Source organism: Mustelus asterias, chromosome 9, assembly GCF_964213995.1.
Source record: "Mustelus asterias chromosome 9, sMusAst1.hap1.1, whole genome shotgun sequence".
Lineage (NCBI taxonomy): Eukaryota > Metazoa > Chordata > Chondrichthyes > Carcharhiniformes > Triakidae > Mustelus > Mustelus asterias.
Genome location: NC_135809.1, coordinates 17678684 through 17967041, shown reverse-complemented (window position 1 = coordinate 17967041; position 288358 = coordinate 17678684). Strand labels below are relative to the sequence as shown.

Below are 288358 nucleotides of genomic sequence, written 5' to 3'. Positions count from 1 at the left end.
TTGAAAAGAAGAAGTCAATCAAACGTGAACTGCCATCTCCTGTGGAGATAATGGAAACTGACTACTCTCTCAGCAGGAATCAAATCCTATTAGTGACATCCCAGACCAGTTTGTGAATTTTCACCTTCCAAGAATACGCAGGAGACTGGGATTAAAAAAAGCCAGCTGCAAAGCTTCATGTGTGGACTTCGGTGTGTCACAGGGTATAACACAGAAGAAGCAAGGAAATATGGCGGCAGTCACCCCTTCAGATGTTTTCAGGTAATATTCTCTCTATCTCTGATTATTGAAGCAAGCCAAGTCAGTAAAAGCCACAGCCAAAAAGGAAGTAGGACAACTTCTCATCTAAACCTCAGGACCATAGAATCTCAAAACCAACTGCTCAACAGCTGAGGTCAGTGCTACTAGAATCATGAATCCCAAACAGCTGCAATGTTTCACCATCTATTCCTCACAGACAAGTCAAGGTCCAATATGTATATCCTTCTTTCTTATTTTTGGACTTGCTTCTCATTTCTAATCTGTATAAATGTATGTGCATGTGTTTTAGTACATTCCTTATGTTTAGCAGCTAATTAACTCACTCTTTCTTTAACTCAAGAAAGCCTGGGTTAAATCAGCTCCTTTTAAAACATGAATATATCGCGACTGGGAAAAGGGACCTGCAAAGGGATCATTTTTGAAATAATCTTTCTGTGACCAACCAAGGGGGTTTGGATAAAGAAAGGGACCAGTTCATCCCTCCTCAACAAAGGATATAAAAATCTGGGGGTATACCATCCGGAATTTAACAAACTGGGGCTTGTGCCAGAATAGTTCCCACCGAGGGGGCGGAGGGTATCAAATTTGGTAACCTCGCCCGGGGACAGGTCGTAACAATATTTAAATATGGAGGCCTAATGACTGTCTGAGACCAGTTGTGCAAAATTGGATTGTAACTAACCACAGTATGTGCCATGCATGCTGCAGTCAATTGGTTCAGGGGCTTAGAGTCATAGAGGACGATCCTCCCATGCCGCTGCGCTAAGTTTTCTCACCGCTGGCAGATCGGCACATGCGCAGTGACCCGCTCAGTGCTATGCTGCTGGCCTGTCCAGCGGGAACAGACCCTGCCCCCTGAATCCTGGAGTGAATCGCGCTAGTGCACTCTGCAGTGCACTGAGTGTGGGAGATGCATTTTTAAACTCCCACTGAAAAAAACCAGCATGATTTGCTCCAGTTTTCATGCTATTTCGACACTTAGAATTATTTGGAAAAATTCCATCCATAGTCATAGAGATATAAGCAGCTCTAAAGAAGTTGGCAACTCTGTTTTGTCAAAAGCAATTGTGAATTCTTTTATATTGCAATCCATTCCAAACTGAATGATTTTATTGTAGCCTGCATGCTGTCTAACTTTCTGAGAGAACTGACAGAATTCCAAACAATGTTTGTGGAAATAATATAGCGAATCTTCCAATGCTATTCACCATGCATGCTGGATCCCTCTTCCCTTGTTGGAAGTGGAGGATATGATTAAGTTGTTGCAAGTCATCATTTTGATAAACACAGAGTTCTTGTATTAGCTGAATTATGCTACCCTCAAAGTCTCAAGGGGTTTACCAGGATGTTGCCTGGTCTGAAGGTATTAGCTATGAGGAGAGGTTGGATAAACTTGGTTGTTCTCACTGGAACGACGGAGGTTGAGGGCTAACCTGATAGAGGTTTACAAGATTATGAGTGGCATGGACAGAGTGGATAATCAGATGCTCTTTCCAAGAGTAAAAAAGTCAAGTACTCGGGGACATGGGTTTAAGGTGCGTGGGGAAAAGTTTAGAGGAGATGAGAGAGGCAAGTTTGTTACACAGAGGGTGATGAATGTCTGGAACGCGCTGCTCGGGGAGGTGGTGACTTCTCAATGATGACTTCCAATCAGCTCCAATTGAAACAATAGCACAGCAAGATACGCAAGTCTCTGTTGTTTGTATCATGAACCATTTCATCGCAGAGGATCATCTCAACATATAAAGACCGTCACCGGATTTGTTTGCAGACAGTCACATCCTCATGTTGTATCATCGCGAGGTAGGAAGGGTTTTTATTTGCAAAGTGAAAATAATTGACTGCAGTCACAAGGCACTCACTAGGGTATGATATGTTCTTTTATTTTGCACCTCTAACTTTTATACTGAGCTGCTAAAGTTATACTTAAAATGTTAACATATTGCGGAAAAAATATTACCGATTATCACGGAAAGGACATCCTGTCAGCAGTTTGATTACTTGAGTTCCTGCCACAATTAAGCAAACAGTTCGATGCAGGTAATGTCAGTAGTACAGGTTGTTGAAATACAAATATGTGAGCAACGGGAAGACATATCAATACTGCAACTGGAAAGAGTGTATGGAATTGAGAACCCATATCTCAGCCATTCATGTACATTCGGAAGCATCATACATTTTGTGCACTTTGATCATTTGGGTGTCAAGACTTATGTGGATACTTCTGGTTTGCGATGCAGGTTTTACTCTTGTTATTCAGACAATGAAGAGGTAATAATGTGCTGTTCAATTACTTCATATTGTTTGTAAAAAAAAATAGATAACCTCAGGTAAGGTTGCGCCTCTGTTCTTAGGGCCTGAATCTAAATGCTTGTTCTCATCCATCATTTCAATTCAATTGTTTTCTTTGAGCCAATTTCTGGAGTGACTTCACTGAGCACAGGAAGTGGAGTGGGGTGGGGCGGGGAGGGGTGGGTTGTACACCGGACTACATCAAAATCAAAATACTGCAGATACTGGAAATAAAAACAGAAATTGCTGGAAATACACAGCATCTGTGGAGAGAAGAATAGAGTCAATCGAGTTTCTGATGAAAAGCCATGGGGTTGAAATGTTAACTTTTTCTCTCTCCACAGATACTGGCAGACCTGCTGAGTATTTCCAGTACTTATTTATTTTTATTTCAGATTTGCAGTATTTTGCTTTTGGATCAAAAAGATTGACATAGCAGACTGATACGGATAAGAAAGTCCACTCTACCGTGGCCCCAGTCTACCTGTGCCTGTATTGGGGAACTATGAAATCGATAGAACAACTGTTAGCAAACCAAAGCTAGTTTTAAGGGATTGATATTTATATTGGTAAACATTAGAAATAATGCATAATTTTAGGTGGATTTAATTTAATGTTTCTGTACTTGGAAGGTTTACATACACCCAGAATTCTACCACCTCGCCCACCACAGAATTGGAGCAAGCAAGGGACGGACAATGGAAATGTCTGTTGACCTTGGGCGGGAATTTCCATTCTCACTCGAGCGAGGCCATAAAATCCCACCCATCGTTATATTCGTACAAGACAAAGGTGCTTGTATGTGTGGGGTTGGTTAAGTTCCAACTGTGTTTTTATTGTGCTTAGAGAGGGTTATGGCATGAAGAATGAATAAACCAGCAGGTGCGTTGCTTAGCAACAGAAGGCCACTTCCTAGAGGGTCGGGGGGTTGGTGGGGAGCCTTCCTTTGTTCTTGGTTTTAACTGGAAGCCAGAGCAGTTGCAGATAGGAAGCCAGAGAGTGAACATCTCAGCTCTGCTTGAAGCAAGCAAGATTGTACAATTGAGTAATGTGGAAGAAGGCAAGCCCCTAGGGAATTAAAAGACAGTTGGTTCTACAAACCAGGAAATGGAACAGAAATTTTCAGAGAAGTTTGAAGTTAAAATGAGAGGGGAAACTGGAAATAGAACAGGACACTGTGCATTGGCATCACAGACAAAGCTGAGAAGGAATCAGCCATTCAGAAGCTCGAGAAAGGTTTCTAAAGTAATCATAGAATTTATAGAATCCCTACAGTGCAGAAGGAGGCCACCCGCCCCATCGACTCTGCACCGACCCTCACTGACAGAGTACCCCACCCAAGCCCTTTCCCCCACCCCATCCCTACAACCCCACACATCTACCATGGCTAATCCACACATCTTGGGACAGTAAGGGGCAATTTATCATGGCCAATCCACCTAACCTGCACATCTTTGAACTGTGGGAGGAAACCGGAGCACCCAGAGGAAACCCACGCAGACACGGGGAGAATGTGCAAATTCCACAAAGACAGTCATCCAAGGCTGGAGTTGAACCTGGGTCTCTGGTGCTGTGAAGCAGCAGTGCTGACCACTGTGTCACCGTGCCACCCATATTAAGTCCTAAAGTTTGGGATGTCCTACTACAAACAGATTTTAAAGCAATTGGGAAGAAAGTATGAGCTGGATATCAGGGTTTGTGTAACAGTGTGGAAGTCAGTCAAGGCAATGGAATCCTAAAATGGGGGGGTTGGGGGGGCGGTAAATCCTGGACTGAATTCACTATTAAAAGTGGAATGGAAACTTTGTTTGAAAGTGTCATTTGAAAAACCCGGACTGGATTTCAGAATGCAAAATGCTAATGGAAAGCATTATTGCAAACAACGATTTTAAAGAGTATTCCTGGGAGTGGAGTTTGGGAACAGTCACAGGATAATCATCTGAGTGGGGAGAAAACCACAGACACTACCTTGGGTTCAGGGAGGAGTATCTCTTTAACCACAGCCAATCTGTGTGTTTGAAAAGGGACTTTGTGTGTTAATTAGACCATTGTAGCTTAAGGTGTACTGTCTCCCATGTTAAACTTGAAACCTTCATGTAATTGATAAAATAAAGCAGGGATTAGAGGAGTATTATAGTCCAATTTTTTCATGTTTAGTACATGTTTTTTGTAGTTCTTAAAACTAATCAGCGATCCTGTGACTCTGGTCCTCCATGTTTAATCAGAAAAAGTAAACATTACGGGCTTTTGAGCCACGGTTCTATTCTGAGATCTTTCCTTCCAATTATAACATCAGCTGAGATCGTAATGCAATACAGTTTGCTTGAAAATTATTCATATTTTCAAAATTAAGACAATTAATCCACAAAATGTTTGATCATACCTTCAACCTGGTGTATGGAATGAATTTGTTAACCAGAATGAATCTAAAGAGGGGCCTGCTTTTATATTATTGTAATTTGGAAACATAAGCAAGCCTACTTATCCTTTGGGGTGGCACAGTGGCACAGTGCTTAGCACTGCTGCCTCACAGCGCCAGGGACCCAAGTTTGATTCCCGGCACTGTCTGTGTGGAGTCTGAATGTTCTCCCCGTATCTGTGCGAGTTTCTTCCAGTTTCCTCCCACAGTCTGAAAGACATGCTGGTTAGATGCATTGGTCGTGCTAAATTCTCCCTCAGTGTACCCGAACAGGGGCCGGAGTGTGACGGCTAAGAGATTTTCACAGCAACCCCTCCATTGCAGCGTTAATGTAAGCCCACTTGTGACACTAATAAATGAAGTTTTAGGAGAGCATCAGTTTTACTGACATCACAGTAAATTACTATTGCTCAGACGATTAATTCTGCCAGTTTTCAAAGGGAAGTATATTGCAGTTTACCACATTCCCTCTCAAATAAGATCAGTTCAAACTTCAGCCAACTATTGATATATAATCTGAGCCGCGAGCTGTATGTCATTGGTGCATTTCACTGGCAAATTAACTCAGAATGGACTTGGTTTTCCATCATATTCTGTTGTGTCTTAGGGCTGTGAAGCATTTCCATGAGCAGCATAAACTTTACTAAAACACCCACGCAAGTTATTAATGGTTTTGCAGGCAGGTTACGTCACGGTATTTAGTATCATTTCAAAAGCAGCTTCTACACAGAAAGGAGGGTGAGATCTGTGTGCACACGGTCAAATTCCTAAGTGTTTGTTCATTTTTGATAAAGCGTCGCACACTATGCCGAGATCACTTTGGATGTCTTGAACAACTCTCTCAATGCTTCTGGGGTCCTGGAGCATTTCAATGCTCTGGGTGTGTGGGTTGTAGTGTACAGAATATGGGCGTTTCAGTGATTTGGAAAATTCCCTGAAAGAATAAAATATGCCATTTGTCATAAAGTTTCATTGGATTGCAGGCAAAACAGTTTCACAAGTAACGCTGGGTCGCAGGAATGCAGGAGGTTAGGAAGTACTTCACAAGAAAAGGCCATTTGTTCCATCAAGCCTGCTCCTTCCACAGATCATGTACAACCTACTCTACAGTGCACTCCTTCCGACCTGCTTAATCTCACATTCTCCCCATTGTCACAGGAAAGCCATGTTCTACCCATCCCTAGTTGCCACTGAGAAGGTGGTGGTGGGCCAGCTTTTTGAACCGCTGCAGCCCCTGTGGTCTAGGTACACCCAGAGCACACTGAATGAGTTCCAGGTTTTTTCACTAGCAAAGCTCAATATTCAATTGCCTTCCAATTCAGGCAGCTGTCTTTCAAGGACACCAAATCCTTTGCCACATGTTTCATTGGCTATTGTCTCTCAGAGTATTAACTCAACTCAATCCTAAAACCCCTGTACCCTCCCACTATTGGCGGCATGGTGGCACAGTGGTTGGCACTGCTGCCTTACAGCGCCAGGGACCCGAGTTCAATTCCCAGCACTGTCTGTGTGGGTTTCCTCCGGGTGCTCCGATTTCCTCCCGCAGCTCAAAAGACGTGCTGGTTAGGGTGCGTTGGCTGTGCTAAATTCTCCCGCAGTGCACCCGAACAGACGCCCGAGTGTGGTGACTAGGGGATTTTCACAGTAACTTCATTGCGATGTTAATGTAAGCCTACTTGTGACACCAATAAATAAACTTAAACCTAATGATCAAAAAGAGGGAGACGGATCGCAAACACAAACAGGAAGTGCTGGAAAATGTCAGCAGGTCTGGCAGCATCTATAGAGAGAGGAACAGAGTTAATGTTTCAAGTCCGGGCTGAACTTTGAACCGCGTTGAACTCGAAATGCTAACACCGGTTCTTTCTCCACAGATGCTGCCAAACCTGCTGAGGTTTTTGTTTCCCAGCAGTTTCTGCTTTTATTTCCAGCATCCGCAGTATTTTAGCTCACATTTAAGATCACCAGCCCCTTCAAACACACAGTCATGTTTAACTTGAGGTGTGTGAGCTGGGACTTTCAAATGAAGCAAATTAGGTTTCGGACCAAATGCTTGGCTGGATCTACAACCACGCCATCTGGTGGATTGAAAAGGGAGCAGCAAATCAATATCCATGACACACCAAGAGCAGCCCTCCCTAGAATGGGGATCACACAGACTGGGAATGACTTCCTGGGGAGGAGGGAGAAAATAGGAGAGATAGAGAAAGAAAAATAAAGAAGCAGTACTTCTTTGTTAAAATAAGGAAATTTGGCATGACAGCTACAGCCCTCACCAACTTTTACAGATGCACCATAGAAAGCATTCTTTCTCGCTGTATCGCAGCTTGGTATGGCTCCTGCTCTGCCCAAGACTGCAAAGAACTACAAAACTATTGTGAATGCAGCCCAATCTATCACGCAAACCAGCCTCCCATCCATTGACTCTGAATACACTTCCCGCTGCCTTGGCAAAGCAGCCGGCATAATTAAGGACCCCACACACCCTCTACCGGCGGGAAAAAAGTACAAAAGTCTGAGGTCACATACCAACCGACTCAAGAACATCTTCTTCCCGGCTGCCATCAGACTTTTGAATGGGCCTACCTCGCATTAAGTTGATCTTTCCCTACACCCTAGCCATGTCTGTGACACTACATTCTGCACTCTCTTGTTTCCTTCTCTATGAACGATATGTTTTGTCTGTATCGCGCGCAAGAAACAATACTTTTCACTGTATGTTAATACATGTGACAATAATAAATCAAATCAAAGATAAATGTAACTTTAATGGTTGAATAAACAATTAGTTCCTACAAGTACAAGTTTTCAAGATATTAAGGGAAACGGACAGGCTGGAAGAGAGAAATTATTTCTGCTGGTTGGGGCCCATTCCTAAATCCCCCAGTCGCCACACTCCGGTGCCTGTTCGGGGACACTGAGGGAGAATTCAGCATGGCCAATGCACCCTAACCAGCACGCCTTTCAGACTGTGGGAGGAAACTGGAGCACCCGCAGGAAACCCACGCAGACACGAGGACAATGTGCAGACTCTGCACAGACAGTGACCCAAGTTAGGAACCGAACCCGGGTTCCTTGCATTATTTCTTTTTGCCAAAGGATGGTTTTCTTCAGCCTCTGCTAAGTTCATCAGGCTGATCATCTTTGCTTAACAGCTGGGTAACAAATGTCTGCAGCCCCTCACAAAAAAACAAAGGAATGTAGCAATAGGAATGGGCTACTGAGCTCCTCAAACCTACATCAGTTGCCATTTGTGGGAGAGAATTCCAAATTTCTAACACCTTTTCCATGTAGGAGTGTTTCCTTATTTCATTCCTGAAAGGTCTGGCTCCAATTTATGGACTAAAGTCCTCTGGTGCCTAGACTCCCCAACCAGCTGAAATAATTTCTCTCCATCCAGCCTGTATGTTTTCCTTAATATCTTGAAAACTTTGATTAGGTTGTTCCTTAACCTTCCAAGTTCTGGGGAGCACATCACTAATTTATATTATCCCTCCTTGTAATTTTACCCTGAAAGTCCGAGGGTAATAAAATGCTGCACTCCCTCTAAGGTCAATATAAATCCCTCTTTAGGTGTAGTGCCCTATGGGTAGAACTTACATAGGGAGAATGATCAAGAAGTCGACAGATGATATGAAAATTGGCAGGACGGCAAATAGTGAGGAGGATATCCGTAGACTGCAGGAGGATGTCACTGGATTGGTAGGTGAGCAGAGCAGTGGCAAGGGGAATTCAATCTGGAAAAGTGTGACGTCATGCACTTGGGGAGGGCTAACAAGGCAAAAGAATGAATGAATGAATGAATGAATGAATGAATGAATGAATGGTAGGACCCTGGAAAGTATTGAATATCAGAGGGACCTTGGAGTGCATATCCACAGATCCCTGGAAGGTGGCAAGGTTAGTAGGTAAAGTTTTTAAAGTTTATTTACTAGTGTCACATTAACACCACAATGAAGTTATTGTGAAAATCCCCTAGTCACCACACTCCGGCGCCTGTTCGGGTACTCTGAGGGAGAATTTAGCATGGCCAATGCACCTAACCGGCACATCTTTCAGATTGTGGAAGGAAACCAGAGCACCCGGAGGAAACCCACGCAGACATGGGGAGGACTTGCAGACTCTGCACAGACAGACAACTTTTCACCCTCCGGGTGAAAAGTTTCTCCTCAACTCCCCTCTTAGCCTTCTACCTCTTACCTTAAATCTATGTCCCCCGGTTACTGCCCCCGCTACTAATGGAAAAAGTGCCTTCCTATCCACCCTACCTATGCACCTCATAATCTTATCAACCCAGGTTCGATTCCCGGTTTGGGTCCTGTCTTAGAAATCTTAGAAATCTTTCACTTTTCACCCAGAGGGTGGTGGGAATCTGGAACTCACTGCCTGAAAGGATGGCTGAATCTTCAACTCTCGTAACATTTAAGAAGTATTTAGATATTCACTTGCGCTGCCAAAACCTCCGGGGATATGTGCCAAGCCCTGGAAAATGGGATTAGTGTAGTCAGATCTATGTAGAATGGCATGGGCACAATGGGCTGAATGGCCTCCTTCTGTACTGCAAACGTTTATGAATCTTCTCTGAATGAGGTGTACTCAGAATTTGTATAGCATGACTTCTATCCCTTACGTTCTGGTCCTGTAAATATCAAAGCTCGCATTTCATTAGCCTTTTTGATTATTTTTAGTACCATTCTTGACATTTTAATGATCTATTCCTGGACCTCCCCCTCCCCCAAGTCTTTTCGGACCCCCACTGCTTCAAGCTTCATTCCTTTTAGGAGGTGGCTCATTCTATCCCTTTTAGGTTGAATATCATTGACCTCACATTTGCAAGCATTGAAATCCATTTGCCACACTTTTGCCCATTCATTTCATTCATCAATACCTTACTTGTAATTTCATGCTTCCATCCTCATTGCTTACAATGCCACCTATCTTGGTGCCATCAACAAATTTTGGATAGGTGGCATTTGATTCCATCATCTGACCAAATACAGTGGACAGCTGAGGCTCCAAAACAGATCTTTAATTGCAGGACACCACTAGTCACATCCTGCCAATCGTATTACCTGCCCATTATCCCAGCTCTCAGTCTCCTGCCACTCAGCCAATCTCATAACCAGGTCAATAGTTTGCCTTCAACTTGAATTAACAAGCTCTCTTGAGGGGTTTTAAGTTTATTTATTAGTGTCACAAGTAGGCTTACATTAACACTGCAATGAAGTTACTGTGAAAATCCCCTAGTTGCCACACTCCGGCGCCTGTTCGGGTACACTGAGGGAGAATTTAGCATGGCCAATGCACCTAACCAGCACGTCTTTCAGACTGTGGGAGGAAAAGGGAAGTTCAGATAGATGACATCCATAGACATTCCCCTATCCACTACTTATTTCACATCTTCAAAAAATTAATACTAATATACAAACATTCAAATTAGGAGCAACAGTAGGCCATTCGGCCCCTCGAGCCTGCTCCACCAATCAATAAGATTCATGGCTGATCTGATATGTTGACCCCAATGCCACATTCCCACCTAACTCCAGAAACCTCTTGACTCCTAATTGTGAGTCAAGAATCAGTCTACGTCTGGCTTAAAAATATTCAATGGCTCTGCTTCCACTACATCTGCCTTGGTCTAACATCAATCTACAATGACCCTGCCTCCACCACTTTGTCTGGCCTGACCTACCCTGTACAACTACAGCATTTGAATCTGGTCCTTCTGTGACCTGAGGCAACCATTTGAGTTCTTGTTTACAGGGGAAAGAGAGGGACTGAGTAGAATTGTAATTATTGTCAGGAATAGTGACACATTATGGCTCCATGCAACAGCAAGTTTCACTGACTTAAAAATAGCTCAGCTTACTATGCTGTTAATACCCGTGTTGACATGTTGAAAAGGCTTGGGAACACTCTGATCCTTTCCAAAGGACACATAACTACGTATTGCTATGCTCAGCAGCATAAACTCACAGATGTTCATCAACCTACACGGATAGATCGTACTTACATCCTGCAACCTAGAAATTCTAGCCCGAGTACAGCCCCACAGGATATTCCATTCATGTATGGTGTCCAAATTCCTGATGCATGTTCCCAGCATGCAAAGCTGAGTCAAGCACATACCATATCTACTGTTATGCAAGGGTGATAGATTGTACTCTCATTTCATGAATATTGGAGGAGAATTGTTTGAAATTGCTCTATACAATGCAGGAAGATCAAGCATTCTGTTTATTTCAATCTTATAGGTGGTATGGTGGCACAGTGGTTAGCACTGCTGCCTCACAGTGCCAGGGACCTGAGTTCAATTCCGGCCTCGGATCACTTTGTGTGGAGTTTGTACATTCTCCCCATGTCTGCGTGGGTTTCCTCCGGGTGCTCCGGTTTCCTCCAAAGATGTATGGGTTTAGGTGGATTGGCCATGTTCAATTGCCCCTTTGTGTTGGGGGATTAGTAGGGTAAATACATGGGGTTATGGGGATGGGGCCTGGGTGGGATTGTTGTCGGTGCAGACTCGATGGGCCGAATGGCCTCCTTCTGCACTATAGGGAGTCTATGACTTCTTATTTCAATTCTATTAGTTTCCACATGCCATGACCTGACTGCTGTTGATCGACTGAAACACTGAGACTCTGAAACAGCTGGTTTAGCATCTGGCAAAACTCATGGTGGGGAAACATCTGGTGAATTTCTAATCTCTGCTGATCATCTGCTGTGAGTTCCCAGCTTAGGCGGCAGCTGACTGCCTGTACAAAATCGACGGAATATGGGAAAGTTGCAGCCCTTCCAGGCTCTTCAAAGAAATGTACTGGAGTAAAAAGGGCTTTTTTACTGCACACAAAATAAAGCAGTGGCCATCCCACCACCTCCCTGCTCACCCCTGAGCTGTCCCCCCACATGATGGAGATGGGCAAGGCATCAGGCAGCCTGTCTACCCTTGACGCCCTTCAGTGGCCAATTAAAGACCTCTATAGGACCTCACTCTACCTCCATTGCCATAATGCATTGGGCAGGGGAAGGTAAAGGTAGCCTGCAACTTTAACAGCTCAGGTCAGAAGAAGTGGATGTTCCTCCTATGGGAGATCCCATGTCCATAAGGAGTACCCCCCCCCCTACTCCAAGGTGGGACCCCTATTTTGTGCCCACCCCCACCCATTCTCTAAAGCCTGAGCTCCCTCCTTTCTCCCTTGTCACGAGGGTCCAGAAACCTCCCCCAACAAAATCCCCCAGCCTCACCTTGAAATCGATATCCATCTTCTGTCTTTCCTAGATTTCCTAGATTTCCTAGATTCCCTACAGTGCAGAAGGAAGCCATTTGGCCCATCGAGTCTGCACCGACCACAATCCCACCCAGCTCCAATCCCCGTAGCCCCACATATTTACCCTGCTAGTCCCCCAGCACTAAATGGCAATTTAGCACAGCCAATCAATCTGACCCGCACATCTTTGGACTGTGGGAGGAAACCGGAGCACCCGGAGGAAACCCACGCAGACACGGGGAGGACGTACAAACTCCACACAGACAGTGACCCAAGCCAGGAATCGAACCCGGGTCCCTAGTGCTGTGAGGCAGCAGTGCTAACCACTGTGCCACCGAGCCGCCCCCAAAACTAGAGCACCCAGAGGAAACCCACACAGACATGGGGAAGAACATGCAGACTCCACACAAATAGTGACCCAAGCCGGGAATTGAACCTGGGTCCCTGGTATTGTGAGGCAGCAGTACTAGCCACTGTGCCACTGTGCCACCCATATTAATTCTCGGGACTCCTTGTAGTACCAGCAGTGGCCTTGTAGTACCACCAGTACTACTGCGTTCTGGCGCTGCTAGGATGACTCAGCTGTTGGCTAGTTGTCACAGGGACAGCCCTTGCTGTGTCTGAGGAGCAGAAGTCCCATTCTCACTGTAAAGCTATCCCCAGCAAATTATCCCTGCAGGGGGGCCCTTTTTAAAGTCAGACACTCCGGAGTACCTGGAGGAAACCCACACAGACACAGGGAGAACGCGCAGACTCCACCCAGACAGTGACCAGGCTGGGATTCAAACCCGGGTCCCTGGCGCTATGAGGCAGCAGTGCTAACCACTGTGCCACCCCTGTGCGGAGTCTGCATGTTCTCCCCGCGTCTGCGTGGGTTTCCTCCAGGTGCTCCCATTTCCTTCCACAGCCCCAAAATGTGCTGGTGAGGTGCATTGGCCATGCTAAATTCTCCCTCAGTGTACCCAAACAGGCGCCGGAGTGTGGTGACTAGGGGATTTTCACAGTAACTTCATTGCAGTGTTAATGTAAGCCTACTTGTGACACTAATAAATAAAAACAAAATTTATTGCCCATCCCTAACTGCCCTACCAGAGGGCATTTAACAGTCAACCACATTGCTGTGGCTCAGGAGTCACATGTAAGCCAGACCAGGTATGAAAGGGGAAGGTAGATAAGTAGAAAGTAACATTCATGCTACACAAATGCCAAAGATCAGAAGCTTAACTGGACCAGCGGTATAAATACTGTGTCTGCAATTGTAGGTCAGATGCTGGAAAACTAGTCACAAGTAACTCATGTCCTGTCCACTATCTAAAACAGTAAGAAGTTTAAGGGGCTTGAAGCTCCGAAAGCTTGTGTGGCTTTTGCTACCAAATAAACCTGTTGGACTTTAACCTGGTGTTGTTAAACTTCTTATTGTGTTTACCCCAGTCCAACGCCGGCATCTCCATATCATCACTATCTAAAAGACATATGTCAGGAGTGTGATGGAATACTTTCCACTTGCCTGGATGAGAGTGGCTCCAACAACACTCAAGAAGCTCGACACCAATCCAGAACAAAGCAATCCGTTTGATCAGTACCACTTCCTTAAACATTAACGCCCTCCACCACCGGCACATTGTGGTAGCATCGACAAGATGCTCTGCAACAACTCACCAAGGCTCCTTCAACAGAAGCCTCCAAACCCACAACATCAACCCCCTAGAAGAACAGAAGCAGCAGGCACATGGGACATCCACCACCAAGCTGTTCCCTTCCAAGCCTCACACCATCCTGACGTGGAACTATATCGCCATTCCTTCACTGTAACTGGGTCAAAATCCTGGAACTCCCTCCCAAACAGTGATATGGGGTGACCTACACCACACGGGCTGCAACAGTTGAAGAAAGCAGCTCACCATCACCTCGACTGGGAAATAGGATGGGAAAGAAATGCTGACTTGGCCAGCGACCTTCACACCCCATGAACAAATAAAGAAAGAAAAGGGTCTGTTTATTGAGTAATTTAGAATAAATCTATTCCAACTATCTATAAATCTGAGTTGATCCTTTTTTTAAGACTGCAAGAAACTACAAAGATTGCAGTGTAGAACAAAGCCCAATCCATCATGCAAACCAGCCTCCCAGCCATTGATTCTGTCCATACTTCCTGCTGCCTCGTAAAAGCAGCCAGCATAATCAAGGACCCCACCCAGCCCGGACATTCTCTCTTCCACCTTCTTCCATCGGGAAAAAGATACAAAAGTCTGAGATCACGTACCAACCGACTCAAAAACAGCTTCTTCCCTGCTGCTGCCAGACTTTTGAATGGACCTACCTCGTATTTAGTTGATCTGTCTCTACACCCTAGCTATGACTGTAACACTGCATTCTGCACCCTCTCCTTTCCTTCTCCCCTCTGTAATCAATGAAGGGTATGATTTGTCTGTATAGCGCACAAGAAACAATACTTTTTACTGTATCCCAGTACATGTAACAATAATAAATCAGATCAAATCAAAATATTCTGCTAAGGTTCTCACAATGAATAATCTAACTTTTTAAAATACTTCATTTTCAAATCAAACACATTTGATGGCAATCAGTAGAAAAATGGGCAGGTTGGATGATGGATTGTTTAAAGTTTATTTATTAGTGTCACAAGTTCAAAGTTTATTTATTATTGTCACAAATAGGCTTACTACTGCAATGAAATTATTGTGAAAATCCACTAGTCGCCACACTCCGGCGCCTGTTCAGGTACACTGAGGGAGAATTTAGCATGGCCAAAGCACCTAACTATCACGTCTGTGTGGAGGTTGCACGTTCTCCATGAGTCTGTGTGGGTTTCCTCCAAGCGTTCTGGTTTCCTCCCACAGTCCAACGATGTAGGGATGGCATGGTTGCACAGTGGTTAGCACTGCTGCCTCACAGCGGCAGGGACCCGGGTTCAATTCCGGCCTCGGGTCACTGTCTGTGTGGAGTTTGCACATTCTCCCCGTGTCTACGTGGGTTTCCTCCGGGTGCTCCGGTTTCCTCCCACAACCCAAAGATGTGCGGGTTAGGTGGATTGGCCATGGTAAATTGACCTTCGTGTCAGAGGCATTAGCAGGGTAAAATATATGGGGTTACCAGAATAGGGCCTGGATGGTATTGTGGTTGATGCAGACTCGATGGACTGAATGGCTTCCTTCCGCACTGTAGGGATTCTATGATTCTATAATGTGCAGGTTAGATGGATTAGCAATGTTAAATTGCCACTTAGTGACCCAAGCTGTGTAGGTTAGGGGGATTAGCAGGTAAATATGTGGGGTTATGGGGATAGGGCCTGGGTAAGATCAATTTTAATAGAAGGTGGGTCAGTGCAGGCTCGATGGGCCAAATGGCCTCCTTCTGCATTGTAGGGATTCTATGAAGATGCCTTTGAAATGGGGCCAGCCAGTTTGAGAGTGTGGGGTGAGCACTTGCTACCCACACCATTATCCTGTGCTGATAAGAATTGCCAAGAATTCTGGAATTGCATCCCATCTGCCATTTTTAAATTTTGTTTTATATTCTTTCATGGGATGTGGGTGTCGCTGGCTGAGCCAACATTTATTGCCCATCCCTGAGGGCAGTTAAGAATCAACCACATTGCTGTGGATCTGGAGCCACATGTAGTCCAGACCAGGTAAGAACGGCAGATTTCCTTCCCTAAAGGACATTGGTGAATCAGATGGGTTTTTATGATAATTGACAATGGTTTTGTGGTCATCATTAAACTTTTAATTCCAGATTTTTTTTATTGAATTCAAATTTCACCATCTGCCTTGGTGGGATTCAAATCCAGGTCCCAAGAGCATTACCCTGGGTCTCTGGATCTACTGACAATATCACGACACCACAGCCTCCGAAGACATCCCATCTCCACCAAAATCACAATTCTCCTCATGTGAAGTTCTCCAATGAATTCTGAAGATAAACTGAAATCCTTCACGAAGTCAGCTACAAACGGTTAAACTGCTTTTTAAGACTGAGTGAAGTGAGCATTTGGAGAAAAAGCCAAAACGACTTTCCCTCATCTTGTTCAACCTCAATCTGCTCCTTAAAAAAGAAGAAAATAATGAACCCCAATGTCTATCCCTTTCATGGGCTGACTCCCTTGTTATTGCTAATCTTTTGCTTTCTGGGCAATTTCTATCTGGAAAGACTGACCTCCTGAACTTTAGCTTCTAGCTCTGGGTTCCTTGTCCACACCTCAGTTTGTTGTTTAACATCTGACTGCATTTGTTTCCCTTTGTCCTTCTCTTTGAATTCCCACCAGGGGACTGTCGGTGACACTCACTTCATTCCTGTTCAATTATTCAGCACTAGGTCTTTTAGTGAAATAAAACTAGCTACATCGCTTCTCTCCCCGCCCCCCGCCCCGCCCCCCCCCCCCCCCCCCCCTCCCGAGGGCTGCGAGTTTAAAGAGACATGCCTTGGATTTCAAAAAGAATCCTGGTAAGGGGGCCTGGATGAGACAATAAGCCCTCGCTGTATCTTTTATGATCTAGATCAAGGGTGGAATTGGGGCGGATGAGGCTCGCAGAACGGAATTCTCCATTGGCCTCAGGCGGGATTTTACGACCTCGCTCGGACAAGGCCCGTAAAATCCCGCCCATAGTCTCTGATTTTTTTAAAAAACCTGTGCAAGTCCACTTTGTCTTCAAATACAATGGGCGAGATCTTCTGATCATTCCCATCTGTGGGATCTTTCAGTCCCGCCGAGGGAGAGCAAACCCCCCCCCCCCCCCCCCACCCCCACCCCCGCCCCCACCCCCCCTCTCCACTGTGGGTTCCCCGGCAATGGAGGGTACAAACAATGGGAAACCCCACTGACAGCAGCGGGACTGGAAAATCCTGCCACCAGCCAATGGCGGGCCGCCTCTGGCACTGCAAAGCAGGCCGCGGAGTGGGAGAGGGGGTGGCAGCTGCGTAATAAACATCAACATATTTCAATGCGAAATCATTCCAGTGATGGGAAAATGATCCAAAATCTCAAAACGTAACCAACAAAGAAAACACGGTGCACAAAATGGGCTGCTCACTCTTCCTGTTCACCAGGATTAGCATTCAATAAATGAACTGTCCCCCAAGATACCTGTATCCTCCCAGTCACAATTCCCCAAGCAGTTATTACTTTTCCCCAGGCCAGGTAGTGACAGTCAATGTTGGTGCATTTCTACCATTTGCTGTTTTTCATTTCATTGCTTTTCCTTCATAGTGATAATTGGCAGCTTCTGAAACACCCCAGAGGGAGCTCTCGCATCATTTCCCTTCTTTACACAGTCTGCTGAGTAGTGTCCAGCAGTCATAGTCAGAATGTGGTTTGTTAGCGTCACTATATTTTCACAAAAATATATACAATTGTAATTTTATTTCTTTCACAAGAAAATGCTTGCCAATCTTGGAATGTCATTCTCATCGTGATGAGGTCGTGCTAAGTGATTTTCGGTCCAATTATCACAGAATAGAATAGAATCGTAGAATACCACCAGTGCAGAAGGAGGCCATTCGGCCCATCGAGCCTGCACCGACAACAATCCCACCCAGACCCTATCCCCATAACCCCACATATTTACCCTACTAATCCCCCTGACATCCCCCTAACGCTAGGGGGCAATTTAGCATGGCCAATCAACCTAACCCGCACATTTTTGGACTGTGGGAGGAAACCAGAGCACCCGGAGGAAACCCACGCAGACACGGGGATGATGTGCAAACTCCACACACAGACATTGACCCAAGTCGGGAATCAAATCCAGGCCCCTGGTGCTGTGAGGCAGCAGTGCTCACCACTGTGTCACCGTGCCGCCTATATGAGATTGTGTTGCGTGCTTGTAAATGAGCGAGGGCTAATGACTTTTGAAACTCTTGTTTTGTGTGAAGATGTGCCCTTTTAAAGTGTGAAGAAGAAAAATGGAAAGGCCGGCGAATTCAACTTGTGTCCCACTTAACTGCCAAGGATGACTTGATTATCTACCCTAAGAATAGCTAACAGATTCGAGAAACAAACAGATCTTAGCTAGAAGGTACTCATGGGTCTTCAGTGCACACTTAATAAGGGCAGCCACTTAAATCAGGCAATTGGTGCAAAGCATTTTTCACTATTATACTCATTTGCAAAGGAACAGCTTACAACATGTTAAGTGAACTGGCTATCTTAGTGGTGAATCTAATGGTAGTTACCACAGCTGTGATCTTGCAGCCAGCGAACACAATTTACCTACTATTTAACTTTCATGTTCATCACTCCGATATAGTCTCTCAGATTTCTGAAGTAGTCGCTTGGTCACTTTGGGCCAATTTTATCACCCAATTCTTATAGCAGGCAAACCATGTCAACAACAAAGTCACATTTTGGGGTCAGTGTTAGCAGACAAATCTTTAACAAGTTCAATTGATATTCCTGCTATTGCTAGTCGAACGCAGTCATTGGTCAGTTTAGTTTAAACCTCTAAAGTTAAAGTTTATTTATTAGTCACAGGTAGGCTTACATTCACACTACAGTAAAGTTACTGTGAAAATCCCCTAGTCGTCACACTCCGGCACCTGTCGGGTACACTGAGGGAGAATTTAGCAAGGCCTTTTGGCTAAGATCAAGTGTATGGACGGCAGCCCATGGTCGGCCGCACTTGGTCGAGGTCATTAGGTTACGCTGAGGCTTCATATGTTTCATATGAAGCAATTTTTAAAAGCGGCATCTCGGCCTTTTGGCTAAGATACAAATGAGCTCAAGTCTTGGAGGAGGAACCTCCCCCTTCTCCAATCAGCTTGGCTCATGTGGATCAGGCCCAGGACAGGGTGGTTTGGTCGCTCGCCCTGTCTTGTCAGCCTGGATCTGAAATGTCTCAACTTGTTGAGACTCTGAATTGGATTTGATTTGATTGAATTGGAAAAGTATTAAAAAAATGCATCTAACCAGCACATCTTTGGACTGTGGGAGGAAACTGGATCACCCGGAGGAAACCCACGCAAACACGGGGAGAATGTGCAAACTCCACGCAGACAGTGACCCAAGCCAGGAATCAAACCCAGGTCCCTGGCGCTGTGAGGCAGCAGTGCTAACCACTGTGACACCGAGAACCTCCACTGATATCGAAAAGGAACTACCATGCAAATGTGGTGTTTAGCAAACCTCTGCCAACGGTCAGTTCTCGAATTTCAGAAGGAAACAAATGACTTGCCTCATTTTAGCTTTGGCCTCCTCAAAACTTTCCGACAAGAAATAGGCTTCCTGGAAGGTGGTGATGAGACATTCTTGTGTGCAGGTCGTCTTTGGGTCAAATGGTTTGACGATCGCTTTGTCCGACAATGCGTGCTGTGAGAGACAGTTACAAGTAAAACGGTGATCTCTTGATTATGAACTAAGAGCACACAGGCAGAAAAACATCCAAAAAATGAACCATTTCTTGCCTTTAGTTCTCCGATCGAAGACAGAAGTCCTGCACCGTAAGCACGCAATTGTCCATCCTGCTTACAGAGCCCAAACTCCACTGTGAAAAAGTAGCACTGCAGGGTGACACAAGTGACACTTTAAATTATAGATTACTGGGACTGCTTATAATTCCTGTTAAGTCAGCAAAAGAATGACTCCAGCGTCCAACAGTGCTTCACGCACCTAATAAATAATTTGCTGGATTATTTTTTGATGTACTCTATGACATATGAGAAATAAATAGTTTGAAACGCAGGCTCTTGTGGTAATTTAAGCAACTGGACATTGTGGAGTACATCATCCATCCCAGTGCTAGGTAACAGTAACTGTGGCAACCATATTCTCTCTGTCATCAACCAGCTATGAATCATCAGAACTGAATCTGTTGATCGCTAACCGCGGTAATTACCCATTTCTTTTCTTTTAAGAAAAAACCAAGCAGGTTCGCAACTGCACAGAAATCAGTCCTAAATATCTCGAGAAAGTCGGCCGCAGGTTATCAAGAACGATATTAAAAATGCTGTTCTAAAGAGATTTTGTTAAACCAATTTATTTGGTCACTAAAGTTACCACTCATTTTTGATTGTAAATGTTAAAAATGGCAAAGTGCCTCAAGTGTACAAGTTGCCCTGATAATCTGAGTTCATAGAAAGGGGCCACTCGGTCCATCAATTCTTAACCAGCCCTTTCAAAGAGCAATCCAGTTAGTCCCACTCCCCCACTTTCTCCTCACATCTCTGTAGTTTTTTCTGCTTCAAGTATTTCTCAGATTTCCTTTGGGAGGCAACTGTTAAATCATTCTCCACCATCCCATGTGGCAGAGCGTGCCAAATCCTAACCATTTGTGTGGGGCGACTTTTCTACATGTCGGCTCTGATTCTCCTGCCAATCGCTTCAGATCTGTGCCCGCTGGCTACTGGTCCCCTTTATTTACTCTGTCCAAACCCTTCACCACTGTAAAGTCCTCCGCCAAATCTCCTTTTCGTCCCAGCTTCTTCAGTCCCTCCACGTAACTGTAATCCCTCATTCTTGGAACCATTCTCGTAAATCTCTCCCACACCCTCTCCAAAGCCTCTGACAATTCTTAGAATCATAGAATCCCTACAGTGCAGAAGGAAGACATTTGGCCCATCGAGTCTGCAACAACAACAATCCCACCCAGGCCCTACCCCAGTATTTACCCCAGTAATCCCCCTCTCCTTATATCTCTCTTCCTAAAAGGCAACGCTCAGAATTGGACACAGTACTCCAGTACGCACTGTGATTTTTCAAATAGAGAGCTAGCAGACAGAATTGTCGAGTCGGTGATTCCATCCACTCTGTAGAAGAATTCTGGGACGATCTGCTAGACAAGTCCAAGATGCACAGCATCAATCGAGGTTGCCTAACCCAGCAAAATCAGAAGATACATCAGAAGCTATATACCGCGGCACGGTGGCATAGTGGTTAGCACTGCTGCCTCACAGCGCCAGGGACCCAGGTTCCATTCCTGGCTTGGGTCACTGTCTGTGATGAGTCTGCACGTTCTCCTCCCGTGTCCGTGTGGGTTTCCTCCGGGTGCTCTGGTTTCCTCCCACAGGCCGAAAGACATGCTGGTTAGGTGCATTGGCCATGCCAAATTCCCCCTCGGTGTACCCGAACAGGCGCTGGAGTGTAGCGACTAAGGGATTTTCATGGTAATTTTGTTGCAGTGTTAATGTAAGCTTACTTGTGACATTAATAAACTTTAGGTCCACATGTTGACTTCATTGAAGTTGAGGATATTTTCCAAATTGATCGGTATATTTTGTGCAATGTAAATGCCAGCATCTCCACGAAAAAATGGCAAAAGATTCTACACTACGGACATTGTGGAAAATCATCATCAACTGACGGCCTGATGCAACTCAGCAGCCCGCAAACACACAAGACCATTTTGGCTTTATCAGGATGAGCTAGGCACCACCTGGGGAGTCATTTTTAAAGGCAGGCAGGTCATCAAACCAGAATCTTTACCATCTGATGTTCTCCAACCACTTCATCACTCACACATGGGCACAGATCAGACGAGAAAACAAGAGAGACAGTCCCTTGGCTGGGTACGAGCAATGAAATTGAACTCATCATCAAGAAGACATGTCAAGAGCATAAATTGTACTGGAGCACTGGAGGGGGTGCAGAGGAGATTCACCAGGATGCTGCCTGGGATGGAACATTTAAGTTATAAAGAGAGGTTGGATAGGCTTGGATTGTTTTCTCTGGAGCAGAGAAGACTGAGGGAGTGACCTGATTGAGGTGTTCAAGCTTATGAAGGGCATTGACAGAAAGGATAGGGAGCAGCTGTTCCCCTTAGTTGAAGGGTTGGTTATGAGGGGACACAAGTTAAAAGTGAGGGGCAGGAGGATTAGAGGAAAACCTTTTTACTCAGAGGGTGGTGATGGTCTGGAATGTGCTGCCTGGGAGGGTGGTGGAGGCGGGATGCCTCACATCCTTTAAAAAGTACCTGGATGAGTACTTGTCATGTCGTAACATTAAGGCTATGGGCCAAGTACTGGCAAGTGGGATTAGGTGGGCAAGTCAGGGCCTTTCATGCATCGGTGCAGACTCGGTGGGCTGAAGGGCCTTTTCTGCACTGCGGGATTTTGTGATTCTGTGATATGGCAAGTCAAATAAAACACCATTGATTCCACAGGAAGTTCCCACCCACCCTCAATCCAAAATTGTATCCAACCTCTTTCATGTCCATAGCACCAACTTCATCGTCACCATTGAATACTTTACCAAGTAGCCCATTATCTGACAATTGCACAGTATGTCAGGGACAACTGTGGCACATCCAGGACAGGTGGCACAGGAATGGAAGCAAGACCACATTACAAACAGGACAAATTCAATTCAATACAGATAAATGATAGCCAACAAATGCTGCTGAACTAACTTAGGGAGGAGCTGAAAGTCATTGACAATAAACTCAACACTTGCTCTATCCAAGTCAAACAATCAACAGGTCAAACAGAATGTGGAACAAGAAGTCTCAGCCTTCGAGAAATGGGAATAACATGGGCTTGAGATGGCACAGGCTCTGAACAGATAGACATGTGAACATGTGGTCAAACTGCTCAATATTTGTGAGAACGTCTAGACAGGGGGGCAACTTACAGTGGCTAACTTCTGAACATCTTCATTGGTCGCGGCAAGGGAGACAAGGCCGAGCTCTTGTGAAAATTGTGCAAAACTCGGGTCCGCCAGAAGGGGCACATGTCCCAGTAGCTCATGGCATGTATCCCTGAAAAATACAGATTGGAAAGAGAATTATATTGTGCGCATCAATAACAATGTCTGGAAGCTAAATTAACCTGTACTAATCGGCATCACTAGGTAAACACACACATACACATTATACATAAAAATAAATGCTGGCCAGCCAGCGACGCCCATGTCCCACGGAATGAGTAAAAAAACCCCAGTGACATATCGCGAAAGTGAAGAAATACTACGCCCAATTATAACTTTATAAACAAGGTTAGTTTGTGTGGTTTTCATTTCCTACACAGCTTTGTTGGTGGAAATGGCTGAAAGACAGAACACAGTTAGATATTATAGGGTGGCCTTATAGAGGTCTATAAAATAATGAGGGGCATAGACAAGGTAGATAGTCAATATCTTTTCCCAAAGGTAGGGAAGTCTAAAACAAGAGGGCATAGGTTTAAGGTGAGAGGGGAGAGGTACAAAAGTGTCCAGAGGGGCAATTTTTTCACACAGAGGGTGGTGAGTGTCTGGAACAAGCTGCCAGAGGTAGTAGTAGAGGCGGGTACAATTTTATCTTTTAAAAAGCATTTAGATAGTTACATGGGTACGATGGGTATAGAGGGATATGGGCCAAATGCGGGCAATTGGGATTAGTTTAGGGGTTTTAAAGAAAAAGGGCGGCATGGACAAGTTGGGCTGAAGGGCCAGTTTCCATGCTGTAAACCTCTATGACTCTATGACTCTATTAACCCTTTGGCTTCAGGGCCTTTGAGGGAGTATTAACCTTTTAACCCGTCGGGAGCAGAGAAGCCCCTGGGTGGTAATGGGAAGTTGAAGAAGCTTACTCTTTGCTGCTTTAACTCGACAGTACTGCATCGATATCACTGACAGGCTGCCTACCCAGACTGACGGGGGAGTAATACTGGCGAGGTGGCTGCAGGGTAAGGTAGGTTCAGGTCCATTCAACCCCTTATCCCAGTAAGGGGAAAGTGGGGGTCAAAATGGGTGACCGGAGGGGTTGAGAGGCCTCAGCGGGGTGGGTGCAGGCGCCACGGGGGAGATTGTAAGCTATGGCGGGTGGTTGGGGCAGGGGGTTGAAATCAAAGGTTTGGGGGGGAAAGAAGGCTCTGGAGAAGGTCAGTCATGGGGTGGAGGAGTTGAAGGTTGGATTCAGCAAGTGAGTGGAATGGTAGTAACCACCTCAATCTGCTCCAGACGGAAAAATACAAAGAAACACGAAGGCATCCTTGATCAAAGCTTTGGCAATCCCTAGATTATGTCATTCTCTGGGTCAAAGATCTAAAAAATTTCTGCATCACTCGATCCATGTGGACAGAAACCATTACACTCCTGACTTGTGCCTTGTAGATGTTAGACAGGCTTTAGGGAGTCAGGAGGTGAGTTACTCGCCACAGGATTCCCAGCCTCTGACCTGCTCTGGGAGCCACAGTATTCACATGGCTGGTCCAGTTCAGTTTCTGGTCAATGGTAATCCCCAGGATGTTGACAGAGGGAGATTCAGTGATGGTACTATCATTATATAAAAAGGTCAAAAGTAGAGATAAAATAGTCGAGTAGGACATGTATTTTTTTTTATACTTTGATAGGATTATTTTGCATCATATTATATCATTCTGCATCTACGCTATAATTGCAGTGTCAGCATAAATTGGCTTTGCCTCATCTACACTACAGCCAGAGTCCAGCATCAGGGCTTAATCTAACTCCAAAGTCTCAGAAGGAGCAATCCGCATTGCAATTTTGCAAAGTTAAAACACTTTACATTAACTCTCCAATGGTAATGTAAATGCATGATGTGGAGATGCCGGCGTTGGACTGGGGTAAACACAGTAAGAAGTTTAACCTGGTGTTGTTAAACTTCTTACAATGTAAATGCAACCATAGAATCCCCACAATGCAGAAAGAGACTATTTGGCCCATCAAATCTGCACTGACATCAATCCCACCCAGGCCCTATCCCGGTAACCTCATGTATTTTTCTTGTTGGTCCCCCTGACACTAGGGTCAATTTAGCATGTCCAATCCACCTGACCTGCACATCTTTGGAGTGTGGGAGGAAACCGGGGCACCCGGAGGAAACTCACGCAAATACTCGGAAAATATGCAAACTCCACAGTAAGCTAAGGCTGGAATTGAATCCACCACCCCCCCAGTGATCTTATACTGGCCTAGGATTCACAGATGCAGTTGCAATGAGACAATCATTGCCCCCTGGGTAAATCAGCCCCCCCCGTGTTTCAAAGGGTTGTCATTTCCTCCCTAAATTAAACAATACGTCTCTTTATTCTTTGATCACAATGTAATAATCATAGAATCTACAGAGTGCAGAAGGAGGCCATTCGTCCCATTGAGTCTACACTGACCACAGTCCCAATCCCCATAACCACACGTATTTACCCTGCTGGTCCCCCTGACACTATGGGGCAATTTGGAAAGAAACTGGAACACCTGGCGGAAACCCATGCAGACGCAGGGAGAACGTGCAAACTCCACACAGACAGTGACCCGAGGCTGGAATTGAACCCGGGTCCCTGGCACTGTGAGGCAGCAGTGCTAACCACTGTGCCACCGTGCCTGAGTAAGTAGCGGAATCTCTTCAGCTGCCTATAGGAACTGGAAAAGTAATTTTAAAAATACTTGTTCAGCCTAAGGACAGTGTGACAGGAATACCCTTGGGATGTAAATAAAAACTAACAGTCAAAGTTTTACACTGGAGCCAGACAAAATTCCACATGCCTATCAAATTAGAGTCAGATTATTTTATACAAAATAATTTTAATATTGATGTTGCATGACGGTATTATGAATAAAATATTAATTCATTCTAAAGTCTTGGAGAAGCATTTGTTCACAGAATAGCTAAGTAAATCTAAAAACAGTTTTAGGACAATTTAGTACAGGTTAGAGTTAGAGTTTGGAAAACAGAAACTTACGGTTCTGGTGTGTAGAAGGGATCTGAACTGTGGCGCACATACTGAGTGCAATGGAAAACTCGAAAAGCCAAGCCAGCTAAAAAATCCCTTGGGGACAAATATCCAGCCACTGGTCGAACCACAAAGCCAGATCGTTCTAAAACATAGAACAAAAGGATTTCTACTTAAATTCAGCCCATTCATTGAGGAGAAACATGCATAGAAGTAAAAACCACTCCAAGACTGTCAAATCCCAGTTTTTAAAAAATCATTAATGCCAGCATCCAGGGTTCCATTTTAAGGTGCACAAGACCAGTTGGGGCAAGTTTTACTGGTACCCTTCATTTCCAAGTTTTGCCCGCTTTTTCTTTAAGTCTGCAAAGCAAGCCATCTCAACTACCTTTCAAAAATGTAGAAACATCTTCCAGTTGTGGGATATTATCTTCTCTGTAGCCGCAATGTTTCGTCAGAAGAGGGAAGTTCTTAAGATACTCTTGACATGCGTGAGTTGGGTACAGTTTTGTCAGTTCTCTGAACACAGTTCCCCAGGTCCTCACTTCTTCTTCTGCGTATTCAACTCTGGGGATAGGTTGACCACTAGAGGGCAGCAATAGAACATGTTGCTGAACAATGGCGTTTGCCTCTGCTGGATTACAATTTCATTCCAGTTTTACATCATTTGAATCATAGAATCCCGACAGTGCAGAAGGAGGGTATTCGGCCCATCGAGTCTGTACCGACCACAATCTTCATGGTGCCACAGTGGTTAGCACTGCTGCCTCACAGCGCCACAGGGACTCGGGTTCAATTCCGGCCTCGGGTCACTGAGAGTTTGCACGTTCTCCCCGTGTCTGCGTGGGTTTCCTCCGGGTGCTCCAGTTTCCTCCCACAGTCTAAAAGTGCGCGGGTTAGGTTGACTGGCCATGCTAAATCGACCCTAGTGTCAGGAGGATTAGCAGGGTAAATATGTGCAGTTACGGGAATAGGACCAGGGTGGGATTGTGGTCAGTGCAAACTCGATGGGCCAAATGGCCTCCTTCTGCACTGTAGGAATTTTATGATTCTATTCCGGCCCTATTCCGGTAACACCACAAATTTACCCTGCTAATCTCCCTGACACTAATGGGCAATTTAGCACGGCCAATCAACCTAACCCGCATATCTTTGGACTGTGGGAGGAAACAGGAGCACCCGGAGGGAACCCACGCAGACATGGGGAGAATGTGCAAACTCCACACAGACAGTGATCCAAGACCTTTTAGCAAGAGACTCGCAGTTTCAAATGATAAAGCTAAATGATGTTTAAGTTGAGATAGTAATGTGTATATAAATTTGCTTTTATCTGAAATAAGCTGATTTAAAATAATTTAAAATTTAAAATAAATTTAGAATAAAAAATAAATGAAATTCTCTTTGCTACCTGCCAACACGTACATTTTGTAATTCATGGCGACGTCCACAAAGTACTTCCTTCGCTTTCTGTACACATTGTCCTTAAAACCCTGGGAACAGAGGGAGATTAAGGCCAAATTTACACTGCAACAGTAGCAGCAATGCAACCCAAAACTGCTTCACACTGACATTACAGCTGCAGTGTAAGTTCAGCCTAAGACACATCACTTTAAGGATTATTATACAACACAGTATTGTTATCAGAGCAGGCAGCATGCCCATATAAAAGAAAACACCTGAAGTGTGAGTTTGCATCACTCAATTAAACTGTTAAAGGAACATTTCAATCACTCAAGCACTCATTGAGAAAGTCCAAATCACGTGAAGTTCAGAGAGTAAAACATTAAGATTTCCACTGTTCAAATTCTCTGAAGTATCAGGTTTTCCTCTAAATCTTTTTTGCGCCAAGTTGACGTATGGTCTTGTAGTACTGGATATCAGAAACCGGGGCACTCGTTGCACCCAATTTTCAACCAGTAACCAAAGCTCACATGCAACTTGTGCCCAAATTTATGATTCCCTCTGACAGGCGAGTCCCACCCCTAGCACAACATCAGAAAAGTTCCTACTTACAAAGTGACCTTTATCTCATTTGTAATACGAGGACTTACACAGGGGGGTTCCTGATCTCTTATCAAAACTGCAGTGGAAGATTGGCAGAAATCACAGTAAACTGTGCCAAAGTTATGGTGAGAGATTGGAAAACACTCCATTGAAACCCTATCCCAAGTAAAACCTAGCACAAGAGTACAGCACAGAAGATGGCTTGGTCCATTCTGCCAGCACTCAAAGTGCTAGTGACTAGCTACAATCCCCTCCCTGCTCTTTCCCCATAGCCCGGCAAACTCTGAGGACATTTGTTTACATTCATTTTTAAAATGTCATTTTTTTCTGCTTCCTTAGAAGCCTTCGCTCATCACCATGGTCTGTGGAATTCCTTGTCCAAAGGGTTGTGAATCTGTGAAATTCCCCGTCCAGTGAAGCAGTTGAGGCTACCTCACTGAATGTTTTTAAGGTAAGTATAGCTAGATTTGTGAACAGTAAAGGAATTAAGGGTCATGGTGAGTGGGCGGGTAAGTGGAGCCGAGTCCACGAAAAGATCAGCCATGACCTTATTGAATGGCAGAGCAGGCTCAAGGGGCCAGATGGCCCACTCCTGCTCCTAGTTCTTATGTTCACATCTATTCTAATTATTCGCCTGGAAAGGTCAGCATGCATTTGTTTCAAGGTATTTGAATCAACGTATAATGTTCATTTCCTAAGAACAAATTTTTAAAGAAGTCGTTTTAATTTATTTGTATAAATTGGGCCTCCCTCCCCATCCCTAGTTGCCCTTGAGAAGGTTGTGGAGACAACCTGGGCGGCTTGCTAGACCCTTTCAGAAGGCAGTTAAATGTCAGCCACATTGCCGTGGGGTCTGGAATTACATATAGGCCAGACCAGGTAAGGACGATGGCTTCCTTTTCTGAAGGATATTCATGAAACTGATGGATTTTTAACAAAAACCTGGTCATCACATGGTTCATCACCATTGGTGATGGATTTTTGTTCCAGATTTATTTAATTAGCTGAATTTAAATTCCCCGCCTGTCATTGTGGTATTTAAATTTATGATTTACCAGATTACTAGTCTAGACCTCCAGATTACTAGTCTAGACCTCCAGATTACTAGTCTAGACCTCCAGATTACTAGTCCAGTAACATAATCACAATACTACATTGGGGTAGATTTCATTTTGAATCACTAACTCGAATAAGATAACCAGGTTTATTTTGCTAATCCTTTATAAACCATTTTGGAGAACTTTTTAAGTTTAAGTTTATTTATTAGTGTCACAAGTAGGGGCGGCATAGTGGCATAGTGGCACAGTGACAAGCACTGCTGTCTCGCAGCGCCAGGAACTCGAGTTCGATTCCTGGCTTGGGGGGACTGTCTGTACGGAGTTTACACATTCTTCCAGTGTCTGCGTGGGGTTCTTCTGGGTGCTCCTGTTTCTTCCCACAGTCCAAAAATGCACGTGTTAGGTTGGTTGGCCATGCTAAATTGCTCCTTAGTGTTAGGGGAGTGTTAGGGGGATTCGTAGGATAAATATCTAGGGTCACGGGGATAGAGCTGGGTGGGATTGTTGACATCGATGGGCCGAATGGCCTACTTCTGCACTGTAGGTATTCTATGATTCTAAGTAGGCTTACATTAACACTGCAATGAAGTTACTGTAAAAACCTCCTAGTCGCCACATTTCGGTGCCTGTTCGGGTACACTGAGGGAGAATTTAGCACGGCCAATGCACCCTAACCAGCACCTCTCACCAGAATTACGTGTAAAACAGCATCCCCACAAAGACCAGACTCTTGTGATAACTCCATTCTGTAAGAACCCTCAACTTGAACTCTGATTCTTTGTTGGTACTCACCGGGTGATCTGCATCAAGATCTGAGCCATACATCAGGACTCTCTGGGAACTTTTATCGAGTTCAGAAATCTTTCTTGGAAACCAAGGAATGCCATCACATTCTGGAGAATACACAGTAAAATAAAAATATAAACACAGATGAACGATCAGCATATTCTAAGTGGTACTATCAGAATTAATTGAGTAACTTGTTAATTCAGCCATAGCTGTCCCCGTTATCTATAGGATCCATACAGTGCAGAAGGAAGCCATTCGACCCATCAAGTCTGAACTAACCCTCTGAAAGAGCACTCCATCTGAGCCCACTCCCCCACCCTCTCCCTGTAACCCTTTACATTGATCATGGGCAATCCACCAAATCCGCACTTAAAAACTCACCAGCCTCTGATTCCAACATGTACATTGGCACTGCACGAGGCTTTAACCTCCTCCACCATCCCCTGTCATTGGGGTCATGGGAGATTCTCTCTCTCTTTTGAATATTGCTGGTGGGCGTCAGATTTGCAGTGGTACCTCCCGGGCACCTGCTTCTACCAAACATACAGTGACTGTTGCCATTTCTGAGTGGATTTTGTTATCCCTTCCTAGATTTTTCCCCATCAAATCTGTTAGCACGACATCTCCTTTCACGAACTTAATTACAGCGTTTTCCTGACTATACTTACAATGGAGCAGGAGTTGCATGTCGCTAAACATGGGTACGTGCAAACTCATGTTAAATGTTAAATTTCAAGCTTGTAATAACAGATCAAAAGTTTTTGGCTCTCCCCACAGTGCACTGGATCCATTCTTGGACAGGGGCCAATAATACATTCTCTTAACATAGCTTCATTCAATAATTGGAGGTTCTGATTAATTGTGGTGTATTATATATATTATATATATAGGTATCTTATGTACAGGTCTTGGGGTCTAATAACAGTTGTATTAATGTTTACTTGATCAGCATTACCATTGGGCAGTCCCGATAGGTAATGGATAATTTCCTCTTCATTGTACAGGTATTTTCTAATGAAGGTTGCACGAGAATTTAGTGGAATCTGTCTGTAATGGCCACTTTGAAGTTTCAGTGATCTGTACAGAATAGCAATGTCTTATATGATGATACTGTGCCTTTAAGAAATGTATTTACATTATGTTTCTTGTGAGGGGTATGTTTAAGATTCGGCTGTGTTTACATGGTGCCAATTTGTCTGCACCAGGCAGCTCACATGCTGAGAATGCAGGCTAATAATTGATCTTAGATTAAAACAAACACCCCATTAGCTGAGTTAATGCATCTTTGTTTATTTTTGGTTTTTCCCCTGGGGTTTCAGAGTAGGGTTTTGATAGGATGATTGACAAGAGACAGAGTCATGTGCTAATGGGAGGAGCTAAGCCGACAAGGAAAAGCAAGCAGTTTCTGCATGGCCCTGAAAGAATCAAGAGGTTTCACTCTCTCTGGAGGTTGCTGTTCGAGTGTCAGAAGACCACTATCTCTCTCCCCTCTCCCCTCTCCAGAGGTGGTCAAAGGTCCCAGGACTGTTAACAAGTAAAAATATGAAAGCCTGTGTTGTTTGCTAACTGATTTTTGAAGAGGAGTTTAAGTCTATAAGTGGATTATTATGTGAATTGGAACTAATAGAGATAGGTTAGCAATTAGGAATTGTATCTTGTCATGTTTAAGTATTTCAATTGGTAAAAGTTAAGCTAATTCATTTGTTATAGTAAATGGTATTGTTAAAATAAAGTGTGTCTTGATAAAAGCTTCCTACTGTGTCAGTAGAATCACACCTGGTGAAACATCTTATCCTCATACTAATGCCAAAAACAAATAGTGGGAAGTCTAGTCTAGCTTCATAATACACCTTGGGGTTTCGGTACTGGTCCCTAACACTTGTAAAATGGAGACACTGCAACTCTTACCTGATTAAAAGCATCCAAATGTGGTAGTGCATTAGCATTGGAATTCAAGTAAGTCATCAAAATGATCCATGTGGGAATTGGGTCAGAAATAATGGCAGTTTGCCCTTTTATTATTGAGTCTATAGTAGGGACGTGAGGTGTGAATAATCACCGCAGATGATACATTCCTTCTTCAGCCACTGGAGTCAGGAGTGTTGTTTGGTTGCACTAATTATCCAAGTTACATTATTGTCAAAAATGTGCAAATATTTCATGTGGTGTTTCCCATTTCCAGCAGGCAGAATAAGTAAATAACTTTGATCCTTAAATGAACAATGTGTAAGGGTGGAGACAGCTTGGTGGTCATTACAACTCCAGAAGGCTGTGGAGGCCAGGTCATTGAGTGTCATTAAGACAGAGATAGATAGGTTCTTGATTAATAAGGGGATCAGGGGTTATGGGGAAAAGGCAGGAGAATGGGGATGAGAAAAAAACCAGCCATGATTGAATGGCGGAGCAGACTCGATGGGCCAAGTAGCCTAATTCTGCTCCTATGTCTTATGGGTCTTATGATCTAACTTCACCCCTTATAATCAGCTATAAAATAAAGCATCTGACCTTGATTTACAACATGGCGATGTCCCAATCTCGTTCCTTTTATGTAAAGGTCGTGTAAAAGGTAGAAAATTCTAAAGAATAATTCTTTTCTGCCAATATATTCAGTCATGACGTGGAGTTGGACTGGGATAAACACAGTAAGAAATCTCACAACACCAGGTTAAAGTCCAACAGGTTTATTTGTAGCAAACGCCACTGACTTTCGGAACTGGCTGTTCCTTCGAAGGAACAGTCAGTTCCGAAAGCTAGTGGCGCTTGCTACAAATAAACCTGTTGGACTTTAACCTGGTGTTGTGAGATTTCATACAATATATTCAGTGACAGGTATAAACTGAGACAGCTGTTTTGTTGAAAGAACTCAAGTCCCGTAGGAGTCAATACAAAACAACTTCCCTTGTACCAACGCTTCAAAAAGTAGTTCCGTTCCCTGGGGTGAAAAAGGGCAAAATTCACATGAGTTGTTTTGACTCACTGTCTATGAAGGTGACATTGACAGTACAACGCATGGACTGCAGAATGACCCATACCTTCTTCCTCTGCCAAGTTGCTGGCCAATGGATTCAAAGAAACAACACTTGCGTTGGCTCGTAGCAACCGAATCAGTCCATTAAAATCCTCTTTGGTGCTGCTGCAATCCACAAATATCTCAACTTCCGAAGCTCTCCTCGTTGACTTTCTGGACTCTATGTGAACTAGATTGATGTGTTTCTCCTGATAAAACAGAACGTAATTTAAAGTTTCAAATTTGCTCAGTGTGACGAAATGTGTATTGAGATGAAGTGGTGTTAGAGATGGGGTCCCGGTGGGGCGGGGGGGGGGGGGGGGGGGGGGGGTTGATTCGATCAGGAGCAGAGAGATAATGATTTTATTCAATCAGTCTGAGTTAACAATGGGAAACCTAGGGGCAAACTGTGAAGCAGTGCTTCCTGATGAAAGGTGGACCTGAAACACTAACTCCGTTTTTCTCTCCACAGATGCTGTCAGTCTTTTTGAGGAATTTCTAGTTTTATTTCAGATCTCCTGGATCTGCGGTATTTTGCTTTTGCGTTCGGAGCTTCTCCAGAGATGCAGGGAAAGTAGCTGGAACATGCCAAAACTGTGAACAGTGCCATTACTGGCAGGAGGGTAGAATTGCAGCATGGCATAGTTACATGAGCAGATTCCAATGTAAATGTTGGACGTAAACGTAAAAGGGGCGGCACGGTGGCACAGTGGTTAGCACTGCTGTCTCACAGCGCCAGGGACCCGGGTTCGATTCCCGGCCCTGGGCCACAGCCTGAGTGGAGTTTGCACATTCTCCCCGTGTCTGCATGGGTTTCCTCTGGGTGCTCTGGTTTCCTCCCACATTCTGAAAGATGTGCTGGTTAGGCGCATTGAACCCGAATAGGCACTGAACTGTGGCGACTCGGGGAATTCCACAGTAACTTCATTGCAGTGTTAATGTGAGCCTTACTTGTGACTAACTTCACTTTTAAATGTGGAGTTGGGAATTCGATACTGGAATTAAAATCTGACAAAAGAATCAGGGTTTGTAGACAGGATGTAAATGCAAACATAAGATGTTAAATCTTGGTACATGCAATTAATTATTAGTAGGTCAATATAATCTCTTCAGTGATAGCCGTTTCTCTGTAGAATCTTACTTGAAAGATTTGAAGGGCTTTCACCAGTTCACCAACTTCATTTTTCAAGGCAAACAGAATTGTGGTCCTGCAAGTCTCATTCTTGCCGTTTTCTTTGCTGACTTTCTTGTCATCATATTTAGTGGACCAGCCTTTATTCACCTGCAAAAATTAGTTGGAAGAATTTATTTCTTTGCATAGTAATGACTGTGTATAATATGTAGTGCAAATGGAGAGGGTGCTACTTGTATTCTGTAATATTCAGTGATCTGAATGTATTGAATCTGATGGGGAAGTAGTTACGAAAATACAAATTGGAGCAGGGATAGGCCACTCTGCCCCTCGAGCCTGCTGTGCCATTCAATAAGCTCATTAGCTGATCAGCTTCAACCCCACATTCCTGCTTACCCCTTATAACCTTTCACCCACCCCACCTTGTTAATCAAGAATCTATCCAGCTCTGCCTTAACAGTATTCAGAGACTTTGTTCCCACTGCCTTTTGAGGAACAGAGTTCCAGAGACTCACAACCCTCAGAGAAATACATTCTCCTCATCTCTGTCTTAAATGGGTGACCCCTTAATTTTAAACAGTGACCCCTAGTTCTAGATCCTCCGACAAGAAGAAACATCCTCTCCACATCCATCCTGCCAAAACCCCTTAGGATCTGAAAGGTTTACATCAAGTAACCTTTTACTCTTCTAAAATGTAATGGATACAAACCTAAACTGTCCACCCTTTCATCATCTACACCCTAGCTATGACTGTAACACTACATTCTGCACTCTCTCATTTCCTTCTCTATGAACGGTATGTTTTGTCTGTATAGCGCGCAAGAAACAATACTTTTCACTGTATGTTAATACATGTGACAATAATAAATCAAATCAAATTCAAATCATAAGACAACCTGTCCATTCCTGATTTTAGTCTAGTAAACCTTTGCTGAACTCCTTATAACATATTTACATATTTCTTTAAATATGGAGACCAATATTTTGCACAATATTCCAGATTTGGTCTCACCAGTGCCCTGTACAACTGAAGCATAACCTCCCTACTTTTTGCAATCAATTCCCCTCATGATAAACAGTAACATTCTATTAGCTTTTCTAATTACTTGCTGTACCGGTATACTAGCCTTTGTGATTCATGTGCTAAGACACCCAGGTCCCTCTGCACGTTAGAGCTCTGCAACCTCTCACCATTTAGATAATAAGCTTCTTTTTTTTAATTCTTTTGTCAACTTGGACAATTTTACATTTGCCCAGATTATACTCCATTTGCCAGATTTTGTCCACTCACTTAACCTATCTATGACGCTTTATCGCCTTCTTACATCCTCTTCACAATTCACTTTCCTACCTCTCTTTGTATCATCAGCAAATTTAGCAATCACACCTTCAGTCCCTTCGTCCAAGTCATTTATGTAAATTGTACTGATTCCTGTGGCACACCACTCGTCACACCCTGCCAACTGGAAAAATACCCATTTATGCCAACTCTGTTTCCTGTCAGCTAACCAATCTTCAAGCCATGCCAATATGTTGCCGCCTACACCATTAACTTTTATTTTACACAATAACCATTGATGTGGCACTTTATCAAATGTCTTCTGGATATCCAAGTACAGTACAATCAAGAGCTCCAATAAATGGTTGAAAATGATTAAACCCCATTGATTCTGCCTGATTGCTTTGAATTTTTCCATGTTCCTCTTTAATAATGGTTTCCAACATTTTTCCTATGACAGATGTTAGACTAACTGGCCTGTAGTTTCTTGCTTTCTGTCTCACTTTTTTGAATAAAAGAGTTACATTTGCTGTCTTCCAATCGAATGGAACCTTTCCCAAATCTAGGGAATTCTGGAAAATTAAAACCAATGCATCAACTATCTCATTAGTCTCTTCTTTCAAGATCTGAGGATGAAATCCATCTGGGCCTGGGGATTTGTCAGTCTGCAGACCCAACAATTTGCTCAGTATCACTTCCCTGGTGATTGCAATTTTCCTGAGTTCCTCCCTCCTTTCCATTTCCTGATTTACAGCTATTTCTGGGATGTGTCCTCCATAGTGAAGACAGATGGAAAATACCTGTTTAATTCATTCATCATAGGCCTACTTTCCATTACCAGTTACCCAGACACACTTTCTATAGGACCAATGCTCGCTGCATTAACTCTTTTCTTATTTAAGTAGCTATAGAAACTCTTACTGTTCACCTTTATATTACTGGTCAGCTTTCCTCTTGTGCTGTAATTTTTCCCTCCTGATCAATCTTTTTATCATTCTTTGATGTTCCTCATAGTCTTTCCAATCTCCTGACCTGCCACTTGTCTTTGCACAAATATATGCTTTTTCTTTAAGTTTAATACCGTCTTTAACGTTTTTAGTTAACCACGGATGAAAGATCCTCCTCCTGTAATTTTCCTTTCTCATTAGAATGTGTCAATTCTGTGTATCCTGAAATATCCTTTTAAATATCGCCCACTGAATATCTATTGATACATCGCTAACACATATTTGGCAGTTCACTTTAGCTAAATCTGCTTTCCTGCCCTCATAAATGCTCTTATTTAAGTTTAAAACACTAGTCTTGGACATATTCATCTCTCCCTCAAACTGAATGCAAAATTCAATCACATTATGATCACTGCTACATAGGGGTGCATTCACTATGAGGTTATCAATCAATCCTATCTCATTGCACAATACCAGGTCCAGTATAGTCTACTCACTGCTTGGCCCCAGAATCTGCTGTTCTAAGAAACTATCCCCAAATCATTCCATGTGTTAGACTCTCCCTTGTTGGAGATAGTCACTGCCTGGGACTTTGTGTGTTGCAGATTATAGTAACCACTTTTCCAGATGATGTCTAGGTTTTGTTGATTGTGGTTAGGCACTGTGTCATTGTCTGAGGAATGGAGCTGTCTGTCGCCTGTGCAGTCTTCAATCCAATTTCTAAGCTTATAATACAAGGAGAGCCTTTATAAAGCAACTAGGGATAGACAGGCCGAGGAACATCCCGCAGTGATGGCATGGCGCACAGATGATTGACCTCCAACAATCGTAACCATCTTCTTTTGTGCTGAGTATGTTCCCAGCCACTGGAGTGTTTCGCCATAATTCCCCATTGAGTTCAGTTTTATTCAAACTTCCAGGTGCCACATTTAGTCAAACCCAAACCTCACCCCTGGAATCAGCTCACTTGGACTAAGACTGTAACAAGGGCTGTAGTCAAGTGGCTCCAGCAGAACCCAAACCCAGTACTGATGAGTAGGCTATTGGTGAGTAAATGCCACTTGATAGCACTGCTAACAACTTCTTTCATTGCTTCGCTGATGACTGGGAAAAGACTGACAGGGCACTAATTGACCAGGTTGGATTTTGTGAACAGGGAGGGCATGGCTGGGCAACTTAGTGGGAAATTGCATCTTCATACATACACCAACACGACACTTCACTAATCACTTTGCAGCTCTGGTGAAACCGCCTGCATATTTTCCCTCTTGTTTCTCTTACAAAAATCTTATTCTCCACATCTCAGAAAAGCTATCATATTTTCCACCGAGTGAGGGTTGGGGCGGCACAGTGGCAGCACTGCTGCCTCACAGCACCAGGGACCCAGGCTCGATTCCCGGCTTGGGTCACTGTCTGTGTGGAGTTTGCGCATTCTCCCCGTGTCTGCGTGGGTTTCCTCCGGGTGTTCCAGTTTCCTCCCACAGTCCAAAGATGTGCGGGTTAGGATAATTGGCCATTATAAATTGCCCCTTAGTGTCAGGGGAACTAGCAGGGTAAATAAGTGGGCTTACGGGGATAGGACCTGGGTGGGATTGTGGTCAATGCAGACTCGATGGGCCAAATGGCCTCCTTCTGCATTGTAGGGATTCTATGATCTCTTTCGATCCATATGTCCAGAAATGTATCCCTAAGGGGACCGAATAAAATAACAACTATTGTAAATACTATTTAATTGGTAGCTTCAGTTAGAAACAAAAATTTGCATTTGCTTAAATATTTCAGGAAACCATCGTGCTTTATCCATATTTTCATAGAAATCATAGAAATCATAGAAACCCTACAGTACAGAAAGAGGCCATTCGGCCCATCGAGTCTGCACCGACCACAATCCCACCCAGGCCCTACCCCCATATCCCTACATATTTTACCCACTAATCCCTCTAACCTACACATCTCAGGACACTATGGGGCAATTTTTAGCATAGCCAATCAACCTAACCCGCACATCTTTAGACTGTGGGAGGAAACCAGAGCACCCGGAGGAAACCCACGCAGACACGAGGAGAATATTTTATGAGGCTAGTTGGTACAGTGTCCATGGTGAAATATGTTTTCTTTGTTGATCAGACAAATAACATTTTTTGCATTGTGATGAAACACATCACCTACAATCTGAAAGGATCACCAGTTCAGCACTAATTTAAATTATTGGCAGGCATCATTGCCCAGGTTTTGTCCGATCACTCTGCTGATTGTTTCCTGTTTTATTCTTTCCAATGTCAGCCATGGCTTTCATTTATTCCGTTATTCCCTAACCTGAGCTATCTTATGCAATGCTTCATCATCATGACTTTAATTGGCATTTCTCAAAATTGTCTATGTTCCTCAGCAATACCTCGTTATCGAAGGCTTCATGCCCTACGTACCATAATGGCTCCCACTTCAAAAGGATTTAACCAACATGGATTCCTTTGCATAGTATAAAATTATAAGTTTATGTTGTTACACACTCAGAATCATTACCAACTACCATATGATTTACTCACCAATGATGTTATAACAGAAAGGCTGGGCAATAATTACTAAGCTTTAAGGTCACTTATAATGCTGATGATTTGGTTCTGTTTACCGTGATGTTTAATGAATGTATTCCAGTTTAAAGTAAACTGTGTATCTCAACCAAGGGGCGGCATAGTGGCATAGCAGTTAGCACTGCTGCCTCACAGTGCCAGGGACCCGGGTTCGATTCCTGACTTGGGTCACTGTCTGTACGGGGTCTGCATGTTCTCCCTGTGTCTGTGTGGGTTTCCTCCGGGTGCTCCGGTTTCCTCCCACAGTCCGAAAGATGTGCTGGTTACGTGCATTGGCCATGCTAAATTCTCCCTCAGTGTACCCGAACAGGTGCCGGAATGTGGCAACTAGAGGATTTTCACAATAACTTCATTGCAGTGTTAATATAAGTCTACTTGTGACAATGATAAACTTAAAACATATTTGCTCTTGCTGTTGGATCCCTGTTACACTGTTTCTGAACTTTTGGTGCTGGTTCTGAACTTTTTGTGCAGGGAATTCTTGGAATTCTTGGCAGATTGTGGAGGAGAGGATTCAATGAAACAGCAATGGTTTTGTTCAGGAGCCTGAGTAGTGCAGCTCGGAACACTCCTGCCTCAGAACTGGAAGGTCCTGGGTTCTAACTTCAGGGTTTGTTGATCAGAGAAGAACCCAGCCACCGGTGCAGGAAAGCCTGTGTGCATGAGTGCCAGTCCCCAACTCGGATAAATGTGGAGGGTTAACAGCAAGAAGGGAATCTGGCTGTAAAACCACACACCAAATCCTGAAACTGATGGTTAACATGAACAGTGATTAATCAGCATTGTGTCAACCCAATTTAGTAAGAGAAAAGCAGAGAGAGAGGAATAGGCTTCTTCAAACTTCAGTCAGTTTAAATGTTGTAATTATGACATTATTCAAATTCAATCACATAACTTCCGTACTTCAAACTTGCCCGTATGCGCTGGTCTGAGAACTTAAATTCACAGTCGGACAAACCATAGAATAGAATCGCAACAGTGCAGAAGGAGACCATTCAGCCCATCGAGTCTGAGCCAACCACAATTCCACCCAGGCCCTATTCCCGTAACCCCACATATTTACCCTGCTAATCCCCTGACATTAGGGTTAATTTAGCATGGCCAGTCAAACTAACCCGCACATCTTTGGACTGTGGGAGGAAACCAGAGCGCCCGGAGGAAACCCACGCAGACACGGGGAGAACGTGCAAACAGCACACTCCACAGACAGTGACCCGAGGCCGGAACTGACCCCAGGTCCCTGGCGCTGTAAGCAGCAGTGCTAACCACTGTGCCACCATGCCGCCCCCTGTCCCACTGTGACACCTCCTCCTGCATAATATTATCATTTGAAAAAATCTTCAGTAATGATATTAACCAGAACTATACATTATTCCAATAGATTTTGTCTTGCCCAGGTCATTGATAGTCATTGCAGCAACAACAAACATAACTGAATTTCTGATCCAAATAATCACTAACTGTTGCCCATATTAAAACTCCTTCGTTAGCACAAATGTAATGACATCGATCATCCATTCTGTCTGTAAACTCTAGATATCAGGGCAAAATTTAACAAGGAAAAATTGTCATCTGCTTTAGCCTGAACTCCAAAAGGAGTGGCAGAGTTAATCATTATTAAATAGTTTTGCGAAATAATAGATTATTAGTCACAGAAAAAGGTTTGAAACTTGGCCGAAAATCCAGAGAGCGTGAGCAGAGACTGTAAATTCTATTTTAAACGCCTGGACATTTAATACTGTCATGAATTGTCGCAAAAAACCCAACCGGTTCACTAATGTCCTTTAGGGAAGGAAACCTGCCGTCCTTACCCAGTCTGGTATACATGTGATTCCAGTCCCACATAAACATGGTTGACTCAACTGCTCTGCTAAGTAGCCTAGCAAGTTATTCAGTTGCCCCACCACCAGCTTCTCAGGACAACACATGTTGGCTTTGGAGTGATGCCACATCTGAGAACGATAAAAAAAAGGATAGGAAATACCTGAGGTACATGAAACTTAGCAGTAAAAACATTTTTGCCACTGACTCTTAAAATATGCTTATTCACATATTTTATAGGAAACCTTTTAACTGAGAGCCAGTCAGAATTCTACCGCCTCACCCACCACGCGAATCGGAGCGGGCAAGGGGAGGACAATGGGAAGGTCCGTTGACCTCAGGTGGGATTTTCCAGTCTCGGGTCGAGCAAGGCCGTAAAATCCCGCCCTGTGTGCAATGCCATATCTATTTCACTCAATAAATGTATAGAAGAGCAGATAGAACAGATTTGATCATGAAATCCCAACAGTGCAGAAGGAGGCCATTCAGTCCCTCAAGTCTGCACTGACCACAATCCCACCCAGGCCCTATCCCCATAATCCCATGCATTTGCCCTAGCTAGTCCCCTTAAAATAAGGGACAATTTAGCATGACCAATCCACCTAAACCACGTATCATTGGACTGTGGGAGGAAACCTGAGCACCCAGGGGAAACCTGCACAGACACGGGGAGAATGTGCAAACTCCACACACACAGTGATCCAAGCCGGGAATCGAACCCAGATCCCTCATGCTAACAGTGCTAACCACTGTGCCACCAATGTTATGAGCCTGGATAACCCCTCGTCAGAGCTGGATGAAGGGTCATCTAGACTCCAGCATTGGCTCTATTCTCTCTCCCCAGATGCTGTCAGACCTGCTGAGATTTTCCAGAATTTTCTGTTTTTGTTTTAGATTCCAGCATCCACAGTATCTTGCTTTTATATTTTTGCTTTATTTGTCAGTTGTTTTCCAATGTCCTTTTACCTCTGATGGAAAGGATGCTATAAAAATTTAATCAGCTGTACCATGTTGAGTGGGACATTACTGAGCCATTTTAAACTTGTCACTAATTGAAAACTGCTGCTTTTCCTTCCTCATTGTAATCATAAGAACATAAGAACTAGGAGCAGGTGTAGGCCATCTGGCCCACTGAGCCTGCCCTACCATTCAATAAGATCATGGCTGATCTATTTGTGGACTCAGCTCCACTTACCCACCCACTCACCATAGCCCTAATTCCTTTACTGTTTAAAAATGTATCTGTCATTTCCTTAAAAACATTCAATGAGGTAGCCTCAACTGCTTCACTGGGCAGGGAATTCCACAGATTGACAATCCTTTGGGTGAAGACGTTCCTTCTCAACTCAGTCTTAAATCTGCTCCCCCTTATTTTGAGGCTATGCCCCCTAGTTCTAGTTTCACCTGCCTGTGGAAATAGACTCCCTGCTTCTATTTTATCTATTTCCTTCATAATTTTATAAGTTACTATAAGATCCCCCTTCATTCTTCTAAATTTCAATGAGTATTGTCTAGTCTACTCAGTCTCTCCTCATAAACCAACCCTCTCAACTCCTGAATCAAACCTAATGAATCTCCTCTGCACCCCCTCCAGTGGCAGTACATCCTTTCTCAAATAAGAAGACCAAAACTGTACACAGTACTCCAGATGTGGCCTCACCAGCACCTTATACAGTTGCAAGATAACCTTACTGTTTTTAAACTCCATCCCTCTAGCAATGAAGGACAAAATTCCATTTTGCTTTCTTAATTACCTGCTGCACCTGCAAACCAACTTTTTGCAATTCATGCGCAAGGACACCCAGGTCCCTCTGCACAGCAGCATGCTGCAATATTTTGCCATTTAAATAATAGCCCATTTTGCTGTTATTCCTACCAAAATGGATAACCTCACATTTACCAACATTGTACTCCATCTGCCAGACCCTTGTCCACTTACTTAAACTATCTATATCCCTCTGCAGACTTTCAGTGTCCTCTGCACACTTTTCTCTACCACGCATCTTAGTGTCATCTATGAACTTTGACACACTACACTTGGTCCCCAACTTCAAATCATCTATGTAAATTGTTAACAATTGTGGTCCCAACATTGATCCCTGAGGCACACCACTAGTCACTGATCACCAACCAGAAAAACACCCATTTACCCCCACTCTTTGCTTTCTGTTAGTTAACCAATCCTTCATCCATGCTGATACATTACCCGTAACACCATGCACCTTTACCTTATGCAGCAGCCTTTTCTGCGACACCTTGTCGAATGCCTTCTGGAAATCCAATACACCACATCCACCGGTTCCCCGTTGTCTACCGCGCTCGTAATGTCCTCAAAGAATTCCACTAAATTAGTTAAACATGACATGCCTTTCATGAACCCATGCTGTGTCAGCTTAATGGGACAATTTCTATCCAGATGTCTTGCTATTTCTTCCTTGATGATAGATTCAAGTATTTTCCCCGTCACAGAAGTTAAGCTATCCAGCCTGTAGCTACCCACCTTTTGTCTACTGCCTTTTTTTAAACAGTGGTGTCACATTTGCTGTTTTCCAATCTGCGGGAACCACCCCAAAGTCCAGCGAATTTTGGTAAATTACCACAAGTGCATTTACTATTTCCCCGGCCATCTCTTTTAGTACCCTGGGATGCATTCCATCAGGGCCTGGAGACTTGTCTACCTTTAGCCCCATTAGCTTGCCCAACACTACCTCCTTAGCGATAATGATTGTTTTTAGGTTCTCACCTGCTATGGCCTCCTTGTAATTTTTGGCATGTTATTTATGTCTTCCATTGTGAAGACCGAGACAAAATGCCTCAGCCATTTCCTCATTTCCCATTATTAAATCCCTCTTCTCATCTTTTAAAGGACCAATGTTTACCTTAGCCACTATTTTTCATTTTATATATTTATAGAAGCTTTTGCTATCTATTTTTATATTTTGAGCTAGTTTACTCTCATGATCTATCTTGCTTTATTTTATAGATTTTTGTGGATTTCTGTTGACCTTGAAAGATTTCCCAATTCTTTACTTTCCCACTAATCTTTGCCACCTTGTATGCATTTTCTTTCAATTTGATACCCTCCTTTATTTCCTTAGATATCCATGGCTGATTATCCCTTTTCCTACAGCCCTTCCTTTTCACTGGTACATATTTATGCTGAGCACTGTGAAAGATTGCTTTAAAAGTCCTCCACTGTTCCTCAATTGTCCCATCATAAAATTGTTGCTCCCAGTCTACCTTAGCCAACTCCTCCTTCATCCCGTTGTAGCCTCCTTTGTTTAAGCGCAAGATAAATCATCTGTAAACTTGTCAGACTTGCCTCTGCCCTCATTGCTTCTTATTGTCAGTGAGCCCATCTTAAACCAAAGCTCTGTTAATCTCAAACAAGTATTCAATCTACTTTTGAACTTGAGGCCACCATATTTCATTTGGAAGATTTACTCTTCCATTAGCATCATTGTGCTCCAAGTTATAAAGTTTAGAGTTCATTTATTAGTGTCATAAGTAGGCTTATATGAACACTGCAATGAAGTTACTGTGAAAATCCTCTAGTCGCCACACTCCAGCGCCTGTTCGGGTACACTGAGGGAGAATTTAGCATGGTCAACGCACCTAGCCAGCACGTCTTTCAGACTGTGGGAGGAAACCAAAGCACCCGGAGGAAACCCACGCAGACACGGGGAGAACGTGCAGACTCCGCAAAGGTAGTGACCCAAGCTGGGAATCGAACAGGGGTCCCTGGTGCTGTGAGGCAGCAGTGCCACCGTATATCAGCTTTCCTATATATTCACCATCCTCACTACCTATTTAAAATCCTTCAATCAGTACAAACAACCTACGGATCATATTCTGAACCTTCATTAATTTGTGTCATTGGACAAGTCTATCCACACTGGTTCTGTAATTCAATTAACTGACCTTAGTTCCAGCATGTAATATATAAAGTCCTGGACCAATCAAACAAAGTGTCAATTAAATTATTTTAATGTAACTTTTTACATATCACTGTTTAATCAGGGATGTGTAATAAATGTTAGTGACACCCATATCCCTAAAATAATGAAAAAGAAATGATTATAGTATGAAGCGTAATTTTTTCACAATTTTACCATTGCTGTCTCAAAATTTTTTTAAAGAATTGTTCAGAAGAAAATAAGGAGCCCAAACCTGATCTTAGTAATGATCTGCTGTATATCGGAGCACTTACATGCAACACATCTGTATTTAACAGTTCAAAGTTAAGACTGCGCAAGCTAATTGCAATTAAATATCTTGGAGTTCAATTGAGAACACAGGAATATTGCAACATACAAACAGATCAGTCCATCGGTGATCACCTTCTGTCGACAAATCACATTTACCCACTTTGTTCCCATTTTGCCTTGAATCCCCCTTTTCTCTCGTCCGCCTCTCCAATCTCACCTTCAATGCTGATCTAGTTTCTATCTCATCCACTAACCCTGGGAGTGAAGTCCACAGCCTCATAAGAAAGGTTTCGCCTGTCTTCTGTTCAGTGGCACAGTGGTTAGCACTGCTGCCTCAGTTATTTCAGTTTGCCCTACTCTGGTTACTTGCACAAAAGTAATTGTACAAGTAACCAGCGCCTCACAGTACCAGGGACCCATGTTCAATTCCCGGCTTGGGTGGCTGTGTGGAGTCTGCACATTTTCTCCGAGACTGTATGGGTTTCCTCCGGGTGCTCCGGTTTCCTCCCACAGTCCGAAAGACATGCTGGTTAAGTGCATTGGCCATGCTAAATTCTCCCTCAGTGTACCCGAACAGGCGCCGGAGTGTGGCGACTCGGGGATTTTCACAGTAACTTAATTGCAGCGTTAATGTAAGCCTACTTGTGACACTAATAAATAAACTAAAACACTCTTGCATCCGGGAACTCTCCAGACTAGGGTTGTGAACCAGCTGGGAACTCACCTGATTGTTTAAACGCTGTTCTTCCAATAAGCCCGAGTCCAGGGACATTCCTCGCTTTGCCCAGTATTTACTGCCGATCATCATCTTGGCACCGTTTCGAGTGGGGGGAGCAGTGGAAAGATGTAAAGGATCGCCTTCCTCAGTGGGACTGCGAGTCAGTCTGGATGTGTTCCTTTCCAGCAGCGCCTCTGACTGTTTAAATACTCTCCACTTGCTGATGGAATGATAAGAGGTGCTGCTGCTGACGGAGACATCCTCAATAATCTTCCCTTCCAGCAGTAAGGAACATTTGTACAGCGACCTTCCAAAGCTGCTTTGAATTGTACAGAGTGGCACCCGCTGTCTAATCCCAGGGAGAGGTTTAGGGGCATCAGTGACACTTCCCACCAGCTATACTTAACAAAACCTCTTCCTTTACCCGAGAGGCTGTTGTTTCATTTACACTTTGGAAAAATTCTTCCACACTTGGCAAAATGCAATGAGGTAAATCAGTTTAAATTACCAATTTAAATTTCAGCCTCTCATACGTTTTACAATGTGGATACTCACTAAAGACTTGTACAAGCAGCCAGAGTAGGGCGAACTGAAATATCCACACGCTCATTTATCTAATTGATTTAAAAGATCGATGCAACATGGTTCTTTATGTAGAACTGAGGCAGTTCTTTTCTTATTGTGCCGACTATGTGATTGCAAGTTACCATTGGACTGGAATACTACAATCTCCCTCATTACTAATATTCAATGTAGAGTGCAGCACGACCAGTAGTTCCAGATTTAAACGGCCGCCAAATCCCTCGATTTGACCATGGCATTGGAAGAAATTTTTTCAATGATTTAAGGGTAAAAGGTAAAACCAGTCAGTCAATAAAAAAGCACCGCTGTCAGCCCGTCCAACGGTTCAGGTATCTGAGTGCATCCCGATTCTCTCTATTGAATCCCCTGGAATTTTCACAGCAACTTCATTGCAGTGTTAATATAAGCCCACGTGTGACACTAAAAAAATAAACTTTAAACTTTTGAAGTTCTATATGATCCCCTTCCTGCTTCACAATACTTCCACATTTTGTATCATCTGCAAATTTATAAGTTGTGTCGTGCGCACCGAAGTCCAGGTCACAAATAAATATCAGGAACAACAGGGATCCAAAACCGATCCCTTGGGAACTCCACAACAAGTGCAGCATGGGCAGCATGGTGGCACGGTGGTTAGCACTGCTACCTCACAGTGCCGGGGACTCGGGTTTGATTCCGGCCTCGGTCACTGTCTGTGTGGAATTTGCATGTTCCCCCTGTGTCTGCATTTCCTCCCGGTGCTCTGGTTTCCCCCCACAGTCCAAAGATGTGCGGGTTAGGTGGATTGGCTACGCTAAATTGACCCTAGTGACAGGGGAATTAGCAGGGTAAATGTGTGGGGTTACAGGAATAGGGCCTGGGTGGGATTGTGGTCAGTACAGACTCGATGTCATACAGAAGTTGGAATGTCTTGTTGAAGTTGTACAAGACATTGGTAAGGCCACACTTGGAATACTGTGTGCAATTCTGGTCACCCTATTATAGAAAGGATATTATTAAACTACAAAAAGTGCAGAAAAGGCTTACTAGGATGCTACCGGGACTTGATGGATTGAGTTATAAGGAGAGGCTGGATAGACTGGGACTTTTTTCTCTGGAGCGTAGGAGGCTGAGGGGTGATCTTATAGAGGTCTGTAAAATAATGAGGGGCACAGATCAGCTAGATAGTCAATGTCTTTTCCCAAAGGTAGGGGAGTCTAAAACTAGACAGCATAGATTTAAGGTGAGAGGGGAGAGATACAAAAGTGTCCAGAGGGGCAATTTTGTCACACAGAGGGTGGTGAGTGTCTGAAACAAGCTTCCAGAGGTAGTAGTAGAGGCGGGTACAATTTTGTCTTTTAAAAAGCATTTAGATATTTACATGGGTACGAGGGGTATAGAGGGATATGGGCCAAATGCGGGCAATTGGGATTAGCTTAGGGGTTTTTTAAAAAAGGGCCTGTTTCCATGCTGTAAACCTCTATGACTCAATGATGGGCTGAATGGCCTCCTTCTGTACTGTCGGGATTTAAAAAAAAATCTACCTCCTGTCCAAAAAAACACTGATTACTACTCTTTGTGTCCTGTCATTCAGCCAATTTCATATCCTGAATGCCACTGTTGCTTTTATTACTTAAGCTCCAACTTTGCTCACAGGTTTGTTGTGCAGCACTCTATCAAATGCCGTTTGGAAGTCCATGTACACTACATCAACTGCATCACCCTCATCAAACAATGGTTGATAATTGTTGACATTTAGGGAAATTATTTGAGCCTATTTGTGAATAGTCCCTTGAAAATCGTTGGTTTCTCTTATATATTTAAAAGGGTTGCAGGTTGCTTTAAGAACTGATCACATGATTCGATGGTGATGTCATTAGGGTGTTTGCAGAGGCTGCTGTTCTATTTTCAGTTTGTGAGGCTGCAGTGTAGAGAACATCTCTTTCAGTGAAACCTGTTGTGTGTTACTTTATACCTACGTATGCAAACCACACCTTTTCCTTCTGTTAAAACCCACAACTGTAATATAGTTAGGACATTACAGTTTCAAATTTTTTTTTACCTGGTTTGTCTGTTTTGCCACAGTGAGTTTTCTCATTCTATAGACAGTGTTGTAAACAGAGATAGACAGAGGTTGTTACCAATTGACAGAATATATGTAGAGTCACAGTGGTAGGAACATTGATTTCATAGAATCATAGAAAGGAGGCCATTCGGCCCATCGAGTCTGCACCGACCACAATCCCACCCAGGCCCTGCCCCCACATATTTACCCACTAATCCCTCTAACCTACGCATCTCAGGATTCTAAGGGGCAATTTTTAACCTGGCCAATCAACCTAACCTGCACATCTTTGGACTGTGGGAGGAAACCGGAGCACCCGGAGGAAACCCACGCAGACACGAGGAGAATGTGCATTGATTTAGTCTTTTTGTTACAAGACCTTGACTAAATCAGAGGTCTAAGGTTTGCATTGTAGTGTTAATGACACAGCCTACAGAGGCTGGCTGTACCAGTTGAACAATTTCACAATTCAAAGACCTGCCGAGGTAAAATATGTCCTGATACACTGAACTTGGTGTTGGGCAGAATTGTAGGATGGTGTTGGACCTTCCAACTCAGTTCTCTGGAAATTCATCCCAGTCGTATTAGAAGATTTTATCCTCTCTAGCCTTTGCCCCACACACACCCTTACCTCCAGTGTTGCTTAGCAACTGAGGAACTTTTAAGGTAGGAATGTAGGAAATATATTGCACTTGAAGATAGTACACTGGGGAGTGAACATCTCCTAACTCTGCCAGGAGAAGCTAGATAGGACAAGGGAGCTGCCAAGAGGCAGGCTTCCCAAAGAACCAGAAACAGTCGAGATAACCAGGGAATTGTGTCAGAAAGAGTGTTTTAAGACTGAAGTTAAGAGAACAGAGATCAAGATATTGATCAAAGGAGAATTCAAAATAAGAAGCAGACAAAGAGTTGTGAGTGAAAGAGACAGCTGCAGTCACCAGAATTAAAGTGGGAAAACAGACTTCAGAGGCATATGAAAGATTTGACGCCACTTTCATATAATTTAATGTGTTGATGTGCGCGATCTTCTTGAAGATCCTCTCCACTTTGAGCCAGCAGTTTGCGGTGTCGATGATAGCCATGATGTGGAGATGCCAGTGTTGGTATGTCGATATGCACAATCTTCTTGGAGATCCTCTCCACTTTGAGCAGACGGTTTGCGGTGTCAGTGATAGCCATGAACCACCACCGGCATCATAGAATTCAATGGAGAGTTAAAGAAATTATGAACATTTTTACAGCAGTTAAGACAACTAAATCCAAAAGGGGGGGGGGGTTGAAAATTCTGGATACTGGATTCATTGTCAAAAGTGGAGCAGAAGCTTTGCTTGAAAGAGTAATTTGGGAAACCTGAACTGGATTTCAGAATAAAACCACTGATGGAAAGCAATGCTGTGAAAGACGATTTCAATCATCTGGGGGGATTCTGAGGAGAAATCCACAGACATTCATTTGGGTTCAGAGCGGGATGTGTGTTTTGACACAGCCCGTCTGTGAATTTAAATGTACTTTGTGTTACTGAGACCATTGTAGATTCAGATATACTTTGTAATGTGTTAATCTTAAAACCTGTGTGTTTTTGCTAAAATAAGGGGGGAGCAAAGGAGTATTGTGTCATCCTCCAATGTTTTGTGTTTAATAGATGTTTTGTTTTTGTTGCTAGAACTAATTGGCAGCCCTGTGAGTCTGTTCCTTGATGTGGAGATGCCGGCGTTGGACTGGGGTAAACACAGTAAAAAGTTTAACAACACCAGGTTAAAGTCCAACAGGTTTATTTGGTAGCAAAAGCCACAAAAAAGTGGCTTTTGCTACCAAATAAACCTGTTGGACTTTAACTTGGTGTTGTTAAACTTCTTACTTAGTCTGTTCCTTCACATAAAGTAAAAGTTACAGTCTTTTGAGCCATGTTCCATTCTGGATCTTCCCAATCCAGTTATATCAACTAGGATCATAACAGTAGTGAAAGGTCTTGGGGGTTGCAGCAATGAGAATGTGTGTCCTGGGATTGAAAAGCATGGGATCCTTTTAGATTCGGCAGGTCTGAAATTATAATCCGTGTGACTGACTGTGACCAAAAACCGAGCGACTCGGTGGCTGAACAACATTCACCTGTAAAATCATCTACTGGACATTTTAGCAAAGCCCATATTCCAAAGTAATAGAAAAGTATCCAACACATCTACTTGTTAGACATATAAACATTTTAATAACATGTAACCATTGATAACATCATAGCATCGGGATTTATTTTAATATTTTATGGAGGAAATTACAGGACACAGATCATCAATATTAATATCAACTCCAATGATTGCTCAGTGAAAGAGAAAGCATGACTCATCCCACTGACAACTGATGGATTAAAATTCTATCTGTCTGCTTTGTACAAGAGAAATACTGTGTAAGTGATGCAAAAATGACTTAGGAGAAATATAACCCTTTTCAATCACTATACTACTAGTCTGCCCGATTCAGTGGGTGAGCAAATGTATAATAGTTTTCTATTCATATTAACCCCCTTATCTGAATATGTGCATAAACGTGATAGTCACATTTGATTAATATCAGAGTGCAAATTTTTGGAGAAGTTAAGCACCAAGTCCACTTCTTTCATTAACATGTGGACAGCAAGAGCAACGAGAGAAAATCCTCTTCTATGTAGCAAATGGTTAGGACCCGTGTGTGGAGGTGGAGGCAGATTAACTGTAGCCTTCAAGAGAGAATTGGATAGTTATTTGACGAGGAAAGAAATTGTAGTATTGCAGGGAACGGGTGGGAGAATGGGATTAGGTGAGTTGCTCTTGCAGAGAGCCAGCACAGAAGCAACAGGACAAGCAGCCTCCTGCTGTAACCATTCTGTAATTCTTCACTGGCAATTCGACAGGAATTAAAGGAAAAATGCAACATCCAGTCTACAGTCATAACTTATCGTGATTTCAGGTGGCTTATTGTCCATTATTCCTAAACTACCTTCATTCCTTCTCATCCAATTGTCAAAGTTGCACTGATTTTGAAAATAACATATTTCAGATCCCAGAGAGTGGAACAGTGTTTTGCCAGACATGATGCATTTTGTTCTTTGCAACCATTCCAAGGAATAACTTTGGGGCATTTACAAACTCCTTTCACAGGATCTGGCACTGTGCCCTTAGAAATATTTTACTATCACATAGTCTTCCACCAGCACCATATTCATGGCTATGCAATTTTCTTGGGGATCATTCCAATAGTTGAAATGCTTTGTACAAGAGAATGGGTGGTACAGTGATTAGCACTGCTGCCTCATAATTCCAGGGACCCAGGTTCAATTCCAGCCTCAATTGACTGTGTGGAGTTTGCACATTCTCCCTGTGCCAGCATGTGTTTCCTCCGGGTGCTCCGGTTTCCTCCCACAGTCCAAAGATGTGTGGGTTAGGTTGATGTGTCATGCTGAATTACCCCTTAGTGACAGGGAGGTTAGCAGAGTAAATATGTGGGATTACGGGGATAGGGCCTGGGTGAGATTGTTATCAGTGCAGGCTCGCTGGGTTGAATGGCCTCTTTTTGCAGGGTAGGGATTCAAGTTATAATAGAATTTATTAATGAATTACATCTTCCCCCAAATAATGTTGTCACTCCTGCAATGATCAGAAAGAATGTTTCCAATGGTGGGGGAGTCCAGAACTAGTCATAGTTTGAAGATAAGAAATTGAAAGAAATTTGAAGGAGAAATTTCTTCACCCAGAGAGTGGCGAATGTGTGTAATTCACTACCAGAGAAAGTAATTGAGGCCAAAATGTTGAGATTTCACAGAGGAAATAGATAGAACTCTTGAGGCTAAAGGGTTAAAGGGATTACGGGGGGCGGGAAGGGGGGGGGGGGGTCAGAATATTGAATTTGCTGATCAGCCATGAGGTGGCGGAACAGGCTAGAAAGACTGAATGACCTACTCCTGCTCCTATTTTTCTAAGTATCTATGTGAATGTGCCACTGTGGGAGCAACAGCAGCAAGGAAAGCTGCAATATTCCAACGAGTGCAGCACATTCACAAAATATGAGCCCTTGTAACAGCTTCCTGCTTTCTCTGGTACATTCAGAGGAATAGGGCGGAATTCTTCCATTATCACAAGTGCCCACACTGGCAGGAAAACAGGAGCGCTTCCCACTGGCATTGACAGCACGTCAGGTGGGATTCATCCACCTGAAAGCTATTAACTCGCTCATCTCAGGGAACCTGCTGGTCAACTCCGCTGTCCAGAGATCAGGGCACCATTTTACACTTCCTCTTTTGCAAACCACTTAAAGTAAAAGCTCATTTATTAGTCACAAGTCGGCTTACATTAACGCTACAATGAAGTTACTGTGAAAATCCCCTAGTTGCCACACTCAGTGCCTGTTTGGGTACACGGAGAAAGAATTTAGCATGGCCAAAGCACCTAACCAGCATGTTTTTCGGACTGTGGGAGGAAACGGAGCACCCGGAGGAAACCCACGCAGACACGGGGAGAATGTGCAAACTCCACACAGTCACCCGAGGCCGGAATTAAACGCGGCCTTACTCCTTTTGAAGAAACCACAGCTGTCAATCAGGTTTAGAATCTTTGTAAACATTGCAGTTTGGATCAATGGAGATATCCGAGATGCATTCAAGCAGGGAAATGAAAATAAACAGCTGACTGGAGCACGAGTAGAAATCCATTAAGCTGTCAATGGAGGCCTCTTTCAAAGCACTATTGGGGGGGGGGGGGGCGCGAGGGGGGGAAGCTTGAGTTAGGTCATCTCATGCCTGCGTGGTATATGTGTGTGTGGGGAGCGACTTATGATTTTATTGATGGGGAGGGTGCCCCTCTTTTCTGAGGGGTTGGTGGTGCTCCTCTAGATCTTGGCAGTCCAACACACCATGCCCCCGCTTTGGGGGGGGGGGGGGGGCAGGGTGCATGGCAGGGGGGAGTTGGCGAACGTGCCATCAGTTTGCATAATTATCAGGTTACTGCCCACTATGGACAGGAACCCATTGGGGCCAGCAGCTCAGATGAATCCTCATTGCCTTGACACCCGTCGGGAATCTTGTTGGCTATCGCCCCCATTCTGCGGGGCATCAGGATTCCTGCCTGCCGTCTCGCGAGGCGGAGAATCCCGCCCTTAGAATCTCAAAATAATAGGAAATGGGAGATTAAAAGAAATGTCCACCATGGCCATTCTTTCACAGCATACTTAATCTCTCGATTAAAAACCCGCAACATCCACTGCTATGAAAGACAAGGGCAGCAGATGTATGGGAACACCACCACCGACGTGGTTCCCTCCAAGTCACTCACCATCCTGACTTGGAACTACGTCTCTGTTCCTTCACTGGCACTGAGTCATAATCCTCCAACCTCTCCCAAACAGCACAGCAATGTACCTACACCTCATGAACTGCAGCAATTCAAGGCAGCAGCCCACCAACATCTTCCCAAAGGCAATGAAAATAGCTAGCCTGTAACCCTCATGTCCCATGAAAGAATAAAAAGGGAAAAGTTTCTGCAAGACGCCCTCCCCCCCCCCAGATTAATTCCAGTACCTATGTCACCTTGCACCTAGCAAAAGATATATTTTTACCAGTGCTTGGCCCGATCATACTCTTACTTTCTAACGTTGCTCAAGTTTATTTTGCCTATGGATAGGAGTTGCGGGGAATCTGGCACAGATGGTGCTTTGTTACAATTGAAACAAAAAGGGCGGCACGGTAGCACAGTGGTTAGCACTGCTGCTTCACAGCTCCAGGGTCCCGGGTTCGATTCCCGGCTCGGGTCACTGTCTGTGTGGAGTTTGCACATTCTCCTCGTGTCTGCGTGGGTTTCCTCCGGGTGCTCCGGTTTCCTCCCACAGTCCAAAGATGTGCGGGTTAGGTTGATTGGCCAGGTTAAAAATTGTCCCTTAGAGTCCTGGGATGCGTAGGTTAGAGGGATTAGCGGGTAAAATATGTGGGGGTAGGGCCTGGGTGGGATTGTGGTCGGTGCAGACTCGATGGGCCGAATGGCCTCCTCCTGCACTGTAGGGTTTCTATGGTTACAATCATTCTGGTTAACTTTTTCCTCACTTGACATTTGACAGTGACAAAAAAAAACTCGTCAGTTTTCAGTGGCAATAACTAATAAGAAGGAAACGATAAGTTGCCTTGCCTTGAATTAGACAAACAAGATGTGAAACTTGTCAGCACAGTTCTATGTAAATACATTTTTACCCCACAAATGATACGATGCACTCTCTTGAAAGCATATATTTCTTCCACTCACAGAAGAAAACAATGTACAGAGGATCATCGGATACTATTAGATAAATATCAGCAGCGGCAACCTTTTTATTGTAAAAGTGTTTTTCCCCATTATGGAATGAAGAAGCATCTCCTAAGATGTACGAGTTATCCCATTTGCAATCATAAATCAGGAAGTAAAAACAGTAATTCACTCTTCATTACCTCCAAAGTAAAAAGCTAGATTTTCAACTTAACAGCATGAGGCTATAATGGAACTCAATGATGTTCTGTGCAATGGCATATATATCCGTATATAAATGTGACTGATAATTTATTTTAGTCTACAATATTATTGATTCAACATTTCACATTGTACGAAACAATAATTTGATGAGATCAATGCAATTTTATGTACATATTGCAGAAATGGTGTGTCCACACGCAGCATGCTACAGAGATAAAATATTCCACATCAGGTTCTTATGGCGCAATTTTTAATAAAACTAATTTCCTTATGAACGGCAGAGAAAATGTGTCATAGTTACTGGAACACTGTACAATGAATCTTTGTAAACTAATAAGAAATTTGGAGAAAGGGCACATTTTACAAATAACAGAGAACAAACGCGAGGCATAAACCGAAAGATTATGTCAACCTATGCTAATTTCCGAGGCAACAGGAAATTAAAACCTTAGAGGACACCAGCACTCTTCTTTGACTCCCTGTACATGTCCGTGTAAACTGAAAAGTTCCTGCAAATTCGCAAATGCTTTCCCTTAAGTTCAAGACAAAAATAGGTTGTAAACGGTGCGTTCATTAATAGAATTAGCTCTGATAACTTCCAACGTAATAACATTGCTTATTGCAATTTTAACACTTCAGGTTACTGAGGGGGATCCATCACAAAAATGTTTAGTTTGATTGGAAGATTTACAGATCAATAATAGACACCAATTTTGCAGTACAGGAAAAAAAACATTTGGTCCGTGGTGCCTACACCTCTGACACAGCTATTCACTTAGTCCCATTCACTGCTTCTATATAGCATTTCATTTTTAAGATTTCTATTCCTTCTTCTATGTATCATGTTTTCATGTCATTTTAAAGAGATGAACATTATTTGCCTGCACCAGTACAAACACTGGCCAGATTTAATATTTTGGCTAATCAAGAGATTGCTAACAGCATTTTATAACATTTGATCCAGTGTGCAGGGTTACTGTAATTAGGTGATTGTTTATCCAACAGATCAAGCAATTCCACACAGGGAGATTACAGGGATAATATTGCTTCAAGATTGCAGGAGGGGACAAAGTCCACTTTATAGGAACTGCTATGAAACAGTTGACAGGAATGCTTCTGTGGTGCCTGTGAGCTTATATACCAGTGTACGCAATGTGTGGCCTCCACCTGGGAAATATGGTGTTGCGTCTACTCATTTTGGATGCATGTATAATAGATCACTTTGCACAACACCATAATATAGTCTCAAAGTGAAAGTGGCAGGCTAACATGAATAAGAACACACTGCCACCAGTGCTCCTCAAATGTATGGGCCAAGTACACCAACTGAAGAATATCCCTGGATAAAGTGGAATAAGCCTCTTCAACCTACCTTCTTTTATTGCCCCATCCCACGCCTGCCTCAGCTCTGTACTGTTAAATCATTGCATATAATTAAGCCAATGTACTTTGTTGCAAATGGCATGCTGAGAATATATCTTTTTTTTAAGTTAAGCTTTTAAATATTTTAAACTTAAAGGATTGTTCACATGTAGAGTTTAAATGTTTGCCAGTGTTCCAGTTTTAAAGTATTTAATGAATAATGCCAGGAAATAAAATGGCCAGAACAAAATACCAAAAATTGCAAAAACCTTTACAGAAATCCATCACAGGGAAAATGGCACCAGGAAGTAACGGGTCCCTTAAATAGCTTAAAAAGTATAGAGCTATCAGAGCTGAAGTGCCAAGTCACGTCTGGTCAATGGCACTGTGGTTAACAGTTTTCTCATTCTAAGCTTCTCGATACTAGTGAAGATTTAACATCCTCCAGGAACTTGGTGAACTAAGTCAAGCTGAGCTGAAAACCGAGGGTCCCTCTACACTAAAGCCACCAGCTGAAGTTTTTCAAAAGTGTGTATTTCATTCAAAAGTTTCTTTGTTACAATTCTATTAACGGGTAGCATACAAACTTCAGTGTAATCCTAAGCCTTCCTTCCACGTACATGGACGCAAGTGCTTTTGTAAAGTAAAATGATCTTGAGTTTCCCATAATAAAAAGAAAACAGTGCAAATAGGGATTTTCGTTCCACAAACCACGTGTTCTAAAAATAGTTCCCTTGTGAACAAAAGTACATATTTTAGAGAGCAGAGTTATATATTACATTTACTTTTGTACACATAATTAGAATACAAAACGTCAGGCTTTATACAACTGTTAGAAATTATGCCACTGTACATTTCTTATTATAGTAAAAATCATAAGGTAAATCAAGTTATACATTTATTCAACATGCTTTATTATTAACCATACATTAAAGTATGGAGAGAAAATGTGACTGCTTAAAAATTAAGCTTTTTACAAATATTCTCAGCTGATTAAAAGACTATATAAATTTTTGATTTGCATTTTGAGGAGGGTATTAGTTTACTAAGCATTGCACTAATTGCAAATTAAATACCTTTTTTGGCAGTTCTGACAAATCTCTGGCAGATAAGGAATCTCACTGGGGCCCTGCAAAGAACTCCCCTGCTGTCAGCTAACTTCAGGTCTTGTAAACTAACTTCAGAATGGTAAACCAAATCATTTCCCAGCCTCATATTTAACGTAATAATACAGCGAACAGTCTTTCGTTAACACTGCTTATAACAATGCATCACTGCAGCAAAACTTGTAAGTACTTTCTTTCTCTTGAACATTGTAGGTTATGGTATGAATTTGCTGAAGTCTCGTCTGTAGTATTCACAGCTCATTTGAGAAATAGTTGCGATAACTTTGTTAGAACTATCAGTATAGCTAATCCAAAATCTATAGGGTATCTCAATGCATCAGTTCTTTTGTTAGGACTGGTAAAAAGCTGGTAAAAGTTTTTCAAGAATTAAACGATGACTGAATGTTATCTATAATTCACCACTCACTACATTTCTTTCCCTAAATCTTGATTCCCCACAAAAAATGGTCAAGCATGAGCTATCACAGAGGATGCCCTACTTTGGGTAGGTAGATTGGACAAGTCAGTTATGCGATTTAATTAAATCTTGTACGTTTGATTTAAAAGCTACAAAAAACATTATTTCTTTGATTTCAGGAGGCATCACAAGAGGAAAAAACCCTTTTTAAAGTAAAATCATAGGTACTAATTGGACAAGCTTTCATGACTTAACAAAATATTTGTTTTCATATTAATACAAAACAAAATCTCATTACTATCCAACATCCATGTAAATGACATGAGGCAATCAGAAAAATGCAATTCCATACGAAGGCCCTTGTGGTTTTAAGTAATTAGAAAAATGCAAAGTTTCTCTGCATTCACTTTTTAAACATGTGAAACTGCAACAGAATCATTTGCTGCCCTAAACCCGCCCCATCTGGTCTTGAACACATCCAAACCATCTGATCATTCCAAATACTGATGAGTCATCTATGAGGTCTTTTGCAAAAAGTAAACAAATTGTGGCATCTCTTGTCTTGGGTTACAAAATTCCAGCTTTCCGCTTCATTCTACACTTGTCACCTTGTGCCCATTTTGAGGAGTGTCTCTATGTCCGGCTAAGTCTTCATTTGTCTGTGCAAAGGAGTCTGCTCCCGTATCGGAATGGTTTGCCCTCCAGGGATTTTTGGAAACCCCCCTCTCAGATGCACCGATTTCCAAATCAGGGGTTACAAGTGTGCTGTCCTTTAGACCGAGAATCTCACCAACAGCCTGCGGCAACTCCTACACAATATAAAGAAAATTTCATTTTTTTTTAAAATCAGAAGGAAATTATAAACTGTTTCTATTTTACATAAAATAACTCTCATCAACTTGGATTTAAAATCTTGTGACCTTGGCAGTGAGGAATTACAGGAAATTAACGTATGGTACTCAAAGGTTGCTATGGGAAACTTATCATCACTGAATCAACTGTAGTTTTCCCACATTAACTGTTAAGTTCATGCAGCAACAAGGGCCTCATTAGATTATTAATCCAGAAACTCAGCTAATGTTCTGGGGTGCCGGGTTCGAATCCCGTCATGGCAGATGGTGGAATTCGAATTCAATAAAAAAAAATCTGGAATTAAGGGGCAGCACGGTAGCACAGTGGTTAGCACTGCTGTTTCACAGCTCCAGGGTCCCGGGTTCAATTCCCGGCTCGGGTCACTGTCTGTGTGGAGTTTGCACATTCTCCTCGTGTCTGCGTGGGTTTCCTCCGGGTGCTCCGGTTTCCTCCCACAGTCCAAAGATGTGCGGGTTAGGTTGATTGGCCAGGTTAAAAATTGCCCCTTAGAGTCCTGAGATGCGTAGGTTAGTGGGATTAGCGGGTAAATATGTGGGGGTAGGGCCTGGGTGGGATTGTGGTTGGTGCAGACTCGATGGGCCGAATGGCCTCCTTCTGCACTGTAGGGTTTCTATGATTTCTATGATTCTAAGGATCTACTTATAACCACGAAACCATTGTCGATTGTCAGAAAGACCCATCTGGTTCAAAAATGTCATTGAGGGAAGAAAATCTGCCACCCTTATCTGGTCTGGCTTACATGTGACACCAGCGTGAATATTATTAAAAGCTAGGGGGCGGGGCCTATCCCTGCTGAAATCAGTGTGCTGAGCGAGCCACTGCGCAATCAGCGATCTATCAGTGCTGAGATCGGCACATGCGCAGTAACCCGACACTGATGGCTTCCTGACTGCTGGCCAGCTCGATGGCTGGGGGTCCAGGCTGTCAGTGCCAGGGTACCAATGCCCAGGCAGCACCCCTCCCTGGCGCCCGACCCTCTGGGGGGCACCGAATGCTCCCCTTCACTCCAGCAGGGTCAGGCCGTTAGTTCCCCAAAAGGGGGGATGAGAGGCTAGAGGACCCGGAGTCCCGGGCCCGCTAATTGCATTTACATTATATTAAAATTAGATTTAAAATAATTACCCCACCTCCCCGTTGATTTCCAGCGCAAAGCAGACACCACCGGAAATCCGGCACTGGGAGGCGCTATCGTGGTGGGAACACACGCGCCACTCCTGTGCATTGTCCGCCACAGGATTTTCCCAGCCCGCTGCGCTAAAAAGTTAGTGCAGCGGCATGGGAGAATCGCTCCCGGTGTGTACTTTAATGGACAGACAGAAGCTAAACGTGTTCCTGAGTGATTCAAGAGCTTTATCATTCTTCAAGCACGTTTCATTACAGTGGTTACTGAAAATCACTGAAAATTGGAGTAAGCCATTTGGCCCTTCAAGCCTACTCTGCCATTCAATAAGATAATGTCCAATCTTCCAACTCAACGACATCCTTTGGCTCTCTCTCCATACTCCTTGATGTCTTTAGATTCTAGCAAAATTTGGTAAAGGTTAAATACTTCATAGTATACCACTCACCTTACATCTCATCATTTGGCAGTAAATTGCTTCTGCTTTACAGAGCACTTCTTCTACATCCAATTTCAAGGAAAGTTCATTGATGTGCTAAGAATAGAAAAATAAAAAGTCCTCAATGTGGATTCTGAGGAGGAAAAGTTTAATCCTGCACTATGTAAAGTTTAAAGGAAGATTATGCCAAAGGATGGGGTGGTGCAAAGATTCATGCAAAATTAACTTCCTCATCCCCTTAACCAGTTACATAAATAGGCTGAGGAAGTTGGGATTTTTACCCTGGGAGAGGATTGAGGGGAGATTTGAGGAGGTTTTCAAAATTATGAGGAGTCTGGTTTGAGGCAATTAGTAAAAGAAGCAATGGCAAAATGAGGGAAAAACATTTCATACAACGAACGGTCAGATCAGGAATGTTCTGCCTGAAGCTGAGGCAAGCTTAATCGATGCATTCAAGAGGAAATTATATGAAAATAAAGGGCTATGGAAAGAAGGCAGGAGAGTAGCACAAGGTGAACTGCTCTTTTGGAGAGCCAGCACAGACACAATGGGCTAAATGGCCTCCTTGCGTGCTGTAACCATTTTGTGATTCTGTGCTTATTATATATTGATCTGAAATATAGATAAAGCACACAGCTCTGCATCTGACCTTTTTGTATACAAGTAATTCAGTACCTTTAGAATTTCATTAAAACCGTAATGGTTTTCCATTATCTTCTGTTTTTCAGAGTCCAGTATAGCACAGCATATCAGAAGATGAAAATTCTGGCAAGGCAATCCAGTCCACATAACCTACAAAATGAAGAAGGTTTTTTTCTCCCACTGTTACTCAGAATTTAATTTCCTTCATTCCTGTAATTTTTTTATTACTACTATGATTCTGTTTCAGAAACACAGGAGAGAGATATGGATATTCTTGATAACAGTCCTGGTGTCAGCACTTTCAAGAAATAATCTTCAAATATCTTTGCAATTTTATCTTTATTGTGTTTTTTTTCCATCTGGTTGACGTAATAATTGTTCATCCATTCTTTATAGATTTAGCTCAACGTCTGGCTGACGCACATTTTGAAAAAAGAAGCAATATTCACTCAAGATTGTCAGAGAACCTAGAAATATATTCTCTCTAAACTTTTGAACTCAAAAAATACTGGTTGGGAGAGAAACAAATGATGTCAACCGAGACCAAAATTTCTACCTAGCAAACCAGGGATAAAGCTCTGGGCCCTTCTGGGAGCCACAAAGAAGTATAGACACGTTCCCAGGGACTGGGTTATGAGCAGATTAGTGCTGGCACACTTAGCTTTGCCTATGGGTGCAAGAATCTAATGCAACCCAGACTATTGAAATAAATATATGTGGATTTTCAGGTTTTTGGTGAAATTCAACGTGTGGAACTTAGAGATTATTTATAGATTATTGGTTTGTTTTTACTATATATAAATGACTTGGATCTTGAAATACAGAGTAAAATTTCAAAATTTGCTGTTGATATCAAACTTAGAGTGACAGTGTGGATGACATGAGTCGTCCACATCAGGATATAGATAGGCTAGTAGAATGGGAAGCAAGCGGCAGACTGAATTTAATACAGGGAAATGTGAGGTGATGCATTTTGGCAGAAGGGATGGGGAGAGGCAATATGGACTTCATGGCACAATTCCAAAAGTGTACAAGAACAAAGGGTCCTCGGGGTGCATTGTGCAACGATCTTTGAAGATGGAAGGACATATTGAGAGTGTGGGATCTTGAGCTTCATATATAGAGGCATTGAGTACAAAAGTAGGGAAATTAAGTTCAACTAGAATGATGAATACAGTCCTGGCCACTAGAATTTAAGAAGGAAGTGAAGATCTTTGAGAGGGTGCCGAGATTTACCAGAGTGGTTGCAGGAATGGGGTGTTCTAGTTACAGTGTTCCGATGGAAAGGCTGAAGTTGTTCTCCTTGAAGCAAAGGAGATTGAGGGGAACTTTGATAGAAATGTACAAGATAAGGTTGGCACGGAAAAACTTTCTCCGGTTGGCTGGTTGTATGAGGATGAGAGGGCACAGATTTAAGATTTTGCTCAAGAGTTGTAGGGAGAATGTGAGGAAGAATTTTTTATACGCAGCAAGTTGTAATGCCCTGGAACTCACTGTCCACGAGGATGGTGGATGCAGGGTAACTCAAAGGTATTTGAATGGGCATTTGAAGGGAATAAACTCGCAGGACTACAGGGACCAAGGAGGGGAGCGGGTCTAACTAGACTGCCCAGTCTATCATACAAATTAACCTCCCATCCATTGACTCCGTCTACACTTCCTGTTGTCTCGGAAAAGCAGCTAGTATAATCAACAACCTCTTGCACCCTGGACATTCTCTCTTCCACCTTCTTCCGTCGGGAAAAAGATACAAAAGTCTGAGGTCGCATACCAACCGACTCGAGAACAGCTTCTTCTCTGCTGCCATCAGACTTTTGAATGGACCTACCTTATATAAGTTGATCTTTTGCTGCACCCTAGCTATGACTGTAACACTATATTCTGCATCCTCTCCTTTCCTTCGCGCCTGTGTACTCTATGAACGGTATGTTTTGGCTGTATAGCGTGCAAGAAACAATACTTTTCCCAATACGTGACAATAAATCAAATTAAATCAGTTGGAAGCCATCTTGGATTAGATTAGCAATTTCCTTCTGTGCCCTAAATGACTCTATTAAAAGTAAATGAATTAATAACAAATTAACTAGCTGGGTTGAAAACTGCCACAAGAAATAAAGGAAATATTTTAGTTAGAGACAGAAAATGTCAGACTGCAATTTTGGAACAGTCGAGAGCGCTAAATACATACTTAAAGCAGTAGCTTGATCAAATTGAACAAAATATATTTACATTAGCAAATAATGAGGAAATGCCTATATACAATAGATCATGTAGGTTCAAATTTTAAAACAACACTAAAGGTCTAAAATTAATAACTCACTATCCTGGAAAATTCAGTGCAAAACATGCTTTAGATTGAACTACCCGAGCTTCATGCTGTAGCACCCAATTCTCTTTACTACACTGGAATATGCAGCAACTGAGCATCAGTAGTTAAAATGTATTTATTAGTCACACATAAGGCTTACACTAACACTGCAATGAAGTTACTTTGAAATTTCCCTAGTCGCCACACTCCGGCGCCTGTTCGGGTCAATGCACCTAACCGACCACTTGTTCAGGTCTTGAATATTGCTGAAAAGAGACATGTTGTCAAAGTTTTTTTTTATCTTGCACTGATCAGGATAAACACAAGAATGCCAAAATTCAAACAATCGTGCCAATTCACACTACACGAGAGAACAGATTGCTATGATTGGCCGGGGCGCCAACATGGCAAAAACAGTGGGAAACTATAGTCTCCCTGCACTTCCGGGTAATTCAAAGCACAAGGCTTGAACATAGTCCTTTTGTTTGCAGAGAATGTGTACAAATGTTAGGTCACTTCTAGCAGGCACAAATCAGCGACGTTACATGCTCTGAAGAAGTCATACAGACTCTAACTGTTTCTCTCTCCTCAAATACTGCCAGATCTGCTGAGTTTTCCCAGCATTTTCAGTTTTTATTATGTTGCAAGTTTGACTGATTATCTTAAAATTGGCTGTTAGAGTAGCAATTAACGCACTCGGGATTATTCAGCAAGTGTGCTGTCCAATCACCAAATCACATGCAACAGTTGATGTTTTGTTTTGAGTATTGCAAGCACGGTCTGGTTGAGTGTGCTCTGTACTCTGCTTATTCTGAACAAACAAACGCCTTTGCCCTTATAAATGCAAGGTGAAAGTTTTGGCAATATGTCTCTCTTTCCAGCAATATTCAAGGCCACTTTTCGTTTTGTTCCTTCAGATGAAAGTGGAATTATTGCAAAGTAACTCCCAAACTTTTCTTCAAAGATCAACTGCAAATCAAAAGCACATTTATCTGTACAATATGCATGAAATGATTCTAACCTCCCAAAGTCTAAGAGTATCTTGAAAGCTGAATTCCCTTTTGAACCGAATGAGAAGCCACCTGAAGCAGAAGTAGAGATATCCAGATTCTTGAGATTCTAGGAAAACAACATGGCTTGTTAAAAATCCTCTTATCCAGTTGAATAGAGCTATCTAAAATACTTCACTCTGTAGCACGGTTATCTTGTCCACGTTTTTACGCAAATACCAAAGCTTAAGATTGCTGAACTCAATGAAAACAAAAAAAACTTGCTTTGCATGAGCACTTTCAACATCCTTGGATATTGCAAACTGCTTTACAGTTCTTGAAGTATTTCCGAAATACAGGTAGAGCTCTTATGCAAGGAAATGGGGCAGCCAATGTGTGCACACCAAGGACTCAATACAATCAAAGGAAATTATCTAGCTAGTCTGTTTGGGTGGCATTGAATAAGGAAGAAATGTTGGCGAGGACATCTGGCAAACACTGTTGCTCCTCACTGAATCAGCGGCATGGCCCTTTCATCTTCACCTGAGAACGTAGTCAGGAGGTTCGAATTACATCCCATCCGAAAGACGGATGAGGAAAAAGCATTCGGTGAACAATTAGAAGACAAATGTTCTCAATTTATTTTTCAAACGGAAGTCAACCAAATTAAACTCAATAAAATATCAGGTGCGCTTTGTAGCCTTTCAAATTAAAAGTAAATAAAATTATCAGTATTTTCACGTTTTTAATTACAAGGAAGTTTTGATTTAACAGGAGAAGGCTGCATTTTTATAAGGTCCAACAGTGACTGCATTAGTGTTGTTTTTAATGTAGTTCTCTACTCAAAAGAACATGTCCAAAAACTAAAGTTAGCTCACAATAAGATGGCCAACCTCCTGTGGCTACTGTGCTTTGCTGAAGGGGGTCATAGAGTCATAGATAGAATCACAGAATTCCTGCAGTGCAGAATGAGGCCATTCGGCCTATCGAGTCATACCTACCACAATCCCATCCAGGCCCTATTCTCATAACCACATACATTTACTCTGCTAATCCCCCTGACACTAGGGTCAATTTAGCATGGCTAATCAACCTAACTTGCACATCTTTGGACTGTGGGACGAAACTGGCGCACCCGGAGGAAACCCATGCAGACACGGGGAGAATGTGCAAACTCCATACAGTGAACCGAAGCTGGAATTGAACCTGGGTCCCTGTCACTGTGAGGCAGCAGTGCTATCCACTGTGCCACCGTGCCGGGGTGGGAGGGGAGGTGTGGGTGTGGTGTTAAGGAATGTGGAAACATAGCATCCCACTCTTGCACTTTGGTCTCCAGGAGTCTCTGCACTGCTGTTTTTAATCTGCAGCCAACAACCATTAATGGGGGCCCCAATCATAAAGTTGGTTACTTCAGAGGTGAGAAATGACTTCTTAAAATTAAACATAAGAAGTAAACGAGCTACTTTAGATACACACATGAAAACACACTTACCGAGGTAATTCCAGAACCCAAGGTCTAGCAATTTAAGTAACGTACTCAGTTGGGATAATTCTGTTTTCATGCCTTGCATTTGCTCCTCAAAGTTACAATGCTGCAAGAAAAAGAAAAATGTTGCTCATACTGCGATTATATTCCAGATTACTAATGAAATGTAAAAAAAGACTAACCATTTCATAGCTTTCACTCTATTGTAATTGAAAAATTGCACCTGACTCTCAAATTAACCAATCCTAGTGGCAAACTAAATACATCAATCAACTTTGCCCATCCTTGTTGTTTAATGATCAGTTTTAGACACCTTAAAAGTTCTGAACTCCCATTTTCAATTCCAGAATCTTCCGAATTGTGGGGGATAAGCAATGAAACAAGACAAAATAAAAAGATTAAACGGAAGATGAGAAAGGCAAGACGGAAGAAAAATATACCAAACAGAGAGACCAAAACAAAGGAAGAAAATAAGAGGAAAGGATGAATACATGTAGCATTTCTAGCTTTATGACTAATCAAAGAAGATAGTACTTCTGCATTACTGTTAACATTAACACATTGCTAACACATCGCTAACACATTAGGCCTTTGGAATTTTGGGTGCATGAGGGTGGCACAGTGGTTAGCACTGCTGCCTCAGTGTCAGGGACCCAGGTTCGATTACCGGTTTGGATCACTGTCTGTGTGGAGTCTGCACGCTCTCCCCGTGTCGCCGTGGGTTTCCTCCAAGTGCTCTAGTTTCTTCCCACAGTCTAAAAGACGTGCTGGTTAGGTGCATTGGCCATGATAAATGCTCCCTCAGTGTACCCAAACAAGCGCCGGAGTGTGGTGACTAGATGATTTTCACAGTAACTTCATTGCAGTGTTAATGTAAGCCTATTTGTGACACTAACACATGAACTTAAACTTTAAAGTCCTTACAGATAGTTTGTGTTAAGGTCATAATTAAGGTCATAAGGCCTGAAAATAATTGGATACCAGGGTTCAAAATCCAAGAGGGCAGTGGGCGAATTCACCCTTGGAAGTCTCCAAAAAGTTAGAGAAGTCTGTGTGCCTTGTTTGGGAGCAGATATCCACTCCATCTGACGAAGGAGCAGGGCTCCGAAAGCTAATGGCATTTTCTACCAAATAAACCTGTTGGGACTTTAACCTGGTGTTGTTAAAACTCTTACTGTATTTACCCCAGTCCAACGCCGGCATCTCCACATCATTGAAGTAGCCAGGACAGGAGAGAGGGAACCTGTGACTGGAGGAGTTGGAGTAGTTATTTGGGCTAGTCCCACTGCTGCCATTACCAATCACTGAGAGAAGGCAGTTTCGAAGGGAAGTTAAAGAAAATGGCTTCTGATGTTAGTTTTCAGTAATCTAGATAAATTAGAGTCGGGTTTATGTTTGGGGATTTACAGTTGGGGTTAGATAAATGAGGTAAATGAGTTATTTTAGGCTTAATGTTTATTTCTTTCAACCACTAAATCCGTATAGTGTCCAGCCCTGCAATTTCAGGGCATACACTACATCCAGGGGATTGACTCTCCTGCATTTAACATGTTCTGTATAGGTGACCAAATCCCCGATGATATTCTCCAGAAAGCTGTTCAGCATATCCCGGGTCTCCTCGTAGATAGGGCCACAGATGCGCTTGACATTGTCTTGGAGGACTTTGCAACGGTGTTTCACTTCTTTCCCCTAGAAAGGGGAACTAGACACTAAAAAAAAGCAGTTCCTGTCAGAAAGGGATTCTTATAGGTATTTTCAGTTTTAAGCCTGGGTGAAAATTTTCCTGCCTTATACTCAATTCAAACCATTTGGTTCTTGTGCTGCTTTGATGGGCCACCGCCGTCTGATCACAGGTTCACATGGGCAAACAGATGTTGGACTCTGCTGCAACCCTGCCCTGGATGGGCTAACCCTCGCCTGCCATGCCACCAGGATTCCACAACATCACTTCCACTGACATCTCCTGGAATATGTCCAGCCTGAGTTGGCAACCCTAGCTTCATCTGGTTGGTCAGGCTGGGAAAATCTATTGAAGGTATTTTGGACAGCCAGCATATCTCTGTTTGCCTCTGTACAGATTTGCAATATCCTTCGTAAAAAGTATTTGGGGGATTTGGTTAATGGATTAACCACCTCTATAAAGTAGTTTGTGTCCAATGTGGCTGGAGTGCTTCTGTGCTAAGGGGTTTCAAACTATGTCTCAGTAAAGCATGGATGATGATGTGAGGAGGAGCATTTGTTTGGAAAAGATCACTGAAATGTGAAGTTTTTGTGAATTAAAAAATGTGTTATCTGATGGTTAGCTTGGTGCTGCAGAATAAATGTGTGTGGAATCCCTTTGTCACGCAGATGGACCGGTGGAAGTCAGTATCATGACACCACTCACTTTAAACAGAAGAATTGAGTGGGACGAAGTTTGAAATTGGCACAACTAAACCAAAGAATGCCGGAGGGAGCTAATTGCTTGCAATTTATTTTTAAAAGAGGCTGCAGATGTGAGACTCATTCTCAGTAAGTTATCTTGTGCCAGTAGTTAGATTTTCATTTTGGAAACTGAGATGTGGGAGATTTATTTATAATGATTCAACAGAAACATCTTCCAAGTTAAAAGATTTAATTTTACATACTCACATATTCTTTGATATTTGTGCTAGGTTACCTATCTATAGAAGGAAACTCTAAATAAAAGGTTCACTACAAATACAAAAGATAACGTTACCATGTGACTGCATCACCTAATAAAGGAGGAATGAGAAAGGAGCCTCTGAAAACCAGACAGAAACTCTCAAGAGAATCTCAAGGATCCTGAAAGAAAATATTTTGAGCCCTATTGCATATAACTGAAACCTTATGATAGCATTGGACAGGTATATAAATTGGACAGGTATTTCAAGAGACATCATATGCTAATTAGGTCATTAAAAACTGTCAATTCTACATGTCAAAGTGTGATGACACAGTGCTATTTGATATATTTTATGTTTGGGAGGACTGCTATAAGAGGCAGTATTTTGTTACAGGAGTCGATTGATCTGGTAAACATGCAGCAGATGCTAAGAATGCAAGCTAATAATTGATCTTAGCTGGGGATGTGTTACTTTGTAGAGTTAATGCACCTTTTGTTTATTTAAGTTCTCCTGGGATTTCAAACTAGGTATGTCAAGTCATGAGAGTTTCGATTAGGTTGATTGACAGGGACAGAGTCATGTGGCTAATGGCAGGAGCTAAGCTTGCAGGAAAGAAAGAGTTTCATTTAAAAAATACAAGCAGTTGCCAGAAGAAAGCAGTGCCGCTTTATCCCTCTCACCAAAGGCTTTCTGAAAACTCCAAGCCTGGTAACGTACATCAAAGTAAGTATGCCTGTGTTTTGCTAAGTAATTTTAAAGAGGTTTAAATCTACAAGAGAAATATTGCTTCATTCAAACTCATATTGATAGAATTGCATTTTGTCATGTTTAAGTATTGTTCAATTGTTAAAAGTTAAGCTAATTCATTTGTTATAATTAAACTGTGTTGTTACATAAAGTTTGTTTTGATAAAAGCTCCCCAGTGTGTCAATAGAATCACACCTGGAGGAAAACACCTTATCCTCATACTAATGCCAAAATAGGAAATTGTTGGGGTCTAATATGGCTTCATAATACACATTGGGATTTTTGATCTGAAACCCTAACAAGAGGAACTTGTGCATTTTACTTGTGGCTTTGAGCTGCTCAGTTTCCTTCCCTTGTAAGCTACATTCTCTACTTCAGTACTCAGTGGGTGAGTAATTTCCATTGTAAAAAAATGGGGAATTCCATACGCGAGGTGCTTACAAAGATTAGAATTCAACATTGGCTAATATTAACCCTTACCATTTGTTCTATGAAGGCAACAAAGCACCAAAAGGCATCCACTTCATTTTCCATAACATACAAAATGGGAGAAAGCAAATCACTCATTCCTTGGACATATCCTAAAAATTAAAAAGTTCATGTCAACTTATTTGACTAGCAATTTCAACAACTACAGAACTCTCATGAAATCAGCAACATAATATCATGTTCATTCATTGGGGCGAATGGGATCTAAGGTTATGGGGAAAAAGCAGGATTAGGCTCTTGAGTTGAGCGATCAGCCATGATTGTAATGAATGGCGGAGCAGGCTCGAAGGCCAAATGGCTTCCTCCTGCTCCTATCTTCTATGTTTCTATGTGTTTCATGCCTACATAATTTGATGTGTCAGATAAACATGCAATCACTATCTGTCCAGTCATATCTGTGCAATGTTTTTATTAATATTCAACTTAAATATTACAAACATTAAACATTTGTGGTAGAAAATGTTATGGTACATAGTTTATCACTGAAGTTGAAGACAGAGATTTTAAGTAAGTATTTGTGTAAGCAAAGCTGCACGTTGTTTCCACAGATCATAAGACTTACCAAGGTCAAAGTCATACATGCAGTAGGTCATTAATATGTCGTGCAAGAGAATCAATCCAGGATTTTCATGCCCTTCGTAAAAAGCATTTGTTCTATCTGTTCTGTTGACGTCTTTCTCTAAAAGAAATTTTTATTTCCAAATGAATTAACATTTTCAAACTACTTTCTGATATTAAAATAGAATGAAAGCATTTGATCTTTTCAAATAATACATTTCTGTACTGAAAACGAGGTTAACCAGTACCCTCACGTATCATTTTCTTTTACTCTTCCTGTTTTTTTAGTGGATTATTTATTTCCCCTCCCAAGATGAAACGCGTTAAATCAACAATGAAATACCACATACTCTTTAAACTATCAAGGCACTGAACCAACAGCTCTTATCAGAATCAATGCAGTGACATTTCAGTGAGGATCAAATAAAGCAGCTTCAAGGAACCAAAAAAGTTAAATAATTTCAAAAAGTCTAGAGTCTAAGAAACAAACTCTGAAGGACAATCATCTTAACGGTTAAAAGACTGACTCATTAAAAGAAATATCGACTTGTGTTAAGCTGCTTCATGCTACAACTCATGTATTAGTGTAAAAACTTCAATGTGGAAGTGGCAATGAAATTTGAGATTCGAACTTTCAAGTATACCACAGCAAGATTTGGGAGAGCACATCTCTAACCAAGGGGTAGCATAACCTCAGTCTATTGAGGAACTGCATTTTCAAAACTAGCCGGGTAAAAGGAGGAATTCTTGGGAGTGTCTACAGGATGGTTTTCTGGTCTAATATGTTGAGGAACAAACTAAAGAACATCCATCCTAAACTGGGTATTGTGTAATGAGAAAAGAATAATTGGCAATCTAATTATGCAAGGCCCCTTGGCAATGAGCGACCATAATATGATAGAATTCTTCATCAAGATGGAAAGTGACGTACTTGATTCTGAAACTAGGGTCCTGAATCTAAATAAAGGGAATTATGACGGTATGAGGTGTGAGTCGGTTATGATGAATTGGGGAAGGTTACTTAATAGGATGATGGTGGATGGGCAATGGCAAACATTCGAAGAGCAAATGGGTGAACTGCAACAATTGTTCATTCCTGTCTGGCACAAAAAAATAAGAAAGGTGGACAACCCATGGTTTGCAAGGGAAATTAGAGATACATCCAAGAAAGAGGCATACAAATTTGCCAGAAAAAAACAGCATGCCTGAGGATTGGGAAAAGTTTAGAATTCAGCAGAGGGAGGACAAAGGGATTGATTGAAGACAGGAAAATAGAATACAAGAGTAGGCTTCAAGGAACATAAAAACTGCCAGTAAAAGCTTCTATCGGTATGTGAACACAAAAAAATTGGTGAAGACAAATGTAGGTCCCTTACAGTCAGAAACAGGGGAACGAAGAAATGGCTGACCATCTACATACCTTGGTTGTGTGTTCACAAAGGACACAAATAGCGTGCCAGAAATGTTGGGGAACATAGGGTTTAGTGAGAGGGAGGAACTGAAGGAAATCAGTATTAAGAACAAAGAACAAAGAAAATTACAGCACAGGAACAGGCCCTTCAGCCCTCCAAGCCTGCACCGACCATGTTGCCCGACTGAACTAAAACCCCCTACCCTTCCGGGGACCATATCCATTCCCATCCTATTCATGTGTTAAAACTCACTATTGCATCTGCTTCCACTACCTCCCCCGGCAGCAAGTTCCAGGCACCCACCACACTCTGTGTAAAACATTTGCCTCATATATCTCCTCTAAACCTTGCCCCTCGCACCTTAAACTTATGCCCCCTAGTAATTGACTCTTCCACCCAGGGAAAAAACTTCTGTCTATCCATTCTGTCCATGCCTCTCATAATCTTGTAGACTTCTATCAGGTCTTCCTTCAACCTCCGTCGTTCCAGTGAGAACAAACCAAGTTTTCTCCAACCTCTCCTCATAGCTAAAGCCTTCCATACCAGGAAACATCCTGGTAAATCTTTTCCATACCCTCTCCAAAACCTCCACATCCTTCTGGTAGCGTGGCGACCAGAATTGAACACTACTAAGTGCGGCCTAACTCAGGTTCTATAAAGCTGCAACATGACTTGCCAATTTTTAAACTCAATGCCTCGGCCAATGAAGGCAAGCATGCCATATGCCTTCTTGGCTACCTTCCCCACCTGCGTTGCCACTTTTAGTGACCTGTGTACCTGCACACCCAGATCCCTCTGCCTATCAATATTCTTAAGGGTTCTGCCATTTACTGTATATAACCTATCTTTATTAGACCTTCCAAAATGCATTACCTCACATTTGTCCGGATTAAACGCCATCTGCCATCTCTCCGCCCAAGCCTCCAACCTATCTATATCCTGCTGTATCCTCTGATGGTCCTCATCGCTATATGCAAATCCACCAACCTTTGTGTCATGCGTAAACTTACTAATCAAACCAGTTATATTTTCTTCCAAATCATTTATATATATTACATACAGCAAAAGTCCCAGCACTGATCCCTGAGGAACGCCACTTGTCACAGCCCTCCATTCAGAAACACACCCTTCCACTGCTATCCTCTGTCTTCTATGACCGAGCCAGTTCTTTAACCACCTTGCCAGCTCACTTTTGATCCCATGCACCAGTCTGCCATGAGGGACCTTGTCAAAGGCCTTACTGAAGTCCATGTAGACAACATCCACTGCCCTACCCTCATCAATCATCTTCGTCACTTTCTCGAAAAACTCAATCAAGTTTGTGAGACACGACCTCCCCTTCACAAAACCATGTTGTCTCTCACTAATACATCCACTTATTTCCAAATGGGAAATTAGTAGAAAAACTAATTAGTAGAGAAGCGGTGTTGGGAAAATTGATGGGATTAAAGGCTGATATATCGTGGTGTTGTGGAAAGTTTGGAGGGATGTCAGAAGCTACAGAGTGACATAGATAGGATGCAAGACTGGGCGGAGAAGTGGCAGATGGACTTCAACCCGGATAAAGGTGTAGTGGTCCATTTTGGCAGGTCAAATGGGATGAAGGAGTATAATATCAGGGGTAATACTCTTAGCAGTGTAGAGGATCAGAAGGACCTTGGGGTCCGGGTCCATAGGACTCTTAAATTGGCCTCGCAGGCGGAGGAGGTGGTTAAGAAGGCGTATGGTGTGCTGGCCTTCATCAATTGAGGGATTGAGTTTAGGAGTCGGGGGATAATGGTGCAGCTTTATAAGACCCTTGTCAGACCCCACCTGGAGTATGGTGCCCAGTTCTAGTCGTCTCATTACAGAAAGGATGTGGAAGCCATAGAATGGGTGCAGAGGAGATTTACAAGGATGTTGCCTGGATTGGGTGGCATGCCTTATGAGGATAGGTTGAGGGAGCTCGGTCTTTTCTCCTTGGAGAGACGAAGGATGAGAGGTGACCCTGATAGAGGTTTACAAGATGTTGAGAGGTATAGATCGGGCGGATTCTCAGAGACTTTTTCCCAGGGCTGAAATGGCTGCTACGAGGGGACACAGGTTTAAGGTGCTGGGGAGTAGGTACAGAGGAGATGTCAGGGGTAAGTTTTTCACTCAGAGGGTGGTGGGTGAGTGGAATCGACTGCTGTCAGTGGTGGTGGAGGCAAACTCTATAGGGTCTTTTAAGAGACTTCTGGATGAGTACATGGGACTTAATAGGATTGTGGGTTATAGGGAAGTCTATTTATAAGCCTAGGTAGGTAGGGACACGACCGGCGCAACTTGTGGGCCGAAGGGCCTGTTTGTGTTGCAGTTTTTCTATGTTCTATCATCAGGGTCTAATAATCTACATCCCAGAGTACGTAAGGATGTGGCCCTACAAATAGTGGATGCATTGGTGGTGACCTTCTAAGATTCTATATACTCTGGAACAGTTCTTATGGAATGGAGAATAACGAATATAACGACACTATCTAAAAAGGGAAGTAGGGAGAAAATAAGGAATTATAGACCAGAAAGCCTGACGTTGATGGTGGGGAAATGCTGGAGTCCACTGTCAAAGTTTTAATAGCTGACCACTTGAAAAACAGTGGTAGAATCGAACAGAGCATGGAGTTGTGAAAGGAAAATCATGCTTGACAAATCTACTGGAATTCTTTGAGGGTGTAACTAGTAGATTTGATGAGGGGGGGAAGCCAATGGATGTGGTTTATTTGGACTTTCAGGGCTTTCAACATGGATCCCACAGAAGAGATTAGTGTGCAAGGTTAAAGCACATGGGATTGGGGATAATGTATTGATAGAATACTGGTTGGCAGAGAGGAAACAGAGTAGGAATAAAGTGGCAGGCAGTGACTAGTGGGATACCGTAGGGATCAGCGCTAGGACCTCAGCTATTCACTATATTAATGATTTTGATGAGAACTAAATGTAATATCTCCAAATTTGCAAATGACACAAAGCTGGGTGGGAGGATGAGCTGTAAGGAGGATACAGAGATGCTTCAGTGTGATTTGGACAAGTTGAGTGGGCAAATGAATGGGAGATGCAGTATGTTGATAAATGCGAAGTTATCCACTTTGGTAGCAAAAACAAGAAGGTAGAATGTTATCTGAATGACTATAGATCGAGAGAGGGGAATGTGCAATGAGACCTGGGTGGCCTTGTACACCAGTCGCTGAAAGTAAGCAGGTAGGTGCAGCAGGTAGTGAAGAAGGTAATTGGCACGTAGGCGTTCATAGCAAGAGCATTTGAGTACAGGAGCAGGGATGCCTTGCTGCAGTTATACAGGGCCTTGGTGAGGCCACACATGGAATATTGTGTGCAGTTTCTGTCTCCTTTTCTGAGGAAGGATGTTGTTGCTATGGAGGGAGTGCAGTGAAGGTTTACGAGTTTAGGAGAACGAGGGAGGATCTCAGATACCTATAAAATTCTAACAGGAGTAGACAGGGTAGATACAGAAAGGATATTCCTGATGGTGGGGGAGTCCAGAACCAGGGGTCATAATCTGAGGATACACTTCCAAGCCACCAACAGTTTCTCTGGGCATCCTCAATTGTTTAACCCCATGTAAATCAAATAAAATCACCAAACCAAGAAGCTGAATGCTTGGAAGTGAAGATGGAATTTAAAAATTACAGAAGAGGCAGGTAGACAGCATGAATCAAAACCAGTGAACAAATTAAACACTAGATGAAACTAGCATCAGAAAAATAATGCTTCTTTTGGCAACGTTGATCAAGCACAGAACTCTGATTAGACAGGCATTCAAGTACGATGAGAAAAGATAGTCAAGTTCTGCATGTACGAGGACGGCCTCAACTGCGATCTTGGGTTCAAGTCACACCATGTGTAACCCACCACCATTTGGCCTGGGCTTGCAAAATCCTACTAACTGTCCTGGCTTGAGACAATTCACACCTTTTTAACCTGAGATTATCCTGCTCTCCACTCGCATTGTCTGTACCTGTAAAGACTCGATTACCTGTAAAGACTCGCATTCCAACCATTATCTTGCAATTGGGTCTTTGTCTATATATGTCCTGTTTGTGAACCCAATTCTCCACTCATCTGATGAAGGAGCAGTGCACTCAAAACTCATGATACCAAATAAACCTGCTGGACTTTAACCTGGTGTTGTTAGACTTCATACTGTGCCCACCACCGGCATCTCCACATTATGAGAAAGGAGTGGAGGATCAGTTCAACAGTCATGAAGGTACAATAAGGAAATACATGGGTCATGTTATACAGGTTTAGGGAGTTATGTTTGGTGATAGACTGCATGTAAGGTTTACAACTCAGCTCAGAGTCAAAAACCCTGTAACTAGTAGTGCACAACTGTTTATCCTGAATGAGTATTCTATGATACATAATACAAATAAACACAAAGATTGATGATGTCTTGCAAGTTGCAACTGTAATAGTGGACAGTTATACAGTGTGTTAGTGAACTGATCATTGACCTAGGTTAGAATCCAATCCCAAATGATTAAATGAATGTTTTTTCTCTCTATTGGTTGGAGAGTTCTGAACTGAAACAATGTTGAAAGTCTTAACTCAGTTCCTGCAGGGCTCAGCAGATCAGAGAAAAAATGTAATGCACTATATAATAAAAAATCATCTGGCCTCCTCTCTATTTGTTCCGGGCATGACTAATGCAGGCAATAATAAAAACATTCTATAACTCTTACCTTAGAATGAAAATTTTCAGTCACAGAAATATTAGCATTTCAATTTGAATACTTGCTTCTTTGCCCTCTTAATGAAACATAGGTCTGTTTACCTATAAGACTCTTGTAATCTTTCAACCTTGTATTTCTTTTTTCTTGTTCTTCGCTGACTGACTTCCACTGAAGCTTCATCCTGAAGTACTCATCTCTGTACATGTGAAATAAAAGCAAAAACTTAAAATGGGTTGATTGCTGCTTTAGTTATGTCACAGTAAGAGTTTTAACAACACCAGGTTAAAGTCCAACAAGTTTATTTGGCAGCAAATGCCATTAGCTTTCGGAGCGCTGCTCCTTCGTCAGATGGAGTGGATATCTGCTCGCAAACAAGGCACACGGAGACACAAAATCAAGTTACAGAATACTGATTAGAATGCGAATCCTTACAGCCAACCAAGTCTCAAAGATACAGACAATGTGAGTGGAGGGAGCATTAGGCACAGGTTAAAGAAATGTGTATTGTCTCCAGACAGGACAGCCAGTGAGATTCTGCAAGTCCAGGAGCAAGCTGTGGGGGTTACCGAAAGTGTGACTTGAACCCAAGATCCCGGTTGAGGCCGTCCTCATGTGTGCGGAACTTGGCTATCAGAACCCTCCACTCACATTGTCTGTATCTTTAAGATCTGGTTGGCTGTAAGGATTCGCATCCTAATCAGTATTCTGTAACTTGATTTTGTGTCTCTGTGCCTTGTTTGCGAGCAGATATCCACTCCATCTGACGAAGGAGCAGCACTCCGAAAGCTAATGGCATTTGCTACCAAATAAACCTGTTGGACTTTAACCTGGTGTTGTTAAAACTCTTACTGTGTTTACCCCAGTCCAACGCCGGCATCTCCACATCTTAGTTATGTCAAGCAGACTTACTGTTTATTTAGCATTTCAAAAACTCAATTGTAAAGTCATTAAGTTGTTAAAGGCTTTACTAAAAATGTAAATATTAAATATTCGGTCAAATCCATGAAAAGAAATATATGCAAATCTTCCCTAATTCCTACAGGGCTGCAGAACTCTTGGGTATTGTAGCCAAGAACTTGTTTCCCTGCTTCCTATCACAACAGAACAGAAAAATTATACTGGGTATAAACAGAAAATGTAATCTTCCTACACAGCCCCAGAACAGACCAGCCAAGGTCCAGAAATATCCCATAGTAACAATAGTTGTATGATCATAGTCTACCTTACATAATGAAGCACAAAAATAACTCACGTCTTTCTTTTCGTTAATAATCTTCTCCCTTCTTTTGTACTATCCCATGGGTAATAATTTAGAAGAAATTTCCAAATCACTTTCCTAACTGCGTGACAAAGACCCTGTGAGAGAAACACATTAAATACAGGAATAGTTTTACATCTGTAAAAGGAACCAATATTTTAAGTGATCTAAAATTGGTATTCTTTTTTGCTAGTTTCACAGTTCAGCAGCAAATAATTATAACAAAATGTATATAATGGCCCAGGCTTTCTAGTCACCAGATCATTGAAGATCATAGATTGGAACGGTGGAAGTCCTAACATTCTGATCTATGTAAGAAGTATCCGAGGAGTTTCAACTTCCCGTGGATAATTTCCCTGCTCCCCAGGGCCCTCCACAAACATTTCTGACTCTGAGTTAGAATCAGAAACTTGGGACAGATCTGGGTAATTACCTAGAAAATGTTCGACAGAAAAACTTAGTTTAACTCCTGGCTAATTATGTAACTGAGCGAGCCAGCCAGCCCCACCCCCCCCCCCGCCCTCCCCCATTCACTCTCACACCCCACCATCTCCTCTGACCACGCCCGCCCCTTGACCTACCTCATTCACCTTACCCACCTGCCACCACGCCCACCCTAACCATGTATACCCTTACCACTTAGCTCATCCGTTCACCAATTCACTGACATTCACATGGGCCCCTTCAACTTAGCATTCGGCAACTATTGCAAACAGTAAGAAGGAACGTCCTCTCCAGCCCAATTCTACTGCACTGCAACAAGAACTCTTGGAGGGACACTGCGCTCTGTATTTCTGTAAAGCCAGGCTCAGAAGAGGGAAAAGCTCAAGCAGAGATGACTGCTGTTCCTCAGGAGATGTAGGCCAATATTTATTTTCCTTTTTCGTCATGTACCTCTGCAGTTTTATCAATGATTCTGAAACTTGTATAAATTTAGGTTTTTTTAAATTTAGAACTTCCTCGTTATTTAGCTATTTTGTTTTCTTAAGTAACACAGCTGTTTCGACCATTTTCAATGCATTAAAAACGGTTGGCATCCTTCCATCTACACTAGATGATGGACATATAGCAAATTCATTGGTGATAGGATAGTTTCACAGGGTGCATTTTGGCTGGTGGTTCAAGAAACCAATCTGCGAGAAGCAGATCCTATCACAAGTGCTGCAAATGAGATTATTAGGTGTCGTTGCGGGGTGCTGTTATCGGTGCTGACATCTGTTCTCAAGCTGTAGCCACTGATATCCATATTGGCACATGCCAGCCCACAGGTAGTGTCACCATTTCTCTGCTGTTGGCTCCCATGTACAAAAATCAATGTTTAGGGCTTTCATGTTATGTTTGCAAATATGTGGAGCTTTGGACTGGTCTTCTGGTTCTGGCTACTTCCTTATGCAGAATAACCTTGGGAATGCATCTGTCTTTTATCCTGCAAATATGCCTGAGCCAGGGAAGCTGCCTCTGCTAGCATACCCGAGAGACCTGCCTTTGAAATAACTGCCAGATATGTGATTTTTATGAAATCCATGAAAGCAAGGTACAGAGGTATGTCCTGGTACCTACACTTCCCCTTTGGCTGTCAAATAGAGATCATGTCCATTGTAGATCTGCCAGCACAGAAACTGCATCTGGGTACACTTGGCCTGCAAGTTGATGGAGAATTTTCAGCATGATTTTAGCAAAGGCCTTCCCAGTGACAATTAGGAGTGAAATGCCCCAAGAGATGTTGCAATTTCCTCGGTCACCTTTACGACTTTTGCATCATCCACGTCCTGTGGAATGGATCCTGCCCTCAACCAGAAAAGCAAGAGATCATGAAGGTTGACAGTGAAAGGGCTTTGCATGCTGAAGCATTTTGCCTTCAATTCCACCCTTGCCAGGGGTCCTGAAATCATTGGCTTACTATTTTACATTGAAAATAGGTGTAACAATGTTTTCCATTATCGTCTGTATACCTCGGAGAAGGATTGAGCTCATAAACTTCCTGAGCCATCACTAGTATTTGAAGTGCATCAACAAAGTGGCAGATTCCCAATATCCATAGTACTTCCAAATATTTTTCATGATTGACAGAAATGTTGTAATTTACACAGCCAGTCAGGACTTGCTGTTTGTAACTTATACCCTTCCCTGAATTTCTCTATATAAATGAGAAATGACTGATAAGAAAACCATTAGGAAACAGTCCAAAACATTTTGCTTTGGAAAAAACATCAAAAAATGAAGCAGGATCTTTAACTTTTGCTGATTTAACTTGGTTAATGTTTGAATGAATGCTTTGGCATGCAAAGGCTTGTTTAGTCATTCTATATTTTAATGCACCGTGTCACAGGGGTGGGGTGGTCACCACAGGGGGGAACCATGGCCTGGCGACAGGATTCATCCACAGGAACTGCCTCAACAGACTGCCAAGCCTGCAGTGCAATGAGGCAGTGACTTGTACTCTGCCAGACGCGCCTTTAAAAACAACATCAGGAGAGTTAAAGGACGAGGGAGTTGACCTGACAAAAAATCTGGAGCGGAGTTCCCTTCAGGTGATTGATGATGCTTTTAATCAAGCACCTTATGGCAACTCCAATAATCAACTAGGCCCAGATGTATAGACTTCCATGTTTCCTTTGGCTGTGAGAGTGGGTTCGGATGTTAAGACACGTCTGCACGTCCTAAAGCCATGCCGAGGACATGCAGCAAATCAAATGGAGAGCTCACTTCATTCATACTGTGAACAGTGAGAAAACCAACACGGGAAGTAGAAATGAAAATGTTAGAGAGTCTCAGATGCTCAGGTTAGAATGCAGTCCAAGATTGTCATTAGAAAAAAAAGTTCAAAAAATATTTGGAGGATTTCAATTATTTTACTACATTTTTATTTAACTGCTCATTGTTGATTGTATATCATGTGCCTCTATTACTTTTTAATCTGAAAATCTGTTTTTACTCACTGTATTTGCTCTCTCTTTAGTTGATTATAAAACTGCAACAAATCATCTTTTCCAGAGCAGAATACTTTATCCCCTAACACTCAAATAAGTTGGCCGGTCAAGTGAAATATGAAATTTAATGGCTTTGAAATGTAGATAAAGCATTTGTGCAAATTATTAAATAACTGTATACTCTTGCTCAGAGTCTGGGAATGTTTTGGAAATGCAAATATTACGGTAATTAAGCAACACCTATTCACAATACTAACTCATTATGTGCTTTGTGGCAAAAGTAAAAATGCTGGCTAACAAAGTGTCGTACAAAATAAAACAGTGTTAAAAGAATTCAGTTACCCCCTTGAATATCATTTTTTTCAGGTTGTCTGCGTCGATTACTCTTCCTTCCGCATCCATGCTCTGTGACCACTTCTCAGTAGAAACTGGTTCTTCCCTTTGAACTTCAGGCCTCGTTCCAAGATCAATCTGAAATAGATGTATGATTTTCATTTAGTACCACTTCAGACTTCCTTCACAAGCCAACCAAACAGCTAAAGCACACATTAAAAACTGAAAATTCTGAAAACATGCTTTATCAACGTGACAGTTTTTAATAATTTGTGCGGGTTTTTGACATCGAGAGAACTCACTCGTGTGATGACTTCAAAACCTGGCTCCTCCTGATGGTTAATTTCCAGACCTGAAATAGATTCAGTGAGATCCATCTCAGATGCAGGTCTTTGTTGGGATGTTACATCATAGCCGCGAAAAGCATCCAGAATGTAGTTTGTAACTTTTGAAAAGCCTCCTAACGTAGTTGTATATGGATCCTTCTTGAACTTCTACAAAATAAACCCCAAGATCGTAAACTAAACCATCCATAAACATACCAGAATACAAAGATTCCCAAAAAAGCAATTAATCTAATAGATACATTTTGTGAAGATTGTAGAGAGTCTCCAAATGGTGACTAGTTCATTTTCAAAACAGGCTGGGGCTCCTCTTAGAAAAGAGAGAAATGAGGTGTGGCCTGTTAGGGACCTTTAACATGATGGAAGGGTCTGATAGATGCAGAGTATTCAAGGTGCAAGTCCAAATCTAGGGTTCCCATAAATACAAAACAGCTACTAACAAATCCTAGAAAGAATTCAGGAGAAATTTCTTTACCCAGAATTAGTAAGAATGTACAACTCACTACCACAAAATGGATGGGTTAAGGAGCAGAGAGGCATTTAAGGGGAAGTTAGATAAATACTTGAGGGAGGAAGGAATAGAAGGTTGCTTGGGTGAGATAAAGAAACACATTTTACTATAAAGTACTATACAATTTTATGAAATATCAACCTGCATCAATCAGAAGCCCGCCCATCTACCCTAATTGCACAGCACCACTGATCAGATTATTGGAAAATAATTTCAACTCATCTTGGCTGCTATGACAGTTCCCCAATGCCTCCTCCATCAAGGAGTTTACCCAGTTTATCCTGCCACTGATAGCATGCCAAACCGCTCTGCCCTCAAGTAATCCTACTCTGCAGCATTTGCTCCCTGGCAGGCTCACTCTAAGTGCTTTAGTTCTGTTCCCTGTTCCAACTGCCCTCTTCCCTTCTGCTGCCAGAGAGCAATGGTAGCAAGGAGTTCTCCAGCAGTTTTCTGTAGATCTGTAGATCATTTCCACCCAGTATTTTTCATTTAAGGAAATATGAGGATAGAGGAAAATTAAAATAATGCAGGGTAATCAATTGAATGATTTGTATTTTGGAAGAAAGATTTGTGTATTGCAATGTCTGCATGCCTGGGCTGTAGAGATTCGCATTCTAATCAGTATTCTGTAACTTTATTTTGTGTCTCTGTGCCCTGTTTGAGAGCACATTTCCACTCCATCTGACGAAGGAGCAGTGCTCCGAAAGCTAATGGTATTTGCTACCAAATAAACCTGTTGGACTTTAGCCTGGTGTTATTAAAACTCTGCCTGTGGGAGATCAGATATTGAAGAATGGCGTCTTAGTGAAATTTGGGTCCCACTCTTAGGTGAAGATTCTCATTTTGTGATGTTCTAACTTAGCAAAGCATGTATGCTTTCCAGTATTATATTAAAATAATGCTCTGAGCAAAATATTCAATAATAGTGGGAAACAATACAGTGCAATTTTGAGACACAGAAAATTGTTACAGAATCTCATTTTTAAAGAAAACACACTGCTAAACTATGTGTTAAAAGGTTTTATGTAAAATAATTACACAATGTAATCATAACTATACATACACAAGCTGTTACCACAAGTTAAAAATGATCATATATACCTTAGTATGTATATATTTTATATATACACATATATATTATACTTATACATGTATGCAGTCGTATACTACCCATTTCTTCAAAGTATTCCATTGCTATACGAGTAGTGGAATCAAATACAATGCAGAGCTTTTATTTATATAACTGAAATGTCAGAGTAATATTTATTGATCTACTATAGGATCTCTTCTGAAATTCTTCATAGCAGATCTTGTAAACAATTTTACACTAGGTATTTCACAAAATATTCTGCTATGGTGTAATATTCTTTTAAAGCAATTTAAGTTAAGCAAGCACAAGTTCAGGTCACTCAATGTTTATGCCATACATTTTTAAGCTTGAATTCTAGAATTACATGGAAAGTATAAATTACTGATCCTGATTACTATTCAATATTTGGTTAAATATATAATTATTATTAAAAGCTCAAGAAAGAAAATATTCTGTCCATCCCAGAAATTTGGGCAGGGTCGCACTTGTTGTCCATCCTAATTACCCTCAGCATTTGCTCTTACAACTGAGATTTCAAGGGTCATGGAGAGTCAATCAAGAGGACGGCACGGTGGCACAGCGGTTGGCACTGCTGTTTAACAGTGCCGGGGTCTGGATTTGATTACTGCTTTGGGTGACTGGTCTGGAGTTTACACATCATATGGACAAAGCATTAAGTGTTCAGGAATCAGTACGGTCTTAATACTTTGGATGCAGAGATATCACCTCATTAAATACTTCTCAGACTGATTTTGGAAATACTGGACAAGTGAATATCAGGGGCAAGAAAGAAATGATATCTGATTCAGATCAAGGGAATCCTTGGGAGTGTGCTATTGTGCAATTAAATATTGGGGACACTCTTCCATCCAAGACACTCAAAATATAACAATTTAAGATTATTTATCATAAATATGTAATTTACTTACTTGCACTAAGCCAACTGCATTTTCTTCAAACAAGTTTTCAAAAGACTGAGAAAGTGCCTTACTATTGTATGCAACGAGAAGTATTCGATCATCATGTGATGACCTATAGAAAAACAACAAAAAGGTAGAACATATCATTCAGAGTTTATGTTTTGATGGGATGGCTATGTTCATTGATGCATATTTCCAAATCAAGCCACACAAAAAAAATCCTTTTATCAACATTCATTTTCAGTTTTCAAATTAAAGACCTTTTTTTTATTCTTTCGTAGGATGCGGGTGTCGCTGGCAGGACCAGCATCTGTTGCCCATCCCCAATTGCCCTTGAGCTTAGCGAACAGTAGTTGCTACTGATTTGGAGTCACATGTAAGGATGGCAGATTTCCTCCTCTAATGGACATTAATAAACCAGATTCACCTTCACACCAATTGGTGATAGTTGGTATGGTCACCATTACTGAGAGTAGCTCCAGATTTATTAAATAAATTGCAATTCTACCAGCTGCTATGGTTGGCTTTAAGCCAAAGCGTTAGCCTGGGCCTCTGCATAATTAGTCGAGTAACGAGACCACTATGCTGTCATCTCCCCCTATCAATTATCAATTAAGGAGGCAAAGAAGTTATTTTATGCATAATTGGAAGAAATACAATTTAGTACAGTTCTGAACTTGTTATCAAGAAGAGTCTGAGAGCATTACTGCGGTATTTATTTTCTGCAGGTTTCACAGTGGACAAGGCCATTTTAGCACATTACCCTGAAGTACTCCTTTGAGCAAAATCTGGTTTGAACAAAGAGTGATGTGCAGATGCCGGCGTTGGACTGGGGTAAGCACAGTAAGAAGTCTCACAACACCAGATTAAAGTCCAACAGGTTTATTTGGTGGCACAAGCTTTCGGAGCACTGCCTCTTCATCAGGTGAGTGGGAGTTATGTTCACAAACAGGGCATATATAATCAATCACCAGGCAGTAGTGTTCTCTTCCTGTTGAGGAACACTTCAGCAGTCACGGGCATTCAGCCTCTGATCTTTGGGTAAGCATTCTCCAAGGCGGCCTTCACGACACACGACAACACAGAATCACCGAGCAGAAACTGATAGCCAAGTTCCGCATACATGAGGACGGCCTCAACTGGGATCTTGGGTTCATGACACACTATCTATAACCCCCACGGCTTGCCAAATCTCACTAACTGTCCTGGCTGGAGACAATACACATCTCTTTAACCTGTGCTTAACCCTCTCTCCACTCACATTGTCTGTACCTTTAAGACTTGATTACCTGTAAAGACTCGCATTCCAACCATTACCTTGTAAATTAGTTTGTATCTATATATGCCTTGTTTGTGAACACAACTCCCACTCACCTGATGAAGAGGCAGTGCTCCGAAAGTTTGTGCTCCCAAATAACCCTGTTGGACTTTAACTTGGTGTTGTGAGACTTCTTATTGAACAAAGAAGCCAGGGACAGGTTTCTTCTGATCCTGCTGCTGTCAACAGGGTTTCCCGTCGGCAGGACCAGAAGCTCCTGCCAGTGAGAACAGCCAGAATCCGCTGGCCCACTTATTACCAGGATTTAGTTAAAACCTTATTTGAATATTGCACAAGGATAAAAACTTAGTTTTGCAGCAGATTTACATCATTAAATTCATTGACAAGATTCCAAACTGATCATAAGAACAAAAGAAATAGGAGCAGGAGTAGGCCATCTCGCCCCTTGAGCTTGCCCCGCCATTCAATAAGATCATGGCAGATCTGAAGTGGATCAGTTCCATTTGCCCGCCTGATCCCTATAACCCCTAATTCCCTTACTGATCAGGAATCCATCTATCCGTGATTTAAGCATATTCAACGAGGTAGCCTCCACTACTTCAGTGGGCAGAGAATTCCAGAGATTCACCACCCTCTGAGAGAAGACGTTCCTCCTCAACTCTGTCCTAAACTGACCCCCCCTTTATTTTGAGGCTGTGCCCTCTAGTTCTAGCTTCCTTTCTAAGTGGAAAGAATCTATCCACCTCTACCCTATCCAGCCCCTTCATTATCTTATAGGTCTCTATAAGATCCCCCCTCAGCCTTCTAAATTCCAACGAGTACAAACCCTATTTGCTCAGTCTCTCCTCATAATCAACACCCCTCATCTCTGGTATCAACCTGGTGAACCTTCTCTGCACTCCCTCCAAGGCCAATATATCCTTCCGCAAATAAGGGGACCAATACTGCACACAGTATTCCAGCTGTGGCCTCACCAATGCCCTGTACAGATGCAGCAAGACGTCTCTGCTTTTTAAAAATTTCTGGGTAACTATGTTAACCCACATGCTGCAACAATTGAATTTCTTATTGAGCATAGCTGAACAGTTATATGTTAGGTTATCTCATCTCAGCAAGAGATCCGCACAGTTCTATTATTATAGTTGAGTGATAAGAACTTTAATAACTGAAAGCTGCTGGCTAAATCTGACCCGCTTTTCCACTGGTAAGAGACAAACTGTGCTGCACACATTTTGAGATGGCAGCAATGTAAAAATAAATCACCAATTTATTTTACCTCAAACAACTGGGTTATAAAGTATCAATCAGAATACAACTCCAAATGGAAAAAATGAACAATCTTTTGTCAATCACTGCTGTTTAATTACTGAGCTTCTGGTGAATAGGAGTGAACAATCCACAAGGAAACTTGAAAACCACATTAAGCAGCAGGCTGTATAAGTAGCTGCAATTTGTGTACCAAGAACTGAAGGACACAGTTACAGAGTAAACATGGCCAATGTCAATTCAAGCTCAAATAATCAAAAGCTGTGGCAATCTCCTTAATCCCCAGATATTCTCCAACCCCAAGTGCACACACAACTATATGAACTGTTGACTATATTTTTAGGGATGTAAATACTGAGCGAAAATCCATAATGGCTGATTATTAAGTGCTGCTTTAAACTAGTGTATTTTCTTTCAAGGAAATTGGTCAATCTACCCCAGTCACATGGGACTCAAGACCTAGAACGATCTTCAGGTCAAGATGACAAGATAGGCGTTAGTTACAGCAGTGCATGCAGAGGTAATTCGGTCCCCATTTTAAGGTCATATATTCCATATATTATTTGTATTTGAACAAAAAATACAAGCAATTTGTCAAGCAACTAAAGTTGAAATTTCTATGCAATGTAGACGATTAATTTTTTTTTATTTGTTTGTGGGACATTGGCATCGCTGGCAGGCCAGCATTTAGTGCCCATCCCGAGTTGCCCCTGAGAAGATGGTGGTGAGCTGCCTTCTTGAACAACTGAGTGTCTCACTCGACCATTTCAGAGGGTAGTTGAGAGTTAACTACATTGCTGTGGGTCTAGAGTCACATGTAGGCCAGACCGGGTAAAGATGGCAGATTTCCTTCCCGAAAGGACATTAGTGAACCAGATGGGTTTTTCGACAATTGACAATGGTTTCATGGTCATCAGTAGATTCTTAATTCCAGATATTTTTTATTGAATTAAAATTCCACCACTTGCCGTGGCAGGATTCGAACCTAGGTCCCCAGAACATGAGCTGAGTTTCTGGATTAATAGTCTAGCGATAATACCACTAGGCCATCACCTCCCCTAACTTGGGAGACAGATAAGGGCACGACTGTGTCACCACAACAGGGAAGGTGTAAATACAGTGTGACAAGTTTGCATAGCAGACTTCCATCACAGCAAATGCATGACAACACAAAAAAAAACTTTTTCAACAGGAAGCACAGGCAGACGGAAAAGTTTTAATATATAATGATAGATCCCCAGATTAAGCACATTAGCATGTTGCAGCTGTCTATACCTCTGGTCTCAGATTATTACAATGTTCAAACAAATGACTGTCACAATACCATGATGAAAAGAGACAGGCATGCAGGCAATTTCATGTGTCATCAAAAATAGCTCAAGAAAAAATTATTTAATATTTACGTGCAAATTCTGAATCAGTTCTCCCAAAATCACACCTCTTAAGGAATGGAAAGATCTGTTTTTTCTTGTTTTGCATAATCATTTCCACAAAAAAATACACTTATTTTTATTAACTCAAAGTCAGCCTTTTTAAAAAAAAACTTCCTTGGTTATCTACTTCACTTTCTATTCTTAGGTTGCTGCCATAGTTCTCTTTGCCTCAAAGCACAGCCACATACCACTATGAAGTTGCTGCCTGGAGTTGGTAAAAAGAAAAGACTCTCTCTCTCTCTCCAGAAGTTTTCTGAAAGCTCCTGGGCTGTTACCCAAGTCAGAGCAAGTATATCTGTGTTGACTAACTATTTTTAAAGAGGGGGTTTGAGTCTATAAGATAAATATTGCTTAATTGGAACCGTGATGAGTTAGAAGTTAAGAGTTTCTTTTTACGTTTAAAAATTGTTCAACTGTTAAGAGTTAAACTATTTCATTTTGTTAGAGATATATTTAAACTGCGCTATGAATAAAGCTCGTTTTGATAGCAAGATCCCTAATTTGTCTATGGAGTCTACGGAAATAGGGCAAACAGGTAGGGAGGTCATGGAACCTTTACAGATTAAAAGGGAGGAGATGCTCGCTGTCTTGAGGCAAATCAGAGTGGATAAATCCCCAGGACCAGACAGGGTATTCCCACGGACCTTGAGGGAAGCTAGTGTTGAACTTGCAGGGGCCCTGGCAGACATATTTAAAATGTCAGTATTCACGGGGGAGGTGCCGGATGATTGGAGGGTGGCTCATGTTGTTCCGTTGTTTAAAAAAGGTTGCAAAAGAAATCCGGGAAATTATAGACCAGTAAGTTTGACGTCGGTGGTGGGCAAGTTATTGGAAGGTGTGATAAGGGATAGGATCTACAAATATTTGGATAGACAGGGACTTATTAGGGAGAGTCAACATGGCTTTGTGCGTGGTAGGTCATGTTTGACCAATCTATTAGAGTTTTTCGAGGAGGTTACCAGGAAAGTGGATGAAGGGAAGGCGGTGGATGTTGTTGACCTGGATTTCAGCAAGGCCTTTGACAAGGTCCCTCATGGGAGGTTAGTTAGGAAGGTTCAGTCGCTAGGTATACATGGGGAGGTAGTAAATTGGATAAGACACTGGCTCAATGGAAGAAGCCAGAGAGTGGTTGTGGAGGATTGCTTCTCTGAGTGGAGGCCTGTGACTAGTGGGGTGCCGCAGGGATCGGTGTTGGATCCATTGTTGTTTGTCATCTATATCAATGATCTGGATGATAATGTGATAAATTGGACCAGCAAGTTTGCTGATGATACAAAGATTGGAGGTGTAGTGGACAGTGAGGAAGGTTTTCAAAGCTTGCAGAGGGATTTGGACCAACTAGAAAAATGGGCTGAAAAATGGCAAATGGAATTTAACGCAGACAAGTGTGAGATATTGCACATTGGAAGGACAAACCAAAGTAGAACGTACAGGGTAAATGGTAGGACTCTGAAGAGTGCAGTTGAACAGAGGGATCTGGGAATACAGGTATAGAATTCCCTAAAAGTGACGTCACAGGTGGATAGGGTCGTAAAGAGTGCCTTTAGTACTTTGACCTTTATAAATCGGAGTATCAAGTATAAAAGTTTGAGTGTTATGGTAAGGTTATAGAAGGCATTGGTGAGGCCAAATTTGGAGTATTGTGTGCAGTTTTGGTCACCTAGTTAGAGGAAGGATGTAAATAAGGTTGAAAGAGTGCAGAGAAGGTTCACAAGGATCATAGAATCACAGAAACCCTACAGTGCAGAAGGAGGCCATTCGGCCCATCGAGTCTGCACCGACCACAATCCCACCCAGGCCCTACCCCCACATATTTACCCACTAATCCCACTAACCTACGCATCTCAGGACTCTAAGGGGCAATTTTTTTTTAACCTGGCCAATCAACCTAACCCGCACATCTTTGGACTGTGGGAGGAAACCGGAGCACCCGGAGGAAATCCACACAGACACGAGGAGAATGTGCAAACTCCACACAGACAGTGACCCGAGCCGGGAATCGAACCCGGGACCCTGGAGCTGTGAAGCAGCAGTGCTAACCACTGTGCTACCGTGCCGCCAGGATGTTGCCAGGACTTGAGAAGCTGAGTTACAGAGAGAGATTGAATAGGTTGGGACTTTATTCCCTGGAGCGTAGAAGATTGAGGGGAGATTTGATAGAGGTGTATAAGATTTTGATGGGTATAGATAGAGTGAATGCAAGCAGGCTTTTTCCGCTGAGGCTAGAGGAGAAAAAAACCAGAGGGCATGGGTTAAGGGTGAAAGGAGAAAAGTTTAAAGGGAATATTAGGGGGGGCCTCTTCACGCAGAGAGTGGTGGGAGTGTAGAATGAGCTGCCGGATAAAGTGGTAAATGCTTTTAACATTTAAGAAAAACTTGGACGGGTTCATGGATGAGAGGGGTGTGGAGGGATATGGTCCAAGTGCAGGTCAGTGGGACTAGGCAAAAAATGGTTCGGCACAGACAAGAAGGGCCAAAAGGCCTGTTTCTGAGCTGTAATTTTCTATGGTTCTCTGGTCAGTGGAATCACTTTTGAGGCGAAGCATCCTTTCCTCACATTTATGCCAAATAGAAAAATTGTTGGGAGTCTAGTCTGGTTTCATAATATACCTTGGGGTTTCTGATCTGGAACCCCAAAAAAGAATTGATCTCAAGCAGGATACCATTAACATTTTGGATTAAGGCCAAAGGCATAGAATTAGCATTCTTAGCATATGAAAATTCTGTGAATAATAATGGAGATTAAAATTATATCAGGATAAGAATTCTTAAGAAAGGCAAAAACATATATGCAGTGCAGCATATAAAGATGTGATCACGTACAAGTATCTGAAGAGGGAAAGATGGTAGGAAAACAGACAACATTCTAGAATACAGAGCAGTGAGACATGTCCTTCATCTCTCTTGCCTGCTTCCATCCCACCCCCCACCAGCCCCCTCCCTCTCCCCACAACCATGGCATTTTCAACAACAAAACAAACATGCAATATTAATTTTAAACTAGAAGACATCTCTCTGACTGCTGGCTAGATTGCTGATCACATTTGTGATTACATTTTATGAAAAAGTGCCTTTCAGACCAAAATGTATTAACTATGACTAAGGCTGGAGACACAGATGATGAAATACATACATAAGCAGCTCTGGAAGCACTTATTAAAACTTACGTAATATTAAAAAAAATTCCATCTGAACTATCAGTGGCCACACATTTTGTCTTCTAATCCATCATATCAAAAAGAATCCTTCTTGCTGTCCATGGAAGAAATTCATTTCCACTTATTTAAATCATCATCTCAATTGTAATTGAATTTTGTTTTGAAATCAGAAATCTAACTACAACTGCAACTGGTAGCTTGGGGATTTCCAAACACTTAAAAAAATTAACACCAGCAATTCCTGACTGGAGACGTCCAGGGCAATTTTAAATACTGCATAGTGGCAGTTAAGATTCAGAGAACCCAATAAATTTGTCCTAGGCTAGAACTGTACTGCATGACCAGTCCAAAACTGGTCGTTTTCAAGAGTGGTGACACCAGAATTGTACTAACAGCCCCACTTACAAATATGTATATCTCACCAAGTGGAATAGAGTAACACTGGTCTTGTGGTTTAATTCATCCACTGACCCGCCCCACAGCAAGATGATGCTGCCTTAAGAATTAGGTCAGAGATCCGCCTTGATCAAATTCAATGGCAGAGCATGCTCGAGGAGCTAAACAGCCCACTCCAGTTCCTATGTCCCACTAAGCACTCAAGTTTCTTACAGGAAATGATACAAAGCTGTGCAGTCACTATTTTTTTTGTAGTGAGATCCTATTAATCTGAATCCATCCCTTCAGGTTCATTCCATCCTGCTCCAACGATTTTCATTTATCAACGATTTGAAACGATCAAAAGACAGACCCGTACATTTAGAAGCCTGACAATGCAACCAAATAATCTAAAGTGCCCAAAACACATTTAGAATTCATCTATGGCTTATGTACAACAAATCAAAACAAACACTACAACATTTTACAACTAATGTAAAGCACAATTAGAATTGTTTCATAATTCATTTTTATCTTTGTCAAATCATCATTTGTGATACAAAACATTAAATTAGAAATTCAGATGATGAGCGAAGTTTAAATGGTTTATCAAACCATATGAAGGTATAAACGCATTGTTTTTCCCAAACTGAGCCTTTTCACATAGAAAATCAAAATATTGATTGGTAGAAAACATAGAAATGTGAAAGACAGCAGGACTCAATTGTGTGTCAAATAATTACCAGTAATTTGTAGTAACCATTTAAAACAGAGTCTTATTATTAACAGGATCTTAGCAAATTTCTGCTCATCGTTTAAGAAGGAAGAAGACAGCTTTTGATATATCACTGAGAGATGTAGAGGAAATGAGATACCTTGGAGTGCATGCCCACAGATCCCTGAAGGTAGCAGGACAAGGTGTTCAGGCGGCATATGGAATACTTTCCTAGACTAGCTGTGGCATAGAGCAGGGAGGTTATGTTGGGAGTACATGTCAAACACCAGTTAGGCCACAACCAGGGTACTGGGTGTTGTTCTAGTCATCTTATAACAGAAAGAATGTAATTGCACTGGAGAGGGCCAGAGGAGATTTATGAGGGTGTTGCCAGGACTAGAAAATTGCAGCTATGGGGAAGATGGGACGGGAAGGATTATGGGGCGTAGATTTAAAGTGATTGGATCAGAGGTGAGATGAATAAAAACATTTTCATCCAGAGAGTGGTCAGGGTCTGGACTCATTGCCTCAAAAGAAAGTAGAAACAAAAACACTCAACTCATTTAAAAGATGTCTGTATATGCACCCAAAATCCTGTAACCTCCAGGAATATGGACCAAGTGCTGGAAAATGGAATTACAATTGGGGGAGGGGGGGGTGCGTGGGTTTCCTCTGGGTGCTCCGGTTTCCAGCTACAGTCCAAAAGGCCTGCTGGTTAGATGCATTGGCCATGCTAAATTCTCCCTCAGTGTACCCGAACAGGCACTGGAGTGTGGCGACTAGGGGGTTTTCACAGTAACTTTATTGCAGTGTTAATGTAATGTACTTGTGACACTAATAAAAAAAATATTTTTTTCCACATGTTCTCGATGTCTGAGAAGGGGGAATTTGAAGGGATGTGTGGAGATGGCAGTATGTGAAATGCTCCTTATGAGTGCCAGCACAGAGGCGATGGGCTAGGTGGCTGCCTTCTGTCCTATAACGATTCTATAATTTGTGGTACCAAAAGCATGATGTGCTTTCGGCTCGTTATAAGAATGAATCGTTCAGGAATGCCATCTAGTGGCAATACACACACAACTGCCAATTAACTGTATATCCAGTATTTTCGACTTGATTTCCAGCATTTTCCATTTTTTAATTATCTTATTTATCCTGTAATAAATACTTTTAGAAAGGTACTGTATTCAACTTCAGGGGAAGAGCAAGAAATAACTTTGTTAGCAACATCAGGGTTTGAGGGGGGTGAAAAATATATCACAACATTGATTTAAAAGTGCTGCCAAATAAAAATAGAGTGACAAAATCAAATTTAATGTCAGCCTTCTTCAATTACTCACTCACTAAGAAGCACATATCGCGTAAGGCACTGGAGAAGATCTGTGCTGCCTCCATGATGAAAAACAATCAGCACTTGGCTAGACTAACAATAATTTGGACAAAACAATAATAAAGGACAATCTAACAATGGACTGCAGTGGTTCAAGAAGGCAATTCACCACCCACATTCTGAAGGACAACAAATGGGGGCCTTGCCAGCAACGTCCTCATCCCTTGAGTAAAAAAAAAATTACACACCTCCTTCCGTCTTAGTCAGTTTCAGTCACAAACAAATATCTTGGAGCCGGATCTTAAAAATGGAAAATTTTCAAAATTGTCATACATTGCCTAAAAACTAGAAAAGTTGTAACTGAAGAGATTGGGAGAACGATCTTTATACAATAGGTGGTGATAATGAAGGGGTATTGTTTGCTGGATCATTAGCACGACAAATATGACTAAAGTTGGAAAATGCCAAGACAGTCCCTCTTAGGCTCGAGATAGTATATTCAACTTCAGGGGAAGGGCAAGAAATATCTTCGTTTGCAACATTGGGGGTGGGGGAGTGAAAAATATATCACAAAATCAATTTAAAAGTGCTGCCACATAAATTACAGTAACAAAATCAAATTTAATTTCAGCCTTCTTCAATTACTCACTCACTAAGAAGCACATATCTCGTAAGGCACTGGAGAAGATCTGTGCTGCCTCCATGATGAAAATGAAGAGCTGGCAGAAAGGTATCATCCCACAGACAAAACACCATGTACGACCAGCCCATGCCTTCTGTATTTTTTTTGATGGATTTCAGGTCGGTCAGGCTGAAGGAGAATGCCCATTTACTTCTTTTACTCATATTATACATTGGTTCATCTGAAAAAGTTAAATAGAACATAGAAAAGTAGCTCCTAACTTAAAATAGTCTCACAATAAGGTATTCTCAAACCTTTAAAAACCAATTTCATTACTGACTGCTTGAAAAACAAGTACAGAAAAGTCAATGTAATGGCCAAACCTAATGTTTTCCACTTCTTATATTGCAAGCCCAGAACACATTATATTTGTATTTTATATATATAAGCATCTTTTCTGGGAAGCTAGCTCTGAAATACATTGTGTTACCATTGGCGTTCTATTTATTAACCTATAGCAAAGTAAACTGTAAAATGAAAGATATTTATCCTATACCGAGATTCCCAAATCTTTGAGAAGTGTCTGAAATAATTCTGCAGTCATTTCCTCCTATCATTTTGGCACAGAGCCATGCAAGAATATACAATGGTCCATATTTAGCAACGGTCATGTCGGTCAAACTGTCAGTGTTTGCCATTGTTCTAAATGCGAGACTAACAGCAACTTCTGGCATTCGCACATGCTCAGTTAAACTTGGAAATCCAGACATTTAAGTTTAAGTTTATTTATTAGTGTCACAAGTAGGCATACATTAACACTGCAATGAAGTTACTGTGAAAATCCTCTAGACGTCACACTCCAGTGCCTGTTCGGGTACACTAAGGGAGAATTTAGCATGGCCAATTCACCTAACCTTTGGTGATTCTCTACTTCACCAAAGGGTGTGTTGTTGAAAAGTCCCTGCTGGTGGAAATAGCTTCAATTAATGTGAACTTCCATTTTTTATGCTCTAACCTCACTGAAAAAAACCCCTAGAAATTTGTGTCTTGTTGAATGAGGTATTTTCAAAAAATTTTTGTTAATGAAGCAAAAGGCATTTTTCAAAAAAGATTTTCAATGAGGCTTTTCAAAACGGCTTGCGAAGTCATCATTCTTGTCAAGCAATCTCTCTGACGTTAAAAACTACTTTTATTTGTTGGTGAAATGGCAAAATTAGGCATTATGGCTACAATTCAATAGATTTTAAATAATTTTAAAAATTAAGTTTGTTGATATTTCAGCTTCTGACAATCGTATGCAAATTTTCCAATCTTTGTCTCATTTTCTGTAAATTGATTAAGAGGTAAAGGATAATCAATTCATTTTACTTCTCACTTGGTGTCTGTGAGAATTATTCAATGTGACTCCCTGCAAAAAGTACCAGTCTGCAGTTTAGTCTACACACCCACCATGTTTATTACTGGACTTACTGCCAAGAAGTAGGGAGTTGGCTAGGCCTTCATTATTATTAAAAGTGCCTGGCCTCCACTCAACACTGACCTTTTAAAGCAGAGCAAAAGATCGTGACCTTAATGCTTAAATTATAGGTATAAACCAATCTTAAATCTCCATGGCATAAAATGCTGCATGACAATTTTTTTTTCAATTTCATTTAATTTGATGAATTACTTAATTGTTGTATTTGGCGAGTGCTGTGGTCTATGCTATCGATTTAAATGGAGAAAGCCCAACTGGATAAAACCAGCTTCATCCAACACAGACTAAGAATATTCATTACCTTCTTAATAGCGTTAAAAATACTAATCCAGTATGATAAGAAAGTTTCAACTATATTTTAAATTTTTGGTGCAGTAGTGTTGCAAAACCCAATTCAGATTTTTCCCTTTCAGTTTGTGCTACTGGAGGCTTCTAATAAGTTATTTGCATTAATGAGAGTACTTGTCCCAAAATGTGAACTCTTCAATGCAATGGTTACAGTGTAAACATATATTACATACCATCACCATTCAAAAAGGGTTTCTTTCTGAAAGTAACTGTATTTATCATGTCCCATTCAGCTTCACAGCTGTTTTGGTGCATTGCACTCCTGGAAGATTTTTCTTTCGAACATTGAGTCCATTCAACAACCGAACTGGAATCCTAAAAGAATTTCGGTAAAAATGAAATATGTCAATTTTTCTTCCTTTGGTTGTTTCACATTGAAATCTATAAAAATTATATATACTTATATATATATATATATATATGTTTCTTTTGCCCATAAAGACAGAACACAATGACATTTGGGGAGGGAATACCCAATTGTCCTCTTAGTTTTTTTTAATTAAAATTCTTTTAAAACATTATGTATTTTCAATTCAAAAAGCACTTTAACCATTAAATAGAAAACTAACAGACTTCTAATCTGTGACACATAAGCCAGCCAAATAACAGGATGCTACACTTGCAATGTTTTAGATTTTCAATGCAAACATATCTACAGGGAAATGATGGAAATTGTACAGCACAATTTCTCATAATTATTTCAGTATCTACATTTTTTTAAATGTGTATACTAAATATGATCCTGATGCTAACTGGCATTATAAATGGTGCCGCTTTATCAGGGTCGGTTTTCCCTGTACTGTTTAATAACCACTGCTATCATCCCTCCCTCCAAAAATGAACTCGCAACATCTCTGACTTTGCAAACTGCTGCCTGCCAATCCTCTCCAAATTCTTTCAATATGCTGCCAACTTCTAAAACAATATCCATTTTTCCTACATTTAAATCTCTCCAAACAAATTTATATCCTTGTCACAGCACTGAAACAGCCCGAATATTCTGCGGCTGTTGTCTTCAGCCCCAGCACAAACTGTATACCCATGCCACCCGTTTAGGTAACAAAACTTACACACATTTTAAGGTTGAATAACGGTGTAAGTATAGGCACTAACAAAATTTTACAGATATGTTTAAAGTCTGCATTGAATGGTAATTCATTCAGTTGTTGACTGTATCGTGGACTTACTCCAGCAAATACTTGGAGCTTATACTAGAGTAAAGCAACGCAATTATTAAAAGAGGAAGGAAGAATTAACATTCAAAATGGTGACCACCTATTTAGAACATTTTTTTAAAAATCAATAGAATTCTGCCCTAATAAAGTAAATTGAATTGGGATTCACTTGGCAGACCAGAAGATGAGTTCCCAGCATTTAGGAATTACTATCTATTTTGTAATTTGCAATGAGGCCTTTTGGTAATGCTGAAATTTTGCCAGGATTTGACAAAACAAGATGCATTAGTAAATTATATCACTAAACACACGTTAGAAAGATGACATAATTAAGGCACTAATCACTGTTAACCACTTCCAAAAGGCATCTGAAGATGCACAGATGAACATTAGTTCATCTAATTATCACATTGCACAAATATATACCACATTCAAACTACTGCACCGTGACATTAGACATATCGGAGTAACACTGTATCATTACAGCTTTTGTCTAATTGCTCACTTCACCATAAATAGTATTCAAATCTAACTATTCCATTTAGTTGCACGATTAATTACCTTTCCCGCACAAAAAATGTTTGAAGAATCCAGGCAGTCGTCCACTGGTGACCAATCCACTACAGCCCCTGAACCCTGGAAGAAAAATAATGCAAGACAAAAGCCACCATCAGCTAATTAACCAATGCAAATATTTCAGGCAACAAAACTGCATTTTATATTTGAATAATGATGCAAGGGAGAACACCGATTCACAAAGGTTTATGGATGTTGCTTTGTGCCAGATATAATTGCTAATTCATTCAGTTGTTGACTATATTGTGCACTCTGTCTGATAAATGCATGCCGTTTAGATCACATTAAAGCAACTCTATCAGGCAGAAATCTTATGCAATTTAAACATCCATTAAATAAAGCTATCAAGTTATGAGAACCTATACATGCAGTTAATACAACTTGCACAAGTATGCCTCTCAATGCATTGTTCACAGGGAATCAGAGGGCACGCTATTTTATAATAGGAGTGTTTATGCTCTGTAGGGAATAACGTCAGTGCCACAAATTTAGTGATTGAATACATCAAGTTCATAAATAGTAATATGTTTTTTTAAACTGATGTTTTGGTGACTTACTTTCACAACTCTCCATTATTCTGACAACTATAAGGTGAGTGGTATTTATTATTATATTAAAAAATTATATTTTTCCAGTTTTATCCAGCAAACTGGCATGCAAGATATACCAGATAAGAGTTAAATGCTTGATATGTGAGTACAGGGTAGTGAGAGCAATTCACCGATTGCTCGTGCTGGCTGACCTCCATCAGCAACAATGCTTCAATTTTAAAATTTACATGCTGATTTTCAAATCCCTCCCTGGTTTTGTCTCTCTATGTCTCTGTTACTTCCTCCAGCCCTACAATTCTGAGATCTCTGAAGTCCTCCAATTCTAGCCACTTACACAGCCTGACATTTTTCAATCCACTAAACCCTAAACTGTGGAATTTAATTCCTCAACCTTTCCACTTATCTACCCTCAAAACATAAGAGCATAAGAAATAGGAGCAGGAGTAGTCCATCTAGCCCCTCGAGCCTGCCCCGCCATTCAATAAGATCATGGCTGATCTGAAGTGGATCAGTCCCACTTACCCGCCTGATCCCCATAACCCCTAATTCCCTCACCGATCAGGAATCCATCTATCCGTGATTTAAACATATTCAACGAGGTAGCCTCCACCACTTCAGTGGGCAGAGAATTCCAGAGATTCACCACCCTCTGAGAGAAGAAGTTCCTCCTCAACTCTGTCCTAAACTGACCCCCCTTTGTTTTGAGGCTGTGCCCTCTAGTTCTAGCTTCCTTTCTAAGTGGAAAGAATCTCTCCACCTCTACCCTATCCAGCCCCTTCATTATCTTATAGGTCTCTATAAGATCCCCCCTCAGCCTTCTAAATTCCAACGAGTACAAATCCAATCTGCTCAGTCTCTCCTCATAATCAACACCCCTCATCTCTGGTATCAACCTGGTGAACCTTCTCTGCACTCCCTCCAAGGCCAATATATCCTTCTGCAAATAAGGGTACCAATACTGCAAACAGTATTCCAGCTGCGGCCTCACCAATGCCCTGTACAGATGCAGCAAGACATCTCTGCTTTTATATTCTATCCCCCTTGCGATATAGGCCAACATCCCATTTGCCTTCTTGATCACCTGTTGCACCTGCAGACTGGGTTTTTGCGTCTCATGCACAATTTAATTAAAAAAACACTCCTTTAAACCTACTTCTTCAATCAATTTTTTTGTCAGCCGTGCCCAAAGCTCTCTATTTTGTTTCATAGCTCTCCTAGAAAGTGGCTTACAACATTTACTATAGTAAGGGTGTTACATAAATGCAAGTTGTTGTTGGATACAATCCTGGGGTTGGCAGCATTGTGATGGGATTCCAGACTTGCCAGAACTCCGACATATTGGTAGCTTTGACAGCATGTTAAGAAGTCAAAAAACTGGATCATTATGCAGCAGGAACACTAGGAACCTAATGTTTGCAGAACTGGGAACGGGGAGTGGGATGAAATGTCTGGTTTAGTTCATTGATGGCATGCCAGCATCTACAATATGTCAGCAGGGGTGTTTGTGATCAGGGTTCAATGTGGGGTTTTGATTTCTAACTGACAACAAAAACACACCAAAGCAGATGAATACTGGAGATTTTACATTCCAAGTTAAGATTAGGAATGATACATTACTCTCTCCCTCCTACCCTCCTAAAATCAATAGGCCTTTGTGTGTTTATAGAATATTTCTAATTCAAACACTAATTAAGGCAAAAGAAAGTGTGTGGTCAATACAGAAGAACTGTTCTCCTGCATATTTTAATCTTTAATTATAATTTTTACTCACATACAGCTTTTGAAATTTATCCACTAATTTCATAGTTTTAAAAATCTATTAAATGTATTTTGTTTGCGGGGGGTAAAATGCGAATGGATTAAATGCTAATGACGCATCTTGGGAGACTAAGCACTCTGCAAATACTCATACTTTTTGGGAAGGATTGAAGCTTTCGGGAAGGATTGAGGCATTCAAATTAAGATTTTAATGAAGGTTTTCTAAAGATGCAACAAACTGAATGGATAAATTTAATAAATAACGTAAGTTGTGAAATATGTAACTTTGTTTAAAACCTTCATTCTTTCAATTACTGTGAAAAATGTCTTTTGCTTCATTAACAAATTGTGACACTGAAATGTTTACATTGTTTTCCATCATGAATAGGCTTATATAGTGTTTTAGATACAAAATTATACTATAATGGCTACACAGTGTCAATGTTAAAATATAAATTACAGAAAATGCAAATATTTACATCTGCAGGTAAATTCCTGCTTCCCACTAAATTTATGCAAGTTTCTGTTATGCCTCATTTCTGCCACTGTTTAATTTACCCACTGATTTTATTTATATCCTAACTGAATTCTCCAAGGTAATTTACCACTTACTTACCTCAGGGACCTTTCAAATTGGTACTCAAGATACTAAAAGCAATCCACAAGCTCATTGCTGCATGCCCCCTCCCTATTGCTACCATCTCACACCCATTTCACCTGAACTGAATTTACTTTAAAGGACTCATCTAGCAGTGACCTAGGGAAACTTGTACCGTATTTACTCAGTTATCTTTTTAACAACACAGGTTTCCTGAAGTCATATTTTAGGATATCTTTACAGAAAATTTCCATGTTACCACTCCCTCTGGCTCAGCTACTATGTTCTCAGACCATTCCTCTCAAATTCCATCCTGAACCAACTGCCCCCACACCTCCACATCTTGCAACCCCATGCCTTCAACCCCACTGAAGATTCACCCCTTGGAAAATCCATCAGCTAATTTTCAGATTACTTTAAACTATGTGACTGCCTAATCTATTCAAAAGAACACTGGCGACATTTGAAAGAATATAGATATGCAGACTCGTAAACACTGGTTGATGGCAATGAATTGGAGACAGTACTACACATTGGTAATAAGTACAGAGTATCCTGCTTTTAAATACAAAATAAAATTTGTGAAGGCAGAAGGTGAGAAACTGCCTTGCACGGTCTGAAACTTCAGTGCAAGGCCAACAAGGCACTAAAAAAAGCTTATGATAGATATCTGTTAACCAAAGGTATCAAGGAATATAAAGCAAAGGCAAGTATTATAGGGCTAGGTCACACAGTAGCCAGAGACACATTCTAAGGGAACAGGCTTGAAAGGAAAAATAGTCCATTCCTGATCCTATGTTCCATTCCAATGTATTCACATTTCCATAGCACCAAGGCAATAATCTTTCCTAAGACAAATCATGGGAGCATCACAGCTTCATTTCACAAAAAATACTTTGCCCAGTTTCAAGTCTGCCTGCCACTTTGGTAGAATTAACAGCTGCTACTTTATCAAGCTGATGGAGAAAGGAAACAAATTGAATTCGATACTCAATATTCACGGAGTACTGTTCTTGGGTTGTTTGCATAACAGCACAAAGTTGCATCAAATCTTGGGGTGCATATTGCCTCCATTTTATTAAACACGAACAGCTTCATCTATCCAAACAGCATTTCAATTTTCATTGTAGACAAATACGCTCAGACAAAAGCTCCACTCTCTTCGAGAGAATGCATTGAAGGACTGAATGCATGGGAAATGTGATTTAATACTCAGTCCTCAAGCAGATTTAGGACTGAGTTGAGGAGGAACTTCTTCACCCAAAAGGTTGTGAATCTGCGGAATTCCCTGCCCAGTGAAGCAGTTGAGGCTACCTCATTGAATGTTTTTAAGACAAGGATAGATAAATATTTGAACAGTAAAGGAATCAAGGGTTATGGTGAGTTGGGGGGGGGTAAATGGAGCTGAGTCCATGAAAAGATCAGCCATGATCTTATTGAATGGCCAAGGAGGGTCAGATGGCCTTCTCAGAGTTCTTATGTTCTTACGTAATTTCAGGAATGCTTCAAATGCATGTGACCTATTGAAAAGATAGGTGAACTTACTTTATGAACTCTCTACCCAGACTGGCTTGGCCAGGAGTCATTTGCAGGTTGGTAGAAGCAGCACTGTTCAAACTGATGTCAGTCAACATGAATTCACAGGAACTACAATCACTTCCAGGAATGCTGATGCCTAAGAGGATTAATAGTCAGTGGCAGCCTTGGGGTAGCAAAGTGGTAACAAGATATGCCCTGAGATATAATGTCATCTAATATGAGCTTAGGTTTCAAGAGTTTTTATTTGTGTAGCTTATAGAGTGAAAACGCTGATCTGGTTCTTGATGACTCTGTTTTCATGCAGTCTTCATCACAAAGTTAAAGCAGATTTTTGAAATTATGACCAGCACTATTGGATTTGGCACTGCGGAAAGCAAAGAAACATTTGCTTTGTACAATCTTTGTACGTAAAGTTGTGCAATCTAGTCCAAAACCAACGTAAATCTTTTGGTTACAAAGATGCAACTAGGAAAACAAATTTATTGGCTGAAGTACCTTATCAATCAACCTCAGTATTCCTGGAAGCGTATCTTGCTCACCAATTCTTTCAGAACATGAATGAATGAACACTCCATCTTGTTCATATACAATCTGGAAAAACAAAGGTGGAAGAGAATTTTAAGTTTGTATTTGGTTGAAAGCATCACCTATAAACAAAAGGCTGTCTTGTCCTTCAACTCGATAGCATTATAAATGTCCAGAATTAAGCCAAATGTTCATCAGTTGCAAAACTGAGTTAAACCGTACCAAATAGGTGCTTGGCTCAAATGAGTTTGAAGGGGCCATTGGCATCTCAGCTGAGAAATCAAAACTAAAATGCTGCCTGCCTGTTCAGAGAGGCATAAAAGATCCCATGGCAGTATTCAAAGAGGAGCAAAGAACTGTCCCAGCATCATGGCCAACATTTATCCCTCACCCAAATCCAGCAAAACAAATTATCTGGTTATTGCGGTTTGTGGGATTTTGCTACATGCAAACTGTCTCCTGAATACGCCTGCATAACAACAGCAACTTTACTTCAAAATAATTGATTGGCTTTGAACCACTTTGCGATATATGTTTGGGAGGTCAGACATTACATGTATGCATGTTGTAAATGCTAATTTGTTTGGTTCATGTGAAACTTACTATGCATGCTGATAGCCAAATGACTAGCATGATTTCTGACCAATGCACATTGCATTACATCAATGTATTGTCTGGCTAACGTAACATAATTGTACAACTGGACTAAAATGGCAAAATACTAAAGATAAATTACTGAACCTTTCCAAAATAGTACTCTGCAACTAAATCTCAAATAAGAAAAATGAAATCCATATAGATTAAGCACATTGCTATTCAGTTCACTTGGAAAACAGTAAACATACCAAGCAATTTCTCAAGAATTTTAAAACATTTCAAAATACCATAGAGTTATAAAGGTTTACAGCATGGAAACAGGCCCTTTGGCCCAACTTGTCCATGCCACCACCCAGTTTTTACCACTAAGCTAGTCCCAATTGCCTGCATTTGGCCCATATCCCTCTATATCCATCTTATCCACATAACTGCCTACCATTTTCAATTATATTACACCTCCAGCACTCATAATTCCTGGAAGCAAAACTAAAATTTGCATTATATTTTCCCCAACATCCTGTGTATGTAGCGACGGTTCTCCAGCCGCCAAGTGTTTGGTCCTTCTTTGAATAAAATCAAGCAGACTACTAATTTTTCAAATCGAGAGAAACCCAGCAATAAAATGTTTCTCTTTTTTGCAATTTGAATGAATACAGAGACGCCCAATTTCTACCATCAAAAGTCAGTAAAGGGTGCCTTTCTCCACTAAAAATAAACAAAAGATTGACATAATCCAACACCAACCCTTGTATTTATGTAGCATCTTTAACATAATAGTGTTCTTTCGGAGTTCTAAATCTATAAAATAAGGAGATAGAAGTGGTAGGTTGCCTAAGGAAAGAGAGACAGAGAGGTTTAGGGAAGTAATTTCAGAGCTTAGAACCAAGGCAGCTGAAGGCACAGCCACCAATGGTGGAGTAATTAAAATCAGGGATGTTCAAGAAGTCAGAATTAGAAGAGTGCAGATATCTCAGAGGGTCATGAAGCTGACGGAGATTTCAGAGATATGCAGAGAGGGGGCAAGGCCATTGAGGGTTTGAACACATGCATGACATTTTTAAAATGCTGATGTTCCTTAACATGAAGCCAATGTAGGTCAGCGAGCACAAGGATGAAGGGTGAAACAGCACTTGGTACAAGTTACAACATGGGCAGCAACGTTTTGGATAATTTGAAATTTCCGGAGGGTACGACCCTGGAGTGCATTGGAATAGTCAAGTCTAAAGGGTTTCAGCAGCAGCTGAGCTGAGACAAGAGTTGATACAAAGGTTGAACTAGGTGATTTTAGTGATGCACGGGTAGATGGTTAGAATCTCACCTTGGACTCAAATATGACAAGTTGCAAACATTGGTTGAACCCCAAACAGTTGTCAGTGATGAGGGAACAGAGTTTGTGGTGGGATCTGAAGACAATTCACTCTTCTCTATTTAATGGGATGAAATGTCTGTTTATCCAATCCTGGATATTGGACATGCAGTCTGACAAACTTGCAACATTGGAGGGGATGACAGAGGTGATAGTGACATAGGGTTCATTATTGTCAGCGTGCATATGGAACCTTATGCTGCGTTTTCAGATGGTGTCACTGAGGGAAGGCATGTAAATGTGTAATAAGAGGGAAACTAGGACAGATCTTTAGGAGTCACTAGTAGAATTGGTGTGCAACTGGAAGCGTAGCGACTGGAAGTGACTTTCTGAATATACTTAGATTCATGAATGGGACCAGGCAAGTACAGTCCCACCCAGCTGGTGGGCAGTAAAGAGACATTAGACAAAGATGGTGTGATCAACCATGTCCAAGGTTGCAAAGAGGTCAAGATGATCAAGGATGGATAGCTTACCTTTGACACAGTCACTTAAGGTGTCTTTGATAAGAGCCGTTTCTGGACTATGACAGAGGTGGAAACCTGCCTGACGTAATACACTTGAAGTTCTAGTAAAGGTAGGTATGGATTTTGGAAGCAACTTGTTGAAAGATTTTGGGGAGGAAAGGGGGTTGGAGATGGGGCAGTACTTTGTAAGGATGGAAGGTTCAAGGGTTGGTTCTTGATGAGAGGGGCAAAAGGGAGGGAGAAATTTGCAAAAAGAGGGAAATATTAATACCAGCTGTGATGAGAGCCAGGAAGTGAAGATGTGAGATCAGCAAATTAATGGAAAAAGGGTTGAGGCAACAGGAGATGAATCGAATGTAAATTTTGTACAAATCAGAAGTAGGCCACCTGGCCCCTCAAGCCGACTCTGCCGTTCAATAAGATCATGGCTGATCTGATTTTAACCTCAATTCCACATTTCTAACTACCCCCAATAATTTTTCATTCCCTTGCCTGTAAATAATCTATCTACCTCTGCCTTAAAGGTATTCAAAGACTGTTTCCACCACCTTTTGAGGAAGAGTTCCAAAGACTCAGGATCCTCAGAGAAAGATTTTCTCATCAGTTTGATATGGATGACCCAGTATTTTTATACAGTGATCCCTAGTTCTAGATTCACCCAAAAGAAGAAACATCTTCTCCACATCCACCCTCTTAAGACCTTCAGGATCTTACATATTTCAACCAAGCCACCATTTACTCTTTGAAACTCTAGCAGGTACAGGCCTAGTCTGTCCAGTTTTCCTCAATTCCCACTTAGCTGCACAGGTGTTTGGCTACTCAGCAACAGAAGTTACTATATATGCCTTGTTCCATAAGTACCACTGGTGCATGGTTGTCCAAAAATTTGAGAAGAACTGTGCAATGAAAGAACTGTCTGGGAACAAATAAATTTTAAAAGGAACATTGAGTTCATCTTGTCCATGCAAGCAGAGAGGGTACAAGAGGGAGATAGGAGTGGAACTAGAAAATGATGCAAATCAGAGGGCAAGGTGTGGAAGAGAACCTGCAGAGAAGTTAGGGATGGTAGACTAGAGGAAGGGAGGGAAGAGGTGAAGGCAACTGAATTCGGGAACATCAAGCTTGTTGTCTTTTCAGCCTGCATAGTGTTTACCATGGACTGTCAAGGAGCACACATAAAATTCCCAATAACACGCATATACCTAAAGTTGTTAACAAATTTTTAACAAGTGGTCGGTGCAGACTCGATGGGCCGAATGGCCTCCTTCTGCACTGTAGGGTTTCTATGATTCTATGAAATTTAATGTTCATATCTAGGATTTATCCACCAATTTGGTAATAACACAAAACGCACCTTTACAACCTCCAATTTAAAGTTTATTTATTCGAATCACAAATTGGCATTTATTAACGCTGCAATGAAGTTACTGTGAAAATCCCCTAGTTGTCACACCCCGACGCCTGTTCGGTTACACTGAGGGAGAATTTAGCATGGCCAATGCACCTACCCAATGCATATTTCTGTGGAAGGAAACCGGAGAACACGGAGGAAACCCATGCAGACACGGGGAGAACACGCAGACTCCGCACAGGTAGTGACCCAAAGCCGGGGATTGAACCGGGGTCCCTGGTGCTGAGAGGCAGAAGTGCTAACCTCTGTGCCACCATGCTCCACATCCACAAAATGTAGGCATTCCAAACCAGCTAACATGAAACATGGGCTAAATAGTCTGTCCATCCTCAATGAAACAGGCAGAAAAATCTCACTCAGTAAGTACAAATTAAAGTAGTCTTCATAGACCCAGTTGTCAAGTCCCAGGGTTGCTTGTGACCTACAGTTCACAGTTTAGATCCTCACAATCTAACTGCGAAAGTCAGTTAAAAACAGTCTGCCACAACTGGACCATAGTTCCATTATTTCAGCTCATTTTGCAAAAAAGAAAACACAGTTTCCTGTTTCACAATGTTCAAGTCACTCACATATTTGCTGTTATAATTGTGTACTGTACATGTCTACTCACTTCTCAAAAACTTCCAATTTCCTGTCATCGCCATCCTATGACAAAATCCATTATAGTAAGTTTCCTTTGCTGGCTGTGATCTTGAAAAGTTGTTACTGATTTTCAAACCCTTATTTTACTAACTTGCCCTTTCTGAAAAGTTTGCTATTTGAATATCTTCATAATTACTTTGGTTTCAACCTATTCATAGTAAAGCAGCTCTCTTCTTTCCTGTCTAGAACTTTCTAGTTCTATTTCATTTATTCTAAGCTACTCAATATGCGGGGCTTTATTTACAATCAGATTATAATCGATTCAATAATTTTGTATTACTTCACTTCAACAATTTTTGCCTCATTTTTCTCTGCTAGTTCAACCTGCTCGGATGATCGTCCATCATAATTTTTATCTCATCCAACCTCAGGCTGTTTTCTATGTTATTTTCACATTGTGCTCTGTCTATCCATTCATTGTGCAATTTGCTTCCAGTAGTAGTTGACAATTCACCTGGAAGTTGCACAACTTTCAGACAAACTGCAATTCAGAAAGCAATAAAACAAAGATCAATTTCAGCTCAGAGTTTTACACTGAACATGTTCTTTAGATTGCCCAAGAGTTTTATATTTCCAAAGTCCATGCATAATCAATGTATGAACTGTTTATTATAATAACAAGTGGAAACAGCTAAGCTTCAACAAAGCCGATGGTATTCTTGTCTTTTCAACTTGTAAAATGTTTCAAGATGCTTCACAGGAGTATTAGCAAAGAAGTCAGAAAAGGAGATATTAGGACAGTGTGGCTAAAAGTTTGGTCAAAAGAGAGATGTTATGAAATTAATTAAAGAAAGAAAGAGTGAGAACCAGAGAGGTTTCAAGGTGGAATTCCAGCGCTATGGGCTGAGGCACCTGAACAAATTCCCACCAATAATGAAACAATGAAAATCAGAGACATTCAAGAAGCCAGAATTGGAGGAGCACAGAAATCTGAACAGGTTTGTTAAGGCTACAGAAAGGTCAAGGGTGTGCTGGGATTGGAGAGAAAGATACTTTAAAATTGAGGACAATCACAGTGAGCCAGGGAAAAAAATAAAGTTTTACATTAATTTCTTACCAATCTACAACAAATGTAAACACCAATTGACATTTTTTCACAAAATTACATTTAAATGCTAAGTGGGCAGCACAGTGGTTAGTACTGCTGCCTCACAGCAGCAGGGACCCAGGTTCCAATTCCAGTCTCTGGTCACTGTCTGTGTGGAGTTTGTACGTTGTCCCTGTGAATGCACGGGTTTCTTCCAGGTGCTCAGTTTCCTCCCATACTCCAAAGATGTACAGGTTAGGTTGATTGGCCATGCTCAATTGTCCCTTCGTGTCGATGGGGATTAACAGGGCAAATACGGGAGGTTCTGAGGATAGGGTCTGGGTGGGATTGATGTGGTGCAGGTTTGATGAGCCATATGACCTCCTTCTGTACTGTAAGGATTCTATGATATGAACTATTAAAAATAAGTATGACAGATCTTACAGCACAGAAACAGATTATTCAGAGCAACTAGTCAATGTTTATGCTCCATAATAGTCTTATCCCACCCTACTTCATCTTGACCAACTAATTTAAGTTTATTTTATTTATTATCCCAAGTAGGCTGACATTAACACTGCAATGAAGTTACTGTGAAAATCTCCTAGTCGGCACACTCCGGCACCTGCTTGGGTACACTGAGGGAGTATTTAGCATGGCCAATACACCCCTAACCCTCTCTCCCTCCTGAACTCACTAACGGGAAGGTTACATCCTCAATACTAGATGAATGTAGTTGCCAAAAAAAAATAAGGCGTACAAAGTGAATTCAAGTTAATGGCAAAAGAGAGAGAATGAGCAATTCAAATGGAAATCCTCCAGCTCCATGCCTCTGGCAAACTGCCCCCGCCCCAGTATCTGCACTGAGATCCAGGGGGGTAAATGAGCGGGCACAGCAGAGTGCCAGCCTTCAGCTGAAGCCAGCAGGTGCTGCACTCGTGGCATTTCCCCAGTGACAGGTTGTCAACACAGCCCAGCCTCCTGTGGCACTCTCCTCCTGCCCTGCCGCTCTCTAAAGTCGAAATACATTTATTTTTGTTTTTTTTTAAAAAAAGACCCTTTTCTCACTCACTAATGAAAACAGCGCGGAAAATAAAATCAATCAAAAATGCTGGAGACGGAGAGCGGCCGGTTTAAAGAGAAGGGTGGTGGGTACCAGAGGGAAACACAAACACTCTACCTTCGCCGCCGCCGCCATGTTGTCGCTGCCGCTGGTGACGGCCGGGCCAGTCACGTGCTTCGGGAAGGAAAACACTGCAGCTGCGCGCGCACGCCCGCCCCCCCGTTTGCCAATGACGGTCGGGCGGCGGCAAGATGGGCTGGTTGCCCCGCCAAGTCCCGCACAAGCGGGACAGCACCCGCCACAGCGACCGCACCCACCTCCCGTGGCCGCCGACGGCAATGGCAGGACAACTGTCAAGAACAAGCCTGCATTAAAAAAAAGCGGATCACCGCAGATGCTGGGAATCTGAAACCAAAAAGAGAAAATGCTGGAAAATCTCAGCAGGTCTGGCAGCATCTGTAAGGAGAGAAAAGAGCTGACGTTTCGCGTCCACATGACCCTTTGCCAAAGAACAACCTGCAGCCTGGATTCCAGCAGTCCAGCAGCAAGAGAGAGGATTTGATTTGATTTATTATTGTCACATACATTGGCATACAGTGAAAAGTATCGTTTCTTGCGCGCTATACAGACAAAACATTTTTTTATTCGTGGCTGTCACTGGCTGGCCAGCATTTATGGTCCATCTCTAGATGTCTGAGGTCAGTTGAGAGTCAACCACATTGCTATGGCTCTGGAGTTACATGTAGGCCAGACCCAGTAAAGACAGCAGATTTCCTTCCCTAAAGGACATTAGTGAACCAGATGAGTTTATCCAACAATCCACAATGGTTTCATGGTCATCAGTGGATTCTTAATTCCAGATATTGTGGCAGGATTCGAACCCTGGCCCCCAGAACATTGGCTGAGTCTTCTGGATAAATATTCTAATGACAATGCCATTAGGCCATCGCCTCCCCTACCATTCCTAGAGTACACAGGGGAGAAGAAAAGGAGGGGCAGAAGATTTGAAGTTTATTTTATTCGTGGCACAAGTAGGCTTACATTAACACTGCAATGAAGTTGTATTTTGTACTCCCTGCTGCCACTGTGTGTTGGCGGTGGAGAGACTGTACATATAATTTGGTGGAAGGGGATCCAGTGAAGTGGATGGCCTTGTACTGGATGATGACGAGTCTCTTGAGTGTTGTTGGTGCCAGGCTAGTGCCATCGTGCCTTGTAGATGATGGGCAGCCTTTGGGGAGTCAGGTGGTAAATTATTTGCTTTAGAATTCCCAGTCTCTTGCAGCTACAATATTTATGACTGGACCAGTTCAGTGTCTGATCAATGGTAACCCCCAGGATGTTTATAGTGGGGGATTCAGCCACAGTAGTGCCATTGAATGTCAAGGGGCATTGGTTAGACTCTCTTTTCTTTCTTCTTGACATTTCTCTAGCAGTTTGATACAACTGAGTAGCTAGCCAGGCCTTCAGAGGGCATCCAACAGATCAGATCAAAGCTCTGTAGTCCTGCCAGTCATGAATTCTAAATTCTGAGATGTAAAGGTGTGATGTAAAGAGACACATGACCTGAGACTAGTGGCAGTTGTGGACTGGACAGAGACCTGTGTAGAAGCAAGCATGGAGTTAACTCATAGCTTGGGCTATACCCTGTCAATATGTACATAATTATGCGTTATTAATAAACACAATGTTCAACCATACAAAACTCAGAACCTCTTCCTGAGACCTACTGAACATACAACATGGTGGCAGCTAATGGAAAAACCCAGAACCTCAGAGAAGCTGGAACCGAAAGTCAAAAGCTGGATAATTAAAGGAGCAGCATTCTGACCTGACTGAAAGCACCTGAAGTGAAGGCGCGGAGGATGATGACCTGAAAGAAGCTTAATTGCAGAACCGGAAGCAGAAAAGCAGAAGAAAAAGTTACACTGTGCAGCTGAGAACTCCACAAGATTTTGTGAAGGTCCATTGGGAATGCATGCAGAGTCAAAGAACCTAACAGTGTTGAGCAAAGAAATTCACTTCTAAGCCAGGACGAGTTTGAAAAGCTCCAGTGCTACAAAGAAAAAGTCAGAGCAGCCTGTTTTTGAAAACACCTTGATCAGTCTGGGTTCAGAATTGGCACCGTACCATGTGGCAACTGAACTTGTAAGAAAAAAGAGAAGCAGATGGTATTCAAATCTCAGCCAAAGCCAGGAATCAATTATAAAATGCCCCAAAAATGCTTCAATATTGCAGAGAAGGCCCAAGATAGTTGATTGAGTAAATCACTGCACAAAACTAAAGACAGAGCTTGGGCCCTCCAAAACACGACAAGCGTGGGAAGATTATTCTATTAATGGTTACAGTGGTACCATCTTTAAAACCTGCACAGCATTAAAGCCAACCATGCACCAAAAATCACCACCGCCACCCCAATTCTAACTGATCCAAAGGCCAGACAAAGCACAATATTGGGGATTTTTTCCAAAAATATTCTTAAGGTACATGATAGCTTCAGGATGAGATAAAAAGAAAAGCAGATGCTAAACAAATGAATACACTATTCAGTAGGTCCATTAGCCGATAAACAAATCCTTAGATAAATTGGATGAAGTTTTAAACTTACATCAATGAGTATTTTAATCTAAGAAGCCACAAAACTTTAGAGAGAGCAAAATTCAACAACTGCGTCCAATAGCGTGGACAACTGGTTGACTCCTTTATAAATTAGTGATACAGATAGGCTGAAGGGTGTGACTAAGGTGACCTTAAATCAGAACTCATAAGGGACATAATTGTCAGAGTGGCTGACAACATAGAAAGACACAATCATAGAAACCCTACAGTGCAGAAGGAGGCCATTCGGCCCATCGAGTCTGCACCGACCACAATCCCACCCAGGCCCTACCCCCACATATTTTACCCGCTAATCCCTCTAACCTATGCATCCCAGGACTCTAAGGGGCAATTTTTAACATGGCCAATCAACCTAACCCGCACATCTTTGGACTGTGGGAGGAAACCGGAGCACCCGGAGGAAACCCACGCAGACACGAGGAGAATGTGCAAACTCCACACAGACAGTGACCCGAGCCGGGAATCGAACCCGGGACCCTGGAGCTGTGAAGCAGCAGTGCTAACCACTGTGCTACCGTGCCGCCCTACAGGCCAAGGAAGATCTGACTCTGGAAAAGGCCATCCTAATAGACTGTCTGAAATCTGTGCCAAATGCAAGCCATGGCACACAGCAACCCCAACTATCCAGGTAGTAAAGCAACAAAGGGGCAGACAGAGAAGCTCCAGACTAAGTAAGGTAATACCCAAACTGACGACAAGATAGTAGGTGACCATGTCAGCACGGTGGAACCAAACAATCTCACAGGTGAGAACAATGTCCAGCAATCTCAGCGCAGTGTTTCAACTGCAACTGCCTGGGACACTTCGGAAAGCTATGCACATCTAAGACACCAAGGCGGATGGAGGATTCCAAGACAATCTGGGAAGAGATCCAACCATGCACCTTGGGTAAGGTCAAGGATCCTGGATTTTCTTTTTGGAATATGGACATCTCAGTAAACAGCACCAACTTCAAGTTGGACATGGGAGCCAATATACAATCCTCGCAGACAAGAAGCCATGGCTGCTGACACAATGCCTGATATCACCCACAACACTGCTGTACAGAGCAGATGGAATCAAGCTCCCATTTTAAGGTACATTGTAGACAGCACTTATTTTTTATTAAGCAAAGGTATCAAGGGATATGGGCCTAGGGCAGGTACATGGAGGTAGGCCACAGATCCGCCATGACCTTACTGAATGGCAGAGCGGGCTCGAGGGACTGAATGGCCTACTATTCCAATGTTCCTCTGTGTACACAGTGTCAGGTTTACTGACACACCAGATTCTGACGTTGTACCTGAAGCACTCATATGAGTGGATATGTTTGTAAATAAAGGGAATCTGGTGAAGGGACACTGGCCTCTGAGGAGTTATTTCAATGATGGCAAGGAAAAAGAATGACCCTCAGGAACTTGCTCACTAACAGCCGGCTTCACTTGGCGTTAGCCATTTTCAGGCATCATGCCTCTGTTCAGGAAACTGGCCTCATTTGACCTTGCTGTGGAGGTCTGGGCCCAATATGTGGAACGTGTGCATTACGTTTTTAGAGACAATTGGAGGCCAGTGGAAAAGTACTGGTAAGGAATTACGCCAAAGGTCCTACATGGCTACCACGAACAGTTGACTCTAGGATGGCGCCGGTATCCTACAAAATATGCGTGGGTTATGCCATCCAGAAAAAAACCTCTGGACCAGTGCGGGCCTTGAAATCACAATTTTTCCAGGAGCCAACTATGCCCGGCGGGCCAAGAACCGAGAAGCGTCCTCCCAGACCACCCTCCCCTGGCTCTCTGCCCAGTCGGCGTCTCACCCGTGTGTTTTATGAGGAATGTCAGATCCACTGATTTGATTTATTATTCACGTATTGTATACAGTGAAAAGTATTGTTTCTTGTGCGCTCTGACTTGGTACCTGAAGCACTCTTAGGAGTGGAGATACGTTTGTAAATATAGGGAATCTGTGGAGGGACACCCACCTCTGAGGAGTTATTTCACTCAATTACTACTTATTTCACAGGCTACGTTCATGTGTAGAAGATAAAGGAACACAAAGTGCAATCTATCTTTTAAAAACTTTGGCAGAAAGAACCATTGAAATGCAAAATGTCTTCTACCCATATTTTATTGATTATACTAAAGCATTTGATAAACTCCAACATAATCATCTCATTCAGATACTGGAATGCATCAACATCAATGGGAAAGATCTTCAATTCATCAGGAATATTTACTGGAATCAGGCGGCGACGTTCAGATATGAGAAGGAACTTGGTGATTGGAAGCGATCATAAGAGGGGTTAGACACGGCTGTGGTCTCCCACTGGACCGTTTTTCCCTTCGAGACAAATGCATTCTCAGAGGAATTGAAAGGATGGGCTGTATAAAAGTAAGAGGGAGAGTCATCAACAATATCTGCAATGCCAGCAACACCATACTTGTAGCCAAATGAAGAAGGAGTGCAAAAGTTAATCGTAGCAGTTGTAAAGGTAAGTAGTAGAAACGGGCTTACACTTAACTGCAAAGAATGTACACTTCAGTAATGCCAATGAAAAAGGGCATTCCAGTACGCAACATCACTGCAAAGGAAAGCAAGTTAAAACAACCAATCAATTCAACCAGGCAGGCAGCACAGTAACATCCAATGTCAAAAGCCGTATTGAAATCTGAAAAAACGAACAAGGCAGAAGTGTCTTCATAGAATTGAGCAATATTCTAAAAACTGTCAGCTTGAGTCTTGAAACGAGAATCCATGCACTGAAATGTTATGTAATGAATTATGAATGTGAGGCTTGGAGCATTTGGAACAAAAGCCAGACACATTACTCAAGATGTGGTCTGACCAGATCACTCTCACACATTTTCCTTTGACAACATAGTTCATCTGAACATGTTGCCTTCCAAATTGATGCCCATTTTTCCCAGAACACCATGTTTGAACCCTCCATGGTACCAGAAGGGCTCTTATCAAAGTCACAAATGATGTTATGTGACTGTGACAAAGGTAAACTAATCCTTTTCGATCTGTCTGCAGCTTTAGACAGTTTACCACACTGTCTTCCTCTAGCAAAGCTCCACTCATCTAAACTCACAAGTCCTGTCCTCAGTCCTTGTGCTTGCCAACCTACAATCTAATAAACAGGCTCCCTGTGGAGCCATGTCTTTTTTAAATTTGCATCCTTACTTCCAAATCCCTTCATAGCTTCATCCTTTTCTATCTTTAAAAACTCCAGTTCTACAAGCCTAGGAGATAAAGTCAAAATACTCCAGATGCTGGAAATCTGAAATAAAAACACAAAAACAGCCTTAACATTTCAAGACCTCATTCAGATGCTCATTCAGGGCTAAAGAGAGGGGAAAAGATGATGGATTTTATGCTGAATAGGAGATGGGGCAACTGGACCAAAACAGAACGTTAGGGGTAGGTGGGTGCCATGGAGGGAATGCCTCTATGGAATGCAGACGGCAGGGGAGGGGATGAGGTGAGGTGTATTTGGTTGTGGCTTAATGCTGGAGTTGGCGGAGAATTATCCTTCGAAGGCCGAGACTGATGGGGTGAAAAGTAAGGACAAAGGGGGACCTGATCGTGGTTGTGGGATGGAGGGGAAGGGGAGAGATGCAGGAGATGGGTTGGATACAGTTGGATGCCCCGTCAACTGTAGTGGGGAGGAACCCTTGATGCATATGGGTACCAGGTAAAAGGAACACGCCAGTGCCATTTAGGAAGGTAGCATCATCAGAACTGATGCAAAGGAGGTGGAGAGATTGGAAGAATGAGATGGAGTTTTTACAGGAAGCGGGGTGTGAGAAGCTGTAGCCGAGGTAGCTATGGAAGTGGATGGGCTTATAATGAATATTGGTAGACAGTTTATCACCAGAAAGGGACACAGAGAGGTCAAGGAAAGGAAGTGTTGGAGATGGACCATCTGAAGTTGAGAGGGGGATAGAAATTGAAAGCAAAATTGATAAATGTTTCCAGTCCAGGCGAGAGCATGAAGTGGCATAGATAGTCATTGCGTATCCAAAAAATACTTCTGGGAGTGGGTCTGAATAGGATTAAAACAAGGAACATTTCACATACCCCATAAAAAGACAGGCATAACTGGGGTCCATACAGATACCCATATGCAGGGAGTAGACAAATTAAAGGAGAAATTGTTCATTGAGAAAACAGCATAAAACCCATCATATTTCTGCCTCTTTAGCTCTGAAGTCATATGGACTTGAAATGTTAACTCTGTTTCTCTCTCCACAGGTGCTGCCAGATCTGCTGAATTTTTCCAGCATTTGACGTTTTTACTCTGGGAGATATCTGCAGTCATTCAACTCTGGACCCTTAAATATTCCAATTTCAATCACGGCACTATTGGTGGTCATCCCTTCAGATGCCTAAGTTCTAAGAGCGACAATTCTCCATCGATACCTTTCCACTTCACTTTTGTCCTTTAAAACAATCTGTAAAACCATTTCTTCGACCTAGCTTTTGGTCATCTGACCTAATATCTTCCCATAGAGATGGTAGTGTCACTGAACTAGTAATCTAGATGCCCAGGTTACTGCTCTGGGAAAATGGATTCAAGTCCCAACATGACAACTGGTGCAATTTAAATACAATACAAAACTAGTCTTGGGTTCCTACAACCAGGAAAAGAAACCCAATACTAAGGCCAAAATCTTACCACCGTTCCCCATCCTGCTGCATTGAATGGATATTTGGTGTGAATGGCAGGTAAGATCGCATCCTACATTGTAAAAAAAGATATTATTCCTATTTTTATTTTAAACTGAATTCTTTCTGCTGAACAAAGAAAACAAAGATGTCCGCTACAAGTCACCTGATCACAGGGTTGACTCTCATTGGCAGCTATTCCCATGACTTTCAAGGACAAAAATAATTATTTTCTCCGTTTCTGTAATGTTGCACCTCATTATGCCTCGAGAGTTAACTGACTCATCTCCCATTTGGGACTGTTCAGACCACTTTAAAGAGAACTACAAAGATGTCATTTGTATTTGATAAGCCAACCTTACTAGCGGAGTCAGGGGGTGTGCCAAGACAATGGTTTACCAACCCCAGACTCTCAATGGAGATGATATCACTTTCAACAAGTAATGACGGAGACATAATTGGTCCTGAAATCAATGCCAAGTCCAGATGCTGGATAAACATCCCTTTTGAAGTTATTCTGGAGGTGGAAAGTCACATGACCCAAGCCTCTGGTCTTTGGACGGTTTAATATTACATCTTTGGCATTCACAGCCGGACTATTTTTTAAAAAAAACGTCAAGTGGACAGAACACCAGCAGCCAGGCTAGTAACCAAACCACCCCCACAAAGCCAGCTTGATTCTAAAGGTCTCTGATCAAAGCCTGTCAAGTGGTCTAAACGCATAAAAGTACATAATGACGCAGCATTATTTGTTTCAAATAATTTAACCAGCCAGAAACATATTGGAATAGTACCCCACCACAAAGAATACACCCTCTGGACTCTGACCTTTGTACTCTGGAACTCATGTGAACTAGTATTCATTTTTTCTGTGGTCTTTATACTGTAAAACTAATTTTCTCTATCCCACTTTTACTGTGTGAATGTGGGAAGTGGTGAACATGCCACCTTTGGGTTTTAAACGTGTAAAATAAGACAACCTTCTGTTAGTCCTAATCTGAATTTGCTGTGGATTATTAAAGCAATTGGATCACAAAAAGAACGTTATATTGGGAACATATGCCAGTTTTTAAAAAAAAATACATTCAAAATACTTCCTGCTTACAGATAAGTAGTCAGGAAATCAGTGCAGTTTAAACTATCCCATTTCTTGTCCATAAGACCAGTCTCAATAATGGTGACCACAAAACTATCGATTGTTGCAAAAACCCATCCAGTTCACTAATCAGTTTAGAGAAGATTTGCCATCCTTACCCAGTCTCGCCTACACTTGACCCCAGACCCACAGCAAGATGGTTGACTTTTAACTGCCCTTTGAAGTGCCCTAGCAAGGGCAATTAGGGATGGGCAATAAATGATGGCCTCATCAGTGACACCTATATCTCATGAAGAATAAGGAGAAAATAAATCTGGCTCAATGTCATATTTTGTGTTGTATTTCTCCTGTGAAGCACCTTGAGATTTATATTAGGTTAAAGACATGATATAAATTGTTGCAGTCTAAAGTGTTGCCCTGTTTACTAGCTTGTAATTGCTCTGATAATCCTCATTGAGTCCCGATAATCAATATAATTGTTACACAAAGGTAAAGCAAGGACAATGCCTCCATTGTTCACCACGTTTGTCACCCTTTCTGAAATGGTACGCACACCATTTTGCAGTGTAGTCACATCTCCACCATTCATTGCTTTCTCAATGATCAGTATTCTCTTGCAAGGCTCTGTCAAGATTCAGAGATATATCCTTTCAGTTCCTCTAGGTCATCCATCTCATTTACATCAAAGTCTTGAATTTTGTCCTGATATTTCTCCAGGGGAAAAAGTATTGTTTGTATTTTCTCTCATGATGCTTTAATTATATTTATTATTACCTGCCCATCCTGAATTTCAAACCAGGTACAGCCTTTGATGGCTAAAAATATTCTCTCCCACTGCTCTAATACAATGGGATAATATTGTATTGCTATATCGTGGGCGGCACGGTAGCACAGTGGTTAGCACTGCTGCTTCACAGCTCCAGGGAGCTGGGTTCGATTCCCGGCTTGGGTCACTGTCTGTGTGGAGTTTGCACATTCTCCTCGTGTCTGCGTGGGTTTCCTCTGGGTGCTCCGGTTTCCTCCCACAGTCCAAAGATGTGCGGGTTAGGTTAATTGGCTATGCTAAATTGCCCCTTAGTGTCCCAGGAGGTGTAGGTTAGAGGGATTAGTGGGTAACTATGTGGGGATATGGGGAGAGGGTCTGGGTGGGATTGTGGTCGGTGCAGACTCGATGGGCCGAATGGCCTCTTTCTGCACTGTAGGGTTTCTACGATTCTACGACTTGTTGATACAGACGTACATTCATCTAGGTATCTCTTGGACCCTCTGATCACCCACTTAACGTATTTTTCCGTGATATTGTATTCATATCAGTAACGCTCTTCTTCTTAATGGAGAATTTGTAGATGGAATCTTCCTTCCTTATTTTTTTGTCTGATGATCCTTTCAGGATTAAGCTTGTCTCAGCTCTAAGCATGTCCAGCACTATTGTTTTAAGAATGTTCTGTCGAGAAATATACCTCTTCAATCCATTTATTTTAAATCTTCTCTTATCTCCTCAAATTTAGTCCTTGGAAGTTAATTTTTAACTTCTTTCATGGCATGTGGGTGCCACTGGCAAGGTCAGTTACCCATCCTTAATTACCCTTGAACTGAGCAGCATTTCAGAGGGCAGTTAAAAGTCAACCACATTGCTGTGGGTATGAAGTCACATGTAGATCAAAACAAATATGGCAGATTTCCTTCCCTAAATGACACTGATGGGCGAACTGACCCTTTACAATAACCATTCATAATTTCACTATTGCTGAGAGGAGCTTTATAATTTTGTTATAAAGTTGATGATTAATTGAATTCAAATTCCACCAGCTGCTGTGGTGGGATTTGAACCCTTGTGCCCAGAACATTAGCCTGGGCCTCTGGATTACTCACCCAGTGCCACTACCACCATGTCACCATCTCCCATGATCATTCTAGGGTTAGCCCTAGACAAATAGATGGTTTCACAATTCTTAGATATATCTGCCCAAAATGCGCTCCAATAAATTCATGTTCAGTACAGAAATCATTTGGTAGTAAAACTTCACTATTAATGATTTAAGATCAGTTCATAACAATCAAAACCTACTTTCTATCCATTACAGTTGTTATAATCAACATCCATTTGTTCAAAATAGGTTAAGATACATTGCAATTTCCTTCATGATATATTATGCATGTAATAATTATGCAAGAAAAAAATCTAGTTAAGGAAACACCCAGCAGTGCTTAGAACAGAGATGACTCTTTAGTGCATTTATTACATTGATTTAGATTTACAGGTAAGAAATTTTGCATTGCACTTTTAAATCATAATCAAATAAAACATTCTCCCCACAGACACTACACACAAAACATTTAACAAATTGTACATTTCTTTAGACCTTTGTGGGTCAATTTTCAAAGCATAACTTCACCTCCAAAAATGTTTGGAGGGAAACTGGTCTTTGGGTGGTGTACCAGTTTGTTACCGCCTGTTTGTATCCTGCCAAAGACCAATTTCACACCCTTTATTTTAAAAAATCATCGAGATGAGGAGAGTACTTTGACAGAAAAAATGGCCCAGATTTTACCGTCAAAGTAACAGAGTAATGATTCTTATTGTTATTTAAGTATATATGATGCAGCAAATTCAGGCAACAAGCTGATGCGTAGTTAATACCAATATCTTAAAGTTGCTGTTTTGAGTTAGTTTCATGAAAACAACATTTCACTATCTGCCTCACTATTGATGTGCAAGGAGTGAAGTTGCTCTATTTGCACAATAGATGCAAACTAAACTTGTCATAAAGTTATTTTTTTGTCATTACAAATGCAAGATGTAATAAGTCAATAATTGCCATCCAAGACCTCTGACATTGACATTCAACTATTAAAAGTGTGGAATTTCATTATTTCAGCTATTATTTGTTCAGTAGGAAGTCTCACAACACCAGGTTAAAGTCCAACAGGTTTATTTGGTAGCACAAGCTTTCGGAGCACTGCCCCTTCATCAGGTGAGTGGAGAATTGGGTTCACAAACAGAGCATATATAGACACAGATTAAATTACAAAATTTAGTTTGTCTATATATGCCCTGTTTGTGAACCCAATTCTGCACTCACCTGATGAAGGGGCAGCACTTCGAAAGCTCGTGCTACCAAATAAACCTGTTGGACTTTAACCTGGTGTTGTGAGACTCCTTACTGTGCCTACCCCAGTCCAACACTGGCATCTCCGCATCATGGCTATTATTTGTTGATGAGTTTAAAAATATAATTTTCTTTTTAAAAACATACTTTCCATTGGTCTCTTTTCTTCCTCCTCTAAACTGAATATTTATTTTTCTCTCTGATTTGAAATCTAATTCACCCAGTATTTTACACTTCCTTCTTCATTGTTCCTTTCCCCCACCCCTCAATCCTTCAACCTAATTATTAAAGGAGACATAGTTGCTTGGTCTGTTCACACAGGTCCCAGATGCAATGTTTTCCTCAACACAGGATTATCAATTTATACTTTCAGCAATTTGCCACACAAAAAGGTTTAAAAATCTAACCATGCAAGGGCATGTCTACCTGACAGCAGATGCCATTAGATTCCTTGTTACAGCAAAAGCTGGGCCATTATTTAAATGCTTAAGATCCCTATTCACACAGGCTCTTGGAAAAAAACTGAAAGTTTATAACATGTACAAGACTTGTAAAGTGGATAAAATATTTAATATGAAATTTCTATGCATATTTTCACCATATTAAGGAACAGATTGGAATAAATGCGTAATAGGAAGAGCCCTGTGCAAATCCCTGCTCAAAATCTGACTGAATTTGCACATTTAGTAGTTATGTTCAAAAACAATCAAATGTATACTATTCAACACATATACATAAGTTATTAAATAATAGATATCTGATTTTAAAAGGACAATACAACTAGAGCTTCTACATACTAAGATGCTTCATGCAAATTATACAGCTTTTCAATTAAAAAAGACCATTCTAAATAAGGTTCATGACGAAGGCCATTGATCATTTCCGTTCAGACAAGTGTAAAAAAGAGGAAAAACAAAACCTGCTGGTCACACATTCCACTTTGTTTAGCACTTTTAGTCCTTTAAAAGTGAGTTTTATCTTAAAACACTTAACATTCTGCTGATAAGAAATGTAATATGGTGCATGGCAGTCTTCATTTCAAAAACAAAGCTCAACAGTTTTGGTCAGTTAAGAACAACATCCTCTACTCTGTTGTTGGGGTTCATCGTCAACTATCTGTACACCTCTTCTTGTGTTTGCAGATTGCCCGTTGCCGTTGCCTTTCGCCCGTTCTTCTGCTTGAGCTGTTTCTATCATCCCTAAATATGGAACAAAAATAAAATTCAGTCAGTACAAAAATGAAGAGGTAACTTGGAACCTATATTTTAAAAAAAACACTGGTTTGGATTATTGTATAAACAGTTTTTGCTCCTTGCTTCAGAAAAAAATATGAAAGCTATGGAGAAGATGCAGAAGAGATTCACTAAGATGGTACCAATCATACAGGAGTGACAAGAGGAAATTGGACTTTTTCATTGCCACAATCAGATACTGGTATTCAAAATGATGAGAGGTTTGAATCAGGTAACTTAGGAAAAACAATGCTTCTATTCACAAAGACCCACCTTGTCAACCTGAGGTGTAGTGATCCACAGGTTAAATCACAACCAGTCAGTTCTCCCTCTCAAAGGGGAGCGCAGTCTATGGTTCATCTGGGACTCTGGCACCTTTATCTTTTTATTAGCATAGGACATATATTTATTAGCACCAAAAGAATGAAGAGAGCTTGATGACAGAAGCCAGAGGGTGGTTGTTCAAACTGGAGACCTGTGACCAGCGGTGTGCCTCAGGGATTGGTGCTGGGCCCACTGTTATTTGTCATTTATATTAATGATTTGGGTGAGAATATAGGAGACATGGTTAGTAAATTTGCAGATGACACCAAGATTGGTGGCATAGTGGACAGTGAAGGTTATCTCGGATTGCATCGGGATCTTGATCAATTGGGCCAGTGGGCTGACAAATGGCAGATGGAGTTTAATTTAGATAAATGTGAGGTGATGCATTTTGGTAGATTGAACCAGGGCAGGACTTAGTTAATGGTACGGCGTTAGGGAGGGTTACAGAACAAAGAGATCTAGGGATACAGGTTCATAGCTCCTTGAAAGTGGAGTCACAGGTGGACAGAGTGGTGAAGAAGGCATTTAACATGCTTGGTTTCATTGGTCAGAACATTGAATACAGGAGTTGGGACATCTTGTTGAAGTTGTACAAGACATTGGTACGGCCACACTTAGAATACTGTGTGCAGTTCTGGTCATCCTATTATAGAAAGGATATTAAACTAGAAAGAATGCAGAAGAGATTTACTAGGATGCTACCGGGCCTTGATGGTTTGAGTTATAAGGAGAGGCTGGATAGACTGGGACTTTTTTCTCTGGAGCGTAGAAGGCTGAGGGGTGATCTTATAGAGGTCTGTAAAATAATGAGGGGCACAGATCAGCTAGAAAGTCAATATCTTTTCCCAAAGGTAGGGGAGTCTAAAACTAGAGGGCATAGGTTTAAGGTGAGAGGGGAGATACACAAAAGTGTCCAGAGGGGCAATTTTTTCACAGAGGGTGGTGAGTATCTGGAACAAGCTGCCAGAGGTAGTAGTAGAGGCGGGTACAATTTTGTCTTTTAGAAACCGTTTAGACAGTTACATGGGTAAAATGGGTATCAAGGGATATGGGCCAAATGCGGGCAATTGGAACTTAGGGGTTTTAAAATAAAAAGGACAGCATGGACAAGTTGGGGCGAAGGGCCTGTTTCCATGCTGTAAACCTCTATGACTCTACGAGAGAGGAATCTGTGGAATTATTTACCGCAGAGGGATATTCAAAGCTGAGAGACAGACAGATTTGTAACCAGTAAGGAAACAAAGGGCTATGGGGATAAGGCAGGAAAGTGGAATTGAGGATCACATCAGATCAGTCATGATCTCAGTGAATGGTGGGGCAGACTCGATGGACCAAATGGCTTACCTTTGCTCCCATGTCTTATAGGAGGTAGAAGAATTTTTTTTCAGCAGTTATAATATAGAATGCCCTAATTGAAATAGTGGTAGAAGCAGAATTCATAGAAAAGGGAAGTGGACTTGAAGAAAACAAAATCTCAAAAGGGTAAGGGAATGGGACTAAATTGATTCAATAGTGAAGTTCACAAACGGAAAACAATTGATGGAAAGAAAATGTCAAAATAGCTTAGAGGATATGTCAGAAATTTGTGGCAATGCTTGAAAAGGGTTGCAACTATTCGACGTGACTAACGAAATGTGTTATCATCTGAAATTTTTATAGAAGCACTCTGATAACATTCCTGCACCAAAATTAAGAATCCACTTAAATTTGTATCGAATAGTGTTTGTACTTTGTAACTGACATTATTGGAGATACGTGTGAACCGTTGAAGGGTCCTTTATTAATTCTGACAGTTAACAGGCATTTTAACATTTTGAAACAAACTTTTAACATCCACTACTACATCATGGCAAGTAAATGAGAGAGAAAATGTCACCCACTTTTACAAAGATCAAGAAATAATTCTTCAATTCCCTTGTTCAGTTTGGCAGATGTGTGGAAGTGTTTTGCTCCAACTGATTCAGCGTACCTGTTCAAACGCAAGTCAGTTAATGTCAACGTATCTGCATCATTTAAGGGTGATTATGGAACACAATCAGTGTAATTAGTGAATAATAGAATTGATGATGCACTTACACTTCTGCTTCTTCAACTGATACATGGCGATCCTTTTCAAGGTCTAATTTATTACCTGTTTTTTTAAAAAGCACAAAAGTATTATTCATATGAGCAACATGTTCCTTTCTAATTAATTATAATATACAAAGGGCACACTAATCTTTATAATTGTGACGAATGATTTTTGAATCAGGATCAAATTCTGTTTAAGATTCTGGGATTTCTACGATTCCATGCTTCTGTCAGTCCATCCGTGAAAACCAATATATATAAGTGTATAGATATTTATATAAATTAAAAGTCTCACATACATTTCCAAGATTTAAATATGTAAGTAACTGAAACAATATAGATAATTAGAAAGTTCAACAATCATAAAACTATTTCCAACAATCTTGGTTTATGGTTAAACCAGCTCCATGGGAATTCAAATGTTCGAAACTGAAAATAGTGATAACAGATTCAATGTGGCAGTCAAGGTAATTCATACTAATATTCCTCAATCAACATCACAAATATGGATTCCCTGGTCATTATCATGTTGCTGTTTGAGGGAGTTTGGCTGTGTGCAAATTGGCTGCCAAGTTTTCTACGTTGTGACAATTCAAAAATACTTCACCACAACTAAAATGCTTTGGGACATCTAGTGGTTGCGAGGGGTGCTATCTGAATGCAGGTCTTTTGCAGCATTTAATTGAAACATACAAGATTCTCAAGGGGCTCGACAGGGTAGATGCTGAGAGAACTTTTCCCTTGGTTTGGGCATCTGGAACTAGAGGTCACAATCAGCAAAAAGAGCTTGGATATTTAGGACTGGAGATGAGGAGAAATTTAATCTCTCAAAGGGTTGTGAATTTTTGGTGTTCTCTACCCCAGAGACCTGCGGATGCTCATTTACTGAGTATATTCAAGGAAGAGATCGATAGATTTTGGGGTATTAGAGGATTTAGGGAGGGGACAGGAATGTGGAGTTAGGGGAGATCATACTGAGTGACGGAACAGTCTCAAAGGGCAGAATGGCCCACACTTGTTCCAGTTTCTTACATTTCTAGGTGAGAAGGTATATATTCCCATTTCCTTATTAAATCTTGTGCTGGTTGTTCCCAAGAACAGTTCAAAATTAAGTCCACTGCCATGCTCCCTACCCCTGAGCTCAGTTTCTTTCTTTACTTCAAATATCAAAGAATCATAGAATCCCGAGTGCAAAAGGCAGCCATTTGGACCATTGTGTCTGCACCGACTCTCTGACAGTACATCTTACCCAGATCAACCCCCAGCCTATCCCTCTTACCCCATTCATTTACCCAGCTAATCCCCCTAACCTACACAGCCTTGTACACCAAGGGGCAATTCAGCATGGCCAATCCACCTAATCTGCACATCTTTGGACTGTGGGAGGAAACCGGAGCACCTAGAAGAAACCCACACAGACACAAGGAGAACATGTATTTTCGATCACACCAAGATGAAATACACAAAAGCAGTAAGGGAAATTTCCAATACAAACTATGAGCTCCTGTTTGCATCAGCAACATGTCTGGATTTTAAATTGCATCTTACTGTTCCATGGCACACCCAACGAGCTGCACTACTGCACTAGCCTGCCACCTTCATTTTAAATTGCAAAGAAATGGTTGACTGATTGGACCATGGCAGTTATTCCATGGCACCATTTTACAAATTGAATATTTTTACAGTGTAATTTATAAACCAACGCAAAATTTAAAGAATTACTTGGGGTTTGGGCCCAGTTTTGAGTGAACTCATCAGACGACTGAAAAACACTGTAGTCTATTTACAGATATCTTTATAAGGACAAAGAATATTACTTTTTAAGCTTAATGTCTGATATAATTACCTTAAATCACTCATTAATACACTACAGTTTCAAATAGGTTTTAGCTGAAGGACAAAACAGACTCACTGAGGACATATTGTTGGAGGGCTGATCTTAATCTTGTGATTTAGATAAAGTTCTTAGACTGAACTTTTGTTTCTGGCCATTTCAAAATCCAAATCCCATGATCATATTAGAATTCTAACACTTGGACATTAGTCAAACGCATGGATAATTTGGAACTCATGACAGTTATTCTTGTAATGCGATCCGAAATTATAATAACTGTGACAATTTACTGGAAAAATAAGGCCAGAATTGTTTCACCCGAACAAAGTAGAAAAATAAATTACTAATGCATTAAAAAGGAAGTTACATCTCCACTCTAAAGGGACCCGGGTTCGATTCGCAACTTGGGTCAGTTTCTGTGTGGAGTTTGCACATTCTCCCCGTGTCTGTGTGGGTTTCCTCCGGGTGCTCCGGTCTCCTCCCACAGTCCGAAAGATGTGCTGGTTAGGTGCATTGGCCATGCTAAATTCTCCCTCAGTGTACCTGAACAGGCGCCGGAGTGTGGCAACTAGGGGCTTTTCACAGTAACTTCATTGCAGTGTTAGTGTAAGCCTACTTGTGACCCTAATAAATAAACTTTAAAATACTGAATTCTGACCTTGCCATTCTTCAAATTTCACTTACTCTTACATTCATGCATCAGTGGGAAGGTTGTAACTTAAAATATTTGAAGGATTGAGAAAGTTTAAAAGGACATCACTGGTTTAATCATTTTTTTTAAATGAAGGAGACACAGAAAGATGTCCCGGCCATAATATCAAATTCCCTTTAACCATTGAACTCCATTTCACCAATATGCAACCAATGTTGGGAAAGAAAGGATTTCTGTTCCACTTCAAAGTCACTAAATTCACTACCACAGAAAGTAGCTGAGGCCAAAACATTGTGAGATTTCAAGAAGAAATTAGATATAGCTCTTGGGACTAAAAGGATCAAGGGACTTTGGGGGGGGGGGGGGGGGGGAAGGTAGGATCAGGATATTGAATATGATTAGCCATGATCAAAATAAATGGCAGAGCAGGCTCGAAAGGGCGAATGGCCTACATCTGCTTCTAGTTCCTATGTTTCTATGTATTTTGTGCGGAGGCCTGCCTCCTTGTCTTGCCCCAAACTTGATGTGCTCTGTAACTAACTGTTTCTCTCCAATGGACAGAGATACTGATGATCCTTCACAGACAGTAGCTAATTGCCAAATTATTAACTGTGCTGCAGATGTTAGTTTGTGATGAAAAATATTTTCATTTGCAGGTGGCACTAATATCAAAATTGCCTAATTTTCCCGACTTTTTTGAAAAAGTGATTAAACTAATGAAGGTAGCCTTTATCCTTTTGCCCAGTATTATAAGCAACTTGAAACTTATGCCAAGTCGAGCGTATAGCATAGCAGCTTGCACAGTTTTGTTGACAGTGTTCTTGATGTCTTTCTCAATTTTTGGGTGTGCTAATAAAGTGAAAGAAGATATTTAATAGAAGGAAAATATTTCTTCTCGACAATACCCATACCAAAATCATAAATCCAAAAGTCTATTTTCAATTTCACTAAAAATAGTACATAGAAGGAATCTTCTCATGTAGTGTTTTAAAATACAAGATGTTTTTAAAAAGTTCAGGAAAATTGATTTCTTTAAAGTAAAAATGAGAATATTTTACTCCTTCCTTAGTTTAAATACTTAAGGATAACTCATCCTTATGTATTTCTAAAAAAAAGCATTTAGCTCAATGGCCAGCTTTCTGGTCAGAGGTTGCATTTTCATCCATCTCATTGTTCTAAATGGAGATATTTTTGGGGCATCTAATGATCTTATTACACCACCAACAGTATGGCCTAAAAAAGTGAAATAATTTAGTCAAAAACACAAACTCAACAGGGTGGTCATTTAAGCATTTTGATGTGGCCACATGCCTTCATTTTAACAGTGATTCTATTAATTTTTAAATTACAGGTGGTCTGGTTTCACACGCCTCGGGAATCTTTGTAGGTAAAAAGAGATGGGAAGGGGTGAATCATGAAATAATTGCCTTTACAGCACAGCTTGTGGGCTAGGAGGATGAGTACTCCTTACAGGCCCAACAAACCACCAAGCTCACATCCCTACCCAATTCCTCTCCAGTGTTTCTTCATCCCTCACTCCCCTCTCCTCCACCAATCTTTCTCTTCCCACTACATTCCCACAACCAACCTCCTTAGTTGTCTCTCCCACAACACTCCCCCACTCCCACCAGCTCACAGAGCAACTCAGCTGTGGTTGTGCGATGCAAGCTTTCCTATCCAACAGACTGTCAGGCTGGCTGTCGGCAGGAAACCTCTAGAAAAAAATGTCAAAGCCCATGGTAAATGTGTGGGGTTCCAGGGACAGGGTGGGGGAGGGGGCCTGGGTAAGATACTCTGTCAGATAGACAGTGCAGGCTCGATAGGCCAAATGGCCTCCTTCTGAGCTAAAGGGATTCTATGATTCAGAAAACCTATGTTTCCAAAGTTACACAACCTCAGGACAGTGCACCCACCCTCAGTCTCCACAACGTAGAACACAAGGCCAAGCTAAAATTCAGGCCCTTATGTTAGAGTGGTACTGTTATCTAGATGGAATCAGTGTAATTTATTTGCTGACAAAAAGAAAGTGAACACTTACCCACTATACATAAAGAAATATCATTTCCTAACATTTTCCGCAATTCTTTCACCCAATTTTTCACCTAAGAACAAAGCATCAGATTTTGTAAATATCAGCGCATTGTTTTAACATTCATTCACAATTTCGGCATTTAAAAAAGACTCATTTGCATTCTTGCCTCCTAATCAGAAGGTCGAGTGTTCGGGTACTACTCCAGATCTCAAACACAAAAATCCAGGCTGAAACTCGGTGTAGTACTGAGGAAGTGCTACACTGTTAGCGAGATGCCATCTTTTGGATGAGACATTTCACCAAAGCTTCGCCTGCCCTTTTAGGTGGATGTAAAAGTTCCCATTGCACTATTCCAAAGAGAAGGGGAGTTCTCTCTGTCCTGATGAATACTTATCTGCCAACCAACATCACCTTACCACCCCATCAGCCCACCAAATAAAAGCTGGTTTCTGGTTAGCATCATAGTGCTATTTGTGGGAGCTTGCAATGTAAAAATTGGATGAGACATTTCCTGCTTTACAATATTAACTAAAGTTTAAAAATAGAGCTCCCTGGAATATCCGGTAGTCAAGAAAGATGCTTTTTAAAATGTAGTCTTCCTTTCCATGTTTCTTAGAGAAAACTGCAGGCTTTTTCAGGACAAACTTAGAATGAGGAAAAGAGACATTGTTTGGGGACAGAAAACCAAGACATAGGAATCCCAAATCTTCAAAATGCAATACAGAAAATCCAATTAGCCAAACAATTTATTTTGTCCATTTCCAGGATGAATACAACCTTAGGAAAAAGGGATAATAAGAAAACTGTTCCAACCTCCAGTGATCAAAGATTAGCAGATTCACTGGAACTTTTAAACTCGAGCGTACTTCATAATTTGGTAAATTATTTTTAATCGATAAATCTGTTATACTACATGTTGTTCATACAATAACTTCTACAAACAGAGCTGTGGCTACTTAACAGGCACTATATAAAATCAACAAGTAGAGACACATCAGCCATCATCTGGTAACAATATGAAGGGATGCCAAAGAATTGTGCAAGAAGAAAAGGGTTATATGGGCCCAGTGCTTGGGGCTGACGCAATTCATTTCACTCACTGTCTGCCAAAGCCTGAGCTGATTTGTATAATTTGCAAATTCAAACTAACAAGGATGACAGAATTTCACAAAGTCCAAATGAAAGTAACTCAACCTGACATTTCCCTTTCGCAGTACTCAATTTGGTGATAATTGTACTTGTGTCATTCTGGAACATTGTGGAACCACGCAGTTTAAGGCTCGATTGAATCTTTATGCATAAATTCTGCAAGATCTCACCTTCTGAAATGAATCTTCATCTGTGATATCGTATACTAATATGGCTCCATTGGAATCTCTGTAATAAATTGGACCCAAAGCATGGAACCTCTCCTGACCTGCTGTATCCTGGTTCAGAACACAAAGATTTGTTTTCATAATCATATTTACTTCCAAACCAGTACAACTTGCAACAATTTATATCTCAATGGCGCTGTTAACATTAAGAAGTCCCAATATTTCACAGATGGGCAAATAAAAATGCATACTGAGTCGACAAGTCAAGAGGTTAGAGTTCGGTAACAGTAGGCCAGGTCACAGAAATGGGATTTGAGGAGACTTAAAGTGGAGAGAGATACAGGAGCAGAGAGTTCCAATTAAGAGGACAAAGATAACTGAAGGCACTGCCACAAATGGTGAGCTGATGTCCATTGGTGGGTGGAACTTGGAATATTCCAGCAGTATGGAAGCCAAGATGGACCTTTCACTAAAAACCCAAAAAACTAAGATCCTCTCCAACCAGACCCCAAAGCACAGCACCTCTCCATCAATAGCATGATCCCGAAAAACACGGACTATTTTCCATGGGAGCCTTGTCTCGACGAAGGCAGACATAGATGACAAAATTCATCAAGAAGTCCAAGGTATGAGCTTAATCTACAGCCAACTAAAGAGAAGAGTATTTGAGGACCAGGATCTCAAACCTAAGACTATGGTCATGTTTTACCAGGCAACAGTAATTCCAGTGCTCCTGCATGCTTCAGAGAGTTGGACACTATAGCAGGCACGTCAAAGCACTGGAGAAGTACCACCAGTGGTGCCTTTGCATGATCCTCCAAATCTGGCGGAAAGAAAGGCAATCCAACAGCAGCAAGTTCTCCCAAGCCAACATGTCCAACATCGAGGAACTAGTCACTCAAAGCCATTTGCAGGGAAGGGCATGTCATCAATATGTACGACACCAGACTCCTGAAGCAACTGTTTGACTTGGAACTCAGGTGCAACAGGAGGCTCACAGCAGGACAGCGGAAACGTTTTCCAGATGTGCTCAAAGCATCCCTGAAGAAATCTAACATTCTGCACCAACTCACAGGAGTATGTGGCTTCTGACTGGTCAAAATGGAGAAGGTTAATTCTGGATAGCACTAAACACAGAGATTTTGATGGGAGCACACAGAGGCAAAGACAAGGCATCAGAGAGAGCACAAAAAACTCCAATCGCCTCTTCTGCCTGACCATCCAAGCACCATCTTCCCTGCATGTGCCATAGCCTGCACATCATGCACTGGGCATATCAGCTGTCTCAAACCTACTGAAGTGGGGGAGAAGCAAGTCATCCTCAATCCCAAGGGATTGCCCAAGAAGATAAGTCAGTAAAAAGGACAGGTACAGAATTTTACCCTGTTTGGGGTTTACAGATAGTGGAGTTTGGGGGTGAGGCGGGGGGGGGCTGTGGTTGGACGGTGGCCAGCAAGGAAAACATATAGTTGTCAAGACTGAAGATGACAAAGGCATGAATAAGGATTTGAGCTGAGCCTGAGGAAAAACAAAGAAAGCATGCCATCTTGATGAAATTTAAAAGTTCCAAATCACTTAAGCTGTATTCTTCACCTGACAGTAACCTTGGGGAGGTGAGGCTGGAGTTAATGGGAAAAGAGAGCCTAAGATGACGGCTTTCATCTTGTGATGTTGACCTGGAAGAAGCAGAGACTCAACAGGTCTCAATAGCCCAGTAGCAGCCACAAGTTCAACAAGTACAGCTAGGCAGCACCAGGTTTTATGCCAAAGTTGACCTTGTGCTTATGGATAACATTGCCAAGAACACCACTACATCAGGAAGAGGCGGCCAATGACACGGATGCCTAGGGGACCCGGAAAGTGAACATTTGGGACAACAGACAAGAAGCCACAGGTGGAGCTGCACTGGCAAAGCAGGTGAAAATGGAACCATACAAGAACTCAATTATATCCATATTCTAGAAATAATTATGAATGAATTATTTTTCAAAGAGTTTGCAACAAAAAGGACAAAAGTAAATATGGCAATCCCAACCTCAACAAAACCATTACATTCTGACACCAAAAGTAGCTTTAGATGAAGGTAGAGGAAGTTAATTTACACTTAACATTCAGCTCTTGTTTAGGCACATATATAACTTTGACTTTTTTTGGTTTAGCTTATGCTAAAACTGTAGCATCACTGGAGAAGCAGTTCTGCTTTGCACTGATATTGCAGTTAGAGCATTGATGCAGTCTGAAAGTTGAATAAAAGCCCAATATGATACCAGCGTAGAGTAGAGCTCGACTTCCTAAATAAGGGCATCTCATTCTGTCCAAGGATTCGTTCGTGTTAAACACCTATATTGCAGTATAGCAATGGTGGAATTGCAAATCAGGAATTATTCCAATCCAAACTAAATTAGATTAATTTAGCTGCAAATACTGAATTTAAAAATTGAGTACTTACCCAGATTGCAATATTTACTCTCTTGCCTCCAATATTCAGTTTTTTCGTCAAGAATGATGCCTAAAAATGGACAAAAGAGAGCTTGTGAAACTACAGATTAAATATCTTTGTTGTAAAAGCTATTACACAAAGGAAGCCAAGAAAAACAAAACTGAAAGACAAACAAAACAAAAGGACAATGTTTAACCAAAACAAAGTGGGCACATTGGATGTTTCAGGAAATGCAGCCTTCAACAATAAACTGAACGGAATTGGAAACTTCCCCTGAATTTACTGAGAACAAAACAGCTCAGCTCTCAAAAGAGAAAAAAAACACTGCAGAAAAATAAAAATGACTTGGGATGGACCCAGTTGAAGTGTCGGCAGGCTCTTTTCAATGATGTCTCTCAGAATCATTCATAACTGCAAGTTAGTTTCACCTCAGGTCCACAAGTAGAGGATGGAGCAGTTGCCAAGTCCCAAACAGTTAACAACTGCAGTATATGGAGGGTAGCATTAGATTTAAGCATGTTCTTAGGTACCACAATCTTCGTTAATTCTAATATTGCAATCCCAACTTAGAGTATGATATGCAATAGGCACAGCAGTTATATTATTAGCTGTACTTGCTGATCTAGATTGGCTCCCCATCTGGTAAAGACTCCATTTTAAAGTTTTCATCCTAGTTTCAAATCCATCCTCAGCCTCATGCTTCCAATTTCATCTGACCCATCAACTTTCTGAGATCTCTGCGCTCCTCCAATTCTCACCTTTTGCATATTCCTGATTTTCAGCATTCTGCCATTGATGGCCATGACTTCAGCTGCCTCGGCCACAGTCTTTGGAATTCCCTCGCCACGTTAGTCGATATTGTAATTGAGTCTCTCTCTTTAGGCATTATCAACCTCTCCTTCAAATCACCACCTCCCCCAAAAAAAGACAAATCCTCTCCCCCCCCTGCCTTTGTAAAGTACCATCCCATTTCCAAACTCCATTTCCTCTCAAATGTCCTTGGCTGTGCTGTCACCTCGCAAATCCAACCTTTCCCAGACTCCATGTTTGGATCATGCTTCTGCTCCTGCCACTGTACCAAAACAGCTCTCAATAAACGGGGCGGCACGGTAGCACAGTGGTTAGCACTGCTGCTTCACAGCTCCAGGGTCCCGGGTTCGATTCCCGGCTCGGGTCACTGTCTGTGTGGAGTTTGCACATTCTCCTCGTGTCTGCGTGGGTTTCCTCCGGGTGCTCCGGTTTCCTCCCACAGTCCAAAGATGTGCGGGTTAGGTTGATTGGCCAGGTTAAAAAAATTGCCCCTTAGAGTCCTGGGATGCGTAGGTTAGAGGAATTAGCGGGTAAAATATGTGGGGGTAGGGCCTGGGTGGGATTGTGGTCGGTGCAGACTCGATGGGCCGAATGGCCTCCTTCTGCACTGTAGGGTTTCTATGATTCTATGATATTCTATGTACGTAAAAATGATAAACTTTCACTTATCCTTCACAAGCTGGGTGCAGCCTTTGACATGGTTGATCACACCATTCTCATCCAATGCTTCTCCACTGTCATCCAGCTGGGTAGGGCTGCTCTGACCTGGTTCTATTTTTAATTTATATAATCATACCAACAGCATCTCTTGCTGCTCCGCACTGTTACCTCTGGTGCACCCCCCGCAAGGATTATCTTTGGCCCCCTATTTCTCATCAACGCGCTGCTTCTTGGTGACAGCATCCAAAGGCACATTAGTTTGCACATGTACACTGAGGACACCAGCTCGACGTCACCACCACCTCTCTTAAATCCTCCACTGTTGCTAAATTAGCAATTGCTTGACCGATATGTGAAGTCCATACATGCATCCTGCTGCACATTGCTTCCTGTAAGGATGGTGGCCACATTTACAACTTTGCATGCGTGGCTTTGGCAGCAAACTCAGCCTATTATAATGTCTTAACCTTGTTTCCAAACCCCTCCATGGCCTTGACCCTCTACATATTTGTAATTTCCTTCAGCCCCCCCCCCCAATACTCTGAGCTACTTGCACTCATCTATTTCTGACTACTTGAGTCTCCCCAATTTTAATTATTCCACCATTGGAATGATGCCAACGTCATAAGTCCGAAATGTACTCCTTACATCTCTCCACCACACTTTTCTCCTTTAGCACACTTGTTTAAAACTAGCTCTCTAGCTTTTGGTCATCTGACCTAATATCTCATTATGTGGCCCGGTGTTATACTTTGTTTCATAATGTTCCATGAAACACTGCGACATTCCATCATGTTAAAGGTGCCATATAAATTTTAGTTGTTGTAAACTTCCATTTCTTGCTCCACTCCTTTAAGACACATCAAACTTACACATTTGGACATCTGTCCTAATATCATCTTCTGTGGCTCAGTATTAAAATATTTCAGTAAAGTATCATGTGATGTTTCACTTTGTTAAAGATGCCATATAAGTACAAGTTGTGTGTTGTCTGGTTCATGAAAACTGAGTTATGTGCCTCCAACCTGGAGGTAGGCTCAAAACTCTATTTCAGAATGCTGTGAAGTGAGTTACTGATATGCCTTTTTAACTATGCTGTCAATGCATATTCAAACTTTATTTGGTGAAAGTGGTACAAGGGCAATGAAACTTAACCCCAATTCCTTTAAGTACAAGAAAATATAAATTGGCAATCATTAGTGTAGTTTAACTAAAAAGTGAAACAAATTTAAAATCAATCACTGGTTAACCTCATCACACTAAGTGCAAGAAGTGCAAGTACAAGACTATTAAAATACATCAATTTCAATCAAGGATTTTAATCTTTAACTGCACAACTGAACAAACGCATTAGCCAAAGTAGATCACTTTTTGAGTCATTACCATGAGAAAACAGGAAGTTTCATTTTTAGCATCAAATTTGAATGAACGGAAGAGAGATTGCAGGTTGTGGCTTCCAATATAAAATATAACAAGTTTAATAGCAACATTCAAAAAAGTAAGTGAAATGTGCACTAATACATCCAAAATACTGGAGAAATTATGTATTTACAAACTTTTTCCTATCATTTTTGTATGCCACTAGCTGTCTTTCCAGGCTGCATTAACTGAAACAACAAAATTTGATGCTTAATAATGGTATGAAGAGTGAACAGATTATTTATTTAAAACAATGATCAGTAACATTTCAATAATCAATATACCAGAGATACACCCATGTCTCATTTGTACAGCTTTCACTTTATTCCTTGAATAACACCTCAAAGAACAAGTAATTTCAGTTGCATGGGGTAGATCATTGGCAGTTAAAGGAAAAATTGAATGATTACAAAATCTCCTGACCAAGCCCGACTGTCATGTGAAATATGCTTTTTCATTACCAAAAGTGATGCAAGGATAGATGCGTAACTGCTCAGAGATTAGTGCAACACACCCACCATACCATATTCCATGATTTTTGAATTGCTGTAACACCAAACTTTCTCACACCCAAAAAAAAGCATTAGATACGGAAGTTTCGAGTTGAATGACTCACTGAATTAAATATACCTTTAAAAATATGGTCTTCTGCACAAAAAAGTTACAACGATCCATAAATTTTCACAGTAACTTCATTGCAGTGTTAATGTAAGCCTACTTGTGACACTGATAATAAATACATTTTAAAACTCCAATGCAACAAAATCTAAGGTCCATTTATTATTTGAGAGCCTGAGAATGACAACAGATTTGAAGCCAAACTTGGCATACCCTGAACAACTGCAATTATACAAATCCTGGTGATCACATTTGAGGAGGATGTTGGTTAAAAGACCCCTCACCCGCCTCCCCCCACCCCCCAAATGTAACCTCAAGGGTGGAAAAAAAAACTCCCCTCCTGTTAGCTCCCCAAAAATCATGCAGTGATTATTACACTCGCAGCCTCTGGCACCAAATAAGCTGGCGAGGCAAAACGTGTGCAAAGTCACCCACACTCGCAGCCAGTTGGGGTTGGCAGGTAAATAAAAATCTATTGGTGCCAAAGGGAAGTAAAAGATGATTTTCACAAGTCGCCACTGGGGCCTTCTGCTTTGCCCAGGAAGGTTGACCAAGCAGTGCACCCCACCCCCCTCCCCCTCTTCTAAAGGAGGCATGAAGGAACCAAGGAAATGGAAACCAAGTGGAAGAGGAGGATGACCAACCTGGAGCGTGGTGATGTGCTTGTCGTTGAACTTGTTCTCGCAGTATCTCAGCACCAGCGATGTCTTCCCCACACAGCCTTCCCCCAGCAGGACAACTTTAAACGAATAGGTTTTACCGCCTCCAGCACCGGCACCCGCCATGATCAGCAGAGAAATGCAGGCCAGCCAAGCTCGGCCACAATCCGCATGAGAGACCTCCACGGGCCCGGAGAGCCGATAAAAAATAAGAAGTGGGAAGTCAGGTCAGCGCCGGCGACAGTAAACAAGCCGCTGCCCTCTTGTCTAATGGCGTCTCCTTCCTCCTGCGTCAGTCCTCCAGGGGACGGGCTTTGATTGACAGCTCGGGAGGAGGAGGGGAAGGCGGGGCCAGGCACAGGCTGCAACAACAAGGAAGCATGCCTTACCCCTGGCACTGCACCCTGGCAATAACATGATCTGCCCCCCCAAAAAAAACAATTGCAATTGTGCTTTAGTGCACAGCACTGAATATCACAAAGATTTCACATGTCAGCAACCTTTTAGACACATGGATATGCCCCATAATTGGTGCCAGCTAAATTCTGCTGCCTGTATCCTTACAGTTAAAATTTATTTATTAGTTCAATGCAACTAGGTTGCTGTGAAAATCCCCTAGTCGCCACACTCTGGCGCCTGTTCAGGTACACTGAGGGAGAATCTAGCATGGCCGATGCACCTAACCAGCACGTCTTTCGCACTGTGGGAAGAAACCAGAGCACCTGGAGGAAACTCACGCAGACACGGGGAGAACATGCAGACTCCGCACAGACAGTGACCAAGCCGGGTATCAAACCCAGGTCCCTGGTGCTGTGAGGCAGCAATGCTAACCCCTGTGCCACCATGCCACCCTAACTGGCATCAAGTCCCGTTCATCATCAGCCTCATTGACTGATATCGGCCTCAGGCCTGCCAACCCTTCAGTTTTAAAAGTTTCATCCTTGTTTTTAGCTTCTTCCATGGCCCTTCCTCCTCCATCCTAACTCCATAACCTCCTTCAGCCCCACAACCATCTGAGATATTTGAACTCTTCAAATTCCGTTTTCTTGAGCATCCCTGATTTTAATCACTCGACTATTTGTGGCCGTGCCTTCAGCTGCCTAGACCCAAAACTCTGAAATTCCTTCCTCACTCCCCTGGTCCATTCCTCCCCACCTACATCCAGGATTCCTCTGATGCCCTGCGTCATATTGACAGCTTCCAGTTCGCAGGCCCAAACCGCCTCCTATTCACCATGGATGTGCAATCTCTCTATATCTCCATCCCACACCAGGACGGCCTGAGAGGTCCTCGCTTCTTTCTTGAAAAGAGGCCTGAACAATTCCCATCCACCACCACTCTCCTCCGTCTGGCTGAACTCGTTCTATCTCTCAACAACTTCTCCTTTAACTCATCTCACTTTCTCCAAATCAAAGGAGTAGCAATGGGTACCCGCATGGGTCCTAGCTACGCTTGTCTTTTTATGGGGTATGTGGAACATTCCTTGTTCCAGGCCTACCTAGGTCCCTTCCCACAACTCCTTTACCGATACATCGATGACTATTTTGGTGCCGCTTCATACTCGCATCCAGACCTCGAAAAATTCATCAACTTCGCTTCCAGTTTCCAACCCTCCATCGCCTTCACCTGGTCCATCTCAGATACTTCCCTTCCCTTCCTTGACCTTTCTGTCTCCATTTCCAACAATAGACTATCTACCAATATCTATTACAAGCCCACTGACTCCTACAGCTAACTGGACTACAGCTCTTCACACCCCATATCTTGTAAGGACTCCATCCCTTTCTCTCAGCTCCTTAATCTCCGTCGCGTTTGTTCCAATGATGCCACTTTCCAAAGTGGTGCTTCTAATATGTGCTCCTTTTTCCTCAACTGTGGATTCGCATCTACAGTTGTCGACAGGGCCCTCAACAGCATACAGTCCATTTCCCGCGTCACGATCCTCACCCCTTCCCCTCCCTCCGAGGACAAGGATAGAGTCCCCCTTGTTCCCACATTTCACCCCGCCAGCCTCTGCATGCAAAGCATAATCCTCCGCCATTTTCACCAACTCCAGCGTAATGCCACCACCAAACATATCTTCCCTTCACTCCCTCTGTCAGCGTTCCGCAGAGACCGTTCCCTCCGAGATAATCTAGTCCACTCCTCCACTATACCCAACACCTCTCCTGTCACTCATGGCACTTTCCCATGCAATCGCAGAAGGTGTAACACCTGTCCCTTTGCCTCTTCTATGCTCACCATCCAAGGTCCAAAACATTCATTCCAGGTTAAGCAGCGTTTCACTTGCACCTCTTTCTATTTGGTGTATTGCATTCGCTGCTCCTAATATGGTCTCCTCTATATCGGAGAGACCAAGCATAGACTGGGTGATCGCTTTGCTGATCACCTTCGGTCTGTGCGCAATCAGGACCTTGAACTTCCAGTTGCTTGCCATTTTAACACACGATCCTGCTCCCATTCCCATACATCTGTCCTTGGCTTGCTGCAATGTTCCAGTGAAGCTCAATGCAAACTGGAGGAATAGCATCTTGTCTTCCGGCTAGGCACTTTACAACCTTCTGGCCTCAACATCGAATTTAACAACTTCAGTTGATTTGCTCTACCCCACCTTGGCCCCCTTTGTTTTCATTCTATTTTTAAAAATTTATTTTACTGTTCCCTACCTTTTATTTCTTTATTGTCTTTATTTTTCTTCCTCGCCCCCCTCCCCCCGCCGCCCCCACTCTTTCCCCCTTACTTCATCCTCCTTCCCTTACCTTTTCTTCCCTCCCTGCTTCCCCTTTTCTACATTCTACCTCGGTCCCATTTCCCTCCCTCCCCCAACATCTTCATCTGTCACAGTTTACAGCTTCTCTGCCGTTTGGCCATTCTCACCCTTTATTCTCTCTCTGGACAGCTATTAGTAGTCTTTTCCCCTGGTTTCTATGGCTATGACTCATCTTTCATTCCCTCACCCTGCAGTATAAATATCTTCCACTTTCTATGCCTTTTAGCTTTGACAAAGGGTCACCTGGACTCGAAACGTCAGCTCTTTTCTCTCCTTACAGATGCTGCCAGACCTGCTGAGATTTTCCAGCATTTTTTCTCTTTTGGTCTCTGAAATTCCTTCCCTTAACCTCTGTGCATGTCTCTTCTCCTTTGTGCCTTAAAACTTGCCTTTGACCAAACTTTTGGTCATCTGTCCTCATGTCTCATTATGCAGCAAAGCATATTATACTGCAAAGCATCTTTTAATACTAAATTGTATTCATTCATATGCTCTGCCTAAAGTTCAATGTCTGCTGATACTTCACCCCGAGCTGTTTTTTCAGCAGGTTTTAAAACTGTCAGTGGTTTGTCATTGTCTTCCACTCTCCAAAGTAGGGATAAGAGAGGTATTGATATATAGAATATACACAAGCAGTTGCAAAGTTATGTGGCTTGGTGTCAAACTTTGTTTGATAACATTCCTGTTAAGTACTTTGGGATATTTAGTACATTAAAATGTTATATAAAGGAAATTGTTAACTTAGGATAATTGATACTTTTGGTTTAACATATGATTAAGAAATTTGCCAATGTTTTAAGTTGTCACTAAAGGCAGTCTTTGATTTAATGACCTTCGAGTTATGATAAATGACATTTACAACATACATAACTTGACACCGTTTCAAATTTACAATGCTATGCCAGGGAACAAGTTCAGACATTCATACATGCACATTGACGTTCTGCACTGCCCATCTCCCTGACTCTAGACACATTCCAATGTATCATAGAATCAGACAGTGCAGAAGGAGGCCATTCGGCCCATTGAGTCTACACCGACCACAATCCCACCCAGGTCCTATCCCCATAACCCCATGCATTTTACCCCAGCTAGTCCCCCCCTAACATTAAGGGGCAATTTAGCATATCCACTCCACCTAACCCATACATCTTTGGACTGTGAGAGGAAACTGGAGCACCCGGAAGAAACCCACGCAGACACGGGGAGAATGTGCAAACTCAACATAGACAGTGACCCAACTCGGGAATCGTACCCAGATCCATGGTGCTGTGAGGCAGCAGTGCTAACGTGTTTTAACTTGATGAATCATTGTTTCCAAACTTTATCTTAAAATGTATATCTAATATTAATTTGCTACATTATTTTTTCATAAATCATTGGCATTGGAGAGAAAATCTTAGTAGGTTAGAGAAATCTAAAATAATTAGGGATTTAAGACATTAATCAAACAACTGACACCAAGTGAAATGGCTTCAGATCATACTGAGTTTAACAGGGGAACTGCCTGCATAAAGGCACATAAACAGTAAGAGATTTAAATAAGAATGAGATTTGAACAAGTGTTTCTAACAACAAGTATTTTGGTATTTTAAAATGTATTAGCTGTATTTTTAAAAGTAACTGTACACTTTAGCCTAAAAGCAGGTTGCCATAAAGCCTTATGGGATGAAAGGCTTATTGACAGGAACCACATTCTTTAGAACAATGAAACTACAGAATGTGCAAGTTCTTATCAGCAAAAGTTGCTAGATCATAGAATAGAATCTGACAGTGCAGAAGGAGTGATGTGGAGATGCTGGCGTTGGACTGGGGTAAACACAGTAAGAAGTTTAACAACACCAGGTTAAAGTCCAACAGGTTTATTTGGTAGCAAAAGCCACACAAGCTTTCGGAGCCCCAAGCCCCTTCCACCTGAAGAAGGGGCTTGGGGCTCCGAAAGCTTGTGTGGCTTTAGCTACCAAATAAACCTGTTGGACTTTAACCTGGTGTTGTTAAACTTCTTACAGTGCAGAAGGAGGCCATTGGGCCCATTGAGTCTGCACCGACCACAATCCCACCCAGGCCATATCCCCATGTATTTACCCTAGCTAGTCCATCTGACACTAAGGGCAATTTAGTATTGCCTATCTACCTCACCCGCACATCTTTGGACTGTGGGAGGAAACCAGCACCCAGCGGAAATCCACGCAGATACAGGGAGAACGTGCGGACTCCGCACAGACAGTGACCCAAGCCAGGAACTAAATCCAACTACCTGGCGCTGCGAGGCAGCAGTGCTAACCACGATACCACCCACAGTAGTAAGGCTGGCAGTGAGGTTCTGAGGGTTACTTATGAATAGGATTTTTTCACACTATCCAGATAAGGCAGGTCCCTTCAGATGTGAGAATATACATCTGTCTGATTTGGCCATCGACACAAGCAAGAGTTGGTGGGAATCTTAACTTTGACCTTGTAGCTAAGTGTCAGGAGTTGCTAGACAATAGAGGAAGAAACATCAGCAATAGAGGGAGGAAGCATCTCAGATTCTATGGACCAATGAAATCCCATTATGTCAGAGGGTAAAATGCAATTGGCTAAAGTACATGACAGGTATATTCAATGATTGATTGGTATTGAAAATGATTGATTCACAACTAATGAAAGGCAGGATAATCTGATATGAAAAATGTATAATTGATCAATTCGTACATTGTAACCTCAGAGTTACAATGGAAAGCTCAGAGCCTTCTCTTCTAGAGGGGTATTGGACTAACCAATATTATCTCTCCCTTAGATCGCTGGTGAAGAAAGATGTGTCTTTAACCAGGATACTGGCTTTCGTGAGTCTTTGTATTAGCTGAGGTTTTGGTGATACCTAGCCTCCCCGCAACAATTGGGTACAAAATTGTTACTTTGATGAAAAAAAAAGCATCAGACCTTGGGTTCAGGAACGAATCCCCAAATTAGTGATTCCAATTTACAATATTTCAATTTAAGCCGCATTTTCCAGGAACCAATAGTGTCATAAGTCTGAGGTCTCCCTGTACCTGTGTTTCCATTCCTTAATGTCAAATTCTACTTTTATTTATACAGCTTTCCGAGATTTTTGACATTGTTTTGCTGAGCTAATATTTCATATTTTATGAAAACACACACGTTTATGAAGATTTAATAAATAATCTAGGATCTCTTCTAAAATATGAATAATCCTTTTTAGTGCACATTAATGACTCGGGATTTTTTTTGGATCATTCTTGCAACTATTCACAAAATGTAAATGGTTTTGAAATTATGTTCAAAAGCCGTATCTAATCCCATTTAGCTCAGTTGCAAATTAGACCCCACACACACGCTCCTCCCTTTCCCACCTCAGAATCCAGGGTGTGCAGAGGACTAGTAAGATGGAGCTTGCTTCTTGGGAGCGCAAAGATATCAAGGATGGAGGTTATTGAAGTGTACAGAAACTTAAATACAAAAGGAGACTATTTCCATTGGGTCACTCTGACCTCTGTTGGAGCTTCTGTTAAGGTACCAGATCAGAAACTATATTATGAACAGCCTTTTAATTTTGGCAGTAAGAGGAGGATAAGGTGTCTCACTCCTGGTGTGAAACTATTTACACACCAGGAAGATTTTAAAATCAAAAAGTTTAACAATATGGTTTAACTATTAAAAAAATGAATTAGCTTAATATTTACAAATTGAAGAGGGAGCGAGAGTGAGGAGACACCTCTTGCTTCTTTCAGAGGCCAGCAGTAACTGCTTGCTTTTTCCTCTCCTGTAAGCACATGGCTCTGTCAATCAACCTAATCAAAACCCTACTCCAAAACCCCAGGAGGAAATACCAAATAATCTGAACTGATGCATTTTTGTTTAACACAAAACATCCCTAGCTAAAAATCATTAAGCCTGCATTCTCAGCACGCGAGTTGCCTGTTTTGCAGACATATCAGGGTAAAATAAGAGCTGAATTTTAAGCATACCCCTCACAAGAAACATGTAACTACATTTAAAGGCACAGTATTGCACCATGCCACTCCCAATTTTGACTATTCCCAACTTTTTCTTAATGCCTTAAATACAACAATTGAATCGGTTTAATTATTCAAGGGATATGAGCTTGGTTAGACTGACCAGCATTTATTGCCCTCGAGAAGGTAGAGCAAGCTTTTTTTGCAAAAAAAGCACTGCAGTCTTTGTGGTGTTGGTACACCCACAGTGCTGTTAGGGAGTTCCAAGACTTTGACTAAATAACAGCAATATATTTCGAAGTCAAAATGGGAAGCGGCTTAGAGTGGAACTTCTAGGTGGTAGTAATCCCATGTCTTTCCAGATGGTAGAGGTAAGGAGCCTTGGTGTACAGTGTTGCGATTGTGCATTGGTGAGGGAGACAGTGAATGTTTGTGGATGGGGTGCCAATAAAGCTTTTTCCTTGGATGGTTGGGGTAGCACTCATCCAGGCAATTCCATTACACATGTACCTTGTAGTGTACAGGCTTGGCAATGAGAATTATGCACTTCAAGCCTCTGATCTGGTCTTGTGCAATGTAGCCCTAGATTTTATTTTTTAAAAACACAAAAATATCACAGATATGCTCAAAATTTTCTTAATTGTCATGTAAATGAACCAACTCATGCAGTATTTTATTTGAATGGCAACATTTTATTTTTCATTCTCGGTTAGGTTATCAACTTTAATACAGCATGCACATCAAAACCAGTATGTCAGTATACCAGTTAGATCTTTATCAGATTGCATTAAAATGTAGTGCAAGTAATCTCATTGCGCTGGAGTATAGCTGCAAAGAACTGTGAATTGCAACTCAATATGTACTGAGAACATCTGACAGTTGTCTAGATTTAGTACAACTCAGGAGCTGCAAAGAAAGAAGCTCTCAAACATGGAATTTTATCTCAGTACTTGGAAGCTGGTGACTCTTGCATTGGCAGCAGTACATGCAGCGTACCTGTGGTCTTGAGAGAAAGGAGATAAAAGGCTTGTAGTGGTGGTCAAATACTGAAAAAAACATGTCCAGCTGGAGGATTGCATCCAATTCTGGGTGTCACATTTCAGGAAGCATGCCAAGTCCCAAGAGAGGGTACAGAACAGATTCACTAGATATGGTACCAGGTATAAGAAATGTCAGTTTGGTGGAGAAGCTGGACCACTCCCCTTAGACATCATTTAAATAGTAAAAACCCAGAGCAACAGAAAACATTTGTTCAGAGCCATGATCAGGAATACATTGCCCAAAAGAGTGACAAGCAGAAAAAAAATCATCAAAACAAGCATATCCTCATTTTTAATTCTGATGGCAATGGAAAATATTTAACCCACTTTTCATGTTACATCTCCCCTGCTTCTAATTTATCATACTACTTGTCTGACTGGATGTCCAATCTTGTTGAATTAGAAGATTAAGACTGAAGCCAATGTCCAGTTTCTGCCATAAGCCCCATCCCTCTCCTGGTCCATTTGCAACCTTGCTGCCCTGTTTGACAATTGCTTCCAATTCCATATCTGCTTCAAACTAATTTGTTGAAACTCACACCCATCTTGGTTCTCTCCAGATGTGACAAATCTAGTGTTCTCCTGGCTAGCTTACCGCCATCTGCAGATGTACTGATGAAAATAACTGCTGTTCACCCATCAAAAGTGCTCGAACTTATGAAAGTCGCCCCTCATCTAGTTCTACAACCATCACATCTCTGCACCCTCAAATTCTCATTGTTCCACCATTGGGTAGTTGTGCCTTTAGTTGTCCAGCTCCCAAGAATTCTCGAAAGTTCCCTTTAAAATATACCTCTGACAAAGCTTTGCCATCTATCCTAATCCTTTTGATTGTTGCTGCTTGGAATGAGATTAAATGTAAATTGCTATATACTACTAAAAGTTGATATTAATTGAATGTGTTGTAACACAAAGCTTTGGTTGCCAATGCACTAAAATGTCCTAATTCAGGCTGTTGCCACTGTGGATGATGATTCCATTTGAGAAGATAATTAGGATTAGATACAACTTCTTTTATTCCAGTGATCAAAATATACAGCTAGCAAAATAAAGTAACAGCATAAATAGTGAAAGAATTGCAACTATCCCACTGAAGGAGGATTTCACCTTGTAAGAGCATCCAGTTTCAAGTATAACTAGTCCTGGAGGGAAGGTTATATTTGATAAAAAGGAAATAGAGTATGCATGTTTCTCTGCGCAAGATGAAAAATATTACCCCTTCAAAAAAGAAAAAAATTGAAGAATCAAGTTAAGAGGTACTCCTTCCAAAAGAAAGTCTTTGTTCCAGATTAGAAAAGTCATTTTCTTTGTCTCCAAAAGAGAATTCGTGAACTTGTTGGGCAGTAATCTTGTTGCTTTGAAGCCTGAGGATACATTTAAACAGGCGTTACCAATATTTATGCATCAAGTAGTATCATTTGATATTCTAGCATTAAATGTCTACCTATTATTCAATTAGGTGGGTTGTTATTTTTACGACAGCACATTAGAATGTATGCCACTATACAGCAAAATCTCATCTCAGTGGTCATGTTCCAATTCATTAGTATTCAGTGTTATAACCAAATCAATGTTAAAGTAAATCTATGAAAATAGATAACTACAAAACATACAGCATAATAATCTTTGGGAAAGGGCAAGAAGAGGCCCAAAGGTGTCCAGGTTTCAACTCCTGGCAATATCAAAGGACTGCTGTCCAGACCCATAACTAATGGCGGGCCGGTATCAAGACTTGGACCAAAAAAGTCAAACATTCCTTCAGAAATTAACTACATTTGAAGTTCAATTTTTCAGTTAAGGCAGCCCTTGACTAGAGGCAATAGTTTAGAGATCAATTTCTGAAGCTCAAAAAACTTAAAGAAATCAATTCTCTGCATCAAATGGTGGTGTGGTCAGAATGGTGTAGCTAGTTTAAAAGCTGGGTTTCAAATTCCACATTCCCATCTACCCCTTCCATTGCCAAACAAGGATCTATACCTGCCTTACGAAATATTCAATGACTGCACCTCCTGAAACAGGGAGCTGCAAAGTCAACCCTTCAACATTTCTCCCCCAGTCCCAAAATTATTCCCTTCCCTCCATAGGGAAGGAAAGAAGCAAGTCCTCAGGAGACCACCAACAATAGTTCAATCCAAGTGACCTTTGGGGCCAACAGTATATTCCATGACTATCCAGAGTACAAACACTTACTTGTCTTGGCAAAAGATTTGTTAAAAACTGGCACATTCTTGTAGTTAACTTCCAAGGTCTGATACCTCTTTAGTGTACAAATATCAACTTGCCATTATGATTACATGCAGAAGCATTCAGTTTTGTAAAAGTCACTTCAGGTTCCAGAACTCAGTTGTTGCATTTATGTTTACAGTGCCCAAGTGAAAGTTAGCTCAATTCAAAATGGTCAGTTATTGAAACTTTAATATGCTAAGCCTAAAAAGGGTGCAATTTCAGGAACTTACTCTGTATGGTTTACATGCTTTGGTTTCATCAGCCTTTGAGAGCATGGAGAAAGCATGCTATCTGTTGGACTTCGGAAGAGTTTCCTAGGAATGAAAAGTGTAGTTAGTACATTGAATATTATGTTTGTATGTCACAATTGATTGAATTTACAAGGAAGAACTTACTTTTCCTGTGCCTGTTTTCTTTTTGTTAAACTTGGAGTTGGGGGCTGTTGGTTTGGGTCACTGTGCTTAGTCAAAGCTTTGCTTGTATTCATTTCAAAAATCTGGTGTGGTGGAGAAGAAAGGGAAAAGGTTAGTGTTGATCCTGTTCAATGAGTGCATCCATAGATAAAAACAACAAGTACTGAAAGCTACAATGCCATATTGCATAAAAATATGTAAAGGATATGTATTTTTGTTTGAATTGTCCCTATGGAGTGGTTTTGTACTCAGTAAACGCTGAAAAAAAAATTATTCGTTTTGAGTGTCTTCACCTGAACCATCAAATTTGATGGGGGGACAGAACCAGGCGACCAAAATAATGACTCAATATGGAGAATCCTTACCTCCTTCAGTTTGTGTCCTATTACAATTTCAAGGCTTTTAAAAGCAAAGCTTTGCACATCCCAAATTAATATGGATTCCTTTCACAGCATTAGTACTCAGATTTTAGAGGTAATGGAATTGTTGACCTGACTAGAGTATGGATTAGCCAAGTGCTGCAAGGTTAACTGGTCAATGGAGGATCTGACAGGTCACAAAATAAGGAATGAACACACAGTCCTAGATTTATTTGACAGCATGCAATAGACTTAGCAATCAGATTATTCAGCAGGACTCTAGGCTAGTGAGAAGTGCTGAATCTTAAAAAGTAAAATCATTCATATTAAAGTCAGGACAATGATTGAAGTGGATGGAGAAAGTCAACTTTGGAAGGATGGCCATTACCCTCCCCTTTCTTTATCTTGTGAACTTTAGGTTTTGGTGTATTTTATGACCTGTAACTTTGTTTGATAGTTTGAAATCCCAGGTACATAAAAAGCACAAGACACCACAATTTAAACTTTATGGTGCATGCTGTCAAACCTGCAGGTGCAACAGGTGATCAAGAAGGCAAATGGGATGTTGGCCTATAATCGCAAGGGGGATAGAATATAAAAGCAGAGATGTCTTGCTGCATCTGTACAGGGCATTGGTGAGGCCGCAGCTGGAATACTGTGTGCAGTATTGGTCCCCTTATTTGCAGATTGGGTTTGTATTCGTTGGAATTTAGAAGGCTATGGGGGGATCTTATAGAGACCTATAAGATAATGAAGGGGCTGGATAGGGTAGAGAGGGAGAGATTCTTTCCACTTAGAAAGGAAGCTAGAACTAGAGGGCACAGCCTCAAAATACAGGGGGGGGTCAGTTTAGGACAGAGTTGAGGAGGAACTTCTTCTCTCAGAGGGTGGTGAATCTCTGGAATTCTTTGCCCACTGAAGTGGTGGAGGCTACCTCGTTAAATATGTTTAAATCACGGATAGATGGATTCCTGATCGGTAAGGGAATTAGGGGTTATAGGGATCAGGCGGGTAAGTGGAACTGATCCACTTCAGATCAGCCATGATCTTATTGAATGGCGGTGCAGGCTCGAGGGGCTAGATGGCCTACTCCTATTTCTTATGTTCTTATGGTACAAAGTAAAACAGTGTTATAATACCTTGCACTCTTAACATTAACAAAATTATAGTTAACATATTGCAGATGCAATCAAGACATTGAATTTCTGAGCAACCCACCCAGATGTCAGTAACCTCAAAATTTCATTCAAACTCCATGGAAAAACCACTTGACTCAGGCTGCCTCAATGATTGCTCGATTTAGCAATCGTTTAAACTCTCTTGAAAAGACCTTACACAGAATTCCAAGCTTAGAACTGTTTTTGCAGTCTGCTAGATTCACTAATGTAGCCCAACACAGCTACGATTTCTCCAAAATCCAGTCTCGCGGCTGCACAAAGTTATCAATGGGTTTTAGGACTTCGGAGCTTACCAAAAGCTCCCAGCATTGAGCTGCAAACCACACAAGGTCCAAACAGCAACCATTTCCCTCTCAGCAAATACAGCTTCTCTCAGCTCTGACAAAATAGCCTTTCAGGATTCACTGAACACTTAACCACATTTCTTCACAAGCAGCACAGACAACACATCACCAGTTAACCTATGATTCTATGATCAAACCGTGCTGTTTAGGGCCGCACCTCCCAAAACTGTATTAGATAAAGTTAATGCAAAGGGCTTTCGAAGTCAAGTTGTAACTTGATGTAGTGTTCATCATAACTTTGATAGTCCAACACTGGTTCAAGTACAGAATGTCCTTGCAAAGCTGATTGCACAAAAATATTTCGAAATTTTAAAATCGAGACAGTTTTAAAGTTGTTTCTCATCTAGTATATTGACGTTACACATCATAAATCATATGAGGTAATGCTAGAAATGTGGATTACATTTTACATTGCAATTTGCCCAAGGCAGAATGCTTTGTTGGCTAGATTGTTAAAACTACCTATTCAGTGTTTTTAGTGGCATATGTATCTGGCTTTGGAGAGACTAACTTGCTGTGGAGCTTTGTGACATACAGGAGGGCTCAGAGGCTCATTCCAAGAGAAAAAAAGTCAACTACCCCTTAAATTCAGGAGACCTGTTGAATATTTGACAGCGATCTTCCAATTGGGACAATAAACAAAAGGATTATAAAAACAGATTACAAGCATGGTGTAAATACTCACACCAGAAAAACCACTTGCATTTACCAGGATGTTGTCTGGGCTGCAGTATTTCAACTACAAGGGGCTAGGGGTTTTTCATTACAGCAGAGAAGGGACCCAATGAATGGGAGCAAAATTATGAGAGATATTGATCAGAAGGAACCTTTCCCCTTAGTAGAGGGATCAGTCGAACCAATTTTTTCACTCAGGTGGTGGGAATCTGGAACTTACTGCTCAAAAGGATGGTTGGAAGTGGAACCCTAACAAAAAAAGGGAAAACATTTATATGAACACTTGAAACACCATAGCATACAAGGCTACAACCAAGTGCTGGAAAATGGGATTAAAAAGTTGATGCTTGATGGCCAGTGCAGACAATGGTCTGAAGGACCTCTCTTGTGCTGTAAAACTTTATGACTATCATCACTGTTCATTTTTTAAAAAATGAACATTGCCATCATTGCTGGTATTAAGGAATAAATCAATATTTAAGGGAAACTAAATTCCCAAAGCAAGCAGGGTGACAGTGGTTAGCACTACAGCCTCAGGTCACTGTGTGGAGTTTGCACAAATTTCCTCCCACAGTCCAAGGATGTGTGGGTTAGGTTGGTTGACCATGGTGTCGGGGGGGGGGGGGGGGGGGGGGGGGGAGGAATTAGCAGGGTAAATATGTGGGGTTACGGGAATAGGTCCTGGGTGGGATTGTGGTCAGTGCAGACTTGATGGGCCGAATGACCTCCTTCTGCATTGTAGGGATTCAATGATTCCCAAATAAAAAAAATATTCAGCCCAACCAGTGTTCAGTTTTTTTCCTTTCAACGACCAAACTGGTGCTTAAATATTGAGAATCTGCTTCAATTACAGTAATAGTTATTCTGGTCTCTCAGCCCTGCCCACATGCACAAAAAAAATCAAAGTGCACACAAAAAAAGGAAGATGATTTTTAAAAAATTGATGACAGGTGGATGAAAATACAAGAGATGTGATGCTCTAGTTGGTGCAGCTTTGGTTAAACCCCTCATCAGGAACATTTCTGGACGGAAGGAGATAACACCACAACTTGACAAGGTTAAATTCCAAGAAAGTAGTTAAGCAGAGTGACAAGCCCCTCCTCCTCTCCAATCACCAAACAAAATAGCTGAGCCAGCAAAGTTAGAAAAAACAGCCATAGTTTCAAACATAAACCTCAGGAATAACGCACAAGTCAAAGCCCCAAAAATATAACATACGAATCTGTCCCACTTACAGATTGTAAATTACCCATTGCAAAATGGTCATTTCTTTCTTAGGAGAAAACTAACTTTAAATTTGAATGTGCAAAAAAAAAGATTCTGCATTAATGCTGCTTCAATGGGAACAAAGGAAATTCTCCATTAATTTAATGTCATTTTATACAAATTAAAAATCACAATTAAAGCTCGAGATCAAATTCTGTTTTCATTTTTTAATGTGTCTTTGAATTCTCACAAGGAGGCAGTGAACGGCCACCAATGATCAGTATTTCACATCATAATTTGCAATGATATACAGCTTTAGACAATTAAAACTTCCTCACCTTTTGTCCTCCCTCTTTATTATGAACACTCCCCACCAGCTCGATACTTAACCACCGTTTGCTGCAGGTTTGCGGCGGAGCGGCCGCTTTTATAGAAGCACCTGACCCTCCCTCACCTCGCGCTTGCGGCTCAGCTGCTGCTGATTGGTCCATTCCCCGGCGACCGTTCAAATCATCACAACATTCGGACGGTTGGGGCGGCGCGCGGCAAAGTTGGGACCAACCGCCAGCGGTCTCCATGGCAACCGCTGCCGCCGCTTGATGAAAGTGCGACGCAGACCTTGCCTTGTCCTATTCGCTTCCAGCAATGGAGAGCGTCGGTGTTGGGTGCTCCCCTCCTAAACTCGCCTGCTCCCGTGGGATTTAAAAAAAACATATTTCTACAAGTGTAACCCTCCCCTTTTTGTGTTCAACCAGTAAGAATAATTTACACAGTTTGAATGGACCATTTAAATGGTATTAGAAAGGCAAAAATACTGCGGATGCTGAAATCTGAAACAAAACAGAAAATGCTAAGAAAACTCAGCAGGTCTGACAGCACCTTGGCTCCAGACCACGACCATAAGATATATAGGAGCAGAATTAGGCCATTCGGCCCATCGTGTTCAATCATTGCTGTTCAATCATGGCTGATGTGTTTCTCAATCCCATTCTCCCGCATTTTCCCCGTAACCTTTGATCTCCTTATCAATCAAGATCTTATCTATTTCTGTCTTAAATGCACTCAATGACCTGGCCTACACAGCTTTTTGTGGTAATGAATTTCATAGCTTCACCACCCTCTGGCTGAAGAAATTCCTCCTTATGTTGGTTCTAAAGGGTTTTAGAAAGGTTCATTCCGAGGCTGTGCCCTGGGATCCGAGTCTCTCCTAATGGAAACATCTTCCACATCCACTCCATCCAGGCCTTTAAGTATTCTGTAAGTTTCAATGAGATCCCCCTTCATCCTTCTAAACTCTGTTGAGTACAGAGTCCTCAAATGCTCCCTATACATCAAGCTTTTTATTCCCAGGATCATTCTCATAAGAACTAGGAGCAGGAGTAGGCCATTTGGACCCTCGAGCCTGCTCCGCCATCCAATAAGATCATGGCTGATCTTATCATGGACTCAGCTCCACTTACCTGCTCGCTCACCATAACCCTTAATTCCTTTATTCTTTTACTGTTCAACCTCCTCTGGAACCTCTCCAAGGCCAGTACATCCTTCCTTGGATACTCTATTCTCCATCCACAGATGCTGTTAGATCTGCTGAGGTTTTCCAGAATTTTCTGTATTCGATTTAAATAGTAGTGTTGTATTCACCATACACTTCATTCCTCGCTTTGGCCCCTTTCCTCCTGACTGTTCCATATATTTTTTAAATTTCGCTCCAAAGATGTGTAGGTTAAATTAATTGGCTGTGCTAAAAAGTGCCCCTTAGTGTTAAGGGGACTAGCAAGGCAAATCCATGGGGTTACAGGGATAGGGCCGGGGTGGGATTGTTGTCAGTGCAGGCTCGATGGGCCAAATGACCTTCTTCTGCACTGCAGGGATTCTCTAATTCTAATTTAATCTTTGGTGGTACTGGGTTAACCCAGTTGTACTGTCATTTCAAACGTGGTTTGTGGTTGATTATTGCAATCTCCAGTAAAATGAAAGCAAAATACTGTGGGGTATCTGAAATTTAAAAAGAAAATGCTAAACTCAGCCAGTTCCGGCAGCATCTGTGGAAAGAGAAACAGAGTTAACGTTTTGAGCATAATAACACTCTTCAGACCTAAAAGAGGTAGTCATGGGTTATATAGTTTAATGGTTATGTTTTGGGCGTTTACAGTCCCTCTGAACCAATGTTTTGTCTCTATGCAACTACCATTAGCACTCCCTTTGCCTCTTGTGCCACGACATCTTTGTCATTTAAATCTTTGCCGGAGCTCTTCATTTTTCACCTTTCAGGTGGAACATCAAATTCTCAGGTGGATATAAAACCTACCATGATAGCCTTTTGAAGAAAGGCAGGGCAATTATCCCTGGTGTCCTGGCCAATATTTATCCTTAAATCAGCATCGCACAAAAAAAAAATTATATGGTCATCATCTTGCTAATGGTGGGGGTTTGCTGTGCCTAAATTGGCTGCCGTAGTTCCTACATTGTCAGCATGGTGGCACAGTGGTTAGCCTCACAGTGCCAGGGACCCAGGTTCAATTCCCAGCTTGGGTCACCACATTCTCCCTGTGCCTGCATGGGTTTCCTCCGACAGTCCGAAAGACGGCTATGCTAAATTCTCCTCAATGTACCCGAACCGGCGCCGGAGTGTGGCAACGAGGAGATTTTCACAGTAACTTAATTGCAGTGTTAATGTAAGCCTATTTGTGACACTAATAAATTGAAATTAAGAAACATTACAAAGATGACCACACTTCAAAAGTAATTCCATTAGCTGTAACTACATTACCTGGCAGGGGTGACGAGGCTAGCACATTGCATTGGGTGTGTGCTGACACCTGTGATTATTGTTTCCCCAAGCTAGGGTAGAGCAAAGGATCAGGGTAGCCATTGAGGTTAAACCCAGGCTTTACCAGATGCAATTCTTTAAATCCACCTTGGCCTTTTGGCTAAGATGAAGTGTTAAATCAAGCTCAGGCTGGGAGTGCAATACCTCATCCTGTCAGCTTGGATCTTGTTTGATCGAGCCCAAGATCGGGTGCAATGTCTTGTCAGCTTGGATCTTGTTTGTCCCTCATGTGGTGATCCCGATTGGACTTGGTTTGAATTGGCTTTTTTGATTAAAGTACTGAAAGGTACCAATAAAAAAAGAAAAAAAAGCTGCAACTACATTGGGACATCTGGTGGTCGTGAAAGGTGCTATATAAATGCAAGTCTTTCTAGCATAAACTGATTTTGTTAAACAATTTACACATGATTATATACTACATTTGTTACGCAATGAAATAATTCAAATAAATTAAAGTTTAGGCCTGTCCTGGATAAAATAATTTTTTGGCCCTATGTTTATGGGGAGGGTGTATGATGACTTTTAGGGTGAGATTTTTAACATATTCAAAACCCATTCATTTGCACAGTTAAAATTTAATGACAGGGAAGCCTGAATATACAGGAAACGCTGTAAGATCTACTGGATGGAGGGTTAGAGAGACATTGGGGATATAGAGGTTCCAGTTCCAGGTTGGCATTGAATAATGTGGTGGAGATTAAAATGTGGGGACTGAATATCAGGTCACTGGGGCTGAAGGTCAGCTTGAGGTGGGCGGGGTCACCCAGGGAGGCGTGTAAATATAAGGAAACATGGGTTCAAAAGTTATTTGGAGAAACTAATCCAAAATAATTTAAAATTGAAGCCTTGCATGTAACAACGGTCACTTAAACTGCTAGAGCTGCAAACAGGCTTTTCCTGATGAACAAGTATGCTGTTTCTTTCTTTGTCCAATCTACAACTGCTCTGATTAGTTCATATTTAATCGTTTAGATTTGATAGGCTACAATTCCACTAATTCCCTTAGCTGAATTAGTAGAGAAAAATATTTTTTGAGTTTGGTTACAGTCAAATTAGTTTCAAGATCTGCAAAATGGCTCATCAACCCACAGACAATGGAAATCTGTGATGAGATTAGCTAGAGAGATAAGAAAGGTTTATCTGAACTTCATTGATGTAACTGGATAGAGGGGGGAGGGGGGGGGGAAGCGTTTGGGAGAAAACATTATTAGATTAATTCTGATGCAAGTGCCTGCCAACAGCAAGTGCCCCCTCCCACCCCCCCCAGAGTCTACCAACAAACTTCATTTTCACAATTCCCATTCTCGTGTTCAAATCCCTGTATAGCCCCATCCATCCACGTCTGTAACTACCTCCATTCCTAGAATTCTCGCAGGACTCAACATGTCTCCATTTCTAGCCTGTTGCATATCATCCTACTTGTTTGGCCCAAATATCTGGAATTCTCTCTTTCTTTAAGGCATTCCTTAAAATCTATCCCCTACCAGTCTGTCAGTCAGCAGCCTTCTTTGGCTCAGTGTCAGTTTTTATCTGATTATAGTCCTGTGAAGCTCTTTGAGGCATTTTGTTCCATTAAAGGCATCATGTAAATGCAACTTGTTGTTGAATGATACTGAAGTAATTTTGACAATACCAAATTAGGAAATGGTGAACTGGAAAAAAGATTGCAGGAGATTGTAAAAAGACGTTAGTGGAATGTCAGATTGGAAGCAAATGCAATTCAATATGAGGAAATGTACTTTAGGAAAAAGAACATTAAGAGGAAGTATTTCCATAAATAAGATTCTTAATAGTATGAAAAAGTACAGCTATCCAGAAAAACAGATACATAAACGTTAGAATGAAAGGGAGGTGGGGAGGTTTTATATCTGAAGCATTGAATATGAAGGCAATGAGGTAATATTTCAATTATGGAAGGTGGCTATAGCTGTACTGTAGTGTGCAATTCTGGTATTTAATTATAGGAAACATGTTAGATGTTTAGAAAAAGGTGTAGCAAGAACTGGGTTGGATGGAAAGTGGAGTTGAGGACGACCATATCAGATCAGTCATGATCTCATTGAATGGTGGAGCAGACTTGAGGGGGCGGATGGCCTACTTCTGCTCCTGTATGACTTATGGTCACAACCAGGAACATCATGTTACAGTTACAGAGGGAGGTTTTAAAATTGACTTGAAACATTGGGACTTTAGATAAACTTAAGGGAAAATCTGAGAGAAGATTTGAAAGTTATGACAGGGTGCAAGATTGTTTCAAATTAGTAACGGGGTGGGGGAGGACGTGACCTCAGAAGTACCACAAGAAAAATGAAGGTCAATTTATTTTGTATGCAAAAGATTAAAGCGTGAGATTTATGACAAGTGGCTATTGAAGTACAGTTCAAAACATAAAAATAGGAATGGAAGGAATATTTGAAAAGGAAGAAAATAAGGGGGTAAAGGACGGGAATAGCTCCAGTTGAAAAGCAAACTCTGTCACAGATGTAATGGACAGAATGGCCTCTGCTTGTACTGTAATATTTCTGAAACTATAATTCCAGGTGATTAAAGGGCTGCAACTCAAGTGTAGCCTGTCTGTATAGATACATTAATTGGTCACATAAACAGTGCATTTTATTTGTTTTATTTCAGATAATTTAAACTATTTTGAATGTGCACATTTAAACAAAATATTGTCAAATCTCTAAAATGTAAAGTAATAACATTTTAAGGCAAAATAATTACATATACCAGAGAAAAATCCTGTCATATTATCAAGTGAGAGAAAAAGGATTAAAAAGTGTGAACATTTTACTGGAATTCGTATAACAGTACCATGCAAAATAGTCCATATTCTGTACACTACCTTAATTGGATAAAACCTTACATAGAATATTTAGCCACTAGTCAGGTTGTAGAAGCAGAAGTTTTATCCACACAGAATAGACTTCACAGCAATTTTTTTTAAACTGAATTAGCACACAGGTAAATCAACCTACCTTTTTAATTTATACATTTTTTACATAGTCCTCCACATAAATCTTGCTGCATCTGCCTTTAAAGTCAGAAGATTGCAGGTTCACATCCCAGTCCAAAGTTTAGACAGTGCAGCATTCTTTCAAGTGAGATAATGAACTGAGATCCTGTCAATCTTCTCAGGTGACCATAAAGGATCAAAACAAGAAACAATACTTTTCACTGTATCCCAATACATGTGACAATAAATCAAATTTAATGGCATCATACACTGAAGAATAGGAGATTTTTCCTGGTGGCCTGGCCAGTATTGCACCCTCAACCAAAAAGAGATGATGATGAATTTTTCTCAATGCTGTTTGTAGGATTTTGCTTATTAGCTTAAATACAACTGTGACTATCATTGAAAAAGTACTTCAAGCAACGAGATCGTCAAGATGATAGGTGTTACAGGATAAGTTATTTCTCAAAATAATTTCATATTATACTTTCAGACAATTGAAAACTAAAATCAAATATCTGGCTTTATAAATGTTTTTAAAAAATTTATTGTAGTTGATATGAATGTCCAAACTGCAGACTGTGTGTCATGTGTGACCCATGAAATTTGGGCAACTCATTCTTACTTATGTTTATATTTCTTAATTGCAGATTTGCCCAGTTAACATTTTTGGGGTTTACAAAGGTTTGTTTTGAGCACTATCACCTCATTGGTGAATAAATCCTAAATCGAAACACCAAGGTTTGTTAGCATCAGCAACTTGAGATATATTCAAATGATTGAAAGTACAAATTTATTTTTTTATATACGTGATCACTGAGGCTTTATCAGTGCACTATGAGTCTGGAATCTCAGCAGACATTTGGACACTCTTGGTTTAAATCTTACGCAATTTGAAATTCCAGTGTATTTGCCATAAAGCTGTGCTTAAATTATTTTGCCACTTAAAAGAAACTTAATATTTGACTTTATTTAACAATTGTACAATACCTAGGCAAATTTACTCCCTGGAGAATATGTCAACAGTGTTCGACAGGTTTCCATGGGTATGAAGAATTTCTATCCAACAAGTTCATAAGAAATAGGAGCAGGTATAGGTCATTTGATCCTTTGACCCTGTTCCACCATTTAATAAGATCATAGCTGATCTCGACCTTCCCACATTTATCCCATATCCCTTGAATCCCTCAGCGCCATTAAATATACTCGAAAACTGAGCATTCAAAATCCCTGAGGTAAAGCTGTCAAATAAATATCTCATCTCAGTCCCACAGGGTTCTGAAAGAGATAGCTGCAGAGATAATGGATGTGCTAACTATGATTTTCCAAAATTCCTTAGGTTCGAGAATGGTCCCATTAGATTGGAAGTTGGCAATGTCACACCACCTTTCAAGAACAGGAGAGAAAAGATATACAGTGAACTACAGGCCAGTTAACCGAACACCAGTTGTTGGGAAAATGCTGGAATCTATTATTAGGGAAGTCTTAACAATGCACTCAAAGCATAGTATGATTACAGCAATTCAGCATAGTTTTCAATAAAGGGAAATCCTGTTTTTCCAATTTACAGAAGTTTTTTTGTGGATGTATCTAGAAGGGTAGATCAAGGGGAACCAGTGGACGTGCAGTATACCTGGATTTCCAAAAGGCATTCGATATGGTGCCACACAAAAGGTTGATAGGTAAGATAAGGGCTCATGGAGTTGGGGGTGATATCTTAACAAGAATAGAGGATTGGTTAATAGATAGAAAACACAGAGTGGGCGTTAACGGGACCTTTCCAAATTGGGAGGCAATGAGTATTGGAGTGCCGCATGGGATCTCAGCTTTTTACAATCGATATTAATGATTTAGATGAAGAGACAACATTAAGATATTTAAGTTTGCTGATGACATCAAGCTAGGTGAGAAGCTAAACTGTGGGGAGGACATAGAGGCCTCTAAGAGGTATTATATAGTCAGCTGAAGTGAGGGGCAACAAGATGACAGACACAGATTAATTGATGGAAGTGTGAAATTATTCACCTTGGTCATAAGAGTAGAAAAGATTAATTGTTTTTAAAAATGGTGTTACGCTTGTCGGTATTGACGTTCAAAGAGTCTTAGTAGAATGTTAGCAGGCAAGTGCAGCAAACAAGGCCACAAATGGGATGTTGGCCTGTATTATAAGGGGATTAGAGTACAATAATGAAGTCTTGCTGCAATTATACAGGGTTTTGGCAGTGCCGGATTTAGGCATAAGCTAAACAAGCTACAGCTTAGGGCCTCACAATCCGCAGGGGCCTCACAAAATTTCAGAAGGTTTACAATGAAGAGAACATTTAAGAGCGGATACCAAAAAAGAAAAAGAAAGCACCAGCTTGAAGAGCAACTCAAAAAATTACCAAAAGTTGACAGTTACTTTACTCCAGAAACAGATAAGGATCCACAAACCCAAGGTGATCAGCAAAGTCCAAAACAACCACAGCCTAGTGCCTCTGCTACAGAGACAACAGAGTCTGGAATCTCAGCTGAGGAAAACACTGGAAGTGATGCAAATGCGAGCGTTGCAGAGCCGACATCCACAGCTGAAACAACAAAATTCATGAAACTCAATGATGTAGGTCAATGGGGTGTCTTAACCGAGGATGAACTCTCATACTGGATCCTTAAGGATCTTTCAGAGTGTCAACACTGGAACGGCCCATTTGAAACTCAAAGCAGTCATTCAAAAATCAAGATATATATTGTTCAAAAGGTCTTTTTCAGTCCAGAAAAGTTAATGGTGAAATATACGATCAGGAATGGCTAGTGCACTCTCCAACAACTGGCTGTGTTTACTGCTTTGTCTGCAAGCTCTTTTCAACATCAACTGCAGCACTAGCTTCTGGTGGGTTTTCTGACTGGCGAAATCCCATTGCAATTAAAAGTCATGAAAACTCTGAAGAGCATAGAACAGCTTTGCTGACATACTTGACAAGAAAGCGTGGTTCAACCTTAGGCTCAAGACGAGCAGAACAAATAAAAACAGAACAGTACTGGAGACATGTGCTTGAGCGTGTTGTTGTGGTGATTTGCGCATTAGCAGAACGTGGGCTAGCTTTTAGGGGAGACAATGAAACTTTTGGATCACCAAATAATGGCAACTACCTTGGCCTGTTAGAATTAGTTGCTAAGTTTGATCCATTTCTTTCCAACCACATAAAACAATATGGAAACAGAGGATCTGGGTCTCCTTCATATTTGTCTAAGACAATATGTGATGAACTTATTCAGCTTATGGGTAATAGAGTAAGAGAATCATTTTTGGATGATTTGAGAAAAGCAGGCTACTTCAGTTTGTCTGTGGACTCTACACCAGATCTTTCCCACGTGGATCAACTAAATGTTATAGTAAAATATGTATCACCTGATGATGGTTTACCTGTTGAACGCTTTCTAACTTCCCTAGAGTTGGAAAATCACAGTGGTGAAAGTATGGCGGATATGGTGGTGGACTATCTAAGTAAAGACTGCAAAGTTGATTTCAGTAAGTGCTGAGGACAGTCATATGATAATGCAGCAAATATGGCTGGTAAATACAAAGGAATGCAGCAAAAAATTCTAGAGAAAAACAAGCATGCTATGTATATTCCCTGTGCCGGACATTCACTAAATCTTGTTGGCCGTGTTGCAGTAGATTGCTGTTTAGATGCAGTAAACATTTTTGCTGTTGTGCAAGAAATATACATCTCCTTTTCATCTTCTACAAAGAGGTGGTCTGTGTTGTTATCATTCTTGAATGCAGACTCCAGAGTACCAAAGTATGTTGAGTATCTGTCCAACACGAGGTGGGAAGCACATGCCAAAGCTGTGTCTGCCATAAATGAGAGTTACAGGTCAACCACCGATGCTCTAAGTCATCTCCATACTAATGAGAATGAAAAGGGTGATACAAGAAGACAAGCTGGTACTCTTCTGGAAAAAATGGAGGAACTGGAGTTTGTTTTTATGCTACACTTATGGACTCGTTTGCTGGAGGAGTTTCACAAAACCAGTAAGGCTCTCCAGGATCCACAGATTGCACTGACCGCCTGTGCGAATCTGTACACATGACTTTCCCACTTTGTGAAAAATATTTGAGAAAACTTTGATGATATTGAACAAGAAGCCAAATCCAAACTGCCTGATGTAGATTACAAGTGTGCAGAGAAAAGGAGGAGGGTGAGAAAAAAACAAGCCTACGATGGAGCTGCACCTGATCCTGATGAAGAGCTTTCTCCAAGAGACAAATTTCGAGTGAAATCCTTCATTCCGATAATCAATGTCCTTGAAGCAAACTTGAGAAGAGGAGCAACAGTCTACAATTATGCTGCAAACAAATTTTCATTTTTAGTTGATTTAGAAGCTTCAGAGGCACAGCTGCGCGAAGCAGTAGAAACTTTGATGAAAGAGTATCCAAACGATGTTGATATAAACCTTACGGGGGAAACTGAAGCACTTCCATGCTTATGTCAAGCAGAATTATCCAGGAAAAGAACAAATTTGCCACAAAGATCTGTATCAAATCATCTTCCAAGACAAGATTCATTTAGTTTTCCCTAATGTGGAAGCAATATTACAACTATTCTTATGTCTGATGGTAACAAATTGTTCAGGAGAAAGGTTATTTTCACAGCTAAAGAGAATCAAAAATGAACTGAGAGCAACCGTGTCTCAAGACAAACTGGCTGCACTTAGCATCATGTGCATAGAAAGCGATAAGCTGCGTAGCATATCATTTGAGGACATAATTCATGATTTTGCTTTTGAGAAATCAAGAAAGAAAATGTTTTAAGTTGTATCTGATATCAGTTTTCTGATTTTGCAAATGATTTCACTGTTACTTATATTAATAAAAGTGATCCTGATTACTTATTTTGTCAGCATTTTATATATATATTAATGTATCTTAATTATTTTTAAAATTACATTTAAGCATTGTTTCCAGGGTATACTATATTATAATCTATGAGAGAGATTAAGCCAGCCAAATGATAAATATGTAATCAGTAAATGCATTCATTTGAAAATAATTTGTATTTTTCACTTTAAATACCTTGCTATTAAATATTTAAAAGGCATAATTATGTTTTCAATTTTTTTGTGGCGACCCAAGGTCCTGTTTTGGTACGCACCTTTGTGAGACCTTTTGGTGTAACTTTTTAACAAGGGGCCTCCAAGCTTTATATAGCTTAGGGCCTCACCAAGTCTAAATCCGGCATTGGGTTTTGGTGATACTACATCTGGAATACTGTATGCAGTTTTGGTGTCCACTAGATTGGGATGAGAGGGTTATCCTATAATAAAAGGCTAAAAAAATTGGGCTCATGTTCTCTGGATTTTAGCAGAATGAGAGGCAATTTTATTGAAACCTACAAAATTCTGATAGCATTGACGCGGAAAGATTGTTTCTGTTGGTTGGAGACACTAAAATGTGGGGGCACAATTTCAGGACAAGGGACCAATCGTTTAGGACTAAGATGAGGTGTAATTACTTCACTTAATAGGTTGTAAATCTTTAAAATTCTCTACGCCAAAGGGTTCTGGATGCTCCATCATCAAATACACGATATTTGGGACGGTAGCATAGTGGTTAGCACTGTTGCTTCACAGCGCCAGGGACCCGGGTTCGATTCCCAGCTTGGGTCACTGTCTGTATGGAGTTTGCACGTTCTCCCCATGTCTGCATGGGTTTCCTCCGAGTGCTCTGGTTTCCTCCCACATTCTGAAAGATGTGCTGGTTAGGTGAATTGACCCGAACAGGCGCCAGACTGTGGCGACTAGGGGAATTTCACAGTAACTTCATTGCAGTGTTAATGTAAGCCTTACGTGTGACTAATAAATAAACTTTACTTCACTTAAAAACTAGGATAGACAGAATTTTGGTGTTTCAAGGAATCAAAGGATATGGGGAGCAGGCAGGAAAATGGAGTTGAAGCCCAGGATCAGCCATGATTGTATTGAATGACAGAACAGGTTTGATGGACGATATAGACTATGCCTGCTCCTATTTTACGTGTTCTTGTGGCTGAACCCTTGAGACTGTGGCCTAAATTCTTTCTCCCCAGTTAGAAGAAAACATAATTCCAGAATCTACCTTGTCAAGCCTTTTAAGAATCTATGTGTTTCAATGAACTACTTCTAAACTCTACCATATATAGCCTTAGATCACTCAACCTCGCCTCATAGAACTATCCTCCCATCCCAGGAATCTGTCTCTTCCTGTCTCTCAAAGTCAAATAGACAAGGAGACCAAAACTGTACATGATACTCCAGAAAACCGAATTGAACGAAACCTGTGCATCCCAACCCAACCTGTCAGCCTTGCTTTAAAAGAAAAACTGTTTTGACCACACGCTAATTTACACATTGCTCAGACAATAATCCAGAGATTATTACCTATGAGATTGTGTGTTCAATTTTGACTCTAGTTCCTCCAACTCTCAACAGGATCCCATTCCTAATTTTGCCTGCATGGTTGGTCCCTATATGGTCCATAACAACTAGATCCTCCTCCTTCCACTCCACTTCTCCAGTTGTGAGAAGATGTCCTTAACCCTGACACTGGGTGGGCAACACAACCTTCTGGTTGTAGCTACAAAGAACAGCATCTTATCCCCTTGACTATACGGTCTCCTACCACAAGCACATTCCTTTTCACACCTCCCACTTGAATGGCCTCCTGTAACATACTGCCATAGTCATCTACCTTGTAGACTTTGCCCTCATCCACATAGGCAGTAAAACGTTATACCTGTTGGAAAATGCTGAGGCTCTTCCTGTTCTGATTCTGAAGTCCCCTTACCTACTTGACTTGCAGTCACACACTAATGTCCTTCATCACCAACTAGACTTGTACCACTACCTAGACTAAGGTATGAGACTTCTTCCGGGATCAAAGTGTCCAAGTAGCTCTTTGTGACGTCCCACAGTACCTTGGGACCCAGCTCAACAATTCCAGACGGAAGTTCACCAGAATCAGACACTTATTGCAGGTGCTGTGTGTGTGTGTTCAGGAGTTTCAGAAACTCCCAAAAGCTGGGAACTAGCACCACCAACGCTGCCAATTCTAGTTAATCCTGTTTCTATATTTAATTCATTAATGTTTTATATGTATTAAATCAACTTATTTTTTCTTAGCTTTGTTCACAAATTACTCAATATGGTTTAAGTTATAGGTAGATTAAATACTTGCCTGTTACTTACCCCTGACACCCCTCCTTGGGCTGCGACATCAATTTGCATTTTATTCTCCCGTGCCATTCAAGCTCAAATCTGCTCAATAACTTCACTTCCTTTTTAAACTGATGTTCACAGGATTCACAACTCTTCTGTCAAACACAGGATTCAAGGATAAGAAATTCTGAAAGGTATGAAATTTAGGTAGCATTTGTTTTAATGAAAGTGTGATAATTATTGTGAAACCGATTATCACTAAGGGTGGTTGAACAGAAAACCACAGCAGGATTTAAAAAGGGAATGGAGAAACTTTAATTTGAAATGTTGATATAGTTCCAGAATCATGGTAAAGAAACAAATGTGTGATTTGGAAGAGTGGGCTAGATGGATCAGTAGTTCTTTTGCCGAAATAAAATGTTATGCAAGAACATGAGCTGCTACAAAAATACGTTTTCTCCTCAAATGGAGGCATTTCCGAAACAAATGTTAATATAATTATGCAACAATGTTGATTCAATTAAAAAGCACTATCCGCTCAGAAGTAATAAATGATTAGGACTAGACTTTTTGATTGAAGAAACTAAGTGACATGTTCAAAAAAGCAATAAAGAAATCTTCAAAATAAGATCAAGAAGAAATATATTTCAATTCAACAAGGTTGAATTGTTAGAAGTATATTAGTGCATTTTCATTTTAATTCAGTCATCTATTTGTTAGTACAATATTCACATCAATATTTTATGTCAGTAAATGATCAGGATACTCCTTCATTTTTTTTTTAAATAGTTAATTTCCTTGGCCAAAAAGGCCAGGTCATTCCTGGCAGCAGTAGAGCAATAAGGATGGTAGAGAAGAGGTTCACTGCATTGTTGTCCAGGATAGGTTTTCCTGATATGTGCCTTACATTCGGAGTAATGTGATTAACAACCATCCCTCTGTCTTCATCAAAACCTGTGAGGATATAAGAATTATAAACACTTACTGGAACCAAGATTACAATATAATTCTGTACAAAACAAATAATTTATGTTATGAACTCCAGTTCTGTACAACTTAATAATTCACAATAAATATCATATACATTTATGTAAAAGTCAAACTACTGAGACCCTTTTTAGGCCAAAAGTGAAAGGGTCGGCTTTTACAGAGACAATGTTTTTGAGCAGTTTACTTTCAATTTCTGATGCTCACGGCTCACACAGCCAGCAACGAACATGCTACATTTTTAATCTCAATTTTGGATGCTCGTAGTTCGCAAATAAGCAGATTGGAGCATGATGGAAGCTTTAAAAGGTATGTTTTAATAATCCCTTTTCCTATGAGGCCATAGGACTGTTCATGACAGCTCAGTGAGCTTAGTTCCATTTCTGGGAAAGTTTAATATGCATACTGTTTACACAGACTCTACAGTTTGATCCAGTCTTATCTCTGTCATTTCAAAAATAAATTAAACTTCTGCTCAAGTTCTCTGATATCTCAGTGAACTATCGCACTCTTTAATCTAGCACTGATGCAGAAAGATCAGAAAACTCCTGCTTCAAATCCTTATCTCTGCTGTTTTTCCTCTGAACAAGCTGAGTCGGAGCGGAATGTCCTTGGAAAGTTGGGAGTCAATTTTTACAAGAGATATGTGAAAAATTAAGGATTTTTTTGGGCAAAGGTCAGGAGTCGACTCTTACCCAAGTATATATGGTAAGCTTAAACTCAGAACTCCAATCGAGTTTTAAATTAATCACAAAAATAGATGTTTTATATTCTGATAGCTGAAACTGTTAAGCACTGTATTTTGAGCAGACTAATGTTTTTTCTAGTTGTAGATTGGGCCTGTGAACTTGCCAACTGGATTTGGAAAGTTTCATTGATTTGCCAGCCTGTTGGAATGAGGAATAACATTCCATTGCATAAGTTAAGGCATTTGCAGTGGTGAGAGACACATCCATTGATGTAATCTCTTGGCTATGGAATATTGCAGCCAAGGAATGAGACATTCAACTCCTCATTCAAATACGGTAGTACCATTAATCAGTTCATTCCACAACATCCTTTAGTTAGCGCATGTGGGAACAAAACTACTTGTATACTTTCTTCGGAGTGCAGTTGGGAGGGTGAAGAAAATAAATGAAACAATATTTAATAACGTCCAGCACAAACCTGAATACTGCATTACAGCTCCTAGATAGGAATCCAAAATGGAACCAATGAAACCAGCTGCAGCACCATATAAAACAATTGGCCACTGAGGTGGTGAAACATCCAGGTTCTCCACAAACATCATCTGAGTTAATAGATAGGCTAATCCAACAACCATTCCACCAAGTAAACTCGATGCAAGGCCTACAAAGGTAACCCCTCCATTGGTACCTGGAAGAAAATAACTCCTTTTCATTAGTTCAGGTCTGTTCCTAATATCTATTATTTTTCTTACATTCACTTAGCATTAGCAATTCTACTAATCAAAACTAGCAGAAATCAACTAATGGCTCTGAAATAATTCAAAACCAGAAAGCAGCAAAGTATTTATCTTTAATTGATATCTTAAAGCAAGTATTTGCACAGAAAATGCCAAGGGACATGGACTTGTCATAACTTGAACATTCACTCATTTGTAAGAAAAAATACAAAAGCCATGATGGATTTAGAAATTTCTGACAGGGGATACGACAGCTGAAGACATCAGATTTATTTACTAAGATTGCAGAACCATGAACTTCCTTCCCCAGAATTTTTTTAATGCAGCTTTTGGAGTCAACTGTGATTCAGCCTTTCAAAGTAAAATTAATTTATCTTTTACAGCAATTTTGTGGAACAAGTAGTTTGTCAGACTTCAAAACATCTATTTCTTCCCCTGAAAATGTAAGCCTTAGTAAATTGCTGAAATCTTTCACAGGGCACCTACCAATAAATCCAACTGATTTAACAGACTTTAATGTGAGTAGGGCCAGAATCAAACAATCCTAAATTCCACTTAGGAAAGCAAAAGCCTTGGATGTAAAAATAAGGTACCCAGGGAGAGCAGAGGAGGGCCTTCAGTTGTAATGATTTTACCATTTTGGATTAGCTGTATATTCTACGTAATTTAACATCCTCATGAAAAATAAAAAAGACAAAAGGAACAGCGTGTGGTACAATTCATCAAAGATATTGTTGCAGCTCTAAAAAGGGATGATGTACTTGAGGGTCGAAAGAAGCAATAAAAGAGCAATTGAGCATTTACTGTCAGGCAAGAGAGAGGAGCAACTGTTCAGGCAAAATTGCAGAAAGATGCAAGAACCGTATAATGATAATGGGACCATCAATTATTCTAATGTGGACTGGGAAAATAATATTGTAATGGGCAGAGAGGGAGGGATTCCCGAAACAGGTAGAAGATAGCTTTATCTTTCCATGAGTAAGGAAGTAATATTGGATCTAGTCTGGGGAAATTAAGTGGAACATGATTCTATACAGGAGCATTTGAGAATAGTGATCACAATATTCATAGAATTATAGAATCCTACAGTGGAGAAGGGGGCCATTCAGCCAATCAAGTCTGCACTGACCACAATCCCATCCAGGCCCTATACCCATAACCCTAGCTAGTCTCCGTAGCACTAAGGGGCAATTTAGCATGGCCAATCCGCCTAACCCGCACACCTTTGGACTGTGGGAGGAAACTGGAGCACCCAGAGGAAACCCACGCTGACACGGAAGAATGTGCAAACTCCACAAAGAAAAAGTGACCCAAGCCGGGAATCGAACCCGGGTCCTTGGCGCTGTGAGGCAGCAGTGCTAATCACTGTGTGACCGTGCTGCCCAATATTATTAGATTAGAGTAGTAATGGAAAAGTAAAAAATATGAAATGTGAAAATACTCAACCTGGGTGAGAGCTCATTTCAGTAAATTGAAAAGGGATCTAAGCCAGGTGGATTGCAATCAAAGATTGACAGGTAAAACAATTAAGGAGCAGTGGAGACCTTCAAAGAGGAGATAGTTTGGGTAATCATAGAAACCATACAGTGCAGAAGGAGGCCATTCAGCCCATCGAGTCTGCACCGACCACAATCCCACCCAGGCCCTACCCCCACATATTTTACCCGCTAATCCCTCTAACCTACGCATCCCAGGACTCTAAGGGGCAATTTTTTTTTAACCTGGCCAATCAACCTAACCCGCACATCTTTGGGCTGTGGGAGGAAACCGGAGCACCCGGAGGAAACCCACGCAGACACGAGGAGAATGTGCAAACTCCACACAGACAGTGACCCGAGCCGGGAATCGAACCCGGGACCCTGGAGCTGTGAAGCAGCAGTGCTAACCACTGTGCTACCGTGCTGCCGGATACAGTCAAGATACATTCCCATCAGGGGTAAAAGGAAGGCAATGTTTCCCTCAGCAAAATAGGATGTAACCCGTCTGAAAGGGGAGACTTTTCTATTTCAGGCATTGCCAGTCTTTTTTGTTAAGTACCTACTTTTTACTGTAACTATTTTTCTCCTATCCAATTTTCTTTAATACCTCCTCCTTTGTGACATGGTCAGCAACCCAATTTATATTAAGCTAATTGAAGTTCTCCAATAACACTACTATGCAATTCTTGCAGAGCAATAATTTCAAAAGGAAATTGGAATAATATTTGTTGAGAGAAATATTTGCACAGCTAGGGGGAAATAGTTCTTTCAAAAACAGGGCAGAGGCATGATGGGTAGAATGACCTCTTTCTGTGCTGTATCAGTGATTCGACGCAACATCTTATATTATTTATCAACCAAGATAGGAAAGCACCAAAACAATCAGAAGATGCTCACACACTCCACTTTTCACCCTAACATGTTACCAACAAATGTGTAAAGTATACATGCATGAACATACATGTGAATAAGTATTGTGATCACATTCCAACAATGGTGTCTTATTCATTTTTTATTTGCCAGATTCCCAAAACGAGCCTTTCCTTGCTCTTCACAGCACTGGTTGCATTGTCTTTCTCTGTGAAAAAGCAACAGTTCTCCCTTTTCTGTCCATTGTGAAAATTGTTACATAATTTTAAATAAGTTTTGGTTTCTTTCTCCGTGATAACCATGGGCCTGTCGCCTCTAAACCTCCTGCCCCACACCTTAAAATTATGTCCCCTTGTTGAGCCTTCAATTAAAGGGAACAGCTACTTCCTTTACACCCTGTCCATACCCCTCATAATCTTATACACTTCAATCAGGTCCCCCCTCAGTCTTCTCAGCTCTAAAGAAAACAACCCGAGCCTATCCAGCCTCCCTTCATAGCTCAAAGGCGCCATCCCTGGCAATATCCTGGTTATGCTCCTCCGCACTTTCAGTGTTCACACCCTTCCTATAGTGAGGTGACCAGACTGCAAACAGTGCTCCAGCTGTACCAAAGTTTTGTACAGCTCCAACATAACCTCCCTGCTTTTATAATCTATGCCACAACTGATAAAGGCAAGTGTCCCATATGCCTTAACTACCTGATTAACCTGTCCTGCTGCCTTCAGGGATCTGTGAACAAGCATCCCAAGATCCCTCTGTCCCTCAGAGCTTCTTAGTGTCCTGCCATTCATTGAGTATTCCTTTGTCTTGTTACTTTTTCCAAAGTGCATTACCTCTCACTTTTCAGGGTTAAATTCCATCGGCCACTGATCTGCCCATCTGACCAATCCATTTATACCTTCCTGAAACCCAAGACCTTCTTCCTCACTATTAACCACCCTGCCAATCTTCATGTAATTCGCAAACTTGCTCATAATCTATATAAACTGCATCAACTGCATTAACCTCTACACACTCGATCACCTCCTCAAAAAATTCAATGGAATTTATGAGGCATGACCTCCTTTTGACATAGCTATGCTGCGCTATCCCCGATCTAACCTTGCCTCTCCAAGTGGAAATTAATTCTCACCTTCAGAATTTTCCCCAATAGTTTCCCTACCACTGATGTGAGACTCACTGGTCTGTAATTCCCTGGTTTATCTCTACCATGATGTGGAACCACTTTAGCTGTCCTCCAATCCCCCGTGGCCAGAGAGAAGTCATGAATTTGGATCAGAGTCCCTGTAATTTCCCTCCCTTGCCTCTCACAGCAGCCTGGGATACAACTCATCCAGACCGGGAGATTTTTCCACTTTTCATCCATTTCTTGAAAATACTTCAAAATTATTTTTATAAGCAAAACCATAGCTGATCACTGAGAACCATTAGTTCAATCTTGTGAATATTTTGGTTGGTTAAGTGTGAACGGTTTACTGCCATCTCTTGTACTTTATCTTCAGGTCACTCAGACTAATATTAATGAATGATATGTCCTCAAGTAAAAACAAAATGGCAAATGTTGGAAATCTAAAAATAAAAATACAAAATACCAGAGCTGCAATGCATATCTGTAAGCATTTTGGATCAGGGCATCAGTGCCATTTCTCAATATGACTGGCTGATACTTGAGGCTCCAAGTTTGAACCAGAAAACTGATTTTTTTCTCTGTGAATCAAATTTTGACAAATAGTATCTTTCAAGTTTGTCTTAAAAGAACATTGTTTTTAAAAAAAACTTGAGTTCACATGTTTCACTTTGTGCTAGCACTTACATTCTCCTGTTAATTGCAGATAATTTTGATACCTACTAGCTAATTGTTATTTTTAAAGCTTTACTGCAGGGATAGAATGTGCAAGACTGCAGTTTTGATTTCATTGAAACAACAACTTCATTTTCATATCACACCATGATATGATTCCTGTTGTATACCAGCCCTTCAACAGTATCAATAGTTTCTCAATAGCATTACCGCAACTTAACCTTCGGTCCACAACTTCTGATGCCTGTGTTTTTCCAAGATATTGAAATTCATCTCATAAATCCTAAATATAGATGGCAATTATCATTTATCATGTGAAAACCAGGTAACTGGCTAATCCTAGGGCCAAAAGACAAATATGCACTTTGAGCATATTTCTCAAAACAGTTATTTCTACCAATGTCAAATAGTTACTGATTGTAGGTGGTTCGCTTAGCATCAATATTTTTCTACCCTTATACATCACAGTTTACCAGACAATCAGGATTCTGCTAGTGTCTCATCTTTCCTTACAAAAAAAGAGGTCTAATGTGACTCTCTGGACCCAAACAGGAGATTTTTCACTCAGAAATTCCAACATTTTGTTCCCATTGTAGAAACATGATGATTCATGGCAAACCCATCCTTAGTAAGAAGTTTAACAACACCAGGTTAAAGTCCAACAGGTTTATTTGGTAGCAAAAGCCACACAAGCTTTTAAACCAAATAAACCTGTTGGACTTTAACCTGGTGTTGTTAAACTTCTTACTGTGTTTACCCCAGTCCAACGCCGGCATCTCCACATCATGAAACCCATCCTTGACAGTCAAGTTATAATCACAGTTTCTGATTTCGGACCAATGACGCAGCAGCACTAATTACAGCCCCTTGATAAATCTTCAGAGGTGTAATATTCCAACTGCTGATCAATAATTATAAATGCAAATAACTAATTCTGTAGGTTTTGTGGGCTGATCTGCCAGGGCTCAGGGCTGTGTTTGGCACACGTACCACACTTTGGAAACTCCTGATTCAAGAGGGCATCGATTTTGGAGCTAGAAATGCTCATGCACGATTATGTTACACTGGTGAAAGAATTTGGTATATCTCGAAGGACACTGACAATTTTTATGAAGTTTAGTAATCTCAGAATTGTCACAACCAGAGGGGGGGCATTTGGCCCATTGTGTCTGCACTGAATGAGCAACTCACCTGGTACTATTCTCCCGCCTTCTCCCAGTAATCCTTCACATTTTTCCTTTTCAGATAAATGTCTAATTCCCTTTTGAATGTTCCAATTGAACCTGCCTCCAACACACATTCCGGCAGTGTATTCCAAACCCTAACCACAAATGGCATTAAAAAGTTTCTTTTTTTCTCACTAATTACTTTAAATCTGTGCCCTTTTGTTCTTGATCCTTTCACAAGTGGGAAGGGTTGATCCCCATCAACTCTGTCTAAACACCTCATGATTTTGAATACCTCAATCAAATCTCCTTTCAACCTTCTCTTCTCTATGGTATATAGTGCTAACTTAGAACATAGAACAGTACAGCACAGAACAGGCCCTTCGGCCCACGATGTTGTGCCGAGCTTTATCTGAAACCAAGATCAAGCTATCCCACTCCCTATCATCCTGGTGTGCTCCATGTGCCTATCCAATAACCGCTTAAATGTTCCTAAAGTGTCTGACTCCACTATCACTGCAGGCAGTCCATTCCACACCCCAACCACTCTCTGCGTAAAGAACCTACCTCTGATATCCTTCCTGTATCTCCCACCATGAACCCTATAGTTATGCCCCCTTGTAATAGCTCCATCCACCCGAGGAAATAGTCTTTGAACGTTCACTCTATCTATCCCCTTCATCATTTTATAAACCTCTATTAAGTCTCCCCTTAGCCTCCTCCGCTCCAGAGAGAACAGCCCTAGCTCCCTCAACCTTTCCTCATAAGACCTACCCTCCAAACCAGGCAGCATCCTGGTAAATCTCCTCTGCACTCTTTCCAGCGCTTCCACATCCTTCTTATAGTGAGGTGACCAGAACTGCACACAATATTCCCAATGTGGTCTCACCAAGGTCCTGTACAGTTGCAGCATAACCCCACGGCTCTTAAACTCCAACCCCCTGTTAATAAAAGCTAACACACTATAGGCCTTCTTCACGGCTCTATCCAATCTATCTCCAATCTATCTTCATAACTGAAGTTTCTCATCCTGGAACAATTCTCCTGAATCTTTTCTGCACCCTCTCTAAAGCCTTCATATCCTTCCTAAACTGTAAGAAGTCTCACAACACCAGATTGTCTCACAACACATCATGACTTCCTAAACTGCAGTGCCCAGAACTAGATACAATACTCTAGCCAAGGCTGAATTAGTGACTTATGTAAATTTAACATAACCTTCTTGCTTTTGTACTCTCTACACTTATTAATAAAGCCCAGGATATTGTCTGCTTTATTAATTGCTCTCTCAAACTGTTCTGGCATCTTCATTGATGTGTGCACATACACCCAGGTCTCTCTTCTCCTGCAACCAACATATAATTTATGCTGCTTTTACAAGTATTATATATTTTTCTTTGTCAAATAAGCATTACAGGATATCTACATGGGAACGAACTGGATTGCGACATCTTTAGAAAGCATTGCGGATTCTTACCAATGGGTACCTTTTCCCACGTGGTTATTAGCCTTGGTTGGCTTTTGCTGGCAACACTTCCTATCTCTGATGCCCAGGTATCACCTGAACTGCAAGCCAGAGCTCCCAGGAGAGACAGACACATCCAAGAGGCTGTGTACTGCTTTGAAAAATCAATTGCAATTTCTCCTGGTCCACTTTCAATCATATAAAGTAAGGCAATCTCTGTAGGAACACCTCCATTACAGAATACCTGTATCCAGTTTCTCTGGCCACCTGTGAAAAAAATTACAAACATAGATTAAATAAAAGTTGAAAATCCAGATACTGATAAAGTAATTTGATGAAAATGCTCTTCAAAATAGTTACTAACATGATTGCACTGATTGGCAACATTCAGGTCTATTTGTGATCAAAATTAAAATAAACTGGGATCCAATACAGTATTCTAAGCTTCCTAGATTGGATTTAATTAAGAACAAAGAACAAAGAAAAGTATAGCACAGGAACAGGCTCTTTGGCTCTCCAAGCCTGTACTGATCATGATGTCCTAACTAAAAAAACCCTTCTGCCCTTACTCGATCCATATCCCTTTATTCCCTCCCTATTCATGTACCCATCCAGATGCCTCTTAAATGTTGCTAATGTGCCTGCTTCCACCACACCCTTTGACAGTGCATTCCAGGCCCCACCAGCCTGGAAGAAAATCTTCCCCCACACATTTCCCTTAAACTTTCCCCATCTCACCTTGAACCTGTGCCCCCTTGTAATTGACACTTCCACTCTTGGAAAAAGCCTCTGACTATCCACCCTGTCTAACTTTGTAGACCTCTATCAGGTCTCCCCTCAGCCTCTGTCTTTCTAGTGAAAACAATCCTAGTTTATTCAACCTCTCCTCATAACCAACACCCTTGAGACCAGGCAACATCCTGGTGAACCTTCTTTGCACTCTCTCCAAAGCTTCCACATCCTTCTGGTAGTGTGGTGACCAGAACTGCACGCAATACTCCAAATGAGGCCTAACCAAAGGTTTTATATAATTGCAATATGATTTCCCAACTCCTGTAGTCAATGCCCTGGCTGATGAAGGCAAGCATGCCATATGCTTTCTTAATCACCTTGGCCACCTGTGTTGCTACTTTTAGGGAACTGTGGACCTTCACGCCCAGATCCCTCTGTATGTTAATGTTCCTAAGGGAACATTAACATAGAGGGATCTGTATTAACATACAGTGGGATCAGTATAATTCATACCTAAATTTGATCCTCCAAAATGCATCACTTTGCATTTGTCCAGATTAAACTCCATCTGCCAATTCTGTGCCCAAGTCTCCAATCTATCTATATCCTCTGACAAATTTTGTGTCATTTGCAAGCTTACTAATCAGACCATCCACATTTTCCTCCAGATCATTTATATATACTACAAACAGAGGTCCCAGCACTGATCCCTGCAGAACACTGTTAGCTACAGATCTCCATTTTGAAAATTCTATGATTCTACAATTCATCCTTCCACCGTTACTCTGTCTTCTATAACCAGGCCAGTTCTGTATCCATCTAGCCAGCCCACCCCGAATCCCAAGTGATTTCATAATTTGTACCAGTCTGCCACGTGGGACCTTGTCAAACGCTACTAAAGTCCATATAAACTACACTTCCACTCTTGGACGCGGACAAGTGTGAGATATTGCACTTTGGAGGGACAAACCAAAGAAGAACGTACAGGGTAAATGGTAGGACTCTGAAGAGTGCAGTTGAACAGAGAGATCTGGGAATACAGGTACAGAATTCCCTAAAAGTGACGTCACAGGTGGATAGGGTCGTAAAGAGTGCCTTTGGTACATTGGCCTTTATAAATCGGAGTATCGAGTATAAAAGTTGGAGTGTTATGGTAAGGTTATATAAGGCATTGGTGAGGCCGAATTTGGAGTATTGTGTACAGTTTTGTTCACCTAGTTACAGGAAGGATGTAAATAAGATTGAAAGAGTGCAGAGAAGGTTCACAAGGATGTTGCCGGGACTTGAGAAGCTGAGTTACAGAGAGAGATTGAATCGGTTGGGACTTTATTCCCTGGAGCGTAGAAGATTGAGGGGAGATTTGATAGAGGTGTATAAGATTTTGATGGGTGTAGATAGAGTGAATGCAAGCAGGCTTTTTCCGCTGAGGCAAGGGGAGAAAAAAAACCAGAGGGCATGGATTAAGGGTGAAAGGAGAAAAGTTTAAAGGGAATATTAGGGGGGGCTTCTTCACGCAGAGAGTGGTGGGAGTGTGGAATGAGCTGCCGGATAAAGTGGTAAATGCGGGGTCACTTTTAACATTTAAGAAAAACTTGGACGGGTTCATGGATGAGAGGGGTGTGGAGGGATATGGTCCAAGTGCAGGTCAGTGGGACTAGGCATAAAATGGTTCGGCACAGACAAGAAGGGCCAAAAGGCCTGTTTCTGAGCTGTAATTTTCTATGGTTCTATGGTTCTATCCACAGTTCTTCCCTCATCAATTTTCTTTGTCACCTCTTCAAAAAACTCAGTCAAGTTGGTGAGACATAACCTTCCCTGTACAAAACCAAAATTTAGTAACTGTACCTGCAGCAGCCTAAATTTATGATTCACACATAATTTTTCTCTTCAGAATTAGAATGGGGACTTCCAGGAAGGCCTTTTAAACCACATTTGATATTTAAATGTGAGCTTTCTTGGTTGTTCTTCATTTTGGTTGCCCTGTCACTTTTTCCCCCCCAAAGTTATTATTCACATTCAAGTTAATTGCTGATTAAAACAAAGTGATAATAAAAATTAAAAGTTCAATCACCTAAAAACTCAAAAGTTTTTCTTTTCTCTCAAAAAGTCTCCCAAACACATTCATAACCAGCTCCTCAGCTTAGCTAATGGGCTTTTGCCAAGTCGCACCTCCACATATTGAATTTTATTGTTCCAGTCAGTTACAAATGGATCAGTTCACACCTCAGCTGCCTGGTGGGAAACTGCCAAGATCAAATTGACTACCCTTTGAACATTCAGTCATATTTTACTTGCCATTGAAGTTTGCTTTTGGCCCACTGCTTCCCACCTGGCACTTCAAGCATCTCTAACTCTGCTACATATATTATTAATTGCAAATCTAAGCCAGATTCCATGACAAATGCTATGGTAAACCATTGCATTAATCTCCACTGACAGTCCACCATGTTCCTGGTCTTCAACTCTCAGACAGGGTCAGCTCAAGATTGGAAGTCAAATCAATCAGTGTTATCTGATCTATTTCAATGAATCTGTTTGAAATTGGCAAACTCAGTGGCGTGGGGAACATTTGAGCTGTGCTACTCATTAGTGGATTTCTTCATTTGTTTTCACTTCCACTCAGAGACTGAGATGCGAGAGTCGAAGGAGCTCAAAGATCTGACTGTTGCCAGACATGGAAATTAGCATGGAAAATTAAAAGAAGGAGCTGCTTTTTTATGCATTGCTCCAATATAAGCATCAAAGTAAGTCCTTCTGTTTGGAAAATCTGACTGAGTCATGTGTGTAATTTAATGAGAAGAAATGCGTACTCTTGACGCAAACTAAGCATGTGCAATTCTGATGAGATGTGTTTATGTAACCCACATTGATTCTAACAACTTAGGAAAACCAACAGCACGTTTTTTCTGTCTTTTCTTCCCATTTTCCTGACTTTTTTAATGTCTTATTTCTGTCTTTTTTTCCCTGGTTATTCCTGTCTCCAGTGCTTTTGGAAACACATTGACCCAGAGACCAGAAGATTTGGGTCATCGGAAACCGGACATACAAGGTCCTGATGTGCTTCTCCGGTTGTCATGGCGCGCTGACCTGCCTGGGAATTGCCCAGAAAATTCAGCTTTCAGTAGGCAATATCTGTGCTCCCCGGGACCCTCCCCAAAAGTCTCCACCTCGCAATTAAACTTGGAAGAGTTCTGATGTATTTCCCCGAACAGCTACCCACGAAATCTTAGGCAGGAGAAACCTGGTCAAACACCTGGGTAACTCCAGAAATGATACCTCAATCTCCCACACGGACTGGACTCCCTGACGAATCCCCTAAGTGACCATTCAGACCCCTCAGAAGACTTGGCAAGAAATGCGAAGCAAGATGAAATCAGGGAAAACTGAATCGAACAATGATTGCCACTTCTTGGAGGATCCAGACCATTAAAATAACTGACTCCTGTGACATAATTACAAGCTTAGTCATTCTTTATAAGATGTATGGATTTATAGAATGCAGTGTCCTGAGCATTAACTTTGTTGCATCTTCACTGATAATTTTTAAATGTATAAAAAATTGAAAACTTGCTCAAAAAAAGGATATGGGAATAAATCTAGCAACTACAGTCAGGTCAGTTTAACCTCTGTGTTGGAAAGCTTTTAGAAACGACAATTTGAGACAAATCTAACAGTCATTCAGGCCAATGTAAGTTAACCAAGGAAAATCCAGCATAAATGTATTAAATTGTTTAACTAACTTGATTGAATTTTTGGATGAGGTAATAAATGGTTGAAAAGGATATGATGTGGTATATATGAATTTCCAAAAGGTGTTTGATAAAACGTCACATAATTGGCTTCTATGGAACAAAAATAGCAGCGTGGATATGAATTTGGCTGAATGACGAGAAACAGTAGTGCTGAACGGTGGTTTTTCGAACTGGAGGAAGGTATACAATGAGTGTTCCCCAGGGGTTAGCTTTTCTTGAAACTGATTATTGAACCAAACTTTGTTGTACAGGGCAGACAAAACAAAACATCAAAACATTGATGTGTAACGTCCATGGAGTGGCAATCAGAGTCGTATCGCTGCTCTGTCCGTACTTACTTACATGGAAATGAAGCCATTCCTTTTTCGCCTGATGTTCCAACTCAGGCCAGGTGAGAACAGTGTAGTGCAGTGGATTCCTGAGCCTTATATCAAGGGCAGCTGAGTCAGAGGTAAGGAAGACACACTCCCTTTTTATAGCACCAGCTACCGTAAAGCAGCTAAGGTCCAGCCACTTTGAGAAGGCAGAGAGAAGGTAGGTATGGTAGAAAGATCAAAGAAAAGTGAGGTTATCCACTTTGGAAGGAATAATAGTAAAATGGACTATTATTTAAATGGTGAAAAATTACAACATGCTACTGTGCAGAGGGACCTGGGGGTCCTTGTGCATGAATCGCTGAAACTCAGTTTGCAGGTGCAACAGGCGATCGAAGGCAAATGGAATGTTGGCCTTTATCGCGAAGGGGATGGAGTATAAAAGCAGGGAGGTCTTGCTGCAATTGTACAAGGTACTGGTTAGGCCGCAACTAGAGTACTGTGTGCAATTTTGGTCCCCTTGTTTGCGAAAGGATATATTGGCCTTGGAGGGAGTGCAGAGAAGGTTCACCAGGTTGATACCGGAGATGAGGGGGTTAGCTTATGAGGAGAGACTGAGTAGATTGGGCCTGTACTCGTTGGAGTTTAGAAGGCTGAGGGGAGATCTTATAGAGACATATAAGATAATGAAGGGGCTAGACAGGGTAGAGGCAGAGAGATTCTTTCCACTTAGAAAGGAAACAAGAACTAGAGGACACAGCCTCAAAATAAGGGGGAGTCAGTTCAGAACAAAGTTGAGGAGGAACTTCTTCTCTCAGAGGGTAGTGAATCTCTGGAATTCTCTGCCCATTGAAGCAGTGGAGGCTACCTCGTTAAATATGTTTAAGACACAGGTAGATAGATTTCTGATCAATAAGGGAATTAAGGGTTATGGGGAGTGGGCGGGTAAGTGGAACTAAACCACTATCAGATCAGCCATGATCTTATTGAATGGTGGGGCAGGCTCGAGGGGCTAGATGGCCTACTCCTGCTCCTATTTCTTATGTACTTATGTAATATCAATCGAAGGCTAATTTCAAAAGCAGATGTTGGAACAGAAGGACTCAGAGATTATATGTGCACAAATTGTTGAAGAAGAAAAGGCCAGGCAGGTTCAGAAAGTGGTTAAAAAGCTATACAGAAGCTAGTGCTTTATAAAATCAAGGCACAGAGTACATAAAACACTGGTTCTGCCTCAACTAGAGTATTGTCTTCAAGTCTGGACACCACTTTAGGAAGGAATTTGACAGGGTGCAGTAAGGATTTAGGAGAATAGATCCAGGAATAAGGGACTTCAGTTGGCAGAAGGATTGAGAACCAGAGGACATCGATTTATGATGATTAGCAAAAGAACCAAAGATGACATAAGGAAAAACTTTATTTTTAAACAGTGAGTGGTTAGAATCTGAATGTGCTCCCTGAGTGTATGGTGGTGGAAGATTTAACTGTGGCTTTCAAAAGGAAATTAGCTAAACCTAGAGGGAAGATTCAACTGCTTACCACAGGAAGTAGTTGATACCAAAACATTGAATGTATTCAAGAGGCGGCTAGATATAGCACTTGGGGCGAACAGGATCAAAGTTTATGGAGAGAAAGCAGGATTAGGCTATTGAGTTGGACGGCCAGTCATAATAATGATGAATGGCGGAGCAGGTTCGAAGGGCCAAATGGCCTCATCCTGCTCCTATCTTCTATGTTTCTATGAAAAGAATTTGCAGAGCTATGGGAAAGGGGTTGGGGAGTGGGAGTGCTGTCGCAGAGAAGGAACAAGGACACAGTAGGGAAAAATGGCCTTTTTTGCTATAACCAGTCTATGATTTTATATATCCGTTCATGTAATTTTCTGCAAAAACAACTTACAGTAATATAACTCCTTTTATATGGTAAACTATTCCAAGGCAAAACATATACAGGAAGAAATTGGGAAGGTGACCAAAAGCATAACCGATAGATACTGAGTGCTCTGAAGATGACACCAGGGCTGGAATTCACTGGCTGTTAATGCTAGCAAGATTCTCTGGTCCTGCCAGTGGCACATCCCCTGCGGTGTGGGTGATTACAATGGAAATTCCCATTGACAGCAGCAGGACCAGAAGTTCCCACCATCAGTGAACGCTGCGCCACTGAGAAAAATGATGAGGGGAGGCCAAAGAATCTTGCCCCAGATGTAGCAAAGTGGAGCAGTTTAGAGAAAAAGTATGAGAGAGTGGGGCCAGAACAGCCCAGCAACTGTAGCTGAAGCAGAGGGAGGGCTGGAACAGAAAAGAGACCAATTTTTAAAAAAAACATATTTCACTTCTATGATGCTGCAGTTCTGTGCATTGACAAAACAGCAGTCAAGCAAAATGCATAGAAAGTGACTAATCTGTTATAATTATGGTAAAGTATTTAATCAATATAAATATTTAAAAAGCGATTAAAAATAAAGCATTTGCAATATGCACTTTGAAAATGCTTTCAGTTTTTCTACATACTTGATTTATTGCATAATCACCAAGTGTTTTGTTCTGTGCATGAGCAACATAGATTGGCAGCATTACCTTCCTTATATTCTGCATCCAAGTGCTTCTTTGCTTCAGTCTTCCATTTTGTTAGTTTAGATGAGCTAACAAAAAAAGTTAGCAATGCAGAGAAGAAACTCAAGTTGGCAATGGTAAGGATGAACCCAACAATCAAAGCTGGAATGAAATGTGTGAAAAAGAAATGTCATGTAAAGAAACTGATTTTCACTCAAGATATTCTGCACTATGACTCGAGATATCCAATACATACTCAAAATTACATAAAAGGCTAACTAAAACAAAAACCAATTCACTTAAAAAGTAAGAACATTGTTGGGGGTACTTCCAACACTTCTAACAACTGGAAACAAAAAATGCTTTTCTGAAAATATGAGTTTGTCTTATTCCACTCTAAACCATATATAATGTACCGTAGCAATACTTTGGACACAGCACCATTCATCTGAGCAGTTTATGACAGTCCCACAACTTTTTTTTTTCTCCCACAATCCTTCATCTATATTGTGAAGGTGATTTATGAGAAAGATGAAGTATAGCTTTACAAGGAAAGGCAAGAAATAGTTATGTTGAGCAACTTTAAAACCGTCAGATAAATTCAGTGAAGTAGACTAAGCGGAGATCTGCTGAAATGTTGAAAATTCTGCTAGTGTTTGAGGGTAAATGATGACAAAATAATTCCACTGGTTACCAAAATGGTCAGAGGAGTAAATATAAGTCTAATAGAGAAGAATAGAAGAGGTATTTGGAGACTTGTTCCTTCAAACAAAATCTTAAAAGTCATTGAAAAGACAAAATCCCTTGCCACAAAGGATGACTGAATCTGCCAAATTAAAACATATGATGGAATTAAACATTTGAAGAAATTTTGGCGTGATTGACCAAATGGCCTCCTCCTCTGCTCTGCATAGTAGACACAGCATCAAATTTCTAAGTTAAGAACAAAGGAACAGAGCTAGGTCATGCCTCACAGTAAGATCATGGCTGACTGTAAGAAGGAAAATAAGATGTTGACATACAAATTAATTTGTAATAATGTAGACCCTTTTACATGTTCAGAATAGCTGAAATGTTAACTTTGTTTTTCTCTCCCCTAAGTTCCAGGATTTTCTGTTTTTATTTCAGATTTCCAGCACTTGCAATATCTTGTTTTCGTACATATTAAGCACGTTATTATATAATACTATTTTGTAACATATTTTACAAGTCAAGCTTTAATGGATTAAACCAGGCTTAATTTGAGTTGCAACATAATGGAAAGTAGCCTAAAGCAACAAAATAAATTCATGAAAAATACATTTTGTTTTCATCTAAATCAATAATATGTGCTGCATCCGTTTCTAGAAGTTAAGGATTTGTTTATTATATTACATTTGTGTTGGAACTCGCCCATTACTTTATAGCATCTTGTTATAGAACATTAGAATTAGGAGCAGGCAATTCAGCCCCTCGAGCCTTCTCCCCCTATTCAATACGATCATGGCTGATCTTGTCTCGGCTTCAACTCCACTTTCCTGCCCGTTCTCCATAACCCTTCAACTCATTAATTAAAAATATGTCTTAGCTCCTCCTTAAGTTTACACAATATCCCGGCATCCATTACACTCTGGGGTAGTGAATTCCACAGATTCACGACCCTTTGAAAGAAGTAGTTTCTCCTCATATCTGCTACCCCTTATCCTAAAACTATGATCTCTTGTTCTAAATTGTCCCCCAAGAGGAAGTATCTGCTCCATGTCTACTTTGTCAATCCTCTTATCATCATATATACCTAAATTAGCTCTCCTCCCATTCTTCTAAACTCTAGAGACTATAGTCCTAAACTGCTCAATCTCTCTTCATAAAATCAACCTCTCATCTCTGGAGTCAATTTAGTGAACATCCTCTGAACTGCCTCAATGCCATTACATCCTTCCTCAAATAAGAGGACCAAGATTGTAAGCAGAACCCTAGGTACGGTCTCATCAATGCCTTGTACAGTTGTAGTGATATTTCCTTACTTTTATACACTATTTCTTTTGATATAAATGTCAAAATTCCATTTTAGTTTTAGAATAGTTAGGCATCCTCTTGGAAGGAGCGATCAGTGTGGATTTAAAATACAGATGGAGCACGAGAAGGTAAAATCCAATACCAGTGTCTTGTGCTTCAACAAAGAAGACTGCAATGAGAAGTTGGCTAAGGTAGACTGGGAGCAAAGACTTCATGGTGGGACAATTGAGGAACAGTGGAGGACTTTCAAAGTCATTTTTCACAGTGCTCAGGAAAAGCATATATCAATCATAAGGAAGGACTGTAGAAAAAGGGATAATCAGCCATGGATATCTAAGGAGCCAAGGAGGGTATCAAATTGAAAGAAAATGCATACAAAGTGGCAAAGATTAGTGAGAAGCTAGAGGATTGGGAAATCTTTGAAGTTTAACAGAAAGCCATGAAAAAAGCTATAAAGAAAAGTAAGATAGATTACGAGAGTAAACTAGCTCAGAATATAAAAACATAGCAAAAGTTTCTACAAATGTATAAAACGAAAAAGAGTGGCTAAGGTAAACACCGGTCCTTTAGAAGGTGAGAAGGGGGATTTAATAACGGAAAATGAGGAAATAGACTATTTATATATCCCTTTGCAGACTTTCAGTGTCCTCTGCACACTTTGTTCTACCACTCATCTCAGTGTCATCTGCAAACTTTGACACACTACACTTGGTCCCCAACTCCCAATCATCTATGTAAATTTGTAAACAGTTGTGGTCCTAACACTGATCCCTGAGGCAGACCACTGGTCACTGATCACCAATCAGAAAAACACCCATTTACCCCCCACTCTTTGCTTTCTGTTAGTTAACCAATCCTCTATCCATGCTGATACATTACCCATAACACCATGCATCTTTATGGTATTGGTGTTATGGGTATTTTGTGTCAGTCTTCACAGTGGAAAACACAAATAACACGCAAAAATTGATGACAAAAAGCTATGGTGGGTGAGGACTTAGAAACTATCATTATCACTAAAGAAGCAGTGTTAGGTAAGCTAATGGGGCTAAAGGTAGACAAGTGTCCTGGCCCTGATGGAATACATCCCAGAGTACTGAAAGAGATGGCAGGGAGATAGCAAATGCACTTGTGGTAATTTACCAAAATTCGCTGGATTCTGGGGCGGTTCCCACAGATTGGAAAACAGCAAATGTGATGCCACTGTTTAAAAAAAGGAGTTAGACAAAAGGCAGATAACTATAGGCTGGTTAGCTTAACTTCTGTAGTAGGGAAAATGCTTGAATCTATCATCAAGGAAGAAATAGCGAGTCATCTGGATAAAAATTGTCCCATTGGGAAGACACAGGATGAGTTCATGAAAGGCAGGTCATGTTTAACTAATTTAGTGGAATTCTTTGAGGATATTATGAGTGCGATGGACAAGGGGGAACTGGTGGATTTGGTGTATCTGGATTTCCAGAAGGCATTCGACAAGGTGCCGCACCAAAGGCTGCTGCATCAGATAAAGATGCATGGTGTTATGGGTAATGTATCAGCATGGATAGAGGATTGGTTAACTAACAGAAAGCAAAGGGTGGGGGGTAAATGGGTGTTTTTCTGATTGGCGATCAGTGACCAGTGGTGTGCCTCAGGGATCAGTGTTAGGACCACAATTGTTTACAAATTTACATAGATGATTGGGAGTTGGGGACCAAGTGTAGTGTGTCAAAGTTTGCAGATGACACTGAGATGAGTGGTAGAACAAAGTGTGCAGAGGACACTGAAAGTCTGCAAAGGGATATAAATAGTCTAAGTGGGCAAGGGTCTGGCAGATGGAGTACACGGTTGGCAAATATGAGGACATCCATTTTGGTAGGAGTAACAGCAAAATGGATTATTATTGCAAAAAGCTGATTTGCAGGTAATTAAGAAAGCAAATGGAATTCTGTCCTTCATTGCGAGCGGGTTGGAGTTTAAAAACAGGGAGGTTGTGTTGCAGCTGTATAAGGTGCTGGTGAAGTCACACCTGGAGCACTGTGTACAGTTTTGGTCTTCTTACTTGAAAAAGGATATACTGGCACTGGAGGGGGTGCAGGTTAATTCTGGAGTTGAGAGGGTTGGCTTATGAGGAGAGGCTGAGTAGACTGGAACTATACTCATTGGAATTGAGAAGAATGAGGGGAAATCTTATAGAAACATACGAAGGGAATAGTTAAGATAGAAGCAGGGAGGTTGTTTCCACTGACCGGTGAAACTAGAACTAGGGGCATTGCCTCAAAATAAGGGGGAGCAGATTTAGGACTGAGTTGAGGAGGAAATTCTTCACACAAAGCACTGAGAATCTGTGGAATTCCCCGTCCAGTGAAGCAGTTGAGGCTACCTCATTGAATGTTTTAAGGCAAAGATAGGTAGATTTTTGAACAGTAAAGGAATTAAGTGTTATGGTGAGCAGGTGGGTAAGTAGAGTCGAGTCCACGAAAAGATCAGCCATGATCTTATCGAATGGTGGAGCAGGCTCGAGGGGCCAAATGGCCTACTCCTGCTCCTAGTTCTTATGTAGTTACGCACTTAATACTGCACATTCTTCTGACTTATGCAGTAACATTTGTACTGATGCGCTCCCAAAACCAATTTCCTCCAGCTGAATTTTGGGAAGACTGAAGCCATTGGCTTTGTTCCCTAACTATCAATGCCATCCTTCTGCTTTGCAATAGTCTGTGACTAAACCTATCTGTATGCAACCGAAGTGTCATATTTGACTCTGAGTTGAGCTTCCAACTACTTAATCTCACCATTAAGTTTGCCGATTTCCATCCCTGTAATATTGCCCCACTTAGCCCAGTTTCAGCTCAGCAGCTACTAAAATCCTTGTTCATGCCTTTTTTGCCTCTAACTTGATGATTCCAACCAACTCCTGGCAAGGTCTCTCACATTCTATCATGGGTGAACTTGAGGTTATCCAAAACTGTGCTGCCCAAGTATTAACTCGAATCAAGTCCTATCCACCTATCACTCCTGTTCACAGGCCTTGCGTTAGCTCCTGGTCAAACAATGTCTTGATTTTAAAACTTTCAAATCCATCCAAAGCCTTACCCCTCCCTATCGCTAGGATTTCTTCCAGTTTCACCACCCTCCAATATACCTGCTTTTATCAAATTCTGGCCCCTGGATCATCCATGATTTTAAATCGCTCCACCCAGTAATGACAATGCTTTTGGTTGCATTGTGGACATAATGGTGGCACAGTGGTTAGCACTGCAGCCTCACAAGCGCCAGGGACCTGGGTTTGATTCCCAGCCTGGTCATTGTCTGTGGGGAGTCTGCACGTTCTCCCAGTGTTTGCATGAATTTCCTCTGAGCGCTCCGGTTTCCTCCCATAGTCCCAAAGACACGCTGGTTAGGTGCATTGGCCATACTAAATTCTTCCTCAGTGTACCCGAACAGGCGTCAGTGTGTGGCGACTAGGGGATTTTCACAGTTACTTCATTGCAGTGTTAATGTAAGCCTACTTGTGACACTAATAAATAAACTTTTTCAAAAAAACTCTGGAATTTCTCCTCCGTAACCTCTCTGTCCCACTACCCCATTTTCTTCCTTTAACACACTTTATAAAACATACCTTTTTGACCAAGCTTTTGACCATCTGACTGGACATCCCCTTTTGTGTGCTTGTCATATTTTGTTTTATCATGCTCCAGTGAAGCGCCTTCGAATGTTTTATTCCATCAAAAACAAAGCTGTTATTTTTCCATGACCGTACAAATTTCTCAATTTAAAAATAAATTAATACAGAGCAGTGTAAGGCAATGGAACAAATCTTGAAATCCAAACTCAATGGAAATGTAGTGAAGCTTCCCTAACAAAGCTATTACCGACACAATGGGCGAAATGGCCTCTTTTTGTGGTTGTGGGGCTAAGGTCAGTGTCACTCTGGACGTCTCAGTTATGACTAGGTACTAAATGTTCAAACCCATTGCAATCTTGTAGATTCTACCAGTCAACCTAATGCAGTTTAATATGACTCTGCATATTAGATGGCATGATGTGGAGATGCCGGCGTTGGACTGGGGTAAACACAGTAAGAAGTTTAACAACACCAGGTTAAAGTCCAACAGGTTTATTTGGTAGCAAAAGCCACACAAGCTTTCGAGGCTCTGAGCCCCTTCTTCAGGTGAGTGGGAATTCTGTTCACAAACAGAACTTATAAGACACAGACTCAATTTACATGAATAATGGTTGGAATGCGAATACTTACAACTAATCCAGTCTTTAAGAAACAAAACAATGGGAGTGGAGAGAGCATCAAGACAGGCTAAAAAGATGTGTATTGTCTCCAGACAAGACAGCCAGTGAAACTCTGCAGGTCCACGCAACTGTGGGAGTTACAAATAGTGTGACATAAATTCTGATTCTAGGATCGCATGATAAAGACTCAGGAGGAAAAAAGCAGAAATATTTATGTGAAATAGTGTGACATAAACCCAATATCCCGGTTGAGGCCGTCCTTGTGTGTGCGGAACCTGGCTATCAGTTTCTGCTCCGCGACTCTGCGCTGTCGTGTGTCGCGAAGGCCGCCTTGGAGAACGCTTACCCGAATATCAGAGGCCGAATGCCCGTGACCGCTGAAGTGCTCCCCAACAGGAAGAGAACAGTCTTGCCTGGTGATTGTCGAGCGGTGTTCATTCATCCGTTGTCGCAGCGTCTGCATAGTTTCCCCAATGTACCATGCCTCGGGACATCCTTTCTTGCAGCGTATCAGGTAGACAACGTTTGCCGAGTTGCAAGAGTATGTACCGTGTACCTGGTGGATGGTGTTCTCACGTGAGATGATGGCATCTGTGTCGATGATCCGGCACGTCTTGCAGAGGTTGCTGTGGCAGGGTTGTGTGGTGTCTTGGTCACTGTTCTCCTGAAGGCTGGGTAGTTTGCTGCGGACAATGGTACATTGGGGAAACTATGCAGACGCTGCGACAACGGATGAATGAACACCGCTCGACAATCACCAGGCAAGACTGTTCTCTTCCTGTTGGGGAGCACTTCAGCGGTCACGGGCATTCGGCCTCTGATATTCGGGTAAGCGTTCTCCAAGGCGGCCTTCGCGACACACGACAGCGCAGAGTCGCGGAGCAGAAACTGATAGCCAGGTTCCGCACACACAAGGACGGCCTCAACCGGGATATTGGGTTTATGTCACACTATTTCACATAAATATTTCTGCTTTTTTCCTCCTGAGTCTTTATCATGCGATCCTAGAATCAGAATTTATGTCACACTATTTGTAACTCCCACAGTTGCGTGGACCTGCAGAGTTTCACTGGCTGTCTTGTCTGGAGACAATACACATCTTTTTAGCCTGTCTTGATGCTCTCTCCACTCCCATTGTTTTGTTTCTTAAAGACTGGATTAGTTGTAAGTATTCGCATTCCAACCATTATTCATGTAAATTGAGTCTGTGTCTTATAAGTTCTGTTTGTGAACAGAATTCCCACTCACCTGAAGAAGGGGCTCAGAGCCTCGAAAGCTTGTGTGGCTTTTGCTACCAAATAAACCTGTTGGACTTTAACCTGGTGTTGTTAAACTTCTTACTGTATTAGATGGCATACAGAAAACATAAAGTGGCAACACAATAGAAGCACAAAGCATAAAATATTAAATTTATGTTTGAAACTTTACCTCCAACAGCACCACTACGATCAAGACTTTTCTTCTTTAGTGCACGTGAAGTAATAATTAGTGGAACTAGCACAGAAAACAGCCATCGCCAAGGTGACACAGGTCGGAGAGTACCTATGGATAGAAAAGATCAACTGTAATAAGATACCAAAGTTCTTGTCATCTCCTACTTTGTATCCACAATGATCAAGCCACAAATCAGAACTGGTTGAATTCATAACTCTAATCACAGCAGAATCATGTAAAATTAAAGGAGAGCATTTATTTTTGACAGAAAATTTAAAAAAGCACTTGAAGACAAATGACTGGAGTCTGAAGATGTGTAGGTTAGGTGGATTAGCCCTGGTAGATGCACACGGTTAGGGGGATAGATTGTTGGGAGGGGTGGTGTTGGGTCGGATGCTCTCCTTCTGCACTGTAGGGATTTTATGGTTCTATGGAGATAGAAAAAACAAAATCAAAAAAGCAGAATGGTGATGGGGGGAACAATTGTTCTAAATACTTCTGTGAGTATTTCGTATCAAATACTTTTAATAACTTAACACCTGTTGAAACCATAATCCTAACAGCAAAACCCTCCCAGGTATATGGTTTTTTTCTATGGTTCTATTCCAAGTGCAGGTCAGTGGGACTAGGCATAAAATGGTTCGGCACAGACAAGAAGGGCCAAAAGGCCTGTTTCTGAGCTGTAATTTTCTATGGTTCTATATGCTATCAACATGATGACATCAAAAGTGGGGTCAACAGCCACATTATTCATAAAGTAACTCTTAGCAGACAATAATTTCTGTTAATTAAGAAACAGAAACATTGGAGTGCGATGCACATGCAAAACAAACAATCCGGCAAAATACAACAGGAGCTGAGAAATACAGATTGTATCCCTTACTCCAATCCAAGATAAACAGACCTGAGTTCCGAGTCTCGGTCATCTCGCATATGAAGGCATCAGGCAAGAGAGAAAAATCACAGCAGGTTACCCCAAGAGATCATCCTTATGTCCTGAACTAAGTCTAACTGGACTCAAAAACATTAACTCAGTTTCTCTCTCCACAGTTGCTGCCAAACCTGATCTTTTCCAGCAATTATTTTTTCAGATCTCCAGCATCTGCAGTGCAAGCCCCGTCGATTTTTGTTTTGCTGCTGGATTTAATAGGTGCATTTCTTGAGCAGGAAATGAATTTTATAAATAACGAGTGTAGTTTATGATTAAAAACTGAGTAAAGGAGCAACAAAACACACAATCCAAAAGGAAAAAAGTCTGCTTTAAATATAAAAGATGTTTATTATTGGCAATATTTTAAACTTGAAAACAGGAATGACAAACTAGCTTAATTGTACAAATCTTTATTTCATGTTGCAGATCCGACATCTTGGTGTTACCACACACAAAAGCTCCCACCATTTACAACTAAAGTTGAAAACAAAGTGTTGCTGCCTACCATTTTCAAGTGAACAGAGTGACAAAATCTAACAACCAACTCTTATGCATTACTGAATGTTATCACTAGATTGTTCCCTACAAAGGCAACTTTTTAATAATAAATATATATTTTAGTCAAGTACATAAAGTACTGGTAATTTCATTTCCATTACTTTATGTACTTGACCAAAATATATATATTTACTTTTTATAATTAGGGCAGCATGGTGACACAGTGGTTAGCATTGCTACCTCAGGGTGTAAGGGACCTGGGTTCAATTCCAGCTTTGGGTGACTGTCTGTATGGAGTTTGCACATTCTCCATGTCTGCGTGGGTTTCCTCAGGGTGCTCCGGTTCCCTCCCACAGTCCAAAGATGTGCAGGTTAGGTGGATTGGCCAAGCTAAATTGCCCTTTAGTGTCAGGGGGACTAGTGAGGTAAATACGTGGGGTCGCAGGGATAGGGCCTGGAAGGGATTGTTTTGGTGCAGGCTTGATGGGCCGAATGGCTTCCTTCTGCATTGTTAGGGTTCTATGATTCTATGAAATGAGGATGCATTCACAAACCATGTAGCAATGCAGTGACAATGCAGGAACAGAAAAAAATTAACTGTTGTCTAATTAGGGGGTTAAACAATGTTAAAGCAATCACATGTTTAATATCGAACACATTTGATGAGTATTTCAAGTAACAGAAGGGATTTAAATATGTGTGCCAACACACACATAAAACAACCTACTTACCGTAACACGAACACAAAAACAATCCACTTACCATAATAAGTACTGACAGTCATTGACACAATCCAAAATGACAATGATATGGCCACTATAAAACTAAAGATAATAATGTTTTCCATCATGTTCACCAATTCTCTGTATGATGAGCGCAAATGAATGATCCGGACGTTCACAATCGTATCTAAAAACAGAAAAGGGAAAGTAAAGAAAATGCAGCTTGCAACATTTCCACCATCTAGCAGAAATGAATAAAGCCCTAGTGCCCTGACGCTCTCGCGAAGAATTAGTGCTAAGACTTCGTTTTAAAGGATGGTTACAGTTTGCAATGAGACAGCGGCATCGGCTAGGTCTATTTGCTTCACGGTACCTCTGGTGTCCGCAGGTTGGGAAAGCATTATTACCATTTTCCTCCAGGGATCCGCCTCTCGCTGTTTGCAGACTAAGATTAGTCGCTGTGGAGGATATATAGAGAGGCAGGAGGCTTCGCCTCTCCCCTTCACCCAGTCATCACAGATAGCTCAGACCACACCTCCTTGCTGAAGTTCCGAACCCACTCCAGCCTGGACCCAGCTTCCACTCCAGTCTCCCACAAAATGACAGCATCTCCAGGAAGAAGCACCCAGCAAACTTCCGCCTTTCAATTTCTGACCAATCAGGAGGCTGTCGGAGCGCCCCCTGAAGTTCAGGGGAGGCAATGCAAATAAAAAGTTACATTCACAGATTTGCATCGATATAATGCTTTTAGGCTGTTTTTTTTAATACTTTTCCAATCAAATCAAATCCAATTCAGAGTCTCAACAAGTTGAGACATTTCAGATCCAGGCTGACAAGACAGGGCGAGCGACCAAACCACCCTGTCCTGGGCCCGATCTGCATGAGCCAAGCTGATTGGAGAAGGGGGAGGTTCCTCCTCCAAGACTTGAGCTCATTTGCATCTTAGCCAAAAGGCCGAGATGCCGCTTTAAAAAATTGCTTCATATGAAACATATGAAGCTTCAGTGTAACCTAATGACCTCAACCAAGTGCGGCCGACCATACTACACTTGATCTTAGCCAAAAGGCCGAGAAGCCTTAGGCTGTTCCACCACAAGATCTTTAGGTTCTCAAGAAGCAATCGAATTGATTTATTGTTGTCAAAGAACTGGGATACTATGAAAAGTATTGTTTCCTGCACGCTACACAGACAAAACATATTGATCATAGACTACATAGGGGAGAAAGAATGGAGAGGGTGCAGAATATAGTGTTCCAGTTACTGATAGGGTGAGGAGAAAGTTTCTAAAGTTTATTCATTAGTGTCACAAGTAGGCTTACGTTAACGCTGCAATGAAGTTACTGTGAAAATCCCCTGGTCGCCACACTCCAGTGCCTGTTCGGGTACGCTGAGGGAGAATTTAGCATGGACCCTAAGCATCTAACCAGCACATCTTTCAAGACTGTGGAAAGAAACTGGAGCACCCGCAGGAAACCCACACAGACACAGGGAAAACATGCAAACTCCACACAGACAGCGACCCAAGCCGGGAATTGAACCCGGGTCCCTGGTGCTGTGAGGCAGCAGTGCTAACCACTGTGCCGCCCCAATAGCATCCTTCAGCTGTCTCTCTCCCCCCCCCCCCTAAAAGTTCTTTAGGTTCGCAAGATGTAATTGGATTGATTTATTGTCACATGTATTGGGATACAGTGGAAAGTACTGTTTCTTGCGAGCTATACAGGCAGAACAATGGGAAGTGGGATAAAATAGAGGATGGAAAAATGAATATGGAAGAAATGAAAACAAATGGATAGAATAAACGTGGGGTGAAGGTGGGGGAGAAAATTCTAAGTCTGAAGTTGTTGAACTCAGTGTTAAGTCCAGAAGGTTGTAACGTGCCTAATCGGAAGATGAGTTGCTGTTCTTCCAGTTTGTGTTGGGGCTCCACTGGAACACTGCAGCAGGCCAAAGGCAGGCATGCAGGCAGGAGAGCAGGACGGTGTGTTGAAATGGCAAGCAACAGAAAGGTCTGGGTCCTGCTTGCAGATAGGTGGAAGGTGTTATGCAAAGCGATCACCCAGTCTGCAATTAGTCTCTCGAATGTAGAGTAAACTGCATTGGGAGCAATGAATGCAACAGACCAAATGAAAGGAGGTGCACGCAAAGTGCTGATTCACCTGAAAAAAGTGTTTAGGCTCTTGGATGGTGAGCAGGGAGGAGGTAAAGGTACAGGTGTTGCACCTTCTGTGATTGCATGGAAAGGTGCAGTGGAAAGGGAGTGAGGTGCTGGGTGTGATAGAAGAGAGGACCAGGGTACCCCAGAGGGAACAGTCCCTGCAGAATGCTAACAGGGGGAATGAGAGAAAGATGTGTTTGACAAGAGCATCAGGCTGGAGTTGGCAGAAACAGCAGATGTTCGTTTGAATGCGGAAGTGGTGCGGTGAAAAGTGAGGACAAGTGAAGACAGGTGAATCATAGAATCCTAGAGTGCAGAAGGAAGCCATTTGGCCCATCGAGTCTGCACCAACAACAATCCCACCCAGGCCCTATCCCCATAACCCCATGCATTTACCTTAGCTAGTCCACCTGACACTAAGGGAGAATTTAGCATGGCCAATCTACCTAACCCGCACATCTTTGGACTGTGGGAAGAAACCAGAGCACCCGGAGGAAACCCATGCAGACACGGGGAGAATGTGCAAACTCCACACCGACAGTGACCCAAACCTGGAATCGAATCCGGGTCCCTGGTGCTGTGAGGCAGCAGTGCTAACCACTGTGCCACCCATAAGATAAGCAGTTGATGTGGTGAGAACTCTGCCTTTTTCACTTTCACACCACTGTTACTACCCCCATAAAAAGTTACCAGCTTTAATGGCGATATGAGTATTAGCCATTGTTAAACATCTGATCTGTCCTGAAAAAATAATTCTATATTTATGGAGTACTGTTACATGTCTCAATAATGCTTGCTTACTAGATTTTTAAAAACTTTTTTTTTTAAAGAGTAATAGTTTAAAAACAGAATATTTCAGCATCCAACTTTACCACGTGTATGTCCCTTTTTTCTGCATAAGTTTTAAAGAAATGACTTTGATTCCCTGGCTTACTGTCTTTGAATATCCTTTAATGTGATTGACTGCTTATACATCTTGATGACATCACTGCAGCTCCGTGATGAGACTGATAATTAAGGAATGCTACATCCACTGCAAAGTAAGAGAAGGTAATGTCCTCACCACAGAGATTACTCGATTTTTCATGATGTGGAGATGCCGACGTTGGACAGTAAGAAGTCTCACAACACCAGGTTAAAGTCCAACAGGTTTATTTGGTAGCACAAGCTTTCGGAGCGCTGCTCCTTCATCAGGTGAGTGAAGAGTTGGTTTCACAAACAGGGCATATATAGGCACAGACTCAATTTACAAGATAATGGTTGGAATGCGAGTCTTAACAGGTAATCAGGTCTTTACAGGTACAGATAATGCAAGTGGAGAGAGGGTGAAGCACAGGTTAAAGAGGTGTAAATTGTCTCAAGCCAGGACAGTCAGTGAAAATTTGCAAGCCCAGTCATGTCGCGGGGGTTACAGATAGTGTGACATGAACTCAAGATCTCGGTTGAGGTCAGATTTTTCAGAGTAACCTTCTTTGAGATCAGTGGTGCAAACTCCACACAGACAGTGCCCACTGACCTCAAATTCTGGGCTATTATCTCGTCATTTATCGAATCAAGCTTGTGGGACTATGCTATACACAAATTGCTTGTCTCATTTTTCAGTGTCAGAATGGTGACGATACTTCAAAAGTACTTCATTAACTGTGAAGTGCTTTGGGGAGTCATGAAAGTTGCAATTCTTAAATGCAAATACTTTCTTTGTTACACTGTAAGATGTATTACACTGTCTTGTGTAGTAGATGGGCCTCAATTTATCAATATGCTTAAAGCTGACTTGTTGTATAATCTTTGGAATACTTACCTCAGAAAGCTATCATGTTTTAGTTGGGGCCCGTTGATCAGAACTACAAGCCAAAGTCATAGAATCATAGAAGAATCATAGAAACCCTACAGTACAGAAAGAGGCCATTCGGCCCATCGAGTCTGCACCGACCACGATCCCACCCAGGCCCTACCCCCATATCCCTACATATTTTACCCACTAACCCCTCTAACCTACGCATCTCAGGACACTAAGGGGCAATTTTAGCATGGCCAATCAACCTAATCCACACATCTTTGGACTGTGGGAGGAAACCGGAGCACCCGGAGGAAACCCACGCAGACACAAGGAGAATGTGCAAACTCCACACAGACAGTGACCTAAGCCGGGAATCAAACCCAGATCCCTGGAGCTGTGAAGCAGCAGTGCTAACCACTGTGCTACCATGCTGCCCATACAGGCACAGACTCAATTTACAAGATAATGGTTGGAATACGAGTCTTAACAGGTAATCAGGTCTTTACAGGTATAGATATGCAAGTGGAGAGAGGGTTAAGCACAGGTTAAAGAGGTGTAAATTGTCTCAAGCCAGGACAGTTAGTGAGATTTTGCAAGCCCAGTCATGTCGCGGGGGTTACAGATAGTGTGACATGAACTCAAGATCCCCAAGTCGTTGGAGGGGAACACTACTAGAACAGGAAAGTGTAACATAAATAACTTGCAAAGTGTCATTAATGCTTTTGTTAGTTAGTCCAGGTATAGATCAAAGTGGGGATAGTGAGGGTCCAATTTTGTTTGTGGTTGCATGTTAGAACTCAGGGTAAGGAATGCCTCGCTTTATGAAGTATGACTGTTAAGCTAACTTTTCAGTTCAGAAGTTATAGACATTCTGGAATTAGATCGCATACTCGCCATATCATTCATTGGCGATACAGGTGTGAGCAGCTAAACGGCTTACTCATGTACCTATGTTCCTAATTTTGGCTGTATTTCTGATGCTAAATGCAAAAATGCACTTTTTAAAATTGACCTAACAGGGTATGAAAGATAATTTTGCATTTGTATAGCACCTTTCATAACCCCAGATGCTTTACAGTCAATGAAACACTTTTGAACAGCAGCCATCATCCTAATACGGGAAATGATGAAACCAATTTTCAGACAGAAAGCTTCCTATTAAATGAATGGGGAACAGAGCAGGGCACTGAACATGTCGTACATTTTTTTTCCTTTGATTTATGGGACATGGGTGTCCCTGGCTGGCCAGCATTTATTGCCCATCCCTAGTTGCCTGAGGGCAGTTGAGAGTCATCCACATTGCTGTGGCTCTGGAGTCACATGTCAGCCAGACCAGGTAAGGACGGCAGATTTCCCTCCCTAAAGGGACATTCATGACCAGATGGGTTTTTTTCTGACTATCGACAATGGTTTCATGGTCACCAGTAGAAACATAGAAACTAGAAGCAGTAGCAGGCCACTAAGCCCTTCAAGCCTGATCCGCCATTCATTATGATCATGACTGATCATCAAATTCAATATCGTGATCACGCTGTCCCCCCATATCTCTTGATCCCTTTAGCCCAAGAGCTAGATCTAATTTCTTCTTGAAATCACACACTTTGGCCTCAACTACTTTCTGTGGTCGTGAATTCCATACATTCACCACTCGCTGGGTGAAGACATTTCTCCTCACCTCAGGTCGAAAAGGTTCACCCCTTATCCTCAAACTATGACCCCTAGTTCTGGACCTCCCCAAACATCGGGAACATTCTTTCTGAATCTACCCTGTCTAACCCTGTTAGCGTTTTAGAAGTAGATACTTAATTCCATTTTTTTTTGTTATTGAATTCAAATTCCACCATCTGCCGTGGTGGGATTCGAGCCCGGGTCAGACTGATCATCTGAAAAGTGAAATAGGAACAGTAGTTGCTGCTGCTGATTTTGGTGCTGAGGGAGGGAAATATAGGAAATTTTGAAACCAAATTTTACACACGAAGCTCCCCTATTCAATGAATGGGCAACAGAGCAGGCCACAGAGCATGTAGTACAGGCAGTCCCCGGGTTACGAATGCCCGACTTACGAACGCCCGTACTTACGTACCGACCTCCATAAAGCCTATTATTTTTTAAAATCGAGTTACATACAATGGTTCGTACTAACGAACGGGCGGACTACATTGCGCGACGCTCAAAACACTGCGTGTTTTCAGCGGTTCATCGGCCCGAGGGAGAACAACGCCACACCGCTGTCGCCATTTTAAGTCGGATCGCATAAACACTGTTGTGTGCGTTGTGTTTTGACTTAAATTTTTCGTGTTTACCCTCGTAACTGTTCCAACTTACATACAAATTCGACTTACAGACAGACTTAAAAACGGAACTCGTTCGTAACCCGGGGACTGCTTGTGCATGTGATTGATCATCTGAAAAGTGAAATAAGAACAGTAATTGATGCTACTGCTGCGTTTGGTGTTGAGGGACCATAGAAACATCCTTTCTGGTTGTATCACAGCTTGGTATGGCTCCTGCTCTGTTCAAAACCACAAGAAACTACAGAGGGTCGTGAATGAAGCCGTCCATCACACAAACCAGCCTTCCATCCATTGACTCTGTCTACACCTACCACTGTTTTGGAAAAGCAGCCAGCATAAGCAAGGACCCCACGCACCCCAGATGTACTCTCTTCCACCTGGAAAAAGATATATAAGTCTGAGGACATGTACCAACCAAATCAAGAACAACTTCTTCCCTGCTGCCATCAGACTTTTGAATGGACCTATTATTAAGTTGATCTTTCTCTACCGTAAGAAGTCTCACTGTACCAAGTTAAAGTCCAACAAGTTTATTTGGAATCACGAGCTTTCAGTGCACTGCTTCTTGGTCAGTTGTGTTTCTCTGCACTCAAACACTACATTCTGCCCCCTCACCTTTCCTTCTCTATGAACGGTATGCATTGTCCTCTTTTTAGGTCAAACCAAACCAAGTAAACAAACTCAGATTAAATCAGGACAAAGTAAAAGGGGCAGCTCCCCAAAAAGGAGGGGGAACAGCCCGAACAGAAATCAAAGTACAAAGGAAACTTAAAAATATCAAATTAAAATGTGATTATGTATAGTGAAAGAAACAATACTTTTCACTGTATACTAATACACGTAACAATAATAAATTAAAAATGTCTCCCAACTTGCAGCTGCCCTCAGCAGTGCAACCTTAACAGGAAGGGAGGTATCGCATGCGCAACTCAAGCTTGCCGGAGGGAGGTGGCGCACGCGCAGTGCAACCTCATCCGGAAGGGAGACGGCGCATGCTCACTGTAACCACCCGGGGGGAAGGGGAGTGGCGCATGCGCAATGCAACAGCAGCTGGAAGGGAGAAGGCGCACGCGCACCGTAACCACCCGGGCGGAAAGCGGCGCAGGCGCAACGCAACAGCGGCTGGGAGGGAGAAGGCGCATGCGCAGTGCAACATCATCCGGACGAGAGGCGAGATCCTCCCCCTCGCCCACTGGTACACGTCATATCCGTTTCCTGTGACTGTGACGGAGTCTGCGACAGGAGCCGCCATGGAGCTCGGCACCGAGCGGCTGTCGCCCAAAGAAGAGGGCGAGCTGGAGGACGGCGAGATCGACGATGACAATGACGAGAATGTCTACCCGGAGTCGCGGTCCGTCTCGACTTCCACTCCCAAGCCGCGTCCCGGCAGCAGCAGCGGCGGCTCGGGCCCCAAAAGCCACCGGCCGCAGGGCTCAGGCAACGGCCTCATGTACCGGCTCAAGGAGCCGTACCGGGGCGGCTTCTCGCAGCCGCCGCCACCGCTTCTGCCCCCACCCGCTCTCCTGGGCGACTCGCCCCGCTCCAACTTCTGGGAAAGGAGCCACGGCACCTTCGGCCGCTTCCGCTTTCGGGAGGCCTCGAACCGTGGCCGCTGGGGCCGTGGGGGCTGCCCGGGGCCTCGGGGCTGTAAGAGGGGGAGGCCGGGGCCCGGGCCCAACTTCATCGGGAACAACAACATCCGCAGGGATTCTCCGCCCAGGAAACGTATCCTTTCCCGTCCCCGGTTAACGGGAGGTCCCGGGCTCGGATGGCCCCAGGGCATGGGCCCGGCTGACGAAGCAAATCAGAGGAAACATCATTAAATAAACCCCACCCTACCTGGCACTTACCTCCCACTCAGATCCGGATCAGGAGCCGCCACCTGATCACCCAGATGTGGGGTTTCGGACGATTTTATTTCTGAAAGTTCGGTTACAGGCTGTCATTTAAACATATCAATTGCTCTCGGCAGGCATTGTCCTTTAGGAGGTACATGGGGGAAGCTGTCCTTCATTTCGGTATGGGCAGGATGATGTCACTGAATGTGAACTTAATGTGTGAGAATTCAACAGTCATCTTCACGGATGACTGGTGTAAAGCAATTTGAGGGCAATTAACGGGTGCTTTCGACTGAAACCCTAAACCGGGAAAGTACAGATTCTCGGGTTTAACTTAAAGGCTTCATGACCATTTGTGCCAGTGTACTTATGAATGTGTGCGTGCAAATATGTAAGAATAGTACACCTTGATTGACTAGAGGGTTTAATACAGTGATGTGGCCAGGTTATTCCAATACTAAGTGTCTTTGCACTAAAAATATTAATTGATCCACTTAAAATGTGTGAGATGTATATCTCATAGCTGCATGTGTTTGGATGCTTTGACAAGTATCCAAGTAGAAATTTTCTAGCTACTTAAGATATTTCATCTGTAACATTCATCTGTAATTGAATTTTTTGAAGATGTAACTAGACACATAGATGAGGTAAGAGTGGTAGATGTAGTTTATATGGATTTCAGCAAGGCATTTGATAAGGTGCCCCATGCAAGGCTCATTGAGAAAGTGAAGGGGCATGGGATACAAGGGGACATTGCTTTGTGGATTCAGAACTGGCTTGCCCACAGAAGGCAGAGTGGTTGTAGATGGGTCTTTTTCAGCATGGAGGTCGGTCACCAGTGCGGTGCCCCAGAGATCTGTTCTGGGACCCTTGCTTTTTGTGATTTTTATAAATGACCTGGATGAGGAAGTGGAAGGATGGGTTGGCAAGTTTGCTGATGACACAAAGGTTGGTGGGATTGTGGATAGTGTAGAGGGTTGTCAGCAGTTGCAACGAGACATAGATAAGATGCAAGACTGGGCGGGGAAGTGGCAGATGGACTTCAACCCAGATAAGTGTGTGGTGGTTCATTTTGGCAGGTCGAATAGGATGAAAGAATATTTTAAGGGTAAGACGCTTGGCAGTGTGGAAGATCAGAAGGATATTGGGGTCTGGGTTGATAGGACGCTCAAAGCAGTGCCGCAGGTAGAGGCTGTGGTTAAGAAGGCTTATGGAATACTGGCCTTCATCAATAGAGGAATTGAGTTTAGAAATCGGGAGATAATGCTGCAGCTGTACAGGACCCTGGTCAGACCCCACTGTGCCCAGTTCTGGTCACCTCATTACAGAAAGGATGTAGAAGCCATAGAAAGGGCGCAGAGGAGATTTACAAGGATGTTGCCTGGATGAGGTGGCATGTCTTATGAGGATAGGTTGAGAGAGCTAGGTCTTTTCTCCTTGGAGAGGCGAAGGATGAGAGGTGACCTGATAGAGGTGTATAAGATGTTGAGGGGTATAGATCGGGTGGACTCTCAGAAACTTTAACCCAAGACTGAAATGGTTGCCACAAGAGGTCACAGGTTTCGGGTGCTGGGGAGTAGGTACAGAGGAGATGTTGGGGTAAGTTTTTCACTCAGAGGGTGGTGGGTGCGTGGAATTGGCTGCCAGTAGTGGTGGTGGAGGCGGATTCGATAGGGTCTTTTAAGAGACTTTTGGATAAGTTCATGGAAGTTAGTAAGATAGAGGGTTATAGGTAAGCCTAGTAGGTAGGGACATGTTCGGCGCAACTTGTGGGCCGAAGGGCCTGTTTGTGCTGTAGCTTTTCTATGTTCTAACTATGATGTGGAGTTGCTGGCGTTGGATTGGGATAGGCACAGTAAGTAGCCTCACACCAGGTTAAAGTCCAACAGGTTTATTTGGTAGCACGCGCTTTCGGCGCATTGCCCCTTCATGTGAGTGCAGGATTTGTTTCACAAGCAGGACATATATAGATACAAACTCAATTACTAGATGGTTGGAATGCGAGTCTTAACAGGTAATCAGATCTTTACAGGTGCAGACAATGTGAGTGGAGAGAGTTGAGCACAGATTAGAGGTGTGAATTGTCTTCAGCCAGGACAGTTGGTGAGATTTTGCAAGGCCAGGCAAGTTGTGGGGGTTACAGATAGTGTGACATGAACCCAAGATCCCGGTTGAGACCGTCCTCGTGTGCGGAACTTGGCTATCAGTTTTTGCTTGGTGATTCTGCATTGTCGTGTATCGTGAAGGCCACCTTGGAGAACGCTTACCTGAAGATCAGAGGCTGAATGTCCGTTACAGCTGAAGTGTTCCTCGACAGGAAGGGAACACTCCTGTCTGGTGATTGTTGAGTGGTGTCTATTCATCTGTTGTTGTAGCGTCTGCATGATCTCGCCAATGTACCATGCCTTGGGATATCCTTTCCTGCAGCATATCAGGTAGACAATGTTGGCCGAGTCAGAAGAGTAGGTACCGTGTACCTGGTGGATTGTGTTCTCACGTGAGATGATGGCATCCGTGTTGATCCGGCATGCCTTGCGGAAGTTGCTGTGGCAGGGTTATGTGGTGTCGTGGTCACTGTTCTCCTGAAGGTTGGGTAGTTTGCTGCGTACAATGGTCTGTTTGAGGTTGCGCGGTTGTTTGAAGGCAAGTAGTGGGGGTGTGGGGATGGCCTTGGCGAAATGTTAGTCTTCATCGATGACGCTTTGGAGGCTCCGGAGAAGATGTCGTAGCTTCTCTGCTCCAGGGAAGTACTGGACGACGAAGGGTACTCTGTCCGCCCTGTCCCGTGTTTGACTTCTGAGGAAGTCAGTGCGGTTTTTCACTGGCGCGCCGGAACTGTCGATCGATGAGTTGTGCTATATCCTGTTCTTATAAGGGTGTCTTTAAACATATGTAGGTGTCTGTTGTGATCCTCTTCATCTGAGCAGATCCTGTGTATACGGAGGGCTTGTTCATAGGGGATGGATTTAACGTGTTTCGGGTGGAAGCTGGAGAAGTGGAGCATCGTGAGGTTATCCGTGGGCTTGCGGTACAGTGAAGTACTGAGGTGACCATCCTTGATGGAGATGCGAGTGTCCAAGAATGCAACCGATTCCGGAGAGTAGTCCATGGTGAGTCTGATGGTGGGATGGAACTTGTTGGTGTCATCATATAGTTGTTTCAGTGATTGTTCGCCACGAGTCCAAAGCACGAAAATGTCAATGTATCTAGTCTATAGCATCGGTTGAAGGTCCTGTGCGGTGAAGAAGTCTTGTTCAAACCTGTGCATGAAGATGTTGTAAGAAGTTTAACAACACCGGGTTAAAGTCCAACAGGTTTATTTGGTAGCAAAAGCCACACAAGCTTTCGAGGCTCTGAGCCCCTTCTTCAGGTGAGTGGGAATTCTGTTCACAAACAGAACTTATAAGACACAGACTCAATTTACATGAATAATGGTTGGAATGCGAATACTTACAACTAATTATTCGCGAATACTTACAACTAATTATTCGCGAATACTTACAACTAAGTATTCGCATTCCAACCATTATTCATGTAAATTGAGTCTGTGTCTTATAAGTTCTGTTTGTGAACAGAATTCCCACTCACCTGAAGAAGGGGCTCAGAGCCTCGAAAGCTTGTGTGGCTTTTGCTACCAAATAAACCTGTTGGACTTTAACCTGGTGTTGTTAAACTTCTTACTGTGTTTACCCCAGTCCAACGCCGGCATCTCCACATCATGAAGATGTTGGCATATTGATGTGCAAATTTGATCCCTATGGCTGTTCCACGTGTTTGGACGAAGAACTGGTTGTTGAAGGTGAAGACATTGTGGTCCAGGATGAAGCGAGTGAGTTGTAGAATTGCGTCTGGAGATTGGCAGTTGTTGGCGTTGAGTACTGAGGCAGTTGCAGCAATGCCGTCGTTGTGTGGGATGCTGATGTAGTGTGCTGGGGCAGTGCTCTGAAAGCTTGTGCTACCAAATAAACCTGTTGGACTTTAACCTGGTGTTGTGAGACTACTTACTGCATCTATAACTTAGATGACAATCATTGTTACAACGTGAGGCTTAAAATGTTAGCTGATGGTCCAGTGACACCGTGGTTTGCATCATAGCTGCAGGTTCAATTCTGGCATTGGGTGACTGTGGAGTTGGCACTTTCTCCCTGTATCTATGTGGGTTTCCTCCGGGTGCTCCGGTTTCCACCCACAGTCCAAAGATATGTGGGTTAGGTTGCTTTTCCATGCTAAATTGTCCCTTCATGTCCCAAGAAGTGTGGGTGAGATGGATTAGCCATGGTAAATGCCTACGGAGAGGGTCTGGGTAAGGTGTTCTGTCAGAGAGTCAGTGCAGACTAGGTGAGCCAAATAGCCTTTCCTGCACTGCAGAGATTCTATTCTAAGCATGGCTATTTTTTTAAAAAAAACAACAATCTTAGCTCTCCTGCCCTTGGCTGTAAACATTTCTGGGTGGCAAAGTGGTCAGCGCTGCTGCCTCACAGCACCAGGGATCCCAGTTCAATTCCAACCTTAGGTGAATGTCTGTGTAAGTTTCCTCCCACACTCTGAAGATGTGTGGATTAGCAGAGTAAATATGTGGGATTATGGGGATAGGTCATAGGTGGAATTGTTGTCAGTGAAGGCTCAATAGGCCAAATTGCACTGCAGGGAAGTGGTTTATTTGTAATTTAGTCTATCATTAGACAGGTAGATTGCAACAATCATCTTGCTGTAGAAATTTGGTTCCTTGCATCAAACCATCGTTTGAGTGTTCTAACGAAGGTCCTGAAAATTTAGCCGAATGTTTCTCTTTTCAGTTGGTAAAGAAGTGACCTGGAATTTGCTGCAACAGTGGTATTTGTGGCTGATACCAAAAGTTAGAGTTGTTCTGCTTTCCCAATACTCCAGTGGCAAAGTTGCTGAAATTTACTTGAGAATTAACTTGAATATCTGCAGCATCAGTGTCCAGTGCACGGCAGTTACCAGAATCATATCTAGAATGGAGAAAGTTCTTTATCATAAAAGTATGAAGAGCTAACCAATTTATAGTTTCCCATTTTCATTGTATTGATCTTTATACTTTTACCATCGTTGACTAAGTTGTTTTATTTTGCAACTGGTTTTCACCATTTCAGTTGGGATAGTATGAAAACAAAGGCCACTCATTATTGTATTCTGGTGTTTGCTTTGTTTCATTTCAGTGTGATCACTTTTTTCCATAGCTTTGATCAATTTTCCCTTTAAGAGCTGCAATTGGCAGTAGTTGCCTGTATGTAGAATGTCCTGCAGCTGATGCAGAGTTCTGATGCAGTTATTCTTGATGAAATGCTTGATATTGTGAAGGCAATGTACAATGTTTGCTTGATAAGTGAACATGAATGGATCAGGACCAGGCAGGATTGGCCACTCATTCTCACAGTACGCTATCATTGATATGAAACTCAGGAAAGTTTGTTCTTGTTGGCTCTGCTGATGTTGGATTGATCTGTCCTTTGAGTGTTTTTCTGCAGTATCTGAAGGTCATTCGTCACCTATTTTGCAATCTGCTGGATAGTACAAATGCATCCTCTCAGTAATATATGCACCATAAGTCTAACAACACCAGGTTAAAGTCCAACAGGTTTATTTGGTAGCAAAAGCCACTAGCTTTCGGAACAGGCTGTTCCTTTGTCAGTGTGGGAGTTCTGATCACAAACAGGGCACAAAGACACAAACTCAATTTACATGAATAATAATTGGAATGTGAGTCTTTACAGCTAATCAAGTCTTAAAGGTACAGACCACGTGAGTGGAGGGAGCATTAAGCACAGGTTAAAGAGATGTATTGTCTTCAGATAGGACAGCTAGTGAGATTTTGCACATCCAGGCAAGTTGTGGGGGTTACAGATAGTGTGACATGAACCCAAGATCCCGGTTGAGGCCGTCCTCGTGTGTGATGTATGCACCATGTCACACATCAGGAATGAGGAATTGAATTCTGAACCCACCAGTAACATTTTGTGAACGTCTCAGTGGCAGAAGCAACCCAAAGAGCATCATTTCATAAACTAGCAATCACCGTTTCATTGGGTGTGGACCAATTTTTTTTATTGTTCTTGGGAGGATTTTGGTGGAGTGATGCTAAAGTTCCAGGAAGTTTTGACAGTGCCAGTGTGGTATGACTCACCAGGGAATTTTCACTAACATCATTGCAGTGTTGATGTAAGCCTACTTGTGACACTAATAAATAAAACTTGAAACCACTTGTACCATAATTTCCTATCAATTGGTTCATTTGATGTACATCTCATTGCAGACAGTCAGCAATTACTGGGCAGCTCAGAAATGTGTTGAATAGTTGTATATAAATATTACTGATTTTCAAAAAAAAAAACCCTTGCTGTGACGCTTCACTGTTTAGTCATGAGTCACTTTTCTTCATCCTTTAGCTGTGAGTCACTGGTTGATTTGTGGGTGTGAATCCATATCCTGTTTTGGGGCAATTTATTGAAACATGAATATCCTGCTATACCAGATTGCAAACAAACTTGTTTCTAATACATTTTACAGTAAGACATCTCTGGGAAGTTTTGGGTATAAATTGACTTAATGGGTAAGAGTTTTGATTTGAAAGAAATCTGTTCTACTGGACCTTGAGCTTTTGAAGCATTTGTAGGGGTATACCGAGGAATACAAGTGTGCCAAATTTGTTTCACTATTTTGTTTTCAGTGCAAATTGTTCCTTCAATGCAAGACCTTTTTATAGATGAATCGCACTCCACGTATTGACTGAAATTTTCTTTTCCGTATATAGATCAAAAGGATTATGTTCTGTTTATAGTGGACTTAAAATAGAAAAGTGAGTCTGGCTTCCCTGTACAGTAAAGAATTTTTACAAACTCTACATTCTTTTATTTGATTTATTATTGTCACATGTATTAGTATACAGTGAAAAGTATTGTTTGTTGCACACTATACAGCCAAAGCATACCGTACATAGAGAAGGAAACGAGAGAGTGCAGAATGTAGTGTTACAGTCATGGCTAGGGTGTAGAGAAAGATCAACTTAACGCAAGGTAAATCCATTCAAAAGTCTGACAGGGAAGAAGCTGTTCTTGTGTTCTTCAATTGTGTGCGTGCATGTGGTTACCTCTTAGTAATTGATTTGATATTTTGTTGAACGATTATGGTCAGTGGTTCTCAAACCGGGGTCTGTAGACCTTTTGGGGAGGGGTGGTGGTCTGTGAGACAATCTCTTGTAGATGCGATAAGCACAAGGGATTAAAAAAGGGCAAGCTGCCCATTTTGTAGAAATTCAAGGTAGTTAATCCTGATGTGCTGACAATTCTACTCCCGAAGCTCCTAAACTTGACCCCTTCATGGTAGTGTGCATCTTGTCTACCTTGGTTTCAGCAGAATCTCACATTTACTTTCAATGAGAGGAGGGTACAGATGGAGGTCAGCTACAGTTGTGATACTTGAGTGCATTTAATTTGGACTTGAAGTGCGTATGTTCCATTGTAATGCCTGGAGTGCATAATCCAATAACCTCTTAGTTTGATTCTTTAAATCATGGAAAAGTTGATTTACATATCTTCCTTGTTCCAATAATGTCAATTCCTTGTATGATTAAATAATTGAGAAACTGGGCTGTGTTTGCAAGAGTTTGTAACATATTGGAGAATGTCTTGTTCAAGTTAGGACTCATGGATTTGGAGGGAAACAAGCCTATCTGTTTGAGTTGCTTTTTTTGAACTATGAAATGGTAACCAGCTTTGAGTCTGTTATCTATCTAAATATGTCGTGGCTCCTGTTAATATTAATGTGGTTAATAGTTGCTTGCATTGGCTGTGCTCTTTGAACTGATTAGGCATGTATGCTATTAACAGGGAATCTTTAATCACATTGAAAACAGTTCGGATGACATGCAATGGAATGTTTATAGAGTCACTCTTTTATCTCTGATTTGTCTGGTCTGGTTCAGCATTGTCTATATCAGTGAAACAGTCCTCAATTTGCTACTTTAATCAATTGATTGTTTAAAACATCCTTTTCATGTAGCACTTTTATATCGTCTGTATTAAAAAGCATTTAGATTGGATATCTGATCCATTTGAAAAGATTCTTCAGGTGAAAGTTTGGGAACCACAATGGCTAGTACAAAGTCGTTTGTTTGCTTACGAAGGCAGGGGCAAGTGATGATGCAGTGATACTTTCACGAGACTAGTAAGCCTGAGACACTCAGAAATGCTCTTGGGATCCATGTTCGAATCTCACCGCAGCAGATGTGAAATTTGAATTCAATAAAAACATGGATTAGACCATTGTCAACTGTTGTGAAAACCCACCTGGTTCACATATGTCCTTTAGGGAAGGAAATCTGCCATCCTTACCTGGTCTGGCCTACATGTGATTCCAGACTCTTAAATGCCTTTTAAAATGGCCTAACAAGCCACTCGGTTAAAGGGCAATCAGGGATGGGCAATAAATGCTGGCCCAACCAATGACACCCACATTCCATGCCCCCCCCCCAAGTCGCTTGGCAAAAGCAGTCTAGTCTGAAAGTGTACCATGTTTCAGTACAGTTGCTAACTGAAGTTCTTTATATCCTTGCATCCTGGGTGACTGCATTGCCCATATTGAGGGTGTACCATGAGAAACTTGGTATTTTATACCACCATTGCTTGTTTTTACATTTGTATGTATATGAATGCTGGTCACATGATGATGCAGAAATTTTGACAACTCCCCTTTTGTCAGAAGTTTGAGTATTGTTATCGGATATTGAAAATGTTAAGTTTCCTTTACATTTAACTCAGCAAAATTCTTTGGGTGGTCACCAAGAAGACCAGCTCACTACTACAGAAATGAAGATAACATGGATGAAACGTTTGAGGACCTGCTTAGGAAGTATAAAGAGATTCAGCTGGAACTGGAATGTCTTAATAGAGAAGAAAAGATGTCTCAAACGTCAAAGGGAGAAAACCTGCTGGAAGAGGAAGCAAGTGTTGTGTCTGGGAACGCTAGTATAGACGCCAACAGTATTGAAAAGAACAATTCACAGTTATCTACAGAGAAACCTCAGGTGAAAGCTTTTCAGGCATTTGAACTAAAACCTCTTAGACAAAAGCTACGTGCACCAGCTGAGTTGGATCAAATCAACCTGGTCAAAGATGACCAAACGTCGGAGCCTTTGGAGCCTGCAACAAATAAACTAGGTACCTAAAACGCATCCTTATTAAATGGTTTGTGGAAGCTAAATTTGTTAGTAATGCTGTTAAATTTTCTTCCAGATGGCGAAATTAAAGATCCAGACCTTTCTAGTTCAAACAGTAAAGGGTTGTTGGTGGAATCTCCTTTGAAGGTAAATAAATGTTCAGTATATTTGTGTAAGTATCTGTAATAGAAGATTTCTAGATGCGCCATTTGAGTTGTACAACTTTGGAGGTAGAATGGTATTTTTGTAGGAAAATTAACTTTGTAACATTTTAATAGGACATTGTCAGAGTAGAGGATGATGATGTCGAGGAAGAGAAGGAGGAAGAGGAAGAGTTGTCAGAACTCCAGTTGCGACTTCTTGCATTGCAGTCTGCTAGTAGGAAGTGGCAACAAAAGGAACAATGTGTAATGAAGGAGAGCAAGGAGAAGTTGACTAAACCAAGAATCTCTCAGCAGAAAATCCGAAGTAGCCCCAAAGAACAAGTGGCCAAGAAACCTCTTAGTGCAGGTAACACTCATTTGTGGGAGTAACAATTTAATATATTGCCTGTCATGAATTTGTTTTAAACCACACATATATAAGTGCTTCTTTACAAGAGTTATTTTATTCTCTGCAATGTTGCAAACAAGTCGTGACCAAATGTGATGTTCAGATGAAGCGGTGTTGGGGAAGATGATGATTTGTCTTGTCATCAATGTACAAAGATATCACAAGGTGTTTCATTGCTTTATTAGACAGAAAATGGACATTGAACTGAAAAGGTAATAGAAGTGAACAAAAGTTTCATCCCAGTTGGGTTTTAAAAAGTCTTGAGAAGGAAGTAAAGAAGCTGAAAGATTTAAAGAGGCCATTCCAGCGTAAAGATATCGGAAGACATGGCTGAAAATGGGAAATCTAAGTGGCCAGAATCGGAAAAATAGGTAGCATAAGGGCACGAAGAGATTTGAATACAATGGGAATTTTAAATGCAAAGCGTTTGTAGGGCAGTGAAGAAACTGGGAGGGTAGCAAAGAAAATATTAGAGCTTTGGATGAGCAGGGAACACTGCAATGGTCTAACCTGGAGGTGAGGCAGATGTGTACAAGGGTTTCAGCAGAAGATTCTGTCAGGTGTGAAGAGGAGGAGGTGGGGATTGCCATGTGGGTGACAGTATAGAGGTAACAATGTGAGGGAACAGCATGTGGTTTAGTAAAGGAGAAGCCGTTGCTGGAGATGCTCGTTAGTGAAATCAACTAGGGCCAGTGCCATTGAGTCGGGAGTGGAGAGACTTCGGGGTTTGTGTCTTTGTGCCAAAGTCTGTAACTAAATTCGGAATGAAGGGGGATAGTTTGGCACTGACAATTTCTGAAATTATTTGTGATTTTGATTAGGGCTATTTCAATTCTGTGGCTGGGAGGAGAGATTCATTCATGGATTCGTGGCAAAGTTGGATGTGGCTTTGGGAGGTGATTATGCATTCTGGAGCTTGTAGGAGGGCAGTAGGAAAAGGCTAAGGAGGGTGGATTTTTGATGTCGATTGATGGCAGTTCTGTAATGAATGGCGACAATGCTTTTAGGGGACGGAACCATTTACAGTGTGAGTAGGAAGAGAATGTGTGGCCAGCAGTTTAAAAGGGAATGAAGTCAGGATATAGCACAGAGGGCATTAGAAAGGAAAAGATAAGCTTGTGGGTTCAGGACAAAGGCTGGAAGTCAGGAACCTTGAAAGATTTGGTTTGGGCAAAGGAGGAAGCAGCAAGAGGCTGGTGAATGAATTATTTACATCCTTGGAACTTAGGCTTGTGTGATACATCATTGCAGTGTTAATGTAAGCCTTACAGTGTTAATGTAAAGCTTAAACTTTAACTTTTACTTGTGCAGGATGCAGTGGATGGTGGAAGAATGGGGGATATAGGTTTGTAGTAGAAAGTATGATCTTGGGTTATCACCCGAATTAAAGGTTTTTCTATTTGTTCATAGGGTGTGGGCTTCACTGGCAAGATCAGAATTTATTGGCCATCCATAATTGCCCTTGATGGTGAGCCATTGTCGCATTGAACTGCTGCTGCCAATGTGGTTTAGATACACCCACGTTGCTGTTAGGTCGGAAGTTCATGGGTTTTGACCCAGCTGTGATAAAACAGTGATATACTTCCAAGTCAGGTGTACGTCTTGGACGTGAACTTGCAGATAGTGGAATTCCTATGCGCCTGCTGCCATATCATCCTAGTTGGTAGAGGTCACAGATTTGCGAAGTACTGTCGAAGGAACCTTGGTGAGTTGTTGCAGTGCATCTTGTAGACGGTACACACTGCTGCCATAATGTGTCAGTGATGGAGGGACAAATGTTCAATCTGCTGGACAAGGTGCCAAACAAACCGGCTACTTTGACCTGGACATTGACCTTCTCATAGAATCCTACAATGCAGAAGGAGGCAATCCCACCCAGGCCCTATCCCCATAACCCCATGCATTTACCCTAGCTAATCCCCTTGACACGAAGGGGCAATTTATTTTGGCCAATCCACCTAACCCACGCATCTTTGGACTGTGGGAGGAAACCGGAGCACCCGGAGAAAACCCACGCAGACACGGGGAGAATATGGAAACTCCACACAGTCACCCAAGCCAGGAATCGAACCTGGGTCTCTGGCATTGAGGCAGCAGTGCTAACCACTCTGCCACCGTGCTGCCCCTTGATTGTTGTTGGAGCTGTGCTTCACCCAAGTGGAGAATATTCCATCATACTCCTGATATGTCTTGTCGATGATGGAGAGGTTTTGGGGAGTTAGGTGAGTTCTTGCTACAGAATACCAAGCCTGTGATCTGTTCTTGGAGCCATAGTTTTTATGTGGCTGGTCCAGGTTTCTTGTCAATGTTGATCCCCAGAATGAGTGTGGGGGATTTAGTGATGGTAATGCTGTTGAAATCAACGAGGAGATTTTTTGTTGGAGGTGATTGTGTGGTACTGGTATGGCAGGAATTTGTCACTTACCAGCCCGATCTTTGATACTGTCTGGAATTTGCTGCATGCGGTAGAGACTGCATTATTTGATGAATTGCAAATAAAACCCAATAGTGCTTAAAGTAGTTCAGTCAATTTGGTGATACATGACTAAACCAGTTATGCACCAGACTCGCTGAAGTCTGTTCCCCTGAGTAAGTGAAGATGGTGTTTGTACTTGGAAAATGGCCAGGGGAAGGAAATAAAGCTTCTCTCGGGGCGTGACAATGAAAAGTGGGGAGAGGGAATAGTTAACTGGATTGACAGCTGCATAATTATTATGGCTTATGAAATACTAGACAGTTAGGGACATTTGAATGTGCAGTTGTAAGTGACTCAGTTTTATTTGGGTGTCCCAGAGCAAGTAGGCTTGGCAGGATTTAAGCTTTTGGTGGCAACGTTCAAGGAAGCAATCCGATGGCACAGTCAAGGAGTTGGCTGTGAATGATTGGGAGAGTTTTTAGTGTAGATAGTAGCTTTGTGAGGATGGAAAGGCATTACAATTAGAAGACTGAAGGCAAGGGATAATTTGAATGGGGTGAGCAGATGTAAGTCATTCCCCATATTAAAACATCCATACCATTCGCCATACTTGTATGTTTTCATTGTAAATTACATCCATATTTATAATGGAAACTGCCTAGATGAATTTGGTGTGCTGTATTTACACCACTCATTCCTTTGTTCTATTTTCTTTAGCTGTTGCTACAAAGCAGGTTTTGCGAAGGCAGAAAACTAGAGCATGGAAAAAGTTGCAGCAGCAAAAAGAACAGGAAAAGCAAAAAAGGGAAGAGGAGGAAAAAAAACAACTAGAAGAGGAAGAGCGAAAGAAACGCGAGGAAGAAATCAGAAAAATTCGTGACCTCTCCAATCAGGAGGAGCAGTACAATCGTTTTATGAAACTTGTAGGAGGGAAGAGGAGGTCTGGTAGCAAGGTAAGACTTGACCGCTTGCACTATCTAACTTAACCGTGGGTGATTTTGATAAATGTTTTGTCTATTTCAGTGTGTCACTAGTGCTGTACGTTGTCTCATTTAGGATACTACTTTAATCAAGTGCGCAAGCAACGTTAACCCCAATTTTTTGTTAGCTTGTAAATGACTTGCTCTTTGAGAAGAATTTGAGGCATGTCAATTGCAGTTGGATTTTATGCATTGGTAAATTCAGCTTCAAGTGGTATTTTATAATTGGAAATGCAGCTCAGACTTCCCAATTCCTGATATTAAATTTGTGTTGACTACTTGCACAAATTGAATACCAAAAGTGAAGCCTAAATGGAGATGCATTGGCAATCCATTCTATATCCCAATGAATGTTGTAGTTTCTCTGGTTTATTGACATGTTTTATTTAGTTTGTGTGGTGTGCAGCCAGGTGAGTGTCAAACAATCCACCTTCTAAGACTCAAATCTACCTTATCCTAAAATTGTATAGTCAAAACTGATTGTAGGGTTTCTGTTTGGAATTGGCTGTACTCCTGTATATGGCATTGAAAGTAAACACAGTAAGAAGTTTAACAACACCAGGTTAAAGTCCAACAGGTTTATTTGGTAGCAAAAGCCACACAAGCTTTCGGAGCTCTAAGCCCCTTCTTCAGGTGAGTGGGAATTCTGTTCACAAACAGAGCTTATAAAGACACAGACTCAATGGGATCCAGGATGTCGCTAGTCGCGTCCCGGAAATCCTGAGGTGGGAGGGAGAGGAGCCTGAGGTAGCGGTACATATTGGTACCGCTGATGTGGGTAGGAAGGGAGAAGGGGTCATGAAAAGGGAGTACAGGGAATTAGGGAGACAGCTGAGAAAGAGGAAAGCAAAGGTAGTAATCTCAGGATTACTGCCTGTGCCACGGGAAGGTGAGGGCAGGAATGGAGTGAGGTGGAAGATGAATGTGTGGCTGAGGGACTGGTGCAGGGGGCAGGGATTCAGGTTCCTGGACCATTGGGACCTCTTTAGGGGCAGGGGTGATCTGTATACAAAAAACGGGTGGAACTTGAATCACACGGGGACCAATATCCTGGCCGGTAGGTTGGCTAAGGTTACTGGGGAGAATTTAAACTAGATAGGTTGGGGGGAGGGGAGCTAGAAGAGTTGACTAGGATCAAGGAACTAATTGATGGGGTGGAGGATGCAGGGGTAAGGGGAATTACAAAATTAATGGTAGAGGAGAGGGTGCAAGTGAATGAAGGCGGTAATTTAGATAAGGGAGTAGAGGGAGAGGGTGTTCGCGACTCATCAAAGCGGGTCCAGATAAAAGCTGGAATAAGGACACTTTGCCTGAATGCACGAAGCATTCGGAACAAGGTAAATGAGTTGATGGTGCAAATCAGCACGAGTGGGTACGATCTAGTGGCCATTACAGAAACGTGGCTGAAAGGTGACCAGGACTGGGAGATGAATATCCAGGGGTATCAGGCGTTTAGGAAGAATAGACAGGAAGGAAAAGGTGGTGGGGTCGCGCTATTAATAAGAGATAATATCAGGGTAGTACTGAGGGATGACATAGGCTCTGAGGAACAAAACGTGGAATCGTTATGGGTAGAGATGAGGAATAGTAGAGGGAGAAAGACACTAGTAGGTGTGGTATATAGGCCCCCAAATAATAATGTTGAGGTAGGGAGGGCTATAAACAAGCAGATAAGGGATGCGTGTAAAAACGGAACGGCAATAATCATGGGGGACTTCAACATGCACATTGACTGGCAGACTCAAGTCGGTAAGGGTGGAATGGAGGAAGAGTTCTTAGAATGCTGTCGGGATAGTTTCCTTGAACAGCATGTTACGGAACCGACGAGGGAACGAGCTATTTTGGATCTGGTATTGTATAACGAGGTAGGTAGAATTAAGGATCTTATTGTGAAGGACCCTCTTGGGTCTAGTGACCACAATATGGTCGAATTTCTGATTCAGATGGAAGAGGAGAAAGTTTGGTCCCAAACCAGTGTCCTCTGTTTGAACAGAGGGAAATATGATAGGATGAGGGATGAATTGGCTAAGGTAGACTGGGAGAGCAGGCTGGCAGGTAGGATAGCTGAGGAACAGTGGAGGATTTTTAAGGAGATCCTTTTCAGTTCTCAGCAAAAATATATTCCAGCAAAAAACAAGGATTGTAAGAAAAGGGAGAACCAGCCGTGGATAACGAAGGAAATAAAGGAGAGTATTAAAATAAAAAGAGCTGCGTACAGAGTGGCCAAAAATAGTGGAGAAACAAGTGATTGGGAAAAATTTAAGAAACAACAAAGAGAGACTAAGAAAGCGATAAAGAAAGGAAGGATAGACTATGAAGCTAGGCTAGCAATTAATATAAAAAATGATAGTAAAAGTTTTTATAAATATATAAAAAGGAATAGAGTGGCTAGAGTGAATGTTGGACCCTTGGAGGACGAGAGGGGGGAGTTAATAGTGGGAAATGAGGATATGGCTGAGTCTTTAAATAAGTTTTTTGTGTCGGTCTTCACGGTGGAGGACACAAATAGTTTGCCAAATATTAACGATAGAGGGTTGGCAGCAGGAGAAATACTTAATACAATTAATGTTACCAGAGAGGCAGTGCTGGGTAGACTAATGGGACTGAAGGTGGATAAGTCCCCGGGTCCGGATGGAATGCATCCCAGGGTATTGAAAGAAATGTCAGAGGTAATAGTGGATGCGTTAGTGATTATTTATCAAAACTCGTTGCATTCTGGGGTAGTGCCGGTTGATTGGAAAACGGCTAATGTTACGCCGCTGTTTAAAAAAGGAAGGAGACAAAAGGCGGGTAACTATAGGCCGGTCAGCTTAACGTCTGTAGTAGGGAAAATGCTGGAATCCATTATTAAAGAGGAGATAGCAGGGCATCTGGATAGAAATGGTTCGATCAATCAGACGCAGCATGGATTCATGAGGGGAAAGTCGTGCTTGACGAACATGTTGGATTTTTATGAAGATGTGACGAGGGCGGTTGATGGAGGAGAACCGGTGGATGCGGTGTTTTTGGATTTCCAAAAGGCGTTTGATAAGGTGCCCCATAAAAGGCTACTGAAGAAGATTAGGGCACACGGAGTTGGGGGTAGTGTGTTAAAGTGGATTGGGGACTGGCTATCCGACAGGAAGCAAAGTGTCGGAATAAATGGGTGTTTTTCCTGTTGGAGGAAGGTAACTAGTGGCGTGCCGCAGGGATCGGTACTCGGGCCGCAACTATTTGCCATTTATATAGATGATCTGGAGGAGGGGACGGAGTGTAGGGTAACGAAGTTTGCAGACGACACAAAGATAAGTGGAAAAGTGAATCGTGTGGAGGACGGAGAAGATCTGCAGAGAGATTTGGACAGGCTGAGTGAGTGGGCGAGGATATGGCAAATGGAGTATAACGTTGAGAAATGCGAGGTTATACACTTTGGAGGAAATAATAACAAATGGGATTACTATCTCAATGGAAACAAATTAAAACATGCTACCGTGCAAAGGGACCTGGGGGTCCTTGTGCATGAGACGCAAAAGCCCAGTCTGCAGGTACAACAGGTGATCAAGAAGGCAAATGGGATGTTGGCCTATATTGCGAAGGGGATAGAATATAAAAGCAGGGATGTCTTGATGCACCTGTACAGGGCATTGGTGAGGCCGCAGCTGGAATACTGTGTGCAGTATTGGTCCCCTTATATGAGGAAGGATATATTGGCATTGGAGGGAGTGCAGAGAAGGTTCACCAGGTTGATACCGGAGATGAGGGGTTTGGATTATGAGGAGAGGCTGAGGAGATTGGGTTTGTACTCGTTGGAGTTTAGAAGGATGAGGGGGGATCTTATGGAGACTTATAAGATAATGCGGGGGCTGGATAGGGTGGAGGCGGAGAGATTCTTTCCACTTAGTAAGGAAGTTAAAACTAGAGGACACAGCCTCAAAATAAAGGGGGGTCGGTTTAAGACAGAGTTGAGGAGGAACTTCTTCTCCCAGAGGGTGGTGAATCTCTGGAATTCTCTGCCCACTGAGGTGGTGGAGGCTACCTCGCTGAATATGTTTAAAGCGCGGATGGATGGATTCCTGATCGGTAAGGGAATTAAGGGTTATGGGGATCAGGCGGGTAAGTGGTACTGATCCACGTCAGATCAGCCATGATCTTATTGAATGGCGGGGCAGGCTCGAGGGGCTAGATGGCCTACTCCTGCTCCTATTTCTTATGTTCTTATGTTCTTAATTTACATGAATAATGGTTGGAATGCGACTCGCATTCCAACCATTATTCATGTAAATTGAGTCTGTGTCTTTATAAGCTCTGTTTGTGAACAGAATTCCCACTCACCTGAAGAAGGGGCTTAGAGCTCCGAAAGCTTGTGTGGCTTTTGCTACCAAATAAACCTGTTGGACTTTAACCTGGTGTTGTTAAACTTCTTACTGTGTTTACCCCAGTCCAACGCCGGCATCTCCACATCATTGAAAGTAAAATCAGACGTACCTTGTAGAAATGTTAAGTGTGCTATTGTTCTCTATCCCAGATTATGAATGGTTCAGGAATGGACCACATTTTGTTGCTGCTGTGCACAGTATATGATTCATGATATTGTATATAAGCAATAGCTTATACGAAAGCAAAGTACTGCAGATGCTGGAAATCTGAAATAAAAGCAAAATGCTTGAACTACTGAGCAGGTCAGGCAGCATCAACAGCTCAAGAAGTGGAGTTAACTTTCACATCGATGCCCTTTCAACAGAACCCAGCAACTTAAAAAAAAAATTTTCATAGCTCACTTAATGTAATAAAATGTCCCAAGGTGCTCCACAGGAGCATTACAAAACAAAATGACACCCAGCCACAAGGGACATTGGGTCAGAGAGCTAAAATCTTAGTCCAAGAGGCATTTGTTGAGAATGGTCTTTCTTTCAATGTTAGGTTTCTCCCAATTTACTTGGGGTCACAACAGCACTATTTAATCACCTATTTCTTTCTGTCATTTATTCCTCTTCCTATCATGTTGTGTTCAAGTCTCTTGCTATTTCCTCTTTCCATCTGGTCTTGGGGCTTCCTCCTCTTCCTGACAGTCCCATCTCCATCCCTCTTACCACATTTCCTCTTATCTCTGCAATTAATGACATAGGATTTTAATTTCTTCCCAGCGACTTAATTGGTGCTCCCGCAATCTTCATTGCCACCCTTATGCTGATTGCTGATTTTTGAAAATCTTTTCTTGTTACTCCATCTCGGCATCTCACTAGGATTGAGTTATTTTTACTCTCTTCTTGATGTCCAAGTTTCTGCACTATATAACACAGTTTCCCAACTGATTGGTAGATTTTTCCTTTGAGTTTTTGATACTTTATCCCATAAACAACCCCCCCCCCCCCCGCACTACTTCCAATTACTCCAATCAGAGCCAATTTGTTGCTAAATTTCCATTCTTCAACCTTCTGACCCTAGATGCCGTAGAGTATGATGTGTAAGATGGCCCCATTACTTCATCCCATTTTTTTCCCCATATACTCAGTGTGTCAGTCAACCTTCTCCACCTTTTCAAACATGCATTAGTCGTTGGCCTCTGCTTTTCATGCCATAGATGAGTGTTTAACTTCTCACTACCTCATAACTGGGTGCAGGGGGTTAAGCAGACAGTACAATCTGTGTTGCAAAGATGCATCAGAGTTTAAGACATGCCCACAGAGCAGACTTCATGTGGCAAATGACAGGGATGGCAACCAGCCGCATCTGCGCCAGCAGTTCACTTGTGTAAATCAACCTCCATTTTTGGAGGGATTTTTCACGGTAGAGGTCGACTTATACGTCAACATCTACCCTAAAGCTACTCGAATTTCTCCAAGCCTTCACCCATAATCGTTACGCTTTCAATCCGATTCTCTTCCCAAGGCTCAAACTTGAAGTCCAACCATTGGACTCGTCTTAATGCCCCTGTCTTTGAGTGCTTTTCTCCAGCTCAATCATGTTCTCCTCATCCCCACTTCATAGCTCAATGTCATCTGCAAACCTCATTGACAATGACATTTTCCATCCCACTTTCTCACCCAGCACAATAAGCAAGAATAAGGGGCTCGCTCTTATTTGTAATATTTGTAATCCAGTTTTGCTGTTGAAAGTCATAGTCTCCCCACACTGCTTCTTACTCTTGTCTGGCATTCCTTGCACAGGCTTGTACGTATTTCTCAGCGACTCCATGAATTGTACAAAATCTCCAGGATTTTTCAAGTGTTTGGTGCCAAATGAAGAGATGGGTCTTGGAATAGAATTCCAGAGCTTGGTGTCTAGGCAACAGAAGGCAGTGAGATTAAAATTTGCCATGCTAAAGATATCAGAATTAAATAAGTGCAGATATCTTGAAGGGTTAAGGCGTTGGAGGTGATTAAAGAGATGGAGAGAGAAAATGCAAAGTACATTTAGATTATGTATGTCACACCTTCAGAACCAATGAAGAGGGTGTTTGCATATAGTTAAATATTTGAGACATTATTGTTAGGCTGTCAAATGTTAAATAATAAATCTGATCCTGATTAAAGATTGAAATCTAATTTAGTAGCAACATGTAAATCCATCTTAAATTTGAGCATTGTTTCAAATAGCTACACTATTTACTCATTTGAATAGATTTTCAAACTGGGTGTAAAGCTGGCACTGTGAATCAGAAATGAAAATTGGGCTGTTTGACATCCAGGCAGCAGATTGCAATTCCACCCACTGATATCAGTGTTTGAGAAGTGAGAATACTTTATTACAGAACGTTAATGTATGAAGTTACAGCCCGGCCTCTGTGATGGTACTGACAGCAAAATAGTCTTTTTGTTTCTCCACTGAAACTGACAGCAGCTCCAGCAATCTGCACATCTGCAAAATAATGCAGAAATCCAAGAATTGCTGTGTGTAATTCAACGCTTATCCAGAGAACAAGCTGTTGAGGCACCCCCAGATTGCAATCCTCAAACAATTTGTGATTTGATGATAACTCCAGTTCCATGCTGTTAGAATTATATTTAAAAACATTATGCCTTGGTAAGGTGGAAGTAGGATTTTAACGGCGTACTAACTTCATAATGACTGCTAAACATCCTCACTGGCCCCGAAAGGCTAACTTTATACTTGCGCAATGTCAAATCTCTCCATTATTCTAAAATTCCACACTTTAAAAATGTTTTAAGTGTTTTTAATATTTTGCTGCTATGTTAATCCAATCATTGATTTTACTTTGCTACAAGAAAATTGTTTGTTTTTACTGTTTTGCCGCCATGTTAATCCATTTGTTACTTGAAAATTAAAGCCAAGTGAAAGGGTTCATTGCTTTTAACTTAAGTTTGCTATCTGTGAGAATGCTTCAGTGAGATTGATTGATTGCTTACCCTGCTGACTGGCAGTACTGCTGCTGGATCCCCTTGACTTTATAAATGCTGTCAGGAAAAGAGAATTCCATGTCGCAGAGATCACAACATTTTTGAGTGGCTTTCTTTGGGATCAGTGACCAGCACCAATGTTTGGCTGCTGCCTGTAAAATTCAACATCACCTCCAAAGAGATTTCTGAGAAAGAAACAATATTTTTGATTTGACTTATTGTCACATGTATTAGTATACAGTGAAAAGTATTGTTTCTTGCGTGCTATACAGACAAAGCATACCGTTCATAGAGAAGGAAAGGAGAGAGTGCAGAATGTAGTGTTACAGTCATAGCTAGGGTGTAGAGAAAGATCAACTTAATGCAAGGTAGGTCCATTCAAAAGCCTGATGGCAGCAGGGAAGAAGCTGTTCTTGAGTTGGTCAGTACGTGATCTCAGACATAAGTCAATAGCAAGACATACCTGCCCTTGTGTGACTCTTATTTTTGTTTGCTCTGCTTAATGGAAAGCCACAGTTAGGTCCAAAATATCTACAGCTATCCAAGCTGAGCATTTAAATTTTGAATATTGTTTTCATGGTATACTGGATATGCAGTTCTGTATAATGTAAAAGCCCTGAAACAAACAAACTAAATTTACTGTGGGACATGAATTTATTTGATCTAAATGCATATTTATGTTGAAGGAATTTGTACACCATAATGATCTCTTGAATTCTTTTAGTCAACAGATGCAGATATCAAAAAGTCACAGGAGAAGCCAATGGAAGAGTCTGGAAACTTGTACCAGTATGATAACTATGAAGAAGTTGCAATGGAAACAGATAGTGAAACCAGTTCACCAGGTAAGCATCACTTATGATCAGTAAACTGCATTTGAAATCTTCTCGCTAAACTGATGTTCCATATCACTTTTGCCAAATTGATGGCTTAGATTTTGCGTAGATAGTAATTGAGGCTAAAGGTGTAAATTGGCAGCAGCTGACATGCGGTTCAATGTGGAAATTCAAAATTTGCTGTAAGATTTCCACAAAGTAACAGACCTGGATGGGACCTGTCTCTCTGGCAGAGCAAATCCACCAGAAGTAGTAGCACGCGATATACAGTTGGGAAAGAGTCCTTAATGTTGACTTGAAGCAAATGGAAATTTTGGGGTAAAGTTTTCCACTGCCAGGAGACCTACCTAACACAAAAGTAGCTGATTTTTGTTGGAAGTCACTCATCATAGCCTCGGACATTATAGGTGTTCTTAGGACACCGGCTCTGAACAAGAACCCTATGCAGCTGCCTTCTCTCCATAAGATCCGAACTGGGGTTTTTGATGATTGCACTGTGCTCAGTTTCATTTGCAACTGCTGAGATGCTAATGCATTCCATGCCCATAGGCAGGAAGATGTGGCAAGCAACATCTGTGTCATACACATGTCAGGTAATGACCATATCCAAAAAGAGTGCCTAACCACCTCCCATTATGTTCAATTGTATTATGATCACTAAACTCCATCCCCTATGCCCATCTCAATATCCTGAGGGTTTTCATTGACCAAAAACTGAATTGGACCATCCACACTTAAGTACTGGCTACAAGACTGGGTATTCTTCAGTAAGACACTCCCCAAAACCTTCTGCCATCTGCAAGGCATAAATCTGGAGTGTGATGGAACATTCTCCACTTGTGTGAATGTACACAGCTCCAACAGCATTCAATAATCTCAACACTATTTCAACAAAGAAACCTGTTTGGCATCTCATCCACCACCTTGAACACTTACTCCCTCTACCACCAAAGCACCATGACTAGAAGATGCACTGCAGCAACTCACATTTCAAACCAGTAACATTTGGAAAAACAAGCACAACATCCTGTCCATCCCTAATTGTCCTCAAACTTGAGTGGCTTGCCAGACCATTTCAGAGGCAGTTAAGAATCAACAGTGTTGCTGTGGGTCTGGAGTCACATGTAGGTCAGGTAAGGATGGTTTATTTCCTTCCCAAAAGGACATTAGTGAACCAGACAGGATTTACAATCAATGGTTTTTGGTCACTATCACTGAGACAAGCTTTCCAGATTTAGTTATTGACAGTAAATTCCACCAGCTGTAATGGTGGAATTTGAACCCATACCTCAGAGTATTAATCTGAGTCTCTGGATTATTAGTCCAGTGACATTACCACTACACCACTCTCCATAACAAATCCCGAAACTGCCAACAGTGCCCACATCCCATGCACTAATGTGGGGATACTTACTAATTATCCACTAAACATGCTATAAAAAGTTGGGGCTGGTGCATTCAGGCCTGAGTTAGCAGCGTCAGTGGCAATTTTGTAACCTAGTGACCTGTCTGACCGTGAGAAATTAATTTTGCAAGTGTGGTATCGCATTCCCTTAGAAGTTAGTGTTGAAGATTATTGAAAAATTATTTAATTGAAATTGGTTTAAAAGCCTTGCTGTTTTTATCCTGTTCTCAGTCACAGCAGATCCCCTCCAGAGGGTGAGATATTGGCTGCTGATTAAAGTAGATCTCTATTCAAAGGCCCATAACGGCTTTGTGCGTTGTTGTCATTGAAGTGAGTGGAGGCAGTGTTGATTTGCTACTGATGACAAAATCAGGCCTGGTGTCTTGAGACAATTAAGATACTGGGAATGCCTTTTAATTGTAAGGGCATTACACGGGCATATAGAATAATGGTGAATGTATGTGCAATACTTTGTCTATAATTTAGCCTGAATTTCTTTGCTTAAAGACTTTGCAAATAGATTCTCAAAAGCTTGTTTTATGCAATCCTAATTGTACTTAAAAGTTGATGTACAAATCACATTGAGGGTGAAAGAACGGTGCCATGTGGTTTACTCCCAATGTTGGAAATCCAATAATGTATAATCTTGTAGCCGATACGAAGAGGGATGTTGTCTTGCCCAATATAGTTTTTTGTCCCTGTTGCTGCTTATCCACATTTGTCTCACCAGTCAAAGGGTGAAGGGTTTCAATAGTGTTTTCATTCATGTTTTTAGAAATGATGAACTTTATTGTGAATTGATAAGACCATGTGAAAGCTCTTGTTAAATGTGTTTTCTTCACCTTTTCTGACAGTATCATCTCCAGCGCCAGCTTCGTTCTCCACGGATTACCAGTCAGGGTATTTTGTTCCAGTGTCAGTATCGTTACAGCAAGTTAGTTTCTTTTCTGCATTAATCCTAACGAAACTGATAAACCTGTGATATTGTGCTGTAGTTTGTGCCTTAATTCCTGCAGAAAATTATAATACTAATTAATCTAAATTGTTCTGCATGTGTACCGTCTACTTTGATTTCAATGCTATTTTTCTAAGTTGCAACTGTACTTTATTACTATGTACTTTTGCGATTTTGAAGGTAGCCCAGTTAGTGGCTTCAGGGATGATTGACGACTGTCTATTATTGTGGTTTTATTTAAATTTGTTTCGGGGTGGGGGGGTTAAATAAAGTGAAGATTTTTAGCAGTGAGGCGTGATCGAATCGTATCAGGCGCTGTAATTGGATTGCTGTATAAACGGCAACGAAACAACCTCCGCGTTTTTTTCATTTGTTTCATCGCGGTTCATTTTATTTTAAACAACTTTTAAATCTGTAACGCATCTGAATATTTTGCAAATCTCTTCACCTTTTTAAGAATATGGGGGAGTCTGTGAATCCAAATTACTCGGAGACTTACTTCCCAGGAGCCTTAGAGCTGCCCCTGCCGCCACCGCCCCCACCACTGCCTCCAGAGGAGCCAGAGCAGCCACCTAAACCTCCATTTGCTGATGAGGAGGAGGAGGAAGAAATGCTGCTTCGAGAAGAATTGTTGAAATCAATAGCAAATCGGCGTGCTGTGAAACCTGAGGTATTTGAAGCAGCTTCGTTTCCCAAAATTCCACCTAGCCACTAGAGGGCAATCTTTTACAAGTCAGAATGTTTAGTTGGAATGGTTTGTGTTTTTGTAGCATACTGATCAATGAATTCAGTCCTGGGTGTCTTGAGGTACAAGCTCTTAATTTTAGTACACTGTAGAAAGACCTCAAATTCAATTTCTCCTCCATGCAAAGTTAATTTTAGTTAGAGCTCAAGAATTAATTTAGTTTCCTTACTCCGGGTGTCTAATAAGGATAGGATTTGGTTGGACTTTGATGCTGTTTGTTGTTAAGTACCTGGCATTTTTTTAAATGCCATTTTAACAACTAGATGGCAGATGTGTTCCTTTATGCTCATATTTTAAGTGAGTGGAATAGGTGGATAGGGACGTAAGACAGGGGAATGCAAGTTGAACATTGCGAGAAATAGTTCAAATTTTTCATGATATATGGCAATAATTAACTCTCCCAATTTTCCGATGCAGGATTCAGCTGATAACTGTGATTTAACTTTGCCACCTCTTCCTATTGAGAACTCCCAATCTGCACCAATAAATTTTTCAACTGCTGGCCTGAATTCTACATTACAAACGCGCCCTCAAAGCACGAAATTTACGAGAGGACCTTCAGCTCCTCGGCCACTGATTATGGCAAGTATTTTGTTTTAGATTTTCTTCAGTATGTGCTGGAAAAATAAGCTTTAATTTCCAATGTGTAATCTTGGTTTGTTTTGGATTTGGGAAATTGCAGGAACAAAGTGTTTCTGAACACGCTGGAATAATGTGTAGTATAAAGATTTATTTAAAAACTTTAGTGGAATAAACCTTTATCAGAATGGAATAGAGTTAATGTAAGATCTACTGATCAATCTTGTCCAATTTAATGCCATAAATTGAAACCATTGATGTGGCTTTCTGTTCTGTACAATGATGCTAAAGAACAAAGAAAAGTACAACACAGGAACAGGCCCTTCAATCCTCCAAGTCCATGCAATCATGATGCCCTAATTAAACAAAAAAACCTTCTGCCCTTATTCAGTCCGTATCCCTCAATTCCCTCCCTATTCATGTCCCCATCCAGATGCCTCTTAAATGTGGCTAATGTGTCTGCTTCCACCACCATCTCTGGCAGCGCGTTCCAGGCACCCCCTGCGCATCTCCCTTAAGCTTTCCCCCGATGAGATTTTAAACTCCTGGATTGTCACAGCTTCTTTTAAATGCTAAAACTTTCCAAAGTATCTTTACAATGACAAGTGTAAAAATGTTGTTTTTATTACCATGCATCTCCTCTGATAGTGAAACATATTAATCATTTGATTAATTGCTTAAAGCAAGTCTATTTGGATACAGTACAGAGAGGTTAATTTCTACCCATCTAATGTTGAAACTTGCAAAAGTAACCACTTTATTACTTTCCAAGTGACTTGAGCATCTAAATGGAAGCAATGCTGCCTTTAGCAAAATTCCTTTGGGTTCAAACCCTCAAGTCATTTGAATGCAAGAAACTTATCAGATGTTGTATTGAAAGTTCTGAAAAACTTTGAAGCAAAATAACCCAAGTTCATGCAGGTTGCTGGAGAATAGATCTTCTGTGTGTTTTTAACTGAAGATTTTTGTGTAACAGTCTTCATTTCAAAGTTCACCCTGCAGGTATTTGTCAACATATGGGTGTATATATAATATACATTTCAACAGCTTCTCTGAAGACAGGAAGTTGCTTGGAATTGCATTGAATACGTAGTGCAGCAACAGGCCTGTTCCAGTGTTTATGCTTCACTTGATCCTCCCTCCCTCCCTCATCTAACTCCAACATATAACCCTCTATTTCCTTCTCCCTCTTGTTATCCAGCTTCGAAACAATTCGCCTCAATTAGTCCTTGTAGGGATTTTCCCCACATGTTCTTTGGAAAGAAATTTCTCAGTTTCCTATTTGATTTCTTGGTTGACTATCTCATGTTGATGGGTTTCTGGTTTCGCTTCTCAACAAATGGAAATGCTCATTTTGTGTATATATTTCTTGGCTTAATATTTTCCCAACCGATTGATGCTCTAAATTTGCATTCCTGAAAGGTTTATGAAGGCAAAACATTCAGCAAGTCTTAATCATTGCCCTTGTAATGTACAGTTGGGCTATTGTGACTCAATTGTCTCATCTTGACCATTTCCCTGTTCTCACTGCTTTTACTTTTATTCAAATTTTCAGATTCCAAGGCACAAATCTGTAGTTGTGAGACTTGATGACTCTGATGATAGCGAGTCAGATAATGAACAATCCAACTTAAACGTGGGTGTCTTTGGAGGTTTGGAGTCCATGATTCGAGAGGCCAGAAGATCCGCAGAGGTGTGCAGAAACATGACCATATAGCTACTATAGTCAGAGGTTTTTGTAGGGTGTTGTATTTCTTCATGGTCCCTCATGATGTCCTAAAGTAGGCACAACAAGGTCGAACAAACAAATATGATTGTGACCAGATAACCTATTGTGATTTTGGATGAGGGATAAAGTTTGGCTAGGACTCTGCAGTGCCATGTGATCTTCTATGCTCGTGACTGGGCAGGTTGGGCCCTGATTTAATGTCTCACCTGGAAGACCTTTGATAATGCAGTACTCCGAAATGACACTGGAGTGTCCGTGTCACTTGCGTTGTTCAATTATCTGGAGTGGCACTTGAATTGACAACTATCTGACTCTGACACAAGAGCAGCTGAACCACTGCTGATGTGCTGTCATGTTCGTCAGGTTCAAAATTGAAATACTAATAGGATATGTTTAATGTTAAAGTTAACTGCAGTTTTCATCAAGTCTCTAGGAGTAATTTTCCACAGGTTGCACTTGCATTCTCGGTCAAATCGTGGAACCCCAAGAAACTCGCAAGAGCTTCAGGGAGCCCCAACATTTTCATAATCTTGAAGTCCCTTTACACAGTCACAAATACATACGCCAGCTATGTGGCCCTCTCACAGTAACCCCTGACCAAGCCATCATTCCCTGGCCCCTTAACATGAACTCTGGATGTAGTATCCACCTCTCCACCTTGGGAATACAAAGAACAAAGAACAATACAGCACAGGAACAGGCCCTTCGGCCCTCCAAGCCCGCGCCGCTCCCTGGTCCAAACTAGACCATTCTTTTGTATCCCTCCATTCCCACTCCGTTCATATGGCTGTCTAGATAAGTCTTAAACGTTCCCAGTGTGTCCGCCTCCACCACCTTGCCTGGCAGCGCATTCCAGGCCCCCACCACCCTCTGTGTAAAATATGTCCATCTGATATCTGTGTTAAACCTCCCCCCCCCCCTTCACCTTGAACCTATGACCCCTTGTGAACGTCACCACCGACCTGGGGAAAAGCTTCCCACCGTTCACCCTATCTATGCCTTTCATAATTTTATACACCTCTATTAAGTCTCCCCTCATCCTCTGTCTTTCCAGGGAGAACAACCCCAGTTTACCCAATCTCTCCTCATAACTAAGCCCCTCCATACCAGGTAACATCCTGGTAAACCTCCTCTGTACTCTCTCCAAAGCCTCCACGTCCTTCTGGTAGTGTGGCGACCAGAACTGGACGCAGTATTCCAGATGGGGCCGAACCAACGTTCTATACATCTGCAACATCAGACCCCAACTTTTATACTCTATGCCCCGTCCTATAAAGGCAAGCATGCCATATGCCTTCTTCACCACCTTCTCCACCTGTGACGTCACTTTCAAGGAATTGTGGACTTGCACACCCAGGTCCCTCTGCGTATCTACACCCTTTATGGTTCTGCCATTTATCATATAGCTCCTCCCTACATTATTTCTACCAAAATGCATCACTTCGCATTTATCAGGATTGAACTCCATCTGCCATTTCTTTGCCCAAATTTCCAGCCTATCTATATCCTTCTGTAGCTTCTGACAATGCTCCTCACTATCTGCAAGTCCTGCCAATTTTGTGTCATCCGCAAACTTACTGATCACCCCAGTTACACCTCCTTCCAGATCATTTATATAAATCACAAACAGCAGAGGTCCCAATACAGAGCCCTGCGGAACACCACTAGTCACAGGCCTCCAGCCGGAAAAAGAGCCTTCCACTACCACCCTCTGTCTTCTGTGACCAAGCCAGTTCTCCACCCATCTAGCCACCTCCCCCTTTATCCCATGAGATCCAACCTTTTTCACCAGCCTACCATGAGGGACTTTGTCAAACGCTTTACTAAAGTCCATATAGACGACATCCACGGCCCTTCCCTCGTCAACCATCCTGGTCACTTCTTCAAAAAACTCCACCAGGTTAGTGAGGCATGACCTCCCTCTTTCAAAACCATGCTGACTATCGTTAATGAGTTTATTCCTTTCTAAATGCGCAAACATCCTATCTCTAAGAATCTTCTCCAACAACTTCCCCACCACGGACGTCAAGCTCACCGGCCTATAATTACCCGGGTTATCCTTCCTACCCTTCTTAAATAACGGTAGGAAGGATAACCCGGAATGGCTAACATAGTCATAAGTGAAAAGATTCTGTTTAAAAATAATTAACTTTTTGTCATTTTTAATGGGAGCGATGGTGCTGGAAAGGTTCTCATCAGTCACGTGCATCCCTCTCACCATTCACTGCTCACACTTAGCTCATACACACTTGCCATTCTCTCGGGCAGGCGCGGGGCTAGAATGCTGGAAACACTTTGGACAGACAGCCGCTATGGTTAATGTTTGAGGATGGATGTGGAAAGATCATTGGCCTGAAATATTAACTCTATCCATGATTGCTACCCTTTCCAGCTTTCTCTATATTTATTGCTAGATGTGCGCAGTTGGTTTTTCTGACGTTTTTTACCCCAGACTTTTTGGGTTAAATTTTATCTGGATTAATAAGATAAATCAATTGCCTAGAAACAGTAACAACTGTCAATTTTGATTATTTCAGTTTTGTTCTTTAAGGGTACCATAAAATCTGTTAGTAATTTGCCACTGACTTTGCTAACTTCATTTAGACAACAAGGAAGTCATTGCATCAGGATGGTTAACTTTCCAAATCCTCAAGCCCACAAGATACAACAGGACAAACCAACTGGTGAGAAACACAGCACTGAGGTTCAAATCATCTGGTTTTCAGAGAGTAGGCCCGGGTTGGCTGAATCACAGGTTGGACATAACCATCCTTGTCATTTTTAATGGATGGCAAGTATGTATGAGCTAAGTGTGAGCAGTGAATGGCAGAGGTATGCGTGAGAGGGATGCACATGACTGATGAGAACCTTTCCAGCACCATCGCTCCCATTAAAAATGACAAGGATGGTTATGTCCAACCTGTGATTCAGCCAACCCGGGTCTACTCTCTGAAAACCAGATGATTTGAACCTTAGTGCTGTGTTTCTCACCAGTTGGTTTGTCCTGTTGTATCTTGTGGGCTTGAGGATTTGGAAAGTTAGCTTTTAACACTTGGTAGATATTAAATTATGGCACCAACTTTGTCCATATTGGGAACCCAAGTTACAAATATATTATCACCTGCATTTAAATCATTACAAGAAGTCCTTGGGGGCTCAATATTACCTATGTGGCTAATGAAGATGGAAAAGTCTGACATCTATGAATGCAATGTATTGAAACGTCAAGAAAGTGGACAGAAATTATTTGATTCCTGCTGCTGGTAGTAATTATTTTGGAGTTTATGGGTGGGGCTTCCTTGAGTATTAGAGAGGGTGCAAATCAAATAGAAAATAATTTGGATAAATCGATAAGATAGTTAGATGAGTGACAATTACATGTAATATGGGAAAATTTAAGTAGGCAATTGAAGCTAAATGGCTTTAGGCTACAGAGCATAAAGTAAAGGGATCTAAATGTGTTATTGATAGCTCACTAAAACCAACAATGTAATGTGCAGTTACAGTAATGAAAGTTAATTGAATATAGGGATATATAATCAAAGGGTTAGAGCAGAAATCCCCTCGGGTAATGGTGAAGCCTGTACTTAACACTGTTTTGGCCAGGGCTCTACTTGACCATTACCAAAGAGAGAATTATGCAGATATTAGTTCACAAAAGAACTGGATTGATATGTTAGAGATTGGTTCCAGCGTTTGTGGCAAAGAACGTGATTTCAAGCTAGAAATGCGGCAGATGCAGACCTGAGAGAGCAGCCCAGAGAGACCGAGAATAAAGACATAAGTGGATAGCTATTTGAAAAAGGGGCAGCTGAGGATTATTACATTTTGTGACCAACCGGATGATACTTCTGATGCTGTTCTAACCTATGGTGATGTATACAAAATAACACCTTTGCAGTAGGGGCTGCTTTTCAGACACAGTGACATGGAGTAACTTCAACAGAATTGCCATGCTACATCTGAGCACTTGTTTTAAAAGTGGATACGGGTTTAATTTCTGAGCACTGATCATTGCCTTTTTGAAAAGCATAATATATACAGATAAAGGCAGAATTTTTTTCTTTGCTTAAAGGCCTCAAAACCAAAACCAAGGCTAAAAGCAGAGAAAGAAAATGATCCTGCTGGAACCAAAGATGGGTTTATTGAGGGTGTGAAGAAAGAAAATAGACTTTTAAAGGAAGAAAATATCAGGTAAATATTTAATAATTTTTGCCAATTTTCTTTTCATTTTATGCTAAACAAAATTCCTCCGGCTTAATTTTACTGTGCGTGTGATATTTTTGGGATTCACCTTTGTCATTTGGATATGTGTGCAATTCTGGCTATTTAATTCCCATAACTTGTTTAACAGGTTTTGGTGCGGAAGAATTTTGTCACAGTCCCATGCTTTTCAACCTCTCTTGATATCTGCTCGATTTATATTCATTGTGTGCTGTGAGCTATTTCTGTGAACTTCCAGTGAAAGAAGACATCACTAGTAAATTTTAAAAGCTAATCAACATAGTTAGTGTAAGCTGAATGTTTCTTCACTCCAGCGAGGTTGTTGAACTAAACTAATGCCAAGTGAAGATAAAAGAATGTCTGGCATGGTTCTGGGCAATATAGCCTAAATCCTTTGACTACAACTTGTACCAAACACTACAACCTTGTTCTGTTTGTGTTTTCTTCCAAGCATGAACAGAGGAGGCTGTCTGTTTGTCAGGAGAACATTCATTAGTTTCCGTGCTTAATGCAGTGCCGTTGTACTGATTGGTTTGGTTTGATTTCATTTAGTCGTGAGAAGCAGCGACTGCTGAAATTAGATTTGTCGAAGGGTAGTCCATCACCGGTTCACTCGAATGCTGATGTAAATGCTGTTGGAAAGCGAACAGTGATAAGCAAACAACTGTCAGACGTTGAAGATAGACTGAGAAAACACAAGTAAGTTTTTTTCTTGTGGTTGTGTTTAATAGGTTAAGTACATTTCCTTCAGTCTGAACATGAAGAAATAATGTTGAACCAACTTGCATTAATAATAGAAACTTTCCCAGGATGTCTTGTAGACATGACAGCAGTGAGATAAATGACCAGATGAGCTGTTCTTTTTAATCGAGTAATTGTTCAAATAGTTGCATGGAATCTTTTATCTCCACCTGAACAGATTTTCTGTTCCAAGTTCTTGCTGAGCAGCAGTGACTGTGCCACCAAAGAGTATATCATTTGCCGTTTCCATTGCGGTGATTCCCTGGCAACCTTCAGTTAGTTTGCCATTTAAATGAAGATAAATGGTACATCCCCTAATTTGTGAGACCATAAAATACATGTCTTTTCGTGTTTTCTAAAGAGCTCCCAAAGGCAGTCTTAAGTTGCTGCATTTATGACTAGCAAAGTTCATCTGTTTCTCATGCTCAAAACAACGACAGAGCAGGAAAGAACTTGGATTTCACTGTCATACAAGCTTCAAGAAAGGATAGGAAAATTCGAGCAAAATTGTAGATATCTCAATTTTCTGCAATAGGCCAACAACGTTTCTGCACCTATTCTTTGTCCCTCCTGCACCTTCCAGTAGCAAGGTACAGCTTCCTTGGCACATTCAAATCAAAACCCATTTTAATTATTATATTTACTTGAGATTTGGTAACCTAATGGCCCCATTATGTTTAATGTTTCTTATAATGTTGCAATGCATTCCACCACTATATTTATATTCTCTTAAAAACAAACCTGAGGTTTAAGACTTGGTGCTCTGTTTTTATTTTAGTCTCCTCCTGACAAAAGACGAATCTCTCTTATCAAACCTGCTACAACAAGAAGCAAAAAAGAAAGAAGCACTGCGCCAAGCTGAAGCCAAATACATGAAGCATAAAGAACAGTTGCAGGCAGCTGAGAAGATTGTGAATGCGAACAGAATGCTTCTTAAAAAGCTTCAAGAACAAGTAGGCAGCACAACTTTTCTTGAACTTCCCTTCTCCCATTCTTTAAATGTTCCAAGTTGAATTCCTATTTTTTCATAAGTTGAATTGATACGTTTAAAAAACACTTGTTCTTCTAAACTGGGTCAAAATCAACTACCATGATGCAGTTGGTTTTTGACCTGGGCCCAGGGAAGAGGGTGGGAATCAGTTCGATTCCTGCTCCTGATTATTGTGTTGAAATACCTCTTGCTGGCATATGAGAGGTCAAGATTGAGTTTACCCTTCATATCAAATAGCTTGCGAGCACATCACTGTCCAGGTTAATATGTGGATAATGCCAGAGGAGTCCCATTCTAGCCTACCCCAGCAAGAATAGTATTTTCAGGAAAGAGGAACATTGGAAACCAAAAGGCCAGTTAATTCTCTAGTTCATGTTGCCTTGTGTTTTTTTTTGGTGTATAGGCTTCTATTCCTATATTGGGCATCTCTCAAAAGCCATAAAGCACTATCCAATCATAGAGTCCCTATAGTGCAGAAGGAGGCCATTCGGCTCATTAAGTCTGCACTGACCACAATCCCACCCAGCCCGTAACCCCACGTATTTACCCTGCTAATCCCCCTGACAGTAAGGGGCAATTTACCATGGCCAATCCACCTAACCCGCACATCTTTGGACTGTGGAAGGAAACTGGAGCACCCGGAGGAAACCCTCACAAACCCAGTGAACTACTTTAAACTGCATTATTAATTCAAGTGAATGCAGCAGGCATTTTGCACACAGCAAGGTGTGAATCACCAGTTAAGTTCATTTTAATAGTGATTGAGAGGATGCTTCTTATGGGGAAACTAGGAGGCACCGTTTAACATTGACATCTATTTAAGACAGATGAGAGATTTATTTTGAGGATTGTTAGTCTTTGGAATTGTGTTCCACAAAGAAGTAAAGGCTGGGTCATTAAATACATTTATGGCTGAGTTGGAACGAATTTTGATAAGGGTGGGGAGGCAGGAATGTGGAATTACTGACGCAATCAGATCATCCATGATCTGACTGAATAGTGGAACAGGCTCAATGGGCACACTATTTTTAATGATCTTACAAAATAATGTTCCCCAAGAACCCAGAGAGCTCCACCTGCATATCATTCATCTAAATCGTGGGACTGGCAGATGAAAATTTGATTTTTGACGCCTCACACGGCTGCATCTTTACTAATGCAGCAGTTCCTCTGGAGTGTTGGTAGAGTAATCTTGACTACTTCCATAATGGTAGAAGTGTTTTCTTTTAGATCCACAAAGTACAACATCGAATACAAGTTAAGAAGAATTTGTCAGTAAAATATGAAGAATTTGCACGAGCGAAAGCTGTTGCCAGTCGAGAAGTGGGAAAGCGGAAACGTGAACAAGATTCATTTGTAGTAAGTTGAAAATGATTCAAAATTCATTCACAGGATGTATAATTTGCGGGCAAGTTCACATGTATTTCTCATTCCTAAGAGTCCTTGGTAAGGTGAGTACTCCAGTGTGGTCTTGCCAACACCCTGTCGTTGCAGCTACATTTCCATACCTTTGGACTTCATCCCCCTTGCAATAAAGGCCAATACTTCATTTTGCTTCCTAATGAGCTGTACTTGCATACTAGCCTTCTGTAATTCATGTACAAGCATACCCAGATCCCCCTTTACTGCAGAATTCCACAGTCTCTCTCCGTTTAAATAATAATCCACTTTGTATTCTTCCTGCTGAAGTGAACAACCTCACATTTTCTTACATTATATTTCATCTGCCAAATATTTGCTCACTCGACCTATCTACATCACTTTGCCAACTTTGTACCCTCTTCACAACAATCTCTGCATCGTTGACAAATTTGGCTAAAATCTATTTGGCCTCTTTATTTGGGTCTTTACAATAGGAGACCCCAGTGCCCCTGTGGCACCATGCCACTAGTTTGCCAACCTGAAATTTACAGTTTCATGCTGACTGGTCAACTAATAGGAAACAACGTTCCATCCGGGCTAATATGTCACCCTCAATACCATGAGTGCTTATTGAATGCCTCGTGGAAATCCAAATACGTTACAGCTACTAATGTCCCTTTTTTCACACTGCCTGTTACATCCTCAAAGAACTCCAATGAATTTGTCAAACAGAACTTTCCTTTCCCCAAACCATGCTAACTCTGCCTGATTGTATTATGATGTGGTACCATGTTTTCCTAGGGCTTTTTCTCTCTTGATTGTGATTGTTCTTCTCTGTTGCCCCCAAAGTTGCTATTTTTGGGAAGCTTTTTGTGTTTCCCGTGTGAAGACACAAAATACTTGTTCAAAGTCTGTGCCATTTCCTTGTCTCTCCAATTTCCCAATCTCACTCTCTAGTGGACCAATTGTTACTTCCACTACTTTTTCTACTTCTAAACCTGCAGAAAGTTTTGCTACCTGGTTTTATGTTTCTTGCCAGTTTTCTCTCGTGCTCCAATTGCTCTTTTTTTGTCACCCTTTGGGAAATCTTTAGAAATTGGGAACCTTCTGGCCTCCAACTAACTTTTTACAGCATTTGTGCACCTTTTAACCTGATACCATCCTTAACTTCAGTTTGCCGAGGATAGTGCATCCTTTTCATAGCATCTTGCTTTATCAATGGAATCTAATCGTAAATGCACAGCAAATTGGGAAATTGTAGAAACATGGCCATTATAGACTATATTTTAAGTAGCTGTGCTAACACATCGGCACATCAAATCAGTAACTTCCAAAAGAAAACCTTAGGTAATGCACCAGTACTTAATTTTAATGACTTTTGTATATTGCTGCATAGCAGTCTTTAAATTTAAGACTTATCTTTGGTTTTTAAACTAAAACTTGGATGCAAAGATTGACAGTCAAGCAGCTTCATCATTCAAATCTATCACTGTTTAGTCAAAAGATGTAATTCTCTATTCTAGCTAGATGTGATAGGATCTGAAACATGTTGTCTATTGCCCGTTGTGCCATCAAATATAAACAAACATGAAAAAGGTGCTTTTAACAAGTAAATGGCTATGCAGAGTTTTAGTGGGCTTGTAACCTCTATCTGCTATTGGTTTTTGTTAATGAAACATTATTTTGGATGGAACGTTTTGATTTTCTTTTTACTCCCAGCATTAGGGCCAAGTTACTTTAAACTTATAATCCTTGATGTTGCGATGCTATTTAGCTAGATGCCTTTTTAACATTAATAGGGAATTGGTTACCTCAATTGGCTGGACAGTTCGTTCATGAAGGGGTAACGCCAACAGCGTAGGTTCAATTTCCGTACCAGCTGAGGTTATTCATTAAGCCCCGACTTCTCAGCCTTGCCCCTTGCCTGAGGTGAGGTGATCCTCCGGTTCAATCACTGCTAGTCAGCTCTTCCCCCTCAAAGGGGAAAGCAGCCCATAGTCATCTGGCAACTTTACCTTTTATACTCGTTTCTTAATGAAACGTTGTTTAGGATGAGACAAGTTGATTTTTTTTTACTTCTGGCATTACAGCCAAATTACTTTAAACTTCTAATCCTTAATATTGAGATGCTATTTAGATAACTTTAACATTAACCGCATTGATTATTTAAAAAAAAAACTTGCTTTATTCCTTCAGTCTAACAAGAATATCCGGTTGGATGGCTCATCTAAGCATGTGGCAATTTTGAAGAAGCAATCTGCTGAATATATAGCTATGGAGAAAAAACGTTTGCAACAACTTGAGTATGAGTATCGGTTGAAGATTCAAAAACTGAAAGAGGCACAGGCTTTGAGGAATGCTGGGCAACCTGGCATAGAGGAAGAGCATTCATTTGTGGTGTCCCAACCTTCTCTGCATGACCTGACGCAAGATAAACTTGCTCTCGATACTGAAGAAAATGATGCTGAAGATGAAGTGCAGTCTCCATCTCTGAGGGAACGAAGGCGGTCATTCCGGGAATCAAACTCTTTCACTAAACCAAATCTCAAGCACAAAGACCTAAATCAAGGAAAAGAATCTTTAAGCAAGCCTGCAAAGAAAAGCTTTGATGAGCCTGAACTGTTTCTTGGGCTCAATATTGATGATCTTAAAAAACTTCATGGAGAGGCTGACAACTTGAAAACATTACTTCAGAAAACATTAGTCTGGGTGTCTTCAAACGAGAAACCTGTGTACGGTCAGGTTAGTAGAATGGAATTGATCTGCCTGTGTTGTGAAATAATGCAAAGCACTGCAGACATTGTGAAGCTGATGGTCAAATGTGATTTTTTTTTGTTTCCATTTCTGACTATTAATATTAGTCATGATGTGGAGATACCGGCATTGGACTGGGGTAAACACAGTAAGGAGTCTAACAACAGGTTAAAGTTCAACAGGTTTATTTGGTAGCAAATGCCACTAGCTTTTGGAGCGCTGCTCCTTCGTCAGGTAGGTGGGAGATCTGCTCATAAACAGCAAACAGGGCATATAAAGACACAAACTCAATTTACAGAATAATGATTGGAATGCGAGTCTTTACAGCTAATCAAGTCTTAAAGGTACAGACAATGTGAGTGGAGGGAGCATTAGCACAGGTTAAAGAGATGTGTATTGTCTCCAGACAGGACAGCCAGTGAGACTTTGCACACATGAGGACGGCCTCAACCGGGATCTTGGGTTCATGTCACACTATCTGTAACTCCCACAACTTGCCTGGACTTGCAAAGTCTCACTGGCTTTACTCACTCATCTCTTTAACCTGTGCTAATGCGCTCTCCATTCACATTGTCTGTACCTTTAAGACTTGATTAGCTGTAAAGATTCGCATTCCAATTATTATTCATTATTCTGTAAATTGAGTTTGTGTCTTTATATGCCCTGTTTGCTGTTTGAGCAGATCTCCCACTCACCTGACGAAGGAGCAGCGCTCCGAAAGCTAGTGGCGTTTGCTACCAAATAAACCTGTTGGACTTTAACCTGGTGTTGTTAGACTCCTTACTGTATTAATATTAGTGACATAGAATTCTACAGTGCAGAAGGAGGCCATTCGGCGCATCGAGTCTGCACCGACCGCAATGCCACCCAGGCCCCAACCCCATGCATTTACCCTGGCTAGTCCCCCGATACTAAGGGGCAATTTAGCATGGCCAATCAACCTAACCCGCACATCTTTGGACTGTGGGAGGAAACCTGAGCACCCAGAGGACACCCATGCAGACACTGAGAACGTGCAAACTCCACACAGACAGTGACCCAAGCCGGGAATCAAACCCGGGTCCCTGGCGCTGTGAGGCAGCAGTGCTAACCACTGTGCCACCATGCCGCCTGATGAAGTGTAAAGGAAGATGTTAATTTTATATAGTGCCTTTCCTGAGTTCAGGACATCCCAAAGCACTTTATGGTCAAACATTTGATGAATAGTCACTGTTGTGATGTAAGAAACATGACAGCCAATCAATGCACTTCAAGCTCCCACAAAAGCTAGATAAAAGCAAATTACTGCAGATGCTGGAATCTGAGACCAAAAGAGAAAAGACTGGAAAATCTCAGCAGGTCTGGCAGCATCTTTAAGGAGAGAAAAGAGCTGACGCTTCGAGTCCAGATGACCCTTTGTCAAAGCTCTTTTCTCTCCAGCTGCCAGTTCTGCTGAGATTTTCCAGCATCTTCTCTTTTGGCCCCACAAAAGCTAATTTGGTAATAGTCAGGTCATCATTTTTGTGATGTTGATTGAGAGTTAAGTATTGGCTAAGGCACAGGATAGATCACTTGCTCTTTTAAATAGTGGTGCCGTATGATCTTTTACATCCACTTGAGAAGGCAGATATAGCCTTAGTTTCATAGAATCATAGAAACCCTACAGTGCAGAAAGAGGCCATTTGGCCCATTGAGTCTGCACCGACCACAATCCCACCCAGGCCCTACCACATATCCCTACATATTTACCCACTAACCCCTCTAACCTCCGCATCTCAGGACACATGGGGGCAATTTTAGCATGGCCAATCAACCCAACTTGCACATCTTTGGACTGTGGGAGGAAACCGGAGCATCCGGAGGAAACACACGCAGACACGAGGAAAATGTGCAAACTCCACACAGACAGTGACCCAAGCCAGGAATCAAACCCAGGTCCCTAGAGTTGTGAAGCAGCGGAGCTAACCACTTTGCTACCGTGTCGTTTAATGTTTTATCTGAAAGACAGCAGTGCTAAAAATGCAGCAGTCCCCCAGCACTGCACTGGAGTGTCAGCCTAGCTATTTGTACTCCAGTCTCGCACTCAACCGGGTGAGAACGTTACCCAGTAAGCCAAGGGTGACATAAGTTAATAGTTGGAAAGGTGATTCTCTCCCTGTGCTGTTGAAGTTGAATATTCAGGAAACTGGACTTAATTATATAAATGAATTGTACTGAACATGCATTTAACTTTAGAAAGAATACCTGGTCTTACTGGAGAAGTCCAAAGTAGGCTTTTCTGTATACTGGCTTATGATCAAACTTCAGAGAATTGCTTTCATCAGGCGGTTCTTGCATACTTAATACCTTTAGAGGATTGCTCTTAAATTTGGAATTCATTGCACACAGCCGCAAAATTATTTGTGGATATAAGCCATTAAGAAAACTAAACTATGATGACCTAGGGACACTTGGAAAATTTCTGTGACTTGATATTACTCAATTAACCACAGATCAAAGCTCACTGTAATAAGGAAATTGCCTTTTATTGACATAATTAGAGTGGAATTGCAATTTTTTAAAGGTTATTTCAAGCCATCAAAACTATCATTTAAAATATGTTTTGGAAAATTTTTGATCATGATACTTACTGCACAAGTAACCTTTTTCTTTCTGAATAGTTCTTTAAAGCACAGAATATGTGAAGTGTTCTTTTTAAAAATGGCTTTTCAAAGTGGTTGTACTTTTTTATATAAAAGGAACTGCTGTCTTCTGCAGGAGATTCCTGTGGATTTGGATGTAGTATTGGCACAGTCAAGACAAGTTGATTTGAAACCAACTCCATTTGGACCATATAATAGCCCTCTTTTGGTCTTCAAATCTTACAGGTATGTAATAAAAATATATTGGAATGTTGAATACTTAAGTCCTGATAAAACTGTGTTGGAATTTAAAGAGCAAAGGAGAAAAAATAAATTTATAGTTCAGAGATAAACCGGAAGCCAAATGAGGAGGTATTGGGTGGGGTGTTCAAGTGCTTGGTCAATGGTGGATTTGAAGGAGGAGAAAGGGGTTTCAGTAGGAATTTGTGGATCCTCGGTCATCAGATCAGTTTGGTTAAATTGGATGCCAAGGTTATGAATAGTCTGCTTGTGCCTGAGATTGTTTGGGAGTGAAATAAAACCAGTGGCCAGGGTAAGCAGTTTGGGCAAAGTGCAGTCGGCAATTGCTTTATTGATCCTGGTATTTAAATGGAAGAAATTGTGGCCCATCAGAGAATGAATGTTGGGATTTAACTTAGTGCTGTAAATTGGTAGCTATGGCAAGAATACATTGCATAGCTTAGAAGTTTCCTCAAGTTGAGCAGTGCCATGGAAGATCCATTTGCAATAGATACTGCATTTAATATGAATTTTGAGAAACGTGTTTCAACTTTTTTAAAAGCGAGCTAGTCATACTTTCAAATACACTGAAAACTTGTTTGGTGGTGATTCACATAGTTGTATTAAGATGAGCATGCAACTGCATTTCTTAATTTAATGTTAAATTGCTAAAATATTTAATTCTGCCCTTCAGTATATTACACTGCTCAGACACTTGACTTGATGTACTGGAGAAAAAGGAAGTTCAGTAGTAGTCATCAACGTTTTTCTAAGTCCAAATTAAAAATTGGTGCATGCACAAGTTGATCTTCCTATCATTAATGAGTAAACTTTCTAAAATATCAAGCATTCTGGATGCTATATTTTTGTGCTTGCTAAAGTATGTATCAGGAAGTTTGCTTCATAAAGACAGTTGTAGTATTTCATTACTGGCAATTCTGACATTTCTGCTGTAGGTTTACTGTTGTTACCATCAATGCAGAAGAGCAGCCTTTCTATTCTGTCATAACAGCACACTGGAATGCATGTGAGCTGAGCAGATTGCTTGTATATTTACAGTATAAACATGCTAAACCAGCCCATGCTAGCATATATGCTTCATTTAGAACCACAGAAGTTACGGCACAAAAAAAGACCATTCAGCCCATCGTGTCTGTGCTGGTTGGAAAAAAAACTAACCGTCCATTCTAGTCCTGCTTTCCAACACCCAGGCCATAACCTTGCAGGTTCCACATTTCAGGTGTGGATCCAGGTATCTTTTAAATGACTTGAGGTTTCTGCCTCAGTCACAAATCCAGGAAACAAATTCCAGACACCTACCACCCTCTGGGTGAAAATCTTTTGCCCAGTTTCCTCTTTAATGTTTTTTACCAATTACCTTAAATTTGTGCTTCTTGCTAACTGATCTCTCCACGAGGCAAAACAAGCCACCCCTGTCTCCTCTATCTAGGGCCCTCTTAATCTTGTCCACCTTTATTAAGCCACCTCTGTCGAACAGCTGCCTCTGTTCAAAGGAGGCTGTCTCCAGTCTTGCCTCCGCTAACTCTGTCAGCATAGCCTTCTACTCCCTTCTCCCTCATGCATATCTAGCTCCCACATGAATGCATCTCTGCTGTTCACCCTAACTTCTCCCTTTTGTGCCTTGTTCCACATTCTCACCACTCTGGGTAAAGGAGCTATTTTCCAATTGAGTTCTTGGTGGCTATACAATAAAAGTCTCTAGCTTTTCCCTTCTTCACGAACTATCTGTAGGTTTACTGTTGTTACCATCAATGCAGAAGAGCAGCCTTTCTATTCTGTCATAACAGCACACTGGAATGCATGTGAGCTGAGCAGATTGCTTGTATATTTACAGTATAAACATGCTATTCCGCTATCTGTTTGGATAGTTGTTTCACAGACAGCAGACATCAGTGATGATGAATGATAGTTCAGGTTTTATACCTGACCTAAGCATGCATTGAAGTAGACGGGACCTTTGGTGATTTGTTAACAGATTTAAGTTAAAAAAATACTGAGGAAGGATTGGATACATTGACGCATTCTTTTGATTTTAGTTATTGAGTACTCCAGTGACAATTGCTCACAGCATAGCAAACCAATTTTGTAGAGTTTATTCTTAATTGGATACGTGGAACTTGTCACATCTAACCGTACTGTAACATTGGCATTAGAGAAAATTTATTGGCTGGTAAATGTGCACATTTGAAATTGGCAAATGACTTTTTTATATTATAGTTAAGATGGTTTAAGACTGAATTGTGTAGTTTATTTCCTTAGTTTAAGGGCTGCCATTGTTTTTGCTCCATTGTTTATATATACTTGTTTTTAAACCTCTTTCTTCAGATTCAGTCCGTACTTTCGAAACAAGGAGAAACTTCTGATTAGTTCAGTATCCTATAGCAACTTGATTGAGCCTAAACAGTGTTTCTGTCGATTTGATTTAACTGGTACATGCAATGATGATGATTGTCAGTGGTACGTATATACTGTTTTATCTTGCACATGAAGATTAAATTAGTTCAATAAAATCAATGGTGCGGTGAAAAATGTACACACTTTGGCAGTAAGAGTTCTAGCACAAACTTCTAGGAGGCCAACTACCTTAGCTGTATGTTTACACTAAAAATGTAATGCTTAAAATGTTTTTCTTAAAATGGCAGGACTATTGGAAACTCCCTTTAAATGAGTTTTTAATAATGTATGCGTATATAAACTTGAGACAAATGATCGTTGAGATTTGTGATTTCTGTCAATGTGAATTAGTTAATCAGCAGAGCATCAATGAAATTAGGCTTTATTAGGAATTGGAAACTCTTTTTCCACATTGTTTACTTAAAAGGTTAATATTTGGAGTTGGAATGATTTTGGATGCTGGTCCTGACACTGCGAAAGTAACCTGAACTTGAGGACTTATCATTACGCCGGTTTCAACATAATGATTTGTAACGTGGAGTTTTTGATAGACCTATTAAAGTCTAGAATATCTTTTTCTTCTGTCTAGGCAGCACATGAGAGACTGCATTTTAAATCAATGCCAACTGTTTCAAGATCTGCTCTCCTACAATTTATCTCTGATTAAATGTTCGGATTTTAGTACAGATGAAGAAATCAGGGTTGCAGCAGGTAATAAAATTATGATTTACTGTCTGGATATTTACGCAAATGGTTTTGATTTATAAAATGTGAGGTAGTCAAAAAAATTTCATCTCAATTTTTGTATACAATGTTATACGAAAAGTTTCTAGTTGAAGATATTGCATTCAAAGCATAAAATTAATCAACTTTTTTTAATATGCAAAGAAAATTATGTGGATAAACAATTTGGCAAAAACAAGGATCGTATGACGACAGATGAGATGGCTGTTTTGCTTGTCAGCAAAGTGAATGAGAGTACAGGTCACAGTAAGTAACAGTTTATTTTCTCACACTTCAGTCTTGACAATAATTACTTTATAGCCCACAAATTACTAGACTTATTGTGTTCAAGTTCACAACTTTATTAGTGGTGGAATTTGAACATCTAACCTCTGGCTTGCTAGTCTGATAAAAGTGCACCTGCCCCTGATTGAGAGTTGGCACATTGGCACTGATGCACATTATGACGGAACAGCATATTGCAGACATCCATGAATAATGAATGTTTGGGTTAAAGCACGATAACAGTGCAAATTAGCTTCTGCAGATGAGAATGGAGTGAGAGCGAAAATATTTTTTCGATCAGTTTTTGTCCACTGTGTGCAGGAAGGCTTCCTGACGCAGTATGTAGATAGACCAACAAGAGGCGAGGCCACATTGGATTTGGTACAGTGTAATGAACCAGGCCAGGTGTTAGATTTGGAGGTAGCTGAGCACTTTGGTGACAGTGACCACAATTTGATTACGTTTACTTTAGCAATGGAAAAGGATAGGTATATACCAAAGGGCAAGAGTTATAGCTGGGGGAAAGGAAATTATGATGCGATTAGGCGAGATTTAGCTGGCATAGGTTGGGGAAGAAAACTGCAGGGGATGGGCACAATTGTAATGTGGAACTTGTTCAAGGAACAGCTGCTATGTGTCCTTGATAAACATGTACCTGTCAGGCAGGGAGGAAGCAGACGTGTGAGGGAACCGTGGTTTACTAAGGAGGTTGAATCTCTTGTGAAGAGGAAGAAGGAGACTTATGTTAAGATGAGACGTGAAGGCTCAGTTAGGGCGCTTGAGAGTTACAAGTTAGCCAGGAAGGACCTAAAGAAAGGGGTAAGAAGAGCCAGGAGGGGACATGAGAAGTCTTTGGTGGGTAGGATCAAGGAAAACCCTAAAGCTTTCTGTAGGTATGTCAGGAGTAAAAGAATGACTAGGGTAAGATTAGGGCCAGTCAAGGACAGGAGTGGGAAGTTGTGCGTGGAGTCTGAAGAGATAGGAGAGGCACTAAATGAATATTTTTCGTCGGTATTCACACTGGAGAGGGACAGTGTTGTTGAGGGGAGTACTGAGATGCAGGCTGTTGGACTGGATGGGATTGATGTTCATAAGGAGGAGGTGTTAGCAATTCTGGAAAAGGTAAAAATAGATAAGTCCCCTGGGCCGGATGGGATTTATCCTAGGATTCTCTGGGAGGCTAGAGAGGAGATTGCAGAGCCTTTGGCTTTGATCTTTGCGTCATCATTGTCTACAGGAACAGTGCCAGAAGACTGGAGGATAGCAAATGTTGTCCCCTTGTTCAAGAAGGGGAGTAGGGACAACCCTGGTAATTATAGACTGGTGAGCCTTACTTCTGTTGTGGGCAAATTATTGGAAAGGATTATGAGGGATAGGATTTATAATCACCTAGAAAGGAATAATTTGATTAGGGATAGTCAGCACGGCTTTGTGAAGGGTAGGTCGTGCCTCACAAACCTTATTGAGTTCTTTGAAAAGGTGACCAGAGAGGTGCATGAGGGTAAAGCGGTTGATGTGGTGTATATGGATTTCAGCAAAGCGTTTGATAAGGTTCCTCATGGTAAACTTTTGCAGAAAATACGGACACATGGGATTGAGGGTGATTTAGTGGTTTGGATCAGGAATTGGCTAGCTGTAAGAAAACAAAGGGTGGTGGTTGATGGGAAATATTCATCCTGGAGTTCAGTTACCAGTGGTGTACCGCAAGGATCTGTTTTGGGGCCACTGCTGTTTGTCATTTTTATTAATGACTTGGATGAGGGCGTGGAAGGATGGATTAGTAAATTTGCGGATGACACTAAAGTCGGTGGAGTTGTAGACAGTGTGGAGGGAAGTGGCAGGTTACAGAGGGACATAGATAAGCTGCAGAGCTGGGCTGAGAGATGGCAAATGGAATTTAATGCGGAAAAGTGTGAGGTGATTCACTTTGGAAGGAGTAACAGGAATACAGAGTACTGGGCTAATGGTAAGATACTTGGTAGTGTGGATGAACAGAGGGATCTGGGTGTCCATGTGCATAGATCCCTGAAAGTTGACACCCAGTTTGATAGGGTTGTTAAGAAGGCGTATGGTGTGTTAGCTTTTATTGGTAGAGGGATTGAGTTTCGGAGCCAGGAGGTCATGCTGCAACTGTACAAAACTCTGGTGCGGCCACATTTGGAGTATTGCGTACAGTTCTGGTCGCCGCATTATAGGAAAGATGTGGAAGTGTTGGAAAGGATGCAGAGGAGATTTACCAGGATGTTGCCTGGTATGGTGGGAAAATCGTATGAGGAAAGGCTGAGGGGCTTGAGGTTGTTTTCGTTAGAGAGAAGAAGGTTAAGAGGTGACTTAATAGAGGCATACAAGATGATCAGAGGATTAGATAGGGTGGATAGTGAGAGCCTTTTTCCTCGGATGGTGTTGGCTAGCACGAGGGGGCATAGCTTTAAATTGAGGGGTGAGAGATATAGGACAGATGTTAGAGGTAGGTTCTTTACTCAGAGTAGTAAGGGCGTGGAATGCCCTGCCTGCAGCAGTGGTGGACTCGTCAATGTTGAGAGCGTTCAAGTGGTTATTGGATAAACATATGGATGATATTGGAATAGTGTAGATTAGAGGGGCTTTAGATTGGTACCACTGGTCGGCGCAACATCGAGGGCCGAAGGGCCTGTACTGCGCTGCTATGTTCTATGTTCTATTTCTGCAAGTTCTAATATGGACATCTATGTCAACATACAACAAATGGAAATAAACTGAAGTAAATATTTTTCAATAAACTTTGGTGTTTTGAATTAATTGGGGAAAAATGTCAGAATAAGAGTGGAACATTTGACTTAACTTTGAAATGGTTTGAAGTGCATTAAAGCAAATGCTTTGTGAAATAAACTAGTACGGCCTCTTCAAACACTTGTGATTTTCATGCAGTTTGATATTTACTGAACAAATGTATTCATGCACGTGCTACTTTATCAAAACTGACGTAAGTTGTTGTGTGTGGAAATGATTACTTGATATAAGAATGTTGAGTTTAAAAGTTAAGCAATAGAAATAATAGGTTTTCATAAAACTGTCGCATGAAAGTAATGTTCACTTGTTTCAGCACCTCCTTACACAACTTTCAAAGACAGAAGGAAATGGAAACCCAAGCTTTCGAGAAAACAAGTTTCTGAAAGCAGCACCAATAGCAACAGTGATGATGAACAAAATTCTGGACCAATAAGATATGGTATGCATAAGTTTTCTGTAGATAAGATTTGAGTCAGTTTTAAAAGCCATTTGATTTTGTTTTTGCAATATTTGGACAATGCAATCTTTATCTATTCTGAATACGTGGGCATCTGTTCTTTTAACGAATGTGATGGGGGATCTTTGATAAAGCAATGTACAAATGAAATGGTTCACCTGTTCAGTATTTCATTCCATGGTGTGATTTTAATAGCACAGTCCTCCTCCATGTGTCCTTTGATAGCAGATTGTCCTGATAAGTGGATTATACAGTGTTTATTGTATAAGTGGAATTTTCCCTCCTTCCTTTTACTGCAGATAAAAATACATCAATAAATCTTTTCCTTAGCAACAATTCAAATAAACAACCTTTAACATACACCTGGTATTAACTCTTGAGAATCTCATGCTGGTACTTCTAATTATTTTGCCAGACCTGGGACAGGATTTGAAAATGGCTGCATTTAATCTGGCAAACTGAAGTATGCAAAGTGCACTTAAATTCAGGAGCTTAGAACTTGCATTTGTATAGCATTTTCATGACCTCAGGATGTCCTATAGAACTTCAGAACCAATGAAGCCATTCTGTAGCCATTGTTTTAATGCAAGAAACGGAGTAGGTTGTGCAGTAATTGATGACATAACAGTACGATGAAATTTGTGCTGAATGATCTCTGGGCTGAAGGTAACCACTGTTTTGTTTCCTGATCACCTGGCCCTTTTGACTAAATCAAAGATGCTCCTTCAAAGTAGTATGTCCATAAATAAAAAAAAATTGAATTAATGTGAAAATTTGTCGGAGGGAATTTCATTGTGGGTCCTTCTTAAAATGTTTAATGTTTGGTACTTTTGAAGAAAAAATTCCTACCTCTTTCCTTAATGCCAACAGCACTCTTAGCTTTTTAATGTTGCCTACACTGATCTTAGTCTTTAACCAGATGGTTCATGTTCTTTTAAAATTGTTCTAATGTTAAAGCTGCATCATTATATGTGCATCTGGGAGTGCATGGTAGCCATTGTGCATCCTATTTCTCCAAGTGCCTTATCTTACCAGACTTTGGAGCACAAATTGACTGTTCATTTACAGCTTCATCTTGCTGAATTTTTTTAAAGCTAAAGAAAATAATTTCCTTCCAGCTGTGATGTTTGGTAAATCCTTTAGAATTCTCAAAGCTTTCATTAGTGTTAAGAGTTTGGGCAGCTCTGATGCTTAGATCTCTGTTAGACTTCAACCAGATATGACAACTTTTAACCAGATATGGCAAGTGATTTCTTCTGCTTATCTGCTTGCAAAACAGGAAACGTTAGGAGTTATCTAATGATATCATGCAACAAATCTCGTCCCTCCAACAACAAAAAGCCCTTCAGTATTACAACCAAACTTGACCAACGATGTCTTGCCAACAAGCTTGAAAACAGAAAACCGTACCTTTGTTCAAAATACTCAAGCCTGACAAATGCACACAGCACTAAGCAAGCTGATGCAAAGAACAATAAAAAGTCAACTAAAAATCATTCACCTACAGCATTATCAAAGTTGATGGTGATCTGATGGCATAATGTTAGTCTGTTAATACACAAGTGGCAGGATATGGCTGTGAGTTGCACTAAATTAAAGTAAATTTGTGGCAACGTGAGAAGCCTTTTTGATCGGGTTAGCTGGAGTCTATTTTGGGGTTTGACTGAACTGGTGCCTCAACCAGGAATATGGGTGGAAAAAAGATGGTGGTGTGTTTGGGACAATATGATATTTCTGAAACTGCATATGTAACATGCAATAGTTTTTAAATGACGTTATCACATAAAATCAATCATTTTCATGAGAGTATTTTCTTAAATGCTCAGTTCCTCCACTTTGGATCTCTACTTTTCCTGTGGAACCAAAAACCAAATAATATCTTTTATGTTTCAGCCAAGTCTGTGGAACATCCATGGTCTGGGTCTCAAGTTTTGGACGCAGTTATTACCCCAGACGACGTTCGGTATTTTACAGCAGAGACTGATGACATTGCCAATCTAGAAACTAGCGTGATGGAGAATCCCCAAGATGTACAGCTTTGGATTAAGCTTGCGTACAAATACATGAATCAAAAGGAAGGGTGTGTGCTTTTTAGTTATTTCCTGAACTGATTTGAATGAAATGGTGACTTTAATACGTTAACATTTAATTATCTTGATTAATTCATTTAGTAAATCATTCTGTTGCAGCAGAGTAAAATAAACATTTCAAATAAGTTGTTGTGCTATCAAAGAATTTAGTCCTTATTCAGTAACTTGCAATGGAAATTTAAGTTGGCTTGGACAAAATTTGGTGATTATATAGTGCATTAGTGTACTCTTCATAGTTTTCAGGTAAAACAAATGCTTAAAATAACCCCATTGGTTTAGTTATATCAAATAGTGTTAGAACCTTTTCAATTTGTATATGGGTCAGCTATGCAGAGATACCAAGAAGCCTTGACAAACTTGGCAGGCTATTTTTGCACAAAGTTTTGTAGATCAAAAATATTGAATAGAAGCATCACTGTTTTATTTGTAAATTGTTTTTATTGTATCTTTTTTACAAAAAAATTGAGTTACTGTTGCAATTTAGATTAGATCTGTTACTTTATAAAAGATTCACTTAAATTGTTTTCACTTTGTACTGAGTTAAGGCTACTCGAGTACATAAGCACTAAAATTAGTGATACTTGATTATGCTTACCAGTTACAACTTAACTGCACAAAGGTTTTCTGTTTTGTATCTACTTTTTATTGGGAATGAGATATTTGAATCTAGGACTCTGTTAAATCAGGAAGTCCTGCCACCCGGAGCTATGACTGTGTAAACACTGCCTAAACCACTTTTAAAGGAACTGCACGTACCATAATTAAAAATATAAGGTGTATTTTGAGCATGCAGGATCTTGCAGTCATTTTTAAAAACAAATGAATATTTTTGTGATACTTGGCTTGTGTTTTAGCTGTTACACATGTGATAGAAGCCAAATTTTATGGAGTTAATATGGAGCCATCTATGGAGCATTTTAGCAGTACTTTTTTAGTTTCCCTCCTTGAGGCCTCCAGTGTGGTTGTGATTCCATCTTCAACTTTTTCTCTCTTGCATCCTCAATGATTCATGTTAGGATATAGTTCTGCAGGAGCTGACAATTTTCCAGTATTTCAACCAAGGATCCTTTTTTGTGACTCTAGGATCATAGAATCCTTACAGTGCAGAAGGGGGCCATTTGGCCCATCGAGTCTGACCCAATATTTGACAGAGCATCCCACTCAGGCTTTAATGTCAGAACCCTACATATTTACCCCGTTAATCCCCCTAGCCTACACATCTTTGGACACGAGGGCAATTTAGCATGGCTAATTCACCTAACCTGCACATCTTTGGACTGTTGGGAGGAAACTGAAGCACCTGGAGGAAACCCACGCAGACATGAGAATGTGCGTGGAGTTTGCACAGTCACCCAAAGCCAGAATTGAACCTGGATGCCTGGCGCTGTGAGGCAACAGTGCTAACCACTGTGCCACTGCGCTGTCGCACCCTCTCTGTGCCACTTTTCTTCGTGCTGTATGCCAATGGCATCCCACCTAGAAGTTGTTTCGTTCAGGATCTAATCAGTTACTCAACAATAGTTAGTACTCAGATTGCTGTTAAAACTCCAGTTACACTTCATTAAGCAAGGCTTAAACTAACATCCCAGCAATATGAGCTGTAAAGGGAAGTGCGGAGTCTGTGGTGAAGCAGTGAATGACATTCCACTGCTTCAGAGTTTCCACATTTTTGTGCCGAATCCTGAAGTGGTCAGATTCAGGGGGGCAATGATGGCAAATGTAAACAGTTCACCATCAAAACCCTGAAAAATTGTTTTGAATTCCCTAACTTAACGTTGGATCGTTACTATTCATCAGAACCTGCCACCAAATTACTTACTGTTGTGACTTCTTTAAAATCGTCATTTAGACATTTTTTTTGTCAGTAGGTGGCACTAATGCATTTTGTTTTAGAAAGTTTCACCTAGATGTGGGGGTGTGCAGTGTAAAAAGATTTTTCTTTGCATCTTACCCCATCCGAGCCAGAGGAGGAAAAAATCATGCCCTTTCCTCATAGAAAAGTGTCCTATGCTGCCTGGCATCTTTCCTTTTCTAATAAATGAATCGCGTTCGCATGTGATAATCATGGGGACAGTGCCTGCATTCTCACCCTTGATGGTAAAATTTGTATTGGAGGAACTCATTTTTAGCGGCTTTACAAATAATTTAATTCCTTTCTTTTAGGACTCCAACAGAATGTTTAGATGCTGCTTTGAATGCTTTAGCTCGAGCGCTTGAAATTAACCGAGCAAATCCTGAAATTTGGTGCCATTATCTCAACTTGTTTTCAAAACGAGGTACAAAAGAAGAGGTTCAAGAAATGTGCGAGACAGCTGTGCAGTATGCTTCTACAAATGTAGTTTGGTGGACTGTAAGTATTTCAAAATTGCCTGAATGTTTGCGTATTAAAAGTGCCAGATACAAACTTCATTTATTATGGTTGCTGTGTAACATAATTTCTCATTTCCTACAAGTGTCAGCTTGGTTTAACAGTAATACACTTTTCGAGTTCCACATCAAGACATAAGCACATATTCTACAGTGTTGTGCAAGTCCTGTGTTGTTGGAAGTGCCATTTTTCAGTTAAATACCTGTCTCTCTATATTATATGTAAATGATCTCATTAGCACTTAGAAGATGAGCAGGGAAGATTCCCCCAATGTTCGAGCCAAAATTTTAACACTCAGCTGTCAAATCATTTTTGATGTGTCGGTTGTTTTATTGCTGTTTGTCTGTGATGTAGCTGCAGTGTTTCCTTACTAAAGACTGGCTGGATTCCAGCAGTAATTCAGTGACTGAAGCATTTCGGAAATTCAGAGAATAGATGTTTCTTTAGAATCATGTTTTTTTTAATTGCAGTACTTAATGCTGGAGAACTCCTTCGATGGAAAAGACTACGTATGTGGCCGAATTGTGCAATTCCTAATGGAAAGAATAGAAAAATCTGAAAAATCGGAAATTCTGTCTTTTCAACTACTGCAATCCCTGCTTTTCTGGGTGCAACTAAGTCTCTTTACTGGAAGGCAGCAGAATGCACTGGCTATTTTTCAGGTTTGTATTTTGGAATTTGTTTATAACTTTGAAATTAAATGTTCTGGTACACTGAAGTTGGCAGGGCAAGTTGAGAAGACACTTGGGGATCCTTGACTTAGTTTTTGGCGGCACAGGGTACAAAAGCAAGGAGGTTATGCTAAGGTTTTGAAAAAGACTGGTTAGGCCTCAGTTGGAATATTGTGTTCAATTCTGAGCACCACACTTTAGGAAAGATGTCAAGACCTTGGGAGAAGACGAGGAAGAGATATGCTCAAGCGGTGCCTGTGATGACTAACTTCAATTAACTGGAGAAACTGAGATTGTTCTCTTTACTCCAGAGAAGGCTCAAAGCAGGTTTGATGGAGATGTTCGAAATGATGACTAGAAACTATTCCGGAAGGCCTTTAACCAGAAGCCATAGATTTAAGTTGATTAGCAAAGGAACCAGGTGCAATTTAGGTATAATTCTTTTACCTAGTAATTTGTAGTGATTGAAAGTGCACAGTTTGAAAGCATGGTGGAAGGAGATTCAATAATAATGTTCAAATGCAAGTAACTGGATAAGTACTTGAAGGGATAAAAGCTGCTGAGCCATGGAAAGAGGGCAGGGGACTGAGACTGGTTGCCTAGCTTTACTAAAGAGCCAGCATAAACAGGGTGGACTGAATGGCAGCCTCAATGTTGTAACATTCTATAATTTTGGAACGTAAGAGATACCTTTTTGATTAACCTGTTGAAAAAGGCTGCTGAGTTTCTTTCATTCAATAAACTGGCCTGAAGTTTGAAATTGTCCAAATTTCCAGTTATTTCTTAGTTTTGTTTTCCATTTGGCCTCTTTGAATTTAATGGGCCAGGGAGTTGCAAAAGGTGTTCTTTGGAGTGTTGCCTCATTGGTGATAAAATTGAAAATCAAAATCCCGAGATCCTTTTTTTGGGACAGAATTAGGCTCTGCTGACCTTTGTCCAACCCAACGGAGTAGAATTATAGTGTGGCATACTTTGAGTTTGCCTTAACTGTTCTCTAGTTTGGCAGTGCTGGTTAGCCTGGTAAGAATGTCTTATATTCAATTTACTGCCCATACTATCTGGTAGTTGTTAATAGCACGGCTGAGAAGTGTAGGAACTCCCTGGTGATCTAAACTGAACATTGTGTGCTCTCTAATATTTTGACAAATGGACTGAAAATAATTTGGTAAGATGAGGCCTGACGTGAATTGGGTTAGTTTCAAGTGAACCACTTTTTGTAATACCAATTTGGACTAACTTGCTGAACTTTCTAAGTGTGTCTTTGTCCTTTTCTCCATGTTTACAGGAAGTAAGAGGGCTGCTGTTCCAATTACTTCCTCATTCAGAGACTCGCTTCTGTAGTCCCTTCAATAAAACTGTCTTCCTTAAAGTGTGGGCTTCGAGAAACTATTCTTTGCTGTTGTTGAAATAAATGCAGCCAATCCTGACAGTCTCTTAGATGAGTCAGTTGACTCATATTTGTTTAGTCAGAAGTGCTTGGTGAGCAGTAATATTCCCCAAACTGGTCTGTCTAGCCATCTGCCTGGCTCATTAACAAATCACCTTTGTCTCAGCAGCAGCAACAAATGACTGTTTAAAAAGAAAAATGAATTTAAAGCTGTGATTCATTTCCAAATCCTTTGTGGAAAACTGGCCACTTGTTCCAGATTGTTCATGTGAATGTTAAAGAATCTGTGGTGCTATTTGAAGAGGAATTGGGAATTGTCCTAATGTCCTGACCAGCGTTCTTCTTGAGCAAAGCCACCAAAAATAGATTAATTGGCCACTTCAGTTCTTTCAATGAAATATTGCTGGATTTAAAAAGGCTCCCATGTACATAAGTGGCAATTCAATGGGCATTGGGTATGAAGTACCTTCAGTTACATAAGGTCCTAGTTCCCTTTTATATTCTTGGGTACTCTTGCATTTTACTAATAAGATGGTAAGGAGCATGATGCCTTTATTTAAAGTTACACAGTTTACATGGGACATACAGCACAGAAATAAGCCCAACCATTTGAGCTTCCTCCCATCTTTTCTCCTCTAAATCTACTATCTATTCCCTCCAAAAATAAAACCTGGTGCTTGATTTGCTTTTTTATGGCCTTGCTAACCTGTAATGGAACTTTCAGTGATTGGTGTATTTGTACTGCGGGATCCCTTTTGTTCCTAAACTTAACCAAACTTGCACTTTTCAAATAATAACTGATCTCCCTACTAAAAGGTACGAACTCACATTTATCTGTTGCACTTCATTTACCAATTATTTGCCCATTCTGCAAATGTCCTGTAATTTGTTGCAGTCCTAAGTCCTAACTAATTCACCCACCCCAACAAATTTGACGCCAGTTGCAAATTTAGCAATTGTGATTTCAATTCCAAAGTCTAAATTATTAATGTAAATTGTAAACGGCAGTGGTCCCAGCACCAATACTTTTGGAACACTACTTGCCACCTTCTGCCATTCAGGCTAACTACCCTTTATTCCCACTCTGCTTGAAGCCAGCCAGCAATCTATTCTGCCGCTCGTCCCAGATTTATTTAATAGTCTGGTCTATTTATGGGGTACTTAATCAGAAGCCGCCTGAAGATCTACTGTATTGCCATTACCTACTCTGTTACCAGCTCAAAACATTCAAAGTTATTTGAGCAAGATTTTACCATCTGAAATCCATGCTGACCATTCATTGTTATTACATTTCTCATTTCTGAATGTTTTCCTTGTACTAGTACTTGTCGGCATGGTGTTGACTTTATAATTGGTCCTGCTGTCCCTAGCTAAGAAAGATGAAGATGTGGCCATGAGCCTTTTCTCAACTGCTGTTCAGTTGCTTGAGTTGTCCGTAGGTATGTGCTGACTGGGCCAAGGCCAAGATGCTTGTGGAATTAAGTAGATATAACCATAAAGCTGTATTTGTTTGTGTCCCAATGCTAGCGGGAGCACTTCCTGCATGTGCACAGAGTCGGTTGTACTGAGAGAGAGATCCTTTTGTGTCTCATTTTATCATTTGCAACTAGACAGGCATCCTGAATTAAGTTTTGAAATGCAACTGAAACCTGGTATTAGGAGTAAATTAAAACAGAATCATTTTAGGATTAACTGTTCCCCAAAATTGCCAGTCATTATTAAAACTCATCAGAAATGCATCAGAGTATTGCTTTTCTTCAAAAGGACATTTTGCAGATGCTGTCAAATTATTATTATTATGCCTTCTCTTTTACAAGTATTGACTGAAAATTTGGATACTGCCCATTCTAGCCTGATGTCTAAATCTGTTCAAACTTGCTGCCTGTTCCTTCCCAATTATGACTTCTCTTCCAAAATTAATATTTTGAATACCGTTTACATATTTTACTAAAATTCAAGATACTTTGACAAGTTGACTCTAGTCTTGAACGTTAATTTTGTCAATAGTCACAATTATTTGAGAGTTATGCCGATGTAAGAATGGTTTGCTTCCCATCCTGAGTTTTCCATCAGAGTTTTGTCATGGCTAATGCAAGTTGAATGCATAAATTAGGACGTTGCATCCATATTTTTGATCTCTGTTTTACAGAATGCCTTGAAGAGTTCAGATGGTAACAAAAGTGTGGCAGGCTATTTAAGTACAAATGACTGCTGCCTGGCTTGGTTAGCCTATATTCACCTCATTGAATTCAACAGTCTCCCTTGCCAATTCTTCGATCCAGCAGTAGCCATTCCATCCAAGCTTGTGATGAAGGAACCATTTCTCATCCCTTGGCAAACATCAAAAGATATAAAGACGCATCCTGACACATTACTTGCACTATTTGAAGGTGAAGTTGATGAGTTTTATATCTTTCACTTGTGTTAAATTGTAAGTCATAGTTTCAGTTAATTCATGATTTTGTTTTTCAATTTGTTCAGATGCTGTCCAAGCATGTTCAGAAAACTGCTCTTCAATGAAGGAGAGGATTACAATCTGTCTCCCAGTTTATAGAAATATGATTTTAGCACAGAAGCTAATGGGAAGGTACGGTTACTTAAACCTCTTAAATAGCATTGAAGTTTTAATGGAGCATTGTTTCAGAACCCAGATTGGTGGTCGTAATGTTTAACTTTGGTATTTTAGAGTTTTTCTACTTATTTGGAGAATCTTTGGGTTTTTTGGAACTAGTTAACAGATTTTAATGTTTTAGTAAGATGTCTGGACTTCTATCTTTCAGGTGGGAAGCTGCTGAAAACCTTTGCAAGACACTGCTCCAGTCCTGCCCGGTTGTACACCAACTTACTGAAGCTCTAGCTGACCTCTATTTGGAGAGAAAGCAGATCGATGATGCTGCAAATGTGTGGCTTTTTGCATTTAGAAGGAGTCCCCATAATGCTCAATTATTCTATTATGCACTCAAGTTCTTTATTTCAGTGGTGTGTATTTATATTTTTTGATATTCCTTTCCTCTCAGTTAGTGAATACATTCCAAGATTGACAGATTCCACAGGCTGCATCTGGTCTTTTACCAAATGTTTTACTTTGGGGAACTTTTTTATGCACAAGTTTTTTGCTAGTCACCTTGGAAGGGGGAAAAAAAGTATTATCCTCTCCATTCCCTATGTATTTCCCTCCTCCTCAATGATTTGCTAAACAAATTAAGCATTCAGGATCATAAGAAATAGGAGCAGGCGTAAGCCATTATGGCCCATCAAGCTTGTTTGGCCATATAGTAAGATCCTGGCTGATTTGTGCTCTTAACTCCCCTTTCCTGCCTGTCCCACCTAACTCCTGACTTGTTAATAAAATTGAGAAAACATTAATAGAGCAAATCTGATTCTCTATCTTCAAACCTACAGTTTAAAAAGCTATTTCGTCACCTTTTTTGCACTACCAATGTTGAACAATCCATAAAACACAAACTTTGAAATTTCATTAGGATTTTTAGGGTATAGTAGCCTAATTGTTGGATTACTGGACTAGCACCCTGGAGATTCAATTCAACAAATCTGACTTGTGGGAAAAGACCACAAAAGCTGCCAGATTGTCATTAAGATCTATTTGGTTTACTAATGTCCTTCAGGGAAGGGAACATGTTATCCCTGACTTCTCTGGTCGACATGTGACTCCAACCTCGCCTTATGCTGACCTTCAAAGTTCTGAGTGATGAATATTGCCTTGCCAGTGTTGCCTACATCTCAAGAACTAAACATAAATACTGGAAATAACACAGCAAGGAGAAATGACATGTTAATGATGCACCAAATATATGAACTTACCTTTTCTCTTTATACTTGACTGACCTGCATATTTTCTGCATTTTCTAAATTTATTTCATCTTTTCCAGTATTGGCGCTTTTTCTGTCCTGTTGGAGGAGCTAGTTTCAATGGGCTGGGTGGCTTTTTCTCATCTTAAATATTGAAAGATGTTTGGCGAAGATAAATAATCAAGTACCAATTGTCTTTAGCTGTATTTTGTATTGAACTTATGAAGTTATTTCATGTAAATGAAGTAAACATGGCATACAAACTTCAGCATAAAAAGTCATTTTGTTGTTCATTCCTTGCAGAAAAACCAAGACATCATTCCTGTTTTATTTCAAGAATTTATTGACTCCTTCTTTGAAGGGGATGCCCCTAAATGCCACCCTACAAATACTTTACGGTAAGGTTAGGTCCCAGTGCCTAGAAAAGCCTTGTCTTTTAAGAACAAACTTTGTAAGTTGCTAATTCGGTAAACTATTTGCCTTGAACTTGCATTCTGTATTTAGGGAAATTAGCTCGCATAAGCTACATTTGCTGGTAGTAAGGAGTAAAGGGTTCCATAAGTGTGACCTCTGCTTCCAAAAGTCTCTTTCACACTGTGGTTTATTCCAGGATTGAGAAGCAGATCTATTAACTGTTGGCTATGACTTTTTCAGTGACCACAGCCAGGCTCAAGGAAACTGCTATGTTATTGATGCACACATGTTGAAGTAGATTATTTGTTATTGATGCCACCAGATACCCTTTCCATCTTCGTTGATGAATGCGTTCATGCCTTGTACAAATTTCATAATGTTATCCAAATTGGGAGAACTAATACTGACTTCAATCTTTCATGCAATGTGATCTTCATTTTATGCCTGTGTGGTTCTTTTACCTCATACTGGCATTAGCAGGGTAAATGCATGGGGTTGTGGAAAAAGGGTCTGGGTAGGATTATTGTCGGTGCAGGCTCATCAGGCCTAATGGCCTCCTGCATTGTAGGGATTCTATGATTCTATTTCATTGTTGACAGTAAAATGGAAGTTTTTATTTCCTGTGCTGTTAATCTTTAATTCTTAAATTTAGATTTCAAATTTCTACTCCCAAAAGTCCTTGGCATCAAATAACAAGATAATGGCTACAGGCCCATGGGGGTATCCTGTCAGTTAGCCTCACTCATCTATATTTATCCATCCAGAATTGTCATGTATGGTGGCACAGTGGTTAGCACTGCTGCCTCACAGCACCAGGGACCTGCGTTTGATTCCCAGCTTGGGTGACTTTGTTTGAATTTGCACGTTCTCCCCTTGTCTGAGAGTGCTTCCCCTGGGTGCTTTGGTTTCCTCCCACAGTCCAAAGATGTGCAGGTTAGGTGGATTGTCCATGCTAAATTGCGCCTTAGTGTCTCAAGAAGTGTAGATTGGGGGATTAGCCATGGTAAATGCGTAGGGTTACAGGGACAGGCCGGGGGATGCCCTTGGGTAAGATGCTCTTTCGGAGAATCAGTACAGACTCAATGGGCCAAATGGCCGCGTCCTACACTATGGGGATTCTATGATCTATGAAGGATCTTTGTCCTTTAAATGTAGTTTGAGATCTTTCTAGTTGCGTGACTCTCGTGCATTTTCAAATCCTGTTTTTGTATCTAACTCCATTGTAGACTTTTTAAGATGTAGGTTTTCAAAACAGGGGTCCCAGAGCTTGTCCTATTTGTATCTGAGTTTTTTGTACATGTTGCCTTGAGTGCACATTTTCTCTCCAGATTATTTGTGTTCCTTTTTGAAGCTAACAATGTCAAAAGTCAGGACAAGGTGCCACCAAGGAATGCTTCAATATTACAGGCACCTTTACCCTTTTAATATAGGAAGTCCATTGGTAATTTTCCATTTTTTCTAAACTTGAAATAATTTTTTGTAAAAACAAATTGTATGAAAACGCAATCACACCGTTTTTAAACGGGCATACTTTTATGCTGCACAAAGTTATAAATTAATTGTATGTTTAAGATATTCATAGTTGATTTTCTAAAGTTAGACATGTTAAACAGTCTGAGAATGCTTATGGAAAGTAGAGTTCCCTTGATACTAGGGAGGGAGGTGTTGTGATATTCTACTGCACCATTTCTGATATTCTGTATGAGATGCACACACCTTTGATACCTGTTTGATGCTATTTTTTCCCAATTATTTTTGTCTGTTTTTGTTCAGGACCTGGAGAACTGGGTGTGATTCAAAGCATTTTTCTTAGTATTGAACCTAAAGTGAATTTTATTGCTCCAGTTATTCAGCTACTGAGTATGTTTAACAGTAAAAATCATTGATTTGAAGACTTCTTGGGATAAGACAGACATCTGGAAATTATTTTGCACAAGTTTCATTTTGCTGCTCTTGCACTTTGGTTGTGCTTGTATAGTTGGAAGAGATGCTTTTAAAATGTGTCATGTTTGAAGTTTTTTGTTCTTTCATCAGTCAGCTCCTGAATTACCCCATGCCTTATGACTTCAGAGCATCTTCGTGCAAGGAACTGTTGAATGGGGAACTGCTGAACACACAGATCCCCTACCTGTGGCTAATCTTTTGGTAAGAAGCCCTACTGAGTGGGTTGTTCTTGAGCAAAATATATGCCTGATAGTAATGCCTGTCCTTGACAAGGCTCAAAACCATTTAAGCTAATAAATGTAAAATCATAAATGTGAAGAAAAATAGACGCCTATACTTTGAACTTGAATAAAAATATAGCAAGAGACATTACCATTAAATGAGCAATCCTGTCGATTAGCAGCTAATGCCAATCTTAAATAGTCTCCTTCATTCTTTTCATGTTTTTCCTTCATAAATATAACAGCTTGTGGCAGTCCATTAATGCAAGCACAAGAGAAGCTGTGGACACATTTGAAGCAGCTCTGGGTACGGTTATGCAGAATGATGTAGTGCAGCAAATCTGGATGGAGTAAGTAGAACATGCAAAAACAAAATTCATCTTAATCGGATTAATAGAAACTGATTTATCTCTGGAACTAATGTCTTCATTATCAACTTTTCTGTTCAGCACAATAACAAAAAATGGGTGTTTTCTCTGCAGTTATCTTGTTTTTACCAGTAGCCAACTTGTTGGAACCAAGAACAAGATCAAAGACTTTAAATTGTTTACGGACCTGGTGCATAGATGCTTAGTTACTGTCCCCACCAGAATGCCTATACCATTCAGCTCTGCCAATTATTGGAGCAACTATGAGTTTCATAATCAGGTAATAGACTTTGACTTTGTTTCTAGTTTCCAATAGCTATAGTTGCATAGGAAAGCTATGTGTAGGCCTCCCTGTCTAAGCACAAGTTCTATTTTGTTAAGTTGATTTTCTTTTTGTTTTCCTGTTGGTTAAAGCTGTGTTAGATAGAGCCATGGGATTGTTGTAGGCTTTATTTCCCTACTTATTATGAATTGGCTGATTGTAGTCCGCGTGGTGGTAGGGGAGGGGGAAATTTGGGTTTGTGCTGTTAATTGTTATCCAACTATCTTGACAGTTGTATATGGTTGGGGTAGGCTTAAGCTTAGCTATGATGCTCCCAAAATTGGTTATGTCACTTGCTATCTGGACTCGCATGAAGAATGGCCACTTGCATATGTCACGGGTGGTGACTTACTTTAGAAACAAATCAGTAAAGATTTAATTCTGGAGGGAAGAAAGTTGGTGAAAAGGGGGACATTTAATATATTGCTGCAGTGGCGTGGCTATAGATTTTATGCTCAAGTCCTCCTGACTCTTACAGGAATGCTATCAACTGAGCCAAATGGAAACTCCACTATTGCATCCTTCATAAAGATGTCTCTAGTTACCTGCTCCAAACTGCCTGCATCTTTATGTTGGTTTTAAGAAATGGCAAGCATTCCACAGATGGTGCGGTGGCATAGTGGTTAGCATTGCTGCCTCACAGCGCCAGGCACCCGGGTTCAACTCCGGCCTTGGGTCACTGTCTGCGTGTAGTTTGCATGTTCTTCCTGTCTCACTGCGTGAGTTCGCTCCGGGTGCTCCGGTTTCCTCCCACAGTCCAAAGATGCACAAATTAGGTTGATTGGCCATGCTAAATTGCCCTTCGTGTCAGGCGGGCTAGCAGGGCAAATATATGGGTTATGGGGACTTGGGTGGAATTGCTGTCGGTGCAGGCTCGATGGACCAAATGGCCGCCTCCTGCATTGTTGGGATTCTATGATCTGGCACACAAATGTCTGTACTGACTAGACGATGTGCATCACTCTCCTCTCCTCTTGTGCCAAAACTATGTAACACAGATCAACATGAACAGTAAAGGCAACCTTAGCTTAATTTATTGAGTATTTCCTGGAGTAGTCAGCCAAACTCTGTTTAAGGCTAACACAAAATATGACTTGCGGTGAAGCATCAGCAAGGATTCAGGTAGCTACATTCGTAACTGCAACCTCTCACTAGATCAGTATCTTCAGAATCAAAAGAGCACAGCTAGTTTTATATATTATCACAATGTTTGCACCTCGAAAAAGCCTGGTATGGGGAAAATTGCATTGGGCAGTAATCTTACGTGGGTGAATGTTGTCGTCATTTTGCACATTAAATAGCTCCTGCAAACAGCAACTACATTTTTTCCCCCGATTTTGGATGAGGAAGCATGTTGATCAAGAGATGGAGAGAACTCCCTACCCTTTTTGAATAACACTGAAATTTGAGACGTCCACACATTTTCAGATTTTTAACATCCATCAGATGGGATTTCAATTTAATATCTCTCATCTAAAGGGCAGCACTGGTGAAATTCAACACACCGTATGGAGGGGTCCACATATGATATGGGGTCCACATCTTCACAACACGCACCTGTTCCATTTTCTGTGTTTGGGAACTGGTGTTGTCACCCATGGCAAGCCTTTTGGTAAAGACACCAATATCTTTTTGCCAGTGATTTCCATTAGCATACTTATTTTCAGATTCACTCGGGCTTGATAAGGCTGTGCTCAGGATGCTTTTCATTGGGGCCAAATGTGAGTCTTGCTAAAAGTAGGGTTTTTGAAGTAATTACCATATACTTATCCTTTGGCTTAGTTAATTATGCGGTTAAAGGTTTTAAGCGGTTTTGACATGGTAATTTCTTTGGAAGAATTATTTAATTTGAAGATTAACTGAACTTAACTATTTTGTAGGTGGTTTCCTTTTATCTAAGTTGCCTCCCTCAATCGCAGCACTGCAGAGCCTTGGAGAGATTCCCTACCTTCATGCCAACTAATGTTGGTCTAGCACTAAGGTAACATTGGAAATAATTTGAATTCCTCCGATGCAAAAGTCTTGTGTTGCAAGTTGGTTGTCTTTTGTGTTGATGTGCTGTTTGCTGAAAATGACTAAGTGATTCATAATGAACGTGTTGGTTTCAGTTTGCTTGTTTTTATTTCTTGCTGCAGAATATTGGAGCAGGAGTGGAAGGAGGGTAATATCCAGCACCTCAAACTACAGTTGAATATGTTTACACATTCTCTGCCAATCTGTTTGCCAATTTGGAAAATGTAATAGTGTTTTTATTCTTACTATTTTATTACTAATTCGTAGAATGATTTTTAACAGCTGCTGAAATCTATTTTGGTTTGCATTAGTCTATTTTTTCTGGATTTGAATTGAGATAGTTGCTTAAAAAGTCATGGTAAAGTATTTGACGTTTACTTGCTGCAAGACCTACCTCAATTGTGAAGCCATTTAAGTCTGAAGTTTGGCTTTGGGTCACCCAGAGTTCAGTTGAACACTTGAAAGTCAACTTTTGTTTAGTGTGAGTGTTATTAGCTGGGCAATGGAGCGATTGTACCTGGTGGAAATATATCCCCAGGTCAGGTGCAGCATGGCCCAAGTCTAAAGCTCCCTCAATGCTGTTACAACACTAGCTGTTACTGTGAATCTTAGTGTACTCTCTTGCACTGTGTCTATTAATATATTTTGATGCTTTCTGACTTTTAATATAACAGCCAAAAGCCTTAAAATGTTACTAACCTTTTCTTTGTTTCTCTTTGCATCAGAGCCATAGCCGTTGAAAGCATGTTGAAGGACCACCAAAATGAGGTAAGTGCATGTGTTCCACATTTTATGCTCCTACGCAGGAACATATTCTAACGCTCCGCTTTTTGAGGAAATTGGCAAAAAATCCATTTTGCGTTTAGTTCCACTGAGCTTCATCAGATTATAGTAAATCTGCTTTTCTTTAACAGATTACAGTCTGGTCAATTCCATCTGGCAACCTGTTTACAAAAAAAAAGATTTTGATTTTCAAATCTGTTTAGCATGATTTTGGTCAGATGATGGTAATGTTACCAACTCTAGCTCTTTGCTGCAAGAACACTAGATAGGAGCAAAGGTGCACCATACAGCCTTTTCAACCTGGTCTGCTGTTTAGTACAGTCATTGCTGATCTTGGGTTTCAACTCCAATTTTCTGCCTGCTTCCCATGCTCCTCTGCCTTTGGATGCAGTACTGTATACTTTTAGTTGTTCTTCTGGTTTTCAAAGCTTTGCTGTCTGACTTACTGAAAGTGCACTGTCTCCATCAATCGCCTCTACATTAATAATTGCAGCTGTTGTAGCAGTTCTGTACTCTTGTTTCCCATGAATTTGTGGTCCACACATAAGTGCTCCCACTTGCTATTTGCTATTTTTCAGGTTCGCCAGCTTTACCAACGAGCTCTTCAGAAGTTACCCCTTTGTGCAACGCTCTGGAAAGATGTAAAGTTTCCCATTACGTTTTCCTTTGATTTTGACTTTTCATATTTTAGATTTTTATACAGCAATGATTTTTAGGTATTTGAGAAGCAGTATTTTGAGTTCTAACTTGCAAAAGAGATAATGCAGATCATTGTTTTAAAAGCAACCATTTCCAGTGACAAGGTAATATTGAATCGGTGGCTAGGTCTTACCTAAATGCTTCCCCTATCTCTTTCAGCAACTCTTGTTTGAAGCTTCAGAAGGAGGTAAAACTGATAATCTCAGAAAACTAGTTACCAGGTGCCAGGAGATTGGCGTCAGCTTAGATGAGCTCTTAAATTTAAGCCCTTCCCAGAACAGAGGGCAGTGATTACAGAGCGTAAAAAATCTATCCTCACCCCCCTACGTTCAAGACTTGGCTGGGTCTGTAGCTGATGTCTGCAAATGCAGGCAGTAATCAGTGGAGATGCACATGCCCCCATACCGCTTTCTTCACTACGTGGTCAAAATATCTCGGAGCCTACGAACCAGTGGCCCAAAACACGATCAATGAACTCCTCCTACTTGGCCTCTGGGCCCTGTCAGATTCTCGTAACATCACGTCCGTAAGTATGGTACCTCAGAATGATGAATGCTTTTTATTTTTTAAATGTCGTGTGTCTTTAGTCTTTATGCAAACTGATGCATGTAAAGTTGGCTAAAATTAGTGCAGTTCTATGCACGTGAATAAGGCAGTTTCAATTTTTTGTTTTCCCTTTTCTTTCCCCCTCCCTTTGTTAAACTTCTGTTGAGATTTTTTTATTACAGGTTCAAAAGCAGCAGGTTTCAAAGAAAAAGTGTTATTGCCATGGTAGAGAGTCCAAAGTGACTGCTTGCCAGGTGAAGATTCCAGGAAGGGTTGCATAATACCCTTTCTTATGTTCAGTGTGGTGGACTTGCTGCTGCAGAGACTCTTTGTTTTATGTATTAACATACTTGAAGACAAAATCTACTGCAGTGGAAAAGTTGGAACACTAAAATTTATGCATGCCAGTGCATCAGTTCTTGAGGCTGGTCAAAATTTATGTGCAATCTTGTTTTGTGAGAATTTATTTATTTTATGGTTTAAACAAAACTTGAAGAGTGACAAGTATTTGACAAATAAACTTTTGTACTAAATACTTTGTAAGTATTCTTATACAATGTGTTTATATTTGATTATTTTCAATACATGCTTTATCAAAGAAGATGAGTGTCTCTTTTTTAAGTATCTCGCAGTGACAGTCGCACACATTAAAGTCAGAGGTAGAAAATATGCAATGATAGAAATCATAGAATCCCTACAGCGCAGGAGGAGGCCATTTGGCCCATCAAGCCTGCACCGACGACAATCCCACCCAGGGTCTTGTCCCAGTAGCCCCATATATTTACCCTCCTAATCCCCCTAACACTAAGGGGCAATTTAGCATGGCCAATCAACCTATCCCGCACATCTTTGGACTGTGGGAGGAAACCCATGCAGACATGGGGAGGATGTGCAAACTCCTCGCACACGGCTTATCGGCACAGAAATTCTCTTACATTTTATTGCAAATTGATAATGTTATCAGATAAAGCTCTTCACACCCATAAGACATATAGAAAACACTCCCACAGCCAGTCATTTAGGAAGGTAAACGTGGCCAATTTTCAACCAGCAAACTCTTAACAACAACAATGAGCTAAGTGTATAGTTAATCTGATTTTCTTGTGATTGAGGCATAAAGATTAGCGAGACATTGCTTTTTGAATTAGATTTACACTGCATTTTTCAATCTAAAGACACCCTTTACAGCGAATGAAGTACGTTTGAAGCATCTTCACTGATATAGGAAACATGATGTGGAGATGCCGGCGTTGGACTGGGGTGAACACAGTAAGATTTGCTACCAAATAAACCTGTTGGACTTTAACCTGGTGTTATTAAAACTCTTACTATGTAGGAAACATGGCAGCAAAGTTATGTAAAGCAAGATCCCACAGCAACAATATGGTAATAACCACATGATCTGCTTTATTGACATTGTTGAGAAGTAGCTATTGGCCAGTACACCAGGAGAACACACCTAGTCTTAAAATAGGTCTGTGACGTCATTTAAGTCCACCTGAAGTGACGGACAGGGTCTCAGTCTTGTCTGAAAGAAGGCACCTCTGACTGTTTCCCCCTCTACTGGAGTGTCAGGCTAAATTTGGTATGCTTCTGAAATGGGACCTGAAACCACAGCCTTCTGACACCAGCATGAGTGCTACCAGAACTGGCATGAGATTCGTGCAATGGGATATTTTGTATAGCTGTTGTGCTCACACTTTTGTGTCTCATTCAAGTGACACAAATGGAGTGCTCCATTGGTGCTGAAGTGACATCCTAGATTGTGTTCTACCATTTAGACACTACCACTGAGCTAAACTCTTGGTTTGGTATCATACTACTGCTTCATGAATATCTAATTTTGATTCTAAGGCAAATTACTATCAGTTAACACCAATTGAACGTAAGGCTGTTGTGAAAATTTGGTTCAAGAGTCATAGTCATTACAGCATGGAAAGAGGCCATTGGCCCATCAAGAAAATGTCAGCTCAGTAGTGCAATCTAGTCAGTCCCATTCTTCTGTTGTAGCCCTGCAAGTTTATCCTCCCACCCCCACCGGTGTCCATCCAACTTATTTTGTGTCTCAAATCATAGATCACCTCCGGTTGCACCACCTTCATAGGCTGCAAGTTCCAGGTTATTGCCACTTCATAAAAAGAGTCCCCTCCCTCCCCAACCACATCACTAGCCCAAAGCCTTATGTTTGTGTACTATCAGCTAATGGGAAGAGCTTTGTTTTGTTTGCTTCATCTAAACCATTTATATCTTGTTAATCACTTTTGACCCTTCGCTCCAAGAAGAACAAATCCAGCCCTTCTATTCTAACCTTGCAACAAAAAAGTTTAAAATTTATTAGTCACAAGCAGGCTTACGTTAACACTGCAATTAAGTTACTGTGAAATTCCCCTAGTCGCCACAGCCTGGCGCCTGTTCGGGTCAATGCACCTAATCAGCACGTCTTTCAGACTGTGGGGGAAACCGGAGCACCCGAAAGAAACCCATGCAGACATGGGGAGAATGTGTAAACTCCACACAGTGACCCAAGCTGGGAATTGAACCCAGGTCCCTGACGCTGCGAGGCAGCAGTGCTGACCACTGTGCTGCACTTCAACCCTGGAACCATTCTGGCAAAGCTCCTCTGCACCCGCTCCAGGACTCTGAAACTTCCAGAACAGGATGTAATACCCTAGTTGGAACCTTTATAAAGATTCAGCATACCATCCTGCTTTTATACTCAGTATATCTATTTATGAAGCCCAAGATTTGATTTGATTAATTATTGTCATGTGTTAGTATACAGTGAAAAGTATTGTTTCTTGTGCGCTATACAGACAAAACATACCATTCATCGAGAAGGAAAAGAGAGTGCAGAATGTAGTGTTACAGTCATAGCTAGGATGTAGAGAAAGATTAATTTAATGTGAGGTGGGCCCATTCAAAAGTCTGATGGCAGTAGGGAAGAGTTGGTTGCTATGTGTCCTCAGACTTTTGTATCTTTTTCCTGATGGAAGAAGGCGAGAGAGAGTATGCCCGGGGCATGTGAGGTCCTTAATTATGCTGGCTGCTTTTCCGAGGCAGCGGGAAGTGTGGAGAGTGTCAGTGAGTGGGAGGCTGGTTTGAGTAATGGACTAGGCTTCGTTCACGACCCTTTGTAGCATCTTGCGGTCTTGTTCCGAGCAGGAGCCATTCCAAGCTGTGATACAGCCAGAAAGAATGCTTTCTCTGATGCATCTGTAAAAGTTGGTGAGAGTCGTAGCGGACATGCCAAATTTCCTTCAGCTTTTGAGAAAGTAGAGGCGTCGGTGGGCTTTCTTAACGATAGTGTCAGCATGGAGGGAACAGGACAAGTTGGTAAGATTCCCATGTGCTTTGTAATTCCTTTCTCTCTGTCCTGCTGCCTTCAATGATCTATATACATGAACCCTCCCAAGTTCCCGTGCACCCTGTAGAACTGTATCATTAAGTTCACCTTATCCCTGTTTATTGAAAGGCATTTGGGGAAAATCCAATGATTGCTATTCTGAACCATTTATTGTTCCGACGGGTGGAAATGTTTCTTTAAGCCCTGCGTCTTGTCTTTGGATGGAGTTGACTGGTCTATAACAAACCTTTCTCGTGCTTCTTAACCACTGAGTGGGAAATGTCTAAAAATGGCATGTGGTGATTTTTCTGTACCTTGCTGCACAGCCTAGTTGAAATTCAAAATTTGCCGTATGATTAATTCAAGTGTCACATCATGTGCTTGCCAAGGTTCAATACAGATTTTATAAATACTGTTAATCGTTCATTGCTATAATGTTGAAATGATTAAGTGCCCACATTTGCAAATTTCTGTTTCCTTTTTGCTGCTGCACCTATGCAACGTGACATTTTTTAGTGTTCGTTGTTAAACAGCTTGATTCCTTATCATTGGAATTATGTTTGGAGGTGGTGTTTATTGGCCATTAAATTAAGTGTTTAACAGCAAGAATGTCAATCTTGCCAAATAACCTTGGTATATTTTGTAGCTAATTCAAGAGCCCGTGGGCATTAGTCTAGAAATAGGTGAACTTCCCACACTACTTGTATTGGGTACAATGCAACTGTAATGGGAGAATTTTTGAGATTGAAGTGTGGAGAGTAACTTGAAAGGTTCATGTACGTAGATCTTTGAAGGCAGCAGGACAGAGAAAGGAATTAGCAAAGCATATGGAATCTTCGGTTTCATAAATAGAGGTATTGAGTATAAAAGCAAGGACGGTATGCTGAACCTTTGTAAAGGTTCCAACTAGAGAAATTATATTACTGCATACTCAATGCATTCCACACTTAACAACAGTTGTTTCTTAAAACCATCACATTTGGCCAATGTAATGTGTTCCATATGGACTGAAGACTGGCCAGTGATACATTGCTGAGGTGTGCCTGGCCACTAGTTAATATTAGGCAGATTTTGCTCTCAGTAATGGTGAATGGCTGTCACATTGATAAGCTGGTCACAGACTTTGAGCTCTGGGTGGCAACTTGCATTCACCTGGCTAGCCTTGGGATCTCTGAGAGTAACCAACAGCATGCCACCTGAGCCAATCAGATTGAAGAATCCTCAACCATGCAGAGTCTAAACCAAGAAGTATAAAATAGAATGTAAAATCGGGCACAGGGAGTGCAATAGAAAGGGGAAGCAAAATGTGATTGAGGCAATTCCAAGAAAGTGCTAAAATCACTTGCTTAAAGTTTTCAACCATAAACCCTGATAGAATGAAACTGCGCACAAATGGAATTATTTTTTCGGGACCAACGGGTTTGTTCAGCAATATTGAACAATGCTCAATATTTATAGGGAGTCCCTATTAGTGCACAGCTGACAAGTGCAGCCCCTGATCCCTATTGGATTTTTTTCTGTCACATTCCCAGGTCACTGCAGCCTGTTCATCTTTATCCATGTTTCCTCCTCCATCTTGCTATTCTGCTTTAACCTTTGTTACATCGTCGGGGTCTCGTATCTTCTATCTTATTGTTTTATATTATCACTTCTGTCACTTTTAATCATCACTTTAGGCATCGTAATTTTTTTTGTTTTGGTATTTGTGGCCATTTTTTCCCTCTCTTTTTTACTCTGTTCCTCTTTCATGGGAATCCTAGGATCCCTACAGTGCAGAAGGAGGCCATTCGGCCCATTGAGCCTGCACCAATGACAATCCCACCCAGGCCCTATCCCCATAACCCCACGTATTTACCCTGCTAATCCCACCAACACCAAGGGGCAATTTAGCATAGCCAATCAACCTAACCCGCACATCTTTGGACTGTTGGAGGAAACAGTGACATCCAGAGGAAACCCACGCAGACACGGAGAGAATGTGCAAACTCCACACAGTCACCCGAGGCTGGAATTGAAGCCTGGTCCCTGGCGCTGAGAGGCAGCAGCACTAACCACTGTGCCACCATGCCGCCCAGCTGCTGGTCTGTAGTAATATCTGTTTTTGACAAAGGGATCTGTGGTCTGAAATGTTAACCATTTTTCCTTTCTCTTGCCACTCCAGCCTGACCTGTGTTTTCAAGATTTTCAATTTTTGTTTCAATTCCTTCCTAACATTACATTTACATTCTTCGAGATGTGTATTCCATTTAAGTGTACGTCCATTTTTAGTGTACTGTACTGAAGTTACATAGATTACGTTATAGTCAGTGAAATTATATAGAATAAATCTGAAGTGTGATATCAGATTGTGACCATAATGATTTGCCAATTTGCAGCTAGGTCAGTAAAATAAAATGTAATGGGAAGCACATCTGTGATAGTGTAGCAATGGTGATTATATTCACAGTTTCCATTTACACAGTGGTAGGTATAACTAGAAGCCAAGATAGCACATAACCAGATCATCAAGTTCCAGAAATGTTTAACATCCAGCGAAATCAAAAGTAAGAATATTGAAGCATGAATTTCCAGCCAGAAAATCAGTCAGTGACCAAAGAGATTGAGTGCTTAATACCTTGTTGCTAAAAGAACTAAATTTAAGAAATTCTATAAATAGTTCGGTTGTGTCAGAACCAATACTGTTGCAAAGGCATCATCATTTCCCAATTTCTCTTTTCCGAAGGTTGCCAACTAAATGCTGTAGTATAATTTTACAGCCATTAACAGTCCTCTGGTCCTTCGCTCAGGTAGGCAGTAATCGTATGTTGGCAGACACATATGATCCTGGATCATCAGCCAAAACTGCAGAACATTTTTATATGTAGAGCATTTCATCATTGAGACATTGGGAGATGGAATTTCTGGATGCGTTTCAAAAAGAATTCTAAACAGCGAAGAAAAAAATACATCATTTTTTTAAGACCAATATATAACAGAAAGTTGTACAAAAAGATTGCATTTTAGTATCGAAAAGATATATTCTGCTTATGCTACCGTCTGCTACTATGATGCTCAAGATTTTGTCTGTTGGGACTGTTTTGATTGGTCTCTTTAAGAGATGCATCTGTAGCTGGGTTTTATTTGTTGGGCAATGCCTGACGTGCAAACACATGCACGTGGAGGACTGGAGCACACAACCCACCTGTCGCAGCCACCACCAGCAGCGAGGAGAAGATGGTTTGGAGGAAAGAAGTGGTGTCGGGTAAGAGGAGTCCAGCGACAGTTGTCCTGGCTGGAGGCAGAGTTTCTGAGAGGGCTGGAATGGGAGGGATTAAAGGAATAAGATGGGGATGACCCGGGAGGATTGTGACAGGAGGGGTCAAGTGATGACATTGGTTAATTGTGACAAAATGGCAGGGGCAATTATTTGATGAAACCTATTATTTGAAATGCAAACATTTTAGGTTGCCGGGTGAATTACAAGAATACAGCAACATTGGCTATCAATGAAGATGATAATTAACTCCAGTAGGCATGCCATTGCACAAACTTTAAGACTCCAGGAAGCAACAGAAACAACTTGGCCGGAATTTTCTGGCCTTTCAGACCCTACTGCTGCTGTAAGCGGGGATGGAGAATTTGGCACTCGGCCATATCTCTGTTCACTGCAGCGGGAATGGCCAGAAAATTCTGTCCAAGGACTTTGTTGTTGCTCAAGTTTGATAGTTGGGGAAACTTTCCAACAATAGAAGCTGAAATAATAAACTGATTTCAAGGAAATAGTGTTTATTCCTCGAATAATATTGATCCCCTGCCTTTCCCTTTGGGGGGGGGGGGGAAGAGGGGCAGTTCCCAATTATATTTTCATATTCTATGACTATAAAGAAGTCACCAAAGCCCGATTCCTGGCAGAATTTGTATTTCTAGTCCTCGGTCTGTTTTTACACAGCTTTATGTAGCTTTTTCCACGGAAGTTTTCATTCATCAAATCTTTGATGAAAGAATAACGAGAAATTCTGTACTTAAAGAATCCTTGAAGGTGACGTCACAGGTGGAGAAGGTGGTGAAGAAGGCATATGGCATGCTTGCCTTTATAGGACGGGGCATAGAGTATAAAAGTTGGGGTCTGATGTTGCAGATGTATAGAACATTGGTTCGGCCGCATTTGGAATACTGCGTCCAGATCTGGTCGCCACACTACCAGAAGGACGTGGAGGCTTTGGAGAGAGTACAGAGGAGGTTTACCAGGATGTTACCTGGTATGGAGGGGCTTAGTTATGAGGAGAGATTGGGTAAACTGGGGTTGTTCTCCCTGGAAAGACTGAGGATGAGGGGAGACTTAATAGAGGTGTATAAAATTATGAAAGGCATAGATAGGGTGAACGGTGGGAAGCTTTTCCCCAGGTCGGTGGTGAAGTTCACGAGAGGTCATCGGTTCAAGGTGAAGTGGGGGAGGTTTAACACAGATATCAGAAGGACATATTTTACACAGAGGGTGGTGGGGGCCTGGAATGCGCTGCCAGGCAAGGTGGTGGAGGCGGACACACTGGGAACGTTTAAGACTTAGCCATATGAACGGAGTGGGAATGGAGGGATACAAAAGAATGGTCTAGTTTGGACCAGGGAGTGGCACGGGCTTGGAGGGCCAAAGGGCCTGTTCCTGTGCTGTATTGTTCTTTGTTCCTGTGCAATAAAGATACTAAATTGAAGGCAAATGTATTGTGGATTTCTGCTGGTATTCAACTATAAAGTTTGTATCTAAAGCCTTATGCTGTGATCACTTCTCAGATACTTCTCAGATAGAGGATTGCAAATATTACATTCTTGTTCAAAAAGTGGTTAGGATCTGGAATGCACTGCCTGAAAATGTGGTGGAGGCAAATCCAGTTTTGGCTTTCGAGCGGGACTTGGATATTTATCTGAAAAGAAATGATTTGCAGAACGAGGGGAAATGGCAGGAGAGTGCAGCTAGCTGAGTTGCTTTAACAGAGAACTGGCAAGAACACAACCTCCTGTGCTGTAACCATTCTATGATTTGGTTGTGATTGTTCTTATTGTTCCCCCTCTGATACTTTACCCAACTCATTTTCAAGAACCAGCAATGCCTTTTTCCTTGTTGGGATGGAAACATTGATTTAGAAAATTTTCCTGAATGTCCAGAAGCCCCTTCCTTTACATTCAGTCTGCATTAGGATAAAGTCCTCAATAATTGTGTTTTTGCACCCTTCTAATTTCCGTGCAATTTTGTTTCTCTATATCTTGTGTGCACAGTAAGAAGTCTCACGACACCAGGTTAAAGTCCAACAGGTTTATTCTGTATCACAAGCTTTCGGAGCGCTGCTCCTTCATCAGGTGAGTGGAGAGTTGGGTTCACAAATGGGGCATATACAGACACAGACTCAATTGCAAGATAATGGTTGGAATATGAGTCTTTACAGGTATAGATAGTGTGTGTGGAGAGAGGGATAATCACAGGTTAAAGAGGTGTGAATTGTCTCAAGCCAGGACCGTTAGTAGGATTTTGCAAGGCCAGGCCAAATGGGGGTTGCAAAGACTTCTTACTGTGCCCACCCCAGCCCTCCGTTGGCATCTCCACATTATATTTTGTGTGATATGAAATGTTAAAGCTACTATTAATATTCCATATCAAAGGAACAGCTTCAGTGGCAAATGTACTATAGCAAATTGAGTTTGACTCATCAACATCTGCAAGATAAATGCCATCTATTGACATTCTCAGTGTGATGTTGGAGGTTGATAGCTGCACACATGAATCTTCCATAGTCACCAGCTATCCAGCACTTGATGCTGAAAGCAACACATATTCAGAGCTGTTATATCCAAGCTGTTTGAGAATGAGGAACAACAGCAACCTGACCAAGAACATTAAACTGAGAGTCTACCAAGTCTGCTTAGTCAACACACTTCTCGATTGGGTAAGTAGGAAAGACTGAACAGTTTCTTTCTTTGCTGTCTTGGACATTTCCTCAGCATCCTGTGGCAGGCCAAAGTCACCAACTCGGGTCCGAGAGCCAGTCTATCAGCATACACTTATTGCTAAGCCAATGATGCCTGTACCTCAGCTATGAGGAAGATGGCGGACATGGAGACGGCCACTGTTGGGGGAAGCTGACTGGAGGAGCATTGGAAAAAGCGAGGAAAAACGGAAAGCGCAGCTGGCTGAAAGAGAGGGCAAGGAATGCCACACCTTCTCAGCTCAATGTTGTCTTCTGCAGCTGACTGCGATACTAGATTTGAGCTTCTCGGCCACACTAGGCAATGTCAAACAAATTATCGGCTTACCAGACAGAAGGCTGCCAAAGAAAATATCTTTCCCATTAATTGATTGTCTCCCAAATACATCCAACAGTATAATGTTTTAGCTCTAACCAAATAGATTCTGTCCTTGACCCCTTCTAGACATCCTCTTTCTCCAACCTTTTAATATTATCCTTAATGCTGCCCTTCCTTTCTTTCCTTGCCTGTTTTTCCAAAACATCTTGCATCCAGGAATAGTTATTACCCAATCCTGCCCTTTCTTGAGCAGGGTCTCCGTTATCACCACATTCCCACTTGGATGTCTGTACTTGCTGCACATCAGCCTTGTTCAGTATGCTCCATTCACATGGATTGTAGAACTAAATAAACCTTATTGCATTTCCTTGTGCTCTAAGTCAACTTTTACTATTTATTGCCCTAGTGCTGTCTCTCCCAATTCTGTGCATCTTATTTTCCTCCAATGTTATCTCTTGGTTCCTATCTCCTTCCTACACCATATCTCCAGTCACTCGTTTATCTGCATATCCTCCCATTTCTATACTCTCATGCATAGTAAAGGAAGTAATGCTGAGATTGGTGCCTTTGAGATTCTGCTCTTTAGTTTCATTCCTAGCCTCCTAAAACCTGCCTGCAGGACCTCATCCCTCTTTCTACCTATGTTGTTGGTACAGATATGGACCACCGTCACTATATGTTCACCCACCCACATCGGTGCTCTGCAGCTGCTCAGTGTTGTCCTTGATCCTAGCACCAGGGAGACAATATACCATCCTGGACTCTAGTCTGTGGCCACACAAACACATTGTCACTTGCATTCCTCCTGGGCTAGCTGCTAGCTCCGGCTGCACTCATCAGAGGGTTCGGTACTCTCAACAGGATTCAGAATTGAATGCTAGTTGGAAAGTGAGATGCACTTTAGGGGCTGCACAGTGGTTAGCACTGCTGCCTCACAGCACCAGGGACCCGAGTTTGATTCCCGGCTTGGTCTGTATGGAGTTTGCGCACACTCCCCGTGTCTGCTTGGGTTCCTCCAGGTGCTCCGGTTTCCTCCCACACTCTCTCATGTGCTGGTTAAGTGCATTGGCCATGCCAAATTCTCCCTCAATGTACCCGAACAGGTGCCGGAGTGTGGTGACTAGGGGATTTTCACAGTAACTTCATTGCAGTGTTAATGTTAGACTACTTGTGACTAATACTTTAACTTTAGGAATTCCTGTACTAGCAGCTTGGCAGCCACCCATTCCCCTTCTGCCTGCAAACTCTTAAGGTGGGGGGTAACCACATCCAGAAACATGTTGTTTGTTGTAGTTAGCCTCTCTACCACAGTGATTCCAGCTGCTACTGAAACTCCAAAATCCCATGCTCAAGTTCTTCAATGTTGGTGACAATTCCAACACGTGGTTGTCCAGGACGCAAGTGGTTTCCTGGATTTGCACATGGAACAGTGTGCATCGAGGGGTTTAGATGCCCTGCCTATTTACCTGATTAGTAACTAATGTAACAGAAATAAGCCAAATGAATAAACATTCACTAATCAGCTATTTCTCTTGCGGTATCACTTTATTTAATGAGGAGGTTAAATTACAGAAAACTTAGACTTAAGTCTATTTAAATATGCCAAATGAACAATTTACTAAGCACAGTAACCACACTTCTCAGTATTAATGAAGACAATGGTAATACTTTACTCCCCAACCACTCCTCTACTTGTTGCCCTGTAACATCATTCCTTTAATATCTTTTCACTGATGCTGCTCAGCTTACTGTGTCCAGGTCCTTCCCCTCTCTATTTATTGCTGCTGCTGACACCACCCCTCAAGCCATGGTTTCGATCTGAGCTCTGTTGTTAAAGATTTTTTTTTCCATTTTAGATACATGTACTATATCATAATGAAAAACTGTTATTAAACTCTTATCCCCGAGTGGAAGTTGAATCCAGGTTGCAGAGATGTAGGTGCACAATCTTAACCATAGAACGTACAGTGCAGAAGAAGGCCATTTGAAATTCTCCAGTCCTCTGGCACGGCCCCTGTATCAAAGGAGGATTGGAAGATTATGGCTGGCGCCTCCTTAGTTTCCACCCTTACTTTCCCCTGTATTCTCAATTCATCTGATCCATTTCTGGTGTCTTATCAACTTTAAAGTATGCCGGCCTTTGTAATGCCTTCTCATTATCAATGTTTAGTCCATCCAGTACATCAAGTACTTCCTCTTTCACAATGACTTGGGCAGCATCTTCCTCCTTGGTAAAGACAAGTACAAAGTACTCATTTAGTACCTCGGCCATAGCTTCAGTCTCCATGCATAAATCCCCTTTGTCCATAATCCACCTCACTCCTCCATTTATTAACATATATTATTAAAATGCCAGTACAAGACTTTTGAATATCCTTTGACATGAGCTGCCAGTCTCTTCTCCTACCCTCTCTTTGCCCCTCATTTCTTTTTCAGTTCCCCTTTGAACTTTCGATATTCAGTCTGGTTCTTGCCTGTATTATCAACACTCTTTTCCTGCTTGATTTTCTCTCTTCATTTCGGCAGACTCAGGCTTCATTTGCCCTTCCTTTTCTCCCATGGTAGCATACCTTGACTTTTGATTTGATTTATTATTGTCACATGTATTCGTATACAGTGAAAAGGATTGCTTTATTGCAGACTGTACCCAACCATCTCTTTTAAAGGCAGCCCATAATGGGGGGTGGTGGCACAGTGGCAAGCACTGCTGCCTCACAGTGCTGGGGACCCAGGTTCAATTGCAGCCTTGGGTGACCGTCTGTGTGGAGTTTGCACATTCTCCTCGTGTCTGCATGTGCTTCCTCCCACACTGCAAAGATGTGCGGGTTGGGTTGATTGGCCATGATAAATTACCCTTTAGCGTCAGGGGGATTAAGACTGTAAATATGTGGAGTTACAGAGATGGTACCTGGGTGGGATTGTTGTCAGTGAAAAATGGCCGCCTTCTGCACTGTAAATTTCAAATGTTATTGCCTTGTTGAAAGGGTGCAAGGAAAAGACCAATGACTACCGGGTGGAAACGATAATTCAGGTCAAAATTGGACAAATGTGGATTAATTAAGAAAAGCTAGCATGGACTCATTAAAGGCAATTTTTAAGTAACTTGGGTTTTTTGATGAGGTAACAGGGCCGCTGAGAGGAATGCAGTTGGTGTGGTGTATGTGGACTTTTAAAAGGCATTTTAAAAAGTGCCACATTATCAACAAAATTAAAGTCCATGGAATAGAAGGGGCAGCTAAATGAGTGTCTAGAAACGGAGTAATAGTTTTTTTAAATTTAAGACGGTGTGCATCAAGTTTCACTATTAGGACCGCTGCTTTTCTTGATCTATACACGACCTTGACTACTGTGTGCAGGGCACAAACACAATTTCAAAATTTGTGAATGTCTCAGAACTTGTAAGTATTGTGAACTATGAGGAGGGCACAGGCAGGCTGGTGGAATAGGCAGATACATGGTAGGTGAAATTTAATGCAGGGAAGCATGACGTGGTACATTTTTTTAGTAGGCAAAATAGAGTGGCAATATAAAATAAAGAATACAATTTTAATGGGAGTGCAGGAGAAGTGAGACCTGAGGGAATTGTGCACAAATCATTGGCAGGAGTGGTTGAGAAAGCGATTAATATAAACCATACGGGATCTTGGGATTTATAAAAAGAGGGAATGAGTACAAAAGCAAAGAAGTTATAGAAAACTGCGTAAAACATTGGTTTGGCCTCAACTGATGTATTGTGTCCAATTCTGGCACCACATATAAGGAAGGAGATTAAACCATTAGAGAGGGTGCAAAAAGAAAGTTGCAGGAATTATTCCGGGGATGAGGGACCTGAGTTGTGTGAATAGATTGCAGAAACTGGAGAGGTTCACTTTTTTGAGAAGAAAAGTTGCGAGGAGAAAAAGGTGTTCAAAAGCATGGAGGGTCTGGGCACAATAGGGGCGACACGGTGGTACAGTGGTTAGCACTGCTGCCTCACAGTGCTAGGGGCCTGGGTTCATTTCCAGCCTTGGGTGACTGACTGTCAGTGTGGACACAGGAAGAAGTCTCACAACACCAGGTTAAAGTCCAACAGGTTTATTTGGTAGCACGAGCTTTTGGAATGCTACTTCTTCATCAGGTGAGGGAGCAGCACCTGATGAAGGAGCAGCGCTCCGAAAGCTCGCGCTACCAAATAAATCTGTTAGACTTTAACCTGGTGTTGAGCGACTTCATACTGTGCCCACCCCAGTCCAATGCTGGCATCTGCACATCATGTCTGTGTGGAGTTTGCACATGCTCCCCATGTCTGTATGGGTTTCCTCCCAGGTGCTCCGGTTTCCTCCCACAGTCCAAAGGTGTGCGGGTTAGGTGGATTGGCCATGCTAAATTGCCCATTAGTGTCAGGGGGCACGAGCTAGGATAAATGCATGGGTTTACGGGAATAGTGCCTGGGTGGGATTGTGGTCGGTGCAGACTCAATGGGCCGAATGGCCTCTTCTGCACTGTAGGGATTGTACGATTCTGTGAAAGTATTCCCCTGGCCAGAAAGGTAGAGAGCCAGAGGACACCAATTTAAGTTGAATGGCACAAGAACCAGAAGTGATGAAAACCAATCTGTTATGCAGTGAATGGTTAGGATCCTGAATGCACTGTCTGTGGTCAGGAAGCGGAGGTAGTTTCAGTGATATATGTTTGTACTGTTGAAAATTAGAAATAAGGCACAGATTTAAGTGGGTTCAATTTAGTGCTTCTGTGTAAGAATAGGTAAAACTCTAGTTAGATTCACGTTGAACAAAGGTATTTACATGTATGGGGATTTTGGATTTCAGTTCAAACTGTTTCTGCATTGTGCTGAGAGAATTCACAACGTGAAAAGTAAACACAAACTTGGAGAAATAATGAGATGTTGCTTAGCAACCAGGATCACTTTAGGAAAAACAGACCTTATGGTTGTGTTTTAAGTGAATTCAAGTCTGTTGGAGCTTAGCAGAAAGAGGCGAGGTAGCCCTCACAACCCTGCTGGAAGCAGGAAAGTCATACAATGGACAAGAAAGATAATGAAAGAAGATTCCATGAAGATTGAAGTAAAATGGAACACAGGAACTGGAATTTGAGCAGAGCTGATGAGGTTGGCTAGAGAAAAGCCAGACATCTGAAGCAATCATAAGGTTTGGGTGTCCTTATTCTAGTCTTTGGAACAATAGTATTCGGTTAGAAACTGAGTACCTGAGTGTGGAAGCTTTAAAGCAAGTGGCAATTCAAGACCAAGGAATAGTGAAATGGAGAGTTGGAAATCCCGGAGGTGGATCCTTGTTGAAGACAACCGAGGGACAGTAAGAAGAGTGCTCACCTGATGAAGGAGCAGCGCTCTGAAAACTCATACCAAATAAACCTGTTGGATTTTGACCTGGTATTGAGAGACTTCTTACTGTGTGCTCACCCCAGTCCGACATCGGCATCTCCACATCATGGCTACAACTGAGGGAAAGAAATGTTTGTGAGAAGATTCTAACATGTGTCTTTTGAGTGGAGTTTAAAAATGTGGCAGGAATTTGTGGAGAAACCCACAGAAGTTTGAGTGACATCTACCACTGGGTTTCAGAGTGGGGTGCTGTCTGACCACAGTTAGCCTGTTGCCTTACATGGGCTGTGTGTTTACTGAGAACATTATAGTGTAATGAGAGTGGTGGGGGCCTAGAATGTGCTACCAAGTAGGGCGGTGGAGGCAGACACACTGGCATCATTTAAGACTTACTTGGATAGTCACGAGCAGTCTGGGAATGGAGGGATACAAACGAATGGTCTAGTTGGACCAATGAGCGGCACAGGCTTGGAGGGCCGAAGGGCCTGTTTCCTGTGCTGCACTGTACTGTTCTACTGTACTGATATATTTTGCACCCTGTGTAATCTTTAAGATGTGCGCACATTTATGAAGATGAGTGGGACTGAAGAAATATTGTATTGTAGACAAATGTTTCATGTTTAATAAATGTTTTTTCTATTAAAAGATAATTGGCAGTCCTGTGAGTCTGTTTGTCCATGTTTTTGAACCAAATGTAAAAGTTATCATCCATTGAGCCAGGGCTCCATTCTGCGACCTTCCCCTCCAGTAGTAACACATCGGATTGTAACACTATTGAGTTTGATGGAGGCAGATTCAATTTTAATAGGGAATTGTATGGTTATTTGAATAGAATAATTTTGCTGGGCTGCAGGGAAAGGGCATATGCTTTGTTGCTCTTCCAGTAAACTGTCGTTGACTTGTTGGGCCGAAAGGCCTCCTGTACTGTAAACCATTCTGTGATTTTAAGAAAGCATCTTTTGGTGGGAGATAACCCAAGCATGTGTCATTACATTGCACATGACACATTGTCATGACAACGTGGAATATTAATAGTTAGTTTAATTGGCTGGTGTAATGCCTTGGCTTTTTTCTAAAAAGGAAAAGTAGCAGGCAGTACTGCCAAGATGCTTTTGAAATGGCTGCACAAGTCACCTGATCTACAAATTGGCCAAGTTTCTAGAAGCTGCTGAAAGCAGACTACCAGGGGACAGGTTGGGGCAGTTCCCTGATGAACTTCATAACTGTCATTGTTTGAACTCTCTGCAAAGCTTGAAGACAATAGGCCACCAGACTTCCTTAGTTCAAAAATTGCCAGGAACGAAGAAGAACTATGAAACTCATTACACAAGGAAGCTGCTCAGGACACACCATCTGTTTCAATGGCATCTTGATAGCTTTGACAATGGGAGATTGAAACTCCTTCATTAAAGTGGACTGCCCTCCATTGGGGTAATAGCCAGCTGTCATGTGATTGGACCCCCACTTGTGAAAAACTATGATTATATGTGTGCCTGCTTGTCACAGCAGAGAGTTTCTGCAGAAGACACCAGTAATATCCAGAAGACTGCAAAATGTAAGATCTCCCTCTCCCTGCTATTCTCAAGTCGGAACCCTATATCTGTTACATTTTGGAATGTATCAAAATAGAGAATTTTGAATGAAAGGAACTTCAAGCGTCATAGCATTCACTTTGGAAAAAGATATTACAGTTTAACAGAAACTGTACTGGCCGCAACACAACAATACTGGAATTTCAAGCCCACCAAAGGAATATTGAAAAATATATTTCCTTTCTTTCTTAGACTTTAACTCTTATCAATTCCATCTCTTGCTACCTGTAACTTGTCCTGTGTTGCATGTGTGCCTATGTCACAAGATTTGGAACAATGATGAGGTGGAGTTCAGGAACGAGATAGAGAATCTGGTGAAATGGTACGATGACAATCTCTCCTTTAATGTCAGTAAAAAGGAGATAGTCATCGACTTCAGGAAAAATAGTGGAGAACATGTCCCCGTCTACATCAATGGGGATGAAGTGGAGATGGCTGAGAGCTTCAAGTTTCTAGGTGTTCAGATCGCCAACAATCTGTCCTGGACCCCGCCACGCCGACACTATAGTTAAGAAAGCCCACTAATGCCTCTACTTTCCCAGAAGGCTAAGGAAATTCGGCATGTGTGCTACGACTTTCACCAATTTTTACAGATGCATCCAGAAAGGATGTTTTCTATGGTGCATCACAGCTTGGTATGGTTCCTGCTCTGCCCAATACTGCAAGAAACTACGAAGGGTTGTGAATATAGCCCAGTCCATCACGCAAACCAGCCTCCCATCCACTGACTCTTTTTACACTTCCCGCTGTCTCGAAAAGCACCCAGTGTAATCAAGGACCCCACATATCCCAGACATACTCTCTTCCACCACCTTCTATCGGGAAAAAGATACTGAAATCTGCGGTCACATACCAACCGACTCAAGAACAGCTTTTTCCCTGCTGCCATCGTGCTTTTGAATGGACCTATCATATGTTATGCTGCCCTTTCTCTTCACCCTATCTGTAACTGTAACATTATATTCTGCACCCTATTCTTTCCTTCTTCCCGATGTACTCTATGAATGGTATGCTTTGTCTGTATAGCATGCAAGAAACAATGCTTTTCACTGTATCCCAATACATCTGACAATAATAAATCAATTCAAAATCAAATATTTTTACTTTTTTAATAGGTTTACTTTTACTTGAGTTTTTAACAAGAAAATCAGCTCCTTGTTAACCCAAGATCTGGCTGACTTATTTCTTCATGCAGCTTTAAATATGGCAAAGTGTATATTGAACTGAAAAATAACAGTTTTCTAAAAATTCAAACTCTGTTATAGCCAACATCAGGAATGTGTAAGAAGAATTTAATAATCCCTTTACCCCTTCCTAACGACGTACAAATGCACACATCTACCGCATTTCATTTTATTATCTTTTACATAAACGTGGTGTGTTTCCACTGGTTCCCCCAAGTTCTCTTCCGAGTTCAGCCTCCTAAATAATAATAAACCTGTTGACTTTGTTGAAGATTCCACATACAAAAAAAAACTCTCCAGGAAACTCTGTGTGTAAGGTGGGATGATTAAACGTTGACACAGATATTGTGTTGTAACTTTGCCCTTCCCCACCTTAATGAAAATAAACTTTACTTTCCCCCTCTTTAAGTCCAAAACAATATAAAACTATGAAATTGTTTTAACTTATCAACCATTATTGAAGCATTTGTATATGAGTGAAATCAATGGATTTTAGCAAAGGGAGGGTTCTTCACTATTGAAAAGGTTAAAAACATTGTGCTATTTTCAACTGGATGAAACCACTTAAAGGTTTGAAAAACAATGAGGGAAATAAATAGTTTGGTAAACACAACTAATGGTTTTCTTAGTGGAATAATGGCAACATTCCTAACTACAGACGTTCTTCTATGCATCATTGCTTGATGTTGAAAAATGACACTCTTCCCTGCAATGTTGCGGGGTTTTCCTTTGTTTTGGGGAAGGATGTATCTGAAATATGAACTAAAAACCTTTGTATGCGGAACGATGTGACAGGGCAAAGAAAACACCCAACAGTTAATTACCCCCAGGACCAAACAGACAGAGAACCAGAAGTCAAATCTGTGACTATTCCTTGGGCATTGTTGCTAATAGGGAAAACCTCAGAGGGGAGAAAGATGGCTAGTTTCACCAAGCATTCCCTGCTTTAAATCTATCAAATGTTGGCACATTAATTAGGACACTCGTCAATGTAACAATTGGAGAATATAAAGAATATCAGCAGTAACCTGCTGAAATTTGTTTGGTTGGTTATCTCGCAATGATCTGGAAATAAAGTGCTTTTTCAACTTATTAACTGTTCTGATACCAGTAACACCTATATATAATTGTATAAAGTGTTTGCTGGTCTGTGGAAACTTATAAACTTAATTCAGCTGCAGAGGACAGGAAATCAGCTAATTAAAACAGTTTCCCAGCTGATTGTCCATGTGTCTTTTACAATGCAAGGTTTAAACAGAAAATATAGAGTGATTATAATGAAGATAATTGTCTTCCTCCCAATCTTAAGATGTCTGTATTTTTCAAATTATTCTCATACTTGCATGGTCCAATTGATTGCTTCCTTTTACCATTAAATAATTGAATAATTATCATTTTCCTGATAAACAAGACTTTTATTTACTGACATCCTGTATGCCTGGGAGGCTTAAACGTACAAACAGCCAACCGCATGCAGCAGTCTATGTATACCAAGCTTTGGTTGTCAGTTCACCCAGCAAGTACAGATAAAAGCTACTTTGTTTTATGGAATCATAGAGTCGTACAGCGCAGAAGGAGGCTATTCGGCCCATCGAGTCTGTACCGCCCAGGCCCTATCCCCATAATCCCATGCATTTACCCTAGCTAGTCCCCCTGACCTTAAGGGGCAATTTAGCATAGTCGATCCATCTAACCCACATATCTTTGGACGGTGGGAGGAAACCCACGCAGGAATGGGGAGAACGTGTGGACTCGCAGACAGTGATCCAAGCCGGATATCAAACCCAGTTCGCTGGTGCTGTTAGGCAGCAGTGTGACCCACCGTGCCGCCCGCTGGTACTAGAGCACTTGATATAGAATGTTTTTTGCTCAAAGTATAAAAGTTATTTCCCCAACTCTGGGTTCTCAGTCCCTTGATCTTGATGCAATGTGCAGGGGTATGGGGCAAAGACAGGAGAATGGCACTTAGCCATGGTGCTCATTTGGAGAGCCGGTGAAGTCACGATGGGCCAAATGGCCTCCTTCTGGATTGTAGAAATTCTGCGATCTTTGACATATCTGTCAAATTACAGAGATATTGTGAATTGCTCATTTTGTTCTGCCTTCCTCCATTCCGGTAACAGGTTCTTTGTTGCCTGTTAATCCTCTCCCTGTACTAAACTAAGATTGGGAAGCCATCAATTGAAGGGTGGTTTAGTAAGCCCTAGGTCACCACCTTGTTACATGCCTCTCAGTAGCAGTAAGCAATCCATCATTTTGAATGTATAGTTGCTGTTGTGATAGCGGTTGGTGTAGCTTATTTTGTAGCACTTTTTTTTTTCCTGAATTGTAAGTTTCTGCATTCACATGCCACTTTGTGTCTGGAGCATGTAATCTTAGCCAACATTACTAATATTGAGGGAATGCGCTGCCCTTTGGCAACGATGTGAATCTCTATGGCCCATTTCACCGATAAACATTGAAGATCTTGGCACTATTTGAAGAAAAGATCTTAATCAATATTAATCCATGGGTGGCATGGTGGCACAGTAGCTAGCACTGCTGCCTCACAGTGCCAAAGACCTGGACTGTATGTGTGGAGATTTGTACGAAAAGAAAAACAAAATGGATTTCATAGGGCATTAATCTTATTGCTTTGGGTGTGCAAAATTAAAGGTTCATCCAATCAAACCTATTCTAAAATCCCCACATTTCCAGTTCTCTTAAATAAATGCTTTTTTTGTCTCCACTATATTTATAATTTTACTTCCTGCATTAATTATGCTTTGCATGAAAAGATACCCAATATCCCTAAATTAACCTGATACTTAAAAGTTAAAGTTTATTTATTAGTCACAAGTCAGCTTACGTTAACACCGCAATGAAGTTACTGTGAAAACCCCCTGGTCTCCACACTCTGGTGCCTGTTCGGGTACACTGAGGGAGAATTTAGCACGGCCAATCCACCCAACCAGCACGTTTTTCAGACTGTGGGAGGAAACCGGAGAACGTGCAAACTCTGTACAGACAGTGATCCAAACCGGGAATCAAACCCAGGTCCCTGGTGCTGTGAGACAGCAGTGCTAACTGCTGTGCCACTATGCCACCCTACTGGGAATTCCTTCACACAACATGTGGTTAACAGCTCACTTAGTTCTAATTCCACAACTTCCTTTAAAGTAAGGTGCTGGGCTAACTTTTCCTATGCCCTTAACAGTCGTTCATACCTCTGAGACTACTTTCTGTCAAATCTTTCCTAATTATTTATCAATCCTGACACTCAGGATCAGCAAACCTCATGGTTGTTTCTAAGCTGCCTCCCGTACCTAAATGTTTCGAGCATCTGGAACTGGGCACAATCTTCACAATGTGGTCTGATCTGACCACAATAAAATATGGTTGCCATCTCCTCTCGCCATTTTGTGTCTGCAGCTCAAATTGTCCAGATTTTGGAGTTGTAGTGACAATGCAATGGTCAGGATGAGTGGGCAAAAATTTTGGCAGATGGAGTATAATGTGGAAAATTATGAACTTGACCAATTTAGCAGGAAGAATAAAAAAGCAGTATAGTATTTAAATTGGGAGAGACTGCAAAACTCAGTGATGCAGAGGGATCTGGGTGTCCTGGTGCATGTATCACAAAACATTAGTATGCAGGTACAGCAAGTGATAAGGAAAACAGATGGAATGTTGGCATTTATTACAAGGGAAATGGAATATAAAAATAGGCAAAAACAAAAGCAAATTACTGCGGATGCGGGAATATGGAACCAAAAGAGAAAATGCTGGAAAATCTCAGCAGGTCTGGCAGCATCTGTAAGGAGAGAAAAGAGCTGACGTTTTGAGTCCAGACGACCCTTTGTCAAAGCTAAAAGGCATAGAAAGTGGGAGATATTTATTCTGTAGGGTGAAGGAATGGAAGATGAGTTATAGCCACAAAAACAAGGGGAAAGGCTGTTAATGGCAGTCCATAGAGAGAATAGAAGGTGTGAATGGCAGAGAAGCTGAAACCAGAGGGTAAATTGTGAGAGATGAAGATGTGGGGGAAGGCGGGGGGAATGGGTGGGAGAGAGGCAAAATTGAGAAGAAGCAGGAAAGGGGAAACAAAGGGGGAGAAAAGGTAAGAAAAGGGTGGATAAAATAGGGGGAACGACTGGGGGGGAAGCAAAATAAAGAAAGACAATAAAGATGTAAAAGGTGGACAACAGTTAAAAATTAAATGAAGTGAAAAATAAGGGGTCAAGATAGAGTAGAGCTCATCATCTGAAGTTGTTAAAATAGACAAGTTTTACTACAGCTTTGGTGAAACCACGTCTGGAATCCTGTGCACAGTTTTGGTCTCTTTATCTGAAAAAGATGTAATTGTGTTCGAAGTAATTTGGAGAAGGCTCACTCTCCTCATTCATAGAACATAGAAACCCTACAGTGCAGAAGGAGGCCATTCGGCCCATCGAGTCTGCACCGACCACAATCCCACCCAGGCCCTACCCCCACATATTTACCCGCTAATCCCTCTAACTACACATCTCAGGGACAATTTTTAACCTGGCCACTCAACCTAACCCGCACATCTTTGGACTGTGGGAGGAAACCGGAGCACCCGGAGGGAACCCACGCAGACACGAGGAGGATGTGCAATCTCCACACAGACAGTGACCCGAGCCGGGAATCGAACCCAGGACCCTGGAGCATGTGAAGCAGCAGTGCTAACCACTGTGCTACCGTGCCGCCCCAAAATTCGTGGGATTATGTTATGAAGAAATGTTGAACAGGTTAGGCCTACACCCGTTGGAGTTTAGAAGAATGAGGGATGATCTTACTGAAACTATAAGATCCAGAGGGGATTGGATAAGGTAAATACTGGGAGGATGTTTCCACTTGTCGGGGGGACTACTAGGGCGCACAGTTTAATAATAAATGTCTCCCTTGAAAGTCTGAGGTGGGGAGAATTTTTTTCCTTGAGGGTCTTTCGTATGTGGAATCCTCTTCTCCAGAGAGCTGTGGAAGATGGAGTGTTACATTGTACAAGCTTGTTTAAAAGGTTAAGGACGGAAGACAAAGGTTATATATATCACAGGGCAGCATGGTAAGCTCAATGGTTAGCACTGCTGCCTCACAGCATCAGGGACCTGGGCTCGATTCCTGGCTTGGGTCATTATCTGTGTGGAGTTTGCATATTCTCCCTGTGTCTGCATGAGTTCCCTCTGGGTGCTCCAGTTTCCTCTCTCAGTCCAAAGATGTGTGGGCCAGATGAATTGGCCATGCTAAATTGCTCCTTACAATCAGGGGGACTAGCTAGGGTAAATACATGGGGTTATGGGGATAGGGCCTGGGTGAGTTTGTGGGCAGTGCAGACTCGATGGGCCGAATGGCCTCCTTCTGCACTGTAGGATTCTATGATTCTATATATTCCACTTTTCATTCGATCGAACAGGTTGGGGATGAAATTGGCCAGTCATGGAAAATGAGCCGGTCGGGAATTGAACTGAAGTAAAAGGAAATCAGCCCTGCATGAAATGAGCTGCCGATTTGCTATAACTTGCATTACTCCCGCTGATCAATTTCACCCCCCCCCCACCCCAACACACCCCCCCTTCCCCCCCATTAACCATTAGCAAGTTCATTGGTACAGGCCATTTCCAAAATAGGGTGACACAGTGATTAGCATTGCTGCCTCTCAGCGTCAGGGACCCGGGTCCAATTCCAGTTTTGGGTGGCTGTCTGTGTGGAGTTTGTACATTCTCCATGTGGCTGCTTGGGTTTCCTCCGGTTTTGTCCCACACTCCACAGATATGTGGGTGAGGCTGATTGGCCATGTGAAATTGACACATCCGCCCGAGGTTCGTACGATCCTGCCCAAGACCAATGGAGAATGCCGTTAGAATCATAGAAACCCTACAGTGCAGAAAGAGGCCATTCAGCCCATCGCGTTTGCACTGACCACAATCCCATCCAGGCCCTACCCCCATATCCCTACACATTTACCCGCTAATCCCTCTAACCTACACATCTCAGGACACTAAGGGGCAATTTTAGCATGGCCAATCAACCTAACCCGCACATCTTTGGACTGTGGGAGGAAACCAGAGCAACCAGAGGAAACCCACGCCGACACGAGGAGAATGTGCAAACTCCACACAGACAGTGACCCAAGCCGGGAATCGAACCCAAGTCCCTGGAGCTGTGAAGCAGCAGTGCGAACCACTGTGCTACCGTGCCGCCCATTCTCTGAACCTCACCCACCCCCGGAATCGGGGCGGGCATGCAGGTAAAATTCCTGCTTTAGTGTCAGGGGGATTAGCAGGGTAAATGCATGGGGTTACAGGATAGGGCCTGGGTGGGCTTGTTGTAGGTGCAGGCTCGACGGGCCGAATGGCCTCCTTCTGCATTGTCGGGATTCTATGATGGAGCAGTTTTTCCAGGGTCAAACATTTAAATGATGCTTTGTTCCTCTTGCCCCAGCTTTCAATCAGCGAAAGGTGATATTTTAATGGGAGTTTTAATAATTGAAGTTAGATTTCAGATGAGCTTTCAATGAGTCTGGTTTTTATTTAATGCTGCTTTAACTGCAGTGTAGTGGCACCTGGTTTTCGGTGTCTCCAAGTGTAGTCACTGTGTTAGCACAAGCTCAGTAGCAGCTGAGGAAATAGTTCAGCCTGTTCTGTAAACATTCTAATTAAGAACCGAAATCAAGATTGGCTTTCTTTTTACATGACGTTGCCACAGTTTCTTCTTTACTGAACTTTTCTTTACAAAAATATGTTTTTTAAAAAATCATGTGTAATAAAATCTGTATGCAGGAATCATGCTATGTTTATTTTCTCCTGCAAATTGGCTAATAACAATCATAGTGAAGCGAGTTGTTAACTTGTAGCAAGTGGTATTCTCTCCAATCGAAGCTTCCAGAAGGCATGTGCCATTGGCTACCCACCCCATTGTTGCTGAAACAATGCCCAAAGACTTACCACATAAATTTGCCATGGGTGTCTTGAAAGGTTTCGGCACATCTTCAGAGGGAGGTCAGCAGGAGATTTGTGGAAATTGTGAATGGTTTCAGATTAAATTGTCCACTTACATTAGAACCCCAATCGCACATCTGCAGGTCCATAAAGTTGATACCCATTGGTCTCAGAACAGAAAATATTGTATGAGGGCACAAGGGTTAAGAGCCATTAACTGTTCAGAGTAGTATCTGTTTCTACTGCACTGATTGTGTTGTTTCCCAATCAACCAGCTAATAATAGGAATCACAATGATATAGTTACATGGATTGAAGACAGAATAACGATTCATCACTTAGGGGCTGCATGTCGATTGCTATTCAGGGACCTCATTAAGTCACTCCGGGGATGGTGTGGGGGGGGGGGGGGGGGGGGGTGGATCTTACCAAAAAAAGTCCAGTATGGGTGTGAAAACGGAGTTTCAGATCCGTTTTTTGGGCAAGTCCAAATCTGCGATCTTATCCACTTAGAGTCAAGAAAACAGAAACCGTTTCTCGCCTGTAGGGGGAGGGGCCAGGGCTTAATAAGCCCAGACACTTTTGTTGTTCAATTTTTTTACTAATCAAAATGTTTCACCTACTTGTGTAAGTCGTGAAAAATGGTCAGGAGCTCAGTTGCAGCTGTTTTCATACAACATCGTTATTGATAATTTAGTTCATCGTTAAAGCCTTTATTACACATGAGAACTATGAATCTCACCTTCTAATCATTGCATGAAATAACATCCAGGAAACCAGTTTTTGATTTGATTTATTATTGTCACGTATTGGGATACAGTGAAAATTATTGTTTCTTGTGCGCTACACAGACAAAGCATACCATTTATAGAGTTCATAGGGTAGATGGAAAGGAGAGGGTGCAGAATCTATTGTTACAGTCACAGCTAGGGTGTAGAGAAAGATCACTTTAATATATGGTAGGTCCATTCAAAAGTCTGATGGCAACAGGGAAGAAGGTGTTCTTGAGTCCATTACCCATCCTTTATAATAACAATTAAAATGTGTGGTTGTTGTCGCTAGCATTACTCAAGGTAGAACTGTTCATTTTCTGTATAATACTTACTGAATTTCGCTATTATTTAGCTCATGCAGATGTATCAATAAATATGTCTCCTCGGTTTAAAGATTTACCCACTGAATTCAATTTTAGCCATGTGTGTTTCTTAAGCTTATAAATCCAATTAGGAGCATTGGCTTCAAATGGCACACAAACTTGGTGCTGGGCCAGATTAACCTTTGGAATGATTTTGTGGTTTAGTATCCCATGTTAAGAGGGAGGGGAGATGGATCCTATTTACATTTGATTGGATGTTAAATACTTCAGGATGATTGGAATGGAATGCCAATAACGCTTGTAATAATATCAAATAACTTGCGCTGACAAAACGATCAGCTTGAAATTTTAACTGTTTGAACAAAAATGTATTTTATTATAACTCTGCGCTAATTATTTTGCTGTTGCTTATATAATTAAAAATCTGGAGCAGAGTTCAAATTTTCCATAAGGTGGTAGTGTTTGGGACAAGCTACTGAAGTGCAAGACACAAAATCTACAAAGGGAAGGGATTCCCGAATGGCATACTTCAACCATACATTGTTTGACACTTCATTCATATGTTTTTACATATATATAGTACTTGGGGTGAATGGGATCAAAGGTTATGGGGAGAAAGCAGGATTAGGCTATTGAGTTAGATGATCAGCCACGATAGTGATGAATGGTGGAGCAGGCACTAAGGGCCAAATGGCCTCTTCCTGTCCCTGTCTTCTATGTTTTTGTGTGGTCTAATTTTAACTTGACATTTCAGCCTGAAACATTTTGCATCTATCTCTTTTACTCCTAAAAGGACCAAGAATATTTTGATATTAAACTCATATGCCTCCACACTCCTATTTACACCATACTCACAGTAAAACTGAACAATGAAGCCAATTACCCACAACTCCACTGGAATCCAACCCATCCAATCTCATTTTATCACATGTAGTGGTGGAAACAGGGACCCGCTCTCTTTCTCAGTGAGGCAAAACCCATGACAAGAACCATAAGAGAGTTGCCGGTACTTTAGCAAAGCTACATTTTTTTTTTGTGGAGAATACAAGCTTCTTATGCCCCTTCTCCTGAGTATTGCCTTCCCCGGATTGTGAGGCTCTGGCCATTATTTTCAGAAGTTTGTATGCTGAACA

General features: G+C 41.4%; 5 protein-coding genes across 9 annotated transcripts; 1 reads left to right on the top strand and 4 right to left on the bottom strand.

Moving 5' to 3' along the window:
- Window positions 1-4956: 4956 nt before the first annotated feature.
- On the bottom strand, window positions 4957-45512 carry LOC144498530 (tryptophan 5-hydroxylase 2-like). Its single transcript, XM_078219782.1, has 11 exons — window positions 45413-45512; window positions 33851-33991; window positions 32735-32918; window positions 29706-29806; window positions 27274-27341; window positions 26240-26436; window positions 25861-25996; window positions 22817-22943; window positions 19657-19752; window positions 19428-19561; window positions 4957-5906 (listed from the first exon to the last, which is right to left on the bottom strand). The coding sequence occupies exons 1-11, from the start codon at window positions 45494-45496 to the stop codon at window positions 5732-5734; spliced, it is 1443 nt and encodes a 480-aa protein (XP_078075908.1). The 5' UTR covers window positions 45497-45512; the 3' UTR covers window positions 4957-5731.
- Window positions 45513-56618: 11106 nt separating this feature from the next.
- tbc1d15 (TBC1 domain family, member 15) lies at window positions 56619-108631 on the bottom strand. Of its 2 annotated transcripts, none has more exons than XM_078219780.1 (17): window positions 108577-108631; window positions 101857-101952; window positions 96901-96975; window positions 95338-95479; window positions 93367-93580; window positions 83171-83273; window positions 80599-80790; window positions 80306-80434; window positions 77028-77131; window positions 75877-75971; window positions 69662-69778; window positions 69091-69191; window positions 65243-65342; window positions 63783-63880; window positions 60487-60603; window positions 59821-59907; window positions 56619-58188 (listed from the first exon to the last, which is right to left on the bottom strand). In XM_078219780.1, exons 1-17 carry the CDS (start codon window positions 108592-108594, stop codon window positions 57970-57972), a joined length of 2007 nt encoding a protein of 668 aa, XP_078075906.1. In that variant the 5' UTR covers window positions 108595-108631; the 3' UTR covers window positions 56619-57969. The 2 variants fall into 2 exon arrangements, with proteins under 2 accessions (XP_078075906.1, XP_078075907.1); XM_078219781.1 differs by lacking the exon at window positions 108577-108631 and adding an exon at window positions 104326-104422.
- A 10692-nt stretch (window positions 108632-119323) lies between these two features.
- On the bottom strand, window positions 119324-136316 carry rab21 (RAB21, member RAS oncogene family). Its single transcript, XM_078219778.1, has 7 exons — window positions 135989-136316; window positions 131847-131906; window positions 129401-129508; window positions 128088-128151; window positions 123570-123624; window positions 123374-123462; window positions 119324-121133 (listed from the first exon to the last, which is right to left on the bottom strand). The coding sequence occupies exons 1-7, from the start codon at window positions 136127-136129 to the stop codon at window positions 121003-121005; spliced, it is 648 nt and encodes a 215-aa protein (XP_078075904.1). The 5' UTR covers window positions 136130-136316; the 3' UTR covers window positions 119324-121002.
- A 7084-nt stretch (window positions 136317-143400) lies between these two features.
- Window positions 143401-190100, bottom strand: tmem19 (transmembrane protein 19). 3 transcript variants are annotated; one of them, XM_078219774.1, is made up of 12 exons: window positions 189859-190100; window positions 189526-189672; window positions 187329-187442; window positions 179703-179840; window positions 172338-172592; window positions 165287-165496; window positions 163163-164086; window positions 155979-156130; window positions 150509-150856; window positions 146391-146491; window positions 146226-146309; window positions 143401-145133 (listed from the first exon to the last, which is right to left on the bottom strand). In XM_078219774.1, exons 1-7 carry the CDS (start codon window positions 189893-189895, stop codon window positions 163914-163916), a joined length of 1074 nt encoding a protein of 357 aa, XP_078075900.1. In that variant the 5' UTR covers window positions 189896-190100; the 3' UTR covers window positions 143401-145133; window positions 146226-146309; window positions 146391-146491; window positions 150509-150856; window positions 155979-156130; window positions 163163-163913. The 3 variants fall into 3 exon arrangements, with proteins under 3 accessions (XP_078075900.1, XP_078075898.1, XP_078075899.1); XM_078219772.1 differs by lacking the exons at window positions 150509-150856; window positions 155979-156130 and having other exon boundaries at window positions 189859-190093; XM_078219773.1 differs by lacking the exons at window positions 143401-145133; window positions 146226-146309; window positions 146391-146491; window positions 150509-150856; window positions 155979-156130 and adding an exon at window positions 149166-149213 and having other exon boundaries at window positions 189859-190093.
- A 6825-nt stretch (window positions 190101-196925) lies between these two features.
- zfc3h1 (zinc finger C3H1-type containing) lies at window positions 196926-262054 on the top strand. 2 transcript variants are annotated; one of them, XR_013498723.1, is made up of 35 exons: window positions 196926-197440; window positions 206331-206729; window positions 206805-206875; window positions 207007-207238; window positions 210414-210649; window positions 218738-218858; window positions 221109-221188; window positions 221667-221879; window positions 222372-222536; window positions 224089-224226; window positions 228338-228456; window positions 229039-229185; window positions 230006-230180; window positions 231449-231577; window positions 233777-234322; window positions 237071-237180; window positions 239521-239652; window positions 240179-240300; window positions 240478-240579; window positions 243680-243805; window positions 245717-245903; window positions 248077-248263; window positions 248752-248943; window positions 252489-252729; window positions 252821-252926; window positions 253120-253318; window positions 254453-254547; window positions 256602-256708; window positions 256974-257078; window positions 257211-257376; window positions 259299-259399; window positions 259554-259655; window positions 260157-260199; window positions 260793-260855; window positions 261073-262054. XR_013498723.1 is itself a non-coding variant. In XM_078219743.1 (35 exons), the coding sequence occupies exons 1-35, from the start codon at window positions 196966-196968 to the stop codon at window positions 261202-261204; spliced, it is 5868 nt and encodes a 1955-aa protein (XP_078075869.1). In that variant the 5' UTR covers window positions 196926-196965; the 3' UTR covers window positions 261205-262054. The 2 variants fall into 2 exon arrangements, 1 of the variants encoding a protein (XP_078075869.1); XM_078219743.1 differs by having other exon boundaries at window positions 256598-256708.
- Window positions 262055-288358: the final 26304 nt, after the last annotated feature.

Coding starts and splice junctions, on each gene's coding strand:
- LOC144498530 (XM_078219782.1), bottom strand. CDS start 45,496: ATGATGATCGGCAGTAAATACTGGGCAAAGCGAGGAATGTCCCTGGAC. Junction 26,437..27,273: donor GTCGCCATGAATTACAAAAT/GTACGTGTTGGC, acceptor GCTGCCCTCTAG/TGGTCAACCTATCCCCAGAG. Junction 22,944..25,860: donor CCCTTCTACACACCAGAACC/GTAAGTTTCTGT, acceptor TGTATTTTTCAG/GGATACATGCCATGAGCTAC.
- tbc1d15 (XM_078219780.1), bottom strand. Junction 65,343..69,090: donor TTGCCTTCATAGAACAAATG/GTAAGGGTTAAT, acceptor TTTTTCTTGCAG/CATTGTAACTTTGAGGAGCA. Junction 58,189..59,820: donor GCCAAATGATGAGATGTAAG/GTGAGTGGTATA, acceptor TATATTGTGTAG/GAGTTGCCGCAGGCTGTTGG.
- rab21 (XM_078219778.1), bottom strand. CDS start 136,129: ATGGCGGGTGCCGGTGCTGGAGGCGGTAAAACCTATTCGTTTAAAGTT. Junction 129,509..131,846: donor GAGTAAATATTGCAATCTGG/GTAAGTACTCAA, acceptor GTTCTGAACCAG/GATACAGCAGGTCAGGAGAG. Junction 123,463..123,569: donor TCAGTTGAAGAAGCAGAAGT/GTAAGTGCATCA, acceptor GCGTTTGAACAG/GTACGCTGAATCAGTTGGAG.
- tmem19 (XM_078219774.1), bottom strand. CDS start 189,895: ATGGTAATAATGCTTTCCCAACCTGCGGACACCAGAG. Junction 187,443..189,525: donor GACTGTCAGTACTTATTATG/GTAAGTGGATTG, acceptor TTCTATCCATAG/GTACTCTCCGACCTGTGTCA. Junction 165,497..172,337: donor GTGGGAAAAGGTACCCATTG/GTAAGAATCCGC, acceptor ATTTTCTTCCAG/GTACCAATGGAGGGGTTACC.
- zfc3h1 (XM_078219743.1), top strand. CDS start 196,966: ATGGAGCTCGGCACCGAGCGGCTGTCGCCCAAAGAAGAGGGCGAGCTG. Junction 239,653..240,178: donor AATGATGATGATTGTCAGTG/GTACGTATATAC, acceptor TCTTCTGTCTAG/GCAGCACATGAGAGACTGCA. Junction 243,806..245,716: donor TTCTGGACCAATAAGATATG/GTATGCATAAGT, acceptor TTTATGTTTCAG/CCAAGTCTGTGGAACATCCA.